The 288,358-nt window shown below is 42.5% G+C and overlaps 5 protein-coding genes across 6 annotated transcripts; 3 read left to right on the top strand and 2 right to left on the bottom strand.

Annotated features, from left to right (window-relative positions):
• Positions 1-25,599: 25,599 nt before the first annotated feature.
• Positions 25,600-26,913, top strand: LOC125374825 (keratin-associated protein 16-1-like). The gene has a single exon (XM_048386488.1). The coding sequence runs from the start codon at positions 25,600-25,602 to the stop codon at positions 26,911-26,913; it is 1,314 nt and encodes a 437-aa protein (XP_048242445.1).
• A 51,616-nt stretch (positions 26,914-78,529) lies between these two features.
• LOC124141077 (E3 ubiquitin-protein ligase TRIM33-like) lies at positions 78,530-95,327 on the top strand. 2 transcript variants are annotated; one of them, XM_046508972.2, is made up of 10 exons: positions 78,530-78,975; positions 81,034-82,521; positions 82,867-83,008; positions 84,923-85,025; positions 86,582-86,671; positions 87,977-88,302; positions 88,681-88,810; positions 90,182-90,256; positions 90,933-91,085; positions 91,905-95,327. In XM_046508972.2, the coding sequence occupies exons 1-10, from the start codon at positions 78,669-78,671 to the stop codon at positions 92,103-92,105; spliced, it is 3,015 nt and encodes a 1,004-aa protein (XP_046364928.2). In that variant the 5' UTR covers positions 78,530-78,668; the 3' UTR covers positions 92,106-95,327. The 2 variants fall into 2 exon arrangements, with proteins under 2 accessions (XP_046364928.2, XP_046364927.2); XM_046508971.2 differs by having other exon boundaries at positions 86,582-86,713.
• A 9,038-nt stretch (positions 95,328-104,365) lies between these two features.
• Positions 104,366-257,130, bottom strand: LOC124141078 (leucine-rich repeat-containing G-protein coupled receptor 5-like). Its single transcript, XM_046508973.2, has 21 exons — positions 256,082-257,130; positions 176,780-177,290; positions 139,608-139,679; positions 137,264-137,335; positions 135,028-135,099; positions 132,253-132,396; positions 127,299-127,370; positions 125,555-125,626; positions 124,573-124,641; positions 124,049-124,192; positions 121,060-121,200; positions 119,989-120,054; positions 119,166-119,309; positions 118,406-118,477; positions 116,621-116,798; positions 114,777-114,891; positions 113,659-113,841; positions 110,129-110,356; positions 109,296-109,475; positions 107,092-107,217; positions 104,366-106,483 (listed from the first exon to the last, which is right to left on the bottom strand). Exons 2-21 carry the CDS (start codon positions 177,013-177,015, stop codon positions 104,598-104,600), a joined length of 4,272 nt encoding a protein of 1,423 aa, XP_046364929.1. The 5' UTR covers positions 177,016-177,290; positions 256,082-257,130; the 3' UTR covers positions 104,366-104,597.
• LOC125374824 (mucin-2-like) lies at positions 240,002-250,539 on the bottom strand. The gene is made up of 2 exons (XM_048386487.1): positions 249,258-250,539; positions 240,002-240,261 (listed from the first exon to the last, which is right to left on the bottom strand). Exons 1-2 carry the CDS (start codon positions 250,537-250,539, stop codon positions 240,002-240,004), a joined length of 1,542 nt encoding a protein of 513 aa, XP_048242444.1.
• Positions 257,131-264,222: 7,092 nt separating the features above from the next.
• LOC125374823 (protein app1-like) lies at positions 264,223-264,909 on the top strand. Its single transcript, XM_048386486.1, has one exon. It carries the CDS (start codon positions 264,223-264,225, stop codon positions 264,907-264,909), a length of 687 nt encoding a protein of 228 aa, XP_048242443.1.
• Positions 264,910-288,358: the final 23,449 nt, after the last annotated feature.

Genomic DNA, 288,358 nt, shown 5'->3' with positions numbered 1-288,358 from the left:
TTTGGAAATAAATGTGTTTAAACCATGTCTTAACTTTCATCTTAGCGCGTTGAAAACTAAAATTGTTCAATCTGAAATAATGAACCTTAACTTAAGTTTATCATAATATATATATCATGTAATATTCAATCTTACATACAGACTTGACCTCATTTTTATACAGATGTCCATCTTTGCTAGAGATGTTGACAGCAGCGTTCAAGAGGTCAAGCCGCTTTTAACATTATTCCAGTTATATCACAGCGTGTCAGCTTAATGTGGGAGGAAAGCCCGAAGTGATGCAGGTCTCAGACGTTTACCACTTCGGTGAAACCCACGAGCACGGGTATGGTGCTGACAAACCTAGAAACATAATTGGGGCGAACCGGGATTCGAACCCACAATCATAGGTTTCTGGCGTGCCCAAGGGACGCAACTCTGCACAGCGAATCGCGGCGCCTTAGACAACTGGGCCACCTGGGCCACCCGTGCCCCCCTGTATGCATAGTTGATGGGTCACACTAACCAATGGTGGGTGTGTTTTGAAATCTTAACTAAGCAAAAATACATTTGTGCGAAGGTTGAATACCGATATTGTTTGACAACTTGCACTGAAAACTATCGCAGGCAACACTTCGTACTTGCTAACCCTCGCGACTGTGTTGATAAATGAATGAAAAGGCTACCGAACAAAACCCACTCGTTATTTAACCCTTATATCTATAGAGCAACCGATGCAAAACACTATGCTAACATTAAGAATAATTGACGTTAAGGGGTTAATAGCAATGTCAACACAGCGACCTGTAGCCAAAATCCAACGTCTAGCCTTACATCAAGTCTATTATTCCCCTTCATCACTAAGTAATGTTTGGTGAAAATAATACATGTTTTTTGTTGTTGTGGGTTTTACTATCACTTAGACTGTCACTGAAAAATTGGGCCGTGATGCTCTGTTTTCTTACAAATAATACACGGGAAAGGCATTTTGGAAAATGTCCTACAAGAACAACAGTGTCCGTTTTTTATATCTATCTTGTATGACACTGAGAAACCCAATTAACTTGTTCGCTTACTTATAACTTCAATTATACACCAAGGCTACACGTTCATGACTGAATAACGAGTATGTTGTTTTAGTACGTGAGAGGAGTTGCACCGTCAATAAACCTTTGTGAGATGAGTTGTTTTAAGATGTTTATTTATGATGGTGATCAATACTGTTATTACAAGTTATCTTATGAAATTATAACTTTAAAAAAAAGTGGAGTTTGCAAGTTTGTGAAGCAAAACAGGGTCTGAGCACTGTTAAATAAAAATATCAATCACTATCTGTCAGGACAGATTCCATTTGACATTTAGGCAATATAAATATAAAAGCTGTATGTATGAATCACTGAAATAGAGTCAAATAGAGTTGTTTGTTCATGTAATGAAAGAAAATCACAACAAAATGTAAAAACTGCTTTTATTATTAATTCATTTATTCATTAAATTATGAATTTCCTTATTATATTTTATGTTATTGAAACCGTTTTGGTCCAATTTTCTGGAGTCGTTTTCGCCAACTAGAGCCGTTTGTCCTGTACCCGTTCTGTTGACATATAGATCTTGTTCCTTCAAGAAGTCAATTAAAATCTTTTTAAGTTGTCTCGTAATGTTAAAAATCTAAAACTTGATCGTTCTGCGTGTTGTCCCCAATTCTAAACTGAATTTACTCCTCGATTCGTGGAAAATGAGTGTAAAACCCATTCCATGAGAGAAAAAAACAACCTTTCCCAATCTGATTAATCTACTGGTTCATTTTTTTATATATAAAAATGTTTTGTTATGAAAGTGCGTAGGATAGTTTTCTAAGATGCTACTACGTAGTTCAAATTTTAATTACTCGTTAATATTTGTTATTTGATCGTGAGTGCGTTCAATCGATGACGCCATCGCGCAAACATTGACTATAGCCTACACTCAGTTTTCATAAAAAGTTGTTTGAAAAAAAGTGATACCGTTTCCTGTACACATCCAGTAAGATATATCGCAATAACCTAGTTTCATAGAATACACGTCACAGAAGACGTTTCCTGTGTGCAGGTGTAAGGGATAGGGTTATATAGAATTTACTAAATAAGTGAGTGAGTGAGTGAGTATAGTTTTGCGCCGCTTTTAGCAATATTCCAGCAATATCACGGCGGGGGACACCAGAAATGGGCTTCACACATTGTACCCATGTCGGGAATCGAACCCGGGTCTTCGGCGTGACGAGCGAACGCTTTAACCACTAGGCTACCCGACCGCCCCTACTAAATAAAGTGTTATGAATAGCTAGCGTGCTCAAGCGTTGAATCTCTCACCTCACACACCCCTCGCTTAGTAAATGACCTTAGTTGTGTTGTGCGTATACCGCAAATATTCATTAAAGCATTTTTACGTGGGGTGTCTCGATTTAGCTTGTGTTAAGAGTACAGTACGTGTTATATCTAGAAATGTTGTCAACTGACGCGAGGGAAAGACAGTTCAGCTCTTCTCAATGTGTACAGCATCAACCCAGGTGGAGTTGTCTCCGAAAATATAACAGAAGACAATCTGCTTAGTCAAACTGTTGTGTTTTTACAAATTATTTGTCTACAATTTGATGGTTATATTTGATATTTATATCAAAGGGAAGTAAATTCAAAGTTAGCGTGTAATTTGAAATAATGAATTCTCCCTGTGTTTACAGTGTGGTTTTACTACAGACAAGTTCGTGTTAGTAAATGTATGATACTAAAAAAATAACACTAGCAAACTGTCTTGATCGGCTTGTAGAGATAATTGCTTTCCAGAGGCATATTGACCATACATGTATGTATGACATCATAGAAATATGAATTAAAACAACAACAAAATATAAACTGTAATAAGGCTTTTATTAACAGCACAGGGTGTGTGTCTTTACAAGTGTAGAGTTCGAGTGATTTCAACGATTTACAAAATAATTAATAACCTTGACGGTTCAATGATTTTAGAAAAGTTTAAAGTGTTTATTCTCGACATGAAATACACCACTCGGATACACCTGATTGAGTCGACCATCTTTGTGACACTTATAGATATTTGCGTCCCGGAGGTCCAAACTTGACCGGTCTCCTGATGTATACGACCAGGCGTTTCTTTGACAGGGAGCTGTCATTTAGAGAAATCTGTTTTGACTTAATGACAGGTCGTGTTTTTAATACATAGATAAGTCCAAATCTTCTTCCTTTACCTCGGCTTGGTGACCGACTCTTCCGTGTCATTGCTGTGGGTAACACAAAATCTCGACTGAATGGTTGTAATACGAGAACAAGGTTTTTATTCTTGCTCGTTCTGCTCGTCATCGCCATCATCCGCAGCTGAGATAGATTCAGTGTCACTTTCTGCTTCGGGTATGTCAACACGAGTCAGAATGTCTTTCATCACAGTTTTCGTGAAACGAGCGATCTTGTTTTTGATAATAGATTGATCAGTGCCAGGATCCATATCGCCCAGGCTGTCTAGGATGGGTTGAAATAGAGGTGCCTGTCTAAAATATTGGGCGAACTCTATGACACTTTTGAGGCTGTCGGTCAATTCGCTTTCCCACATCTGTTTCATTTTTCTGTCAGTCCATTCTTCTGTTCGACCCTGTTGTCTGTACTCTTTCCTCGTGAGTTTCATCGCCGTTGTACACACGATTCCAGATGCGTTGTAAACCAACATTTTGCCGCTCCTCCGCATCCACGTCGGTGTTTGGCGGCTTTCTGCGACGACGTTTGACAGCGAAACCTCCACCTTTCTGTTCAGGAAGTTGTTCCTCATCGTCGTCACTGTTGTCGTCACTCGCGTATCTGAGACGTTTTCTTTTTCATTTCAAGTCGTAGTTTGCTGGACACCACGATCTGATATGTCGCTGTAGATCGTGCATATTGTCTATCAATACGCCACAGGCAGTACACGCAGTGGCCATGGTGAAAGGTCCTGTGTCGTCACTCGAGATGGATGTTGTTTCAAGGTCGTCGTCGTCAAAGCTATGGGACCTTTCTTTGGAAGTCGAAGTGTGATCAGCACGAATGTCAGGAGCTGTCTGAACGTCTAATGCTAGAGAGACATCTTTTACCCGTTGTTGTTGTTGTTGCTGTTGTGAACCACTGTGATCAGATTGATTGTCGTTGGTTGTCAAAACGTTGACATGTAATCTATTCTTCTCACTTGTACCGGGTTTGAGATCCACTGTGAGATGCCCGTAAGGGGTTTCAACAGCCCTTTCATAAAGAGTCATAAATTTACCAATGTCTTCAGGAAATATTCTTCTGGCGAATAACTTCACCTGCTGTCTGTCCACTGGCGAATTGAAAAGTGTGACATAATGAGAATTTAGAGCAATGTCCCTAGATTCCTTATCTCTTGGGAAGAGGTTTTGCAATAGCAAAAAGATAATGACATTTTTATGGTGGGAGGTTTGGGTAAACAGACGGGAAATCCGATTGTCATTCTTTGCTTCAGACAAAAAATAATCCAACACCATCATGTTCTGGTTACTGGCATCGAAGAAGTTTTCATCTTTGAGATTGTAAGATATTCCTTTAACAAACTGTACTTGGGGTAAAGTTAGAGATGCTATCGTAAAGAGGTTGCCACACAGTATAACACCAGACAATACAGTCGGGCAGGGGTTGAACGTTTCCATGACGTAATAGGTTGAAGACAATCACCGACTTTCCGCATCCACTGGGTCCAACAACGATGCTATTGGAGGATATAAGGAACTTGAATCGTCCGTGTCGCTGGTGCTCCCGAAATGAAAGCTAACGCGGAGATATTTCCTGATGAGGAGAGTGAGTGAGTGAGTATGGCTTTACGCCGCTTTAAGCAATATTCCAGCAATATCACGGCAGGGGACACCAGAAATGGGCTTCACACATTGTACCCATGTTGGGAATCGAACCCGGGTTTTCGGCGTGACGAGCTAACGCTCCTGATGAGGAGAAGGGTGTTTATCCAGAGGAGGAGGAGGAAGGTGTTTATCCAGAGGAGGCGAGTCTTGAGTTGACCTGTGCACCTGCTTCTGATGTCTCTGTAGATTTTCTTTTTGCGTAAAACTCTTGCCACAGTCTGGACAGGTGATAACCTCCATAGTGATCAAATACAAGTGCGCGATTAGAGGGTCTGAACCATTCTTTTATACCCTTCAGCCATGCGATCAAATACAAGTGCGCGATTAGAGGGTCTGAACCATTCTTTTATACCCTTCAGCCATGCGACGCTTAAAGACAGCTTGGGTTGGTTTCACGGCAGCTTTTATTTTCGACACAGGTTTCCTGAGGAGAAGGAAGAGGAGGTGGTGGTTGTGGTGGAGGGTGTTTATCTGGAGGAGGAGGAGGAGGAGGAGGAGGAGGAGTAATGTGTTTATCCAGAGGAGGAGGAGAAAGGTGTTTATCCAGAGGAGGAAGAAGAGGAGGCGAGTCTTGAGTTGAACTGTGCATCCGCTTCTGATGTCTCTGTAGATTTTCTTTTCGCGTAAAACTCTTGCCACAGTCTGGACAGGTGATAACCTCCATAGTGATCAAATACAAGTGCGCGATTAGAGGGTCTGAACCATTCTTTTATTTCTCTCAGCCATGCGACGCTTCAAGGCAGGTTGGATTCGTTTCACAACAGCCTTTACTTTGGACACAGGTTGTTTTTTCAGTATAGTCATTTTCCCCTTCTTGGTTGTCATCTTTTTCTTCTTAGATGCAACCAGTCTCTTCGGCGACCCCTTTGATGCCATTGATTTTCTCCGACAGGTTTTTCTCGACTTGGTCTTGCTACACTTTGTGAAAATGACTGTAGGTCCAAATATATCCTCTGAAACTCTCTTCTTGTTGAAATCGGACGTCTTAACTGTCAGCAGGTGAGAGTGAAAATGTCAGTCACTCAACGCAACTGTTGGGTTTTATAACACATATTTACATAGATCCTTGGGTAAACGCCGTTCTCTCTCTCTCTCTCTCTCTCTCTCTCTCTCTCTCTCTCTCTCTCTCTATCTATCTATCTGTCTCTCTCTCTCTAGGGTTCATATGTGAGTAAAATAATAATTTACTTAAATATTTATTTATACATAACACATTAAAACTACGTAGTTGTATTTGTTTGTGTAAGTAAATTTAATAAACTCACCACTTACTTTTGCTGATTTTGTCCCGAATAAAATGTTCAACACGTCCTTGGCATTACTTTTAAATTTTGTTCCGAAGTTGAAATTTTAACATATTCTTCCTGCACAGTTCGTAAGATTTTCCTGAATAGGTCAACACATATATGTTTGCTTAGTTAAGATTTCATATCACATCCAACATTGTTCATTGTAACGCATCAGTTAGTGTTGACAGACATAGGGAGGCTTTCAATGAAACACACTCATTATACCACGGGTCGTGTGCTTAACACGGGGGAAAACGAAAAACTCTCTTCCGTTTGGTATAACGAGGGAGGTTGGGATGAAATGAAATGACTTTGGTTTAGACTGGTATACCGTATTTCCTCTAATAAGCGCTTCCCTGAACACCCCCAGGACGCTCATTAAAGATTAGAGACCCGGTGTTTATTTGAGACCCGACGCTTATTTCTTTACATTATTGTAATGTGTAATAAATGACATTTAACCACCGGATTTCAAATATTAAAACGGACACAAACACTGTTCAAGTTGCTTATTAGAGACCCGGCGCTTATAAGAGAATCGGCTCTCATTAGAGGAAATACAACATTTCTTGACTTGTAAAATGTTTAACTAAGTGATGTTTTTTTTATAATTATTGATTCATTCAACTAATGAAGTTTTTATTTTTTGTAACTATAAGTTTTTTGACCTGGTAGTACAAATGTATTTAGGATAAACATTTTAACACATAGTACACAAGAAAAAAAACCGCAATTATATTCTCAAGAGGCTAAAAAACATTTATATAGTGAATAGAGAAAAAAGGTATTTTAGAAAAGATAAACATTTAACACAAAAGTACAGGAGATGGTGGGTGAAAGAGTTGGGGGTGGTTTTTTTTACGTCGCTTTCAGCAGCTTGGGTCATTTGACGATGATGTGCAAAAAACTGGGAGGAAAGTCTACAACACCGATGTTGGCAGGTGTTGAACGTAGTGAAACCCCGCGGACAACGGGCAGGTGTCTCTCAATTCAAGTGTGATGTTAGGATGTGATTCTAACATAAGCACACTGTGGAACTCTTCTCCACGAGGTAAAGTTTGCACTGTCCTCATCCGAGATGGCACCTAGGAGTTGCTACCAGCTGCAGGGTGCGGGGGACCTATTCAATTCGATTTCAATACTATTAATATACGAAGGCGAGACCGCTGCTTTTTTCAAGTCTAACCTGTTCGACACTCCTTAAATCTATTAATATTCAATGACACTCCTCAAAACTATTAATATACGAGTCTAACCGGTATCGGCACTCCTTCAATCTATTAATATTCATCGACACTCCTCAAAACTATTAATATACGAAGTCGAGACCGGTTTGACACTCCTTAAAATTTATTTATATACAGTGACTCCCTCCCAAAAAATAGCTGTTTTCCCACCCTCGCACTTAAAAAACCGGTTCCCGCCCCCTCACACCACACCCTGGCACTAAAAATAGCCACACTCGCACTAGTCAGAACCGGTGCAATCCGGTTACAACCGACGGCAAATGCAACCGCCAAACCGTCGGCAAAGTATTCATCAAAATATCTACTACTCTCGCTGACTTGGTTGATGCAGGTCATCGTATCTCAGTTGCGTGGATCGATGCTCATAATATCAATCACTGGATTGTCTGGTAACATGTAATGCAATATTCCGTTCTCAGATTCGTCCTAATTATGACCATTGGTTTATCAGCACTATGCACGTCCTGGTGGATTCCAATTTGATTTCCTCCAGTTAATTTCCACAGCGTGATATAACTAAAATATTTTCAAAACGGCGTCAATTTCAACTCACTCACCCCGTGTTCAACTGGGTTCTCTGGCCGCATTGACAAATACCTTTGACCCAACAATGCAGTTTCAGCTAATGCCTGCTATATCATTGTTATCCGATAGTTAATTCTATGAAGATGTTGATTTCTGTCTCCAAAGCGACTCTTGAACCAATTTATAAGATCCACATTGCCGTTCACCTGTCAATCAATTTCTTATACGCGCCAATCAAAACGCCGATCGTACGTCTGTGTTTGACGGCCGACATTGTCAAGCGATGAACTCTATTTCATTTGGTAATTGCTTTAAAATCTCGGAACGGCGTAAACATGAACAGGCGACTATGCTTGTCGTAAATGGCGACTAAAGGGATCGGGTGGTCAGAATCGCTAACTTGGTTAATGCATCGTATCCCAATAGCGTAGATCGATGCTCAGGATGTCAATCACTGGCTTAGACAAGTCCAGAATTGGTAATTTACAGACCACCGTCATTAAGCTGGAATATTGCTGAGTGTTGCGTTAAACAACAAAAATAAACAAACAAAACCTGATGTCGAACAAAACATAACGTATTCTTCACTTGCAGCGTGTATTTCACAGCAGACATGATTGATACAGAGAAAGCAAAGTTTGTATGTCCGTTCTTTCGTTCTTTGGCTTTCTGTTCTTCCTACTTCGTGAAATAAACACAGGAGCTGACGCGTCCAAACAATGGAAGCAACAAACATTACTGACGTGAGGAAAATGGGATCTGTTTGATGCCGCAGAGAGACTTGATGTCAAATGTCACACACACACACACACACACACACACACACACACACACACACACACACACACATACATACATACATATATATATATATATATATATATATTCATATATTCATTTACATTTAGTTTTTACATATGAACCGTCATATAATTGTTTTTTGTGCATTATAAACATTTCCACAATTCAACAGTTTTTTTTTATTGTTTTATTTGAATATTGTTCTGGCTACGGGTATCGTATCACCCCCCCCCCCCCCCCCCCCAAAAAAAAAATAAAAAAATTAAAGAAGCAGATTTTCAACAAAACTCACTCACTCGCTCTAAATACCAGGACTGGCGCTGCGCAATGACCCGTTAGAAGAGCCCACGCTGTATGTGCGATGTGGCGGTTACCAAATACTTCCACATCTCCCACTGGCTACAAAACCTGAAACATGGTTAACTTATCTCTTCCATGAAAATGTGCGCGAAAAGATGTAAAATCAAATAATTAGGGCCCCACAAAGCGGTCTTAACGCAAAGGTGATCAGAATCCTCATACCTTAACAGGTTTATGATAGTCGATACGCTACGATCGGTTTGTGGAACGGGCCCAGGATATTTTATGAACGTTTCAATCGTTATTTCCCTTTGTTGCTTGTCTTTTATCAAGACTATGGCAACCATTTGAATCTATCACGTGAGTTTGAGGTTCTGTTTCTTGCAAACATAGCTTTGTGTACACCTTGGGTGGTTCCCCGACACATGCTGGTAAAACAGACAATCATATAACCCAAATCTTATGGAAAATAGTATTAGAACAGTGTTAATCAAGGGAGGCAACCCTTCTTGGCTCTGTTTGCATGTAGATCTCCGAAGCACAACTTTTATTACAGTTATTTACAAACTACTACTACTACTACTACTACTACTACTACTACTACTACTACTACTTGAATTCAGACCCGTGAAGACCCGGGGTAGAATAGGTCCCAAGCAATAAAAGGAGACTATGCTTGTCGCAAGAGGCGACTAACGGGATCGGGTGGTCAGGCTCGCTGACTTGGTTGATGCATGTCATCGTATTCCAATTGCGTGGATCGATGCTCATGATGTCCATCACTGGATTGTCTGGTGCAGATATGATTGTATACAGTTCATATAGCTTGAATATTGCTGAGTGATATTAAAATTAATAATAAAAACCTCGGGCAATAATATGAAATGTCTAAGTAATAGTACTGGACTGGAGCCTCTGTCGAAATACCACCTCCACGATACACCACGCACTCTTCCAGCATCACGGCATCACCAATCACTCTCACCTTCTCATGGCGCACGAAGTGAACGAAGAAACTTAAAATATCGTCACACAGGAAGTCGCCCCGTGAAATATTTTCTTGACGTTCATTGTCTAAAAGTAAATGCTATATTACAATGCCAGGAGCTGAACTGACATTCACATGGTGTTATATCGGTGTAAGTACCTATGTTTGTGTGAGAGTACCAGTGATATTGTTGGTGTGATTATCTGTGCAGGTATGAGAGTAACATTGGTACTGAATTGGTTGGGTTTGGGTTTGTGTGACTATTTGTGCCTGTGTCTGAGAGTGAACGTGTCATTGTTTGTATAGGTGCAGGTGTGAGTTTTTTTGTCTGTGTGATTGTAGCAGTCTCCCATGCTTGGTGTGAGTGTATGTGTCTGTGTGATTGTAGCAGCCTCACATGCTTGGTGTGAGTGTATGTGTCTGTGTGATTATAGCAGCCTCCCATGCTTGGTGTGAGTGTATGTGTCTGTGTGATTGTAGCAGCCTCCCATGCTTGGTGTGAGTGTACGTGTCTGTGTGATTGTAGCAGCCTCCCATGCTTGATGTGAGTGTATGTGTCTGTGTGATTGTAGCAGTCTCCCATGCTTGGTGTGAGTGTACGTGTCTGTGTGATTGTAGCAGCCTCCCATGCTTGGTGTGAGTGTACGTGTCTGTGTGATTGTAGCAGCCTCCCATGCTTGGTGTGAGTGTATGTGTCTGTGTGATTGTAGCAGCCTCCCATGCCTGGTGTGAGTGTATGTGTCTGTGTGATTGTAGGAGTCTCCCATGCTTGGTGTGAGTGTATGTGTCTGTGTGATTGTAGGAGCCTCCCATGCCTGGTGTGAGTGTATGTCTCTGTGTGATTGTAGCAGCCTCCCTTGCTTGGTGTGAGTGTACGTGTTTGTGTGATTGTTGCAGCCTCCAATGCTTGGTGTGAGTGTACGTGTCTGTGTGATTGTAGCAGCCTCCCATGCCTGGTGTGAGTGTTTGTGTCTGTGTGATTGTAGCAGCCTCCCTTGCTTGGTGTGAGTGTACGTGTCTGTGTGATTGTTGCAGCCTCCAATGCTTGGTGTGAGTGTATGTGTCTGTGTGATTGTAGCAGCCTCCCATGCCTGGTGTGAGTGTACGTGTCTGTGTGATTGTAGCAGCCTCCCATGCTTGGTGTGAGTGTACGTGCCTGTGTGATTGTAGCAGTCTCCCATGCCTGGTGTGAGTGTACGTGTCTGTGTGATTGTAGCAGCCTCCCATGCCTGGTGTGAGTGTATGTGTCTGTGTGATTGTAGCAGCCTCCCATGCTTGGTGTGAGTGTATGTGTCTGTGTGATTGTAGCAGCCTCCCATGCTTGGTGTGAGTGTACGTGTCTGTGTGATTGTAGCAGCCTCCCATGCTTGGTGTGAGTGTACGTGTCTGTGTGATTGTAGCAGCCTCCCATGGCGCCCATGCTTTGTGTGAGTGTACGTGTCTGTGTGATTGTAGCAGCCTCCCATGGCGCCCATGCTTTGTGTGAGTGTACGTGTCTGTGTGATTGTAGCAGTCTCCCATGCCTGGTGTGAGTGTGTCTGTGTGATTGTAGCAGCCTCCCATGCCTGGTGTGAGTGTACGTGTCTGTATGATTGTAGCAGCCTCCCATGCTTGGTGTAAGTGTTCGTGTCTCTGTGATTGTAGCAGCCTCCCATGCCTGGTGTAGGTGTATGTGTCTGTGTGATTGTAGCAGCCTCCCATGCTTTGTGTGAGTGTACGTGTCTTTGCGATTGTAGCAGCCTCCCACGGTTGGTGTGAATGTACGTGTCTGTGTGATTGTAGCAGCGTCCCATGCCTGGTGTGAGTGTATGTGTCTGTGTGATTGTAGCAGCCTCCCATGCCTGGTGTGAGTGTATGTGTCTGTGTGATTGTAGCAGCCTCCCATGGCGCCCATGCTTTGTGTGAGTGTATGTGTCTGTGTGATTATAGCAGCCTCCCATGCCTGGCGTGAGTGTATGTGTCTGTGTGATTGTAGTAGTCTCCCATGCCTGGTGTGAGTGTACGTGACTGTGTGATTGTAGCAGCCTCCCATGCCTGGTGTGAGTGTACGTGTCTGTGTCATTGTAGCAGCCTCCCATGCCTGGTGTGAGTGTAAGTGTCTGTGTGATTGTTGCAGCCCCCCATGCTTGGTGTGAGTGTACGTGTCTGTGTGATTGTAGCAGCCTCCCATGCTTGGTGTGAGTGTACGTGTCTGTGTGATTGTAGCAGTCTCCCATGCCTGGTGTGAGTGTACGTGTCTGTGTGATTGTAGCAGCCTCCCATGCCTGGTGTGAGTGTACGTGTCTGTATGATTGTAGCAGCTTCCCATGCTTGGTGTGAGTGTTCGTGTCTGTGTGATTGTAGCAGCCTCCCATGCCTGGTGTGAGTGTATGTGTCTGTGTGATTGTAGCAGCCTCCCATGCTTGGTTTGAGTGTATGTGTCTGTGTGATTGTAGCAGTCCCCCATGCCTGGTGTGAGTGTACGTGTCTGTGTGATTGTAGCAGTCTCCCATGCCTGGTGTGAGTGTACGTGTCTGTGTGATTGTAGCAGCCTCCAATGCTTGGTGTGAGTGTATGTGTCTGTGTGATTGTAGCAGCCTCCCATGCCTGGTGTGAGTGTTTGTGTCTGTGTGATTGTAGCAGCCTCCCATGCTTGGTGTGAGTGTACGTGTCTGTGTGATTGTAGCAGCCTCCCATGCTTGGTGTGAGTGTACGTGTCTGTGTGATTGTAGCAGCCTCCCATGGCGCCCATGCTTTGTGTGAGTGTATGTGTCTGTGTGATTGTAGCAGTCTCCCATGCCTGGTGTAAGTGTGTCTGTGTGATTGTAGCAGCCTCCCATGCCTGGTGTGAGTGTACGTGTCTGTATGATTGTAGCAGCCTCCCATGCTTGGTGTAAGTGTTTGTGTCTGTGTGATTGTAGCAGCCTCCCATGCTTGGTGTGAGTGTATGTGTCTGTGTGATTGTAGCAGCCTCCCATGCTTGGTGTGAGTGTATGTGTCTGTGTGATTGTAGCATTCCCCCATGCCTGGTGTGAGTGTACGTGTCTGTGTCTGTGTGATTGTAGCAGTCTCCCATGCCTGGTGTGAGTGTATGTGTCTGTGTGATTGTAGCAGCCTCCCATGCATGGTGTGAGTGTATGTGTCTGTGTGATTGTAGCAGCCTCCCATGCCTGGTGTGAGTGTATGTGTCTGTGTGATTGTAGCAGCCTCCAATGGCGCCCATGCCTGGTGTGAGTGTACGTGACTGTGTGATTGTAGCAGCCTCCCATGCCTGGTGTGAGTGTTTGTGTCTGTGTGATTGTAGCAGCCTCACATGCCTGGTGTGAGTGTATGTGTCTGTGTGATTGTAGCAGCCTCCCATGCCTGGTGTGAGTGTATGTGTCTGTGTGATTGTAGCAGCCTCCCATGCTTGGTGTGAGTGTACGTGTCTGTGTGATTGTAGCAGCCTCCCATGCTTGGTGTGAGTGTACGTGTCTGTGTGATTGTAGCAGCCTCCCATGGCGCCCATGCCTGGTGTGAGTGTACGTGTCTGTTTGATTGTAGCAGCCTCCCATGCTTGGTGTGAGTGTACGTGACTGTGTGATTGTAGCAGCCTCCCATGCTTGGTGTGAGTGTACGTGTCTGTGTGATTGTAGCAGCCTCCCATGGCGCCCATGCCTGGTGTGAGTGTATGTGTCTGTGTGATTGTAGCAGCCTCCCATGCTTGGTGTGAGTGTACGTGTCTGTGTGATTGTAGTAGTCTCCCATGCCTGGTGTGAGTGTATGTGTCTGTGTGATTGTAGCAACCTCCCATGCTTGGTGTGAGTGTACGTGTCTTTGTGATTGTAGTAGTCTCCCATGCCTGGTGTGAGTGTTTGTGTCTGTGTGATTGTAGCAGTCTCCCATGCCTGGCGTGAGTGTATGTGTCTGTGTGATTGTAGCAGCCTCCCATGCTTGGTGTGAGTGTACGTGTCTGTGTGATTGTAGCAGCCTCCCATGCTTGGTGTGAGTGTATGTGTCTGTGTGATTGTAGCAGCCTCCCATGCCTGGTGTGAGTGTACGTGTCTGTGTGATTGTAGCAGCCTCCCATGCCTGGTGTGAGTGTATGTGTCTGTGTGATTGTAGCAGCCTCCCATGCTTGGTGTGAGTGTACGTGTCTGTGTGATTGTAGCAGCCTCCCATGCCTGGTGTGAGTGTTCGTGTCTGTGTGATTGTAGCAGCCTCCCATGCTTGGTGTGAGTGTACGTGACTGTGTGATTGTAGTAGTCTCCCATGCTTGGTGTGAGTGTATGTGTCTGTGTGATTGTAGCAGCCTCCCATGCCTGGTGTGAGTGTTCGTGTCTGTGTGATTGTAGCAGCCTCCCATGCTTGGTGTGAGTGTACGTGACTGTGTGATTGTAGTAGTCTCCCATGCCTGGTGTGAGTGTATGTGTCTGTGTGATTGTAGCAACCTCCCGTGCTTGGTGTGAGTGTACGTGTCTGTGTGATTGTAGTAGTCTCCCATGCCTGGTGTGAGTGTTTGTGTCTGTGTGATTGTAGCAGTCTCCCATGCCTGGTGTGAGTGTATATGTCTGTGTGATTGTAGCAGCCTCCCATGCTTGGTGTGAGTGTTCGTGTCTGTGTGATTGTAGTAGTCTCCCATGCCTGGTGTGAGTGTATGTGTCTGTGTGATTGTAGCAGTCTCCCATGCTTGGTGTGAGTGTACGTGTCTGTGTGATTGTAGCAGCCTCCCATGCTTGGTGTGAGTGTAAGTGTCTGTGTGATTGTAGCAGCCTCCCATGCTTGGTGTGAGTGTACGTGTCTGTGTTATTGTAGCAGCCTCCCATGCCTGGTGTGAGTGTATGTGTATGTGTGATTGTAGCAGCCTCCCATGCTTGGTGTGAGTGTATGCGTCTGTGTGATTGTAGCAGCCTCCCATGCTTGGTGTGAGTGTACGTGTCTGTGTGATTGTAGTAGTCTCCCATGCCTGGTGTGAGTGTATGTGTCTGTGTGATTGTAGCAGCCTCCCATGCTTGGTGTGAGTGTACGTGTCTGTGTGATTATAGTAGTCTCCCATGCCTGGTGTGAGTGTATGTGTCTGTGTGATTGTAGCAGTCTCCCATGCTTGGTGTGAGTGTTTGTGTCTTTGTGATTGTAGCAGCCTCCCATGCTTGGTGTGAGTGTACGTGTCTGTGTGATTGTAGTAGTCTCCCATGCCTGGTGTGAGTGTATGTGTCTGTGTGATTGTAGCAGCCTCCCATGCTTGGTGTGAGTGTACGTGTCTGTGTGATTGTAGTAGTCTCCCATGCTTGGTGTGAGTGTTTGTGTCTGTGTGATTGTTGCAGCCTCCCATGCCTGGTGTGAGTGTACGTGTCTGTGTGATTGTAGCAGTCTCCCATGTCTGGTGTGAGTGTACGTGTCTGTGTGATTGTAGCAGCCTGTCTGTGTCTGTGTGAGGATGTACTGTAGTGGTGAGAGGATCACGTGTCTGTGTGAGGATGTACTGTGTGGTGTGAACAGGTGCGTGTGTCTGTGTGAGCGTGTAGTGTGTGGTGTGAGGAAGTAGGTGTGTCTGTGTGAGGATGTACTGTAGTGGTGAGAGGATCATGTGTCTGTGTGAGGAAGTACGTGTGTCTGTGTGAGGAAGTACGTGTGTCTGTGTGAGGAAGTACGTGTGTCTGTATGAGGAAGTACGTGTGTCTGTGTGAGGATGTACTGTGTGGTGTGAGGAAGTACGTGTGTCTGTGTGAGGAAGTACGTGTGTCTGTGTGAGGATGTACTGTGTGTCTGTGTGAGGATGTACTTTGTTGTTGTGAGGAAGTACGTCTGTCCGTGTGAGGAAGTACGTTTGTCTGTGTGAGGATGTACTGTGTTGGCGTGAGCAGGTACGCGTGTCTGTGGGAGGATGTACTGTGTTGGCGTGAGCAGGTACGCGTGTCTGTGAGAGGATGTACTGTGTTGGCGTGAGCAGGTACGCGTGTCTGTGGGAGGATGTACTGTGTTGGCGTGAGCAGGTACGCGTGTCTGTGGGAGGATGTACTGTGTGGTGTGAGGAAGTACGTGTGTCTGTGGGAGGATGTACTGTGTGGTGTGAGGAAGTACGTGTGTCTGTGGGAGGATGTACTGTGTGGTGTGAGGAAGTACGTGTGTCTGTGGGAGGATGTACTGTGTGGTGTGAGGAAGTACGTGTGTCTGTGGGAGGATGTACTGTGTGGTGTGAGGAAGTACGTGTGTCTGTGGGAGGATGTACTGTGTGGTGTGAGGAAGTACGTGTGTCTGTGGGAGGATGTACTGTCTTGGTGTGAGGGCGTGTTGGGGTGTGAGGGCGTGTTGGTGTGAGGGCGTGTTCCTGTGTGCATGTGCAAGCTTGTTTGTATTCATTTGCGTCGGTCTGAGATTGTTTGTCTGCGTTGCAGTGTGTTGACGAGAGCAGGTGCTTCAACACGAGCTCGGTAGGACACGCCTTTGACAAGAAGTTGACCTTTACCACTCAAAACAAGTTATAGAACACCCACAATTGGAAAGACGTGTGTTGCAATACTCACCATCCATGACAGATTAACTATAGCCATATGAAAATATCGGGTGCTCTTCAACTTCGTTTGAGTCTTATATATAGTTATGCATGGTTGGTTAGGTGAAGAAAGTGTATATGTATTAAAGATGTGTGTGTGTGTGTGTGTGTGTGTGTGTGTGTGTGTGTGTGTGTGTGTGTGTGTGTGTGTGTGTGTGTGTGTGTGTGTGTGTGTGTGTGTGTGTGTGTGTGTGAGGTTCGTGTTAGTATTGATGTGAGCAGGGGCGTAAGTGTGTGCTCACAAGTGTTCGTGTTAGTGTTGGTGTGAGCAGGGGGATAAGTGTGTACTCACAAGTGTTCGTGTTAGTGTTCGTGCGAGCAGGGGCGTAAGTGTGCACTCACAAGTGTTCGTGTTAGTGTTGGTGTGAGCAGGGGCGTAAGTGTGTGCTCACAAGTGTTCGTGTTAGTGTTGGTGTGAGCAGGGGCGTAAGTGTGTACTAACAAGTGTTCGTGTTAGTGTTGGTGTGAGCAGGGGCGTAAGTGTGTGCTCACAAGTGTTCGTGTTAGTGTTCGTGTGAGCAGGGGCGTAAGTGTGTACTAACAAGTGTTCGTGTTAGTGTTGGTGTGAGCAGGGGCGTAAGTGTGTACTAACAAGTGTTCGTGTTAGTGTTGATGTGAGCAGGGGCGTAAGTGTGTGCTCACAAGTGTTCGTGTTAGTGTTGGTGTGAGCAGGGGCGTCAAAGTTCGTGTGATCCCTTGCAACCGTGATTGATAATGTAAATTTGTGTCAGAACGAGAATAACTAATTAAGCGTTAAGTTTAAAAATACTCATATATAATGTTTTCATTGACGACTCAACTCATTAGATCTATAAGATCGACTTGAAGTACAGTATACCTAGTTCCACAGACACTCAAACTCAGGGAACCTGATCTGTTTCGCGCCAACCTGACGTGCACAGTTGTTTGTGTCCACAGACACTTGCACTTGACAAAAAACAACCTCTACCAAATTAATTGTATGTCAAAATACAAATACAACCCATAAGGCCCGTGACGATCGGGTTAGAATTGGTCTTCAGCAACCCATGCTTGCCGTAAGAGCCGATTATCGGGATCAGGTGGTCAGGCTCGCTGGATCGATGCTCATGATATCAATCACTGGTTCAGACTCGGTTACTTACAGACCGCCGCTATAAAGCTGGATTAGTGCTGACTGGAGCGTCAAACAAACAAACAAACAAACAAACAACTCATAGCATCACAGGTTTGCAGTTCATTATTGCCATCTTTGACGTTGTTGAAGGAGGCTGAGTACTCTGCAATTGATGCTATCTTTCAGCTATCAATTCAGTAGCCTGATCTGACAATAGCCGTTGAGCCTTAAACAGATGTCGGGTGAGTCATACTGAACGCTCACTAAACCTCAATCTTCCCACGCTTAACGCCCGCTGTGACTCCGCTGGTTATCGAACGCGCAGCTGGCAGCTTGCCAAGTGGCGCGGAAATGTATCACCACGCACTGATCACGCGCTGCGGAAGGTAAAGGACGCACTGCGCTGCTCATGTATCAAACAAGGGTGAAGGTCATCATGCAGTGATCACGCACTGCGAGTGTGGGGAACACACGTCGTCCTCTTCCTCGTGAAATTGTGTCGGTGATCTTGAGCCATGGGAGATCTCCTCCTTAGCAACACGAGCCCACAAGGACCGAGTCGCCACCGTGACAGCACTTATGCTGAGACGGAAGTAGAACAAGTGTCAGTGTAAATTAGCTAAGGATGGGTTAAGTGTCAACTGTTCCGGATGTAATTTAGGCATATCCTGCTAGGTTTATTGATGTAGTGGTACTCTGCGATGCCTAATGAGAGTGTGGCTTCTGCGGAGGATGTGCGCATCTCCAAATCTGTATCCAAGTACGCTAGATATGGAGTAGATGTTAAAATTTAATTTAGGGAGGTGAAGGTCGTATGCCGTCATCAGTGTCTCTTGTAGCCAGGATGGTCCCGAGGCACAAAATGTACCTTGGAGATTTAATTTATCATTAACGTCATGTGACCTTGACCTTGACCTTGACCTACTTCAATCCTAATCAGTTACCGCGACGGTTGTCAGCTTGAAATAGTTTTAATAGATTGTTGCGAAATGTATACACATCAGCACCGGTGCAAAGCCGCTGGGATCTGGGTTAGAAAATGTCCCAGATTCCATTTCTGGTCGTAGGATTAACTGGGATCCTGTCTACCTAAACGAGTGAAAGCGCTAAGCTTGGTGCGCAAACCAACGGCTGAACCAGATTAAATTGGATCGGGTTGTCAAGCTCTGTGATGTGGCGGACTTCATGTAATCGTGTCGGATGGCGTGGATCGTCTCTCCGTTTTCTACCCCAACTACAACATGTACTGGTCACTGTGACATAGCTGGAAGAGTGCTGACTCACTCAACCACTGTGTTGGGCGTTACATGAAAACGAATAAAACAGTTGTGACATATTCTAAACGACAAAACATGTCAAGATGTCGACATGGGTTGTAAGTACTTCCGGGTTTCAGCTATTAAACACGTGGTAAAGTGGTGAGAAACATGGTAGGTCTCGATCACGCACTCTTTGTCTTTATATTTATTTTAAAAGACAAGTTAAGGGTGTGTCCCGCTTTTACATTTATTCTCCCTCGTGGGACGTCTGAGCTTGAATAGATCCCAGCAACCTTTGGTAGTTTGTTTTGTTTGTTCGTTTGTTTGTTGTTTAACGCCGCACTTAACAATATTCCAGCTATATAACGGCGGTCTGTAAATAATCGAGTCTGGACCAGACACTCCAGTCATTGACATCATGAGCATCGATCCACGAAATTGGGATACGATGACATGCATTAACCAAGTCAGTGAGCCTGACCACCCGATCCCGTTAGTCGCCTCTTACAACAAGCATAGTCGCCTCCTACGACAAACATAGGTTGCTGACGACCTATTCTACCTCGGATCTTCACAGGTCCCTTTGGTAGTCGTATAGCTGGGATATTTCTTAAACAACTACAGCCCAAACAATCTAAAATATCTTTTATTGGGATCCCGCATCCCCCAATGTTTTCCCTGATCGGACGACACCACTTTGTCATCACCTAAGTCTGTTCTCGTCAGGAAAGCGAGACGCCTGGTACTTTCGGATCTATAGCCGTATTGCAATATGCATTCGTTTTCCAGAATCGGTTCATCAGAATGGACCTGAATACAGCTGCCTTATTACTGTATGTAGATGCGGAAACAACAGTTCCCCTTTGTGTCCCTAAAGCGGTAAACGTCTACAGCCTGGGTAACCCTGGGCAGTCCGCACACATCAAGCTGCCACAACGATGATAAAACACCCACTCACCCAACCATCCCGCTTCCCATTCCCTTTGAGTACACAACTAAAGCCACACATCCTGAAGCGTTGTGCATTTAAAGTTGGAAGATTCCCCCGTAACATTTTCTTCCCAGTTGATATTCAGTGTCCGAGAAGGAGTGTCGCAATTTTCCATGAATAGACATGAAATCATCTTCGTTATGATAGGGACCGCGGTGCAGAGTTGCGTCCCCTAGGTGTGCCAGAATCCTATGATCGTGAGTTCGAATTCCAGACTTGCCCTGATGTTGATCCTTCGTTTGCCATCACCATACCCATACCCATACAAGACCTGCATCACTTGTGGATTTCGCCAACCAGACAGCTGACACACTGTACTGTAACTGAGATACTCAGTAAAGCTGCGTTGTTCTCAACTAACCTCTTTGTTCAGACCATTGAAAGTGTGTCAACCAGGGGAGAATGTTGTGCCTGAGCAAGTTTATTATCGTTGCGAAATCTACAGACAGACAATATTGACAGCGGCCATAAGGACAAACATTAAAAACAAATGTTGTCGCAGCAGGGCAAGTACAGGTGCCTCCGACCACATGTTGATGGGCATTTGTTCGAAAGACGTACAACCTCATTCACTAACCTGTCATTTTTTAAAGACATAATTTATTAAGAACCGGTCTCTCTGAGGTAAGACAAATAAATTCGTTGATTTTCAATCAGATTTAAATTTACAGTTCCCTTGTTATCTGCTTAAGGTCGACACGTACACCATGGTAATTATTGAAGCCCAGCTTCACGTGATCCAAACTAACACGTATCACACCTCCACCTCTGTGTGCAATCACTGCGATCAGTACTTTGTATTGACATAACACCGCGATTCCTGTCCCTGTTTGAATCTATACCGCCAGGTTACCTGGGAGGATATAGTTCCTGTTACCTGGCAACAGCTGGCATGAAAAAAGCCCACCGAGCATGCTCGACATGCAAGCTGGTTATGAGCAGTGTATACCTAGTACCATAGATGTTTTATTTTCAATTAATTCCATACATTTTAGTTGCCAAGAAAATACTTCTCACGAGCACTGTTAATCACCCATAGTCTACACAAAACTACAACTGCTTTATAAAACAAATCCTAACACCAAAGCCCACTTGATAATTAAAAAATGTTTATTAAGCCACGGAGAAACTGTAGCCTAGTGGTTAAAGCGTTCGCTCGTTACGCCCAAGACCCGAGTTCGATTCCCGACATGGGTACAATGTGTGAAGCCCATTTCTGGTGTTCTTCGCCGTGATATTGCTGGAATATTGCTAAAAGCGGCGCAAAACCATACTCACTCACTCACTATCTCTTATTTCTCATCATCGATCGACCCTAACGATGTTTTAATGTATTTGACATGCTTAAATCCCGTTTCCTCTGTACATTTTGTATTAAACAATTATTTAACAACCTTTGTTTTATTCATTGAAAATCAAAATTAAAACTGAATTACAGTCTTACATTTCTTTCCCTTATTTGATCAGAAATATAATTCTTCATGTGGCTTTATCCATTGCTATTGGAGTAACGTTTTGTCATCTACAACATCATCGATGCTTGAAAAAGCACGATGTTAAAACAGCCGTCCAGTCAAAATACTCACATGAGCGAGAGACTGTCTGTGCTAAGAGAGAAATAGGAGCGACAGAAATAGTAATGTCATTTCCGAAACGAAGATTTGGATGGGAATGGGTCCATTGTATTTGTCATTATAGAATGGAATTATAATAGACTGGAGAAGGTTACAAAAAATAAGAAATTATAAACATGTTTATCGGGCATTAAAACCAGAACGAATGCGGCTTCACCTAACATCTTTGATAACACTAAATAATTCGCGTTTAATTGTGTCATGGTAGAATGGAGATTAAAAAGATGTGCAGAATTAGGTTACCTGTAGATTTAAATCATGAGTGTCAGTCATTATTGTTGCCATTGAAATATTTAATATAGTAGACACTAATATCCATGTTTAACAGCTGACATTGTATGAAGAGGAGACTTCAATGTATGTGTCTGTTGGTATTTTGTGCAGGTATAAAAATCCTCTTGCCTCGCTTTTGAGAAAAAATGTGCCTGAGAAACATTTAATAATTATTATTATTATGTAGCCGAAGCGAGAACGTAGCGTAGAGTCGACATGTAGATATTTACGAGGTGGGCTACCTGTTGTCACCAATGTTGTGCAAGACACGATGTTGTGCAAGACGCGCGATGTTGTGCAAGACACACGATGTTGTGCAAGACGCGCGATGTTGTGCAGGACGCTCGATGTTGTGCAGGACGCGCGATGTTGACAATGTGCAAGACGCGCGATGTTGTGCAAGACGCGCGATGTTGTGCAATACGCGCGATGTAACCAACGTTGTGCAAGACGCTCATGTTGTTGTTTTTGTTGTTGTTGTTTTGTTGCTTAACGCCGCACTCGGCAATATTCCAGCTGTTTGACGGTGGTCTGTAAATAATCGAGTCCTCACGAGTCGATTGAACAGATGAATTGCCGACACACGTAAGACATATCCATAGTCTAATGTCCACATTGACCACAACTGTAATGTACACGCTGTGGGCACATCAATACACGTTGGACACGTGCAAATCCGGGGTAGGATAGGTCTTCAGCAACCCATGCTGGCCGTAAAAGGCTATTGTGCTTGTCGTGACGGGATCGGGTGGTCGGGTTCGCTGCATCTTGATGCATGTCATCGTAAACCAATTTCGTGGATCGATGCTCATGACGTCAATCACTGGATTGTCTGGTCCAAACACGTTTATTTACAGACCGCCGCCATATAGCTTCAACTTCAATACACGTTGTGAGCGCTTCAATACCCCGTGAAGACACTCCGTATTGATGTTACCTGTGTTTTTTGCAAAGGCACGCTCTAAGTATTTACGCCTGAAATATAGTGACACAATTGCTGTAAATAATCGGGGAACCACAACACGATCCTCAGCAACGTTAATGAAGTTCAGCGACGTAAATGAAGGTCAGCGACGTTAATGAAGTAAGATCAGTGTTTGAAATTGCCAAAACGAGCGTGTTTGCGAAAGCCGTGCACCGGAACAAATATTTTCTTCCGTGGTGAGGCGGGCAGCAGCAAAATAATGGTCTAACGTAGATTCTATACCGCAAAGCGGACCAATCAGAATGCAGGATTCTACAATAAGGTGGTTTCTACACTAGTGACTCGAGACTTAATATTTGTATATCAGATTCAGATTCATAGTTATTCGGGTGTTTTTTTTGCATTGATATAGAATATGCCTGTTAGTCACACAATGCACTCCTTTTGAAAACACACAGTGAATTGCAATAAAATAGTATGTTGCTTCAGTAAAAATAGCATGTGAGCAGTAACTTGGATCCCCTCAGCAAGGTCGTGCCAGATTCACGCTTCACGAAGGTGAGCTCCATTTCCTGCTTGCCACATGTGACATTCAGTACCTGCCGACGCCCTGCTGTGAAACACGTCATTGTGGATCCTGACACATGTTGTTATGTGTGTCTAGTCGACCCTAGAAGCCTGACACGCTGTCCGATTGCTGTTGGCAGCGTGCCAACTCACGATATCAGTACCCGGATGTAGGTCAGGGCTATAACGCCTTGTTTACCATCATCCCGTGATGTTGGCGCCTAGCAAGGTGGCAGAACATATGGCTCGATGTCCTTTTTAGTTACAACATTCGAAGTGTCATGTTGTCACATACATCCTCAACATATACCAATACATTAACAAAACTGTTAAAAGTATTGTATTTTAGGAGACCTCCAAATCAGCCATTGACAGTATATTGGTCACACAATACATGTCGTTTCTTTCCAGTACCCGGGGACATGTGAACATTCATTCTTTTTAAATTGTTGACGAAACAAATTTTTAATCAAGTTTTTGAATTGCAAAAATGCTAGACTTCACACTCAAAATAGGGAGGATTTGATGAATTGCAGGGAGTAAAAAAGAGACGGCTGATTGTTCAAGTGTTGGAGAAACTGACGAAAGGGATTGTTGCTCTTGGAATGAGTGAATGATTTATTCTGTGACCTGCTAAAGGTCTTGTCCCTACTTGCCCGGGAAGTCAGGTTAAGCCTTGATCGAAACGTATTTGGCTACAAGAAGTTAGCCGACTTCACAACCGATGTCCGAATAAGCTGGCAGGCTGGCAGCGTCGGGAGACAGCAGACGACATGTCGCTGTCATCGATATCATCTGCAACCGTCGCTGGTATCAATCGCAGCTGCACGGATAAACGTACACGACTAAACTTCACAGAGAGGCGGGCGAGGCTGTGGTATGACGACATGACGCTTAAATTGGTGTAAATAAACGGCGATCTATATTCATGATATCAGTGGTATTGTGTAAGACACGTGTGCGTCATCAGTGTTGCGCAAGACACCAATGTTGTGCAAGACGCGCGATGTAACCATTGTTGTGCAAGACGCTCATGTTTGTTTGTTTGTTTGTTTCTTAACGCAACACTCAGCAATGTTCCATCTCTATGACGGCGGTCTGTAAATAGACAATCCAATCATTGACATCATCAGCATCGTTCTACGCAATTGGTATACGATGACATTCACAAGTCAGTGAGCCTGACCACCGTTAGTCGCCTCTTGCGACAAGCATAGTCGCCTTATATGGCAAGCATGGGTTGCTGAAGACCAATTCTCACCCGGATCTTCACGGGTCGCAAGACGCTCAATGTCTCCAGTGTTGTGCAAGACGCTCAATGTCACCAGTGTTGTGCAGGACGCTCAATGTCTCCAGTGTTGTGCAAGACGCTCAATGTCACCAGTGTTGTGCAGGACGCTCAATGTCTCCAGTGTTGTGAAACACGCTCAATGTCTCCAGTGTTGTGAAACACGCTCAATGTCTCCAGTGTTGTGAAACACGCTCAATGTCTCCAGTGTTGTGAAACACGCTCAATGTCTCTAGTGTTGTGCAAGACGCTCAATGTCTCCAGTGTTGTGCAAGACGCCCAATGTCTCCAATGTTGTGCAACACGCTCAATGTCGCCAGTGTTGTGCAACACGCTCAATGTCTCAAGTGTTGTGCAACACGCTCAATGTCGCCAGTGTTGTGCAAGACGCTCAATGTCTCCAGTGTTGTGCAAGACGCTCAATGTCTCCAGTGTTGTGCAAGACGCTCAATGTCTCCAGTGTTGTGCAAGACGCTCAATGTCTCCAGTGTTGTGCAAGACACTCAATGTCTCCAGTGTTGTGCAGGACGCTCAATGTCTCCAGTGTTGTGCAAGACGCTCAATGTCTCCAGTGTTGTGAAACACGCTCAATGTCTCCAGTGTTGTGAAACACGCTCAATGTCTCCAGTGTTGTGAAACACGCTCAATGTCTCTAGTGTTGTGCAACACGCTCAATGTCTCCAGTGTTGTGCAAGACGCTCAATGTCTCCAGTGTTGTGCAACACGCTCAATGTCTCCAGTGTTGTGCAAGACGCTCAATGTCTCCAGTGTTGTGAAACACGCTCAATGTCTCCAGTGTTGTGCAAGACGCTCAATGTCTCCAGTGTTGTGCAAGACGCTCAATGTCTCCAGTGTTGTGCAAGACGCCCAATGTCTCCAATGTTGTGCAACACGCTCAATGTCTCCAGTGTTGTGCAAGACGCTCAATGTCACCAGTGTTGTGCAGGACGCTCAATGTCTCCAGTGTTGTGAAACACGCTCAATGTCTCCAGTGTTGTGCAACACGCTCAATGTCTCCAGTGGTGTGCAAGACGTTCAATGTCTCCAGTGGTGTGCAAGACGCTCAATGTCTCCAGTGTTGTGCAAGACACTCAATGTCTCAAGTGTTGTGCAAGACGCTCAATGTCCCCAGTGTTGTGCAAGACGCTCAATGTCTCCAGTGTTGTGCAAGACGCTCAATGTCTCAAGTGTTGTGCAAGACGCTCAATGTCTCCAGTGTTGTGCAAGACGCTCAATGTCTCAAGTGTTGTCGAGACGCTCAATGTCTCAAGTGTTGTGCAAGACGATCAATGTCACCAGTGTTTTGCAAGACGCTCAATGTCTCCAGTGTTGTGCAAGACACTCAATGTCTCCAGTGTTGTGCAAGACGCTCAATGTCCCCAGTGTTGTGCAAGACGCTCAATGTCTCCAGTGTTGTGCAAGACGCTCAATGTCTCCAGTGTTGTGCAAGACGCTCAATGTCTCCAGTGTTGTGCAAGACGCTCAATGTCTCAAGTGTTGTCGAAACGCTCAATGTCTCAAGTGTTGTGCAAGACGATCAATGTCACCAGTGTTTTGCAAGACGCTGAATGTCCCCAGTGTTGTGCAACACGCTCAATGTCTCCAGTGTTGTGCAACACGCTCAATGTCTCCAGTGTTGTGAAACACGCTCAATGTCACCAGTGTTGTGCAAGACGCTCAATGTCTCCAGTATTGTGCAAGACACTCAATGTCTCCAGTGTTGTGCAAGACGCTCAATGTCTCCAGTGTTGTGCAACACGCTCAATGTCTCCAGTGTTGTGCAAGACACTCAATGTCTCCAGTGTTGTGCAAGACGCTCAATGTCTCAAGTGTTGTGCAAGACGCTCAATGTCTCCAGTGTTGTGCAAGACGCTCAATGTCTCAAGTGTTGTGCAAGACGCTCAATGTCTCAAGTGTTGTGCAAGACGCTCAATGTCACCAGTGTTTTGCAAGACGCTCAATGTCCCCAGTGTTGTGCAACACGCTCAATGTCTCCAGTGTTGTGCAAGACGCTCAATGTCTCCAGTGTTGTGCAACACGCTCAATGTCGCCAGTGTTGTGCAACACGCTCAATGTCTCCAGTGTTGTGCAACACGCTCAATGTCACCAGTGTTGTGCAAGACGCCCAATGTCTCCAGTGTTGTGAAAGACGCTCAATGTCTCCAGTGTTGTGAAACACGCTCAATGTCTCCAGTGTTGTGCAACACGCTCAATGTCACCAGTGTTGTGCAAGACGCTCAATGTCTCCAGTGTTGTGCAACACGCTCAATGTCACAAGTGTTGTGCAACACGCTCAATGTCTCCAGTGTTATGCAAGACACTCAATGTCTCCAGTGTTGTGCAAAACGCTAAATATCGCCAGTTTTGTGCAAGACACTCAATGTCTCAAGTGTTGTGCAAGACACTCAATGTCTCCAGTGTTGTGCAAGACACTCAATGTCTCCAGTGTTGTGCAAGACTCTCAATGTCTCCAGTGTTGTGCAAGACACTCAATGTCCCCAGTGTTGTGCAAGACGCTCAATGTCACAAGTGTTGTGCAAGACGATCAATGTCATCAGTGTTGTGCAAGACGTGCATTGACATCAGTGGTGTGCCAGGCATACGACGTCACCGATGTTATATGTTTGTTGTCCAATTAACTAAACTGTGTGTAGAGAGAAATTTAATTTTAGAATAACAGTAAACATTGCAAAACAAGTCATGCATTAATGTAATACAAATGTCATTTCAAAGCAGTCAAAACCCTACATCATGTATTCAAACCTAATAATGTAAACAACCCGTAAAGAATATGTCATCTTATCCTAATTGCGTAGATCGATGCTCATGATGTCAGTCACTGGATTGTTGATTATTTACAGACCGCCGACATATATCTTCCCGAGGCAAGGGAGTTAACTGACTACACAAGTCCAGTTTCCACCCTTGTCGAACTACGTTGGAATTTCTGGGTTCGATCGTAGCGCCACCAGTGGATATTACGAGCTATGACCCTTCTATGCCCCTCCTACTGACCTATCAGATTCCACCTCTCGCATCACTTGCATTTGCTTCGAAGAACATGGCGGCGCCCAGTCAAGACGATCTGATCGATTATCGAGATCTGTGTTGTAATAAAAACGGGTCTTACCTCGCGACGTGCATCAAATCATTTGAGCACCATGATTAATAACATGAAAACATTTGGAAAATATCTGTCGACGCCCAGCTGACGGTACACATGCTTTGCCAATCCTGCAGTCGACCGAAATCTGCACATTGAAATCCATTTTGGTTACGAACCGGATGTTTGTGACGCGATTTTGATTGGACTATGCATAGACTCGTTAGTCCAATCAAAGTGTAACTCCGGAATTCCAGCCTAGTTCGGCAAGGGTGGAAACTGAACTTTTATAGTCAGTTAACTCACTTCCCTTGGAAGATGCCGATATATAGCTGTAATATTGTGGAACGCGGCGTTAAACAAACAAACAAATAATAATGTAAACAACAAATGTAAACAAAGGATTAACCACGTGATGTTAAGAGCTGATGTGGAAATCGAATCTAGACAAAGGATATAACCAGTTAAAAACTGATGTGAACCAAGGATGTAACCATCCGTTGTTCAAAACTGATGTGAACCAAGGATGTAACCATCCGTTGTTAAAAACTGATGTGAACCATTGATGTAACCACCCGTTGTTAAAAACTGATTTGAACCATTGATGTAACCATCCGTTGTGAAAAACTGACTGACTGACAACACAAATAAGAACAGGAATTGGTAAACATCTGATCTGAGGAGCATAGTTAAACAGATGATATAAACATTTGACGTCAACTGATGTAAAAGGCTGAAGTAAATATTTAACGTAAACAACTAATCTTAACACCTGTTTTATGTAAATAAAAGCTGTCAACAGCTGGGGCAAACTGCTGATGTAAAATAGCCGACAGTGCGTTTCGATCAGTACCTGGAGTGACCGCCGTGTGCTGTTATCACTGCTCTACATCTCCTTGGCACAGACTGAATAAGTCTACGGATTGTGTCCTGTGGGCTTCTCCTCCATTCTTCCTGCAACGCGTGTGTCTGTGGCGTATGTTGATGTTGACCTTCACGTCTATCGAGACCCGTGAAGATCCGAGGTAAAATAGTCATTCAGCTACCGTAAAAGGTGACTATGTTTGTCGTAAGAGGCGACTAACGGGATCGGGTGGTCAGGCTCGCTGACTTGGTTGATGCATGTCATCGATCCCAATTGCGGAGATCGATGCTCATGATGTCAATCAATGGATTGTCTGGTCCAGACCCGATTATTTACAGACCGCCGTCATTGCAGAGTGCGGCGTTAAACAACAAACAAACAAACAAACGTCTATCGAGTTCATCATACAGATGATTTATCGGGTTCAGATCCGGAGATCTGGAAGGGCATAGCATGACATTGAGGTTTGAATTACAACAATGAGACGAGCTTTGAGTGGTGTAGCGTTGTCATGTTTTAACCCCTAAAAAGGGAAGAAAGTGACGTTGAAGAATTTGGTCGATGTACCGATTTGCTGTCAGATTCCCCTGAACCACCACCAAGCCAAATCTCCATGTGTGGGATATAGCTCCCCGCACCATAACACTTCCGCCACCGAATCTGTCGACCTGTCGATCTGTCGAACGCAAAACGTTAATTTCGACGTCGGTAGACACGTTGTCTTTGCATCTCGGCATTGGAGAAGAAATCATGATTTATCACTGATCCATGAACCAGACTCGATGCCTTCTCAGAGTCCATGTCTGTACTGTGTTGCCCTTTCGTACGAGGGGCGTTCAATAAGTTTTGCAACTTCAATACAAGACCAAGGCGCAGAATATCTTTTGCACTTTTTTTCAACATAATCTGCATTCACCTCAATACACTTATTCCATTTGTCCTTCAAGCTTTTAATATCACTTTTTTTTTATAGAAATCCGCAGATTGGCCCTCTAACCACGCCTCTGTTGCAGCCTTTATGTCCTCGTCATCCTGGAAGCGTCTTCCACGTGGGGCAGATTTCATTTGCCGGAACAGGAAATAGTCTCTGGAGGCTAAGTCTGGACTGTAGGGTGGGTGATTTAACTGTACAGCCCGGATCCTATTTGCCCCTCGTATGCGATGCAAAGGTCTCAATACAGGCATTAAAACGAGAGTTGGGGAATCAGCCACCTACACAAGACCTGGGTGAATAAATAGTCAGTTTATTAGACAGCCACAGGGTCTTATATATAATCAGTCAACAATAGAAATGTTTACAATCAATTATTACAGTCAATTATTAGATCATGTTGACAATCAGTTGTAGAAGCACATATTTTTGAAGAACATTAGATGAACATGATATAGAGGTGAGGTGAAATTGGGTTTAACGTCGCGTCCAAGATTATTGCACTTATATAACGACGTGCATGCACGTGTGTGTGTGTGGCTGCTTGTACTAGTCCGGACTGATGCCGATTTATAGTGCTAGCCCACTGAGATACCATGTCGCAGTTTAACATGAATACCCCACTCAGACACAGTATACTGACTCCGAGCCAACCAGTCCTTGTTTTAGCCCCTTAATGCCGAGCGCCAGACAGAGTAACAACAAGTACCATCTTTTAACGTCTTTTGGTATGACGCGGCCGGGGATCGAACCCCGGACCTTCCGCTCTCCGGGCGGACGCTCTACCACAAGACCACAAGATATAGAATCATTACAAAAGATACATACTACATTAGTCAGGATACATATATTTCAAGGTACACAACGTAATACAACAGTTTACATATGATTGAATATAGTATAACCGACACTCTAACTAATACCTATAGAGTTGGCATTCACACAAGATACATTCAGTTCAGCCACAATACATATTCCAAACGGTAAACAACGTACTACAGTTAACAGAATTGGCAAATTGTGTGCACAGAAGTAGTACATGGGAATATCTAAGATATACACTCAAGTATGACACTTACAGCTACCAATTAAACTTGCCAAGGTATTGCCAAGGGTAAAAGCATATAGTCAAGAATTAACAGAGTACAAGATAGTAAGGTTTCTTACCTGAGTGAACAAACAGTCAGTTTATTAGACAGCCACAGAATGGTTTGTGAGTGTCTGTCGTCCGTATTTATAACCTATTCTAGCTACTACAGATAATCTCATTGACTTAAGTGGCGCTATCTAGACAGAATTATATAATTTAGTTTGACCGAGGCATTGATGATAAAGGTGTTAATGGGTGAAGTTTAGTAAGAATGATAATTTACCAGTTGCTGGTATGCAACGAATGTATACGTGGTACGGGTGATTTGACAAGGGTGGATGATAAGCAGCTGTAGATACAGATGAAGATATTAACGTCTTACATTTGTTTGGCTAACTATATCTGGCCAGCACCATGAGAGATGCTGGTTCTGTCGATGTGCGTTATCGGCTTGACTCGTAGCAGTTTTAAGATAATGTCGTTTGTTGTAATATTCCCTTATTTCACAATTTCGAATTTTTTAAATGTGTCATTTAACGTGATAAAATATTTGTCAAATTTTGTGCATTTTCTCCATTTTGATACGGGGACAAATACCGGTCTCCTGGATTTAATTCCCAGCTCTCGCAGACGACTCCTGATTGTCGGGTACCTACTCAAACCAGGCATATGCCTGGAGTCTCGGTGGCAGTAGCATGTAGCATGTTCGACGACGTAGGTGAAAGACCCGTATGTAGCGATCTTGTTGGGGAGGGTAACTCTTGGTCCGCCGCTTCTCGGACGATCTGGGTTTGAATTGAAGACGTCCTATGGCGATGTTGCGATTGCAGCATTCAGCCTCCGCATTTTCCCACTTCCAAGAAATCGACAAATGTATGACAAAATGTTGACTGACGTTTGATCTTTAATAGTCATTGTCACTGCACATGATTGTCACAACTTGCACGCGCATTCTGCTTTTGATTTCCTTTCCGTAAGATTTTCGTGCAGTCTTACAAAAAATGCTGTATAAAAGCAACAAAAGTTAAAAACGTTTGCCTTTGTGCACGACACCAGTTAACGATCATGTGACTGACATCGTTCAATAAAAAATATTGCATTTGTATTGAATGTTTCATGAATAAACAAAATCAACATTTTTATTATCTTCTATGCATTTATTTCTTTGAAGAGCGTACTTCCGGCCATGTATGGAAATTCTGCCTATGGCGGTTACCTTCACGACTCAATCAGAACACACCATCCCAGTGTCAGATTACACTCTGAGCTGGGTGACAAGTCGCCGATACGCTAATACATATACGTGTATCGGTATCTGTCAACATTCTTGAATATATGTGGATATCTGTGAATATATGTGAGTATCTGTCGAAACACATACTGAAGATGTTACAGCCGTGAAAGGTGATAGCCATGGTTCGTTGTGCAAATCGCTGCCATTCAAATATAATATATGTTAGTGTATGTGAATATCACATGGCGAGTTTCCAAATTTCAAGAGGAACTTGCCAGAAGTACTGTAAAACGTCAATGCCAGAGAATAACCAGGCTAGATTATCCGCCGAAACATTCCATTGGGCTAAAAATTGTACATTTCAAATGTTCCGTTTTATTTCTGGAGGGTGATGTCTGGACAGACGTTTGTAATATTTAGATACAGATATAGATATGGCACAGGGGACATAAAGCGATCTTAGCGCAAAGCATCTTCCCGATGCAAGAGAGTTAACTGACTTTAAAAGTCCAGTTTCCACCTTTGTCGAACTAGGCTGGAATTACTGGACTCGATCGTAGCGCCACCAGTGGCTATTACCAGTTATGTCCCTTCTAAGCCTCTCCTATGGACCAATCAGATTCCACCGCTCGTATGACTTACGTTTGCTTCTCACAAAATGGTGGCGCCCAGTCAGGACGATCTGATCGATAATCAAGATCTATATTGTGATAAAACGGGTCTTACATCGCGAAATGCATCAAATCACGTGAGCACCTTGATTAAAAACATGAAAAGATTTGGAAAATATCTGCTGACATCAAGTTGGCGGTGCAGATGATTCGGAAATCCTGCAATCGTTCGAAATCTGCACGACAGTTTACGAACCGGATTTCGATTTCGGTGCGCGATTTTGATTGGACTATGCATAGACTCGTTAGTCCAGCCAAAATGTAACTCCATAATTCCTGCCTAGTTCGGCAAGGGTGGAAACTGGGCTTTTATTGTCAGTTAACTCTCTTGCCTCGGGAAGATGAGCGCAAAGGCGATCGTAACACCCATACCTTAACATAGACCTACGACAGTGGTAGCGCTAGGGCTGTTTAGTACAACGCCATCAGGTCAACTAATACTAGAAACTAAGCTATATCCAATGAGATAGAAATGTGTTGTTATTTGTCGAATTTTTGTCAAGAGACCAAATGGTTGAAAAATATATCAACTTCGAGAGCATAGTTACGTCCCGTGTCCGTTAAGAGACGACCAAGCACTTGAAATGAAACAGACAACAACATGCATGCAATTCGACATTTTCACAGTGCATGATGGTGGTTGTCCAGCGCTTGATCGTTTTGGAAATATCTTCGTATTGTTCATTGATGGCCTGTTGATATCTGTCTCATAGTTTGTTTACAGACCGCCGTCGCATAGCAGGAATGCTGGTGTTGGTTGGTTGGTTTGTTGTTTAACGCCGCACTCAGCAATATTACAGCTTTATGACGGCGGTCTGTAAATAATCGAGTCCGGAACAGACAATCCAGTGATTGACATCATGAGCATCGATCCACGCAATTAGGATTTATATTTTATATTTATATTATTATTTTATTTAAACTAACGTGCAGCTTGTTTACAACCGATACGTCCGTTCATCCTTCATAGAAAAACCTTTGGTTTTTGACAGTTTGTTTGTCTGTTTCTCTATTTGTTTGTCTGTATCTCTGTTTGTTTCTGTATTTGTTTGTCTGTATGTTTCTCTAATTGTTTCCCTGAATGTTTCTCTGTTTGATTCTCAATTTGTTTGTTTCTCTATTTGTCTCTTTGTTTCTCTACTTGTTTGTCTGTTTGTATTATTTGTTTCTCTTTTTGTTTGTCTGTATGTTTTTCTGTTTGTTTGTCTGTTTGTTTCTCTGTTTGTTGTATTTGTTTCTCTATTTGTTTGTCCGTATGTTTCTCTATTTGTTTCTCTATATGTTTGTCTGTTTGTTTCTCTACTTGTTTGTCTGTATATTTCTCTATTTGTTTCTCTATATGTTTCTCTGTGTATTTTTTTTATTTGTTTGTCTGTTTGTTTCTCTATTTCTTTCTCTATTTGTTTGTCTGTATGGTTCTCTGTTTCTGTCTTTGTTTGTCGGTATGTCTCTCTGTTTCTCTTTTTGTTTGTCGGTATGTTTCTCTGTTTGTTTCTCTATTTGTTTGTCTGTATGTTCCTCTATTTGTTTCTTAGTCATTGTAGGCTTCTCTCTTTACTGTGCCAAGGTGTGATATAATTATTGACACATCGGAATCGCCTTTACACGCCTTACCCAGCAGAGCTAGCAATCTTCGCTATTATATTTTGCATCTGTCAAAGATTTCTTTGTAAATAACTGCTGCCGGCTAACAACGGTTCCATATTTGCAAATGGCGTATGTAATGACGTCATATATTACGTCATAGTGATGAGGGAGTTACATGTTTTAAAGTGCTTGCTCCTTTTAAAGAATTGATTAAGTTCAGCTGCCAGGGCCGTATTGATACGCGATGCTGCAGTGTTGAGCCAAACTCTCCAATTACAAATGAGGACGACACAATCCTACATAAAATACCACCACACGAGACAGGTTTTGGGCAGCACATTGCCGTTGGCGTGCAAATTTTCTAATAATCCCCCCAAGATACAATATCCGATTGTTATTGTGGATGACACTGAAAAGCCAGTCTTTTCATCTGGTGGATAGTTACATTATCAACTGCCTGAAAGTATTCCTCTCGTTTCAGCTGCTCATTATTACACCGTGTGGTGTATCTCACATCTTGAATGTATGCATAATCCTGGTAGTACATCGTTTTCAGCACAGACCACCCATACATGACAATCGTGTGTAGAGCTCCATTGCCACAGATGGTGAACGAAACGCCTCTTGTAATGATATCATCAATTCTATTACCTTTTGTCATTCCATATCGGCCTATGCATGTCATGATGTCATCTATTCTTTCACCTCTGTCATGCATATCGGCCTATGCATGCCATGATGTCATCAATTCTATCACTGTTACGCATATCGCACTATAAAATCACCAAAAGCCGCCTCTGCTATGTATCAGTAATGCAAGCTGTCACAATATCAGCCTTTATTTTCAAAAGCACAGTTGCCAGAACAGATGTGCGTGATATCCCCCTGATGAACACAACACAGAACATGTACACGGCCTTGAGATGCAGAACACTGAGGCGCAGAACACGTGATATCGCCCTCTGTATACAACACAGAACATGTATACGGCATTGAGATGCAGAACATTGAGGCGCAGAACACGTGATATCGCCCTTTGTATACAACACAGAACATGTATACGACATTGAGATGCAGAACATTGAGGCACAGAACACGTGATATCGCCCTCTATATATAACACAGAACATGTATACAACATTGAGATGCAGAACATTGAGGCGCAGAACACGTGATATCGCCCTCTGTATACAACACAGAAGATGTACTCGTCCTTGAGATGCAGAACATTGAGGCGCAGAACACGTGATATCGCCCTCTGTATACAACACAGAACATGTATACGGCCTTGAGATGCAGAACATTGAGGCGCAGAACACGTGATATCGACCTCTGTATACAACACAGTACATGTATACGGCCTTGAGATGCAGAACATTGAGGCGCAGAACAAGTGATATCGACCTCTCTGTAAAACACAGAACATGTACACGGCCTTGAGATGCAGAACATTGAGGCGCAGAACACGTGATATCACCCTCTGTATACAACACAGAACATGTACTCGGCTTTGAGATGCAGAACATTGAGGCACAGAACACGTGATATCGCCCTCTGTATACAACACAGAACATGAACACGACATTGAGATGCAGAACACCGAGGCGTAGAACACGTGATGTCGCCCTCTGTATACAACACAGAACATGAACACGACCTTGAGATGCAGAACACCGAGGCGCAGAACACGTGATATCGCCCTCTGTATACAACACAGAACATGAACACGACATTGAGATGCAGAACATTGAGGCGCAGAACACATGATATTCACGATCTTCGAAGAAATAGCATGGTCAATTTACGGTAACCTCAATAGTTGTGAAATGTAGACACCAAAGACTGGAGCTGCTTGAATTGTTCCATGTGAAGGGAAAGTTACCACTTGAAAATTTATGTTATATCCCTCATACAGTCTTTGAGATAGTTGGTTCTTGTGTCACTCGGAATATGTATGCATATATCTATACACGGAACAGATGAGGCTGTTTCGCTGCTCTCATTTAGGTCTAGCTCATTGAATAAATCAGCTGCAGGGAATTGTCATCGATATACATGAAACTTTTTTTTGCTTTTTACCCCACCATTATTGACAATATAGAGAGAAACCACGATTGACACAGCCCCTTACATACCAACGTGGGTACATGAAACTAATGCTCAAGGCCACATTTCGCCAAGCCAGATATTTCGATTCATATGCAGAAAGAAACAGATCAGTTGGGAGAGCAACACAATTGGTGCACATCGGCATTGAGATGCAGAACATTGAGGCGCAGAACACGTGATATCACCCTCTGTGTACAACACAGAACATGTATACGGCCTTGAGATGCAGAACATTGAGGCGCATTGAGGATGACTTGTTATAACATGTGATAGGTCTTCAGCAACCCATGGTTGCCGTAAAGGGCGACTACGCTTGTAGTAAGAGGCGACTAACGGGATCAGGTGGTCAGGCTCGCTGACTTGGTTGATGAATGCCATCATATACCAATTGCGTGGATCGATGCTCATATCAATCACTGGATTGTCTGGTCCAGGCTCGATTATTTACAGAGCGCCGTCATATAGCTGGAATATTGCTGGTTGCAGCGTTAAACAAACAAACAAACCTTTCTGTGTTTAAAACATGATGTCGGTTTAGCACAACGTGACGAATACAAAGTGTAATGCAGTACAAGTTTTCACATATGATCTGCAGATAAAAGCCACAAAATCTTTTCCATAATCATATCGGCGTACGATTCCGACTATACCATAAGCAGGTGTTCATGAATCACCGTCAAAAAGTGATGATACAGCTGTTCGGGAAAAAGTCCATATCCTGTCCCACTGTTGGCACCCGTCACAAACACATGCACGCCGCCGAAATAAACCAAGCGTAATGCAAGATATCAACCTTGCAATGCAGAAAAAGATATCACCCTTGAAAAGCAGAACAGGATATTGACTCGTTGTACATAAACATAGTATTCTCATGGGGGCTATCCCTGTAAGAGACTTTCACTAGGTCAAGGACGCCTTGCTTGTCCCCCTCCATCTCCCCCGATCTGTCATTGTTTGCTTGCTGCTTTCCCGCCCCTGTCAAACATCTCACGGCTATAGCACAGATTAGGCGATCTATTGAAATAGCTGTGGTGACCCTTACGTCAATCTCCACTGCCCTTCCTTGCGGAAGAGGAGCTATCGATGTTTATAGAGGATGGGGCTTTCGTCCAGGGTTCACGATAGCTTCGTTTGGGAGATCATTTGCCCTGAACATATTCATAGTTATAATTAAGCCTGCAGTGACGTTAATAATGTAATTAGAATTTTAATATTCAAATAATGGAACGTTTGGGGAATATGTTTTGTAAAAATTTGGAAACAGTCCAAGAAACGGCAAATTTAAAGATGGTGAGTGGGTTGGAGTGGGGTTGTTTTACGACACTTTAAGCAGTATTCCAGCAATACTATGGCGGATGCGTGCATTGTACCCATGAGGGGAATCGAACCCGGGACTTCGGCGTGACCAGCGTATGCTTTAACCACAAGGCTACCCCACCGCCACAATAAACAGCTTCATGTTTCAGTGACGACCTTACTTTCCATCAAATTCTGCACATTCCACTTCCGTAAAGATCCGGGGTAGAATAGGTCTTCAGCAACCCGTGCTTGCATAAAAGGCGACTAACGGGATCGGGTGGTTAGACTCAGTGACTTGGTTGATGCATGTCATCGTATCCCAATTGCGTGGATCGATGGTCATGATGTCAATCACTAAATTGTCTGGTCCAGACTCGATTATTTACAGCCCGCCGTCATATAGCTGGAATAGTGCTGAGTGCGGCGATAACAACAAACAAACAAACAAACAAAGCACAGTTACATCATATTTTGGGAGGAGGAAGGTGATCCTGGAAAAGGTACAATGTGCCCTGAAAAAAGGAAATCGTTCACTGGATTTGTTTTGTTGGATGAAATGTTTTCGGGAAAGATATGTTTTCTTTAAAAACTGATGGCTCCTTTCAGAGTGAAAAAGGTCGTTCGTGACGCGCTGACCAGGACATTACATGTTGTGTACCAAACTAACTCAACTGGCTGCCATTTTGTCATGAGATAACGGCTGTTGCACATGCAGCCCGTGTAAAAGCAATCGATTGATTCATTTCCGGGTGGCCTGGTAGCTTGGATGACTGGAAAGAACGTTATCTTACAGCACAGTGGTGTCTGCTGTCCATTATATATGTACCATTAGTAAGGTAAGGTGAGATGGGGTTTAACGTCGCGTCAAAGATTATTGCACGTGTGTGTGTGTCGCTGCTTGTACTAGTCCGATTTATGACCAGACTGATGCCGATTTATAGTGCTTGTCCACTAAGATACCATGTCGCAGTTTAACATGAATACCCCACTCAGACACAGTATACTGACTCCGAGCTGACCAATCCTTGTTTTAGCCCCTTAGCCCCAGACAGGGTAACGACAAGTACCATCTTTTAACGTCATTTGGTATGACGCGGCCGGGGATCGAAGCCCGGACCTTCCGCTCTCAGGGCGGACGCTCTACCACTAGACCACGGAGGCGGTCTGGACAGTAATGAATCAGCAAGGTCGTCGTAATCTGGGTTTTGTGTCACCATGCTGCTTTATGGATTATCTAACTTACCATCGCATCAATGTGCTCAGTCGATACAAACTCCACGTGGTTGCATAACAGCCTCACATTTGATTGGCCAAACCAGCGCACCCATTTTTCTGGTGACCTTAACTTTGACCTTCCCTGTCTGCTATCCAACAGCTTGGTGGTACAATCTATATTAAACTCTACATTTACATATTTCAACATATGCAATCATCATTACGGTAACAGGGCTCAATACAGCTAGTTCATTTTAAACAATTGAAAAGCTTTTTTAAATTGGAAACGCATTTAGGAAAACATACAACGTACGGATAGCAACTTCTGGTTTATTATATATGGTTTATTGCATATAGCGACGTTTCTATGTAGATTCTTACACCATTATCAAGCTGGACTGGCAACAACAAAGGAACGAGACGTAGATATGTATGACGTGTTCTGATAAGCAGCAGATTAACATTGACAACAGCAGGTAATAGAGATAATTGCATAAGTATCATACAGATAATTGGTTGAAGCCAAAAGTACGATAAAAATATCAAAGAGCACACAGGTAATGAAGCACACGGTCATGAAGCCAGATGTACAGCCAGATTAAAATGGTTAAACATTGTGACAAGGTGATTGGATCCTAATTAAAATAGTCTATTGCTTGGTGAGCTCTTCATAGGCAGACGAGATGTAAAACTCTTAATCCTTGTTATCAAAGGTTTGTGACGGCGGATGTCTATAGCTCCTGGGAGTTTTCTTTTGGTGAAGTTCTGATGTTTGGTTGAGAGGATTTGGACCTTGTCAAACTGAAGGTGATGGGTAGGGAATTTTTGCTTGTGTTCTGAAAGGGCTGATATGCTGTCTGCTTTGGCTGTTGACGTCTTATGCTCTTTGCCGCGGGTATCTACTGGGCGGGAGGTTTCACCAATGTACGACTCACCACAGTCACAAATATTCTTATAGATTACTCCTTTAGGGGGTTGCTTGTTGGTGGTGGGGGTGTTTGGGGGTGGGGCCATTATCTTGGAGGACAGTTCTAAGGGATGGGGATCCAGTGAAGATGGTGAAGAGCTTAAGTTATCTGCTGATTTCACGAGAGGTCTTGCCAATGTAGGGTAGGGTGATTGTGATGGGACGAAGTCTGGTCTGGTTGGTTTGGGCGGAGACCATATTATATGGTCTCTGGTTTGGTTTTCGGCTGGAGTGTGGTGGAGATGGTCCTCCTGACTTGCTTGGGTGGGCACTGGTTGAGGATTTCACCAAAACAAAACTCTCAGAAGCTATAGGTATTCCATCTCGTCTGCCCATGAAGATCTAATCAGGAAATAGCCTATTTTAATTAGGATCCATTTAGCTTGTTACAACTATTTACTGCTTATACTTACTGTACATCTTCATAACCCGTGTGCTTCATTACCTGTGTGTTATTTGTTATTCTTACTGTACATTTGGCTTCGTTCAAATATATATGTGATACTTGTTATCTGAAACTTGTTGTTGTCAATGCTAACCTGATGCTTATCACAACATGTCCTGCATATATACCTCTCATCACTTGGTTGTTGTCACTCCAGCTTGATAACGGTGTAAGAATCTACATAGGAACGTTACTATATGCAATAAACCAGACAGAAGTTGTTGTCCATAAAGATGTACATCTTCCCGAGGCAAGAGAGTTAACTGACTTTAAAAGTCCAGTTTCTTACTTACTTACTTACTTTGGAGATTTAACGTGCGCTTTCCGACTGATGCGTATTTCGCACACGGAGTCCAGTTTCCTGGAAACTTTCCTGGAAACTGGACTTTTATAGTCAGTTAACTCACTTGCCTCGGGAAGATGAAAGATGTACGTTTCTTACTTAATCACCAACTTCTAGAATGCAAATCAAACAGTTGGAAAATCATTGCAATTGTTCGAATTTATGAAGGCTTGTTCAGTTAGATTATTTGGTTGGGGGTAAGAGTGGCTTGTGAAGAACAGTTTACATTCTATCTTCTCTATAAGTACCACTTCATCTACCTGGGTACATGTTTTGTGAATGGAACAAGAAAAAGTTAGGGATCATGAACATTTTGGGGCATAGTTTTTTAATGAAATGTTTGTGCTTAGTTTTCACTACTGAAAGATATCCCACAAATACCCACAAAATCCCACAAATACAGTAAACAACGTTTATAACGAACACGCTTAAAACGAACTGACCGATATAACCAACTTGTTTTTGAGTCCCGGCCATTTGTTGTATATATGCTGTATATATGCTTATAACGAACTACGGTTATAACAAACTAAAATTAGTGGTCCCTTTGAGTTCGTTATAACCGTAGTTTACTGTATATGGAAACAGGCGTTATGAAAACAGTAGCCCGATTGGTTCTACGACCTATTAATTTATGTGATCTGATTGGTGAGAACAAAGTCTGTAGCTACAAATCTGAGGTTTAACACTGCAGGTCCATGTTTCGAAAATACACTTACAACCCTTGTTAGGGTGAGCATATAATATTTTATGTATATTTAAGTAGAAATACTTGCCCCGTTACCTGAACTTAAATGGTTTAAGAATTACTTCCCCCTTGACCTTGACCTCCATGTGAGCGTGACCTCCAACGTCCTTATAACTGCATCTTATGAAATATAATCTTTAAAATAACCATGGTGACAAGCTATTGTTAGCCTTGAACTGTGTGTCCATATCTGAACCCATTAATAATACACGCGACCCGTACATGACCCCTAAGCACGAGGCAGTCTTCTGAACTCGCGGTAACCTCGCCATTAAACGGCACTCATTGGCTTGTGCGACGTTAAGTTCTACTTATACCGTTGATTTAAACGTGTATTTATTCAATGAATCTGGTTCGGTAAACAAGCCAAAAAGGCTCATGTTAATAACCCTCCAGTACAAGTTATATTCATTAAGGCATTATACAAAATAATACATTGTGATAAACTAAATATGTTAACAAAAGCAAGCGGTCATCGACAACAGCTTGGTGTAATGAGTAGAAAAACTAAAATATAAAGCGGGATTTATAGTCTCACGTCAGCTTAAACCTTTTAGAATGAAGTATGTATGAATGTACTGGCTTATGATATCTAGGTGAGTAGTTTTTTGGTAAAATTAGCATTACCATTCAATATGGTGTTAAGATCAACTCACTCAGAATAAAAGAATTAGTCATGTCTTACATCAATATAAAGGGGGCACGGGGGGCCCAGTCGTCTAAGGCGCCGCGATTCGCTGTGCAGAGTTGCGTCCCTTGGGCACGCCAGAAACCTATGATTGTGGGTTCGAATCCCGGTTCGCCCCAATTGTGTTTCTAGGTTTGTCAGCACCATACCCGTGCTCGTGGGTTTCACCGAAGTGGTAAACGTCTGAGACCTGCATCACTTCGGGCTTTCCTCCCACATTAAGTTGACACGCCGTGATATAACTGGAATACTGTTAAAAGCGGCGTTAAAACCCAACTCACACACTCACTACATCATTATAAAAGGGACAGGAAAAGAAATAGTGTGATACATTTTCATACCTGTATCAACAAATACAAGCTGCATTGTCAGAAATGTGTCTTACATATCGATGGGAATTAAGATAGCCACAACCAAGTCTTAGTCGAGAATGTACACTCTGACAAAATCTACTTCCAAAATTAAGATCAATATACAAATTGATATTTTTATTCTGTTTTAAAAATCTCTTAAATTCACCAACAGATTCTGCATTACTAACGTCATCGGGCAAATGGTTCCAACGCAATGTAGTGTCTGGTAAAGACGATGTAGCATGATAATTTGTCCTACATCTCATAGTCTGTCAATTTCTCTCAATCTATTGCTACTATTAACAGAGATATTTCGTGGTATTAGGTGAGAAAGATATTCCGGCGTGAAGCTAATACTGATACTTACGCCGTTAAATGGATTCAAATTATTGCATGTCAAAACTAGCTTGTATTTAACTGTTTGCTTAGTTCAGTATTTGTTGCTTGTAAATATTTAAAGCTACAAGTGGGAATAGGTGTCAATATTTACTCGCACTTGTACACATGCATATATGTGTGTGTGTGTGTTTGTGTGTGTGTTTTTGTGTGTTTGTGTGTGTGTGTGCGTGCGTGCGTGCGTGCGTGCGTGCGTGCGTGAGTGTGTGTGTGCGTGCGTGCGTGCGTGCGTGTGTGTGTGTGTGTGTTATATCATGATCATTTGTATGAACAACACTCAATAAACAAGTCAATACACTATTTCTGTCGGGGCAAGCACCTACAGTGAAGACCTCACGTGGCAGTTGAGGCTGTACGTAATGTGTTTCACGAGTGAGAGGCGCGTGAACTGCATGGCGTACTTGACATTATCGTTAATATTTATGACAGTACCTAAAACAGCTTACATGCGCGTGACATTTAATAAACTTTATTTTATGACAACCTGGGGTCGGTGAGGGTGAGAGTGTATTTGAGACACGTCAGCCAGACGGTGCTTCGAAACATCCACCATCATTCTTATTTCACATGTTTTTAAAAGTTTCATGTCTTTCCTTTTTTTTTATCATTTTCTGGGTGGGGTGTGGGTGGGGGGTAGTGGTGGGGGTATGTGAGTGTGGGGGTGGGGCACTTTGCTAAGGTGCCATTCCCAGTCTCTGTTTGTTGGGGGCACTGCTAGTTTGGTTTACATCTGGAATTTTGACAGATGATTCAGTGAGTGAGTGAGTTGGGTTTTACGCCGCTTTAAACATTATTGCAGTTACATCACATCGTGTTAGCTTAATGTTGAAGGAAAGCCCGAAGTGAAGCAAGTCCCAGACGTTTACCACTTCTGTGAAACCCACGAGCACGGGTATGGTGCTGGCAAACCTGGAAACATAAACGGGTGCGAGCCTGGATTCGAACCCACAATCATAGGTTTCTGGTGGGTCTAAGGGACGCAACTCTACACAACGAATAACGCGCCGTGGACGACTGGGCCAACCGTGCCCCCTTAACAGAGGAACTCAACAATAATCAAACTACGCATGACACTTGGGCCGATTCTATTGTGTACATTATGTTTATATCGTAAACATAAGTCTAAACACGTTCTTTGTCCGATATTGTAATCATAACAATGTGTATAGCTTTATTCCCCGTTTCCCCCTGTGTTAAACATCTTATATTATCTATTAACTTAATATATATAAGACGATTTTAGAGTGAGTGAGTGAGTTGGGTTTAACGCCGCTTACAACAGTATTCCAGTTATATCACGGCGTGTCAGAATAATGTGGGAGGAAAGCCCGAAGTGATGCAGGTCTCAGACGTTAACCACTTCGGTGAAACCCACGAGCACGGGTATGGTGCTGACAAACCTAGAAACATAATCGGGGCGAACCGGGATTCGAACCCACAATCATAGGTTTCTGGCGTGCCCAAGGAACGCAACTCTGCACAGCGAATCGCGGCGCCTTAGACGACTGGGCCACCCGTGCCCCCGACGATTTTAGAAACCAAACATGCTCACAATACTCATCATAAGAATTATACCTGGCATAATCGCTCGTAAGAACCATTGGCTTCCAAGTTTATGAATGTCAGTTCGAAAAAACGCCTCTTTACAAATCAGTGAAGATCCGGGGTTAGAAAAGTTCTTCCCCAACCCATGCTTGCCGTAAGAGGCGACAAACGGATTCGAGTGCTTAGGCTTACAATTGCGCAGATCGATGCTCATGATGTCAATCAATGGATTGTCTGTTCCAGATTGGTCACTTAAAGAAAGAAGTAGTTTCAAGCTTATACATTATATCACTCAATGATCGCCTTTCTTCTTCGAGGCCCTTCTTGAATTCGATATACCGATTAACTACACAATAGATCGGCTCTGACCATGGACCTTCCTTTCAGACTCGCTAATACTACAGAATGCCACAATTATAATTCCACATCTTTTGTAAACATCGTAATTTCGAAACATGTAAAACACCGTTGTGTCGAAGATGAAGGGGCCTCCGTAAATACTTCGAGTTATCCGAGGTTCGACACAACCAAAAATGATGAATAAAGAAAGAATATGCAGGGACCAAACTTCGAGACAAACGTAAGTTCGACACATAAAAGTTCGCCACAACGATATTTTACTGTACATGTATCTCATTCCTATACCTACGAAAACAATGCCGACCATTAAAACAACATCAAACACCTAACGTTTTACTGCCGCAATTAAAAACATTCAACGTCATTGTTTTTTTTAACTCACGTTGCATGGGCATGTGAACAAAGCATATTTTGGATTCTATGGAATACTAGAAGGACATTGTCGCGTTGTCTCATTGTTGCGCTTTGGTATATTTTGACACTTTTTGCTTGTTTTTGTGAGGGCGACAATGCGACAACGCGACAATGCCCTTTCTAGTATTCCATATGATTCTCTAATATGATCATGCCATGTATAATTCAATTTGTATCAATCTTTGTCAATATTCTACATCATCTATAGTGCTAGCCCACTGAGATACCATGCCGCAGTTTAACATGGATACCCCGCCCAGACACAAAATACTGACTCCGAGCCGACCAGTCCTTGTCTTAGCCTCTTTATTACGGTGGCCCGTAAGGGACATGGAGTCTGTTTTTCAATATTTTGATGTTTCACTTACTTTATCGTAACCTTTTGCAATTTAACACAATTTGTCATACAAATATGTAATAAATCATGTATAAAAACAACCGAAAACATGGACAATGTACTTTCAAGTAGCTATTGAGTCGCTGAAATGTGAAGCGAAAATGTCAAAAACTGAAATGGAAATGTCAAAAACCAAAACGAAAAGGTCAAAAACAAAAACGAAAATGTCAAAAACTAAAATGAAACCACAGAAAACTATTTCCACCGCGGTGATAGTTGTCCCCTTGTGGCATGGCCTATTTTTCTGGTTCATGGAAGCATAGACGCCAAAATAATTGCTTGGTTAGCCAGTCAAATGATTTGGCATCCCATGCCAAACATTTAAAATACATGCTACCGGCATAATTGGCAATCTGCATTTGTGTATTGATCCTGGCTGAAGAAAGAGCATCCGTGTATTGTCTTTGCCCATGTTGTGCATGATATCAAGATTAAACTATTGTAAAGACAAATTCCTCCTCATCAAATTCTGAAGTTTGTACTTCATCTTATGAGTGAGTGAAGTGAGTACGATTTTACGCCGCTTTCAGCAATATTCCAGCAATATATCACGGCGGGAGACACCAGTCATGGGCTTCACACATTGTACCCATTTCGGGAATCGAACCCGTGTCTTCGGTGTGACGAGCAAACGCTTTAACCAACTTGGAGATTCCGCCACCCATTCATCATATGAAGAAGAATCAGCTGATTGTCATCAATGAAAATTTCATTTGGATACTGTGTAGTTTCCAAATACATCTAAAAATGTTACAATGACAAAATCAAAACCTAAGTTTCTTTCTCAATTGTAGAGTATTTTTGGCTGGTACTGGTCAAATTTATTTGAAAACAAACAAACAGGATGATCAACGCCGTTTGTAGTTTCCTGTAACAAAACACCACCTGCGATGAAGCCACTTGTATCAACTGACAGCTTAAATGTTTTCTCAAAATATGGTGCTGTCATGACTGGCTGGCAGTGGTTATCCCAAAGAAACTTGTCTTTTGGTCAGCATATGAGTAAAAGAGGCCACCACATTAAAGGAATGTTGATACAGATTCGTGTAGTAACATCTATACCATGAAATGCCATAATGCCCCTTTTGTTAGTCAGAACTGGGAAGTCCTGGTCATATTTTAAGAGTCTCTCCAATGCTTCTTGTTTCTTAGGATGACAAGCCCCAGGTAAAGCCTGTTAAGTTCCAACTCATACATGACCTGTTGAAACAGTGAGTGAGTGAGTTTGGTTTTACGCCGCTTTTAGCAATATTCCAGCAATATCAGGGTGGGGGACACCAGAAATGGGCTTCAGACATTGTACCCATGTCGGGATTCGAACCCGGGTCTTCTGCGTGACGAGCGAACGCTTTAACCACAAGGCTACCCGACAGCCCCCCTGTTGAAACAGCACTGACATGAACTTCAAACTTTGTCCCCTCTGAACTACTAAACCAACCATGGTGAAAAACTGGATCAAAGCAGCGATAGAAACTAATAGTTTTGGTCCACTAGTCCTTATAATGATAACATATAGCAAAACCCTTGAAAAGGGCAAATTTCTACTAGTCTTTATGATACCTTAACTATTGGGCTGTTTGGCAAGGACTACATGACTAGTGCCAATATATAACGCTGGCCACAACCCTAACGATGCCTGGCGCAGTAATTCTCCTCAATGGAAAGGCTTCTGGGAAATTGGGAGGTGCGCCCATGATTGTCAACAAATACTGATTACAAGACTTTGTTGTAGGCAAGTGGCCATCACGGTCAATAATGACTCGACAAAATATCTTGCCAAACCCTGGCATGGGCTTCAAGGGACCAGGGGGATCTCTGATTAGGTTTTCCGACAGGGCCTTGAGTCGATTTTAAAATATAGACCGATTACTACCCCACGAGTGTCAGGGGCATTACATGTGTACACAAAGCCAGACATCCCCTGCAGCATCGACCACCTTGTATCGCGGTTTGTTAAACATCGGAAAACATGCACACTAGACACATCTGCTGCCAAGGACTCTTACTAAAACTATATCTACAACAGTTTCTACCGCCACTAACAATTGCTTACACATAATAGAAAGACGCGGCCAGGGAATCGAACCAGCGTTTCCGCTCCGGGCAAACACTCTATCTATTAGACCACGGAGGCGGCGGTGATGCATCTGAAACATCACTGACCGTGGCCTAATGTATAATCGCTTGGTTACGGTTCATGGTTTCAATATTCGTGATATTCAAGTTACTAAACAGTAGAGGAAACTGCCTCACTGTCTGAAAAGAATCACTCGAAAAGAGTTAACAAAAGCAAAACATGATGCGTACTGATCGCAGAATACCTTAAAATCTTTTATGGCCCAGTGGACTGAGGCGCCTCATCTTGACCTGGAGAGTCTTGTCCCTTAGCAGTGCCAGGTTGTTCGGATGCCAGATTCGATACGACCATGATCCATGCTCAGCTATACTTACTTACTTACTTACTTTGGAGATTTAACGTGCGCTTTTCGACTGATGCGTATTTCGCACACGGGCCCGGCCAGGCCATTTAATGTGTTTCCGAAAGGGGCGAAGGTGGTCTGTGCAACCCAAGAGGGGGGTTTTAGGGGTTGCTTATATAGAATTGGGGAATTTTGAGATTTGGAATAGATGCCGATGGGATTGGGGAGGAGAACTAAGGGAGCTGGGTATGGTGGATGTTTGTTTGTTTATGTGATTTTGATTTGGTGAGTTATTGTGTTTTTAGATGCGTTTTATTAGTTCCGTTTTGATTAAGAATACGCCTAAGGCCTTGAAGTTTTCTAGTTTATTTTGTGGGTTTAGTATTGCTTCTAGAGTTAGAGCCTTGTTTAGATTGAGGGTGGTTTGTAATGCGGTTCGATGTGTTAGGTAGTGTGTGCAGTGGATGAGTGCGTGTTCTGGGGTTTCTGGTTGTTTGCAGTGTGGGCAGTTACCTGTAGTGTGTTTTTTAAATTTTTTTAGGTGGTTATTTAGGTTGGTGTGTCCTGTTTGGAGTTTAGTGATTACTCTGTCGATTTTTTTGGATGGATGGAGAATTTTTGGTTTGGTTAGTGGTTTGCTGAGCACTTTTTTGATTTGGCTATTTGAGTTTAGATATAGGTTATGCCATTTTTTGGTGATTTTTTGCTTGTTTACACTTTTAATTTCTGATTTTGAGATGGGTAAGTTTAAGCTTATTTCTGGGATTTTGAGGGATAGTTTAGCTGCTTTATCGGCGTTTTCATTACCGTATATTCCTACGTGGGCGGGTATCCACAAGAAGGTTATTTGTTTGCCTGCCTTAGTTAGGTCGTTGGAGCTTTTAAGTATTTGATTTATTAATTTAGGTCGGTTTTTGGTATTTTTGTTTTGGAGGGCTTGCAGTCCACTTAGGGAGTCGGTAAGTATTAGGATTTTTTTGTGGTTTTTGGATTCTTGATTATGAAGGGCTGAGGCCATGCCCATTAGTTCTGCCGTGAATATTGATTGGTTGTTTGGGAGTCGGAAGGATTGTGTGGTTTTAGTTGGTTGTGTGGTATGGACTCCGAAACCTGTGTGTTTGGAGGTCGGATCTGACGATCCGTCCGTGTAAATGTGACACCAATTTGGCCAATTTTCGTGTATGTATGCTAGTGTGGTAGTTTTAGCTATGTTTGGGTCGGTTTGTTTATTTATTTGGCTAGCTAGTGTTGTGTCTATTTTGGGTATTTTAAGTTTAGGGGTGAAGATATTTGATTGTTTGCAGTTTTGTTTAAGATTTTTAATTTGGTGTTCATTTAGGTAGTTTGTTATTCTTTGGGATATTGGGGTAAGTAAGGGGTGTTTACGAGCTAGAGCTTGGTTTTTGGGGCTGATGTTTTGGTTTATTAAGTTTTGGATGAGAGGGTTTGATTGGGACGCGGCCCAGAAATTTAAGCTTAGCTGTTCCCTGCGTAGACTTAGTGGCATTTCTCCTGTTAAGGCCTGAAGTGAGGTGTAGGAGGTGCCATGTTGGGTGCGTGTAATTAGTTTGAGAGCCTGATATTGTATTGAGTCAAGTTTTTTAGATGGAGAGTTGTTTAGGGTGTTGTATATGGCGCAGCCGTAGTCTAGTTTTGATCTAATTAGTGATATCTAGAGAGAGAGGAGGGTATCTTTGGATGCTCCCCAGTTAGAACCAGTTAGGCATCTTAGGGTGTTTAGGTCTTTACTGCATTTAGTTGTTAGGTTTTGGATGTGAGCATCCCAGGTGAGATGTTCATCGAAAATAAGTCCTAAGAATTTGGTTTGTTTTTGAAATTTGATTGTTTGATTGTTTAGCTGGAGGATTGGGGAGGCGGGTTTCATGTTTTTATGTTTGAATACTATTCCTGTTGTTTTTTCTGAGTTAAGGGAGAAGCCCCATTTGTCAGCCCACTGTTGTATTTTATTAAGAGATTTTTGGAGTAAATTTTGGACCATGTTCATGCTTTTAGTGCGGATCCAGATGGCTCCATCATCCGCGAATTTTGATGTGTTTACTTTAGGAGATAGGCCCTCGAATAGATCGTTTATCATTATATTGAAGAGGGTGGGGCTGAGGATACTGCCCTGTGGAGTACCATTTTCTAGGGGACATTGGTCCGATAGAGTTTGGTCTATACCCACGGTTATTTTACGATTGTTTAGGAAGTCCTGGATGTAGTTTATTATCTGACCTTTGAGTCCTATTTTTTTAAGTTTTTGTATTAGCCCATCGTGCCATACCATGTCGAAAGCTTTAGAGAAGTCTAAGAAGATGCCTGTGGTATATTGTTTATTTAGCTGTCCTGTCTTAATATCTTGTTCTAGTCGGGTGAGGTTATCTAGGGTTGAGCGGCCAGGAGTGAAACCGCTTTGATCTGGGTTTATGATGTTATTTTGGGTTAAGTAATGTTGTAATCTATTTTTAGCCATTGATTCCATTACTTTACATAAGTTTGAAGTTAGGGATATTGGTCTATATGAGTTAGCTTGATTAGCTGGTTTATTAGGTTTAGGGATTGGTATGACTAGGGCCTGTTTCCAGGGAGTAGGAACCTGTCCGTTTAGGTAGATGAGATTGTATAGTTTGAGTAGTGCCTGGAGTAGTTTTAGGGGGAGTTTTTTAATTATTTGGTAAGAAGTTAGGTCTAATCCTGGGGCTGTGCCCTTTTTCCTGTTTTGGATTACGTAGAGGAGCTCCTCCATTGTGTAGGGTTGATTTATTTCTAGATTGTTATTGTTTGGTTCTTTTGTGGGTTTGTTTTCTGTTTTAAGTTTATCTTGGAATTTTTTACTGAAGTTGGTGTTACTGCTAACGGCCGAAAAGTGGTTGGCGAGGTTATTTGCTTTTTGGGCGGGGTTGGTTGAGTTGTCAATGTTAGGGTTTTTTTTATGTCGTTTTAAGCCTCTGATGGCGTGGATTTTGCGCCAGACCGTTCTGGCATCTGTACGGTTATTTATACCTTCGCAGAATTTTTTCCAGTCTCTACTTTTGGCTATTTGGACTAGTTTTTGAACCTGGTGGTTTAGTTCGTGGGCTATGTTTAAATATTTGTAGTCGCGTTTTGCTTTATTGAAGGCTGATTTACGTTTTCGTCTAGTCTGTTCTATTTCCTCATTCCACCATGGTACCGTCGGTTTGCCTGTCTTAGATGTTTTGAAGGGGATGGAGGTTTTGGCTGCGTTTATTATATAGTCTGTTAGGTTTTTACAATAGGTTTCTGGATCATTATTTTCTATTTCGTTTAGGTTAGCTTCGTTGCAGATATCTTGGAATTGGTCCCAGTTAGCTTTATTGTAATGGAATTTTGGTTCTTGGTTTTCTGTTTGGATTGGTACGTTTGTATTTCCTATGGTTATGTTTATGGGGAAGTGGTCACTACCTAGCGGGACGTCGTGCACTTCCCATTGAGTACTTTGGGCTAGATCTGCGGTGCATATGGTTAGGTCGATAGCCGACATTTTTTGGTTTATCTTATCGTACCTCGTGGGTTGGTTGCTATTAAGGAGTACTAGGTCGTTTGTTTCTATCCATTCGGAGATTAATTTGCCATGATTATCTATTTTATCATCTATGCTCCATGTAGGATGGTGAGCGTTAAAGTCTCCTAGGAATATAGTAGATTTATCGCTTATTTGGAGTAGTTTGTTTAGATCCTCAGGTTGGACTTTTTGTTCCGCCCAGTGGTAAATATTTATGATGTTTATGTTTCGGTTATTTAATGTGATTTTAATGCCGTTGGCTTCTAGGTTTGGCGTGTCTATTTTTATTTCTTCGTAATTTATATCTTCCCTGATAAATATGATTAGTCCTCCTGCGGCTCTTCTTGTTTTCGGTTTAGCTCTGTCAGTTCTAACTGAGTTGTAGTTAGGTAGTGTGAATTTGGATTTTTTTGAGAATTTGGTTTCCTGTATACAAGCAATGTGAGGGCCTTTATTTAGTTTAAATTTAGTTTTTAGTTCATGGCCGTGGGAGGTGAGTCCGTTGGCGTTCCACTGAAAAATATTTAGTCCTTCGAATATTGGGTTCGGGCTCAGCTATAACCTGTGCCACTAAAAATAAACACGGGAAGTCAAAATAGGGAATTGCAGACACCAAAGGCGGGAAACACCAAAGGCGGGAGACACCAAAGGCGGGAGACACCCAAGGCGGGAAACACCAAAGGCGGGAGACACCAAAGGTGGGAGACACCCAAGGCGGGAAACACCAAAGGCGGGAAACACCAAAGGCGGGAGACACCAAAGGCGGGAGACATCAAAGGCGGGAGACATCAAAGGCGGGAGACATCAAAGGCGGGAGACACCAAAGGCGGGAGACACCAAAGGCGGGAAACACCAAAGGCGGGAGACACGAAAGGCGGGAAACACCAAAGGCGGGAGACATCAAAGGCGGGAGACATCAAAGGCGGGAAACACCAAAGGCGGGAAACACCAAAGGCGGGAAACACCAAAGGCGGGAGACACCAAAGGCGGGAGACATCAAAGGCGGGAGACATCAAAGGCGGGAAACACCAAAGGCGGGAGACATCAAAAGCGGGAGACACCAAAGGCGGGAGACACCATGGTGGGAGACACGAAAGGCAGAGCAGAAATTCTGACTCCAAAGCATAAAGAAGCAGACCAACAAGGACGGGAGTGAAGAGACGTCATATTTCAACTCTCTCTCTAATATTTTCACTTTTCATGCTCCAGTAACCAGTGTTGATACTGGTTACCATCATATTAATTACTTCATAAGGGTCAAATACTGAGTGAGTTGGGTTTAACCCGCTTTGAACAGACGTTCAGTATCAAGGCGTGTCAGGTTGATGTGTAAGGAAAGCCCGAAGTGATGTTTACCAGTTTGATGAAACCCACGAACACTCTCGAAATATAACCAGGGCGAACAGGGATTCGAACACACGATAACAGGTTTCTTGCACCCTGGCGCTAACTGGGACCTCCGAGATGACTTGGTCAACCGTCAACGGACTACAGCCACTATGGTCTAGTGGATAAATCGTCTGTCCGGAGAGCCTAAGGTCGTTTATTCGTTTTCCGGACGTGTAAGACGTCAAAAGATGGTAATTGTTGTTGCCCTGCCTGGCGATCGACATAAAGGGGATAAAACAAGAACTGGTCGGCTCGGAGTCAGTCAGGATATGAGTGCCAAAATCTTAAACGCGACTTTATCCCCAATTTACCTCACCCACCTACAACGTACTCCACACATTAAAACATGTTAACATGGCATTAGTTTGAAGTAGGTTCTCAGGGCATTCCAGGAAAACACCTGAACGACTGTAAGAAACTAACTGGTTATAGTGAAAGTGCCCCAGGGGTATCAATACATCTATTTCACATTAAAATGTCGAGCAAAGGCGGAGCGGCATGCCACCACGCATAACAACTTCATTGATGTACCATTCCCGCCCACAACAAATACCTACCCTCCTACCCCTATAGCCCATCCTCTCCCGCCCACAACAAATACCTACCCTCCTACCCCTATAGCCCATCCTCTCCCGCCCACAACAAATAACTACCCTCCTATCTCTATAGCCCATCCTCTCCCGCCCACAACAATTACCTACCCTCCTACCCCTATAGCCCACCCTCTCCTGCCCACAACAAATACCTACCCTCCTACCCCTATAGCCCATCCTCTCCCGCCCACAACAAATACCTACCCTCCTATTCCTATAGCCCATCCTCTCCGCCCACAACGAATACCTACCCTCCTACCCCTATAGCCCATCCTCTCCCGCCCACAACAAATACCTACCCTCCTATTCCTATAGCCCATCCTCTCCCGCCCACAACAAATACCTACCCTCCTATTCCTATAGCCCATCCTCTCCCGCCCACAACAAATACCTACCCTCCTACCCCTATAGCCCATCCTCTCCTGCCCACAACAAATACCTACCCTCCTATCTCTATAGCCCATCCTCTCCTGCCCACAACAAATACCCACCCTCCTATCCCTATAGCCCCCCCCCCCCCCCCCCCCCCCCCCCACACACACACACACACACCACCACCACCACCACACCACAACACCACAACTCTCCCTCCTCGCCATTGCTTCAACGACCAAACCACTAATTCCTATACATACAGACATCACTAAATCATTGTTCAGGTTATGGAGGGGTCCCTTGTGCATTTCAACGACCTGACCAAAGGCCGATTGCATTTTAAGACTTTACATATGCTATTGAAAAATATGTGTCACATGTCTTGCCCAGCATTGTGCAATAGTTGGCCTTGCTCCGCATAGTGCAATGTGTTGGCTTTGTCCGATACGTTGACACGGTGCAATAGATGGGGCTTGTCTGGTATGTGGGTTATGCGCGCCACAGGCTACATATTAAGCTATGGGCCACGCCTCGCATATGTTTTATTAATATGGTGCAGTATATGAATATGTGTTGACACTTACGCGTCATGAGTCCATATTCATACACAGGTGTGTTTAGTAGATCAACACGTGGGTGGCGCAAACATGGTGTGCATGGTGAAATTAACAACCTTCTGAAACGTTTTCGGCCTTTAACGGTAAATTAAGTACTTGCCTTCACTATCATGTGTATTGCAAGTATTGGCATGTGAGGGCCTACCATTAGACCCTAAGGCCAGGAGGCGGAAACTCCACTGAACCTAAGACCCTCGAAGATCCGGGGTAGAATAGGTCTTCAGCAACCCATGCTTGCAGTAAAAGGCGACTATGCTTATCGTAAGAGGCGACTAACGGGATCGGGGTGGTCAGACTCGCTGACTTGGTTGATGCATATCATCGATCCCAATTGCGTGGATCGAGGGTCATGATGTCTATCACTGGATTGTCTGGTCCAGACTCGATTATTTACAGACCGCCGTCATATAGCTGGAATATTGCTGAATGCGGCGTTAAACAACAAACCAACCAACCAACTACAGAACCTAACCCTTCAACGGACACAGGTGCCAGTAACTGCTTAAGGGACGACGAACGATCACTTCTCCGCTTATTTAAAGGGCATTTTGCGCTGTTATTACTTTCCTTTCACAATTATATATATCCGTAAACTTATTATAATTGTGATATGAAGATAATCTGAGACTCTTTAAAATTCGACGCCGGCGTTTTGTGGGAAGGGAATAACGCTACCGGGAGGTTGAAAAAAAGAAATAGCCGGATTTTGGGCCCCGCTCAAAGGAGCTTCTGCTTGAGTCCAGTGAAGCTGAAGGGGTCGTTGTCGTCATGGGTACTAAAGATAGGTAGGTTCCCCATACAGAAACGTATACAGAAATGTACACGAGACAAAATACAGAAAACGGGGTACGAGTCCATATTCCTCAGTATAAAACCGGAACCGGTTCATATTGTTCATATCGCCTGATGACAAGTGCATGGTGGATAATGCTGTGCATCGTCGAATATGAGAGTAATGTACGTACGTCACTGTGTTTGTTCGTTTTTTATATAGCACGCTGGAATGCATGACATACAACAGCATGACAGTTCCGATCCATTTATGGAAATACGGAGAGAAAAATAACGAAGCGTACTGCCATGTTGAATTTTACCGCGGTTTGGCATCCAGGACGTGTCGTATATGTCAGTGTTTAGGGAACCGTTAAGCGCGTTGTACAAGAATGGACTCATCCTCGGGTGCCTTTCTGTATTCAGATTGGAATAGATGTGTTTTAACGGTCTCGTAAATTCATTAATGTCTGTGGCACACTTGATGTCGATGGAAATCCTGTTCCAGTGTATTGGATTGGTCTTGGCAAAACACCCGTGGCCAAATTCTGGAGTGAGGAACTATCAAGAGCTGTTTGTCAGTATCCCTACGCGAACTCACTGGGTGATGGTGCCGTATCAACTCTCTTGTATAGTGGTAAGTAACTAAGGCCATGAAGTGCCTTGTATACCCCCCAAAGTATTTTTAGCTCTATGCATTTTACGGTCGGGAGCCAGTATCGTCCGTAAGAAAAGGTCTAAATAAGTATGTTTATACATTCCGGGGGGGGGGGGGGGGGGGGGGGGGGGTCGGGTAGCCTAGTGGTTAAAGCGTTCGCTCGTCACGCAGAAGACCCGGGTTCGATTCTCGAAATGGGTACAATGTGTGAAGCTCATTTCTGGTGTCCTCCGCCGTGATATTGCTGGAATATTGCTAAAAGCGGCGTAAAACCATACTCACTCACTCACTTACATTCCAGGAGGGGTTACCACTCTGACAACGATGGTTAAGACACGATGAATCTTTGCGGTTTACAAATAAGATGATAATTTTAGACAGTAATATCCGACTTAATTGGGTTTCTCATGTCTGTCGCAATATCTGACTTAATTGGGTTTCCCATGTTTTTAGTAATATCTGACTTGATTGGGTTTCCCATGTCTGTCGCAATATCTGACTGAATTGGGTTTCCCATGTCTGTCGCAATATCTGACTTAATTGGGTTTCCCATGTATCCGTGCTTGTAATATCCGACTTAATTGGATTTCCCATGTCTGTCGCAATATCTGACTTGATTTGGTTTCCCATGTATCCGTGCTTGTAATATCCGACTTAATTGGGTTTCCCATGTCTGTCGCAATATCTGACTTGATTTGGTTTCCCATGTATCCGTGCTTGTAATATCCGACTTAATTGGGTTTCCCATGTCTGTCGCAATATCTGACTTGATTTGGTTTCCCATGTATCCGTGCTTGTAATATCCGACTTAATTGGGTTTCCCATGTCTGTCGCAATATCTGACTTGATTTGGTTTCCCATGTATCCGTGCTTGTAATATCCGACTTAATTGGGTTTCCCATGTCTGTCGCAATATCTGACTTGATTTGGTTTCCCATGTATCCGTGCTTGTAATATCCGACTTAATTGGGTTTCCCATGTCTGTCGCAATATCTGACTTGATTTGGTTTCCCATGTATCCGTGCTTGTAATATCCGACTTAATTGGGTTTCCCATGTCTGTCGCAATATCTGACTTGATTTGGTTTCCCATGTATCCGTGCTTGTAATATCCGACTTAATTGGGTTTCTCATGTCTGTCGCAATATCTGACTTGATTGAGTTTCCCATGTCTGTCGCAATATCCGACTTAATTGGGTTTCTCATGTCTGTCGCAATATCTGACTTAATTGGGTTTCCCATGTCTGTCGCAATATCTGACTTGATTTGGTTTCCCATGTATCCGTGCTTGTAATATCCGACTTAATTGGGTTTCTCATGTCGGTCGCAATATCTGACTTGATTTGGTTTCCCATGTATCCGTGCTTGTAATATCCGACTTAATTGGGTTTCCCATGTCTGTCGCAATATCTGACTTGATTTGGTTTCCCATGTATCCGTGCTTGTAATATCCGACTTAATTGGGTTTCTCATGTCTGTCGCAATATCTGACTTGATTGAGTTTCCCATGTCTGTCGCAATATCCGACTTAATTGGGTTTCTCATGTCTGTCGCCATATCCGACTAAATGTGGTTTCCCATGCCAATTGCAATACCTGACGAACTTGGGTTTCTCATGTCTGTCGCAAATTCCGACTTAGGTTTCCCATGCCTGTCGCAATATCCGACTAAGTTGGGTTTCCTTCCCATGCCTGTCGCAGTGTCCGACTTAATTGGGTTTCTCATGTCTGTCGCAATATCTGACTTAATTGGGTTTCCCATGTCTGTCTCAATATCCGACTTAATTGGGTTCCCTATGCCTGTTGCAATATCCGACTAAATTGGGTTTCCCATGTCTGTCGCAATATCCGACTTAATTGGGTTTCTCATGTCTGTCGCCATATCCGACTAAATGTGGTTTCCCATGCCAATTGCAATACCTGACGAAATTGGGTTTCTCATGTCTGTCGCAATTTCCGACTTAGGTTTCCCATGTCTGTCGCAATATCCGACTAAGTTGGGTTTCCTTCCCATGCCTGTCGCAATGTCCGACTAAATTGGGTTTCCCATGTCTGTCGCAATATCCGACTTAATTGGGTTCCTTATGCCTGTTGCAATATCCGACTAAATTGGGTTTCCCATGCCTGTCGCAATGTCCGACTTAATTGGGTTTCCCATGTCTGTCGTAATATCCGACTTAATTGGGTTCCCTATGCCTGTTGCAATATCCGGTCAAATTGGGTTCCCTATGCCTGTTGCAATATCCGACTTAATTGGGTTTCCCATGCCTGTCGCAATGTCCGACTTAATTGGGTTTCCCAAGTCTGTCGCAATATCCGACTTAATTGGGTTCCCTATGCCTGTTGCAATATCCGCTAATTGGGTTTTCCATGTTTCTTGCAATAGCCGACCTTACTAGGTTTCTCATGTTTGTCGCAATATTCGACTACATTCGGTTTCCCATGCTTGCAGCATTGCCCAAGTATAATGGATATCGGGTGGTTGGTTAAGTTGTATGACTATTTTGAGCGTGTTGGATAGCCTAGTGGTAAAAACGCCCCTCCCCATATCCCCAGCCTCATCTCCTCTCCCGTAACACTCTGCCCTCTGCGAGAGATTCGTTTGTAAACATCGTCTCAGTGTAGCAACTTGTACCTATATTGCTAAGGGGTGATTTTCAAAAGGGGTCTAGAACACCCTTGTATGCCCCCCTAATCCGCCACTGAAATCCAATGAGAGGTAGATTGGGCTAGGATTATCGTGGCCGAGTGGGCATGGCAGTTAAAGCAGTCTGGAACATGATCAGGACGTGATGGAGTTCTATGTCCTGCCTGGCGTGTTCATCAGTGCATACCTGAAGACACATATCAATATCAACAGCCTAATTCCGAATACTCCCGAGAGCATGTTTGTTCCCGAACATAGCAGGTGTCTCAGCTGGTTGTTGATGTTAGCATCATCTATCCGGAATGTCTTACTGAACAGAGTCAAGGTCAATCCCCCCGTGTTTGAGAAAGTCATGTACATTCGACGTCGAAGGAATTTGTGGGAATGGGTTTGAGGGAACCGCGAGGAGACCGCCTCCGTCTTGTAGTGGAGGGAGGGTCTGCCCGGAGAGCGGAAGTTGGGTGGTTCAATCCCTGGCAGCGTCATACCAACATAAATAAATCTACTTTTTGTTACCCTGCCTGGCATTCAGCCATTAATGGTCAGAGTCAGTATACTGTGTCTGCGCGAGATATCAATGTTAGTAACACCCGTAGCTCTAGAAGTGACATAATCATGAACACAACGTTAAACTCAATTTCACCTCACCTCACCTCACCTCACCTCACCTCACCTCGCCTCGCCTCACCTCGCCTCAACTCTTTTACCAACTGGCTACTCCACCGCCCTAGTGTAATTCTCAACTGATGTAGAATTAAACGAGTATTAAAAGAAGACCATGCTCCGTGGTCTGGTGAAAGTGTCCTCCAGTAATGGTCTGAACACAATGTATCTCTAAAGACACTGTCTACAAAAACCCAAAGGTCTATAATAATTCAGCAACTCTGGATTTCCACAATTGCTTGATATGAAGAGATTCTCCGTATTCCATTGTATTATATATTATCAAAAGGAAAATTTAAGGGGATCAAACATTCTGTAAGGAGAGGTCGCGGAACGTGTTACCTCAGCGAATGTTCGTGACATCGACCCAGTACTTCACAGACTAAGCTGCTGTCTATATCAATATAAGGAGATACTAACGTTTCGGTTACCGTAGGGACAGCTTATCCCTTATTTCCCGTAGTTCGTAAGTGTTTTCTACATATAATTCCCATAATTGCAGACAGACAATGTCTGACTTTCAAACAGTAGGAATTATATGGCTGTATATTAGCCGAAGCAACATGAAACCACTCACTCACTCACTCACTCATTACAGCAACTACAGAAAGAAAATGGGTATGAGAAAAGACGATATAAACGACCTTGTTAAAATTGTATTATTTTGGATTGTGAATTGTGTCGTATACTATCAGTCAAAACCGTGAACTCAAAAGGCATTGAGTCGACATATAAAGAGTTTGCGTCCCTGGCCGGCTTCTTCTGTCAAGTCCTACCGGATGTGTATGTTTCCGGTGTGTTAAGCGGCGCCAACCTTCTGCACGCTAGAAAACCGAGACGACTTCCGGTTATGTAAAACTGATACTTCCGGTTGATTGCTTTTCAGAATGACCGTCTGTTAACATGATACATCACTGACTGTATACCTGTCATTGTGAGACATCACTGACTGTATATCTGTCACTGTGAGACATCACTGGCTGTATATCTGTCACTGTGAGACATCACTGGCTGTATATCTGTCACTGTGAGACATCACTGACTGTATATCTGTCACTGTGAGACATCACTGACTCTATATCTGTCACTGTGAGACATCACTGGCTGTATATGTCATTGTGAGACATCACTGACTGTATATCTGTCACTGTGAGACATCACTGACTCTATATCTGTCACTGTGGGACATCACTGGCTGTATATCTGTCACTGTGAGACATCACTGACTGTATATCTGTCACTGTGAGAGATCACTGGCTGTATATCTGTCACTGTGAGACATCACTGACTGTATATCTGTCACTATGAGACATCACTGACTGTATATCTGTCAATGTGAGACATCACTGGCTGTATATCTGTTACTGTGAGACATCACTGGCTGTATATCTGTCACTGTGAGACATCACTGACTGTATATCTGTCACTGTGAGACATCACTGGCTGTATATCTGTCACTGTGAGACATCACTGACTGTATATCTGTAACTGTGAGACATCACTGACTGTATACGTGTCACTGTGAGACATCACCTACGTTATATCTGTCACTGTGAGACATCACTGACTGTATATCTGTCACTGTGATACATCACTGGCTGTATATCTGTCACTGTGAGACATCACTGACTGTATACCTGTCACTGTGAGACATCACCTACATTATATCTGTCACTGTGAGACATCACTGACTGTATATCTGTCACTGTGAGACATCACTGGCTGTATACCTGTCACTGTGAGACATCACTGACTGTATACCTGTCACTGTGAGACATCACCTACATTATATCTGTCACTGTGAGACATCACTGGCTGTATATCTGTCACTGTGAGACATCACTGACTGTATACCTGTCACTGTGAGACATCACTGACTTTATACCTGTCACTGTGAGACATCACTGACTGTATATCTGTCACTGTGAGACATCATTGACTGTATACCTGTCACTGTGAGACATCACCTACATTATATCTGTCACTGTGAGACATCACTGACTGTATATCTGTCACTGTGAGACATCATTGGCTGTATATCTGTCACTGTGAGACATCACTGACTGTATACCTGTCACTGTGAGACATCACCTACATTATATCTGTCACTGTGAGACATCACTGACTGTATATCTGTCACTGTGAGACATCACTGGCTGTATACCTGTCACTGTGAGACATCACTGACTGTATATCTGTCACTGTGAGACATCACTGACTGTATACCTGTCACTGTGAGACATCACTGACTGTAAACCTGTCACTGTGAGACATCACTGACTGTATACCTGTCACTGTGAGACATCACCTACATTATATGTGTCACTGTGAGACATCACTGGCTGTATATCTGTCACTGTGAGACATCACTGACTTTATACCTGTCACTGTGAGACATCACTGACTGTATATCTGTCACTGTGAGACATCACTGACTGTATACCTGTCACCATGAGACATCACTGGCTGTATACCTGTCACTGTGAGATATCACTGACTGTATACCTGTCACTGTGAGACATCACTGACTGTATACCTGTCACTGTGAGACATCACTGGCTGAATATCTGTTACTGTGAGACATCACTGGCTGTATATCTGTCACTGTGAGACATCACTGGCTGTATACCTGTCACTCTGAGACATCACTGGCTGTATATCTGTCACTGTGAGACATCACTGGCTGTATATCTGTCACTGTGAGACATCACTGGCTGTATATCTGTCACTGTGAGACATCACTGGCTGTATATCTGTCACTGTGAGACATCACTGACTGTATATCTGTTACTGTGAGTCATCACTGACTGTATATCTGTCACTGTGAGACATCACTGACTGTATACCTGTCACCGTGAGACATCACTGGCTGTATACCTGTCACTGTGAGACATCACTGACTGTATACCTGTCACTGTGAGACATCACTGACTGTATATCTGTTACTGTGAGACATCACTGGCTGTATATCTGTCACTGTGAGACATCACTGGCTGTATACCTGTCACTCTGAGACATCACTGGCTGTATATCTGTCACTGTGAGACATCACTGGCTGTATATCTGTCACTGTGAGACATCACTGGCTGTATATCTGTCACTGTGAGACATCACTGGCTGTATATCTGTCACTGTGAGACATCACTGACTGTATATCTGTTACTGTGAGTCATCACTGACTGTATATCTGATACTGTGAGACATCACTGGCTGTATATCTGTCACTATGAGACATCACTGGCTGTATATCTGTTACTGTGAGACATCACTGACTGTATATCTGTCACTGTGAGACATCACTGGCTGTATATCTGTCACTGTGAGACATCACTGGCTGTATATCTGTCACTGTGAGACATCACTGACTGTATGTCTGTCACCTTGAGACATCACTGGCTGTATATCTGTCACTGTGAGACATCACCTACATTATATATGTCACTGTGAGACATCACTGACTGTATATCTGTCACTGTGAGACATCACTGGCTGTATATCTGTCACTGTGAGACATCACTGACTGTATCTCTGTCACTGTGAGACATCACTGGCTGTATCTCTGTCACTGTGAGACATCACTGGCTGTATATCTGTCACTGTGAGACATCACTAACTGTATCTCTGTCACTGTGGGACATCACTGGCTGTATATCTGTCACTGTGAGACATCACTGGCTGTATATCTGTCACTGTGAGACATCACTAACTGTATCTCTGTCACTGTGGGACATCACTGGCTGTATATCTGTCACTGTGAGACATCACTGACTGTATATCTGTCACTATGAGACATCACTGGCTGTATCTCTGTCACTGTGAGACATCACTGGCTGTATATCTGTCACTGTGAGACATCACTGACTGTATATCTGTTACTGCGATACATCACTGACTGTATATCTGTCACTATGAGACATCACTGGCTGTATATCTGTTACTGTGATACATCACTGACTGTATAACTGTCACTGTGAGACATCACTGGCTGTATATCTGTTACTGTGATACATCACTGACTGTATATCTGTCACTGTGAGACATCACTGACTGTATATCTGTTACTGCGATACATCACTGACTGTATATCTGTCACTATGAGACATCACTGGCTGTATATCTGTTACTGTGATACATCACTGACTGTATAACTGTCACTGTGAGAAATCACTGGCTGTATATCTGTTACTGTGATACATCACTGGCTGTATATCTGTCACTGTGAGACATCACTGACTGTATATCTGTCATTGTGAGACATCACTGACTGTATATCAGTCACTGTGGGACATCACTGGCTGTATATCTGTCACTGTGAGACATCACTGACTGTATATCTGTCACTGTGAGACATCACTGGCTGTATATCTGTCACTGTGAGACATCACTGGCTGTATATCTGTCACTGTGAGACATCACCTACATTATATCTGTCACTGTGAGACATCACCCGACTGTATATCTCTTACTGTGAGACATCACCAACTGTATATCTGCTAAATAAATTGACCAACTTCAGTTTCAGGTATATCGATAATCTGACATCGTTCAGTAATGATCAAATCGCCCAATTACCTTCCACTGAATTACCCACCTGAAGTATAAGTAAGGGAGACCAGAAAAAACCGCCTCATTTGTTTCATATTTAGATACTAGGATATGCGACCCGTGAAGATCCGGTGTAGAATAGGTCTTCAGCAACCCATGCTTGTCGTAAAAGGCGGGATCGGGTGGTCAGGCTCACTGAATTGGTTGATGCATATCATCGTATCCCAATTGCGTGGATCGATGCTCATGATGTCAATTACTGGATTTTCTCGTCCAGACAGACAGCCGTCATATCGCTGGAATATTGCTGAGTGTGGCGTTAAACAACAAACAAACAAACAAACAAACAAAACGAGTATATGCATAAAGATATACATGAGGACGTATGACAAGAGGGGTGACTTTAACTTTCCAAAAGTTAGCTTTCCCTTAACGTCAAGTAATATACTAGCGGCTCCAGCGTTGGTGTCTACACTGCACAGCTCCTGAGATACAATCAAGCATGTTCTTTCTTTGAAGATTTCGAAGAGCTTCGTACGACCCTTGCTCAAAAGTTGTTTGATCTGGATTACAGCATCAAGGGCCTTAGCGAAATTTACAAAAGGTTTTATGGAAGACATGTGGTGGAACTTTCTAAATTTAACAGTGACCAAAATGATGTCCGATGCAATTCCTTATTTTGACTTGTGTCATAAGGTCCGTGTATGATCAGCTGATGTTTACATCTAATAAAAATAGTTTGCTTAGACTAGTTATTTTCTACAAAAGGTGTTTAAATCTATACAGAGTGAATAAATTCTATTTTTTTCCAGGCGCTCTGAAAAATACGTAGAACTTATGTACAGTGAACTACGTTTATAACGAACACGCTTATAAAGAACTGAACGATATAACGAACTTATTTTTTAGTCCTGACCATTTGTTGTATATATGCTGTATGTATGCTTATAACGTGGTAAGAATTAGTGGTCCCCTCGAGTTCGTTATAACCGTACAGTTTACTGCACTGTGGACCTCATGGCCTTTCTACGAAAAAACTGTACGTTTGTGAATCGTGCAATTTCTTATGAATATGGAAAGGTTTTATTTTTGCTTGTGTTTTATTCAGTAGTGTGTCCTTGTCTCGTTTATACTTCGACCAATGCTATACTTTGTTGGAAAGCAGTTCATTGTTAAAGAAAAAAACATCCCCTGAAAAATCGTCCAAAGAGGAAAATATGTCTTGAGCAGTGTTGCGTCCCAAGGTTGTGCCAAGATCCGCCGACGTGAGTATAAGTCAAAAGCACCATATGCTCGTTGGTTTCGCTGAAGTCAACCTACAACACTTTGGGCTTCCTTCTTCCGACATTAAGTGTGACTGAACGAAAATAATGTAAATGTTAAAATCGCCGTTAAATACAGCCTACTCACTCACTTCTATCGCTCATCGGGTTTGATACCAATTATATCTACAAAAATTAGTTTTCTTTCGTATCAATGTGACCCGCCGCTGGAATATTGCTAAAGGCGGCGTAAAACCATACTTACTCACCCATGCACTCGTATCAATGTGTGGGGAAAATGTTTTTTATATCATTTCACTGATGTGGGTGTGATGACGCTGAATCGCTTTTCCTACCCGGAAACAATTTACGAGGAAAATATAACTGACTAGCCTGGCAGTCGGACGTGAGTCATTTTAATCCAGGAAACTGTAATTGAAAGGACACACCAGGAAGCTAAGCATACATTCAACCCAGGGAATATATATGCGCTCACCAAACAGATGTCACACCACCTACTTTGTCGTCATTCCTGAGCCCCGTTCAACAAAGCGATCTCAACGCTGTAACTTTAATTATGGGAGTTACGGCAGTCGTTGAGCTAAGATCGCTTTGTGGGCAGGACCTACTTTGGACAAGGTCAAGTCAAGGTCACAAGGTCACCGTAGTCGACTTATTGGTTATTTTTCAGAAGTTGTATCACTATGGCTATTTTAAATTCCATCCATTCAAGAAGGAATATTCATACGAACAGTCTGTGTCTATAGTTTCGTTGGGGACAATGAATGCAGCCACGGCGTATCGACACCAGTCGATACTCATCTGAGGGTGTCGTGTGTCTTGGCAATGCATTGACTGCGTAAGAATTGTAATATGTGCATCATAAGTGTCTGTACTTTTGAAACCTAACAAACATCCTGGAAGATAACATTTTTAGAAAGAAGTTCACAGTTTGTGTTTAAAACACCAAGTCCTTGAAGCTGTGAAGGTTCGGTCAGAGATCCAGGGAAGCTGTTTGTCGAACCGTGACTGTAGGATCAATAGGCATGGATTGAAAGACTGGACTCAAGGGACAAGAGGGAAGGCCCACTGTGCATGGTCGTTCATGTGGAACGGGAGAGGTGGGGCGTGTTTTCCGCCCCAGAAATAATATTTCTCAAAGAAAAACAATATGTGTTATTGTTGTCAGGCTGTTCTGTTTAGTCTGTTGGGAGGCCGCGGAGTGCTTGCTCTGACAATGGGGTATTGTTGCAATCAAGAAAGTGCGTGGGTTATTCATACTACACAGTCCAAGTATGACATACATAGAGACGGTTTCTTTGGTGACCTTCAGTGTTCCATTCCATTTCGATTCTGCGACATTCTTGGGACTCTGGTTGTAGTGTGGGGCGGGGCGAATTTGTGTGTGGTAATGGGTGTGGGTAATGGGGGCGGGGTTTTGGGGGATGGTATGTGTGTGTGTGTGTGTGTGTGTGTGTGGGGGGGGGGGGGGGGGGGGGGGGTTATGACTTCAATCATTTGAGTTTTAGCTCTCGATGTTTAGACCTCGAGAAATATAGGTACATGTTGCTACACTGAGACGATGTTTACAAACGAGGAAAGATCGCGTTCACAGAGAGAGAGAGAGAGAGAGAGAGAGAGAGAGAGAGAGAGAGAGAGAGAGAGAGAGAGCGAGAGAGGGGGGCCAGAGAGACAGTGGGGGAGGGGGGGGGGGTTGGGGTGGTGGCGTGACTGGTGGGACCTATGGAGCGTGGGACATGTTTGACGTGGCTGTTATGACGTGTGACTTGGTTGGCGTGACTGGTTTGATTTGATGTTTGACTCTGTGTGAAGTGTGGCGGTAATGGCGTGGTGGGTGGTAATGGCGTGTGGCGTGGCGGATGTGGCGTGGTTGGCATTTATAACGTGGCGGATGTAGCGTGGTTGGCATTTATGACGTGGCGGATGTGGCGTGGTTGGCAATTATGACGTGGCGGATGTAGCGTGGTTGGCATTTATGACGTGGCGGATGTGGCGTGGTTGGCAATTATGACGTGGCGGATGTAGCGTGGTTGGCATTTATGACGTGGCGGATGTAGCGTGGTTGGAAATTATGACGTGGTGGATGTAGCGTGGTTGGCAATTATGACGTGGCGGATGTAGCGTGGTTGGCATTTATGACGTGGCGGATGTAGCGTGGTTGGCATTTATGACGTGGCGGATGTAGCGTGGTTGGCATTTATGACGTGGCGGATGTGGCGTGGTTGGCAATTATGACGTGGCGGATGTGGCGTGGGTGCCAGTTACGACGTGGCGGATGTAGCGTGGTTGGTGTGATGGATGTGACATGGTTGGCGTCACGGGTGTGGCATGTGACGTGGCGGTTATGACGTTTGACTCTGCTGGTGTGACATGGTTGGCGTAACGGGTGTAACATGTTTGGTTTGGCGTAGAGACCATATGATATAATTATCTATTATATGGTCTCTGGTGAGGTTGTTGAGATAAAGGGTGGGGAATGGGTAATTATGGTGGAATGTATTGAAAGTGGACACTGTATAATTCCTGTCTTTACTCTCGGCGACGAGTATTATGCAAAATAAAATATTCTCACATGACTCACTGTAAAAATATTGTCACGACGCAACAGATGTTGATCTAATTCAAACAGCATCCCGACATTCACCAGGCGCATCACGAAGTATTGTTTGATCACTTTGACTGAGTATCCGTCTGTTCCGCCATGCATTATTACACAAGATTGATCCGTAAGCCACAGGGGAGCAATTCAAAAGTTCAATGTTTGATTAAAACACTTACAACCTTGAGTTTTGAGACACCCCCTCAAAACTTAATTTGGAAAATGTTAACATCCTCGACAAAGTTTTCACAAAGAAAAACAAATCGCAGTACCATTCCTTAGCACCATGGTCAGTGATGTTATCACAACCGTATCACGATGTTTGTAGAGCAACGCCAACACCTACAAAGGTTTTTGAACTGAGGCTATCTTTCGTGTACGAACCCTTTCTCTTAAGGCATCCGGCATACATTGTATTGACATCCACTTTAAGAACTTTTGAATCATTTCAGAGTACGCAGGTGCTACGAGTAGATGAGACTGTGATTTTCATATAGAATGCATGACCATTTGCAAGAAAAAATATATTTCAAAATTAAATATTAGAATCCTAGTACCACAGAAACATTGTATGGCACCCAGCGCACTCGTCTGCGGCATCTGGAATACCACTTAACAGGGCCCGGCATCCGGAATACCACTTAACAGGGCTCGGCATACCGGAATACCACTTAACAGGGCCTAGCATCTGGAATACCACTTAACACGGCCCGGCATACCGGAATACCACTTAACAGGGCCTGGTATCTGGAATATCTCTTAAAAGGGCCCGATATCCAGAATACCACTTAACAGGGCTCGGCATACCGGAATACCACTTAACAGGGCCTGGCATCTGGAATACCACTTAAAAGGGCCCAACATCCAGAATACCACTTAACAGGGCTCGACATACCGGAATACCACTTAAAAGGGCCTGGCATCCGGAATACCACTTAACAGGGCCTGGCATCTGGAATACCACTTAAAAGGGCCCAACATCCAGAATACCACTTAACAGGGCTCGACATACCGGAATACCACTTAAAAGGGCCTGGCATCCGGAATACCACTTAACAGGGCTCAGCATCCGGAATACCACTTAACAGGGCCCTACATACCGGAATACCACTCGGCAGGGCTCGGCATCTGGAATACCACTTAACAGGACCCGGCATCCGGAATACCACTTAACAGGGCTCGTCATTCAGAATATCACTTAACAGGGCTCAGCTTCCGGAATAACACTTAACAGGTCCCGGCATCCGGAATACCACTTAACAGGGCTCGGTATCCGGAATACCACTTAAAAAGGCCCGGCATACCGGAATACCACTTAAAAGAGCTCGGCATCCGGAATACCACTTAACAGGGCTCAGCATCCGGAATACCACTTAACAGGGCCCTACATACCGGAATACCACTCGGCAGGGCTCGGCATCTGGAATACCACTTAACAGGACCCGGCATACCGGAATACCATTCAACAGGGCCCGGCATACCAGAATACCACTCAACAGGGCCCGGCATACCGGAATAACACTCAACAGGGCCCGGCATACCAGAATACCACTCAACAGGGCCCGGCATACCGGAATACCACTTAACAGGCCTCGGCATCTGGGATACCACTTAACAGGGCTCGGCATCCGGAATTTACTACGAAAAGGAGGTTTGCAGCTCATGTATATCATCTCCTATTACCAACTATCTGCCGTTCAATGTCCTAGAATAAATATAACGATTGGAGCTTTTATTTATTGACTGGAGTTGTTTGAAGTTGATTTTGTCAATCAGATGAGTCCTCCACCTCCCAAACTCCCGGAATTAAAAGTCTCTTGCACCTGATCCGACATCGACCCTTGGAAGTGCGCCCGTACTTCATGCATAATTTCACAAGATTGATTAGACACACGTCTTCCGACGGTCATGCAAAAATATATTATATTTCTGACAATCGTTGTAAAATATGACATCGATCTTAAGCAATTTCCGCTTTTTTTCATCACCTACAGAGTACAGAAACAGTTGTAAGACTGGCTGCACTGTTAAGCCAAGAAGCGCCCCCGCAGACATTCATGTAGTCCTTCAGAGTTTCGGTTATATAAAATACCTTTTGTCGTTTAAAACATTACTCAAAATGAGTGCTATCAGATTTGGCAGACATAAAGACCCCAGCTTTATTCCATACGCTCTTATGACAAAGTCTAGACGCTTGCATCCAATTACCAATGTCATGACATATTTTAAGACATGGTGACGTGTACTTTTAGGTTTTCATCCATTTAGATGCAGATATACGGTGTAGGGCTGGGTTGTTGCCTTGTTACACGAGAATTAATGCAGATGCGATCTTTGCGCGCATTGATTTGAGCAGTTCTCGTCTCCCTTTCACTTTCAATGCCGTGGCTTGCTTCCTGGTTATAAATAACGACCAGTCCACAAAGCGGTCGTAACTCTCATACATCAAGATGTATTTATACAACAGTCATGCGTGGAACTGCGATCATCGTAGCTGGCATACATTAGCATGCACACGGCCGTCGCAGAGGTACGATCATCTTAACCTGTACTTTAACACATACGTATATGGCAGACGCAGAGGTACGATCATCGTAACCTGTACTTTAACACATACGTATATGGCAGACGCAGAGGTACGATCATCGTAACCTGTACTTTAACACATACGTATATGGCAGACGCAGAGGTACGATCATCGTAACCTGTACTTTAACACATACGTATATGGCAGACGCAGAGATACGATCATCGTAACCTGTACTTTAACACATACGTATATGGCAGTCGCAGAGATACGATCATCGAAACACATATATTTACATGTTTACGACATTCACAGCGCTACGACCATCGTAACTCAGACATTAGCACATACCTATACGGCAGTCGCAGAGGTACGATCGTCGTAACTCATATACATTAGCATTTACGCGGCAGTGGCAGAGCTACAATCATCGTAACTCAGACATTAGCACATACCTATACGGCAGTCGCAGAGGTACGATCGTCGTAACTCATATACATTAGCATTTACGCGGCAGTGGCAGAACTACAATCATCGTAACTCAGACATTAGCACATACCTATACGGCAGTCGCAGAGGTACGATCGTCGTAACTCATATACATTAGCATTTACGTGGCAGAGCTACAATCGTCGTAACTCATACATTAGCACATACTTATACGATGTCGCATCATTGTAACGCCCGTATATTAGCAGAATACATTGTACTTATACGACCGTTGCAGCGCTACGATCATCGTAACTCACATACATTAGCATAATACATTGCACTTATACGACCGTTGCAGCGCTACGATCATCGTATCTCACATACATTAGCATAATCCATTGTACTTATACGACCGTCGCAGCGCTACGAGCATCGTAACTCACATAGATTAGCATAATCCATTGTACTTATACGACCGTCGCAGCGCTACGAGCATCGTAACTCACATAGATTAGCATAATCCATTGTACTTATACGACCGTCGCAGCGCTACGATCATCGTAACTCACATACATTAGCATACGCTTATATCGCAGTCGTCGCACCAAGATCGTTAAGGAAACCGGGTCGGTCCTTCTCCGAGCAAGAGGAACACACCTAATATGGTTGGCCCGGAATTCCTCTAAGCTGACCAAATACTAACGAAAGAGATCATGCGCTCGAGACTCCATCAGTCGTGACAGGATATAAGTGAAGCCATAGGCCCGACTTGGGTCGAAGGATGCCTACAAATAACGCTAATGAACTGCATAGAAGTTGGAGTGTTGTAGAAGACATGCCTTCAAAAGTCTTCAGGAAATAGAACGCGGATAGAGTCTTGCAATGTTTCGCTTCTTTTTGCGTTGTTCATCTGACTTTTTTTCTCATCCGGTTTGAGGCGCAAACAGATGCAATTACGTCTTTCTAACCCCGCGGCACTCCTCGTTGGCGAGCTGCCAAGCCCGTCTGGCGGAAAATAATTCAAATGCCAAGCCGCGCTGACACCGATTATGACTCAGCGGGACAAATATAGCCGCCCTATTTGCAGCTCTGGTTTAAGCGTCTTTGTCCGCCCTTTCAAAAATATGCATTTCTGACGCTAAGGCCCGGGCGTTCTTCTGTGTTGTTCATTCTTGATTCAGGACTAGCTCAGCGTGTTCAGACATTCTAGCAGATTATGTCAAGCCTCGGTGACGCCATATTGCGTCATACCGTTAAGACATGACGTAATGTGGTTACGATAACCATCAACTCACGAGGTATAGTTATCACTGATAACAGCTATGACTTACTGCCTAGCAATTGAGCACATTAATCTGAAAAAGATTTGACCTTGACCTTTTGTTTGCGACAATGACAAAAGTAAGCTTAAGTAGATTTTGTGCAAATACGGACCTCAAGGTGAAAATTTAAAAGGAACAGATCCAATAGAGTCTACTCAGTGTTATTACGTAAGTTACCAGTTAACCCCGGATGTACACAAGAAGGAAACAATGTATGTGTTCTTGATCCAGAAGATTAGAGACTGTTCTTGGTGGCTGTCCTTCAACAACATCAAGGCCATCTTAACTGTCACGAGATTTTGGGCCGCTGCCAAGAATCTTCAGTCGTTGTCTGCTTGCAGAATTAACGACGCGCGGTCAATAAAGGTCTCTGTTTTTGCCCCAGGCTAATGAAATCCGATAACAAGAGAGCTTGGCAGGCTGCCAAACCTTTTATATCTCAGAGCCTTGGGGCGTGTGAAAGGAAGATCGATGGTAGTTAAATTACGGTTCTGGCGACTTGCCAAGACATTTGATGTCCTTTGTAGTTATTTCACACATGTTCTTTTGCCTTTGGATACGTGAGATATATCACGTGGCTGACATATGAGACGTAACGGGTTCCACATGTGTGAGATTAAAAGTCTCACATAATAAGTTCTCAAACCGGTTCGATTTCCGGCGAAACAGATTAATATATTAATGGGATGAAACATTAGTTTCTATAAATAGATCTTATACTTAGTTTCGTCATCTAAGCTTGAAGGTTTGTTGTGATGTATTTGGCTCAGTCTATTTGCCATAAAAAACACCCGTGTTGTCAACTCATATGCTTTATTCATAAATGGCTTAATTATGTCTTTTGTGATATGGCATGATATCATGTGCGTGAAATGATTGACCGCGCTCATGACCTTGACCCGAGGACGCTTTGGGTGACATTTTGAAATGTTATAACAGTTAGTTTTAATTATCTTTAACTCGGTTGTCTCGGAATGTTTTCCACTATTTAACAAGGTCGAAACTTCATGTTACACGTAAATATGAACAAAGACACATTTGTTTGTCGTTCTCGAACACTGGGTATCTCGAAGCCGTTATTACTTCGAGTTGACCGCGGTCCAAACTGCACCTTGGGTGTTCATATGTATTGATCTTACTCGAACACTGGGTATCTCGAAATAATGTTTAACCTGAGTTAATGGGGATTCAACTTCATCTAACATGTTCATATCTACAAAGACGCAACTGTTTTGTCTTCTCGAATACGGGTTATCTCGAAATGTGTTGAAATAGACCTAACCGGGGCCCTAACTTCATGTGACATTTTCATATTTACAAAGACACAGAGTTTTGTCTTTCTCGAACACTTGGTATCTCGAAGTGGTATATACTTCGAGTTGACCGGGGTCTAAACTCTAACCTTGCTCTTTCATAATGTACAAAACCACATATTTCTCTTTCTCTGAGTATATCGAAATAATGTTTACCACAAATTGACAGGGATTCAAACTTATATAATATTATAAAATAATTGTTTTTCTCGAACACCTGGTAACTTGAAGTTGTGTTTAACTCGATCTGACCATTGTCCACACTCCCTCTTGTTCATTTGTACACGGGCACATTTGAATGTGACGATTTAAAATGCTCGACCTTGCAATATGCAAAACCTACGCTGAAGGCAAGTCATCACATGTTGGCTTTGGTTATTTTAAGTCGAGCTCACGTACCGCCTAAACAGCAAACAAACGCCGCTTCCCCAGCCTCCCCCCATCTGTTTCCGTTCTGCTCGGTGATGGTTGAAAATGCACCTGTTTCGTTTCTTAGACATACTACAAGAAGGCTATACGTACGGTGCTTGGCAAGTATCAGCTTGATACAGGCACTAAAGGCCGATCACTGCGTGTCGCGTGTCATAGCAAGACCAGACGGGCTGCCATGTTTGTAAAACACAGTTTATCATGGAGCTGGCTTTGCCATGTTGTAGCTGACGTCATAACGTGTTTTGCAGGGTGACACATTTTGGTGTTGAAATGTTCAGCCTACCGAAAAATGATATATACTTGTGTACCTGGCTCCGAATAGATATTCTAGCCCACGTGTAACCGGTGTTTTGAGAGCAAAGTGGACTTTGGACATTAGACTTGCTTTGAAACCTTTCGTTGGCTCTGGTCAAGCGGCCTATCCGGTGAAGCGAAATGGACGTGTTGAATCGATTTGTTACAAAGACGTAAATTGCGATTCTCGTACAACCGACTTCGACAATTGCGACCTTCTATTTCAAGAGCGGAGTTCATTGTATATAATTAGCACGTAATTTTGTTCATGAAACCGACGAGGTCGCTTTCCAGTTAAGGGCCTATGGTTGACGTTCGACCGCCGGCTGACCAATCAAGAGGTACACACGGGCATACAACCACAGTTAAGCAAACGAACAGACATAGAGTTATGCAAACGAACAGACAAACAATTATGCAAACGAACAGACAATCTCTACGTGAACAGGACGCACGGACATACAGTAACAAGACAGGAAGGCATTCACACAGTTAGGCAAACGAAGACATACAGTTAGGCAGACAATCTCTACGTGAACAGGACGCACGGACATACAGTAACAGGACAGGAAGGCATTCACACATGCAGTTAGGCAAACGAAGACATACAGTTAGGCAGACAATCTCTACGTGAACAGGACGCACGGACATACAGTAACAGGACAGGAAGGCATTCACACATGCAGTTAGGCAAACGAAGACATACAGTTAGGCAGACAATCTCTACGTGAACAGGACGCACGGACATACAGTAACAGGACAGGAAGGCATTCACACATGCAGTTAGGCAAACGAAGACATACAGTTAGGCAGACAATCTCTACGTGAACAGGACGCACGGACATACAGTAACAGGACAGGAAGGCATTCATACAGTTGGGCAAACGAACAGACATAAAGTTAGGCAGATAATCTTCATGTGAACAAGACGCACGGACATGTAACAAGACAGGAAGGCATTCACACATGCAGTTAGGCAAACGAACAGACATACAGTTAGGCAGACAATCTTCATGTGAACAGGACGCACGGACATGTAACAAGACAGGAAGGCATTCACACATGCATTTAGGCAAACGAACAGACATACAGTTAGGCAGACAATCTCTACGTGAACAGGACGCACGGACATGTAACAAGACAGGAAGGCATTCACACATGCAGTTAGGCAAACGAACAGACATACAGTTAGGCAGACAATCTTCATGTGAACAGGACGCACGGACATGTTACAAGACAGGAAGGCCTTCACACAGTTAGGCAAACGAACAGACATACAGTTAGGCAGACAATCTCCATGTGAACAGGACGCACGGACATGTAACAAGACAGGAAGGCATTCACACAGTTAGGCAAACGAACATACATACAGTTTGACAGACAATCTCCATGTGAACAGGACGCACGGACATGTAACAAGACAGGAAGGTATTCACACAGTTAGGCAAACGATCTGACATACAGTTAGGCAGACAATCTCCATGTGAACAGGACGCACGGACATGTAACAAGACAGGAAGGCCTTCACACAGTTAGGCAAACGAACAGACATACAGTTAGGCAGACAATCTCCATGTGAACAGGACGCACGGACATGTAACAAGACAGGAAGGCATTCACACAGTTAGGCAAACGATCTGACATACAGTTAGGCAGACAATCTTCATGTGAACAGGACGCACGGACATGTAACAAGACAGGAAGGCCTTCACACAGTTAGGCAAACGAACAGACATACAGTTAGGCAGACAATCTCCATGTGAACAGGACGCACGGACATGTAACAAGACAGGAAGGCATTCACACAGTTAGGCAAACGAACAGACATACAGTTTGACAGACAATCTCCATGTGAACAGGACGCACGGACATGTAACAAGACAGGAAGGTATTCACACAGTTAGGCAAACGATCTGACATACAGTTAGGCAGACAATCTCCATGTGAACAGGACGCACGGACATGTAACAAGACAGGAAGGCATTCACACATGCAGTTAGGCAAACGAACAGACATACAGTTAGGCAGACAATCTTCATGTGAACAGGACGCACGGACATGTAACAAGACAGGAAGGCATTCACACATGCAGTTAGGCAAACGAACAGACATACAGTTAGGCAGACAATCTTCATGTGAACAGGACGCACGGACATGTAACAAGACAGGAAGGCATTCACACAGTTAGGCAAACGAACAGACATACAGTTAGGCAGACAATCTTCATGTGAACAGGACGCACGGACATGTAACAAGACAGGAAGGCATTCACACATGCAGTTAGGCAAACGAACAGACATACAGTTAGGCAGACAATCTTCATGTGAACAGGACGCACGGACATGTAACAAGACAGGAAGGCATTCACACAGTTAGGCAAACGAACAGACATACAGTTAGGCAGATAATTTCGACGTGAACAGGACGCACGGACATGTAACAAGACAGGAAGGCCTTCACACAGTTAGGCAAACGAACAGACATACAGTTAGGCAGATAATTTCGACGTGAACAGGACGCACGGACATGTAACAAGACAGGAAGGCATTCATAAAGTTAGGCAAACGAACAGACATACAGTTAGGCAGACAATCTCGACGTGAACAGGACGCACGGACATACAGTCACAAGACAGGAAGGCATTCACAACGTTAGGCAAACGAACAGACATACAGTTAGGCAGACAGCCTCAACCTTACGGTGGCAGGAGCACGAACATACAGTAACAAAACAGTAAGACGTTCACACAGTAAGGCAAACGAACAGACATACAGTTTGGCTATACGTGGACAGGGTGTATGGGGAATATACGTATAGATACTATAGTTAAGTGTTACGCGTAAAGTGGTCATGCATTAAGATTCTGACCTAGACATTATAAGGTTAGGGCTAGACAATCAAGTGATTGATATTGTGAGCAGCTATCCACGCCGTCGGGGTACGATGACACGAAATCAACCAAATCAACGAGTTTGACAATCTGATCCATCTTACAACCAGCACAGGTTGTTGGGGATGTGTGTGTTTGTGTGTATGTGCGTGCGTGCGCGCGTGTGTTATTCTAACCCGGAATTACCCGGGGCAGGTGAGCTACAAAAACAGAATATATAGACATAAGTCCTTCAAATACATTCAACATGTGTCACGTAAGTTTTAAATCAGGTTAATTAATGCAAAAAAATGTGTTGTTCACAATCTCGAAAACGGTTATTTAAAAAGTCAAGTCAGTCATAAGGTACAATTAAGCAACGATTAGTCTAGATCGTCGGGCGCCAGACATCGCCAAGAACATACTCATAGTCCCCAAGAACATCAAATATCTGTCAAATTCTAATCTGACATATTACGTCACAAACAATGCGTAATTGCCGACACCCAGTAATTATGTAACATTGTGTAACAGCCAAATAAACAGCCATTATCCAACAAAGCATAACACTTGACAGACGCCGACTGTGAACACATCGCATGAATCAAGATACACAATACAAAGCGTTCACGTTCAGCCCCTGGGGAGGGGTAGGATTAACACATTGTTCAATACATTGCTTAATTTGTTAGTAAATCCTTATTACAGCACGCAGTTGTATTAATGAATTGTAACCCGGGTCTAATCACTGGCCAATAAGCGCCGAGTAATGCGAAGTTCCAGCTGCATACCGCGGTACAAACATACAGACAAACGGTAGTACGCACAGACAGCGAACTTTCGAAAATCCGTCTGCTTGACAGCTGAAACCAATCCCACGCTATAAGAGGTCACGTGGCGTGGCGGCTTGCCGCGACTCGTGCTTTGTGTGAGTTGGCAGCCTGCCAGTGGGTTGAGCAGACGGCTTGTCTCGCAGCTGTCAATGTTGATTCAGGAGTTTTCCTGCATTGTTCGTGCCCTCGGGTCAGATTACCAACGCGTTATCTTTCACAAACATGCTACAGGCCTGGGCCTGTTTAGCCTTAATCAATAAACAGGCTAGGGCTTGGCCTTACATTTGGAAAGGATGCCGTGGCAGTTATATATATATATATTATAACTTTCAAAGATGTGACCACCTTGAAAAAGTTTGTTCTTTTGAGTAACCATTATTCATCCTTTAATACCCTTTTAAGCACGTCTTTTAGCGAAGGTTATATACGTAAACGTTCAAATTTTGAAAAGAAACACGACATGAAACCGGTAACTCTAACCAGTCTGATAGACAACACGTACGTTTTGTTTAGGAAGAATGTTTGACGGCAGTGATTGATGCTGGTTTAATCTTTGTTCTGACACCTAACCAACACCAACATCTCAAAAAGGTTGGAAAAAGGACGACGTGAGAAACCAACTACGTCTACCTGAAAAAAATGCTCTAAAAGACCCAAAACGCTTGAAAAAGTATCTATGGACATGACGAAATATTGCCCGAGTCTTGCGTAAGATGGGAAAGTTGCCAACAACCTTACGATGACCCCATGTGATGCAATTTATAACCAAATATGGCAATGTCATTTCTTTATTGCTAAGGCCATAAGAGAAAGAGAACGAATAGTAAATAATGTTGGTATCGACCGGCCAATGCATCATCTACTTGTAGGTCTCAAGTATACCAATCCGAACGAGCCCAAAACATTTCAAAAATCGGCCAGGTCCGGATCTGTTTATCCATTAATCACTTGTCAGTGAATAAACATGACTCATCATGAAGGATGACAAGCCATTTAGATTTGTACATCCAGAGAAATGTAGATCAGACTGGTTAGAACCAGTTCAAACCAAATAAACTGGATAGATCTGGTTTTGCCGTAGTGAGAGCCCGTGTGACGACCGTAGGATGGGCATTCTGATAGGAGCTCTGCTAGGCGGCGGTTCGACCCTGCGCAGACGTCAATCTAGCTCGAAATAGGTCATCCAGTCAACAAAGCTTATAGCAAAGGGGAGATAATTTGTTACTTTCGCGCTCTCTGTCATAATGGCGGAGCCCGCTTCATCAATGGACCAACCTAGTGGTAGCCCAGTTGAATATACTGGGCCAGAGAAGTGCGAGGAAAAGATTGTAACAGCGGAAGATGAAGTCATAACTGTACCGTCAGACGAGAGTGATATCCAAGAAAAATCGCCAGTGGATTTTCTTCAAGCATGCGTCCGCTGTAGCAGTCTTTACTCGGAGACGAAATGTCTCCCTAAACTTTTGCCGTGCCTCCATTCTGTGTGCCCCGGTTGTGTGTTACCAAAGAAAGATGACCAGGAAATCGATGGACCCGTCACTGCTGATACAGGTACCTGCAGTGCAAATAATTTACCACCGCATTTTCATTCAAATTTGTTGATTTTATCGACGTTGCTTATGATCCTCTCTATACCGCGAAGACATCGGGTAAACATGAATCGGTCGAAATGATGTTAACATGCACATTCACGGTGGATTTGTCACAAGTCGTTTATGGGTGTAAATTTATCTGCAAGTGAACGTGTCCTTATTTCAGTTTTGGTGCGTAAGTAATCGGACTTTTGGATTGGAACATAGTTTGCAAATTTAGGAGACGACCTCTCGTGGTTGTCGGTCGATTTCGCGCACTTGCACGCTGGAACCCTGGCTCTACACACTGTTCTTCGTTTGGCGTCGCTATACGATGGAGAAGTGTCAAGATCACAACTCCTTACCGCATTGATTTCTTCATATTATTTTCATCGAATAAATTTCTTGTATCTTTGGTAAGATTTCCATAAGCCATTGCTATTTCATAAATACACAAACAACCGACAAATAAACTTACCTGTTATTTCTCCAACAACTCACAACTTGATCGATATAGATCTGTATTATTGTTGGTAAACCTGTATAATGTGATAAAATGAAATTTTACCAGTTGGTAATATGCATTAATATCAGATACGACAGAATTTTATTGCCGAAGCAGGTGTTAACCTTGTTTCTGAGTCGATAAATTTTTTACAACGGTTACATAACACATGTAGATCTATGCCAACCAGTAAAATGTTCAAATAATTTGATATGCATATAAACCTGTTATTCACAATGCAATAAATTTATAAAGCCCAACAAATTGCCATGGTTCCAAATAACATGCTTTTGAGACTTTCATGTATTTGTGGACAAAATAGTTTTTACTCTTTCTAACCAGCCGACATTCTCATTCATCATCTAATTATCGTTGACTTGGAATTTTGATTGATTGAATGTCAGTTCTGACTCAGTGTGTCAGGGATTACTAAATGTAAAATGATGTAGGGGCCTACAGCTCACTATTAATTTAGCCTAATAGTTGAGTTACACAACTCTGTTCTTTTGAATAACTCAGACTCTTGTGCCTTGTAAGCTCCAGGGAATAAACAAGAGAAAGTGAACTTGATATATGATAATATGCAGTTGTCACATGGTTTTAGTACTGAAATAATTGATGGTAATGTGATAAAATTATATTGATGTTGTTTTCACAATTGGCGTCAATTTACACATGTTATATATATTTTTTCTGTATGCCACCTGTAGGTTGTCCATGTACTATCTTTGTAAGATCACTGTTGAATGTCCAGTAATACCTTGAGTCTGGATGAAGGTTAAGTGTCAAAACATGGCACGTTGTGTGTCATTGTATTCTGGCAGCTTAGTCAGTATTCATGCCATCAACCACTGGTTTGCATGGGAGACTCAATCATGTCTGATTAAGTGATGGAATGGAATATTGCTGCCTATCTTATAACAATATCATCCAACTTGTCAATGCCAGTGTTAAACGTTAAAGGCAAAGGATCCTTTTCATAACCGTTATCACACGGGAAGCTTTCAAGGACAAGTCCGAATGTTTTACATTCTTAAAAATTGAAAATTCTTGGATTTTGTGATGCGATGACAGGTGTGCACATTCAGAATGCCCTCAAAGATCCGGATTAGAATTAATCTTCAAAACCATGCTTGTAAGAAGCAACTAACAAGATTGGGTGGTCAGACTAAGGGGACTTGGTTGGTGCATGTCATCATAACCAAATTGTGTGGATCGATGCTTATGATGTCAATCACTGAATTGTCTTGTCCAAACTCGATTATTTACAGACCACTGTCCTATGGCTGGAATATTGCTGAGTGCGGCGTTAACAACAAACACAGTTTCAAGCTGTAGTCTTGTTATGGTTTCTTTTGTCCTCAAGATCCGCAAAAAAACAACGAAAAATGGCAAATCGTGCGATCTAATGATTTTGGCACAAGGTAGGATAGTGGTTTGTGTAAAACAACCATATTTGTGAGAAAACGGAAAATCTATCACTATTGCCACACTATTGCACAAGTATGATATGTCGTCAATTTTGTTTTCCAGCCCCTCAAAAGTGTCCTTGCTGTGAACACACATACGACCCCACAAACCTCTGGGACAATCTCTTCATCCAGGAGCAGCTTCAGAAGGATGCCAAACCAGAAGAAGCTGTTGACGGAGAGACAAGCATCCATGAATGTACCGGGTGCGAGGAGAAGGAGACAGGGACATCCTTCTGCATTGACTGTATGGAATGGCTGTGTGAACAATGTGTCACAGCACACAGACGGGTCCGTGTCACAAAAGACCACAAAATTGTCTCAAAAGAAGAGGCCCCTGTTTCTGACAGTGCCAAGCAGATGGAATGTTCACTGTACTGCAAGCAACACAAACAGGAGAAGCTTATGTTCTTCTGTGAGTCGTGTGATACTCTGACATGTCGAGATTGTCAGCTGGTGGAGCATAAGGACCACAAATATCAGTTTCTGGATGTTGCTGCAGCAAATTATAAGAAGTTGCTGCAAGATCACATGTTCCACATGTCAGAGCGAGGAAAGAAACTTGGCCAAGTTCATCAAGTCATTGAGTCCAAGATTCAACAGGTGAAAGATCAACATTCACAGATCGTGCGAGCAGTCCAGGGCCAGGCAGACTTGCTGATAAAACAGATTATTCAGACCGCAAGACAGTTGCTTCAAAATGTCAAGACGGCTTGTGAGGCCATGGCAAAGAAATTGTCTAAGGAATCAATTGACCTTAATAAGATTCTCGGGAAGTATGAATACTGCTCCAGTTTTTTACAAGAGATTATGAAAGATGGAAGTAACATGGCATTATTGTCTTCAAAGGCATCCGTTTTGAAAGAATGCGGCAGGATTTATACAACTCCTATAGAAGCCCAGACCGTGAAGACTCAGTTTGTTGTACAGTACAAACACGACAATCAGTTTTTGTTTGCTAATCTCCACCGATTTGGTGCTATCTTTGTGAACAGTTCACGTTACCATCCCCAGGACAAAAACAACTCCAATCAATCCACACCGAGTCAGCATTCCTACACCAACCCACCTGCGTATAGCACCAACCAGATTCTTGCTGAACACGACAAGGTCAAACGTCAAAAGATGCTGATAGCTCTCCAGCAAGCTGCCAGTCATATCAGCAACAATCCCCACATGCAATCCCTTCTGCAACAGAAGCAACAAAATCACGTTCAGCAACAACAGTCTGGTGTACCCACCAGCGTCTCCAACCTTGTGTCGCAAATGAGAATGAGCACTGCACAGAATAATGGATGGCCAAGGCAACAGCAATTGGCAAATCCAAACCTTCAGTCTCTAAGCATGCAGCGTGCATACCAGCAACAACAACAGCAGCAGCAGCAGCAGCAACAACCATTCCAACCAATGAGGCTGCAACATCGTCCAGCCACACAACAGAGTGTATACGCTAACTCCCAGCATGCCCAACAACCCAATCAGAATTCTGTAAACACACAGTTTAAGATTCAGCTTCAGCAACAGCAACAACAGCAGTCTCAAGCAAACAGAGGTAAATTCATGAAACATTCTAAGAAGCATAGGACCATGTTTTAGCATTGTTAAGGAAAGAAAACAGGAAAAAGGCAATGTTAAGAAACATAGTTAGTGGACCCATATTATCCAGAATCCAAACTAATGACCTTCCATTTTCAGACAATTTCTTATATGAGATTACTTCACCCAATTTATGACATCAAGTTGAAGGGTAATGTTTGAATCTCAAGAAAAGATGTCATGGTAGAACAGTGTTTTATATATATTCATATCAAATGATGTAGAAATGAATATAGTACTATTAAACTTACACTTTGCATCTTTCATCAATCACATTAATAATCCATTTGAATACGACCAGGACCCCCTCCACTGATCCGAAGTCCAAACCAGAGCAGCACTCCCCCCAACAGCAGCGGCGGCAGTCGCCCCTCATCAGCTGGGTCCTCGGGGTCTGCATCTGCCCAGAGACCATCCAGTAATGAGAACACCACACTCCCAAGGTACAGTACCACATAAAGGGTTTTTTTGGGACTTGTAACAAAGTGTCTGTGGCTGGGAAATTAGGAAAACGGGTTATTTTGTCCAAAATGCAGAAGTCCGCCAACTTTATTGTAATCGATATTCATTGTAATTGATATTCATATGTATATGTATGAATGCAGTATTGGCGTGAATTCGGGATGTAGAGTGACAACCCTAAGCATCAGCACCTGTGGTGGCACAAGCACAGACTTAAACATGTTAATGAGGATTATTAACAAACCATCATAATATACAGTGTTTGAAATACCTGCCTGCCCGACCGTCCGAAACGGGTTAATTTCAACTCGGGCTGCCAGATTTTCAAATCCCCCTGCCCGACGGTCGGGTTATATTTCATATGTGAAAATATTCTTAATGTTTCCCGATGATAAGCATTAATTCACATGTAAAGATGAATGATAAAATGTAACCAAAAAGAAACCCCGTTAGCTTTTAGACAACCAAAAATTTAGCCATGCGCTTATGCTACAAGGGCTGTGTCTATTCGCACGATATTGTGTACATAAAGAGTACATATTCCACAATGTACACGATATCGTGTAAATAACAGACAATTTATGACAATATGCACTATATCGTGTAAATAACAGACAATTTATCACAATATGCACAATATCGTGTAAATAATAGACAATTTATCACAATATGCCCAATATCGTATAAATAACAGACAATTTATCACAATATGCACGACATCGTGTAAATAACAGAACTTTAACCATAATATGTAGATATATCATGTAAATAATGTAATAACCATAATATGCACGATATCGTGGGAATAACAGCACACGATACTCACACGTTATGGAATCACGGGTTATATTAGTGGATCTATCAGCAGTGATTACGAACATTATATCAACTCGCTACATATATATATATATGTTTGCGGTTTATAGGCCTAGTATCTATCTACACAGATCAACGCATCGATCTCGGCATTTGCGCCACAGTTAGAACCCACAACACTGGTTTTTAATGATACTCATTGATAAAGTCGAATATAATAAATATTAAAAGCAATCATCTACTAGTATATCTATATGCATACAAATAAATATTTAATCATTTACACATCTTATTTACTGGGTATATTTTACATTATATTAACAGCGATAGATGTGTGACAACCCTGTCATATATTCCTCAGTACGCAATTTGTAGCGATCCCATAATGACAATAACCTACAATACGGTGTACGTATGCTAAGAAATAAATACCTAAATAACATCAGAGTTGCCCTATTCAATTCTAATAAGAACGGTTTATGTATTCATATATCTGATGACTGTTTATTGGTTTAAAGTTCCAAATACAAATTTTATATAACTTAATTGAAATTTTTACACATTGGTGTCTTATTAAATAAAAATGCGATATTTTCGCATGCAAATTATGACCAGTCGTTAAACATTTTGGCCATCTTTGGTGTTAAAATGATTAATGTTATGAGGCCCTATTTAGGAATAAGGATATTTACATGATGTATTCTAGGATATTAAATACAAATCTGACCTAAAAAGTGTTTGCTATTTCTTTTCTTGCATTACTTCATGTTCAATGAATTCGATTTAAAGTTTTAATTAAATTATCCTGAGAAACATATGATTAAACATATGATTATAGTGGGCAGGCAGGTTTTGGTCAGGGCTGGCAAGTATTTCAGCTAGCCAGTCCTGTGGTCTGGCTGACATTTTTGGGAGTTTCATACCCTGGAATATACCTGGAATAATGCTGAATAGAATTCTCTAAATGTAGTCATTAGTAATCATCATAAGACTATTTCATTACATGCTTTTTTAGAGTAATTGTGTTATTGAAGACCAGTATGATCTTGATAATAATAGGATTTTGATTTGCTATTCAGTGGTGTGCGCATCAAACAGGAGAGACGATCCAGCTTTGAGATGGACTGTGTCATCACCGGGGCCAAAGTCAAGGGAGAAAAAACATCTTCATCTTGCTCAGGGGTGAGCATCAGTACACAAGAATATTTGGGGTACACCTACATTTCGCAATCTGTCGTTGAGTGTCCTCAGTTGGTATTGTTGCGTGGCAGAAGCACATGTGCATATATCACATCGGTGCACTATCAGTACAAATCATGATTTTGGTGTGTAGATTTAGCAGCTTCGTCTATTCTGGAGTTTTGTGGCCATTTTTTGTCACCATGACTATAAGGTTTTTAGTGTCTTATATAATTACTGGGGACTCTTGAGGCAGAAATTGACTTGTATCACTGTTCTATTGTTTTGATTCATTGGACTGACCGTGGCATGAAATGAAAACTGTTTTTAACAGATATTTATGATAGTTAATAATAAATATATGCAAGTTAATTTCTACATGTAATTGTTTGCAATAATCCCGACGGCTGCCAAGGGGGTACTGAGCTCCTTCAATTATCACAGGATTATCCAAATAGTGTTATGCTAGTAAGAACAGAACAGATTAACTGTGGTCACATGAAAAAAATTTGGTGTTCTTTAACATCTTTTGAATAGGATATATTTCTCTGGTTTTATTTGGTCACAATGTGGTGTCAGGGTCGGATTTTGCATTCATTAGTATGCCAAGTATGGCAATGTCAACCCTTTTAAGTTTGTATGATTGAAACGTGAAATTTATACATAATCTCATAATGTGATAATTTATTGGTAAACATGTTACCAAGGTTACATCACCAACTAAACAAACTTAGAACGTCGTCTAGGATCACTGTAGGGAAGTACCCCAGTTTTCTTTTTGCTTGGAAGTTTTGTGCATTTTGTGTATTTTTTAGTCATGGTAATGGTATCTTTTCTCCTTGTATTTTTATAAGCAATTCTTACACTTGAAAAAAAACAATGAATTTTCAAAAAAAATGAAGTAATGGACATGATGGATCAGTTTTTGACATTGTCATATGTTAATATTAATGCATACAACAGTGTGAGGGAGTTGGGTTTTAACACTGTTTTTCCAGTTATGTCACGGCGTGTTAGCCTAATGTATGGGAAAAGCTCAATTTTTTGCAGTTCTCAGACATTTAAAACTTTGGTGGCAAATCTAGGAACGTAAAAGGTACAAACCAGAATTCAATCCCACGATCATAAGCTACTGGCATGACCAAGGAACTTGTACCGTCATGCAGTGATGGGAGGTTGTTACGAATACTCACTCCATGACAGATATTGTTGTGCGACATTACACCCCATTTCATTTCACCTCACCTGAGATGTTGTCGATGTGCAGATAACTACTAACTCGCTCACTGTACTGAATTATACCATCAACTGAATTCCGAATCATCTAGACTTTTCAGGAATAGAAAAATAGCTGTTCAGTTAAATTGAATTCTGAAATGATCCAACAGAATATTTCTGATCTATTTTTAAAAAATCATCTTGTCTAGAATGCTCCTCAAACAACTGTTATTGTTGACACGTACCTGAGAATCTTTGTTGGAACAAAAGTTACAAAAAACAGCTCACCCTGGGTGATTACAAACTTGTCTTTATATGCAACCATTTTCAATCTTTTTCAGTCCACCCCCAAGCCAACGCCCGCGACTAGCCCTGGAGCACCACCTGCACCAGCAAGTAACACCCAAGCCCCCACCACCGTACCCCCACCAGTGAGTGTCCCCACTGATCTCATGGATATTATGGACGATAAAGTAAAGAGTGTTCACATATCGGCATGGCATGACCGTTTTTAGCGTGTCTGGATTTCAGTTTTGATGTTTGTCTGTAACCACTAGTTCAAGTTCTGTGACATTTCTAAGAAGCTTGACTGTTTACAGCATGCCTCTTTAGATTTCAGTAATTATTCAGCTGTTAAATGTCTGTAACACCTCATGCCTAACCAAGTCATGCAAGTTCCAAGTCCAGAAGAATTTGGGTGCTAAGCCTGTAGTTGCAAATACAATTCCAGATGATTTTGATTGTTAAAGGTCTTATTCCAGATGATTTTGATAGTCAAAGGTCTTATTCCAGATGATTTTGATAGTCAAAGGTCTCAATTACAGATGATTTTGATATTGAAGGCCTCATAGAAATTAAAACCATTGTAGGTGCATAGTTGAACTACAAAATCAGTGGATCCGATCATCGTGCAAACCTGCCCAAACTGTAATTTGATCGGACTTTGATGTCAGTTTATAATACCAAGAGAGAAACAGCATAATATGCTGGAAATAATTTACAGGTAGATCCTTTTGCATGAATATGGAAAGTTATTTGATTAGTTATCAATAGATGTCTCCTTTCTCTGTGTGGTCGTTTCATATAAATGTGAGAGAACTGGTTGTTTATAAAAAAAACCCATATATTATTGCCAAAAGTATTTTCTCTTTAGGGGTGGTTGTGAGGGATAATGCTTTTGCCAAGTCTGAGACATAAATGCTTTACTCTCATAACTGAAACATTAGTATCTAATAGTAGGACGAGTCCCTGGACATGGAAAGTGCTAGTGAGCAAGGGGAGGCAACTCTATCTTAGTATGAAGTTATTGAAGTGTTCATAATGGCTACAGCACGGCAGCATTATTCATTTATTAGGACATTTCAGTTTGCCATTTATTACAGCTATCATGTTTAATAATAGTCAAGCTTGGTGTTGATGCTAACGCATGTTTAAGTGATTCATATTAATGTATGTATTGGCAGAACAAATTTGCTATATGCAGGATTTCTGGTCTGTCCACCTCTAGGACATTGACTTATTGTCAGATATTTTCAGTTTTGGCGATGGTATAGAAGAATGTCGTATCAAAATTTCTGAAAATGTCCTTTCAAAATTTCTGAAAATGTCCAATCAAAAGATGCTGGACATAAGAGCTGAATGGATCAGGTAGTCATACTCATTGACTAGGTTGATGGCTTTTCTGTGCTGTTTTTTTTTTTAAGTAAGAGATATAACTCTGCTCTCTTTTGCTTCAGGATCCCGAGAAGGATCTAGATGAAGTGTTGGAAAAATTACCCATGGAGCTTGAACTGGGGGAGACTTTCGAAGAAATCGATGCCTCTCTTCTCACTGCCAACAACCTCAACAAACAACTGGTCACCGCGACCCAGCTGTCCAAGAAAACGGTGGATTCGCCGGGGAAGAATGGCGCCACCACCATGTTCCCAGACATGAGCTTCAGCGATCCAAACGAGGATTATTGCGCCTGCTGCCACAACGGCGGAGAGGTTCTGTGCTGTGACACATGCCCCCGTGTGTTCCATCTGCAGTGCCACATCCCTCCTCTCAACGCTGTACCAAAGTAAGTTCTCCAGTTGGCACTACAGTCGTCTATGAACCATGTTTTGACAAGGATATCACGATACACCTGTATTGAGAAGTTTCAGAACTAAGTCGTGATTCGATGCATATCATATTTCCACGGTTTTTGTTTGAAACTCTCTATGTGAACCAGTTTGTGGTTGTTGTGAATTTATAGTTATTCTTATTTGACACAATGAATGCAACATGCTTGATAGTGACTTCAGTTAAGATTTCTCTTCAATTGTTCATTTAATTAATTGTAATCCGTTTTTTGAACAGTCATTTTTCTATTTTTCATGGTGAAGTGTTTAGACACAGTCGTGTATGATTTATTTGTGATGAGCTGATGACTAATGAGATCATTTAATCATTTCAGTGGCGTGTTCGTATGTACTCTGTGTGTGACGGGAGACAACATCCGCATCAACAGTCCCACCCCTGACGAGTTGCTCAGCAACGGCACCAAACGGAAAGCACCGGGAGGGTTAGGAGAAATGGAAATTAAGGTACAAGAAACATCTGAGATGGAAGTTTTTTATCTTAACCACTTGTTTGTCTGGCCCAGATATTGTTACTTACAGGCCATTGATTCAACCTGAATGTTGCTGACAATAGCTTAAAACATGATCTTCAATACATGCAAACGTCAATTTGTAAGGGCTGTCCTTGAGGTATGCTCCTGTACAGAGTAAGAAATTGGCACTAGTCCTGCAGTCCTTGCCAGACTGCCCAATAGTTAACATATTCTAAGGACAAGTAGAAATATGCCGTTTTTAAGGATTTTGCTTTATGTTATCATTATGATTGTTTGGTTTGTTGTTTAACGCCGTATTCAGCTTGGGTGTCTGTAAATAATTGAGTGTGGACCAGACAATCCAGTGATTGATAACATAGCATCGATCCACACAAATGGGATCAATGACATGCCTCAAGCCAGCCAGTGTGACCACCCGATCTTGTTAGTCGCCTCTTACGACAAGCATAGTTGCCTTTTATGGCAAGCATGCGTTGCAGAAGACTTATCTACCCGGATCTCCACGGTCGTTATCTTTATGAGGACTGGTGGACTAAAACTGTTGGTTCCTGCCACCGTAGTATTTGAATCTCGCGCCTCCCTAAATCTTCAATGTTTAACTTTAGGGGTTATGATAAGGACCTGTTGACTTTTGATTTTGGACACTGACATGAAATGTTGCTTAAAACAACATGTTACTTCTTATTTGTATGTGACACCAGGATTCATTTAACTAAAGACCCGTCAAGATCTGGGGTAGAAATTAGAATAGGTCTTCAGCAACGCATAAGAGGCGACTAACGGGATCGGGTGGTCAGACTCGCTGGTCGATGCATGTCATCCTATCCCAATTGCGGGAATTAATGCTTATGGTGTCAGTCACTGGATGGTCTGGTCCAGAGTCGATTAATTAGAGACCATCGACATCTAGCTTGAATATTGCTGCGTTAAACAACAAACAAAATCTTTTAGCTATATATAGGACGTACACTAAGGTTTGTGAAGTGATAAAATCTCTGGTCTTCTGCTTGTGTACTCATCCCGTGAAGATCAGGGGTAGAATAGGTCTTAAGCAACCTAGGCATATCGTAAAAGGCGACTATGCTTGTCTTAAGAGGCGACTAACAGGATCGGGTGGTTATACTCGCTGACTTGGTTGATGCATGTCATCGCATCCCAATTGCGTTGATCCTTGCTCATGATATCAATTATGGATTGTCTGGTCAAGTCTCAATTATTGACAGACTGCCGCCAGCTTGCTGGAATATTGCTGAGTGCGGGGTTAAACAACAACCAAACAAACAAAGCCTGTGTACTCTGTCCATATGCTAGTCAGTATGTTGACTGTGTTCCTCTGTCCCAGGTGTGTGAGAGGATGATGCTTGAGTTGTTCTGTCATCCCAGCAGCGTTGCCTTCCATGAACCCGTCAGCAAGCAGGTAAGCACAGACTTCTGGGGATTACAGCCTTCAAATTTTGTGCTATACCACAAGGCAGAGACTACTGAATTGTGCTGTGGACAAGTCAAAATCTGTTGATGGTAGTTAGCTTTCGAGGGTAATAATTCTGAACCAGTTCTCAAGACTTCAAGTTTGGCTACAATTGGAATTGAACAAAACTCATTAAAAAATTCTTTTATTCAAGTCTTGCTATCTGCAAACTCTAAGGACTAGTGAAATATGGTTTCAACTTGCCTTTGGAAAACACCAAATTTCTGAGGCATGGGGATGGTCGGGTAGCCAAGTTGTTAAAGCGTTCCCTCATCACGCCAAAGACATGGTTACAATATGTGAAGCCCATTTCTGGTGTCCCCGCCGTGATATTCTTTGAATATTGCTAAAAGCGGCGTAAAATCAAACTCACTCACTCTGAGGCTGGGATTAGGTAGTTGCTTGTCTGCAAACAAATTTGGCATAGTGAAATAGTGGCGATAGACCCAAGTGCCCCCACACACACTTTGTATAAACTGACTGTAATATGAGAATCCTTATATGTAAAACTGTATTGCTCCCAACCTAAGTGTTTCATCACCTGGGTTATGTTTTATTGAACACACCACACGCCTGTCCCTTTGTTGTTGTCCAGAACTGGGTAAGAATTCCTCCTTTGTTGCAGGTTCCAAACTACTACAAGATCATCCAGGTGCCCATGGATTTCACCACCATCAAGTGCAAGTTGTCACGGCAACATTTCAACCATTACAACTGTGTAGAAGATTTCCTTGGGGATGTGAAACTGGTCTTCCTGAACTGCGCAACCTACAACCAGGTAAAGACCAGTTAATAGGATTAGTTTCCTTGTCCTCGTCTCCGTAAAAGTATTAAGAATTTCAGGTTGGACAAGGAAGGTCTTGACTAGTTCTGGACTTATTTAGTGATCAATCTTAACACTTTACAAATCCACAATAGGACAAAAATGAGGTCTATTTCCTGTTCTGAACACTGTTTAATAGAAATATCCTGTTAGTCTGTCTGACTCTGTGTGTGTGTGTGTGTGTGTGTGTGTGTGTGTGTGTGTGTGTGTGTGTGTGTAAAGGGAGAGAACTCTGTATCAGCTCACTTGTCTTTGGAACCAGCAGTACCTGTTGAATCTGCCTTTCCACTCACAAGAGGCTTATTGATGAAGTCATAACCATTAGCCTGAGCCAAGGGAGTTAAACTGACTTTAAAAGTCTATTTCAGCCTTGCCGAAGTAGGCTAGAATTATGGAGTTATGTTTTGGCCGGACTAACAGTCTAAGCATAGTCCAATCAAAATCCCGTAATGAAATCCCGTAACGAAATCGACATCCGGCTGATAGGCAACTCGTTCAATTGCAGGATTTGCAGAGCATGTGTACCATCAACTGGTCGTCGACAGAGATTTTCTAAATCTTTTCATGTTTTACAATCAAAGTGCTCAAATGATTTGATGCACATTGATAAAACACAGTTTATTACAATTAAGATGGTTATTATCGATGAAATCATTTTAACTGGGTGTCTTTTGCTATTGTGGGGGCTGGGGGATTTGTCATCTTCTGATGACTTGTGATTATACTTGACAGGAAAAGTAATGCAAACTTTCACATGTCACTTTCTTTTTCCAGGAAAATTCTGAAGTAGGCAAAGCTGGCAAGACGGTGAGGGGCTTCTTTGAGGAGCTTGTGTTGAAGTATCTCCCCCACTACATCACCTTTGCTAAGAAATACCCACCAAAGCCCCCTCTCCCTGTGCCAGAGATCACCAACGGAGATGGCGTCTCCGACCCCAAGAGACAAAGAACAGAGGATTTGCTTCATATTTCATGATGACCATTGTATACTGTAGGTACAGGGATAGACACGACCTGAAACTACGGATATTCTTGTAGGACCACTGGTTTTCTCACACGATGAATAATGTCAATTTAACCAGGATACCACCGAATTGAACTGTGGACTTGTTGGATTTTGCTCACGAGGTCTGTGTGAACAAAACCAGTTCATTGTTTAAATGATCACTGGGACATATTTATTGGAAGTCATCAAGCTTTGCACAGAGGCTGGAAGTAATATGTGACCAAAGTATGCCAAAATGGAACTGTTTCTGCACATGACACTGGTGTTGTAACTATGGGTCCGGACTTGCATATGGAAGAAAATCAGTGACACTAAAAGTATAAAAATTGTGTTAGCTTTGTTTTGTGATTTAACAGCGCTTGGAATGAGTGCTCAGTGAAAGCGTTTTAACTTTGTACAAAACATATGCTCCCTATATCATTTGATGTCATTGCAACAACCTGGCAGTATTCTCCAACCACTGTGATGCAGGAATCTTGTGGAACACCCTCGTGCATTGTGGGAAGTGACAATTTGAATGTGTATATACAGTCGACTACCAAAGCCCTGATATTCAACACAAGAGTGAAGTTTGAGATAGGCATGTCGATGAACATGGTGGATGTGGTTTGACTGTTTCGCTTTGACACTAACAGTATTTTGAGAAACATGCGATCCTGGGCGTTAACCATGTACTTTGTCAAAATACAAAATCAACTTCGACACTAAGGTTGCAATGTTATATGTGAAAAAGTGACACTTGTGTTAAGGAGTGAATGCCATCATTAAAGAATGGTGAGAGACCCACCAAAACACATTGGTTAACCTCATCTGTTTTTAATAGATGGAGGCCTGTTGTATATTGTACATACCATCAGAAATCACCTTTAAAGCAAATCTTCATACCATCGCTGTATTTATCTGATTCATTATATTGACACCTCGGAAGAACACTCCCTCACTCTGACAGATGGAATCACAGGACACTGATATCATGGGAGTGGTCACATCCTTGGAATGGACAATAGGTTGTAGGACTGATTTTGTCTTGGTAAAGTTGAATATGCTCAACAATCATACAGAAGTCTTGTTAGTCTTGTTTTCGTCTAGAATTGTATATGTGGAAAGGCTTGGCCGATCTTAGAGTTAAACAAATGAAATTACTTAAGCTGCGTAGTCTCTTATGAAAGTTACTTACATCATATGAAATAGATTTTTTTGTGATGGAAAGTATCAGTTGCTAGACTAGGCCACATTGTGTTTGAAACTGAGACAATGTGTCTGTGTAATTAGGGTAACGATTCATGGTTTAGTGTAGACAAAGAGCCTCTGAAATTCATGCTAGTCTGCCAGCCCGAGAGTTGTGCTGAGGACAAGTAAATATTCAATGATGGTAGTATAGTAGCATTTGAGGATAATACTTTTACCGATTTTGAAACTTGCTACAAACCGAGGATTAGTGAAATAAGGTTAACACTAGTCGTCTGGACTATTCTTGAGAGAATAGTTGGAAGAATATGGTTGGACAAAGTGCGTTTTGAATTACTTAAATAAAACTTTATGGAACTGCACGTTCCCATTTTAGGATTCACTGCCATTTTGTGAGTTTGTTTACAACAAAATTAACAGTTATGATTGTCTGGCCATGCGGTCATGTATTGTACAAAATGTTACCCTCCAAGGACCTATGTTTCAAGCTACTGCCATGTATATTATGTCATTCAGTTGGTACAGACTGGGATGTTGCTAAGCTGCTTAATACATTTCACAGATCCAAGTAATTGCGACAAAGTTTTCCTTACGTCTTAGATTGCTGTATGAAGAAAGTCATCTGTTCTCGAGGTCTGTTAAATAACTGTAACTGCCCTATCAGTAATATAGTTTCATTGTTTCAAATTGAACCAGAATGGATGGTGAAGTTTGACTGGAATTCCAAGCGCATGATTATTTTATCAGAATGAAAACATCTGTGGTCGTTTGACAGTAAAATCCATAGTAATGTCTCATTGATTTTGAAATTCCTTATTTAACTTAAACTTCAGTACATTGTATTATATGATACAAACCTGTTGTGTGTAACACATATTGCCATAAATTTATTTTAAATTATTCTGTATAGTGCTATATTTGTATTTGTATATATTTTTATACATGTACATACAGTTTGCATACAAAATTAATTTGTTAGAGAAAACAGGAGACCAGGAAAAATTGTTTTATCTGTCAAATTTGTTGATGAATCAGATGTATTAATGACAGCACATGATTCTGATTCGGTTCTATTCTTTGGTTTTCTCATCAGTAGACCAGTGTGAATTGCTTTACCATGTTGTAATACCATTGAACAAACTACCTAAATAGTATTATTTCCCCATTGTTCTGTTTAACAGATTAATCTTTTCGACATGTTCAAGCTTCAGTGGCTTGGTTTGAATGTATTACATGTGGTGCAAAACTAGTAAGGACTTGACAAACAGGATGTTTTCCTTCTGACATGCATGTAGCCGCTATCTTCTAATTCAAGGATCGGGGCGGTCGGGTAGCCTAGTGGTTAAAGCGTTCGCACGCCACGCCGAAAACCCGGGTTCGATTCCCGACATGGGTACAATGTGTGAAGCCCATTTCTGGTGTCCCCCACCGTGATATTGCTGGAATATTGCTAAAAGCGGCGTAAAACCATACTCACTCACTCACTCATTCAAGGACAAAGGATATTTGGGTAAAGCTACTCCCAACACAACAAACCCTAAGAATCGAAGAACCGTGCAAGATCAGTGAAGCGATACTAATATTTATCTTGAGATGTATCTCGTTTTCTGAGGTTTTTTCAACCTCTTACGAAATATTTTTGATAAACTAAAGGTTAAGTGTGGAGACTATTGAAAGAATTATTTCACCAAAGACTGATTTGTTACATATGCAGATGTTACATATGACACTAGATTTTGTCCAACCATACACACATTTACCTGACTGTGATGTATTGAGTTAACATTGACCATTTGTTTGTTTGAAATACTAAAGGTTTTGCTTCAAAAGTAATCATTATTTCCTTAAATATTGAAGGGAACCAACCAATCAAAACTTTGATTGGTCCAGGGAAATGAAACTAGTCACAATTTGTTTACATGACATACCATTGCCAGTACTTACCAAATGAAACCTTTTCATACTTTCATACCATATTTCTGTATAAATAAACCATTGATGTGCTGCCTTGTTGTGTTGTAACTTCTATCTCATCTGGTATCTTTAAAGGTCATCTTCGTGTTATGCACGAATGGATGACAAACAAATGTGTTTGGACCGCCTCCAGTTTCCTAGTGAATAGATCGTCTGCCCGGAAAACGGTGGTTCGAACCCCAGGCCTCGTCATGCCTAACGACGATGGAAGATAGTATTTGTTGTTACCCTACCTGACTAAAAGGCTCGGAGTCCCTATAATGTGTGATAGTATCATATTTTGTCGACTTCCATCCGTGTTATGTGACTTCTTCTTCTCTCTCTTTCTCCCCCCCCCCCCCCCCCCCCCCCCCCCCTCCCCCCCCCCCCCTTAGGCGATCGTAACTCCCATATCTTAACAGACTTACGACTGTCGTAGTGCTAAGGTTGTTTCGTGCAGCCAATCACAATAGGCGCTCGTATTAGCGTACAAAACAAAACCCCGGTACGTTATAGTTAAATTACTTTTCCCTGGTATAATAGAAAGCGTTAAAATGAAGGGTCATGTTTTGCACTTCAAGGCTTGAAAAATTAAGCGCCCTGTTTGGAAGCTTTGTGAAAGAATATGCGTTGAACGAACGGGACCACCTCTCACCCTACCTCATACTATTGTGTTTGTATAAAAAGAATATTCCCTTCACGTTCTCGCTACGCCAATCTCGTTAAATCAGATATATACTGTACCAAATTAAAAACTTCACAATCCTAAAATTTTAACATTTTGACCAGTTATCATTGTTGGTCATTAATGTTTAAATACAAAATAAGGGCCACGTATTGTCTTCAGGTAACACCCGTTTTTGTGCAGGTGAATCGATCAAAATCATGTGCACATCACTATAGTGGCAAAAGTGTTTTTTCACGTGCAACTGGTCACGTAGCCATAATACCGCACGTGTTTTCAGCAATACTTGTTAGCAGCCATTAACAAAAAAAGAAAAACACAAGAAAACAAAAGTCTTTACGGCCATTTGTCATGCCAAGCCTTTCAAATGTGCAACGTGAACGTGCCACCGGCATGTTGCAGACGGGAACGTCCGTAGATGAAGTCGCAAGGACGATGGGTTGTAGTCGACGGACTGTTTATGATTTACAGACGCGTCTACCACCGCTGATCGCCCTCGGCCAGGTCGACCACGCGTGACGTCACATGCAGAGGACCGTCAGATTGTCTTACGTCACCTCCGTAACCGATTTTTGACGAAGAACTGCTCACCTTCAAGCACGACGGCCATACTGCGGGCCGATTCTGACTCAATTACACAGACGTCAACGTCAATTGTGGGCACAGCGACACTTACGATGGACTCAGAGGAATTGGAATAAAGTCGTCTTCAGTGATGAATCCGATTTAATCTTCGATTTGCTGATGGTAGGGCGAGGGTGTGGCGCCGCCGTCATGAACGTTACGCCCAGTGTTGTGTACAGGAAGTTGACAGATTTCGAGGCGGAAGTGTCATGGTGTGGGATGCTTTCTGTGGCAATGCACGTTCCAGGCTTCTTGTCATCCGTGGCAACCTCAACGTTGCTGCTTACCGCGACCAGGTACTGGCACCAGAACTGCCTTTTATGGCAGCACATGGACCCAGTTTGATCTTCCAACACGACAATGCCAGACCCCACACAGCAATTTTGACAAGGAATTTCTTTCAGAATGCGGGAGTCAATGTCATGGACTGGCCGTCAAGGTCTCCCGACCTCAATCCCATCGAACACGTCTTCGATGCTCTTGGCAAAAGTCTGCGTACTCTCCAGAACCAACCACAGAATTTGCAAGATTTTGGCACCATTTTGCAGCAACAATTGCGTCGTCTTCCCAATCATATGTTCACAAGCATCACAAGGTCCATGCGGAGGCGTTGTGTGGCAGTTGTCAACGCACATGGTGGCCATTTTACGCTATTGAACTTGTGTGCCATCAGATTCTCGTGCTTGGGACTTATGATTTAAACTGTTGATGTTATTACCGAATACCGTAGGTGCTTGGAACAAATTATGGTTACCACCGTTAATTAAAATCCTTCTTTGGACATTACTGATTAAAAATTACCTTCTCTGATACATTTGTCCGTTGTATATCATATATGGGATTACTTTTTAAAATGTGAAGTTTTTAATTTGACTCAGTATATTATCCCGATATAATACCTCTCAAAAGCGAGGACTTGTGGACACCATAGAAGATCGCGTTTGGTGAACATTCTGTTGGAAAGAAGCATTCAGACCACCACATCTGATTTCTGTATCTCGAAAACGAGTTTAAACGACCTTTCCTGAATCATCGAAGACAAATGGTTGTCCTGCGTGGATTTTTCTATTGTTCCAATCGAAAATTCCGAATCAAGTTGGTTAAGAAATTAGCCTAACTCGTTCTCGAACACTGACATCAGAATGACTGTCAAAGGTCGCTTAGGGTTCAACTGACGCGACATTCTATCGATGTGCCGTCAGATCTTATCGCAGAGAGGTATAGTATCGGGAGTAAAAGATCTCATTGTAATGAGATTGCTTCGGCTGTTAACTTCTTATGGACCCGGAAGAAATGTTCCACCAAGGGCGGCCACTCTAACATGATACTGCAAGCGACGACCAAGGCCCTCTTCGTACTGAACATTCCTTGGGGAACAAAGGACTGATACAGAACAGCATGTGCTTCTTTTGATACTACATATACATCATTTTGCCAATAATTTGTCATGCACACTATATTTTAAAAAACTCCTGTCCGTGTTTCGAACAGCGAACTAACTACACGTATGCAAGAAAAGCATTCGAGTTGTTTGAGACAGAAAACAACTGTTCACTTAAAGGAAGTTCCCGCGAGAGTGCCTGGTTAGAATTGGTCTTTAACAACACATTCATATCGTAAGAGGCGATTTACGGGATCCGGTGGTCAGGCTCGCTGACTTGGTTGATGCATGTCATCGTATGCCAATGGAGTAGTTCGATGCTCATGATGTCAAAGTCTGACTCAATTATGTACAGACCGCCGTCATATAGTTAGAATATTGCCGAGTGCGGGGATTAAGGATCATGAAATATTCCTATACAGTACACAATTAAAGAAACTAGTCTTTACTGCACAAAAATATTCATAACCCCCAACTCTTTTCGATCAGCGCCATGCCCCACGTCGTTTCACAAACAGAAGGGCGGCGTTCAAACTCTTAAAGCAGACCCATTTCCATCGGTCTGCTTCAACGAGACCAAATAAGCAGTACAGCCCTGCCCAATCTTCGGATATATGACAATGTTCAAAGAACAAGAAAACAATGTTAATATTGAATATTCATATTTTTGCAATAAAATGGATACATTAATCACGGCACTCGTAAACATTCAAAACAAAATGACAACATTTAAGTAAACAACTAACGACCGCCTTGCCCCGTGAAGACATCATCCCCCCGTTGAATTAGGCACATTTGTCCGTCATATCCACCAACAACTGACGAATGTTTTACGCCGCAGTCTCCAATATTCCAGATATGTCACGACCAGCTGAAAGTAACTGAATCTGAACTATGCTCAAAGCAATAGCTTTAACACGTTTTCATAACATGAATAGGAAACTCAACGGCCTGTGTGAATTAGTTGAGCTTAACGCCGCTGTGAACAGTATTCCAGTTATATCACGGCGTCACAGCTTAATGTGTGAGGAAAGCAGAAAGTGATGCAGGTTTCAGACGTTTACCACTTTGGCGAAACCCTCGAGCACGGGTATGGTGCTGGAAAACCCACGATCATGGGTTTCTGACGGGCCTAAGTGACAACTACAATTTTCTCGCAGGACAGTAAATATTGTGATTTCACCAAGCCCATAATCATTAAAGTATTTATATATGACACTCAATAATAAGTTCATTATTGTCTACTTTACTTTTAATGTATTCTGGCGCGATAGAGAAGAATCGAAAACCAGGTGCTTTTCAATGTGAGTAGGACATTGTTATGTCATACCAGCACACTTTTGTGTCAATTTAAGCTTTATTGAGCTATTTTGGGATTTATATCAAATTGTATTTTTGTGATGTATATTCCGAGATATTTAAGAAAAGAATAACTGTACGAGTTGATGGTAGTTGGTCGCGTGGACAGATTTACTGTCCAGGTTGTTGACATAATACTGTCTGTGTAGTTAGTATAACAATACATTGATCTGAACAGATTCATACAGCAGGGATATTGAGAAAAACTGTTCTAGGTGAAGACATTTTTGGACGTTTGGTTAGGGAGTGAGTGAGTGAGTGAGTTGGGTTTAACGCATCTTCCCGAGGCAGGAGACTATAAAAGTCCAGTTTCCACCCTCGCCGAACTTGAGTTACAATTTGGCTGGACTAACGAGTCTATGCACAGTCAAATCAAAATCGCGCACCGAAATCGAAATCCGGTTTGTAAACTTTCGTGCAGATTTCGATCGATTGCAGGATTTGCAAAGCATGTGCACCGCCAACTCGTTGTCAGCAGGTATTTTCCAAATCTTTCATGTTTTTAATCAAGGTGCTCACATGAAGGAGACATTTCGCGATGTAAGACTCGTTTTATCACAATATAGATCTGATTGGTCCATAGGAGAGGCTTAGAAGGGACATAACTGGAAATAGCTACTGATGGCGCTACGATCGAGCCCGGTAATCCCAGCCTAGTTCGGCAAGGAAACTGGACTTTTAAAGTCAGTTAACTCTCTTAACTCGTGAAGATGGGCTTAACGCCGCTTTTGACAGTATTCCAGTTATATCGCGGCGTGCCAGCTTAATGTGAGAGGAAAGCCGAAGTTATGCAGGTCTCAGACGTTTACTACTTTGGCGAAACCCTCGAGCACGGGTATGGTGCTGACAAACCTAGAAACATAATCGGGGCGAACCGGGATTCGAACCCACAATCATAGGTTTCTGGCGTGTTCTAGGGACGCAACTCAGCACAGCGAATCGCGGCGCCTTAGACGACTGGGCCACCCGTTCCCCCACGTTTTGTTGGAACACGTATTCCCTAAAGGTATTTCAACTATCTTGTTTTGACCGTGAAAACATGTAGCTGCAAACGTCCTCGTGTGTCCAAAGTAATAACACATATATGTGACAAAAAATATTTCCATCATAAAAAGATACTCTTATAAAAGTATTGTACGATTCTGACTTTTTTTTAATAGGCATTTGTTTATGAATCACTATCAAATAGTGAAGATACCAGGTGTTCTAAAAGATGTGAGCGTATCAAGCCAAAAAGGTGGCGCCAGTTACAAACACATGCAAGGGCAAATCAAGTGTTCACCTGAAAAATATTTCATCGGACATCATTGTTGTCACTAATGCGTCAAATATAAAATGCTATCACTAAACTTTGCGAAAGCTTTGCTGAGGCCTTGAATGTTGTAATCGTGGTCAAATAACTTTAGAGCAAGAATTTAATTACTGTCCAGCGAGAAATTGGTAGTTGCTACCTTTCCAACTTACGGTTTGGCATGGACAGCGCTAACACCTTCGTAACACGTTTTGACATTACCTTTAGCATGGAACAACGCACTTGACTGAGACTTCCTTCCGCAGCCTGATGCTCGTCCAATGAAAAGCACTTGATCACATGTAGCTGTCAGTATGTATATTTCATTGGTCACGTGCGTTTCATGCAAAACGTGGCCTTTGGCTGTGGTGCGAAGTCGCACGTGTGTACTGCACCACTAAATGCTACATCATCATCTTAGTCAAAGGTGTGATCCTCAGCAAAAGTTGTAAAATATCTGCTTTCCAATGCTCGCTAATACTTGTGTTCCGAATATAACCAAATTTGTCCATTCGTACCTGTGTGCGAGTTATGAGTCGAAAAACACGAGTTTAAAAGTAGTAACAGCGGCCGTGTCAGTAAACTCGACCGCTCGTGTCTACATGTTCACCATTGGTTTAAAGCTGCTTTGAATTGTATTTTAGTTTGTCACGTCGTGTCAGCTTCATGTGGGAGGAAAACCCAAAGTGATGCAGGTCTCAGACATTTACCACTGCCGGCATACGTGCTCGCGGTTTTACCAAACCTAGAAACATGATCGATGCTTACCCAAGGGACGCAACTCTGCACAAAGAATTGCGGTGCCTCAGACGACTGGGGCACTCGGTACCTCCCACCAGGTTCATAACTTTCATGAACTACAATACAGTCGATGTATGGCGTGTACTTAGCGTCATGGTTTGGGAACATGCTCCACGACATTTATGCATACCAGACGCAGCTTGTCACAACCGGTGCAAAATCAGAATCGGGGCGTTAAGAAGACGTGAATCATAATTTATCGCAGGAATGTAAATCGCGAGTGGTGGCTGATAAGAAAAACATACCTACGCTTTCTCGGCTACATTTGAGTGCGTCTCAAGACACTGCACACGTGACAGCACGCACCATGATGTTGAGTACCGCCGCACGAAACGAAAGATGGCTTCATCTAACTCAGCCCAGGGCCAAAATAGCTTACATATGTAGAGATAAAAGAAAAACATTCTGTAAGGCCAAAGAAGGAAAACAAAATGATTCTCGTCGTCGTGCGGGTCTTTTTTAACCTAGAGCATCAATGCTTTTTTTCCTGGTCCGAATGCAGGAATTCCTAATTTTCTAATGTAATATTATAGAGTTATCTTTCCTTTACTGTGTGCCCGCTAGGTTGTATACATTCACGACAGCCCAGGGATCATGTACAATTTTCAATGTACTTTCAACATTGTCCTTGTTTGAATTAAAGACTCACTCTTGTTCAGTGTCTCTGGTTGTCTTCTTTCATTCCATGTCTGACAATAAGACAATGTACACAATTGTGGTTTTAATAACAGGAACGAAGAAAAGCCTGTCCTGAGAAACATTTTTTGTGGCCTAATATTTAACATTCGTCTTTATTCTAACATGCAATATAATGTAATGGCTGCGAACCTGTTTCAATGGGACTAAAACTGAAGTCTGTACACGCTCGTGTAAACCCATTTCACAACATAAGACAAAACACAATAACGCCACGTCGGCCAGCAGCATTTAAGTCTAACGGGACATGTTCCGTTAGCTAATCAACAGTTATATAACAACTTTGTTAAGGCATGCTGTTTGTTGGTTGTTTAACGCAGCACTCAGAAATATTCCAGCTATATGACGGCGGTCTGTAAATAATCGAGTCTGGACCAGACAATCCAGTGATTGATATCGTGAGCATCGATACACTCAATTGGGATACGATGACATGAATCAACCAAGTCAGCGAGCCTGACCACCCGATCCCGTTAGTCGCCTCTTACGACAAGCATAGTCGCCTTTTACGGCAAGCATGGGTTGCTGAAGACCTATTCTACCCCGGATCTTCACGGGCAGGTTAAGGCATTCTACAACAAAGAACATGACTCGTTGAAGTGCTAAAATATATATCTACGTTATCAATATCATAATAATATAGTTTTTAATTCTATCATACTAATATAGAGTACTAAAACAGTTAAAGAACACCCGATTCTTTCAGTAAGTGAGTTGGGTTAACTCCGCTTTGAACAGTATTCCAGTTATATCACGGCGTGTCAGCTTAATGTGGGAGGAAAGCATGAGGTGATGCAGATCTCACACTATCACACTTACCCCACGAGCACGTGTATGGTGCTGACAAACCTAGAAAAATAACCGGGGCGAGCCCCCGATTCCTTCATGTTACTATGTACTTACTCTTGACAGGTTAACTACAGTAATATACTGAATCTGGTGCTCTCTAACTTCTTTTGTGTAGTATAGTTATGCGCCGTTATAAATCACACGTGCATAAAAGAGACTTGACTTCGGGACGGTGTTAAGTACACTGAATACTGATATTGTATAATTGACATTTAAAATATACTTTCAATATACCACGTCAGTAGGTACTAACTGCATTGCACCGACTTAACTAAAGAGAATCGATATAGCATTGATTTCAAAGTTTATCTCAAATTTACACTTTGATAAATGTATATAAATTGATCACCTAGTTGCTCGAGGTCAAGCACCCGCCAAAACGTTAATCTTCCGTCACCAGCATCATCTTTTGAAACTTTCACGTTATGTTCATCAAAGAGCAAAATGGCCGTGTATGTTATAGCAAAACGATACAGTATGCGTTCTGTTCAAACACAATGTCCATGCGTCAATAATGGGTTAGGTGTAACGCAATTCCCAACAGTATTTCAGTTCAGATTTTATCGAAGCACACATCGTTGAAGACCTAGAAGTTATAACTTTGTTGGCGGTACAGCATAGGGCTTGGTGTCGACACACCAAATGTCATACCCGGGCCGAAGCTGGGATTCGAACCTATGGGACTCAACAGTCACATTTAGACTCAGGCACCAATGTTGGATATATACACCTGAACAAAAGTTAAGCACCACTCCTTTACATTCTATACTGCTCGAAAGAGTGAGTGAGTGAGTTGGGTTTAACGCCGCTTTTAACAGTATGCCAGTTATATTACGATGTGTCAGCTTAATGTGGGAGGAAAGCTGATGCAGGTCTTGGACGAGCACGGGTATGGTGCTGATAAACCTAGAAACATAATCGGGGCGAACCGGGATTCGAACCAACAATCACAGGTTTCCGGCGTGTCCAAGGGACGCAACTCTGCACAACGAATCGCGGCGCCTTACACGACTGAGCCACCCGTGCCCCCACTACTCAAAAGAAAAAAAGGAACATAGCCATGCCAGATTGACTATAGCCATATGCGAAATTCGGGTGTTAACTTCTTTTGAGTAGTATAAATCGCGAACATCCTTTGAAAATAACTGCATACGGCATTGATCTTACTTTGGTAAATGTCTAATGCACCACTGATACCCAATGAAATGTTATTACGAGTGTCCCTCTGACGAAACAGTGTTTTTGTACTAAGTCATGTCATATCACATGAGACAAAGGCTAGTCAAACATATTGCCACGGAATAGTCACAAAACGTGTCAATAGAAAAAAACAACCTGTTTTGTGTCTGTATTTCACTTTGTAAACAAAAACAAATGTATCTCGGCGGAAAATTAATCCAGGATGTTATTTATATATTTTATTTGGAAAGTTTTAATAACTAACTGGGCGCCGTTGTACAAAGCGATCTTAGCGCTATGGTGATCGTGACTCCTATACCTTAACATAGAATTACGACAGTCGTAGCGCTGAGGGTGCTCATTTTGCCAGGTGTATATACCTGTATCACTAAGTATATTGTCTCATCATCATGGTTTTAATTCATGATTCAACCAGTAAAAGAACTGGAATACAGTCTAAAGCTCCGATACGAAACCGCTTTCTTTATCACAGCTCTTTAAACTTGACATGTTTTGTACAGAGCTTTTAAGTGCCTCACTCTCATCGCTGCCTATGACTTTGTCACTCGAATCAAACAATAACTTGGTTGTCTCCTCTTCTTCAGCCGCGTCATCCGCCGTTTGGCGGCGCTTCACCAAACCGTAATCGTACTTTCGGGACTTCCGGTCAAAAAAGCTACCGTCTGCATAACCCTCCAGAATCCGGTGCGAGAAGTCGAATTCATCATCGTCGTCCACGAAAGCAGAGTCTCTGTTAGTGTTATTTAGCAGCATATATCCTTCCTGCCCGGGGGTGAGGCTTAGTCTCTTACATGGGGGTCGGTACAAGTCGGTTAGTTGCGGCTGTGTCAGTTCAACGAGACTGTTGGACCGCCCCACCGAAGACTGAATAAAATCGTGTTCTGCAAGAGACTGCGTGAAAAACCTTAGATGCACGTTTTTGTCAATCTTTTCTTTCTTACGTTTCCTAACACACAAAGTATCACCAGGCTGATCAGGCGGTTCCATTACTAGACACGACGGTTTGCCTTTAAGTTCAACAAAACTAGACTCAACAGCTTCGCCATGTTTTTCTTCCTCTGATTTCCGTCTCTTTTTAGACGAACTACGCATGTGCGACCCGTCCTCTATCACGAGTTGGATGTCAAACTGTGACTGGGTCAGCTTTTCCACACACACTCCCGCTGATTTGGATCGGGAATTTGTGGACATCCCACTACAGCATTGCACACACCTGTCTGACGAGCCATTCGAGTTTTCGGGCATCAGAACGGCATCATAGTCACAGTGCTTGTCTGTATCTATAGGACTCGACTCGGTACTACAACACGGGATGTTCTGTGTCCAGGGTGTCTTTTTCTGGCTTTTGGATCGGTGGGAATGAAAATTTACTTTTTCTTGATGACCTTGAAAAGCGACAACTGGGAGAGTTATCTGCCCTTTGAGTGGAGGTACGGTTTTTTGAGCATAGCATGAACAGGACGCATCAACACACACAGTCCCCGACTGCTTGATCCAAACCGCCCGGTGATGGTTATCATCTTCATCATACGTCAGATAGGACTCAGTGGTGCAGTTCAAATCATCCATCTTCTCCTTGGAACAAAACTCTTGGTGCAGAATAATGTGGGAGTCTGCATCAGGCCGGCCGGAGCCATGCTTCCTATGTTCAACATTTTTCTTATTGTTCCTTTTTGTCTTATGACCCTTAACGCTTCGACTTTTGCAATAGGGGCAATCCTTTGCCAAAAACGGCTTAGTGTTGTTCTGTTTGCTATCACACTCGCTCCTTTCCGACTCGCTCTTGACATTGTTCGACTCGGAGTGGTAGTTGATCAAGCCACCATACTGACTCCCGATGCTCATTGAGTTACTATTGCTGCCCCGCTTCTCGCCAGGAACCAGACTATTCAGCCCTGACGGACGTCTCGAGGGCACCCAGGAGCTCCCATGTCTGTTGCTCACTCTGGAGAAGTGGCGGGCTATGGATGAATCTTCCAGCCGTCTGCACAGCAAGACGCAGTCCTTCTTAAACTGTTTTGTGAAGATGGCGTACAGGAAGGGGTTTGCACAGCTGTTGAGTGGGAGGATGAAGATGGTGAGGACCTTTGCTTCGTTTAGATGGATGAGGTTTTTCCCGAAGGCTGCTGCCAAGGAGAGGAAGGCGATGGGGGCCCAGCACACGAAGTCGGTGAAGACGAGAAGGGCCATCCTCTTCGCTACTCGCATGTCGTTAGAGTTCCAGGCCTGGGAGTCGCGGATGGAGAGGTACATGATGAAGTAACAGCTCAGGATGATGAAGAAGGAGATGCCGTTGAATATCATGATGAAGCAGACATACCCTAAACAGAGAAAGATGATAGAACGTTACCTATACGTTTATGTTCTTTAACGCCACATTCAGCAATGTTCCAGTTATATGACGGAACGGAAGTTATAATATAGTGTGGCCAGATAACGTAAGTGATCCAAAATCCCAAGAAAATTCAGTTATATATTTGATGATATGAAAAGAATGTGTTTGTTTCTTTGTTTCTTTGTTGTTTAACGCCGCACTCAGCAATATTCCAGCTATATGACGGCGGTCTGTAAATAATCGAGTCTGGATCATACAATCTAGTGGTTGATATCATGAGCATTGATACACGCAGTTGGGATACGATGACATGAATCAACCAAGTCAGCGAGCCTGACCACCCGATCCCGTTAGTCGCCTCTTACGACAAGCATAGTCGCCTATTAAGGCAAGCATGGGTTGCTGAAGACCTAATCTACCCCGGATCTTCACTGATTGTCCAGGTCTTTCTGAATAAACCCCATCTGCCTGTTGGGTTTTATTCAAAAGATTGAGATAGCAATCCAATTTAGTCGCCTCTAACAGTGATTGGGGCCTATACTAACCTGGGTCACCTTGGGAATGTGTTAAAGAAGGTATACCGTATATACAAACCCTTAGACACGACTCCGCTAATCTCAAAAGGCAGACATACGGCAAACTTCCTGAAGTCGCTGATACCGAAGATGGGCAAGCTGGCGATGAGGATGGAGAAACACCACCCAACCAGCATGATGTAACCTGGAAAGTAGATGGTGTGATCAACATAGTAACCCATATCACAATTACATCAATGCAACATGGTATCGAGCCTGAACACTCCGATAAACATGCGACCGGTCTACAGTTTATAGTAAACAGACATACTGACCATCCAATCCTCAGAAACGGAAACGGCTTTCTTTTCTTCCCCGAATCTTATCTATCAGCTGAAACATTTTGTGCAGTTACCCAGCTATAAGTAATGGGCTTTTGTTGAAGAGCTTTTTTTCAGAAAAAGGATCCGGACAGTCTATTATTTAAAAACACGTATCTCATCTTACATTTAAATACTAGCTCCCGATCAGTTAAGGAGCGGGCAATTAATTTCCATGTAGCCTGCTCATGTACCCCGCTGAGAAATCAATCGGAACACACCTCAGGAAACTTCCTTATCTCGCATGAGTATCATTGAGCTGATAGGAACCGATGATTTTCCGAATGCATTGGGTAAAGGGAAGTAACTCGGTTCGTTTGCGTCGTCTGCTAGCTGTCAATACGGTTGAATCAAAGCTAAATAAAAGCTAAAGTCGTGGTCAACCTATCCCTGGGGGCATATGGTATAGTGTTCCCATCCAGATCGGTTGATAACTTATATTGTGCACGCTGCGCGTTCATTATATGCAATATATGATAATTGGCTGTTTGTTTGTTGTAAAACGCCGCACTCTGCAAAATTGACGTCGGTCTGTAAATTATCGAGTCTGAACCAGACAATCAAGTCATTGCCATCATGATGATGATACGATAACGGGCATCAATCAAGTCAGCGAGGATCATCCACCGATCCCGTAAGTCGCATTGTACGACTAGCATGGGTTTGGACTTTTTAATACAAATGGACGACGTTTCTATTCAAGGTGTTAACAATGAGAGTTTGCTTCATATGACGCAAGAAACTTGAAAATACGTTTTTTACTGGCAATAAAAAAGACGAATGCACAGAATTTAATTACGGATGCTCTCAGCAATTCGAGAATTACCGTGGTCTGCAACTAATCGAGTTTGGATCAAACAATCCGCTAATTGACATCATGAGCATCAATCATTCTGTGAATGACTTCGTTAAAACCACATTCAGATATTTTCCAGCTAAATCTGGACGGCAGGTAAATCCAATCTGGAATCAGATGGTTTTGTGAATAATGTACTGTGACTAGTCCAATACTAGGAGTGTCACGATAAATCGAAATATCGATATATTGCTATTGGTAAGCACTTAAAGTCAATAAATCGATTGTTAAATCAGTTTTCGATCAATAGTATCTATTTCAGTTAGGAATATCGATAGTTTCGATTGTATTTACCATAGTTTTACAGTTTCAATAAAAGAGATGCAATACTGTTCGAATTTGTTTTTCTTTTGATTAGGAGTGGTAGTAATTTACACATGGTAATGTTGAAGCTTCTTTTTCTTAAATTATTAGGGTTAAGAAAAAACAATTCAGTCATATCTCAATCATACTTTATATTTGTTGTCACGGTCACATTCAAAGGAAACTTCAGTACCAAGGTTTAATTCAACTCTAAAATCCTTATAAACCTACTGGCTGTTTGTGTAACACGATATGGAGTTTTTGAAATTGTGGTAACACCTCGCAGGAGGGCTTACAATCATTGTAAACCCTTGATAGAACAAAAACTACGAACAGCCTACGAGACGCACGTGCAGATTTCGTGCCACTGCGAGACGCACGTGCAGATTTCGCACCGTTGCGAAACTCACGTGCTGAGGTGACCGGTTTCATTGAACCGAGTTTACGACTGCAGGCGATATTTCATCTCCGATACAGGTTATACATTTGAGAGTTTTTATTACAGTTGTTTAATTAAAAACGTTGTCTATGCGATGAGTCGGTTTATAAGTTGGACAAACCATGTCTCCCCGAGAATAGTAGGGGTTTACAATCTCTAGTAATCCCTCGGAGACATGGTTTCTCCTACACATCTAAACTGATACACTTAAAACTATCGATATTTATCGCAGTAGTTGCTTGCAATATCAATAGTTATCGCAATGGTGATTTCACGACCAATAGTCACTCCTATTCAATACTCACTTGCATGTCGCAGGGACAGCCGCTTGTTGAGCTGCATGGCGTGGGTGATGGCGTAGAACCTCTCCATGGTGATCACCGTCAAGGTGAAGACGCTCAGTTCGCTTGACAGAACTCCCAGGAACCCCGCTATAACGCAGCCGGGACTCAACTGCCACCAGATGGCGTGCTTCTTGAACTCACCTGAAGTACAATTAAATTCAAGTAAAACCAAGGATTGTCAAAAATTAATTAAACCCATGCCAAGGGTTGGGTTTTCCTTCATCTACGGAGTAGAAAATCACGTTTCGATTAAATGGAAATTACCCTAACATATGCCAATTTAAATTTTAGTGAGTGAGTGAGTGAGGTTTTACGCCGCTTTTAGCAATATTCCAGCAATATCACGACGGGGGACACCAGAAATGGGCTTCACACATTTTACCCATGTCGGGAATCGAACCCGGGACTTCGGCGTGACGAGCGAACGCTTTAACCACTAGGCTACCCGACCGCCCCTTTAAAATTCACATTTGAAAGAAGTGTTGAATGATGATGATTAACGCCAGATCGCGGCGGCCTGTAAATGACTGAGTCTGAGCCAGGCACACCAGCGGTCGACATCCTTATCAACGTCCTCACGGGGTTGGCATATAGAGACACGGAATATATACCCCTGAGTTGGGCCTGCGCTGCTGCTACGAAAGTGAGTGAACATGGTTTTACCCCGCTTTTAGTCATATTCCAGCAATATCACAGCGGGTGCACCAGAAAGGGGCTTCACACTATGTGCCCATGTGGGGAATCCAAAGCTTTAACCATTAGGTTACCCCACCGCCCGACATTATGAAACTGACCCAGAGTCGACGCGTCCACTATGGCCAGGAAGCCGAGGTAGATTCCCATGAAGAAATCAGCGCAGGCCAAGTTGCAGATGAGAAAGCGCGGGACGTCCATCTTGGACCTGCTGGTGACAGAAACAAACAGGACCACGCCATTGCCCAGCACGGCCAGCATGAAGACGAACCACACACCGCATCTCAGTGACCACCACCCAAACAGGTCATCGCAGGGCATGAACGGACCTGAAACATAACGATTTAGAAGTCGATGAACGAGTTGTTTTACACCGTTTTCATTTTTGTTTGTTGTTTAGCGCCGCACTCAGCAATATTCCAGCTTTATAATCGGGGCCTGTAAATATTCGAGTCTGGAACCACAATCCAGTGATCGATATTGTGAGCAACGATCCAACGAAGTCAGCGACCCTGAACCACCCGATCCATTTGGTCGCCTCTTACGACCAGTATACGTTGCTAAGAAGGGTTAGGCATACACCGATATTCCGATGCACCCACGATACGATACACAACACACGTGGGCATATTTATCGATACGCCACGATACGGAACGCAAATCTTAAGTACAGTGTTCCCTCGCCATTGCGCCCTTCAATATAGCGCTAACTCGTGCGTTAACGCATACCTCCCAACGTTACCTACATTTTTAAGAAACTCAAGTTTTACACTGACACTATGTTTTCCCCATCTAAAAAAGCATTATCAGCTGACCACATAACACCGCATAATATCAGTAAAAAAATCCGAACTGAAGTACGAAAAATATGCCCATAATAATACTATCTGGTTATAAAAAACGTAATCATTCTATATCTAATATATTTTATTAATTTTATTCAAAATGTCAGTACATCAATTTCGGCGAAATCATGTGTGAAGCGATCGGTAGATCGCACAACTCACTGGTATTTACAGCAACCATGGTCAGATTACCGCTATTGACGCCTTGAAACGAGCTTTAGTTGCCAGTTAGAAGTCATATTTGTTGCAATTTAACTATTATATGTCAACATAACGGTTTCGCATTGAAACACATTAAGCGCGACTGGTCCTTTCGGTGACTGGTCAAATTGTTCCATGCCTAAAAATATCCTACAATAGCAATCAGCAATAGCAAAGTGCTACGCTAATGCTTCTTACAATTTTAGGAATATAGTAATGTAAGCTGCAACTAAAATAACACGATATTGGAATAAATTGTCTCTGATAAAATGATAATTTCAGATACAAATTCTTCTGACCGTTGCATCAAATTCTTTGAAGTTGCATCATTGGTTCCTTTAACTGAATCACCGTTGGAGAGGATGAAATACAATTTAAATGGTAAATCATGTCTAGTGATGTTTTATATCAAATTATATATATTTTTTATTGACAATGTAATACCTGTTCGTTCAAATGAATTCGTTGAAGGGACGACGATGTGCGTTTTTTTAAAGCGCCTAACACTCGATAAATCTTTGTTTACACTATGAATCATAAACAACTACTATTCTTATCTTTTTTTCAAACTCTGAAACGCACTTTGTAGATCGTTTGAGGTAACCAGAGCATGTACTGTTGTGTTGGTCATCTACCCCCTACGACTCCACCTCCGTTAAGACTCAACAGCAAGAGACAATGTCAGTGTCTGACAATGTTCACATTTTAATTTTACTGAAAAAGAACCCGAAGTTGAACTATACAGACTGTGAAGTACATTGATGATTTTCTGGTGTTTTGAAATTCGAAGTGTTTTGAAGGAAAGTTAAAAAAAATCAACTTTGAAGGTAAACAACTTCAGTAGTCTTGTTATCATAAAGATTTTTTTGACTGTTCCAAAATCATAAAAGGTCCAAGCTTGGCATGCTTGAAGACTTAAAACTTAATAAAAGCTGGAGTACTGTTATCTTAGGAAGCGTATCAGTGCCACAGTCTAAAAAATATTATCTACGTAGATGAAAGTATCATCTACAACCGTAATAAAAAGAGGAGAGCATAAAATGTTCTCCAAACTACAAACAATTAAACAGCTATAGGTCATTATTCAAAGCGAAATTATATATCAACCATGACATGGTTAAAGCCGGAGGAATATGTTGCTCCTCAAGATTTCTCCATGACGGAAGTTAGGTTTAAGAGGTAAAACGTGAAAATGGAGGGGTGTATAAAGTATAAACCGATATCAAACTAATACTCGTCATCATCCTATAAAGCACTATAGTTCTGTGTTTTTATTTTAGGGCTAATAGTTTGACACGTTGAAAATAAACAACCAACATGCTCCCAAACATTTAATTAAATGAACAGTAATTCGGTAATCACCTTTATTAAAATATAAATGTTTGTATCCAACTGGGGTCGCAACTGCACAAGATTATATGTATGAAAGTATCATCTACGTAAATAAAAGTATCATCTGCGTAGACGTAAGTATCATCTACGTAGATTTAAGTATCATCTACGAAGATAATAAAAACAAATTAGACGGTGGCACTAATGCGCTTCCATAGTTATCTGTTTCTGTTTCTTTTGGTTGTTGTTTCGTTGCGTATCGAGATACGTATCATACGTATCTCGATATTCTGGTCACGATATGATAGTATCATATCGTGACCAGAATATCGAGATACGTATCATACGTATCTCGATACGCAACGAAACAACAACTTGGGCTGCAAATAGTATCATATCGTGACCAGAATATCGAGATACGTATCGTGACCTTCCTGTATCGTTGCAGCCCAAGTCGCGAGGGATCTATTCTAACCTGAAATCCCAACGGGGTCACGTTGGTAACTCCGACGGAGACATAAGCCTCAGATTTTGTTTATTATCTGTTCGGCATAAGCGTAAGAGATATGAGAACCAGGCAATGAAGTCTAGGGTGGCTGTCAAGTGTATAGGAGAGCTGTTACTTCCGCACTCAACAATACTTCAGCTTCATGACCGCGGTCTAGACAATCAAGTAAATGACAATATCTAAGCAATAGTAAGTGAGTGAGTATGATTTTACGCCGCTTTTAGCAATATTCCAGCACTATCACGGCGGGGGACACCAGAAATGGGCTTCACATCTAAGCAATAGGATACGATGACATGCATTAACCAAGTCATCGAGCCTGACCACCCAATCCTGTTAGTCTCCTCAAATGAGTGAGTGAGTGAGTGAGTTGGGTTTAACGCCGCTTTTAACTGTATTACAGTTATATCACGGCGTGTCAGCTAATGTGGGAGGGAAGCCAAAAGTGATGCAGGTCTCAGACGTTTACCACTTTGTTGAAACCCACGAGCACGGGTATGGTGCTGACAAACCTAGAAACATAATCGGGGAGAACCGTGATTCGAACCCATAATCATAGGTTTCTGGCGTGCCCAAGGGACGCAACTCTGCACAGCGAATCGCGGCGCCTTAGACGACTGGACCAACCGTGCCCCTCTCCTCTAATGACAAGCATGGTGTTTCTGAAGACCAATTCAAACCTGGACCTTCACAGGGTCCCACATTTTGTGTTCTATTGAAATGGTTCTGTTGAATAAATTCGTACCTGGTTTTGGTTTGCACGTGATAGGTGGCTTGGCTAGTCCAAGGTCGAGGTCGAATTCTTCAGTTTTGTAGTTCTGTAAATACGTATCGGCGTTGAGCGTAGTGTTATACGGCCACGGATCGTAGTCACCGTATTGACCGACGTCGAAGGTGTCGTCGTTGCCGACGTAGATGTTGTTGTTGTCTGTGAAATGAACATCAGAAGTCATCGTGTTAGTCGTTTTAACCCCGCACTATTCCAACTGTATCATGGCGGCCTGTAAATAATCCAGTCTGGGCCAGCCCATCCAGGGGTTATTATTACGAGCAACGTCCCATAACGTCGAGATCCTATGACACAATCAACAAGTGAAGTCACAGAGCCTGGCGCTCGATCCAATTTAGACTAAGCAATAGAGTGCCGAGGTCCTAATCTAACCCCATCCCACTGCTGCTTCTATTACTTACCTTCTTACTTGTTTACGTAGAGGGGAATGTCCGAGAAACTCTCCATTCCTTAAAAATAATGGAGCAGAGGCCCCGCAGAGGCCGAGGCCTATTATTTTTAAGGAATGGAGAGTTACGAGGATATTCCCCTACTTAAAACTCATCCCTACTTTTACACTTTGACAAAATATTCTGTAGTTGAAAATATTTGAAAAATTCAAATGCTGCTTCAAGGTAATGTACAGTTGACAAGCAACTCTCCATTCCTGAAAAATAATGGAGCGTTCAAACAATAGAATGACGTCACAGATGTGTTTTAAATATTGATATAGTGTATACTCATCATATATACAATCACCACCGTTGTCGGTTTCTTTGTTGTTGTTTTTTAATATATATTTTTTCTTTTTAGGGGGAAGGTGCAAATAGACTACGGGTGTTATATGCGTGAGATGGGTTTCGCGTCTGTTTCAGCTGTAGTCCACTTATCGCCAGGCGAGTCCGTTAAATATTGGATAAAAGCCATGATTGATGCAGGCCATATAGGTTTTCTACGAGTACGTGCATGAAACTAGCCCAAGGATCCTAATCGGGTTTCAACGGTCAGCGGATCCTGACATGGGCAAGGGATACAACTCACTGCGGAATGTGGCGCACAATGACGTCATAATGGGGATAGGATGAGAAACCTACGCAAGCTGTTCCAAAACGTCCTGTTGCCGTCGGTTGGATCCCAGGCTCCCATGTTGATGTTCCCGGTCTTCAGCCACACAATGTCCTCCTTCAGCTCCACCTGGCTGTGATCAGTCTGCAACACACAGAGTCAGTTGTGTTTGACGCCGTCTGGAACAGTGTGTCTGTCAGCTTGTGGCACGAAGGCCCAAAGTGATGCAGGTCGTCGGAGTTGACCAATTTGATGAACCCCACAAGCACCAGTATTATTATTAAACCAACAAGCACCGGTATTATTAAAAACCCTCCAGCATCGGTATTATTAAAAACCCACCAGCACCGGTATTATTAGAAACCCTCCAGCATCGGTATCATAAAAAACCCACCAGCAACGGTATTGTCAAAAACCTACCAGCACCGGTATTATTAAAAACCCACTAGCACCGGTATTATTAAAAGCCTACCAGCACCGGTATTGTTAAAAAAAAAACTCCAGCACCGGTATTGTTAAAAAAAACCTCCAGCATCGGTATTATTAAAAACACACCAGCACCGGTATTATTAGTAACCCTCCAGCATCGGTATTATTAAAAACCCACCAGCAACGGTATTGTCAAAAACCCACCAGCACCGGTATTATTAAAAACCCACTAGCACCGGAATTATTAAAAACCTACCAGCACCGGTATTGTTAAAAAAAACCTCCAGCACCGGTATTGTTAAAAAAAACCTCCAGCATCGGTATTATTAAAAACACACCAGCAACGGTATTGTTAAAAACCCACCAGCACCGGTATTATTAAAAACCCACTAGCACCGGTATTATTAAAAACACACCAGCACCGGTATTATTAAAAACCCACTAGCACCGGTATTATTAAAAACACACCAGCACCGGTATTATTAAAAACACACCAGCACCGGTATTGTTAAAAACCCTCCAGCATCGGTATTATTAAAAACACACCAGCACCGGTATTGTTAAAAACCCATCAGCACCGGTATTATTAAAAAACCACTAGCACCGGTATTATTAAAAAACCATCAGCACCGGTATTATTAAAAACCCACCAGCACCGGTATTATTAAAAACCCACCAGCACGGGTATCATTGAAAACCCACCACCACCGGTATTATTAAAAACCCACCACCACCGGTATTATTAAAGGTATATCCCATATACTGATCGCACTAATTACACTGGTTTGGTGTCTGAAGCCACGGATCATGATGGAGAATATAGGATTCGAACCCCGACCAGCAGAGTCATAAATCATTAATCTCATTAAAATCAGATCTTAGCTCTCGCTATGGCTAAACAAAGATCTGCGGACATCCCATTACGGGTCATGTCATAACGACCTTTCACCCGACCAATCAAAGCGTCGCCTACCAGATCATGAAAGTGACAGTCTAATCTTGCAACCTCGAAAACGTTAACACGGGGTATTCCGAACGACAGATTCCGTCAAAATCATCGTCTATCTCTCGCTTCCGTGGGATAAACATTTGAACGGTGGAGTCGTTGCACATGTACGTTGAAAGCACTGCCATACAATCTTAACCATATATTAGACATTCCGGAATGTTCGTTTGTTCAGTTTTCAAAATTTTAATCGAGAACTGTGTCAACATATTTTTCAAGCGTAGTCGCCAGGTTGAAACGAGTGCCGTAAAGCTCGAGAAAGCTGCTTTTTAATTGGCTGATGTCGACTTCTTGTATGTCATTTCAGTGGTCGGTCAAAGTTCGCGAAAGGTCGTTCTGACGTGACCCGTAATGGTATGTCCTCAGATCTTTGTTTAGCGGCAGCGAGAACTTAGGTCTGATTTTAATGAGATTGATATATATGAATATATGCCTCACCTCAGTTTCAAGAAAGTCACAGCAGTGATAGGCGTATGACAAGATGAGAAGCTCGATCTTGGGGAATGTCTCCTTGGGCGGGAACTCTCTCAGCTCTGTGTTGTGGTAGGTCTTCAGCTTCGTCAGGTTTCTCAGTCCCTCCGTCGGCAACACGGGGATGTGATTCTCCCCCACGTTTCTGAAACAAGCAGAGGGTACTGGATCCCCTGTCAATAAACCCCCCACCCCTGCACCTTCCCGACCCTTCTCTCTCCTTCTCGTTACCGACCCTTCTTTCCCTCTCCTTCCCGTCCCTTCTCTTCTCCTTCTTCCCGACCCTTCTCTCCTTCTCCTTCCCGACCCTTCTCTCCTTCTCTTTCCCGACCCTTCTCTCCTTCTTCTTCCCGACCCTTCTCTCCTTCTCCTTCCCGCCCCTTCTCTCCCTCTCCTTCCCGACCCTTCTCTTCTTCTCTTTCCCGACCCTTCTCTCCTTCTCCTTCCCGACCCTTCTCTCCTTCTCCTTCCCGACCCTTCTCTTCTTCTCTTTCCCGACCCTTCTCTCCTTCTCCTTCCCGACCCTTCTCTCCCTCTCCTTCCCGACCCTCTCTTCTTCTCTTTCCCGACCCTTCTCTCCTTCTCCTTCCCGACCCTTCTCTTCTTCTCCTTCCCGACCCTTCTCTCCCTCTCCTTCCCGACCCTTCTCTCCTTCTCCTTCCCGACCCTTCTCTTCTTCTCTTTCCCGACCCTTCTCTCCCTCTCCTTCCCGACCCTTCTCTTCTTCTCTTTCCCGACCCTTCTCTCCTTCTCCTCCCCGACCCTTCTCTTCTTCTCTTTCCCGACCCTTCTCTCCTTCTCCTCCCCGACCCTTCTCTCCCTCTCCTTCCCGACCCTTCTCTTCTTCTCTTTCCCGACCCTTCTCTCCTTCTACCAGTGGTGGTCATAACCTTTGACCTCTTGTACGGGGGACGTTCAATAAGCTTTGCAACTTCAATATAAGACCAAGTCGCAGAATATCTTTTGCACTTTTATTTTTCAATATAATCTCCATATCATCACCTCAATACACTTATTCCATTTTCCCTTCAAGCTTTTAATACAACTTTTATAGAAATCCGCAGATTGGCCCTCTAACCACGCCTCTGTGGCAGCCTTTATGTACTCGTCATCCTGGAAGCGTATTCCATGTAGGGCAGATTACATTTGTCGGAACAGGAAATAGTCACTGGTGGAAAAGTCTGGGTTCGAACAGTTAAATCACCCACCCTACAGCCCAGACTTAGCCCCAGTGACAAATGGAATAAGTGTATTGAGGTGAATGGAGATTATTTTGAAAAATAAAAGGGCAAAAGATATTCTGCGACTTGGTCTTATATTGAAGTTGCAAAACTCATTGAACGCCCCTCGTATGTTTCCTTGACTATATCCCACGCCCCTATAATACGCAACCACGCGTTTCATGTCGTGATCAAGGTAGACGCTTCAAAACTCGCTGAAGACATCAAAGTGAAGACATGCCGCTGAAGTTGTAAAGCGAGGTAATGATTGGTTGGTTTGTTGTTTTACGCCGCACTCAGCAATATTCCAGCTATATGACGGCGGTCTGTAAATAATCGAGTCTGAACCAGACAATCCAGTGATTGATATCATGAGCATTTGGATATGATGACATGCATCAACCAAGTCAGCCAGCCTGACCACCCGATCCCGTTAGTCGCCTCTAACGATAAGCATGGTCGCCTATACGGCAATCATGGGTTGCTGAAGACCTATTCTACCCCGGATCTTCACGGGTTGGTAGGTACTTACAGGTCCTCCAGGGAGTTGAGGGGAACAAATGCCTCCATGTGGATCTCTGTGATTCTGTTGAAAGCCAGGTCTCTGGAACACAGAGCACAGAACAGTCGTCAGTCTTCTCATTCAACAAAGTCAATTAAGTCATCACCGCCCGACTAAAGAAATTGACCCTGAAGTAATAATTTCGTTTCGATTCCAACTTTCTGAATGCAAAGTTAAGAGTTAAGTCATTAACATACCGTATTCGACGTAATAAACGCCCAGGGCGCACTCAAAATTAGAAGTAGGGAGCTCATTTTAGAATATTATTTTGGTTGAAGTTGAAAGATCGTAGTTTATTCTGACAGCCTTAAATGTTTACATACGACAGATATATTTTCCCAGAAGTCCATTGCCCATAATTAAGGGTGCATATAACACACGAGTGTGTATTATACACGAATAAATAAGTCTTGTGTACATTGATCAATCGGAAAGGGGGCTTATTGGGATTGTTCACTAGCTAATATATTAGCAAATATCGTCGAATACGGTCAAATAAATTGCCAATGCAAGAGAATAACCAGTCTAGAATATCGGCTGACAGATTCCATTTGGCGTAAAGGGAAAAAAAGATTTGAATTTAATATGAATGAACCACTAACACATAATTCAAATTACAAATACATTGTATCGCCACATCATTTATTTTTAAATGATCAGAAACCTGAACAATCTAACCATGATAAACCATGATAAAACCATGATAAAAAGGTGATAAAAGACGACGTACAGGTACAGCAAGCGGTGAAGGCCAGTGAACGCATCGGCTGGTATATATGTGACATAGTTGTGAACCAACACAAGGTCCGTCAGCTGACGGAGGCCACGGAACGGTTTGCCCTGCAGACTGGTGATCTCGTTGTTGCCAAGATTACTGAGACAACAATATTGCAGAAAATCAATCTTTACGTATTGTTACAAATTTACATCAACATACAGCTGTTTACTGAAGCGAATGCTGGGATGTCTTATTAGTCAAGTATACGGTCATGGTTTAACCAATTCCAAAGACCCAGTGAAATGACTAGGTATATAATTTGTTTTTTAACGTCGCACTCGGCAATATTGAAGCTGTATGGCCGCGGTCTGTAAACAATCGAGTCTGGACCAGACAATCCAGTCTCTGACATGAGCATCGATTCACGCAATTGGGATACGATAACATGCACCAACCAAGTCAGCGAGCCTGACCACCCGATCCCGTTAGTCGCCTTACGGCAAGCATTGGTTGCTGGACACCTATTCTCGACCCGGATCTTCACGGGTCATTTCGGTTATATAACAGATAATATTAACCGCGGAGGAAAACTGAACATGAAGCAGAGATATTCTGGCATTTCGTCGTGTCAGGGTCTCTGGTTGCAGATATTTGCGACTTCGATGACACCAAGAGTTAGGGTACGGAGTCTGCAAACCGAGTCATTGTCGTGTGTACCTGGTCATCACCCACAGATCTGGCAGCAAAGAGACAGAACTCTGCACACGATCCCCGACTCGGCTCCCGTCTCCACAACTTACCCACCTACTCATCAATGATGCCACACTATACTCACAGGCTGAGGAGATGAGAGCAGTTGGAAAGATTCGGAATCTCGGAAACTCGATTTGAGTGTACATCCCTGAAACATGAAACATTTGACGCGTTATTATAAAGATTAAGCACAAATTAAGCCAAGAAATTAAGGCTATGGACTGCATGTCCGGGGCAAATATGTAATTCATTTTGGGTCACCTCGAGCATATTTATCAATCAATTCAATGTTAATGGGCCTATTTTGTGAACATGGTGAAAGAAGCGTACGCCATCTGTTCTTTTAACGAAACTCCACTGAGCCACACGTTCAGTTTACTGAAGAAACATGTGCAATGTGTGTCCTCCTGTGAATGTGACCATGTGTTATTTTGTTTGTTGTTGAACGTCGCGCTCATCAATAGTCAAGCTATATGATGGCGGTCTGTAAATAATCACATCTGGACCAGACAATCCAGTAATTGACGTCATGAGCATCGATCTACGACTTTTGGATACGATGTCATGCATGAACAAAGTCAACGAGCCTGACCACTCCATCTTATAATAGTCCTAGACATTTGAAATAGAATTATGATGATGTTTATCGCTAAGAAAATAGATATTTCTTGAAAAGTGCACTCTGCATTTTTCGTCATTACTGTAAGTGATATTACTTATCGGCGAAATGACTTGTTTTTACTTTATAAGTATTAGCACACACGCTATCTTCGTTAATTAATCAACGCGATAGATCGTGATTCTATTTCAAACGGCGTGGACTATAGTCGCCTCTTACGACAAGCACCGGTTGCTGAAAACCTGTCTGTTCTATGTGTTCTATAGTCGCCTCTTACGACAAGCATCGGTTGCTGAAGACCCGTCTGTGCTATGTGTTCTATAGTCGCCTCTTACGACAAGCATCGGTTGCTGAAGATCCGTCTGTTCTATGTGTTCTTCACCAGCTCGCATGCCATATAGTCTTCAATCAGACTTTCGTTCCCGGTGTCAAGATGGCGTCAAGAATGGTGCCATTCTGGTGGTATGATACTGTATACGTGGTGCCAGAATGGTGCTATGGTATCATGTGAACACCTGGTGTTGCGTTACTTACAGACTCTTCAGTATTCTCAGTCTGGGACAGAGGTTGTTGGGGATGACCTTGATACTTGCTCGGTCAAACCGAAGGAACTCCAAATTTGAGGTGTTGTTCAGTTCGGGAAATTCCGTCATGTCACGTGCCTCAGACAATGTACTGCAACACAGGAGAGTACATAAACTAACATCGAATAAAACGAGACCTCATTAATCCGGATCCTGCCACTTTTGGCGACTCACCAAGAAAAGGGATTGTATGGACGGGACTTTGTTGAATTAATCAATTCTCTTCACTAGAGGACCGAGTAGTTCCATAGTGACACGGACGAAAGGGGGTCAGCCACTTAGAACTGAACCCATCCATGTAAAATGCAAAGTGTGATTGCACATCAATTTTCTCAGCAATATTCCAGCTTTATGGCGGCGGTCAGTGACTTATCAAATCTGGACCTAACAATCCAGTGATTGACACCATTAGCATCGATCTACGCAATTGGGATACGATGAAATGCATCAACCAAGTCAGCGAGCCTGACCACCCGATCCCGTTAGTCGCCTCTTTCGACAAGCATAGTCGCCTATTACGGCAAGCATAGTCGCCTATTACGGCAAGCATGGGTAGCTGAAGACCTATTCTTACCCGGATGTTTACGGGTCTGCAAATTAATGCTATAACGGATTATAAATAAAATCTCATAATATAGGCTATAGCTGTATCACAAATACCTCGAGTGATACTGCTACAGTGAATTTATCTCGCCGACATGTTTCAATCTGCTATTGTAAAAGTTTTTAAAGAAATTGAAATTTGACAGAAAATAACTGTTTGATTGAGCTGAGGTTAACTTAGGCTTTGTCACGTGACGTTCATTAACTCGAAAAGACGTGCAGCCTTTTGTTTTGTTGCTTGGTGGAAGAGAATTATTGTCCCGCTCAGAAACCAAATCAGAGTTTAATAGTTCACAACAAGGCATATGTCTGGCATATTCTATGGGGCATGTGATAGCATCGGTTAGAATCCCAGGTTATCACACGCGGGCTAGCACTGGCTAGAATCAAGGATTTGGCTGAAACCGGACCCATGCTCGTGGGAACCAGAGGGAAAGGTTACGTACTCGTATGTACGACCTGCCTCAGCATCCCCCAGACTTTGCTATTACCCGTTGGGACATCAGTGAAATGATGCTGACATTGGCGTTTAACCCACACACTCACACAGTTGGTCGGCGGATGGCGAAGACAAGAAAACCCAAGAATAATGAAAACTAACAAGCGCTCGTAAAATCCTTAATGGTTAGTCATTCGAAACACAAATGTGGACTATTAAAGGTAGTCATCAAACGCTCATTCCAGCCGATGCTTAATCCTTAAACGAAGGTTCCATTGTGATATTTTTATTACTAATTGGTAGTTTACACCGGTGTATTTTGCAGAATGCATCTGTAAAGTACTAGTATTTAGGCCACGTGTTCCAGGCTTGGAGTAAATCTCGATGAGCTCTTTAACTACAGGGGCGGTGGAGTAGCTTAGTCGTTAAAGCGCTCGCTCGTCATGCCGAAGACCCGGGTTCGATTCCCCACAAGGCGTAAAGCCCATTCTGATGTCCCCCGCCGTGATGTTACTGGAATGATGCTAAAAGCGGTATAAAACTATACTCATTCACTCCTTTGACTACAACCTGCGCGTATCCTCTGATTAGCTGATCACTCTCTTCCAGGTCTGGGGGTGGGCACGGGTGGCCCAGTCGTCTAAGGCGCCGCGATTCGCTGTGCAGAGTTGCGTCCCTTGGGCACGCCAGAAACCTATGATTGTGGGTTCAAATCCCGGTTCGCCCCGATTATGTTTCTAGGTTTGTCAGCACCATACCCGTGCTCCTGGGTTTCACCGAAGTGGTAAACGTCTTAGACCTGCATCACTTCGGGCTTTCCTCCCACATTAAGCTGACACGCCGCGATATAGCCGCGATATAACTGGAATACTGTTAAAAGCGGCGTTAAACCCAACTCACTCACTCACTCCAGGTCTGTATTTCCTTGGTTTGCCCTGTATCAAAATGCCCCTCCAGTTACCACAAAGCTATTGAATCCATGTAGGGACATTGTCGCTGATACGAAAAAAGCAAAAAGTGTCACAATTATTTATAGAGCGACAATGCGACAACGCGACATTTTGACCAATTGCCGCATTGTCGCGCTTTGAATAATATGTTTGACTTTTACCGGCGACAAGGCGGCAAAGAACACTTTTTCAAGGTCAAACTATGTTGCGTTGTCGCATTGCCGCAAATATTAAGGCCTTTTAAACACATTGTAGATTGGGCGAAATGCCACAACGCGACATAGTTTGATTCTAGGTTTCCATACAAGGCAATACAACTGAAATGGTTTAAGCCACCAGTAGCAGGTACCACACCATTTGAGAAATTATACCCATGGGGATTCCGGGTTGGAATTGATCCCTAATCAGGCGACCAAGTGGACCGGGTGGTCAGTCTCGGCGACTTGGTTAAATGCCCGTTAAAATGACTCGATTACTAACAGGCAGCAGTTATACAACCGGAACATTGCTGAGTGCGGCGTTACGCAACAAACACACAGAGAGAGACAAAGAGAGAGAGAGAGAGAGAGAGAGAGAGAGAGAGAGAGACTGAACTCAGGACTTTGCAGTAGGGAGTAAACAGACTAACCTGCAGTCTAATTAACCCATTTTCCATCCTATTCCCTATCTTCCGCCCCGATCCAGGTGATCCCTGATCCCTGACCCCACATCCCCGTACCATTCCCATAACTGAAAATCTCTGGCTGGTGTGAGTGACCATTGCCTAACTCTGTTTTTTAGTAATATTCCAGTAATATCACAGCGAATGACACCAGATAGGAGCTTCACACATTGTTCCCATGTCGGGAATCGAACCCGATTCTTCCGCGTGTCGCTCGAACGATTAACACTTAGTTACCCCACCGCCCCAGCTCAGCCCCGACATTGGGCATTAAACAGGCGCTCACATCTTCCCGAGTCGAGGGAGATCACTGAAGGCGTGAGTGCCGACGTCTGTGATAGGGTTCCCCTTCAGCTGCAGCATCTTCATCTCCCGGTTTCTCTTGAAGCTGTAGTCGTGTAGATATTCCACCCGGTTGTCGTCGATGTTGCTATAGTAACAATAACAACACATCACCATGTGCAGCTGTCGTCACGCTGCAGTAAGTTGAATATATTTCACTGATGTTCAGGAGGACAATGTCGAAACACAACATTTATACCAGCTAGGGGAATGCAATAGGAGTGCATTGAGCTTTAAAGTGCATAAACGTATAAACATGTATCATTTGTATGACGGAACACTTATATCTGGATATCTTCAGGCTCAGATTGAATATGAAGACATTTTCTGGGCTCCTTTGTTTTGTATTGAGAAACAAAGTTAGAAACGAAATCTCAAAATATTCTTATTGACGAGTTTATTGTGTCGTCTATTATCAACAGTTCCAAAGACGTGGAGTTAAGGTTTGACTGTGTGCCCACTACTCACAGTTCTTCCAGGGCAGTGAGAGCCCTGAAGGCCACAGGGATGTGCTTCATTCTGTTCCGCTGGAAGTCCCTGAAAAGAGAGAGGGAAGAAATGAGAGAGAGAGAGAGAGAGACAGACAGAAAGAGAGACAGAGAGCGAGATAGACAAAGAGACAGACAGAAAGAGAGAGAGAGAGCGAGAGAGACACAGAAAGAGAGCGAGAGAGACACTGAGAAAGAGAGACAGAGAGAGCGAGAGAGACACAGAGAGAGACAGACAGAAAGAGAGAGAGCGAGAAAGACACAGAAAGAGAGCGAGAGAGACACTGAGAAAGAGAGACAGAGAGAGAGCGAGAGAGACAGACAGAAAGAGAGAGAGAGAGCGAGAGAGACACAGAAAGAGAGCGAGAGAGACACTGAGAAAGAGACAGAGAGAGCGAGAGAGACACAGAGAGAGACAGACAGAAAGAGAGAGAGCGAGAGACACAGAAAGAGCGAGAGAGACACTGAGAAAGAGAGACAGAGAGAGAGCGAGAGAGACATAGAGAGAGACAGACAGAAAGAGAGAGAGAGCGAGAGAGACACTGAAAAAGAGAGACAGAGAGAGAGCGAGAGAGACACAAAGAGAGAGAGCAGTATATTCCTTGCTTATATGGGCAGCTTACAAGTTACCTTCTAAACTATCTTTTTTAAACTTAACTGTAAAGCGTTAATGTATTACTGATCTGGAAACTTGGTTATCCGAGGTGAAACATGGTCCAGATTAACGAGGTTCAACTCTGTATTGTGTTCAACCGTACAACATTGGCGAAGCGTAATGAAAGCCTAAACATCACGGAGCGTTGTCATTGTGTTGCAAGTATGTCATTAACCCACATACAGATTATGCGAAATGAAATCTATGCATAACAATGCCTACGCGTCAAATTTTCACAGTTATCTCCAAAAACACGTTTTATTATATTTATTCTAATTATTTATCAGAATATGTGAACAACACTTACAATATCCTCAGATCGGAGAGTCCCACAAATGCGTCATCACTGACGTCCTCGATCATGTTGTCAGCCAGCAGTCTGTAAATGAAGGAAGGAGAAGTTTCAGACACCGATGTGCGCATGTCAGGAAATAAATAGCGTACCACTGATTCTTTCACACACCCCACCCCTCGTTTACTTGGTAATTGTAGATGTAACCGTTACATGCCTAACGGACGTAACACAGCAGTTACCTGTAACGTCTAAGTTGCCTGTTCCATCCGTGCCTTCTAGTATGCGTGAATGAGTATGGTTTTATGCCGCTTTTAAGCAATATTCCAGCAAAATAACGACGCTTCTTTCATGTTATCATGGGTGAAATCAAACCTGGCTTTCGGCCAATCTCATAAAAATCTGATCTTAGTTCTCGCTACCTCTAAACTCTGAGGACATCCCATTACGGGTCACGTCAGAACGACCTTTCATCCGACCAATCAGAGCATCGCTTACCAGATTATGAAAGTGACAGTCGGAATGTGATTTCTAATCATGCAACCTCGAAAGCTTCAACTCCGAACGATAGTTACGGGTTTAACGACTGAATCCATACAATCTAGACCATCTATTAGCCATTCCAGAATGCTCTTTTGTTCAGGTTTCAAATTTGTAATCGAGAAATTGTCAAAATATGTTTCGAAGCGTAGTCGCCATTTTGACATTAGTGCCGTAAATCACGAGGAAGCTGCCTTCTGATTGGTTATTCCATTGGTCGTCAAAGTTCGCGCAAGGTCGGTCTGACGTGACCCGTAATGGGATGTCCTCAGATCCTTTGTTTAGCGGTAGCGAGAACTAAGATCTGATTTTCATGAGATTGGGCTTTCGGCGTGAAGAGCGAGAGCCTCAACCACTAGTCCACTTTAATGAGTTTATCTATTATTGAACCCTATTTGGACACTGGTTTGATACGGTCCCAAGCACGTAAGAGTCGACTTAACTTGGTAGGGTGACCAGACTCGTTGACCTGGGCCCACTTGCACAAAGCGATCTTAGCGCTAAGATGATCGTTACTCCCATACTTTAACATAGGCTTACAATAGTCGTAGCGCTAAGATCGCTTTGTGCAAGTGGGCCCTGGTCGATTGCATGGGATCGTACTCCGAAGACATGGGAGATAACTAATAATATTAAACACTGGTTTGTCTAGCCGAGGATCGATTATTTCATCTCTCATACAGAAGTTATAGAGTAATACACGGGAAGACGAAAGACACACGGTTACACAGAGAAACGCAGAAGGTTATAAAGAATTATTACCCACGTGGTGAAGATACGGGTGGTAAGAAACTAAATCCGTACGTCACACGAGTGTCGTACAAGGTTGACCCTGTTTTATTCATTTTAAGAATTGCTTGTACTTCTTGTACTAGTCCGGACTGATGCCGATTTATAGTGCAAGTCCAAATGAGATACCATGCCGCAGTTTTACACGAATACCCTAATAAAACATAGTATGCTGCCTCCGAGCCGACCGGTCCTTGTTTTAGCCCTTAATGCCGAGCGCCAGGCAGGGTAACAACAAGTACAATCTTTTAACGTCTTTTTGTATGACGCGGCCGGGGATCAAGCTCCGGACCTTCCGCTCTCCGGGCGGACGCTCTACCACTAGACCACGGAGGCGGTCCGGCGAAACAGAGACGCACAGTGAGAAGCGCACGCAAGCACGCACACACAATATGACAGAGAGACCAAAACAACGTTTGAAGGAACTCACAGGATACTTAGCTTGGTGTTGTTAGCGAATGCATGGGATGGGAGCTTCTTTATTTCATTCTCATTGAGATTTCTGAAACGAAACGAAAAATCCATCAACATTGATTTTCTAAAGTTATGTTATTCAAGGAAACAGTTCCAGGACATTCCCAAGCAATCCATGATGTCTAATGAGAGCTGGTGTCTTCCATTCATTTGAGAAAGAAATATCTATCATTCTGCCATGAATTTGGAATTACTCGATTCTGATTCTTCAATCAGAGGTATCCACTCACAATAAACACTCTCTGATTGAAACAACCGATTTGACGCCTGCGTCACCGCAGAAATTAATATTTATTGAATATTAGTTCTTCTTTTAAATAATTATTTGTACAATTATATGTTGCAATGTCTTTTGTGCAGTAAATACATAGAATCTGCAAAGAGGAAGTATTTCAACTTTTGCGGACAACAGAGCTGTCTAGTCATATATTTGGCGTCACAATGAGCGATTTGACGTTACAATAGTGACGTGACGTGCGGTGTAGAACGAAGCCTTGCGAGGCTTGCTCAGTTTTTTTAGGGATACCCACCTCATGCTCAGCCTACGAAGTTGCTATGCTACCTGCTTTCAATGAATGACATGTTCGAATGAAGTATTATGGTGTAAACCGCTTGGCCATTTGCAGCGCTTCACTCAATATATTTAATGACACCAAAGAATTCGCGTTTTCTTTCGCCATGGTGGAATAAAGATAAACGCCCTTTAGATTTATACGGGCTCCAAAACAATATTTAAAACTTCACGCTGCGCGTTCGGTCCCACATTCAAAGTTGAATCTACTGGTAACCTTAGCCCTACAATGACAACACCGCATGTTTATCCACTAATTTTCTCAGACTTGTTGCTGCTTTTATGAGTTGGTGACCAGGCACCTTGAATACATTCGCGTAAGTTGGTGGACTGCTGGAAAAGATTAACTGTTCGCGGTTTCGGGACCGGCATTATATAAACCCCACGGCGACGTGATTGGCACTTGAGCTACAGCAGCCTTTCTTTAGGAGATAGAAGTGAATGTCGATAGTCTACGTTCAAGTATAGGAGACAGGAATGTCGATAGTCTACGTTCAAGTATAGGAGACAGGAATGTCACTGGTCCATGTTCAAGTATAGGAGAAGTGAATGTCGATAGTCTACGTTCAAGTATAGGAGACAGGAATGTCACTGGTCCATGTTCAAGTATAGGAGAAGTGAATGTCGATAGTCTACGTTCAAGTATAGGAGACAGGAATGTCACTGGTCCATGTTCAAGTAAAGGACATATGTCACTGGTCCATGTTCAAGTATAGGAGACAGGAATGTCACTGGTCCATGTTAAAGTATAGGAGACAGGAATGTCAATGGTCCATGTTCAGGTATAGGAGACAGGAATGTCACTGGTCCATGTTCAAGTATAGGAGACAGGAATGTCACTGGTCCATGTTCAAGTATAGGAGACAGGAATGTCAATGGTCCATGTTCAAGTGTAGGAGACAGGAATGTCGATAGTCTACGTTCAAGTATAGGAGACAGGAATGTCAATGGTCCATGTTCAAGTATAGGAGACAGGAATGTCACTGGTCCATGTTCAAGTATAGGAGACAGGAATGTCACTGGTCCATGTTCAAGTATAGGAGACAGGAATGTCACTGGTCCATGTTCAAGTATAGGAGACAGGAATGTCACTGGTCCATGTTCAAGTATAGGAGACAGGAATGTCAATGGTCCATGTTCAAGTATAGGAGACAGGGATGTCACTGGTCCATGTTCAAGTATAGGAGACAGGAATGTCACTGGTCCATGTTCAAGTATAGGAGACAGGAATGTCAATGGTCCATGTTCAAGTATAGGAGACAGGGATGTCACTGGTCCATGTTCAAGTATAGGAGACAGGAATGTCAATGGTCCATGTCCAAGTATAGGAGAGAGGAATGTCACTGGTCCATGTCCAAGTATAGGAGAGAGGAATGTCACTGGTCCATGTTCAAGTATAGGAGACAGGAATGTCAATGGTCCATGTTCAAGTATAGGAGACAGGAATGTCACTGGTCCATGTCCAAGTATAGGAGAGAGGAATGTCACTGGTCCATGTTCAAGTAAAGGACATATGTCAGTGGTCCATGTTCAAGTATAGGAGACAGGAATGTCACTGGTCCATGTTCAAGTATAGGAGAGAGGAATGTCACTGGTCCATGTTCAAGTATTGGAGACAGGAATGTCACTGGTCCACGTTCAAGTATAGGAGAGAGGAATATCACTAGTCCATGTTCAAGTATAGGAGACAGGGATGGCATATTTGTCTTAGACGTATGACCCATACAATACTGATAGACATACGGTACTGATAGTCATAAGGTACTGATAGCCATACGGTACTGATAGTCATATGGTACTGATAGCCATACGGTACCGATAGCCATACGATACTGATAGCCATACGATACTGATAGACATACGATACTGATAGCCATACGATACTGATAGACATACGATACTGATAGCCATACGGTACCGATAGCCATACGGTACTGATAGCCACACGGTACTGATAGCCATACGGTACTGATAGCCACATGATACTGATAGAAATACGGTACTGATAGACATACGGTACTGATAGTCATATGGTACTGATAGCCATACGGTACCGATAGCCATACGATACTGATAGCCATACGATACTGATAGACATACGATACTGATAGCCATACGGTACCGATAGCCATACGGTACTGATAGCCACACGGTACTGATAGCCATACGGTACTGATAGCCACATGATACTGATAGACATACGATACTGATAGCCATAGGGTTATGATAGCCATACGGTACTGATAGCCTTCGGTACTGATAGCCATACGATACTGATAGCCATACGATACTGATAGCCATACGGTACTGATAGCCATACGTTACTGATAGCCATACGGTACTAATAGCCACATGATACTGATTGACATACGATACTGATAGCCATAGGGTTATGATAGTCATACGGTACTGATAGACATACGGTACTGATAGACATACGGTACTGATAGACATACGGTACTGATAGTCATATGGTACTGATAGCCAAACGGTACCGATAGCCATACGATACTGATAGCCATACGATATTGATAGCCATACGATACTGATAGCCATACGGTACCGATAGCCATACGGTACGGATAGCCATACGGTACTGATAGCCACATGATACTGATAGACATACGATACTGATAGACATAGGGTTATGATAGCCATACGGTACTGATAGCCTTACGGTACAGATAGCCACATGATACTGATAGACATACGATACTGATAGCCATAGGGTTATGATAGCCAAACGGTACTAATAGACATACGGTACTGATAGTCATATTGTACTGATAGCCATACGGTACCGATAGCCATACGATACTGATAGCCATACGATATTGATAGACATACGATATTGATAGCCATAGGGTTATGCTAGCCACATGATACTGATAGACATACGATACTGATAGCCATAGGGTTATGATAGCCATACGGTACTGATAACCATACGGTACGGATAGCCATACGGTACTGATAGCAATACGATACTGATAGCCATATGATGCTGATAGCCATAGGGTTGTGATAGCCAAACGGTACTGATAGACATACGGTACTGATAGACATACGGTACTGATAGTCATATGGTACTGATAGCCATGCGGTACCGATAGCCATACGATACCGATAGCCATACGATATTGATAGACATACGATTTTGATAGCCATACGGTACGGATAGCCATACGGTACTGATAGCCATACGGTACTGATAGCTACATGATACTGATAGACATACGATACTGATAGCCATAGGGTTATGATAGCCATACGGTACTGATAGCCATACGGTACGGATAGCCATACGGTACTGGTAGCCATACGATACTGATAGCCATATGATGCTGATAGCCATACGATACTGATAGCCATACGGTTCCTGAAAGCCATACGGTACAGATAGCCACATGATACTGATAGACATACGATACTGATAGCCATAGGGTTATGATAGCCATACGATACTGATAGACATACGATACTGATAGTCATACGATACTGATAGCCATATGATGCTGATAGCCATATGCTACTGATAGACATACGATACTGATAGACATACGATACTGATAGCCATACGGTACAGATAGCCACATGATACTGATAGACATACGATACTGATAGCCATAGGGTTATGATAGCCATATGGTACTGATAGCCTTACGGTACGGATAGCCTCATGATACTGATAGATATACGATACTGATAGCCATAGGGTTATGATAGCCAGACGATACTGATAGACATACGATACTGATAGTCATACGATACTGATAGCCATATGATGCTGATAGCCATATGCTACTGATAGACATACGATACTGATAGACATACGATACTGAGAGCCATACGGTACTGATAGACATACGGTACTGATAGCCATACGATACTGATAGCCATACGGTACTGATAGCCATACGGTACTTATAGCCATACGGTACTTATAGCCATACGGTACTTATAGCCATAAGGGACTGATACCCATAGGGTTATGATAGACATACGATACTGATAGCCATACGATACTGATAGACATACGATACTGATAGCCATACGATACTGATAGCCATACGGTACTGATAGCCATACGGTACTGATAGCCATGCGGTACTGATAGCCATACGATACTGATGACCAAGGGGCCTACGGCACTGCACCGCCAAGTTCAAAGTCATAGAGGTGTAAGGATCCGCTGATCGTGGGTTCGAATCCAGGATTCACACCAGTTATGATCCTTGGTCTGCTAGCACAATCATCGTACACAGAAGACGGACCGTGTACTGAATATATTGTGTTCGAAGCGACGTTACACCAAATCTAACTCTGCTTGTGTACTTACATGGCGGCGAGGGACGGAAGATGACTGAGGGCTGCTACTGGTATGCTCTTCAGGTTGTTGGTATCAAGCCACAGTTTTTTCAAACTGCGCATGTTCCGAAAGGAATCGGGGGGCACAACCTCGATTTGGTTCGTCTCTAGCTTCCTGTAAGTGAAATACATCGATTAGTTGATTAAATCAGTATGCTTTGTCCATTGATTTATTATTAACCACGTGTTTCAACTGTAGGATTAATGCTTAAATTTTCATACATTCGAATATTCACAGCGACAGTACGTTCAAGCCTGGAGCAGACAATCTATTGCTTGACGTTGTGAACAATGAACCATGGAGCCTTAATGAGGTAGGTAATGGATCAGATTTGGTCTCATTTGCTGGTAACACATCACATATCATCTGTATTTATCCTACCCTATTTATCTCTTCTCAATCACCCGGAGTAAACTGCCGGGTAAAAGAAAGTATGCACTTGAAAATTGGATATGACCCAAAAAGGCTATCAAAACGCTAAACAGCTGAAAACAGTTGCAAACTTAAGGTCCATATTAATGCTATGTTACCCGTATCAATATCGCAAAATCATTTCTTGTTCCTTAGCCATCATCAAATATGTGGATACCTTCTTTTCCCGGCAGTTTTTTTTGTTGCTTGAATATTGATGACTGTGGTGGTACTCACTCACTCACTCACTCACTCTTTCTATGAATACCTTTACTTTTATTTAAAAAAATCATAACTCAGAGTGGAGTTGAATCAGACTCACCTACTCACGACATACAGACATTTCTTTGCGAGTATATCCGTAACCCCAGGAAACCCCAACTTCATTTCTAAATGGCTTTGGTATGATTTCTTTTAAAACTGTGTGGCTTTAATAGTTGTCCCACTACCCAATTCTCTGTCTTATATACAAATATTTATATCAGTGCAAAAGCATGAGGTTCCGCGTCGTAACCGTCTGTAAGACATGCTAAGACCGCTCATGACTATTTCTTTCTTAAAGCATAACACATGCAGTAACGAAGCCACACAAGTCAAAGATAAATGACGATAAACAACACTCGATGGTATTTATATGTATTCATTTGGTTTCTCAGTTAGACTTAAGACTTGAAGATGGAAGCTGGCAGATATTAAACAAGAGTAATCAGAAAGATGACATATCTGTCTGTAAAGTAACCACAAGTAAATGTGCAATTCTGTATGTAATGAGTCAACAGTTGAATGTTCTTGAAGAAGCATACATTGGTTACCCACAAAAGATCCACCATGGTCGCATCCAAATGAAATGGAAAGTAAAACATGTGCGTTTCTGTGGGTTTTTTTATGCAAACAAATGACAAATTACAAGAAACAATAACTAAACAAGCGTATAGTCAACGAAGTCATCTATATCCCCCACCCATTTAAACACGTTATGGTCCCAAACCAGGTGACTGACCCAACATTTCTCTTAGCCCATGTAGCTGCAATGGAAATTCTAAAATAAACATTTCTAAAACTCCTTAATATCAAATGACCCCGCTCTACGGGCGGACGCTCTACCACTAGACCACGGAGGCGGTCTACAAATACAGGGGTGTAGGGTTTATACCATGAAACATGAGTGACAAGAAGGGAGTAACTGTTGTTTTATATGCAATTTGTCTGAAAAATAAGGGTCGTGCTGTTTTGAGCACATGAACTGAATTTCATTGTTGCAAAAATAATACGTACACGTATTTGCTGTATACTAAACCACATACTTGTACATAGACCTTTACACACTCAGGCGCATTAGCAAGGTGAAAGGATGTGGTAAGCATCATCCGTTCAAATGTGAGGATTCAAGTGGATTCAAGAGGATTCCTCCTCGCTGTCAACGATGTCCTCCCTCGTTGGTCTGAAGCCCAGTTTGTTCGGTCGGTGACGCTGATTCTGACGCTAATTGGCATCTGGTGATTACGCGGGAAAATTAAAACGGCGCCGGCTAGACGACTGAGGAATGGAATGTTGTTTCCCTTTAATTAAGATGTCGTAGAAAACAGCCGGGATAGGCTTCAGCGAGTCAGTGAGTTTGGTTTGAGAGTGTTATTGTTATATCAGGGCGTGTCAGCATGATGTGGGAGGGAAGCCCAAAGTGATGCAGGTCTCAGACGTCTCAACTTTGGTGAAATACCACAAGCACGGGTATGGTGCTGACAAACCTGAAACAATCGGGTTGGTCGGGTAGCCTAGTGGTTAAAGCGTTCTATCGTCACGCCAATGACCCAAGTTCGATTCCCGACATGGGTTATATGAGCGAAGCCCATTTTTGGTGTCCCACTCTGTGATATTGCTGGAATATTGCTAAAAGCGGCGTTAGACCATACTCACTCACTGAGACTGTATATATATTGCGCACTATGTTTCCACAATGTCAGGCTTCAATTGTAAATTGTTAATTTCCATAATGCAATATTATGTTTAACGGTATATAGGGAGAAGGTGGTAATAAGTGTTGCACTTGTTCCCAATCCGTTTGTCTTTTTAGACAATAAAATATGTTTAATAATAAAAACAAACGGGGCGAATCTGGTTCTCGAACCCACGATTAATGGTTCCTGGTACACCTAAGGGACGCGACTCCGCACAGCTAATTGCGGTGCCGTAGGCAACTGTCACCTTGCCGCCACCCCGTCCTCTTCTCTCTCTCCCCCCCCCCCCCCCTCCCCCCCAATCCCCAACCCCCACCTCCCCAACCCCCCAACCCCCACCTCCACCACCACACATAGGCGTTAAAAAGATAGTACTCACAGTTCCATGAGACGATCCAGACTCTGAATCGCTCTGCGCGGCACAACCTTGAACTTGTTGCCCTGGAGCCATCTTCAACAAAACCATAATGATAACATGTGATAACCAATGAGATTACACGTGACAACCAGAGATTACACATGACAACCAATGAGATTAGGTTTAACACTAATATTACTGGAAAACGGTTTAAAACATTACATGTAACGTTATAAATAGTATTACCTGTGACACGTGGTAACCAACGGGATTACACGGATATGTTACAACTAACCGATTGCATGTGACATTTTACGTGTGACATGTGACCTACAATGTATGTATGTTTGTTTATTTGTTTGTTGTTTAAATAATGGAGTCTGGTGCAGAAATACAGTGATTGACATGAGCAGCGATCTACGTAATTGGGATGCGATGACATGCTTCAACCAAGTCTGCGAACCTGACCACCCAATCCCGTGAGTCGCCTCTTACGACAAGCATAGTCGCCTCTTACGACAAGCATAGTCGCCTCTTAAGACAAGCATAGTCGCCTCTTACGACAAGCATAGTCGCCTCTTAAGACAAGCATAGTCGCCTCTTAAGACAAGCATAGTCGCCTCTTACGACAAGCATAGTCGCCTCTTAAGACAAGCATAGTCGCCTCTTACGACAAGCATAGTCGCCTCTTAAGACAAGCATAGTCGCCTCTTACGACAAGCATAGTCGCCTCTTACGACAAGCATAGTCGCCTCTTAAGACAAGCATAGTCGCCTCTTACGACAAGCATAGTCGCCTCTTAAGACAAGCATAGTCGCCTCTTAAGACAAGCATAGTCGCCTCTTAAGACAAGCATAGTCGCCTCTTAAGACAAGCATAGTCGCCTCTTACGACAAACATGGGTGGCTGAAGATCATTTCTTAGCCAAATCTTCACGGGTGACTACAATGAGATTATATGCGACATAGGACAATCTATACTAATATTGTCAGCTCCCTATAAAACCACCATTAACAGAATTTTTTTTATTATATTTCATTCAATTTTATTATTTTATACCATATGTAAAAGCACAACATATCATAGACTTCATCACGCCTGAAACTGTTACTTATTCACTACAGTCGACTGTTGGTACAGTTGGTTTACTTTAAAAGTCCCCTCGCTTATAACGCGGTGGACAATTCAGTGCTATAAACTCACACGTTTTACTGTAGATGTTAAGAAGTCTGCCCCTTGTTCATTACTACAGTTTAACGCGCTTTTATCTCCACATTGTAATGATTTCCCAAGGGAATAATTATTCCTTGTAATTGCATTGCACCTAATGAATTCCCAAAAATGAAATAAAAATACAAAAACATCAGTTTGAATGTGTAGAAGTTCGTAAATAGCAAAGAAGTACTTCCTTATCTGAAAACAGTTGTCTAATTTAGGAATCGATATTTTCCCCCAATTATTCTGCCAAAGACGTCAAGCAACCTCCATGCACAGCATAGGTATTCTTTATATTCAGACATGCCAAACAGGGTCCTGTTTTAAAAATGTCACAGTGCTCATGTTGAGTATATTATATTGCCACTGCATAGTTCCAACATACCAAAACAATTTCAAAAGAAACTGTCTTAAGGAATGTCGCAATGAACGGATTTTCCAAATTGGGTTCATACTAAAGTTCAGATTTAAACATTTTGAACAAACTGGGGTATCAATATCCTTCGTTATGAGATGCCGTTAACAACGACACCGGACGTCGGACCACGACATACGCATCAGCCAAGCTGATATTACATTGATAGACTGATTATAACTTATATGAGTGATACAATATCAACATGACTCATCAGAAGATGACAAATCCGGATAAACACACCGCTATCAACAGAGACAAAGTCAAACTTGTTACCATGGAAACAGGGAAACATTAATTAGTTACAGTTCCTAAATATCAAAAGGAACTATTCCAGACCCTGACTAATACAAGTTTGGATACACATTGCAGCTAAGTGTAACTTGTTTCCATGGAAACAAGTATATATTTTTTCAATTCCTGAATAGCTACCACTTCACCTCAGCCCCTGATTAATACATGTACAAGGTTTGGATAAAAAATCTTTCACGGATTTCAAGTTCTGCTCCAGAAACGACATACGGAAGGACAGACGGACAGACAGGCCAGATGATGACTATATCCCCCCACATTATATGCCGGTGGATAAGAATGTAATCAACGTTGTAACTGAAGCAGGCGACTCACAGCGTCTGGAGGTAGCGGACGTTACGGAAGAGGCGTCGGGGGAGCTTCTTGAGGTGATTGCTTGCAAGGCGCCTAGAAACAAATATAGAACATGTAATCTTCCTGAAAGCGGAAACCTCGTTATTGCATACACTGTATAAGTCAAAACGGATGTTTCTTGATTAAAACATATGTTGTTGTTTTTCATATTCCTTGATTCATCAATACGGAAGCAGATATTTAATAAAGTATCCCGATCAACGAGGCTACACGTCCGTTTAATTGTACAAGCGAGTGAGTATTGTTTTATACCACTCTTAGCAGAATTCCACCAATATCAGGGGTTCGATCCCCAGCCGCGTCATACCAAAAGACGTTAAAAGATGGTACTTGTTGTTACCCTGTCTGGCGCTCGGCTTGAAGGGGTTAAAACAAGGACTGGTCGGCTCGGAGTCAGTATATTGTGTCTGAGTGGGGTATTCATGTTAAACTGCGGCATGGTATCTCAGTGTGCTAGCACTATAAATCGGCATCAGTCCAGACTAGTACAAGCAGCCACACACACACACACACACACACACACACACACACACACACACACACACACACACACACACACACAATAATCTTGGACGCGACGTTAAACCCTATTTCACCTCACCTCACCTCACCTCACCTCACCTCACCTCCACCAATATCATGGCGCGGGACACCAGAAATGTGCTTCACACAATTTACCCATGTGGAGAATCGAACCCGGGTCTGCGGCGCGACGAGCTAACGCTTTAACCACTAGGCTACCCCATCGCCACTTTCAACAGAACAAATATTACGAGTACCGCCAAACCTGTATGTTTCTCATTCTAGCTATGCTTATAGGCACAGGTAAAAAATCGTGTAAATGTAAGATGGAAATGAGGCTAGTATTCAGTCATATTACCTTCTCCGACAATATTCATCACAAAATTTCAAAATTTATTGAAATTTATTTGATTATTTACTAAATAATATCTTTCAGTGAGTCAGATGATTTCATTAGTGTACTTCGTCCTTCAGTGACATTGCTAACGAACACATGAGACACTGGAGATCGATCGGATAAATGAGTGGACATTGTGTTGTGACCGGCAATATCACAGCAGTAAAGTGTTGGAGCTTGCAACAGCTGGTTCCACCTTGAACAGCAGTTGTGACTTTCAGCACGAGTCTCTCCTCCGTTCACCGAGAGGAAAGCCTGCATCTTTACCACTGTGCACGGGTATGGTGCTGGCAGCCCAAGGATCATAATCAGGGGAGATATTGGATCCTGACCCTCTATACCTAGCAGCTGACTAGGGACACCGTCCCACATAACTGTTACGTCACATCGGCCAAAGTGAAACCTCAGAACATGTAGGTGAGTGAGTTCTGGTTAACGCCGCTTTCAACAGCATTTCAGTATCACTGCGGTGTGGCAGCTTGATGTGGGAGGCAGGTCTGATGTGATGCAGGTCGCAGACGTTTACCACTTCAGTGAAGCCAACGAGAACGGATATGGTGTGACACACCTAGATAAACATAATCGGGGCGAATCTGGGACTGAAACCCACGATCACCAACCGTCCCCTACCCCATCTAAGTTAAGGTGAGTTGAAATGGGCTTCAACGTCGCGTTCAAGATTATTGCACTTATATAGCGACGTGCGTGTGAGACACCACTGAGATACCATGCAGCAGTTTAACATGAATACCCCACTCAGACACAGTATACTCGAGCTGACCAGCCCCTTTCGCCCCTGAATGTCGAACGCCAAGCAGGGTAACAACAATCGCCATCGTTTAACGTCTTTTGGTATGACGCGACCGGGGATCGAACTTTCGGGCGGACCTTCCACCACTAGACCACAGAGGCGGTCCTATTCATGTTAAACTGAAGCATGGTGGGCTAACACTATAAAACCGATATGGTACAAGCAGATACGGACACAGAGAGACACATACGTGCTCAGAGAGAGAGAGAGAGAGAGAGAGAGAGAGAGAGAGAGAGAGAGAGAGAGAGAGAGAGAGAGAGAGCAGTATATTCCTTGCTTATATGGGCAGCTTATAAGTCAACGTTTGAACGTATTACAGACGCTTGGTGACGTGTCTTTATAAAAAAAAAGCATGCCTACAAAAAAAGAAATTGCTTTCAGACTTGGATTCACCGAACACCGAGAATGTGAGTGTGTCATCCTAATACGCACTCAGCTCGCTTCACAAACGCCCTGTGTCCGGTGCGCTGCTTGGATTTCCCGGCAAATCAACACGCTCATCGTGAACATTCATTATGTTCCCGAAAAAGAAATGTTTGATCGCGTTGAGATTTATACACCATTATACAACTCACAGCTCTTTCAAGGATTCCAGCTTCCGGAAGATGGTCTCTGGAAGATGGCTGATGTTGTTCATCCCAAGGTCTCTGAAATGATAATCAGAACTTGTTGGAGACATTCAATTTTTCATTAAGTGCTGTACCTTTTTTACTGAATACATGACGAACCTTTTTTAACAGAGTACATGACGAAAGACGGTCATCTTAGCCAAGGTCCACTAACACAAAGGGTGTATAGGTTGCCCAGCCCAGAAGAGTTGCGACGCTTAGGCGTTGCAGAACTATGGTTTCTGGGTTTGCCAGTACCGTACCCGTGGAGGGACTGGGAATAGCGGTAAACGTTTGCATCACTTCTGGCTGAAGAATTAGCAGTAAATATAATTTAGTAAGCAGTTTACTGTTAATCTTTCACCCCCATATATAATTCTTTCATTCGGACGAGTCTACTTCATCGTAGGTTACAGGAAGCTAAACAGTATCATATTATATTTTTTTCAGATATAACTATTTCCTTGATTTCTCAGTAAGATCAAGTACTCCCCACCGTTAGTGATATGAAAGTTTCAACACGTAGCGTGCCACATGAGAAATGTTTCCTCTTTTTCATTCCGTTTTAATAGCCCCTCGCGTTTCCGTTATTATACGTCGCAATGGGGACATCTGCGTAACATAAACGCATGCAAAATAATTTTACACCTCTAACTATATAGTTCATATATATTCATATCATATTATATATATTCATAATTTTAGAGTGAGTGAGTATGGTTTTACGCCGCTTTTAGCAATATTCCAGCAATATCACGGCGGGGGACACCAGAAATGGGCTTCAGATATAATATCCATGTCGGGAAACGAACTCGGATCTTCGTCGTGAGGATCGAACGCTTAAACCACTAGCCTCTTATATTTTTAGAAAGAGACATACATATATTGACATACAGAAACCGAAATTGAAATGCTCGTCTTGTCCCATGCTTGTTTTGCCCCATGCTCGTCTTGCCCCATGCTCATCTTGCCCCATGCTCATCTTGCCCTATGCTTGTTTTGCCCCATGCTCGTCTTGCCCCATGCTCGTCTTGTCCCATGCTTGTTTTGCCCCATGTTCGTCTTGCCCCACGCTCGTCTTGCCCCATGCTCATCTTGCCCCATGCTCATCTTGCCCCATGCTTGTTTTGCCCCACACTCGTCTTGTCTAATGCTCGTCTTGCCCCATGCTCGTCATGTCCCATGCTTGTTTTGCCCCATGCTCGTCTTGCCCCATGCTCATCTTGCCCCATGCTCGTCTTGCCCCATGCTCGTCTTGTCCCATGCTCATCTTGCCCCATGCTCGTCTTGCCCCATGCTCGTCTTGCCACATGCTCGTCTTGCCCCATGCTCGTCTTGTCCCATGCTTGTTTTGCCCCATGCTCGTCTTGTCCCATGCTTGTTTTGCCCCATGCTCGTCTTGCCCCACTACTACTAATCACCAGCATTTATCGTTCCAATGTGGGGAGTCGAACCCTGTCTTCGGCATCAAGAGCGAGCACTTTAACCATATGCATTGAGTTAGCCCCGACCTTGAATTCGTCGTAACCGGCACAATCTGACTCTATGAACCCCTGATGCTAGCGCGACCTCTGACTAGATAGTATGTTTGATTGAGATTGTGGAAAATCTTTCTTCGGAAACATCTAATCAGTTCTAGCAGCTTCTTTCTGCTGTTGACAACGTCAATAATGCAGGTTACAATTGTCCAAGTCGTATCAGATGAACCGATCCTATAGGGACTACGTCTCGCGGCGGCATCAGTAGCACGTTATTACCCCCGTCGTGCCGACATCATCTACTGCATTTGACGTCTCCACGTTTCTGATGAGGCCTGGCAGATCTCATGTGATGTAGACAGATCATTGTTGCTTGGGAACCTGTACACACACACGCTGCCGGCGGAAGGAATAGACCAAAATATCTGGAGGGGATTATCTTGTTTGTATCGAATCCTCCGAGATGGGCGAACGCTCCGAGCCGAGCTTGAAGTCCCCATAAAGGAATTGAATAATGTGGTCGTGAGACGGAAATATTTTGAAGGACATGCTATGTTTATCTGAAGTCTGAGAGTGTGTAGGGTTTGTGAGGATCTCTCAGGGTTGTTGTAGTTATACGTCGGCGATGTTGTCACTCCGTTATGGGTGTTGAAGGAACGTCGGGGATGTTGTCGCCACGTTGGGTATCGTACCGCGGTCACGATTGCCGTAACGCCGTCACGGGTGTCGTAGCGATATGAAGGTTCTTGTAGCTACGTCGGGGATGTCGTAGCTCCGCCATGGGTGTTGTAGCGACGTGAGCTAAGTCGAGGATGCTGTTACGCCGTTACGGGTGTTGAAGCGATGTCGAGTATATTGTCGCGACGTAAGGGATGTCGTAGCGTCGTCACCGGTGTTGTAGCGATGTGAAGGGTCTTGTCAATTATGTTGTCGTGACGTTTGCGATGTCGTAGAGCCGTCACGGGTGTTGTAGCGACGTGAAGGGTCTTGTCAATGATTTTGGTGCGACGTTTGCGATGTCGTAGGGTGTTGTAGCGACGTGGAGGGTTTTGTAGCTACGTCGGGGATGTTGTAGTGCCGTCATGATGTTGTTGGAATATTGCTGAAAGAGGCTTAAAACCTCACCCACTCACTCAGATCTCAAGGAGGGATATCCGTATTGTAAATAAATAAAACACATGTACAATGTTTCAATTCCTAAAATATAATTTTCACCAAATTGACTTTTCTTGGTTCAATTTTAACTTCATAAGACTCTTAAGGCATCGGATTGATTTAACCCAACAATAACACAATGTTGATGAGGTCGAAACTCTTTTAGCTAAAGCTGGCTATGACCACAAAAAGTGTCATGTAAACAGCCCAAATGACATTACATTGGCTGTAAGCGTGTTTGGAGGAAGCCATCGAGCGACACCCAAAGGCTCAAAGGCCTAAAATAACACGTGACATAAATAAAGATCCCTTTCAGCACATACACCATTGTTATAACTATTACGACTTTGCACTTTGGATGTTTAGGACTTGGGATGCGTAGAAGATTTAAACAAGCAGGTGTTAGTTCAGCAGCAACTGAAACAAGCCTCAAAAGGCTACCTTAAACAGTACCTCAAATAGAGCACCATTGAAGTTACTTCAAAGTTCCCTCTCAAAGTTAAGCCCCTACCGGACATTGTCTGGAAGCCCGTTGGAAAGCAGCGAACTGTGTTCAACTCTCTTTGAACGATCGTCTTAGAGCAGGTAAAAGTGCAAGCGACCACAACTCAGTTAAACACAGAACTCGGGCACTCCTTCTCCTCTCCACAGACACTCTGGTCGTCATAGTCGCGACGGAAGCCAAGAAAGTATTATAACCAATTTCAAAATATCAATAACTCTTTCTCGTGTTGATACTAAAGTGATAGTCCGTCAATCATGTTGACTAGCGACTCGTTCTATCGCGAGACGTTTATAAAGGGCTGCTTTCTTGTTTGGCAGAAAACAATTACACTTGTTTGCCTTTCTAATGTCTCTGTAAATGATGTTGTCAGTCTCTATACTCGTCAAATAAATCACTTGAACTTATCTATTCCCCGCGGAGGAGAAAGCAACCTGCGCTCAGCGATCAGTAGCAGTTTCATCTTTTTATAGGGCAAGGAAGTTTTTGTTGTTGCAATAAAGTGACAAAACCCTTTCCATATCCAATAGAAATCTCTGCATAAAACAGAGTCGATTTTATGATTCCGACAATATCATGGGCATGTGTTTATGAATCACTATCAAAAAGTGATGATACCATGTGTTCGCGAAAAGGAGAGCGTATCCTGCCCCATCGGTGGCACCCGTCACAAACACATAAAAAGGCAAGTCAATTGTTCATCTGATAAAACACGGGAATATATGGTACAAGTCAAAATAAGGAATTGCAGCGGACATCATTTTTGTCACTGATGCGTCAAATTTGGAAATGTCCTCCACATGTCTCCCATAAAACTTTCTGAAATCTTTACTGAGGCCTTTAATGTTGCAACCTTGATCAAACACATTGAGAGCAAGAGTCGTATAACGCTGTTTGAAATCTGGGTAGAAAGAGCATGCCCGATTGTATTATTTAAAAGATGTGAAATGTAAACACCAAAGGCTGGAGCTGCAGGACTACTCCTCGACATGAAGGGAAAGTTGCCAGTTGGACAGTTGAAGTCATCCCTCATGTCATACAGTCTTGTGGCGAGTGTTTTGTCACTCTACATCTTTATACATAGATCTAAATATGAAACAGCTGATGCGGTCTCACTGGTCTCCTTTATTTCTAGTTCAGGTGGGTAAATCAGTGGAAGGGAATTGACTATTTGATTGTTATTGACCGATATCAGATCATCGATATACCTAAAGCAACGACTGAAGCAACGGCTTCGTGAGCCTCAAAGTAATAGTGCGTGAGTATGGTTTTACGCCGCTTTTAGCAATATTCCAGAAATATCACGGCGGGGCTCACAAGAAATGGGCCTAAGATAATTAATAACCTAGACCTGCGGCCTGTCAAGCCACCGCACAGAGCCCAGAGATAACCCGTCTATAAAGTGGTGGACAAAAGGAAGGAAGAAAGTGGGAACGATGAAACTTCCATGAGGTCTGACCCGATAAGAACGTTGTAATCGGTGGAAATCTTATCACAACACAGTTCGCGCTGCGTTTCTCTCATTTCTCCGATCAAAGAAGACATCGATCAATTATCTCGATTGCCGTCGTGTCAATATGCATCCGCACAGTTGACAGGGTTGTCAAAGGCGATGGGTTTGAATAAAGTAGGAGCGATTATTCACAGGTGATAGCGAATGCTTAGAACGCCGGGGTCGGGTCAAAGGCCCCCGAGATATACAAAAGTCCCTCCACAAGTAATATGTCGCGTTAAAGAGCAGCTACCTCTGTAGACCCTCTCCTCTCCATCAGCGACATCAATAGCATTTATTAATTATGCTGAGTCAGCTACAAAGAAGTCTTTGGGTCACTCTGTCTTTGTCTGTCTGTCTGTTTGTCTGTCTGTCTGTCACTCTCTCTCACTCTCTCTCTCTCTGTCTCTCTCTCTCTCTCTCTCTCTCTCTCTCTGTGTAGACCCTCTCCTCCCCATCAGCTACATGAGTAGCATTTATTAATTCTGCCGAGTCAGCTACAAAGAAGTCTTTGGGTCACTCTGTCTCTCTGTGTGTCTCTCTGTCCCTCTGTCTCTCTCTCTCTCTCTCTGTGTTTCTCTCTCTCTCCCTCTCTCTGTAGACCCTCTCCTCCCATCAGCTAAATCAGTAGCATTTATTTATTCTGCCGAGTCAGCTACAAAGAAGTCTTTGGGTCTGTCTGTCTCTGTCTGTCTGTCTCTCTCTCTCTCTCTCTCTCTCTCTCTCTCTCTCTCTCTCTCTCTCTCTCTCTCTCTCTCTCACACACACACACACACACACACACACACACACACTCAGGCAGACAGAGTACATATAATTAATTATCCCCTTTCTCCCCGTCTCTGTCACTTCTATCATTGTGTGTGAAGGCCGCGGTCAGCAAACCGGTACATATAAATAAATGACGTCATGACGACGTTGATATTATCGAGTTATCGACAATTTTATCGATGACAAATAAACATGAGACTATTTTGATCACAGCGGGACAAGGTCAATATGATGGTTCATGAATACACTCTGTGGCTGCCGATAATTATTGAAACATTGAACCAAATTACTCGAGTCCATTGCTTAAGGCGGCACATCTAATCAATGCAGAGACAATGGCGAACGCACTGAAGCCTCATTTTCAGACGCTGACCATACAAGGACATTCGTGACCAACTCGTGTTATTCCGGGACAAGCCGAAGAGCGACTCATGCCCCTCTCCTGGCTATTTGTGCGACTTGGTTCGGTCTAAGCGCAAACGGGCATAGTTAAAAGAATTGTCAACTCGTTGCGTAATGATTCACGTATATGTCCCCCAATGTCATATATATTCCAGATGCTATTCAAAACACATCAGGACTTTTGGTATTCATACAGTATGATTGAACACATTTAACGTATCTAGAGTATATTTTCAGATGCAAGACGTGTAAAATCAAAAATTATTCCTGAGGGATTCTCTGACCGAAGTACTTGAAATCATACGCGCAATCTGATTGGTTTGCCGCATTTTCGCACATGGCATTCATCGATAGGGGGAAGCGTCTTCTTGCAGGTTACGGAAAGGGGCGAGTGGTGACGAATGCACTGGAGGAGAGCGCATTTGGTTTAACGCCGTTATACAGTGTTCCAGTAATACCACGACGTGTCAGGGTAATGTGGGAGGAAAACCCGAAGTGATGCAGGTCTTAGACGTTCACCACGTTGATGAAACCCACGAGCACGGGTATGGTGCTGACAAACCTAGAAACATAATAGGGGCGAACCGGGATTCGAACCAAAACCATAGGTATCCGGCGTGCCCAGGGGAATGCACAGCGTGCACAGCGTGCACAGCGAATCGCGGCGCCTAGGACGATTGGGCCACCCGAGCTGTATGATGTTGACAAACAGCAACAGGGCGAATTTGGGTTTCTTACTACAGGTTTCCAACACGTCTAATTTCTGCGCCTAACGACCGCCTCCGTGGTCTTGTGGTAGAGCGTCCGCCCGGAGAGCGGAAGGTCCAGGGTTCGATCCCGGGCCGCGTCATACAAAAAGACGTTAAAAGATTGTACTTGTTGTTACCCTGTCTGGCGCTCGGCATTAAGGGGCTAAAACAAGGACTGGTCGGCTCGGAGTCAGTATACTGTGTTTGAGTGGGGTATTCATGTTAAACTGCGGCATGGTATCTCAGTGAGCTAGCACTATAAATCGGCATCAGTCCGGACTAGTAAAAGCAGCCACACACACACATACACGTGCATGCACGTCGCTATATAAGTGCAATAATCTTGGACGCGACGTTAAACCCAATTTCACCTCACCTCACCTCTGTGCCTAACACTACCGCCCACTTTAGATTCGTGTTGAAAACAGACGCGGCAGAATTTATTTGAGTGAGTGAGTGAGTTAATATTTAAAGTCACATCGGCACTATTTCAGCCATATCGTGACTTGAACAAGTTAAACATTTATATTATATATAAAAACCTGTCGCCGAAGGACAGTACAACAATTAGCAATATATCACAGATTATAATTTTAAAAACTAATTTTAGAGCAATAAAATGATCAAATTATATCAGACGACACAGTATAAAAACGGGCTGTAGATCGCCAGCAACCAAAGTTAGGCCACCATACTAGGGACCATGGGGACTTACGGTACTTCTGCTACCTACATGGTCCCCAGCAGGATTTACACTATCCTTCGGGCTACTGGCGATGATCAGAAAGATTAGCCAAACAGTTAAAATCAACAAAAATGCTACGATTAAAATCACAGCAAAATGAAAAGATACTTTGAATGATACCGCACTTACGTACCTTCCCAGGGGGGAATTTATTTGAGTGGAATTGTTCAATGTTAGTTCATGAATTTCCAAAGGCAATTCAGTAAAGAAACGTGAGAACCCCTGTTGCAGAATGATACACTTTAATCTTATAAAATTTAGATAATATTATCTTTATCTAAAAACTGTGACTGAACAAGAGATTCCTAAATTGTTTTTAATAATCGCTCCACATCGATTTATTCTCACTTTTCAAAATCGTGAAATGTCATGTAGGATTTGTTTACGACATATCCACATTAAAAATCCTTTGACTGACATTAGCCATTCCTTAGGGCAGATATATCCTTGTGTACCGTTGCTGAATCTTGCGCCTTATCTCATTTTAGAAAACCGATAAATGTTTACAAATCTGATGGCGCTCGAGAAGGTTGTTCTACACTAGAGTTCTATTATAAAATCAGTAAGATCTCTCTCTACTGTAGGAATAAGGAGAGGGACTTGTGGGAGCGTTATGCACTGGCGAATCATTAGGGCACCTGCTTTGCGTTTTGTAGATTTATTTGTCAGTCATAGCAGAGGAATGGATTTGAAGCCGCTTTTCGCAATTACAACAATATCACGGCGTGGGATACCAGAAATAGGCTTTACATAATGACTCGGTAATCGAACCTGGCCCCGCGGCGTAACGAGCGAACACCTTTACCACTTACCTATCGAACCGCCCCTGACATATAAACTGAACTGAAATGAAATTGATCCATGGATTTTATCAGCTTCCACTCCCTCTTTAACCTTCCTTCCTCGCGTTTATAGAGCTTCATCGAAAGTGAACTTTGATTAAAGATTCTTGAGCGAAAGTTTTCATTCTCGAGCTGGAAATTTTATTCACAGTTCACCCTCGAGGACATAAAGTAAAGGTAGTTGGGGGTGATCGATTGAGGTAAAGATTATATAGGTTTTTAAACTATTTCATGTGTAGACAATCGGATGTGTAGACGTGCTCTGTAAACCACTTAGCATCGACATCAATTCTATCGTGACGATCCACAACCCACATCCATTAATTCCGTATTTATCAGCTGATGATAAACGATGAACGGGGTGATAATGTAATCAATAATCCTAAAACAAAAACTCTTTTGAAACGTTTTTGTCAGTTGGTAGGTTGCTATTTACCAACACAGCATGTGCGGAATGTCGAGGTCCGGATTAACGTTACAAAGTGGGGGTTAATCATTGGATCCGTCAGTCATCCCGAGTCCAGATTAGCAAAGTTCTATTTTGCCGAGATGAGGTATCACGGAGCTCGTGAGTGATGTCAGAGAGGGGGTTTAGGGGCCAGGTGTGTTTTCTCCTATACATAATCATCCGATTACTACGTTCGTGAGTTGCTTCTTCGTGATCATGGTCATCACATTCTGAAGGAGCCCATTGGCATTAAGAATTAATGTGGGCTAATTCTGATAGCTTCCAAGGGTGCGTTCCGCGGTAATGCTTTAAACGACCTAATCAAATGAAGAAGTGCTACCGGAAAGTCACACTCCTGGTGTAATCGCTGTAGGCACGCGCTTAGCACGTGATGCTCCAAACTGGTGTTGTCAATATAAGATGAGACAGTGTCTTGTGTGGGAACGAGAGTTGCCTTGTTTGAGAATGAGAGTCATATCGAGAATGAGAGAGTATCCTCGTGTGACAATGAGAGGGACACTCTTTGAGAATGAGAGAACAGCATTGTGTAAGAATGAGAGAGTGGCATTGTTTGAAAATGAGAGAGTGTCTTGAGTGAGAATGAGAGCGACATTGTAAAAGAATGAGAGCGACACTGCAAGAGAATTAGAGTGATATTGTAAGAGAATGAGAGTGAACCTTGTATGAGAATAAGATATTGACCTTGTGTTAGGAAGAGCGGATGCCTTGTTTAAGAATAAGAGTGATATTGAATGAGAATGGGAGAGCGGCATTTTGTTGGAATAAGAGCGGCCTTGTTTGAGAATTAGAGTGATATTGAATGAGAATTGGAGAGTGGCATTTTGTTGGAATAAGAGCGGCCTTGTTTGAGAATTAGAGTGATATTGTTTGAGGAAGAGAATAGCTTCATGTGAGAATGAGCGAGTGTCTTGTTTGAGAATGAGATTGATCTCAAAAGAGAATGGGAGAGTAGCCTTGTGTTAGAATAAGAGTGGCCTTGTTTGACAGAGTGATATTGTTTGAGAATGAGAGTGATATTGTTTGACAGTTAGCGTGATACTGTTTGAGAATGAGAGTGATATAGTATGAGAATGAGAGTGATATAGTATGAGAATGAGAGTGATATAGTATGAGAATGAGAGTGATATAGTATGAGAATGAGAGTGATATAGTTTGAGAATGAAAGTGATATAGTTTGACAGTAAGCGTGATACTGTTTGAGAATGAGAGTGATATAGTATGAGAATGAGAGAGTAGTCGTGTGTCAGAATTAGCGTGGTCTTGTTTAAGAATGAGGGTGATATTGTGTGAGAACGAGAGTGATAATGTGCGAGAATGAGAAGAGACGAGTGAGAATATGAGCGATGTGAGATATATGTGTGATTTGGTTTGGGGTCAAACACACTGGAACAGACAAACCAATGGGATATGTTACAATTATCGACCAACGCTGGGTACAAAGGAACAAGTATTACGGTTTGACCGACTTTCATGAGCGTAGTACTGCATTATATAACGGTTTTCTGTACTCCAAATAAGTCATTATATAACGGTTTTCTGTACTCCAAATAAGTCAATATATAACGGGTTTCTGAACTCCAAATAAGTCAATATATAACGGTTTTCTGTACTCCAAATAAGTCATTATATAACGGTTTTCTGTACTCCAAATAAGTCATTATGTAACGGGTTTCTGTACTCCAAATAAGTCATTATATAACGGTTTTCCGTACTCCAAATAAGTCAAATGTAATTCTGACGTGACCAAGATCAATCAATATTTTATGCGAATCTACCGTAGAACACCAAGTTAACAAATCATATCAAATGATTTGTTTTGCTCGAAACATTCGCGTATTAATCACGGTAAAAGCTCTACGTTAGGCTGTTATTAGATTTTATGTCAAATGGTCCTCGCACTATTTTAAAAAAAAGGGAGGATCTTCACGCTATAACCTTATACCGAAACACCCAGATTGCACATTATCTAGCAAATAGGATTTTGTCACAATTAGATTGAAGCACATTTCAATAACGTTTTTTTCCAATTCCGTATTGGGAAACATTCTTCAGTTGATCGGTCTTTTTTGACTAACCCACATAGCTGTCTGACTGAACTGACGTAAAGCCAGTATCCCCCGTCGCTGTAAGCCCTAACACGCAAGACTGGCACTCGTTAACTTAAGTTGGAAAATTTAATTAGGCTCAGTTCTTCTAACCAAGAAATGAAATCGATTGAAGGTGTAAGCAGTCATTAATAGATAGTTCCTTACACACGACTGACGCTTCGTTCAGCGTTAAAGCGTTACATCAGCGAGGCAACTTGACGATATATCACAGCTTTGTGGTTTAATCCTGGTTTATAACAATCATATAAAGCTATTTCTGTGATGAGCGCATGTAAGCGTTACGTGGGCTACTTCAAAGCAGTTGATGTACTTAAAATCCTTTTCCGTGTTTACTATATGCGTGACGGATTTTCGACTTTATCCGCGGAGTGATCATGCGAAAGGAAGTTCGGTGAGTCGGCGCGGAGTTGAGTTCTTGGTAATACTATCGCCATTTTAATTGGTTTTCCGCTGAAGCATGAAATACTGTTATACAGGTGAGATATCCGGAAATAACAGTATAAAATTTACCCGATCATCATTCGGTGCATATTATGTTGAGGGTTTAACTCAATCGTGACAAAGATGAAGGGGAAATAGAAACTTTAATAAAATGTACTTTAACGTACTGAAATCAAAGAATACGTTTTGGTTAGGTTGAAAAGGGTTTGGTTGGGACAGGAAACGATATATCGTTGACGCGGTAGAGTTATTTGTTTGTTATTGTGTTGTGAGTGAGTGAGCTTGGTTTCACCCATTTTGAATAATCATGGCGTATCAGATTGAAGTGAGAGGAAAGCCCGACGTGATGCAGGTCTTAGACATTTGACACATTGTTGAAACCCAGGACCATGGGTATGGTGCTGTCAACGTATCCACATAATCAGGTAGGATCTGGGATTCAAACCCATGATAATAGGTTCTGCACATCCAAGGGACGAAACTCTGCACAGCGAATTGCGGCCCCTTATTGGTGTGACATCAATGCCGGGGTGAGGTGAGGTGAATTTGGGCTATAAATCATGAATCTAGACAAGGCAAAACAAGAGACTGAACGCATCAGCAACGATGTACGCCATCGTGTTACGATGACGCGCAGTCAGCAAACACTCAGAGCCGAGGCATCCGACCATCGGTTTGGTCAAACATGAGATACAGTTGCATGGGCGGATACAGCTTTGTTGAAAAGGGGGGTGCACAATTAAGATCTATTTATTGTCTATGGTGGTAATTTTTACAGAAATAAAGATTTTTTTTCGAAATAAAAAGGTGTGTGGGGTGTGTGTGCCCCCCTCTGTATCCGCCCATGAGTTGAAGTATTCTGATCCTGAATCTACACAGGGTGAAAAGAAACATGAATATTCTATTATGAGACAGTCCTTGGTAGGGTGAGTGATTATGGTTTTACGCCGCTGTTAGCAGTATTCCAGCAATATCACGTCGGGGGACACCAATTTCCAATGTGGTGAACGAGCCCGGGCCTTTGGCGTGGCGAGCGAAAGCGTTAACCACACCGTCCCGTGGTGGAGAATCTCTACGTTTGTCTCAGCTGATAACTTGACATGGCTGATAACATTCATACTTACTCCCTTAAGATAGGCAGTTGATCCGCATTTATCTTAGTATTTCATCTTAGTATTGTGTCTGATCTGTGTTTGTCACAAGTTCAGAGGGTCAGGTGATTATCTGTTTGGATAGCAGACAATCACAATGAGACGCGATCTTTTACTTGACACGAAACCTCTCTGCTCAAACCTGTCAAACCCTGCATTGAGCGTCAAGTGAATGTTGTGTTCTGGAGCCAATCCGACGTCAGGTTTCTAACACGATTCGTCTTCCCTTTTCTACCACCTCGACACAGAAGACAATTATACCCTCGATAGTACCTCTCTTAAACGACATAGTGAATAAGATATCCACAAAAACATAAGAGCGTGGCATTCATTATCTCTATTCGGAACTACCTGTTTATGTTCGTTATGTGAGATACATAAAGCAGGTATGCTGATCCATATGCTTCGCTCGATCGGACAACGGTTACCTGACGCAAGATCCTATAGAGGGACAGCTGAGGGAATGGCAGTTTGTGAATGGGGCAGAGAGTGTCACAGTTTGTGAATGAGGGAGAATGAGTGACAAGACGATGTGACAAACGGAGCAAGTGAATGAGTGTACGTTGGTGAATCTCGTGGCAATACATGGGGCAGTGTAGGCGAGAAAGAACCCACGATCATAGGTTTCTGATGTGTCCAAGGGACATAACTCTGCATACCGATTCTGGAGTAGAGAAACCCGATGCCTCAGGGTCGATCCTGTCTTCAGGTGCAACTTGTAACAAGACGGTTCCGCTCAAACCAGTAGAATTAACTTAGCCATCGGTCGTAAGCGTCACGAGTCATGCTTTTAGAGAACACGATATATAAAAGACTTTTTGAATTGTGAATTGTCGATTGTAATAAAGAATGGGAAATATGGAACATCAACACCAGATATTAACCAGTCTCGATTATCTGCCAAAAAATATTCCATTCGGTGTACAAGGCCAATCATATCTATACATTTATGAAGGAAAATCCCCTCCGAGGTCCACACACACGATGCTTGAGTGTCTGGATCCCACTGGCGTAGAAGGCTTCCTCGTGGTGGTGTAAAAAGTCTTCCACAGCAAAAACGAACTCATCACCATTTGCACAATGCTTTCCAGACAGATCTATTGTCTTTTTGGGAAGAGGTAGAAATCTGTTAGTGTCGAGTCTGGTGAATACGGAGGATGTTCAATGAGTTCAAGGTTACTGTCGGCGGCACGGGTGGCCCAGTCGTCTAAGGCGCCGCGATTCGCTGTGCAGAGTTGCTTCCCTTGGGCACGCCAGAAACCTATGATTGTGGGTTCGAATCCCGGTTCGCCCCGATTATGTTTCTAGGTTAGTCAGCACCATACCCGTGCTCGTGGGTTTCACCGAAGTGGTAAACGTCTCTGAGACCTGCATCTCTTCGGGCTTTCCTCCCACATTAAGCTGACACGCCGTGATATAACTGGAATACTGTTAAAAGAGGCGTTAAACCCAACTCACTCACTCACTCAAGGCTACTGTCACGTATTGCAACAATGGCGACAACAGACATGTGCATAGTCACACCTTTATTGACTATTGCACGACATTTAACCGTTATAATATCACGCAGTTGCCTAAGAAGATTAGCATCATATTGGCCATTAATGGGCTGAACATTTGGGAGGCTGTACACCAGTAGGAACTCCAGAAAACCAAAGCAATCACCTTTACAGCTGATGGAACAGAAGTTGCCTTCTTCTTCGGAGAAGTTAGATGTTCCCACTGTGCAGACTGTTGTTTAGTTTGTTTAGTCTCAAGTTGGTAGTGTGATTCTTCCATGGTTACAAATCGCTCAACAAAATCAGCTGGGTCTGCTTCCGTAATCCATTATTGTCGTAAGAGGCGACTAACGGGATCGGGTGGTCAGGCTCGCTGACTTGGTTGATACATGTCATCGATCCCAGTAGTGTAGATCGATGCTCATGATGTCAATCACTGGATTGTCTGGTCCAGATTCGATGATTTACAATTCGCCGTCATATAGCTGTAATACTGCTGAGTGCGGCGTTAAACAACAAACAAAGAAACAAACAATAAATGCACTAGGTAGGCACGACACGTATTGTACTTAAGACATTCAAACTGTTAAGGGCGTGCTAATTCAACACAAATTAAAATCTCTGAAAACCCCATGTAGTCCACTTTAAACCCAAGTATACACCAGTTCACCTCATGTCTTCAAATAATTAAAAAAAGATTTTTCTAGAACAAAAAATACAACAAAGACGAATTTACAATTACTTTTGCTTTTGAGCATAATAATCAAACGCATCTTAGCATTATTCACATGAAAATAATTTTCTTTACAAAAGGTGGAGTTATTAACCTAATGCATCTCTCTCCTATATAGTCCAATGGAGCTGGGACTATTAACAGTACGAGATCACGCACAGCTTGCTGCGATAATACCAAGCTCTCACAATAATAAGGTTAATCAAGAGCAGATCTGAAATGTTTCTGACCGTGGCTCCAACACGGTATCGATTGACTGCGAGTCTGCAGTCTTGTTCGAACGCTTGCCAGTATGCAGGTTCATTGTTGGATATAGACGCTACTGTCGCCGTAGTCAGTACGATACCTCCCCGTAATAATTCACTTAACGACGATATATCGCCTCGGAGTGAGTGAGGGACTGAGTTTGTTTTTACGTCGCTTATGACAATATTCCAGCAATGGGCTTCATAAATTAAACCCAAGTTGGAACTCGAACCCGGGGCTACAGCGTTACGATCGAACGCTTTAACAACTAGGCTACCCCACGGCCCGCGTTGCTTTTGTACAGTTTCCGAGTTTCATGTGGGAGAAAAACCAACGTGACAGGTGTCGTAGGTGTATACCAAGACTCTTGTTCAGGGAGAACGTTGGATTCCAAATAACGATCAGTGGATCCTTGCGTAACTAAGGGACGTAAATCTACAAACGGTATTGCGACACCACAGATAACAGGCCGATACAAGATCGATCCATTTCCTGTTATAACAAAATCCATTATCAAATATGCATAAAGGGTATGTAAACATGTAAACACGACAGATCATTGATAGACAATGATGAGCATTGCGCCTCGTGTCGGAATGGTTGATCCGTGTCTAAAAGAAAGTTCACAAATGTTAGAAAGGTCATTCGGACTATGTTCGGCTGTACATATCGTGAAATATTAATGATTTATGTCAATACATCACAAGGCACACGAGTAGGACGACTCGGGATCGTATTGATTAATCGTTTGACCAATATAGATGTAATGTTATAGCGTTTCAGCCATGATTAAAATACTCCCATAGACTATGCACGTGGTACGCCAGTGGTAAACCTATTTTATCATCCTACATTATCCTGTGTATGTTTCCATTCTGTTATGATAAAAACCCATTCAATAACACAAACCGGTTAGTTTGGGAAGTGAAGTCACCACCTCAGTCACTCCCATCTCTAGCTGTCTGTCCTTCTTTATAGCGTCGTTTCATTTCGCAATGGGCACAATACGAAGACCTGTGAATATCCGGGATAGAATAGGACTTCAGAAACCCATGCTTGCCGTAAAAGGCGACTATGCTTGTCGTAAGAAGCGACTAACGGGCTCGGGTGGTCAGGTTCGCTGACTTGGTTGATGCATGTCATCGATCAAATCTTTTAATGTAATATTATGGCTCTCTAAAGAAAGCTCTCGTATTGGTGTTGTAAATCTATACAGAAAAAGCAAGTGTATGTATTGTTTTTCAAGCATCTAAATCGTTAGAAGGACTATAGGGATACCTTCAATCCGACTAATCACAAGAACTACATCAATCTCAATTAAGATCTGAAAATACAATCCGATATCGTATTGTAGTACTACGTCTACAAAGAAAGAGCGTATGTACTGTTTTGCCTGGTACCATGGCTGTGTGATGGTGATTCATAAATACTTGCTCAGGCTCATGAATCGTACAATCGACTCCCCCTTGTGCAGAGATTATGTTAATTGATGGATTTATTATTACGTACAGATTAAGATATTGTCATGAATAGATAAAAGTTGCTTCATGTTATCACCTTTTCGCGAACACCGGCCATCGTCAGAGATTTCTAAAGAAGATGGAAAGGGTCTTGTCGCTTGTATTTGACACAAATCACAATATGGTAAAAGAAATCATGACCACAGACTACTGTGCCTTTGAAAGAATTTAACAGTTGGATTTATGACCCATATAATGATTGTATTGGAGATTGTATCGCAAATCAGAGATTGTGGCTTTTTTATTTACAGAACCTTGGAGAAAATGTCATTTTCCTATAAGAACATTAACAAAATGTTGTAAATGAATCCCCACATAAAGCAAAGCCCTGTAAGTAGGGACCAGGGAGTTGAGGCAAATTATATCCCTCAAAACCAGGAACGTCTTTTGTCCCAGAAACACATTTTGTCTTGACTATTCAGATATTAAAAAAATACACGGCCTTTGTTGGCGACACTGTAAAAGATTCCCTTACATTGTCCAAAAGCACAGTACACGTGTATCAACTTTACAATTCCGCCGTTATCACAATTCCACAAAGCTTAATAGTATATCATAACAGCTGTATGTTTGTTTTAGAATAACGACGTACACTTGACGATGAAGCTACAATCACAGGCAACGCACGGAGCCTAACAAGAGGACAATACCGTGTTTGAAAGCCATTAACGGCATATTTGACTCTTCATATAGAGTTCTGTCTAGTGCTTGCTAAACAGAAAAATGAGACAAATGTGACATTGTAGAATGCATCGTACATCAGCTCAACGTTACACGTGTCCTTGAGAGATATTGACAACTTACTTCCTACACAAGCTCGCCTCGTTGTCACGCTTGCAGCATGGACTCGTGGGGCCAATCCGTGTGATGGTTGTGCACAATGCAGATGCAGAGGCGTTGCACATGTCAATGCGCTTGTGTTGCACATGTCATCGTACTCGTGTTGCACATATCGATGCATTTGTGTTGCACTGGTAGATGAGATTGTGTTGCACATATTGATGAGCTTGTGTTTCACAATTCGACGCCAAACACACACACACACACACCCCCCCCCCCCCCCCCCCCCCCAAACCCCACCACCACCACCACCACCACCCCCTCCCCCGCCGTAATTACAGGTAAGACTACTTAATTTTACATTACCTATATCAATAGACCGCCACCGTGGTCTGATGGTAGAGCGTCCGCCCGGAGAGCGGAAGGTCGGGGACGATCCCCGGGCAAGTCATACCAAAAGATGGTACTTGTAGTTGCGCTTGCTGGCGTTCGACATTAAGGGGCTAAAACAAGGACGGGTTGGCTCGGAGTCAGTACACTGTGTCTGAGTGGGCTATTCATGTTAAACTGCGGCATGGTATCTCAGTGGGCTAGCACAACACACGTGCATGCAAGTTTCTATATAAGCTATAAAAGCGACGTTGAACCCCATTTCACCTCACCTCTATGAACATGTAGTTGCTTATAGTTAATGTATACGTTACGTATATACATAAGCGTATAAGGCGCTACTTCCTGGCGTTGACGTTGTATATTTCCTTGAACTGGTGTTCTGAGGTCCCCGCGCGTCACCATAAGCTCAGTAGCATTTCACAATAATGCCGAGGCAAAAACGAAAGTAATGTTTGGTCCGGGAATTATTAAAACTGTCCCAACTGTGTTGCAAAGCGAAACTATACTTACACGTTTTTCTTTACTTAAAAGCAGCAGAATTTCTGCACTTGTACATTGAAGGCGTAGTTCAAAATTAAACATTTCATTTTTCGTTTCAAGAAAAAAAAAAAGTACTATCGTTTCACGAGATAACCTAGTCCACTTTATTGTCTGGTTTGTTTACAGGCCGTCGCATGGCAGGAGTACTATGTAAAGAGCAATGTCCTAAAATGCAGGATGCCCTGATGGCAACATTAACAACAAACACACTTAATTGTGCACCTGTCAAGCGCTCCATACAAACTTGCTTTTTGTAGCTTCAGTGGTATTAAGCTATCCCGTTGCCACTAACCATTTAGGCTTAAATATTCCTGATAACAAACCTCTGCAAGCATCTTGTTTTTTAGTGTATAAGTGAAACCAAGTATGTTCTTGTCACAAACTACAAAGGTTAATTTGTAAGAGAGAAAAAAACACACACGTTCACACAGCACAATCTCACACTCAATACACACTCACTCACTAACACACTCACAAACACACACACACACACTCTCACACTCAACACACCCACATGCACGCGCGCACGCGCGCTCATACAAACATACACTGTAATACACTTCGTTGTAAAATAATACCACTTAATGCACTAATCAATAATTTACACCTTCTTTAACACGTGGGTACTTTAATGCACACGCACACGCACACGCACACGTTCACAATATCACAGGAATTCCTAAAAACGCGGTTCTCTAAAATGTTTCTGGAGAAGGCACATTCGCGCCCGTGCACCCAAATAGACACGCTAACGATCGGGTAGCCCATCATGCTCATGCTCTACTGAAAGTAGCGAGTAATTGAGTCGGTAGTACTAGAGGGATCCCTAAAAAATAACACAGATGTGCACACTGCCTGATTTATTGAGTGCTACATTAAACAGACCAACAAGTTGATAACCAACTCGTATCAGACCGAGTCTCGATAATATCCCAGCCCGCGTGATGGGGCTCATTTCGGGTAGCATAAACGAGGACGGGTTTACGAAACTATGACGTTTTGATGCCGTAAACGAGTCTGAAATCTGCCGGACGTTGTCCATTGCGACAACATTATGGTAATTGCGACATTCCAGGGCCAGGAGTTTTATGAGTTGCACGATTTGTCCAACTGATAGCGCAGATTAACTCTACAGAACATTATGGCGATTCTGGCGTTAGGAGACCCAGTGGGACACCATCAGACAAGAATAGTTCCCTGAAAAATAGTGTCAATAAGACTGAATGGTTATCTGGAAACATAGTGTTAATGTAAAAAGCGATTTCTGCCTGGGCATTTGACATGTGGCTAATACTGCCTATAAATATTTATCCCACCTTCGTGAAGAGACTGCGACTGAAAACGGTGAACTTTCTAAAGCACTTGCACAAGATGAAGCTTTCTAACGACTGTTTAAATATTGAATCCAATTTAGAATTTTTACTTTAAGAAACAGCTGATAGCAAATTATTTCCACAGTGAATGGAATGGCTGAGGAAGGGATCTTTCAAGCAAACATATGATACTTTAACACGATGATACGAGCGTGGAAGGAGCAAGCGGTATAAATGTTTGGGGATCTCATTTAGTTGAAGGATCATAAAGCAGGACTACGTCGAGTATACTCGTTCTACTTAAACGTAATGTTCAGATGAAGGCTATCACAACCTAGATAGCTCTTTAACATAACAGGAAAGCTGTTTCATGGAAACCAAAGTTGGAAAAGGAAACAACGTGGAATCAGCTGGAATCCGGGCATAAAACCATTTATTACAAGTTACCATACGTCTTTAAATTCTAACCGCCTCCGTGGTCTTGTGGTAGAGCGTCCGCCCGGAGAGCGGAAGGTCCAGGGTTCGATCCCGGGCCGCGTCATACAAAAAGACGTTAAAAGATTGTACTTGTTGTTACCCTGTCTGGCGCTCGGCATTAAGGGGCTAAAACAAGGACTGGTCGGCTCGGAGTCAGTATACTGTGTCTGAGTGGGGTATTCATGTTAAACTGCGGCATGGTATCTCAGTGAGCTAGCACTATAAATCGGCATCAGTCCGGACTAGTACAAGCAGCCACACACACCCATACACGTGCATGCACGTCGCTATATAAGTGCAATAATCTTGGACGCGACGTTAAACCCAATTTCACCTCACCTCACCTTTAAATTCTATGATAGATATAAAACGTCAACGCAAGAGAATAATTAGTCTAGGTTATCCGACGAAACAGGCTCCATTTGGCGTGACAGGCAAAGGAGAGGTGAAAATGCTATGACTGGGTCACTGAAAATCAGTGATGACACCAGGTGTTCGCGAAAATGGTCATTATGTCCTGTCCTATCGGTAACACCTGCCACTCACATAATTTACATAAAAAGTAGGTGTTCGTTGCCTGACCCCGCTCAGCAGTACTTAACGGCGGCGGCCTGTAAACGCTTGGGATTTACGACAACACACGATGAATCAATCATCACCAAGAGACTTATGACAGGAAACGAGGTACCAAACGTTTCAAGAGATTTATGATGAAGCACGAAGTACCAAACATCCCAAAGAGACGAATGATTTAGCACGAAGTACCAAACATCCCAAAGGGCCTGATGATGAAGCAAGAAGGACCAAACATCCCAAAGACCCTGATGATGAAGCACGAAGTACCAAACATCCCAAAGAGCCTTATGGTTAAGCACGAAGTACCAAACATCCCAAAGAGCCTTATGATGAAGCAAGAAGGACCAAACATCCCAAAGACCCTGATGATGAAGCACAAAGTACCAAACATCCCAAAGAGCCTTATGGTTAAGCACGAAGTATCAAACATCTCAAAGAGCCTTATGGTTAAGCACGAAGTATCAAACATCTCAAAGAGCCTGATGATGAAGCACGAAGTACCAAATATCTCAAAGAGCCTTATGATGAAACACGAAGTACCAAACATCCAAAAGAGCCGAATGATTTAGAAACATCTCAAAGAGCCTTATGGTTAAGCAGGAAGTACCAAACATCTCAAAGAGCCCGATGATGAAGCACGAAGTACCAAACATCTCAAAGAGCCGAATGATTTAGAAACATCTCAAAGAGTCCGATGATTAAGCAGGAAGTAACCAGACATAAACGCTCATGTCGCAGAATGGCCATCCATTGTAGGCACCACAGTTGTTTTATATGCCACACAGTTGTTTTATATGCCACACAGTTGTTTTATATGCCACACAGTTGTTTTATATGCCACACAGTTGTTTTATATGCCAAGCATATTGGGCCGCAAACTTAACCAAACACATGTAATGAAGCTAACATAAGTTTGCACAACTGCTTCAAATCCCCTCGCCAAGAACTCATACTATGACTGCACATGGGCCCAGTGAATGATAAATCACAAGCACAAGGACAAGCACAAGGACAAGCACAAGGACAAGCACGACAAAGGGGAATCCCAGGAGGACATAAAGCAATGATATGTTGGCACGGGAGAGACAACTTTCATCCGTGCAGCTGCCATCAATACCCAGAATCCCGCGCACACTACAAGTAGTGCCGCCCAGACGACAAGGGAGATAACTAACGGGAACCGACGGGAGAAAAATCTCAATTCCATGATTTATAGATATGCTCGAAATTGTTAGTGCTTATCATTCCATAACTATCAAGTCTTACATCAAAAGCAAGGAAACCCATGCATGAAGTTAAAGGTCACCCGTGACGTCATAGGATGTAGTTGGACGAGGATCCAGTAAACCTCCCAATATGCAACGTGATTTATGAAGACCACCTCGCCAAACACAACTAACACATCCAAGCTCAGACACAAATTCGCCGCAGGATTTGCCATTCGCTTGATAATTTTGTTAGGAAGGCGATATTTCACGTTTATGGCGCCGGATACGCGACCGATTAGCTTTGGAACTACAAAAGCAATCACATTCTTCATCTCCCACTGCTTTGTGATTTGTCTCTTTACGCCATCGATCTGTCAAAACACCTAAGCTAGAAAACTTTCGTACGCGTTAATCAGAATCGTAATTTTGCTGTAAAGGCAAAATGGTATAATTTGAAAAAAAAAGTTTCTCCGCTGAATAAGCGATTTTTAACTTCAATTTATCCCCGTGTCCCCTTTGCCCCAATGAAATTAGTTTCGACGCCAGGTATTTATGAAGACTCTCCATAAGAAGCGCCGTCAGTTTGGATCTGCCTCTGTATCCGACAACGTGGACGTTAACGTTGACAAAGACATCCCATAAATGATCAGCGATTTTTGGCATGATTTATAACGCGGGCAAAGGCAACCAAATGTCACGTGGAATACGAGGCATATGCCTCATCTTGACACGTGACTAATGATTACTTCAAACAACATGTAATGACTAGATAAAAATTGCTTCATGATATCACCTTTTTGCGAACACCGGCTATCGTCATTATTTAAAAGTGATTCATAAACACATGCTCATGATATAGTCGGAATCATACACTGGATTCTGCTTTCTTTAGATATTTTGTAAATTTATGAAATTATTATTTTGTACGGATTAAAATAAAAAAATGCAGAAAAGGGGGTTTGGGTGATACTGGCACAGTCAGGCTGGTTGGGCTCATCATCAGCCAAGGGCCCTTGCCCCCTCTACACGCAGCCCAGACAGCGAATGGGACTTCCCCCAGGAAGCGCTGCCTAGTCAAACCCACCCTGAACTTTACGGAGAATGTGAAGACTCTCCAACACTGCAGCCAAGCGTGACATTTCGAGAGAGACCTCTCTCTGTATTTCCTGAATCTTGTCGATCACATTAGTGTCAAAAGGGACAGAAAATTCGATGATATAAATGATTTCATTGGATTTATCAAAAATGACATGATCATGGAAGAAGACACTCAGTATGCTAAGGACTATAAAGACTTCCAAGATTGACAGCCGCCGTGGTGTAGTGTAGTATAGTCTGCCCACACAGTGGGAGGTCTGTGATCCGCTCCCCGTCCGCGTTAAGCGCTCGGCATGGATTGGATACCCCACTCACACACAGTACACTGACTCCGAGCCAACCAGTCCTTGTTTTATCCCCTAAATTCCGATCTCCAGGCAGGGTAACAACAAATACCATCCTTAAACCTTTTCTTGTAGGTAGAATCAGGACCCAAGACATCCAAGATGCGTGTCTGGCCGTACTGATGTGTCATTCTACCCACTGGGGCCGAAGGTGCGCTCACCATCAACCGCACATCGCAACCAAGATCTGTCCGAAGAAATGATGGGTGTGGTATAAAGTTCAATTCAAGCATTTCACTGTTTTTGCTTTTGTGTGTCATTTAAAGAATGGTACGTAAACGCCATGCTTTAGTGCCTCATAAGCTGAAATAGTGTTGTGTGCGGCGTTAAACAACAAACAAACAAATGCTTTAGTGTGAGCGTGCGTATTATACACTTTAACATCTGTGAGTGAGTGAGCTGGGTTTAACGCCGCTTTTAACAGTATTACAGTCATATCACGTCTCGTCAGCTTAATGCGGGAGGAAAGCCCGAAGTGATGCAGGTCTCCGACGTTAACCACTTCGGTGAAACCCACGAGCACGGGTATTGTGCTGACAAACCTAGAAACATAATCGGGGCGAACCGGGATTCGAACCCACAATCATAGGTTTCTGGCATGTACAGGGGACGCAACTCTGCACAGCGAATCGCGGCGCCTTAGACGACTGGGCCACCCGTGTCCCTTTTACATCTGTGAAGGAAACAGATACTCCAATCATATTATTAGTTGATCGAACGTGTAGTTGAAGCGCCTCACAGGCCATACAAATTATAAACACTGAAAAGGTGACGGCGGCGAAACAGACGATGAATGACACAAATAAACGCCACTTGTGTTTCGCAGACGACAATTACGTTTACTGGCAATGTCGTTCTCATTAATGTCATAGATATCCCTGTTTCTGTCTCCGTGCGTGCGTGTTACAAGTACCGCTGTAACAAGGGAGTCGCATTCAGTATTGATGTACAACGATGATGTCAACATGTCCAGACAGGTAACTGTGACAGAAATAACAGACGAATTCTTCGCATGAAAATTGATTTAATTATTATGTGTTTACGGATTTGAGGGCTTTATTTTATTTATATTTTATTATTCGATGCAAGGAAACGTCATTTGGAAGCGACGGTGACAGACATGACGTCACTCTGGAATGTCATGACTTCACCCTTTGTTTTAAGGACCGATCAAGTAAATCGATCAAGATCTCAAATGTCGGGTCTTCCTCATATACTTGTTAGAAGAATATCAGTTTAAGTATTTTCTACTGCAATGTTAATTCATCACTCGAATACAGTCACACGTAAGATTGTTTATGCACTGTGCAGCTTTGAATTGCAAATGTGAGTGAAGGGATTTTGTTTACAGCTACACCCAGCAATATGTTTCCCTGTAAATAATCGAGTCTGAACAAGCAAACAAGTGACTGAAAGCATGAACATCGATCTGATCCATCGGGTCGCGATGACTTGCACTCAGCAAATTCATATAATCCGACAACAACATGAAGTACTGGGGACATACACTGACGCGCTATTGTCATGGGAGTAATGTGAGAATAACATCAGTGTTGTACGAAACACAATACACTGCTAACAGTGAGTGAATGTGTGGTCGAGTTGGGTTTAACGCCGCTTTGAACGATATTTCAGTTGTAAAACGGTGTGTCAATTTTGGTACCAAAGCCCGAAGTGATGCATACATAGGTGTTCGCTACCTTCTTGAAACCCACGAGTACGGGTATGGTGCTGACAAACCTGGAACATAATCAGGGCGAACCGGGATTCGAACAAATGGTCATAGTATTCTGGCATGCCTAAGGGACGCAACTCTGCACGGCGAATTGCGGCGCCTGAGACTACAGGATACCAGTGACATCTTACTCTTGACATATCTTGCCTTTTCACAAACAATTGATAAAGAATACGTTCCACAAAGTGATCTTAGCGCCACGACTGCCGTAAGACAAGTATTGGGGTTAAGATCGCCGTAGCAATAACATCAGTGAAGAAGCAGAAATAATTTGACATTTTTGGGGATATTTATTGAGATTTAATCAGTATACAAGAAACAATGGTGTCCAAAAGAAGGCCAAGAGCAGTCAGAGATAAATAATGGCAAAATCAGACAGAGATACAAAAATGATTCATTTTACAGTATATGACCTCCCACACACAGTCAGTACGAATGCACACCACTTCAAATTAATAGCCCACTTTAAGTACACATGCCATACCAAAAATATTTTGAAAGTTTCCGGCAGGTGGTTTGTGTTTATTTCGAGAGTGACACGCAACGGCTTGAACTCGCTGACAGCAGCACAAGTAGGGCGCTCTGTGCAGTGTAGTTAGTGACCTGGCGTAAGTGATCTAAATTCACATCATCTTATTCCAGATGTGACTTTTTGGAAAACAAATATCTATAAATCTAATCACCCGAATAACGTAACCGACGTCTGGGTCGCGCTGTTGGGAGGGAGCGGAGGGACAAATGACCATTTAACCATCCATATCTTCAAGATTCTCCGCAGTTCTTGTCAACCTAAATAAAGAGATAACTTTACATTTGTTGTCGTTAGGCACCGCAATTACAAAGTCTAAATCAAAAACATCGATTTCCTCGGAGTCAGAATGAATGTAAGTAGCACTACGGCCGCCTAACTGTGGTCTTCGTGTATGTATATTATGTCTCCAGCTATCATTCATCTTCAGTGCCTCTACTTGAGGCCTGTACGAGTTCTCATAACATATAAATCTAACCCCCTGGTTCGTCGCTAGACGTTTAATACCCTTGAGCAATTTACCGATGCCTCTTTTGGCAGACTAAATGAAATTACACAGTAGGTAATTTGTAGTTTCATTGATAAGGACAACTAAGAAATCAAAATTCGTTTGAGAACTTGATTAGTCCATGTTTTCCCTATTTAGGCTATTTTACAATCTATTCAAACCGGCATTATCGACTTAAAAAAGGAACGGCGCAGTGATCAATGTGTAATTTGTTCTTTAAATATCAAATCCCAAAACGAACTCTACCGAATTGTCTTGAACGTCTCGATTTGCTGGTGTTCCGTTTGATGCAGATTTCTCAATCAGACATATCCTACCGATATCAATAAGGTTTTTAACATGACTGAAGCTTTGTAATTTGAAGGTTTTATTTATGATTATTACAAAATTGCACCTCGTAATACTTCACAATCGTTTATTAATCCATGTCGATCTTTTCAACTATTGAATCGCATGAGGTCAAATGCAAATATCATTTCAAGTCATAAGCTCAAAAAACTCCCTTCCATCACATGCGAAACAGATACTGAAGCTCCGCTTTCCGGTTTTACGAAAAGCATAGATCCGAGTCATATACGCACGTACGCACGTACGCACGCACGCTTACACGCACGCACGCACGCAAGTTCAGTACATGAGCTGTCGACTTGATTTCTGGTCCATCACTTGATTGTCTGGTTTGTTTACATGCCGCCGTCGCATGGCCGGAGTACTGTTGTGTGGTGTCAGGCAAAAACATATATTTTGTTATGCAAATTGTGTGAGTGGCGGGTGCTACCGGTTGGGCAGGACATGATGTAGAGCAATTGTGAATGTAAGGAGAAACTAGTTATGATGTTCGTTTGTTTTTTGTTTAACGCCGCACTCAGCAATATTCCAGCTATATGGCGGCGGTCTGTAGATAATCGAGTCTGGACCAGACAATCCAGTGACTCACATCATGAGCATCGATCCACGCAATTGGGATACGATGACAAGCATCAACCACCCGATCCCGTTAGTCGCCTCCTACGACAAGCATAGTCGACCTTTATGGCAAGCATTGGTTGCTGAAGACCTATTCTAACCAGGATCTTCGTTTATGATGTAAAACAGTGGTTAAAGTAAGGAGAAAGTATCTATGTTGTAAAACAACGGCCAATAGTGGGAGAAACTATCTATGTTGTAAAACAGTGGTTAATGTAAGGAGTGAGTGAGTGAGTGAGTTGGCTTTAACGCCGCTTTTAACAGTATTCCAGTTATATCACGGCGTGATGCAGGTCTCAGCCGTTACCACTTCGCTGAAACCCACGAATTCGAGTATGGTGCTGACAAACCTAGAAACATAATCGGGTCGAACCGGGATTCGAACCACATAAGTTTCCGGCGTGCCCAAGGGACGCAACTCTGCACAGCGAATTGCGGCGCCTAAGACGATTGGGCCACTCGTGCCCCTGTTAATGTAAGGAGAAACTATCTATGATGTAAAACAAAGTCCAATAGTAGGAGAAACTATCTATTTTGTAAAACAAAGGCCAATAGTAGGAGGGACCGCCTCCGTGGTCTAGTGGTAGAGCGTCCGCCCGGAGAGCGGAAGGTCCAGGGTTCGATCCCCGACCGCGTCATACAAAAACACGTTAAAAGATTGTACTTGTTGTTACCCTGTCTGGCGCTCGGCATTAAAGGGCTAAAACAAGGACAGGTCGGCTCGGAGTCAGTATACTGTGTCTGAGTGGGGTATTCATGTTAAACTGCGGCATGGTATCTCAGTGAGCTAGCACTATAAATCGGCATCAGTCCGGACTAGTGCAAGCAGCCACAGAAACACACACCCGTGCATGCACGTCGCTATATAAGTGCAATAATCTTGGACGCGACGTTAAATCCAATTTCACCTCACCACCAATAGTGGGATAAACTATCCATGTTGTAAAACAAAGGCCAATAGTTAGAGAAACTATCTATGATGTAAAACAAAGGCCAATAGTTGGAGAAACTATCTATGTTGTAAAACAAAGGCCAATACTAGGAGAAACTATCTATGATGTAAAACAAAGGCCAATAGTGGGAGAAACTATCTATGATATAAACAAAGGCCAATAGTGGGAGAAACTATTCATGTTGTAAAACAAAGGCCAATATTAGGAGAAACTATCCATGATGTAAAACAAAGGCCAATAGTGGGAGCAACTCTCTATGATGTAAAAAAGGCAAGTAGTGGGAGAAACTATCCATGTTGTAAAACAAAGGCAAATAGTGGGAGAAATTATCCATGTTGTAAAACAAAGGCCAATAGTTGAAGAAACTATATATGTTGTAAAACAAAGGCCAATAGTGGGAGAAACTATCTATGATGAAAAACAAAGGCCAATGGTGGGAGAAACTATCCATGTTGTAAAACAAAGGCCAATAGTAGGAGAAACTATCTATGATGTAAAACAAAGGCCAATAGTGGGAGAAACTATCTATGATGTAAAACAAAGGCCAATAGTAGGAGAAACTATCTATGATGTAAAACAATTGCCAATAGTGGGGGAAACTATCTGTGATGTTAATCTGTTATGGAAAAAAACGATAAATGGAGGGAGAAACTATCCATGTTATAAAACAAAGGCTAATAGTGGGAGAAACTATCTATGATGTAAAACAAAGGCCAATAGTGGGAGAAACTATCCATGATGTAAAACAAAGGCCAATAGTGGGTGAAACTATCCATGATATAAAACAAAGGCCAATAGTGGGAGAAACAATCTATGATGAAAAACAAAGGCCAATGGTGGGAGAAACTATCCATGTTGTAAAACAAAGGCCAATAGTAGGAGAAACTATCTATGATGTAAAACAAAGGCCAATAGTGGGAGAAACTATCTATGGTCAAAAAAAAGGCCAATAGTGGGTGAAACTATCCATGCTGTAAAACAAAGGCCAAAATTGGGAGAAACTATCTATGATGTAAAACAAAGGCCAATAGTGGGAGAAACTATCTATGATGTAAAACAAAGGCCAGTAGTGGGAGAAACTATCCATGTTGTAAAACAAAGGCAAATAGTGGGAGAAACTATCCATGTTGTAAAACAAAGGCCAATAGTGGGAGAAACTATCTATGATGTAAAACAAAGGCCAATAATTGGAGAAACTATCCATGTTGTAAAACAAAGGCCAATAGTGGGAGAAACTATATATGTTGTAAAACAAAGGCCAATAGTGGGAGAAACTATCCATGTTGTAAAACAAAGGCCAATAGTTGGAGAAACTATAAATTTGTAAAACAAAGGCCAATAGTGGGAGAAACTATCTATGATGAAAAACAAAGGCCAATAGTGGGAGAAACTATCCATGTTGTAAAACAAAGGCCAATAGTAGGAGAAACTATCTATGATGTAAAACAAAGGCCAATAGTGGGAGAAACTATCTATGTTGTAAAACAAAGGCCAAAAGTGGGAGAAACTATCCATGATGTAAAACAAAGGCCAATAGTGGGAGAAACTATATATGTTGTAAAACAAAGGCCAATAGTGGGAGAAACTATCCATGTTGTAAAACAAAGGCCAATAGTTGGAGAAACTATAAATTTGTAAAACAAAGGCCAATAGTGGGAGAAACTATCTATGATGAAAAACAAAGGCCAATAGTGGGAGAAACTATCCATGTTGTAAAACAAAGGCCAATAGTAGGAGAAACTATCTATGATGTAAAACAAAGGCCAATAGTGGGAGAAACTATCTATGTTGTAAAACAAAGGCCAAAAGTGGGAGAAACTATCCATGATGTAAAACAAAGGCCAATAGTGGGAGAAACTATCTATGATGTTAAACAAAGGCCAGTAGTGGGAGAAACTATCCATGTTGTAAAAAAAAGGCAAATAGTGGGAGAAACTATCAATGTTGTAAAACAAAGGCCAATAGTGGGAGAAACTATCTATGATGTAAAACAAAGGCCAATAGTGGGAGAAACTATCCATGATGTAAAACAAAGGCCAATGGTAGGAGAAACTATATATGATGTAAAACAATGGCCAATAGTTTGGGAAACTATCTGTGATGTTAATCTGTTATGGAAAACAGCGATAAATGAAGGGAGAAACTATCCATGTTGTAAAACAAAGGCCAATAGTGGGAGAAACTATCCATGTTGTAAAACAAAGGCCAATAGTGAGAGAAACTATCTATGATGTAAAACAAAGGCAAATAATTGGAGAAACTATCTATGATGTAAAACAAAGGCCAATAGTGGGAGAAACTATCTATGATGTAAAACAAAGGCCAATAGTAGGAGAAACTATCTATGATGTAAAACAATTGCCAATAGTGGGGGAAACTATCTGTGATGTTAATCTGTTATGGAAAACAGCGATAAATGGAGGGATAAACTATCCATGTTGTAAAACAAAGGCCAATAGTGGGAGAAACTATCTATGATGTAAAACAAAGGCCAATAGTGGGAGAAACTATCTATGATGTAAAAAGAAGGCCAATAGTGGGAGAAACTATCCATGTTGTAAAACAAAGGCCAATAGTTGGAGAAACTATCCATGTTGTAAAACAAAGGCAAATAGTGGGAGAAACTATCCATGATGTAAAACAAAGGCCAATAGTGGGTGAAACTATCCATGATATAAAACAAAGGCCAATAGTGGGAGAAATTATCTATGATGTAAAACAAAGGCCAATAGTGGGAGAAACTATCTGTGATGTTAATCTGTTATGGAAAACAGCGATTAATGGAGGGAGAAACTATCCATAATGTAAAACAATGTCCAATAGTGGGAGAAACTACCTATGATGTAAAACAAAGGCCAATAGTGGGGGAAACTATCTTTGATGTAAATCTGTTATGGAAAACAGTGATTAATGGAGGGAGAAACTATCTAGAAGTTGTACTCTTAGTCGTACCCGGATCCGAAATGATGTGTCCAAAACCCAGATCCGTCCCGACTAACATCTCTGGCTTGTCAGCATCATACCGATGTTCGTTGGTTTCAACGAAGTGCTAACACCACTTGAAGCTTTTCTCCCTCATTTGGCTGACACGTGAAGTTACTACTGAAATACTGTTCACGGTGGTGTTAAACCCACTCACGTTCTCATATCACCAGTGAGAATGCCAGAAGCCCGCCAGCATAGGAATAAACATAGTCGCCGCGATTGTTTTCATATCAGAACAGAGTTCCTACAACTAACTGCTTAACAGATGTTTTCAGTGCCGTTTGGTGATCTAGAACGTGATCCTGTTCCAAGGGAACAGACCCGTGAAGATCCAGGGTAGAATAGGTCTTCAGCAACCCATTCTTGCCGTAAAAGGCGACTTTGCTTGTCGTAAAAGGCGACTAACGGGATCGGGTGGTCAGGCTCGCTGACTTGGTTGATGCATGTCATCGATCCCAATTGCGTGGATCGATGCTCATGATATTAATCACTGGATTGTCTGGGACGCAGATTATTTATAGACGAATATTTACAGACCGCCGTCATTTAGCGGGAATATTGCTGAGTGCGGCGTAAAACAACAAACAAACCAACCAAGGGAACATGTTTTACATGTAACGTATCCGTGACGGACTAACAACGCCGTCCATGCTGTGGCTGCTTTATGGACGGGGCCCTGGGAATGCTATTTAATCCAGAATCTCCAAAGGGTGGGAACATCGATCAACAATTACAATGAGACTGCAACTTATGCGCCGCTCGGAAACTATAATCAGTTTTCTTAGAACTGTTATCATATTCAACAGAGTAGCACCAATGTCATCATTTTAAAGGTTGAATCACGCACAAAAAAGGACCTTCGTTTTACAAGCAGTTACAGAATATCCCTAAAGACTGATCGATTATCTATAGGAGACACGAGGTCATCACGACAATGTGAAATAAACAGCAATGAGTGAGATTTAACGCAGCCTTGAACAATATCAGTGTTTAAGCTTCATGTGGATGGAAAGAAAGCATGATTCACGTCTCAATCAAGCTGAATCTGTTGTTAGAACACACGATCATAGGATTCCGGCACGCCTAAGGGACGCAAGTCTCCACAGCATATTTCATTCCCTTGGACGACTGGGTCACCCGTGCCATCCTTGAAATAAAGACTTTAAAGAATAGAGATTATCGCTGTCCCACGGTAATCATGTCTTCTTGGGAGTTCGGAGATTCATCATCATTGGAACAAATGTAACTATTTGAACAAAAGAGTCACCGTCAATAGATACGTAAACTCTTAATACAAAGCGTTGTCTCAACCAATAAGAATAAGAGTTGTCAGACACACGTCATCTCCCGGAAGTCATCACTCGCTCCACCAATCAAGACCGGAAGTAGTTATCCACAAAGGTCGAGATCAAAGAGATAACTAGCGAGAACTCGACGTGAACACGGACTTCTCATGATACCGAAACATGAAAGAGTTTTAGGGAGGCACCGACGTTGCTTGAATCCTACCAGACATAAGCCTTGAGGAGGCTGACCATGATGAATGAAGTAAGTTTGTAGATGTGCCACTGTTGTACTCAGACGGATAATTTGAAGCCTTGTTTTGTTAATCGACTGAGGTATTGGTAAAAGCCCACACCTTATCGATACAACCCACGTCAAGATTATCACAAGCGTCAATACCATGTTTATCACAACCTTCACCCTTGTTAACATCATCCACGTCAATAATATAGACGTCAAGATCTTAACAATATTATCCACGTAAAAATGATCACCCTCTTCAATACTATCGAAAGATATCATACTTATCAATACTATGATCCATGTCAAGATCATCATAATTAATAATACTATCCACCTCAATATCATCATACTTATCAATACTTTCCGTCTGAAGGTCATCATACTTATCAATACTATCCACCTCAAGATCATCATACTTATCAATACTATCCACCTCAAGATCATACTTATCAATACTTTCCACCTCAAGATCATCATACTTAATAATATTTTCCACCTCAAGATCATCATACTTATCAATACTATCCATCTCAAGATCATCATACTTATCAATACTATATATCTCAAGATCATCATAATTATCAATACTTTCCACCACAAGATCATCATACTTATCAATACTTTCCACCACAAGATAAACATATTTATCAATACTATCAACCTCATTATCATTATATTTATCAATACTACCCACCTAAATATCATCATATTTAGAAATACTATCCACCACAATATCATCATATTTATCAATACTATCCACCTCAATATCATTATATTTATGAATACTATCCACCTCAGGATCATCATATTTATCAATACTATCCACCTCAAGATCATCATATTTATCAATACTATCCACCTCAATATCATCATATTTATCAAATGTAAATTTGTTGTCTTTCACACTCATTTGAACCCATAGAATATCATCCCCAAGAAAATATGGAAAGAAAACGTCCATCTCTACGAAGTAATACTGAAGTTGTTGTGGCCTTAGTAACACTTCCAGACTCCAAGTGAACCCACACTCAGGTATCATTCATTCCACGCTTCAAGTTGCTGGAATAGGACATATTTCCAAGTTGAATTGTAAATATATAACGTTAATGCAAGAGAATAACCATTCTCGTTTATCCTACGAAACAGATTCTAATCGCCGTAAAATGCAGAATTGTGTTTGTTTGTTTCTTTCTTTCTTTCTTTGATAACGCCGCACTCAGCAATATTCCAGCTATATGACGATAGCCTTTAAATAATTTAATCTGGACCAGACAATCCAGTGATTGACACCATGAGCATCGATCTACGCAAGTGGATACGATGACGTGTATCAACCTAGTCAGCGTGCCTGACCACCCGGTCCCGTTAGACGCCTCTTACGACAAGCATAGTCGCCTCTTTCGGCAAGTATGGGTTGCTGAAGACGTATTCTCTTCCCGGATCTTCAAAATAGTGATGAAAATTCTATGTATGGCTCACTGATGACAACAGGCGATTACTGATATTCCCGGACTATTAATGCCATGGCTACACAATCTAACTTTTCTGATGTTGGATAGTTTACTTTTATAATCTGCCAAGAAAAGCTTTTTTTGAATATTGTGATGGACACCAATAAGCTGACAGGATTGACGGTATGCACAAAATATATACACCGCGCTTAGCGATACTCCAGCAATATTATGGCATGGGACACCACAAATGGGCTTCACACAAAGTACACATGAGGGGAATCGAACCCGGCCTTCGGCGAGAGTCTTCCTCTCCTGTTCAGCGGAACTGAACTTGTACGTGATAAACAGCGATGTTATTTTTGACGAGTGTTTGGTTTTACGTCGCTTCATCAATATTGTTTCTGTAGCACAACGTGGTTTTCATCAATGGTCGAGAGGCATTGATTCCATAAAGAGGAATCGGAAAATAGAGACTAGCACTCTGACATTCGCTAGAAATATCCACTCGTCGTAATACTAAAGAAGCGGCAGTAGTAGAGAGAGCAGCTGTCAAGTTATCATTAGTAGCAGTAGTAGTGGCGGTTACGGTAGTAACGGTCTTAGTGTTGGTGTCTGTAGTAGTAGTAGAAATAAATGCACTAATTGTGTAGTCGATTTAGTTGTAGTTGCAATAGCATTTATATCCTCAGCAGCAGCAGCAGCAGCAGCAGCAGTAGTAGTAGAAAAAGTAGTTGTATTTGTAGTATTGATGTGGTGGTGGTGGTAGTAGTAGCAGTAGCAGCGGCAATAGCAGTAGAAGTAGCAACAGTAGTAGTAGTAGCAGTACAATGTAGTAATAGTAGCAGCAGCATAGGCAATAGCATTAGTAATAGCAGTACTGGTAGTAGCAATACTCGTAATAGTACTAGCAGTAGTAGTAGTAGTAGTAGTAGTAGTAGTAGTAGTAGTAGTAGTAGTAGTAGTAGTAGTACTCTTGGCAGCAATATTAGCAGTAGCATCAGCTGCAGTAGTATAGTAGTAGTGGTGGTGGTGGTGGTGGTAGTAGTAGTGGTGGTAGTAGTTGTGAAATATGCGCAATATAAATCGCCTAGTAGTAGTAGTAGTAGTAGTAGTAGTAGTAGTAGTAGTAGTAGTAGTAGTAGTAGAAGAAGAAGATGAAGTAGTAGTTGTTGTTGTTTTATTATTATTATTATTATTATTATTATTATTATGTACAGATTAAAATAAACAAAATGCAGCAAAGAGGGTTTGGGTGATCCTGGCACAGTCAGGCTAGTTAGGCTCATCATCAGCTCAGGGCCCTTGCCCCCTCTACACGCAGCTCAGACAGCGAATTTGAATTCCCCCAGGAAGCGCTGCCTAGTCAAACCAACCGAGAACTTTCCGGAGAATATTAAGACTCTCCAACACTGCAGCCTTCTGCATTACCCAGAGTGTCAGAAGGGCTGTATTTCTGGCAGGAAACACGGGTTTTATTCCAATGTCAGACAACAGATTGGGAGGTGCTTGTAAACGATTCCTTGCGTAAAAAACTCTACATCGAGTGTTATGGTATATGGTGAATGTGGAGGTGTACAACTTTACATATTTCAACATATTAGAATTTTCAAGTATTGGTTCAAGATTCTTAAAATGCCTATTGATAGATTACCTAGAAAATGTTACAATATGATGTTATTGTATGAAAAACATGGAATCCGCAATTGGGTATATGATGTAAAGTCGTTATTAAATGATTGCGGCTATGGGTATGTTTGGCATAATGAATGTGTATCAAACAATCCAGATTCATTTTTAGTATCTTTACGCCAAAGACTTAAGGATATATACTTACAAAAATGTGCATCGCGTGTTTTAAGGTCAGAAAAATTCAATTATTACAAGCTTTAATTTCAAGACAACAATTTCCCCAGAATACTATTTGTTTGACATCACCTTTAAAGGTTTAGAATAAGTTTAGCACAATTTAGATGCAGCTCTCATAGACTTAGGATCGAAGTAGGCAGGCATAGAAACATAGACAGAGAATTGAGAATATGTGAGCAATGTGATTTATATGTGATTGAAGATGAGTTTCATTTTCTGTTAGTTTGTCCCAAATACGACCACCTTAGAAGAAACTATATTGATCTGCCTGGTTATGTACACCCCACTCTACAAACATTTACAACGATCATGTCAACAACTGATAAACATACTCTAAAAAATCTATCAATGTTCATTTTTCATGCTATGTTAATTAGAATATGACCTGTTAAACGGATCTGTAACCACTCCCGAAAACAAAATTGTACTATGGGCCTGAGGCCTTTCAGTATGGAATAAAACTTATCCTATCCTATCCTAGTAGTAGTAGTTGTTGTTGTAGTTGTAGTAGTAGTAGTAGTAGTAGTAGTAGAAGTAGTAGTAGTAGTAGTAGTAGTAGTTTACAGAATTTGATAGATCAACTGGAGCTGTACTGGTCTAATTGTAAACTCCAAGTGAACACTGAGAAAACGAAAGTGTTAATTGCTCAAAAAGGGAAATAAACTATAAAGTAGGGAAAAATGGTTCTTCAACTCACAACCGTTAAAAAGTGTCACTTCTCATAAATATCTGGGGGTAACCTTCACAGGCAGATTACCGTGGAATTACCACACCAGTAATGCAGCAATGCAGGCAAAAAAGATACTGTACCCACAGATATACTGTTGACGTCAATGCGTACATCTTTGCATTATATAAGTAAAATAATGGACACGGACAAATAAAGAATAACAGCCTGAGATGCATTGCTAGGTTTCCATCTCACCATCTCACCATCTCACCATCTCACCATCTCACAGATGTAACCCGTGGTGCTTGACGCAATTAAAGCCAGTACAACAGTAGGTAGTGCCAACATCAAACAGAACCAGCTGTGTTCAGCAGTGCTCGTTTCCTACATTGGGAAAGGGTTGAACATTCGTGTTCTCGCCTATTTATACATATATATATTTGACATACATAAGACATGACGTTGGTGGATGTTACAGCTTTTATACATACATATAAAACGTAATTAATAAACAAAATATTAAAAGTAATTTGCTGGATTAGTGTCACACCAAGACTTTATAAAAACGTAACTTTATATTGCAAAAATAAGGATTGTGTCTACAACGCCATACGCTGCGCTATAACCTCGTGAATGACAGGTCCACCAATTATATTGACCTGTTTGACGTAATGGTCAATTGTAGGGAATTCCGATCGACAGAAGTACGGAAACATTCAATATGGATCTGTGTGTTTTGGGTTGAAGGAAGACATAATTTAGAACAACTATCTGGGTCATCCTGGAGTCTTTCTGGATCCTAACTACTTTTCTATGTCTTAAAAAAAGATAAAATAGTTAAAACATTCTTTCTGGATGTTCATTCAACACTCCAGCACCAAAAAATGTACATTCAGGAAATTGTGGCTACTTACAAATGGGTAGTGTGTCGGCTGAGATTGGGTGGCACAGCAGTCAGGTTCTGGCCAATACACACCACCATGAGGTTTGACTCTGGATTCGACTCCGTGCACACACATTTCTTCGGACATGGAACGGTCGAGTTGACCACATTTGGGGGCATCTGACCTCTGCACCCCCATGGGTAGGAAGGGGGGTGGTAAAGTATCCATAACAACAGCAAGCGAAGAGTTCTCAACACCAGACACATGGTGATCGGGAATTTGCCTGGGAGGAAACGGTTAACAGTTGTGAAGTGACCGAGTTCGGGGTATTATCACGGAAAAGGAGACCGGATGTCGTCTGCCCGTAAAGCGTCGTCTGCATAAGGGGTGTGGGAAGTGTCCTGAGCCTATCACACATGGGAAGCGCACAAGAAGACATCTCGTTCCCGGGCAGGTATGGGTCAATACATTGTGATAGAAGTGGCTGGAGACTGCTTCGTTTGTTCCTTTATCTACCACCAGGGGGCGGGACTGAGATAACCTGTGAATGAGAAGATGATATTATTCAAGAGGTTACAGATATAAGAGCTAGCACAGATTAAGTACGGGAAGGTACACAACGGTCCATCATTGTAATGGCTGCTCATGGGGGAAGTCGGGCTATCACACAGATAACGAGAGCAGATTTGTGTGATATGTCAGTAGCCAATGGCATTACCTATAAAACTAACTACGAAAGTGACCTAACAACATGTCAAACTGGATTTTAAAAAGATACTATTTACACCTTATTCTCCACAGGAAATAAACCATCAGTTTCTATTTCTTTTTTGGTTACATTGGATCTCTCTCTCTCTCTCTCTCTCTCTCTCTCTCTCTCTCTCTCTCTCTCTCTCTCTCGCTCTCTCTCTCTCGATCTCTCTCTCTCTCTCTCTCTCGATCTCTCTCTCTCAATCTCTCTCTTGAACACTCTTACACACGCCCCTGCAACCAACAAATGCATGCATATCGTGTATTTAGTGAGTGACAGAGAATATAACACAGTTATGCACCTTAAGATATGTCTCTTGATTTCACACACGTTTGAAAGACATGTCTATACATCACACAAACATGAATAGATAAACAGTATGTCCTCAGATCTCACGCACATATTGATAAACAATATCACCGCATTTCTCCCGCACATATACATTTATAATGAGATAAATAATATTTATTATATACATCAGCGTGAAAGACTGAGACTTCTGTAATTGAAAAAAAGTGATATTGTCATTGCAGTGAACATAACACTTTGACGGAACTAGTGTTACCTCCCCGCACATTGTCCCCCTTTATCGTACAGTAAGTGTTAGCCCGTACACAAACTGCTGGCTTCCTTTTGCGTTAGTTCCACACTGACAAGACAAAATACAGACAGATGGTCATTTATGGAGTTAATATCGCTTCTTGCCGTTGGCCATTATCTTGAAAATGTTTTCTTATAAACTGTAAATTTCGCATTTAACTCGTCAGTGGAGACTGTAAGTTTCGCAAAGCGCCATTTTTGTGACTTAACCAACGTGTATTTTTCGCTTCCAAAAACGGACTTGTCGATTTCAAGAATATTTTTGGTTCAAGTTGATTTTGTTTATAATCATATCCAAATATGTGATAAAGAATTTTAGTGACCTCAAATATCTCTTGTTACTTTTGTTTATATTGTTTAAGATTCCGAAACACGAAACTACTTTAAGTCGCAGTTACAAGGGGTAGTGAAACGTCACTGCCTGTTAGGTAGGGATAATTTACGTTTCAAGTTTTACATTTGTAATGAAATAATTTAATTTTCCGATCGACAAGTACACAACAAGTAAAAATAAACAGGATATTCCATGTGTCGAGTGAAGTATAATGTTTATCTCATCTCGTGACGGTGGAAAGGAAATATTTTCACTCGTGAACTCATAGAGTTCCCTCAGGTATGCTTGAAATATTTGTCTTTTTAAATTGGACAGAACATCATTTACAAGCATAGCTTTTATATTTTGCTCTTTAACGCCGCACTCAGTAATATTCCAGTTATATTATGGCGGCCTGTAAATAATCGGGTCTGGTTCCACTCAATTGGGATACAATGACATTTATCAACCAAGTCATCGAGTCCGACCACCCGATGCCGTCAGTCGCCTCTTACGGCCTTCTTTCCCGAGGCAATGGAGTTAACTGACTGTGAAAGTCCAGTTTCCACCTTGCCGAATCAGGCTGGAATTTCTGGGCTCGATCGTAGTGCCACCAGTGGCTTTTACGAATTATGTCCCTTCGATGTCCCTCCTATTGACCAGTCAGATTCAACCTCTCATGTAGCTAGCAAAATGGCGGCGCCCAGTCAAGACTATCTGATTGATAATCAAAATCTACATTGTGACAAAACGGGTCTTACTTCGCGAAGTGCATCAAATCACGTGAGCATCTTTATTAAAAAGATGAAAGAATTTTGAAAATACTTGTTGGCGCCGAGTTGGCGGTACACATGATTTGTAAATCCTGCAATCGATGGAAATGTGGACGGCAGTTCGATTTCGTTACGCCATTTTGATTAGACTATGCATAGACTCGTTAGCCAAAATATGACTCCAATATTAGCCCAGTTCAGCAAGGGTGGAAAATGGACTTTTATAGTCAGTTAACTCCCCTACCTCGGGCAGATGCTTACGACAAGCATTGTCGCCTTTTACGGAACGCATGGGTTACTGAAGACCTATTCTACCCCGGATCTCCACGTGTCCAAAGCCACACGTACAAACAAGTTGAATAAGTTAATCTTCTAATTAATTTGCTAAGTTATTCATTTCGTTGCTGGAGCAGAAATCAACGATTTTTTTCATTTTATTTTTTTCTTCATGTTTCTCTTCAAATAAAGTTGGCATTGACCTTTTATATATAATGGAGTGAGTGAGTGCTTGATTGGTTGAGTGAGTGAGTTAGCCAGTGGTTTAGTTAGTGAGGAAACGACCGATGATCAATGTTAGAAGATTAATAAAACGTGGAACAACAGAAATGGACGCTACATATTGGACCAATTCTTCAGTACAGTCTTCAGCATTCATTGCTAAAATTGTCATTCATTATCAGATTGCGCTCACTCATTGACAAAGATAATGTTTGTCTCCATTCATGTTTACTTTACATCGACATGACCTCAGGCCATTTAGACCACACAAAGAGGGACCACGATTGAAGCTGTTATGAAACAGATGATTGTGATTTACGAGCAATAGCTAAGTCAAAGCTTGTGTCATATAAATGTAGGCGTCGTAATTTAGATTAATACGTCTACGGCGTTCATCTATACATATCTAACACGCGGTCATGATGACCTTTGTGACGTCTTCAGCCTTGACGGTCGGTTCATGGCGTCATGTCATGTCTAGTTTATCACTTTAATTTAATCTTTCAAAGAAGATATGAATTTGATCTGTCAAATATGTCTGTTTGGCTAAACTGGAGTATAAAAATATCATATATATTATTTGTTCGTGATGGCCTGCATTAATGCCGTCGCTGTAGACGAGTCTCGTTGGCAGTCCATCATAATAGTCCACAACAATGTCCCTTACAGTAGTCAATAATAATTTCCCTTACAGTAGTCCATCATGATGTCCCTTACAGTAGTCCATCATAAAGCCCCTTGCAGTAGTCCATCATAATGCCCCTTACAGTAGTCCATCATGATGTCCCTTACTGTAGTCCATCATAATGCCCCTTGCAGTAGTCCATCATAAAGCCCCTTGCAGTAGTCCTTCATAAAACCCCTTACAGTAGTCCTTCATAAAGCCCCTTGCAGTAGTCCATCATAATGCCCCTTACAGTAGTCCATTATAAAGCCCCTTGCAGTAGTCCTTCATAATGCCCCTTACAGTAGTCCATCATAAAGCCCCTTGCAGTAGTCCATCATAATGCCCCTTGCAGTAGTCCATCATAAAGCCCCTTGCAGTAGTCCATCATAATGCCCCTTACAGTAGTCCATCATAAAGCCCCTTACAGTAGTCCATCATAATGCCCCTTACAGTAGTCCATCATAATGCCCCTTACAGTAGTCCATCATAATGCCCCTTGCTGTAGTCCATCATAATGTCCCTTACAGTAGTCCATCATAAAGCCCCTTGCAGTAGTCCATCATAATGCCCCTTACAGTAGTCCATCATAATGCCCCTTACAGTAGTCCATCATAATGCCCCTTGCTGTAGTCCATCATAATGTCCCTTACAGTAGTCCATCATAAAGCCCCTTGCAGTAGTCCATCATAAAGCCCCTTACAGTAGTCCATCATAATGTCCCTTACAGTAGTCCATCATAATGCCCCTTACAGTAGTCCTTCATAATGTCCCTTACAGTAGTCCTTCATAAAGCCCCTTACAGTAGTCCATCATAATGCCCCTTACAGTAGTCCTTCATAATGTCCCTTGCTGTAGTCCATCATAAAGCCCCTTACAGTAGTCCTTCATAATGTCCCTTACAGTAGTCCATCATAAAGCCCCTTACAGTAGTCCTTCATAATGTCCCTTACAGTAGTCCATCATAAAGCCCCTTACTGCAGTCCATCATAAAGCCCCTTACTGTAGTCCATCATAAAGCCCCTTACAGTAGTCCTTCATAATGCCCCTTACAGTAGTCCATCATAAAGCCCCTTACAGTAGTCCTTCATAATGCCCCTTACAGTAGTCCATCATAAAGCCCCTTACAGTAGTCCTTCATAATGTCCCTTACAGTAGTCCATCATAAAGCCCCTTACAGTAGTCCTTCATAATGCCCCTTGCTGTAGTCCATCATAATGCCCCTTGCTGTAGTCCATCATAATGCCCCTTGCTGTAGTCCATCATAATGCCCCTTACAGTAGTCCATCATAATGCCCCTTGCTGTAGTCCATCATAAAGCCCCTTACAGTAGTCCATCATAATGCCCCTTACAGTAGTCCATCATAATGCCCCTTACAGTAGTCCATCATAATGCCCCTTACAGTAGTCCATCATAATGCCCCTTGCTGTAGTCCATCATAAAGCCCCTTACAGTAGTCCATCATAAAGCCCCTTACAGTAGTCCATCATAATGCCCCTTACAGTAGTCCATCATAATGCCCCTTGCTGTAGTCCATCATAAAGCCCCTTACAGTAGTCCATCATAAAGCCCCTTACAGTAGTCCTTCATAATGTCCCTTACAGTAGTCCATCATAAAGCCCCTTACAGTAGTCCTTCATAATGTCCCTTGCTGTAGTCCATCATAAGTTGTAGTTGCTGAAGACCCATTCTACCCCGGATCTTTACGGGTTAAACCTGATGAAGAAGTAAGCACATAAGTTGACATCCATAAATTCTCACTCTTATGTGCATCACTTCTAAATGGCAGCAAATGACCATTTCAGGAGTTTATAGCGATGCCATCAGATGCCCTTCACACACCAACCCGAGCAGGGTGAAAACAGACAAGTGTGTTCTTAGTTGGTCATCGAAACAATAACTGCTCAGTGTGGAAAACCAATCTCCACTTTGGACACATCCATACACAGCGAGAACATACAGACCTCCAAGACCTCTAACACGTATGTGGTGAGATGTGTTTCTTCAGGTTCATAATTGACTTGCCCTTGCATGTGTTTATGACGGTACCAGCGGCGGGACAGGGAATTCTCCCTTTTTCGCAAACACCTAGTATCATCATTGTTTCATTCATAAATATGTGCTTATGTCGGAATCTTACAGTTGATATGTCTTATGGTAATGAAAGTGCCTTGTGCCTTGTGCCTTAAACATGGTGGTATGCGCTTGCTGTACTCCTGAGTTGAATTGATCCTCAAACGGGCTGTCTTACTGTAGACTGGGTGCGGCGGGGTAGCCTAGTGGTTAAAGCGTTCGCTCGTCACACCGAAGGCCCGGGTTCGATTCTCCATATGAGTACAATAAGTGAAGCCCATTTCTCGCGTCCCCCGAAGTTATATTGATAGCATATAGCTAAAACAAGCGCTACTCACTTGTGTACACTATAAAAAACAGTAAACAGTACCCTCAACAAGTATCCAGTCATCACAGCGTCACAATTTCATGTTGGAGGAAGGCCCAAAGTGACCCGGCTCCAATACAGATACCACTTAAGAAGCATACATTGCTTACCAACAAAAGATCCGTCATGGTCGCATCCATATGAAATGGAAAGTAAAACAAGTGTGTTTCTGTGGGTTTTTTTATGCAAACAAATGACAAATTACAAGAAACAATAACTAAACAAGCGTATAGTCAACGAAGTCATCTATATCCCCCACCCATTTAAACACGTTATGGTCCCAAACCAGGTAACTGACCCAACATTTATCTTAGCCCATGTCAAAATAGCTGCAATGGAAATTCTAAAATAAACATTTCTAAAACTCCTTAATATCAAATGGCACTAGTTCAGTATGCGCTTTATATATAGACATGTAATGTTTGGCAAAGAAATATTTAACAGTTTATTTGTTATACTCCATAAGTGAACCCACCCTATATTAAAACTTAAATCCAACTTGTTGTCATGGAAACGTAAAAAATAAAAAATTCTAAAATTCCTAAATAGCAAATGGCACCAGTTCAGTATGTGCCTGGTAGACATGCAAAGTTTTGTAAGAAAGTGTTTAACGGTTTTTGAGTTACGCTCCGGAAACGAACACCACCCTTATAGAACCTAAGTCCAACTTGTTGCCATGGAAACGTAAAAAATAAAAATGTCTAAAATTCCTAAATAGCAAAAGGCACCAGTTTAGTATGTTCCTGGTAGACATGCAAAGTTTTGTAAGAAAGTATTTAACGGTTTTGGGGTTACTTTCCGGAAATGAACACCACCCTTATAGAACCTAAGTCCAACTTGTTGCCATGGAAACGTAAAAAATGAAAAATTTCTAAAATTCCTAAGTAGCAAAAGGCACAACTTCAGTATGTGACTGATAGATTTGCCAAGTTTCGATCAAATACACTGAATTGTTTTCGAGTTCTGCCCCGGAAAAGGAAATGATTACGGACGGACAGACGGACGGACGGACAGACTGGCTGATCACTATATCCCCCCGCATTATAAGCCGGGGGGATAACAAAGGATCATAACTTGTACGAATGGCGATGAATTAAAAGCCATCCAGTCAATATCAATTAAGGTTTATGTATTTCGACGGAATCCCTCAGAAGCTGACAGATAGCAATGTCTTAACAGCGTCTGAAGCTTAATTGACGTGATTATATGTGTACCAAAGCTTTCAAATGTACAACGCGAACGGCTTTGATTCAGCAGTGTCAAGAGTTCAATGTTGATGACACGTAGCGCTGTCTCTCGCTCGTGTTTCCTTCCTTCTACTGCATGTATTTATTGAGTGATATATCGATTCTGGCATATATAACGGATTACTGCAGCGATGCGTGCAATCAGTTATATTTAGCTACATGTCGTTGTTAGTTGATTGTTAAGAAATAATTACTCATTTACATAGGATTGGTACGTACTGAAAATATCCCCGCCTTTGGTCAAAATTCGCATTATTACGTATCGAACGCCTCAAAACCTTCTTATGACAGGGGGCACGGGTGGCCCAGTCGTCTAGGGCGGGCGATTCGCTGAGCAGAGTTGCGTCCCTTGGGCACGCCAGAAACCTATGATTGTGGGTTCGAATCCCGGTTTGCCCCGATTATGTTTGTCAGCACCAAACCCGTGCTCGTTGGTTTCACCGAATTGGTCAACCTGCATCACTTCGGGCTTTCCTCCCACATTAAGCTGACATGCCGCGGCGTTAAACCCAACTCACTCACTCACTCACTCTAGAATATGGCTTCCATAATGATCCCCTCTCCACGTACTGTCAATATCCAGCAGCCATTGTGTCCACTTTCGCACCTTTACGACTCAAACGCAGGGACCAACTTTACCCTGGAGTAAACAATCGTGTATAACCTTGAGTATGACCTTGACCATCTACCCATTTAGACGAGTTATTTTCGAGCGAGACGAATTCTCCAAAATACGATTCAAACGTTAAATCTCTTTATTCACAACAACATGCCATCACCGTCTCATCAAATATCAGTTTGTTATCAAGAATGCGTCGTCCTCTCAGTCCTCATTACCGTCAAGAACTATTGTTTCACGTGGTGCTTGCCACTGTCATTAGCCCCGGAAGCAGCTAATGGCGTATAAACTACGCATGACATTACACACCGATTTGTTGATACTGTCATTGCCGCCGACAGCATTAAGCACTGCTCAGGGGACTCCCCATGGGTCGTTCCTGTTTGCGTTGAAATTTCCATCTTACGATTCTGCTGACGCACGGCTTCTCTCAAACTCCTCATCACCGGATCGATTAGTACGGTGGTGTTTGGAGTTCGATATCTGATGAAGCTGGCCGAAGTGGTAATTTTTCAGCCGTTTTGTTATCAACAGACATTCAGGGCATCTGAACAAGCCCGATCTCACCTAATGGATGGGTGTGGATAGCGTTCAGAGAGGTCATATTTTTCTAACGCACTGAAAACCTTTCTACTCTTCTTCCATGAAGAGAGAATAGCTATCGGGGTACTGCTCGACTGCCAAGATCCGAAGGAACGAGATTGGCAAGCGGGGAAAGTCATGATTCGTGAGTTCGGGGGTTCCATAAGCGCCCACAAACACTTCCAATGTTAAAATAATGAATTTCACTTTTTTGTCTAACTTACACGACTGTTCAAAAGTAACACCCTCGCCCTCGTGATAGGAACGCGAACATACCGCGTCACAGTCTCAAACACAGGGCCGTTTATGTGGCCATGTGGAGTCAAAACAATCGCTACGCGGTCGAGATCCAGGCGGAAACACATCTCGTCGTTATGTCATGGCTAGTAATAGTTCAGTCGGACCAGTAAACCTTCAAATCAACCCTATCTGCTCACTGATACTCCCAGCTCAAAACTTCAACTTTTAAAGAGGAATAGTATTTTTAATAAAGGGAACACTAACTATTTCAATCAGTCATCGTTATCATTGTTGTCTGCATATTTTCCCTTTAATGTGTCAGTTTAGTGTATCGCGGCTTTAAACATTATTTTAGTTATACCACGGCGTGGAAGATAGCTTTGTGTTTCATGCAAGCCCGGAGTGAAGCAAGTGATACAAGTGATGCAAGTGATGCAAGTGATACAAGTGATGCAAGTGATACAAGTGATGCAAGAGATACAAGTGATACAAGTGATACAAGTGATACAAGTGATGCAAGTGATGCAAGTGATACAAGTGATGCAAGTGATGCAAGCGATGCAAGCGATGCAAATGATACAAGAGATACAAGAGATACAAGTGATACAAGAGATACAAGTGATGATGCAAGTGATGCAAGTGATACAAGAGATACAAGAGATACAAGAGATACAAGTGATGCAATTGATACAAGTGATGCAAGTGATGCAAGCGATGCAAATGATACAAGAGATACAAGAGATACAAGTGATACAAGAGATACAAGTGATACAAGAGATACAAGTGATACAAGAGGTACAAGTGATACAAGTGATACAAGTGATGCAAGTGGTGCAAGTGATGCAAGTGATACAAGAGATACAAGAGATACAAGAGATACAAGTGATACAAGAGGTACAAGTGATGCAAGTGGTGCAAGTGATGCAAGTGATACAAGAGATACAAGAGATACAAGAGATACAAGTGATGCAATTGATACAAGTGATGCAAGTGATGCAAGCGATACAAGTGATACAAGAGATACAAGTGATACAAGAGATACAAGTGATACAAGAGGTACAAGTGATACAAGTGATACAAGTGATACAGGAGATACAAGTGATACAAGAGATACAAGTGATACAAGAGATACAAGAGATGCAAGTGATGCAAGTGATACAAGAGATACAAGTGATACAAGAGATACAAGAGATACAAGTGATACAAGTGATACAAGAGATACAAGTGATACAAGAGATACAAGAGATACAAGTGATACAATAGATACACAAGAGATACAAGTGGTGCAAGAGATACAAGTGATACAATAGATACACAAGAGATACAAGAGATACAAGTGATACAAGAGATACAAGAGATACAAGTGATACAAGTGATACAAGAGATACAAGTGATACAAGAGATACAAGAGATACAAGTGATACAATAGATACACAAGTGATACAAGAGATACAAGAGATACAAGTGATACAATAGATACACAAGAGATACAAGTGATACAAGAGATACAAGAGATACAAGTGATACAAGAGATACAAGTGATACAAGAGATACAAGAGATACAAGTGATACAATAGATACACAAGAGATACAAGTGGTGCAAGTCATACAATAGATACAAGAGATACAAGAGATACAAGAGATACAAGTGATACAAGAGATACAAGTGATACAAGAGATACAAGTGATACAAGAGGTACAAGTGATACAAGTGATACAAGTGATACAGGAGATACAAGTGATACAAGAGATACAAGTGATACAAGAGATACAAGAGATGCAAGTGATGCAAGTGATACAAGAGATACAAGTGATACAAGAGATACAAGAGATACAAGTGATACAAGTGATACAAGAGATACAAGTGATACAAGAGATACAAGAGATACAAGTGATACAATAGATACACAAGAGATACAAGTGGTGCAAGTCATACAATAGATACAAGAGATACAAGAGATACAAGAGATACAAATGATACAAGAGATACACGTGATACAAGTGATGCAAGTGATACAAGAGGTACAAGTGATACAAGTGATACAAGTGATACAGGAGATACAAGTGATACAAGAGATACAAGTGATACAAGAGATACAAGAGATGCAAGTGATGCAAGTGATACAAGAGATACAGGAGATACAAGTGATACAAGAGATACAAGTGATACAAGAGATACAAGAGATGCAAGTGATGCAAGTGATACAAGAGATACAAGTGATACAAGAGATACAAGAGATACAAGTGATACAAGTGATACAAGAGATACAAGTGATACAAGAGATACAAGAGATACAAGTGATACAATAGATACACAAGAGATACAAGTGGTGCAAGTCATACAATAGATACAAGAGATACAAGAGATACAAGAGATACAAATGATACAAGAGATACAAGAGATACAAGAGATACAAGTGATACAAGTGATACAAGTGATACAAGAGATACAAGTGATACAAGAGATACAAGAGATACAAGTGATACAAGTGATACAAGAGATACAAGTGATACAAGAGATACAAGAGATACAAGTGATACAAGAGATACACAAGAGATACAAGTGGTGCAAGTGATACAATAGATACAAGAGATACAAGAGATACAAATGATACAAGAGATACACGTGAAACAAGTGATGCAAGTGATACAAGAGATACAAGTGATACAAGTGATGCAAGTGATACAAGTGATGCAAGTGATACAAGAGATACAAGTGATACAAGTGATGCAAGTGATGCAAGTGATACAAGTGATACAAGTGATGCAAGTGATACAAGAGATACAAGTGATACAAGTGATGCAAGTGATACAAGTGATGCAAGTGATACAAGAGATACAAGTGATACAAGTGATACAAGTGATGCAAGTGATGCAAGTGATGCCGGCAATCAGAGGACCGTAATCAGGGTGAATTAGAGATTCGAACCAACGATCCTAGGATCCAGGCACGCCGAGCGAATTGTGAAGAACAGATTTGCCTGACTAGTTGCAGATTTGTGTTTAAGGAGACACTGTGTGTCATACGACACTTGCTCAAAAGTTGTTCGATCATTGTGACAACATTCAAGGCTTCAGTAAAGGTATATGGCAGACATGCGGGGGGCATTTAAAATTTGATGCAGCAGTCACAAAAATGATGTCCGATGCAATTCCCTATTTGGCCCTGTACAATATATTCCCGTGTTTCTTCAGGCAAACAACTGACTTGCCTTTGTATATGACAGTGACGGGTGTCAGCGGTGGAGCATGATACGCTCCCCTCTCCGCGAAGATCTGGTAGCATCACTGTTTGAAAATGATTCATAAATGCATGCTCATGAACAACTCTTGTAGTAGAGATTTCTTATGATTAAGGAAATGCGTGTTGTGCCTTTTATGTATTTGAACGATAGGGTACTCAAACTATTTGCCCTGGTACGCTGTAGCTTCTGGTTATACAAGAGTCAATATCAAGCGTCTATCGTCGGAACAAATACGTATATCAACACATGAAAGTGATTGTGCAATTGTAACTCACAGTATCACACTGCGGTAACTCATATTGACTTCAAATAGAGCAATGTCTCAAATTACTTTGAACAAATCCTTTTAAATCATACGCTGCGCTTGAAGTTCGTCAATTGTCTTAATATCGGGAGCCTACAGCTGGAATATTGCTGAGAGCGGCGTTAAATAGCAAACAAACAAACGATGTTTGTTAACTAGTTGAGCAAAGCCTCACTCTGATACTCTAGTCGCTATATTCAGACCAGGATAGAACCACATGTTACACCTAGTGATGAAGGGCATGTCTTGACGGTATGCAGACAACACGGCCATATTCATATACAGTTAAACTAAGACGTCAATTGAATGGACAAGTAGGAATTCCGTTTCCATGGACAACTGCGGAAGAAAACAATCAAACCGATATCAATTTACCTTCTGTATTGTCTAACAGTCGACACATGTGATGGAGTGAGTCAAAGCATTGAGATGCATTTCGGTTCTGGCAACCAGATGTCAACATTTCAACATTATGAGATCTATTTTTGTCATTCAAGGTTTTTCTTATCAATGCATGATGAGTTAAACAAACGTTAACGTGGCTGGTATGATAACTTCATGGGCATTTGTTTGTTTGTTGTTTAACGCCGCACTCAGCAGAAATATTCCAGCTGTATGGCGGCGGTCTGTAAATAATCGAGTCTGGACCAAACACTACAGTGATTGATATCATGAGCATCGGTCCACGCAATTGGGATCGATGTCATGTATGAACCAAATAAGCGAGCCTACCCACCCGATCCGTTACTCACCTCTTACGACAAGCCTAATCGCCTATTAAGGGAAGCATGGGTTTCTGAAGACCTATTCTACCCCGGATCTTCATAGGCATTTGAACAAAGTGAAATTTATATATGCCTACTGCTAAATTTAAAACGTCAAGGGAATAACCAGTCACGATTGTCCGACGAAACAGATTCCATTGGGAGTAAAAGGCAATAGAGCGAACAATTATATGAATAGGTCACTGAAAATCAGTGATGACACCAGGTGTTCGCGTATGTTAGAGGTCGAGGGGTTAATTCAAGGGCTCAAGCTAATTCACGGGATCGAGCTAAGTGTCGGACGTATTCTTCCTATACAATTTGGTCAGAGCCATATAACTGTATTAAGGTAATACATTATTCATTCAAAGAACTAGCTTGGGAAATATTCTTATGATTGAATTAGGTTTAACGCGCTTGAACAATATTTGAGTTCTCGGCATATCAGCTTGGTGATGCAGGAACGTCCGAATTATGTGAGGCAGGTCTGGTTAGACGTTTACCACTTTGGTGAATCCCACGAGCACCCGTATGGTGCTGACAAACCTGGAAACATTATCAATGGGATTTGAACTTACGATCCTAGGTTTCTGGTATGTCTAAGGGATGCAAATCGGCACAGAGAATAGCGACGCCTTTGACCTCTAGGTCCCACCAGCACCCCAAGATAAAGATATTTAATTTTCGTTGTGTAAAGTTTAATGTTTAACAACAAAGAGAGAAAGCCATTTCCATGATCGTCAGACCAGGGTCCATTGTGATATTCCGACTATGATATGAGTGTGTCTTTATAAATCACTAATTTTTCGTCGTGACACCAGGTGCTCACGAAAAGATTAGAGTGTCCTGCCTCACCAATGAAACCGTTACAAAGACATGCAAAGGCAAGGCAAGTCTTATGTTCACCTTAACAAACAAGTGAGATACGGCACAGGCCAAAATAGGTAATAGCATCGGACATCACTTTGCTCACTGATGCCTCAAATTTAAAAATGTCCTCCGCGTGTCTACCATAACACTTTTATAAACATCATATTCATTTCAATTACATTTCCTCAATCATTTTATCAGATCACGGAAACATTTGATGTTTCCTTCCGGTACAGTAGGTTAGTTCCCTCTAGAGTACAAGACAGAAACATCAAACAATGCAATTGAGCATAAAACATAGCACATCTCACAAAAGCGTCAACAATGATCAAAACACTGTTTTTGTCTCCTTTGAAGACTAAAGCAGTAATGCTCATATCGCCCCTTGCTACCAACATTACACTATAATTTGGTTATTCTGAAGATACGATTCGGAACGTCTTGCAGCATGAGTGTACATTCTTTGAGTAGAACCATACCATGTAATCCCCTGATGTGGGAGCTATCGTTTGTCTTCACGGCACACTGCAATAACCTTTTACAACATCAACTGTCTGGCTCTGCAATCTATCAAATCCCGAGCACCTTCTTCGTTATGTAACAAAGCTCCATTTTGTGGCCATTCCACCAAAGACCATTGGGGACTTGGTCTGAAGAAAAAATGGCGGAACTGTATCCTAGCAACCGTGACGTTTTAAGACTTTTGGACCTAGCCTCAAGGAAAGGATGGATGTGATTTAGGATGTGTTCAAACATTCTTATTGAAAATGCTTTCTTTTAAGCTATCGGCTTTGAAAATATCAATTATGTCAACGGATTTCCTAAATAGACGTTTCTAAAGAATCAATTTTACAAACAAATGAAGTGCCATAAGGGTGTCGCTAAGGCACGATCTCGACTTCACAAAGGATCTGGTATGTAGGCTTTGATGTCATCAAGGAAGGCTTGGGTCAAACAGTGGACACAATTAAGTCATTTCTTAGTTAAGGAAGACAATCATCCGATTTGCGTTAATTTGGTCGAGGTTATGAATTCAAGAAAAATATTACGTGAACTAGCATGTATGGTTATTTGAAAAAAAAAACCCTGAACAGGCATAATATTCACGAATAGATCATATAATTTTGAATGTTCATGCCGTTACCTTGGAACAAGCAATCAGAAAAGTGACGATAGAGTTGGCTGGCTTCCGTAGTGTTAGTGAACTTACATTTCCGTTACACATGGGCTTCAGAGGCAGTGATGTACACCTTTTCACTAAGCTTTTAGTTAAAAACGCTAAATGCCCAAGCGCATATTTTCAAATCAGACATAAAGAATGGAATCGTGAAGGTTTATTAAGTAAACTGAAACTTCAATGCCTTTGGGGATTTCATATTCGTGTCTCAATCACAAGCAGGGAAACATGGTGCCAGCACAACGGACGCGACTGTCAGAAATTGAAAGAAACTAGACCCCCGAATAATTGTAACGCTCCCCCTGAGACGCAAAGCGCAAGCATAGTGACATGGCACGGTGCATCATGTATATTTTTCTGGAGTGAGTGTGTATAGTCTTACACCGGCTTTAGCAATATTCTAACAGGGACTCGTACATTTACCCACGTGGAGAATCAAACCTGGGCCTTTGGCGTGACGAGAACGATTTAAACAAGAAGCTGTTCCATCATTTTTCCTTGAATATTGAATACAGATTTTTATTTGTGGTTTTGACGCAGAGGTACGACCCGGAAGATGTGGAGGGCGTCATGGAAAATGATAGATAGAAAATTCTTTGGAATATGCCCATTCACAACCTTAGGCCAAGAAACCTGATCTTGTCCTTTTTGATAAATCCAATGAAGTAATTTATATCATTGAATTTTCTGTCCCTTTTGACAGTCACTAATGTGATTGACAAGATTCAGGAACAACATGGCAAATATGCGGACCTCGCTTTCGAAATGTCATCCTAAGTACCAAGTTGTCCGACTCCTCATTGTTCTCGGTGCCTTAGGTTTGGTACCTCCCAATCTGTTGACTGACACTGGGAGAGTACGCGGGTTTGCTACCAGGAATACAGCCCTTCTGACAATCTGGGTAATGCAGAAGGCTGCAGTGTTTGATTGTCTTCACATTCTCCGAAGAGTTCTGGGTGGGTTTGACTAGGCAGCGCTTCCTGGGAGAAGTCCCATTCGCTGTCTGGGCTGCGTGTAGAGGGGGCAAGGGCCCAGAGCTGATGATGAGCCTAACCAACCTGACTGTGCCAGGATCACCCAAACCCTCTTTGCTGCATTTTGTATTTTAATCTGTAATTACTACTACGACTACTACTACTACTACTACTACTACTACTACTACTACGTCATTTATATTGTGCATATTTCACAAGTACTACCACCACCACTAATTATAATAATAATAATAATAATAATAATAATGATGATAATAGAATTTCGCGACTGTGTAAAATTGCATTAATTTCTGTACTAATACCTTAAAACCTATACATTACTTATTTGTTCCTTTACCACTTAACACGAAATACATTCACTTTACGTATCAAAAATGTACGTAAAAATGTATTCCCTGATAGAAAGAAACGACAGCGGGTGCGTGGGGGACCGCCATCCTAGAAAAACCATACCGGCGATCATAACCTGGTGAATCCCGGATTCGAACCAAAGAATGTGACAGAGCCGTAGACACAAAATTATGTGCATATACTCAATGGCAAAAGTAACACTCCTTGTCTAATACATCATTTGTGATACTGTAGAAGGGCATAGCTCAAGGCATTGAAGATGAATAGCCATTTTATGTTTTAGTTAGGCTGAAGATGGAACATCACAGGCCTTTTAAAGATTTTTTAAAGAACATTCAAATTCAATTTCTGCCAAGCGTGTATTAAGTTCTTAATTCCAAACGTCAACGCCAGAGAACAGTCAGTCTCAATTAACGGTTGACACAGATTCGACAGGGCGTCAATATCAACTTTTAGTGTTTGTTTGTTATCTAACGCCGCGCCCAGCAATACTCCTGCATACAACGGCGGCTTGGAAACAAACCACTGTGGACGAGACAAACCAGTACTCAATGTCATGAACAACCAATCAACCAAGTCACAAGATCTGACCATCCGAGCCATTGGAGTAACATCCAGTGAGTTAGGAAGTGTAAAACTGTTAAGGTCATTGTGTAGGATAGCATCGCGCCGCATGTTGACAACAAAACCTATTCCATAATCACAAGAAATCCGACTATATCACAGGAGCATGTGTTTATGAATCACTATCGAATAGCGAGACCACGTTTTATAATAGGTGAGCGTAGCCTGCCCATCCGGTGGCATCCGTCACTGGTGCATATCCATCAAGCAACGCGTCATATTAAGTCACTGCTTCTGAATGTCTGCCAGTAATTCTCTGGAATAACCTGACCACGCTTTTAATGGTAAAATCTTGATTGAAAAGCTGTAAGCGAAATGGGTCTTCCCTTGAAACTTGCATATGCACGTGCTTTTAATTACCTACACAGCTGGGAACCGTAGACGCCGTTCCCCTGAGCTAATGGACTGTATATTGCTATACATATAGAGGAAATTCACGATTGAAAAATCGAAATCATGTCTTGTGTCACACAGCTTGGTAGAGGTTGCCATCGTTTGAATTTCTATGCATAGATATGTCACTGAATATGAATTCTCAGTTGTGGCTTTGATTTTCAACTCCAGTGGATAGATAAGGTGAAGGTATTTTTTTTTCTAGTCATTGTTAAATTCTTTATTTCTTTTTGTGGCGTTGAACAGCAAACAAACTTGTCTAAATGCCTCATCTCCACAGTTGACAAACATATATTGTCTATCGGGAAATTCAGCAATTCACATATGGGTAGCTAACTATTTCTGAGTAGAGTTACTTTCTGTTTAAGCAAATTGATCACATCGATTTCAAATTGTAACAAAATGAAGTTTCGGAATTCCTTTCTTTGAAAGAAAGGTCCTGTTGGTTGGAGAATGTCCCTCTTAATTTATCACGGGGAAAGTTTTTGAACTTGGACACTTTGTCCTGGTCTGAGAGTCTATAACTTCAAGTAAATCTGTTGAGCTTTTCAAGATCCACAAGTGATGAACCCACTGATCTCGTATATTCCCTGAAAATATCTCGTTAGGCCTTGTTTGATCTTTGGAAGAATTATTGTTTGTAGTTTTGACATGGATGTGGTGGTACATTTGTCGGATTCTTCTTATGGATTGTTATGAAGCTTACGAATCCATTACAAAGCTGGAATCGATTTACTCTCGTGGTAAAAGGTCAGTTATTTTTTATCATTCCCCACTGAAACGACACAAAATATATCTTGCAATTGTTGTTTTCTACGTGGTTAGAAGATCAACTGTAAAGAGACTAAAGTCCACGCAATCTCTTCGTGTCAGTAAGGCTGCGTTCACACAGTGCCGATTATGGCTCCCGTTTGAGATCAGACAGTGCTACGACACAAAAAGTGAAAATGTCGGATTACTATCCTCAATGATCTGGAATGTCCTATAATCGTCTGAACAGCATAGCGTATACGCTCGTAACGGGGTCCTACGGTTCGGGAAAGGTCCAGAGAGGTCGGTTATGCACTCCCGACAGTATGGTGCGTCCCGTAACATTCGGGAAACTCAAAAAGCCGATTTTGTCTGGTCGGATTACAATCGTGACTATGTCGTGACAGATTCTGCTGTATCGGATCAAACTCGTCACAATGTCCTGTGTTGTCTGGATGGTGTCCTGTGGACCGAGAAGCTGTCCTGATGAACGGACATGATTTGAAGAAAATGTTCTTTGCCGTTTCTTGTCGACTGAGTCCAGATTGCGGCCAGATCTTGCCGAATGCGAACAGTCTTTGTTGGTTCACTGTCCGGTCACTGTCTGATCTCTGTCGGATCGCATTCAGGAGAATCGGGACACTGTCGGGACAGATTCGGTCGTTTTTTACCATGCGGAAGATACAAATCGGATCAGATTCGGATTGAGAACGAGAGAATCGGGACGAATTCGGCTGGAAACGGCTAAATCGAGACGTTTCCTGAACAATATCTGATTGTTGTGATTAAATAAAGATTTTTACAAATTTGTGAATTTCCCGCCACGAATCACACGATCTTGATCAGACGTTTGACAAATTTTAGGACGGCAGTAAAAATCCTGACTGTGTGACAGCGCCCTACATTTATCAGCACAGTTTGTTTTGCCGTTATTGAGCTTTCTTTTTCTCCCAGTATCACAATGACGGTCCCTCCATGACACGTGACACAGTCAGTTCTGTATCATAGCTATGACATTTCAATATTCAAGTATTCACTATCTTTTCAGTTTTGTTCTCGATTCCTTTACCGTTACAATATGGTACTTGTTACCAGTCCTGGCGCTGACCAATAAGAGGATGAAACAAGGACTCGTCGGCTCGGTGTCGGTGTTTGAGTGGGGTATCCATGTTAAACTGCAGCATGGTATCTCAGAGGGCTAGCACTATAGAACTAGCATTAGTCCGAACTAGTAAAAGCAATTACACACAGATACACACGAACACACACGCGCGCGCGCACACACACACTAAACCCAAACTCATCACCGCCTCACTATCCAGACACAAACACGCACGCACGCACGCACGCACGCACGCACGCGCACGCACGCACACACACACTCACACACACACACACACACACACACACACACACACACACACACATAAACAAACACACACGTCACCATCCACAACACAGTGGCTAGAACTTTGTTTTTAGTTCCATCCTGAATTTGTCTTTGCACAAATTACAAGTATAATTGTGTTGGATGTGACGCAGTAAAGACAGGCTTTGATGTTTCCCAGACCTTGATTGGGCAAACGCTGGGCTAGGCAGAGCTTAAGTTGAATTAGATATGGGAGGCTCAGTGGGACCAGGTCGAGACACAGGCAACCATCATGCATGGCACTTGGTACTCGGTCTGGGGTCGACATAATGAACTAGACTCAACATTATGCATCCTTTGTACAGAAATGACACTAAAAAGATGCTTCCCAGATGGCACTATTACCATTGAGAGTTCGTACAACAGAGGGGAAATCAATAGGCGTCTGTGAGACGAACCCCAGGCGTGTTAACTCAAGAGACGTGTGTCGCGGTGTTTGACTGCACTGATGTCTGTTTAGAGAGTCCTTCGTTTAAACTTTTGTTTAACTTTTAACACCATGTCAGTTATTCAAAGGTGTAACAGGTCCTAGTCGTTCTCGCCACGAGCAATGCTGATAAAACAAGCGTATAGTTGACAAAGTAATCTATATCCCCCGCCCATTTTAACACGTTTTGGTCCCAAACCAGGTAACTGACCCAACATTTATCTTAGCCCATGTCAAAATAGCTGCAATGGAAATTCTAAAATAAACATTTCTAAAACTCCTTAATATCAAATGGCACTAGTTCAGTATGCGCTTTATATATAGACATGCAATGTTTGGCAAGGAAATATTTCACAGTTTATTTGTTATACTACTTAAGTAAACCAATCCTATATTAAAACTTAAATCCAACTTGTTGTCATGGAAACATAATCAATACATATTTCAAAAAGTGCTATATATCAAAAGGCACCAGTTCAGTATGTGCCTGGTAGACATGCAAAGTTTTGTAAGAAAGTATTTAACGGTTTTTGAGTTACGCTCCGGAAACGATCAGCACCATTATATAGAACCTAAGTCAAACTTGTTGCCTTGGAAACGTAAAACATATAAATTTATAAAACTCCTAAATAGCAAAAGGCACCAGTTCAGTATGTGTCTGGTAAACACCAAAGTTTTGTAAGAAATTATTTAACGGTTTTTGAGTTACGCCCTGGAAACGAACAGCACCCTTATAGAACCTAAGTCCAACTTGTTGCCATGGAAACGTAAAAAAATTAAAAAAATAAAAATTCCTTAATAGCAAAGGCACCAGTTCAGCATGAGTCTGATAGACATGCAAAGTTTCGTAGAGAAATATTTAACGGTTTCTGAGTTATGCTGCGGAAACGATTTCGGGACGCACACACGCGCACACACACACGCAAACACACACACACACACACACACGCAAATGCAAATCAGTATTCACCCCCTTTAGATAACAACAAAACTTTATTCTCCAGAGTATTTACTGATGGGCTTAGCTGGGTTTTTATGGCCGTTGTGATGTAGAAAATAGCCTCCTCGTTACTGCGATAATCACAGGAACAAACACAACCACATTCTTCAGTGATAACGCCCTCGCTAATGACACATTGCTTCTCGAGACAGGACACTTTCTGGTCTAGGAACTCTTATCCCTGCACACACACAAGCACACATGCACACACGCACACACGCACGCACACACACACGCACACACACGGACGGAACCCATTTCTATATCCCCCACCAACTTCGTTAGGGCGGGGGATAACAAGGATCACAGACGCAGTCTGGAGTGGATGAGCTGGACTTGGCGCCGCTTTTAGTGATACCAGCAGGGCGTAAATAGGGAATCGAACCTTCGGCATGACGAGCGAACGCTTGAACCACTAGGCTACTCCATCACCCCTCATCATCTAGAAGCATCGAGCATCAAGTCCCCTTAAGTTAAGTTTAAATACTCCTTGGCTGATGTATGTGCGTATGTCTTTAGCTACGCATGATAAACTGTCGAGCAAAGTAAAGTATAAACCCATGTGACGTTGGCAACAAGTGAAACAAACATGAAATAGTTATTCGATGGATTTATTTGATACGGGAATCACAGTTGTGTTTTGGATCTCATGTTTTCCACTATTTTTGCGACTGTTTTCAAGCTAGTTACGTTTGTAATAAATTGTTTGGTCATATCCTGTTTCCAAGCGTATATTTGCTTTTGCCCGGCAGGTTAATGAAATTACCTACTGCTATAGCCGTGGGGGTTAATAAATTTCGTTTTTAAGTTCTGTGCTTTACTGTGGGTGTCACATTCAACGAGACGCAGGTTTCAAACGTTTACAACTTACGATCCGGAGTTTGCGGTTAATAGAAAACAAGGTACATGATTAGAAGATCCTGTAACAACTAGTGGAGCCTTTACGCAGGATGGCGACCTTTGTGCGACCATAAAATTTGCCAGGTCGTCGATGGAGGCTAGAATGAGGCAGAATGGTTGCCTAGGTCGTTCCAAGGTGGTACACAGGAGGTTCAGACATCGCAATATACGCCATGGTCGCCGTGAATTTTTGAACATGTTCAAAACATTCGAACAAAGGTCGTAGAGGAGGTTGGTGGCTCAAAGGTGGCTCAAAGGAGGCAGGAGGGAGGCACACACATTGCCGTTGTTGCAGAATGAAGGCACAGTGGTCGCCCAATGGTCGCCAAGTAATGAATGCGTTCTGTTGAAATATTGTCCCGTAAATCTGGGCGATGCTTCTGCCTCCCTTGTGCCTTCTTTGGGCGACCAACAGCGTCTATTGAATGATGAGTATGGCGACCACCGTGCGTCATTCGGCGACAATGGCAACCCTTGAGACACCATGGCAATGCTTCTGTCTTTTGAGCAACCTGTAGTGCCTCCTCAGCCTGCCTATAAATAGAGGGCTTGTACCTGCAGTGTTTCATTATGGTTGCAGATGCTGAACAACTCGAGCAGTTACTGCTGAACAACTGCTGGAGCAGTTACATAGAAACATGATTTTCTGGGTTCAGGCGACCATTGAGCGTCCTGGCCAGTTTTTGATCGCTCACAGGTGGCACAAAGGTCGCGGCCCTGTGTAAAGGGGGCTTATATAACACAGGGCACAGATTTGCTTTGCCAAATCACATTGCTACTGGGCAATGAAAACATGTGACGGAAACGACAAAAAACTTCTTTCATCACTTGAAATTATTTGTGACCATTACCAGGGTTTTTTACACGATCGCTGTCATCCAGATTGCAGATGAAAGCAAGACGAACACAACGAGAGAAGAAAAACACTGTTGAAATTACCGATTGTCGTAAATGTTGTGAGGAATGCTATTCATAAACTGCAGATATACCGTACACCACAAGATTACGATTGGTGCCGTGATACATATTAATATGGTTTTTTTTGTTCAATTACGCTGCTCTTATTCATCACGACCAACGTATTTCGTTCTCGTCCAGAGAATAGGGAAGAACTATATTTTGTGTGTTAGTCTGTGTTGGATAAATCGTGGACATTCCACAGTATCATTTTATGAAGGTAGGTAGGTTATGAAAAAAACCAACACCTACGCGTTTGTTGAAAAGTCTTGGAGTCGTTTGATGGATATTTATTACAATCAAACTTACGTCCTTGTTGTCAAACGACCCACGTGGGTGGGTGTTAACATGACGTCACCCGTTTACGCATTAACCAATGAAATTCGTCTGTTATCCTGACGTCATATTGACCTGTCATATCACTCGTGTAAGCTCCGCCCAATACAGCGCGGTAGTCCCTACCACAGATGTCCCTTTAATTACACCGGATGCTTTATTCCAGTAATATTACGTTACATGGCAGAATGATAGACCTCCCTATCCGCCGGGTCTTCCTGTGCTAGACAACACGGCTTTATGAAGCTGTAAACATAAACGAGGATTTGAACAAATTACAGCAAATGTATTTGAAATCAATTCCGATCATTTTCTCTATGATGTAGGCCATATTAGTCACATAATACATCGACACTAGCTTTTGTGGTGATGAAGGGGCTTTCATCTCTAGTTATTATTCATTGGAAGAACACAATGGCCGACGTGTATTGCCCGCTGATGAGACAAGAGCAAAGGGGTACATCTCCTTTGGGATGATCATGGGCGTATTCGTTTGCGCAGTCGTGACTTCGCCCTGGTTTAGACCGGAACAAACGTATATGAAACGTGTGAATTCGAGTCTTAAGCCATGTAGACAAGAGTCCAGTTGTGGTCGGTAAACTGCAAATATCAATTAATGACGAAGGACCTCGGACTCAAGCTGTGAGAACCCGCGGGGATCCCGGTTAAGATCATAGGTCCCATATTGTCGTGAGAGGTGACTAAATGGATCGGGTTGTTAGGCTCGGTAACTTGGTTGAATGAATGTCATCGTATCTCATTTACGTGTATCGCTGCTCACGATGTCAATCACTGGATTGTCTGGTCCAGACTCGATTATTTACAGACCGTCGTCAAATAGCCGGAATATTGCTGAGTGTAGCATTAAACAACAAACAAATAAACAAACAAAACAAAGCGAAAGGCAACAAAGTAGAGCTCTTTTCTGCACAAATATATTCATGACTAGGTAGGTAATCTCAGCTAAAGTGACGCGTCAGTTATAAGACGGAAATGTCAACGTCGTCATATTAATCCCAGTCAGTCGCAATAAGCGATGCAGTTACCGAAGATTCGGTTAATATTTCACATTACTGTTATTTTTTAATACGATGTATGTATAAATGCCACGGGTTATCAATGGTCTCAGTATACATTATTTTGCCCGACAGTTAATTTCCCTGAAATGGATGCCAGCGTTGAAACATTTTAATTTAAACAAACATTTCCCCTGTTTTTCAATTTCAAGGCAATTTTATTTATCTTGATTTGACTATTTGAAGGCAAATACATAACAATATGTTGTTTGTACTATACACGACACCATGCTGCAAGGATATAGGGACAATAAAAAAATGGGTAATAATTTTAGCGTTATAACCACAAAAAATACCTGTCGTAACTGAAGCAATGTGAACAATCTCACTGGCTCAGTTCAACCTACTGAGGAGTGGTGGGATAGCCGAGCGGTTAAAATCTTAACTCGTCTCGCCGAAGACCCGGGTTCGATTCCCCGCATGGGTACAATGAAATCCCATTTGTGGTGTGGGTTTTGCAGAAATACAATTAAAATCTGCGCAAAACCACAGTGACTGAGTGAGCTTGGGCGTTTAGCCCACCGCTCGTAAACAGACCAATAACTCAATACGAAAACCCACACCCACAAATGTGAGTTTACATTGCGTTTAAACTACCGGGGAGATGCCGTTCTATTACTATAAATGCACCACAATTCACCACCAGAGCTGTGCTTCGGTAGTGATGTTCCGATCTACCTTTCACTTACGTCGCTAATTCAGAACATTTCGCTCGTTCATGAGAATTAATTTACTTGGCTGCTATTTTAAGCGTGTTTCCTTTCGAATCGAGCTCAAAACGAAGCTGTGACAATGAATGGGTCCATGGTATTTATCATTATAGAATAGAGATCTGGCCTTGACAACTGAGGATACCCTCCACGGCGCACATCGAGTCGGGAACCAGCATAATAAGAAATAGGGCGCTATTGGGCGCTACATCGTACTGTTGCTAAAATGGATAGAATTATCATTAAACCGCTCGCATGTTATCAGAAATGAGCGGGCCACTGTAACTTGATAATGCCCTCATATTACTTGACGACGGGCCATTATCACGCCCGTTGTTAGGTGACGTCATAGGATAGGGATAGGTGACGTAACGTTCAATAGTGACGTTATTTGGTTTATTCTATGACGTTTCCATATTTGTAAAAGTGGGTCAGTGACATTCGTGTTGATTGCAGTAAATGTTTCAAAACCGATATTGTTGTTTCTTTTTATTTGATAACAAATTCCATCAATTTTAGCTATAATAACGGTAACGCTATTTTTCAGGGCATTATCATTTGCAGAAGCCCTCGGTCTTTTTCAACCGCCCTCCTTCGTGGGGCTGTTTATGGAAGACCTCGGGCTTCTGTACATGATAATGCCCTGAAAAATAGCGTTACCCTTATAACACAAAGGAAGCTGTCATAATCACTGGTCGTGCTGAGTAGTGAGTGAGTGAGTATGGTTTTTACGCCGCTTTTAGCAATATTCCAGCAACATCACGGCAGGGGACACAAGGAATGGGCTTCACACATTGTACCAATGTCGGAAATCGAACCCGGATCTTTGGCGTAACGAGTGAACGCTGTAACCACTAGGCTACTCGACCGCCCCTCGTGCTGAGTATGTGTTTCAGCATTGACATGTTTATGAAGCTTAGAGGCATAAAACGATGTGCTTGCGTGTTCAAATAATACGTACTTTTCGACAAGGCATAAATCACAAGTTATTTAAGTATTGCTTTTCTTGCATAAATGTGAGAAAAATCCATATCGGCTTTACCGGGGAATGTTTTGTATACAACATAAACAGACAAGGATGGTCTCATCATAATGGTAGGGAGTTTCACAATAAAGTAGCGCTTACAAAGTATTGACATCCGATATATTATTCATATTTTCTTAAAGGTTCTTTGTGGGGTTTGCATTTGACAATATTATAATTGCTAAAATGTTATGGTTGCTACAATATTATGATGGTACGATTCCTTTCTTAATACGCGTTGTACATCTTGGCGATTCTATTTACTCCACTTTTATTCCTTTTCAACGATTTCCAAACACGTTATCATTGGCGTAAGCTCTAACACTCGTTTTGCTACGTGAGATTGATAACCTTTACGTAATGTTCAGTCTCATTAAAATCAGATCTCAGTTCTCGCTACCGCTAAACAAAGATTTGAGGACATCCCATTACAGGTCACGTCAGACCGACCTAGCTCAGACTTTGACCGACCAATGGATTGACCAATCAGAAGGCAGCTTTCTCGTGCTTCACGGCACATATTTCAAATTGGCGACTAGGCTTCGAAACTTATTTTGACAAATTCTATATTACAAATTTGAAACCAAAACAAAGGAACATTCTGGAATGGCTAATAGATGGTCTAGCTTGTTGGATTCAGTCGTTAAACCCGCAACTATCGTTCGGAATACCCCGTGTTAAAGTTTTCGAGGTTGCATGATTAGAAATCACATCCCGACTGTCACTTTCATAATCTGGTAAGCGACGTTCTGATTAGTCGGATGAAAGGTCGTTCTGACGTGACCCCCAATGGGATGTCTTCAGATCTTTGTTTAGCGGAAGCGAGAACTAAGGTCTGATTTTAATGAGATTGCGTAATGTTTGACGTAAAACTTGTTGAAATGATTGTATTTTTACTACGTCATAACGCTAATGATAACGTATCATTATTGTCATTATTATTATTATAATTATTTTTATTATTTTTATTTATGTATTATTATTAAAAAAAATATATAGATTCATGTTTTGTTATTCACAAAAAATTTGACTGTGATAAAAAGCAGCATTGCATGTAAACAGTGCATCCTTTCGGATCCTTTCAACGCCAAGCGAGGCCCTGCAATTGTACATTCCATCCTCCGACTTAATGAAGTCTGAAGTTACTGTTTGTTTTAGCCAAGACAACTGTGCAGAAAAAAAACTTCGAGTGGAAGTTTAAATGTGAAATTTAAAAAACTCCGAGAACCGTTCTGTCTCTGCATTGCACTTGAAAGTTTCAAGAACAACACGTGTTCTGTGAGGACGTTCTCCCGCTGACTCGCCAGCCACTCTGGTGGAACATAATTTGAAACATCAGCTGCCGCTCTCGATTCAAGACACACCGAATCAATCTCGACACATTTCGCTGGGAGGAAATTAAAACTATAGAAAAACCAAAAATGGCAACACGGCAAATACCCGAGGACAGAACAAACACGTCCCTCTCATAGCCGCGAACCTCGTCTGCATATAGATCGAAAGTTGAAGGGAAATAGTCTCGTCATGTCTGTTGTCCCTCAATGGCGTAGGTCTCAACAAGGAAACACTAGAAGCGAGGACATTGTGAGCTCGCCTCTCCCTTCTCGAGACCACGGTTGCTTTCAAAACCAGCTGGGAATAATGCATGAGGTCAGTTGTCGAAGATGGTGGTTGTAGCGCCTACCCCGACCCTGGCGATGTTTCGAAGACTGGAATACATGTATGCATGATGGGTAATGTCACGGAAACTCGGCGTCGCGTACACTAAGGCATACACAAGCGGTTGATGGGGATATTTATGATGGCGGTGCGTGACGTTGACAATTGCACCTTTGTCATCATCTGATGAAACATTAAAACAGTGAAAGGGTGAGTTGATTTTTTTCGCCCCTTATATGGAGAATCTAACCCGAGTGTCTTTTGATATGAAATATATCGACACGAGTTGATAAAAGTGGGAAAACTCCGAGGCTTGCCGAGGATTTTTTCCACTTTTATCAACGAGTGTTGGTATATTTGATATCAAAAGACACAAGGGTGAGATTTTATTTATCATCCAACCTCATTCTTCCAACTTTTTCAGTTTGTAGACAGTAATAAGCAGTGTCTTAAGTGTAAAAAGTCCTGCTAACAGCTTCAGTAGCATAGCCATTGGTGATGTCATTTGATTGTGACGTCATGGTAACCAATGAAGTCACCATGGTCTGCAAAGCATTGTGATGCAATTTCATTGCAGCGATATCTACAGTGTAGATATCGCTTGATCTCACCCAAGCGATATCTCCTGTGGGAGCCAGTTTTGGATGATAAAACAGTATTCGAGCATACTACATCTGGCATTACTACATCTGGGTACCGTGAAGATCCGGGGTAGAATAATTCCTCATCAACCCAAGCTTGCCGTAAAAACCGACCATGCTTGTCGTAAGAGGCGACTAACAGGATCGGATGGCCAGACTCGCTGACTTGGTTGAGGCATGCCATCGTATTCAAATTGCGTGGATTGGTGCTCATGATATCAATCACTAGATTGTCTGGTCCAGACTCGATTATTTACAGACCGCCGTCATATAGCTGGAATATTGTTGGGTGCGGCGTAAAACAACACACCAACCAACCAACCAATCGCCCCTCGTAAACAAAAGGGAAATGAAGACGTTTATCATGATTTGTTTGCTTGTTGTTCACCGCCGCACTTACCAATATTCCAGCGATATGACGGTGGTCTGTAAATAATCGAGTCTTAGCCAGACAATCCAGTGATTGACAGCATGATCATCGAACTACGCATTTGGAATACAATGACTTGCATCAACCAAGTCAGCGAACCTGACCAACCGACCCCGTTAGTCGCATCTTACAACAAGCATGGGTTGCTGAAGACCTGTTCTAACCCGTATCTTCAGGGGTCCCACCCTTTCGCCCCACCATCCCATCGAAAACTTGACTGATTGCGCGTTGGCCCGTTGTTCACAAATTAATCACTGGATTGTCTGGTCCAGATTCGCCGTCACATAGCTAGGACATTGTTGAGCGCGGCATGAAACAACAAACAAACCCCCATCCATTTCATCTTACGCAGACCCAAAGGGCCCTGGTATACCAACTGCGAGACCATGTGTAGTTTCTAACAAGCCGATGAGGCTTTCAAATTACCTCGAGCCGCAGTATAGAAGCCATCGAAGACCACACTGTACGCTGAGGACTATTTGTTCTATTTTATCAATAGCATCACCTTACCTCGATCCCTTAACAACTTCCCCCGCCAAATTCACCGACACATGCTGTTTCAAACACTGATCTCATATTTTGCGTCAAGAATCCCTCGGGACGGGTATTAGATATCAATTTCTTTTTCTTTTACTGGATAGTCGCGCAGCATTGTTAAAGGGCGAATCGGTGCTGAAAAGCAGAAGTCCAACAAAAACGAGATTTGATTACCGTCAAGAAGTTCATGGAAGGCCCGAGTATAATTTCATCTCCCAAAGAACCAGACAGCAAGCTCAGGAAAGCGAAAGGTAAATTACATTACTTACTGTAGTTCAGGGATAATTTGCTTTCGAAAATATCCTATTTATATGGATATATGCAAAAATCCTTGAACGCATTAAAAGTAAGAGGAATATTTTTACGTATATTTCTTTTGATTGGCAGCCGTCGTATTAATTTCCTCCGTGAACATTTTCGGACAATATTGTATCTGGTTGAGAACCATTCTAGCAATTTATCAGCTAAAAATATTTTATGCGACTTGAAAGTCCATCAATACCTTCGATAACTGTAGCTATTAGTGCCTTGTTTGTGGAATACATGCACAATGGTGTCTTTGAAGCAGAGACTTGTGATTTAGGTGTAAAGTGTATGCTGAGGGCAGGGCGATTATATTGGTTCCAAGGGGACTTGGAAAGGTCGGGATGCGGTTCCATGCGTAATTCACAACGAAGATTGGGGGTGTCGTAAATTACTTTAAGACAACTTAATTGTAACTCGTTAGTCTAGAATTGCAGTGTATATCTATAAGGCAAGAGTGCACTCGTGAGTGAAAATAACACAAGTGGACGATTACAGATCATGATGATGTGATGATTGTAGTCCACTGTACCCGTGATGTTACAATCTTTCATATCAAAGGTGATTCATTATCATGTGAATCAAATAAATTTTAAAAAAATATCTGCTCAAAGCAGAGTGCATTTTACGATTCCGACTATATCATAATTATGTGGTTATGAATCAATATCACGTTGTGATGGTACGAGGTGTTAATGAAGATGTGAGCGTATCCTGGCACCCGTCACAAACACATGCAAAGGCAAGTCAAGTGTTTGCCCGAAAACACGGTATCATGTGATACAAGACAAAATAGGGAAGAGCATCAGACATCAGTTTCGTCTCTGATGCGTCAAATGTGAAAATGTAATCCACATGTCTAGCATTAAACTTAACAAAACTTTACTCAGGCCTTGATTAGTGTACCCCTGGTCAAACAACTCAATAATAATCTTAACAGTTTGTGATGGATGTTGTTACATTACGCTGTCAACAGTAGTCACAGGGTATGTAGCAGTGGTCAGTTTCAGCAACGATCAACGTCGATGGGTAAGATGCTACACAAACAACCAGGTCACACAGAAACGTCAAAGACAACATCTTCTCAATGTGTAACAAGGGGCAACGCCAAATATTACATCTCAGTGTGTAACAATAGGAAAGGTCAAAGATTACAATTCCTCAATGTGTAACAATGAGAAACGTCGAGGATTACAATTTCTCAATATGTGACAAGGAGAACCGTCAAAGATTACATTTTCTGAAATATATATATAAATTGTCAATACAAAAGAAAAACCGAGGCCGGTTAATCCGCCCAAACAGATTCAAATTTGACGTAAAGGGCAAAATAGCTGTGAAAACTAAAAGTGTTCTCAATGTGTAAGGAGAACCGTCAAAGGTTACATCTCCTCATTGTGTAACAAGGAGAACTGTCAAAGATTAAATTAAATTAAATGCAAGAGAAAAATCCAGTCCAGATAATCCGCCCAAACAGATTAAAATGTAGCGTAAATGGCAAACTACTAGCAGCTGTGAAAATTAAAAGTGTACTCTATGCGTAACACGGAGATACGTCAAAGATTACAACTCCTCAATGTGTAGCGTAGAGAAAACGTCAAAGCCTTCATCTCCTCTATGTTTAACAATGAGCGACGTCAAAGGTGACAACTCCTCCACAAGGAGTAACGTCAAATATTACATCTTCTGAAATATATATATGTATAAATTCCCAATGCAAGAGAATAACCCATCCTCGATTATCCGACGAAACAGATTAAAATGTGACGTAAAGGGCAAAAAATAGCCTTGAAAATTAAAAGTGTTTTCAATGCGTAACAAGGAGATACGTCAAAGCTTACATCTCCTCAATGGGAAACAAGGAGAAATGTCACAGCTTATATCTCCTCAATGTGAAACAAGGAGAAACGTCAAAGCTTACATCTCCTCAATGGGAAACAAGGAGAAACGTCAAAGCTTATATCTCCTCAATGGGAAACAAGGAGAGACGTCAAAGCTTATATCTCCTGTGTTTGTAACAAGGAGAAACGTCAAAGCTTACATCTCCTCAATGTGAAACAAGGAGAAACGTCAAAGCTTATATCTCCTGTGTTTGTAACAAGGAGAAACGTCAAAGCTTATATCTCCTCTGTGTGTAACAAGGAGAAACGTCAAAGCTTATATCTCCTCAATGTGTAACAAGGAGAAACGCCAAAGCTTATATCTCCTCAATGTGAAACAAGGAGAAACGTCGTCAAATAGAGGACACATTGTTATAACAAGTACGTATCTCAGTTTGCTTACCGACATCAAAGACAACTCACATCCAAACGTTGTGATTACATTGGAGACAGGATGGGACTTCAGGCCGTGATCTAGCGAATTATCTATCCTACAAGGCACATATTTGTTGAACCAAGCCATTCCGGAAAGGAGGTTCCAACAGATGACATTTGGTCCAAGACGTCATGGCATCACCACACATATTAGCACAACCAGAGTTAGTATTTACATTTTTCCACAAAATAAAATATTTTGTCACGAAGCGGCTGTCAGATATTGATGGGTTATTTTCATATGGACACTGACTCACTCTGGCTGCTTGCAAGCCCCTGATCAGTTTCGAATAAGCCATACGTCTTGTCGTTGGTGTAATCTGGTACAATCACATCAGAATACAATGGAAACTTTACATGGGGCATTTCAGCTGGTGTCTCTGTTGCTGAGGATATTTTATAATATCTCATAAATATTACATCAGACACCTACTGACAGTGATAACAGTTTTGACTGCTTGCGTTGGATTTGAAAACATAGACGACCCATGTGAACACGCGTTGACCAAGGTATAGACCAATCTCAGTTCATGTTAACTGATTGACGTCATACTTCGGTTGACCTAAGTCGCCCATCCCTACTCTGGTTAGCAGCCCCCGAGTGACGTCAGCGTTGAAGAAAATTATTTTTATTTATTGATTCAGGAATAAAAGCATTTTATTGAATAAAATTAACTAGGTGTTGATGGTTTCTGTGTATTCTGCTATGCGTCAGCGAAATTTAACTTCCGATTGTTAATATAAATAATTAAGAATTAATAAAGCAACTTTGATGATGATTTTGCATTTGGTTTGATGTTATAGGCCTTATGATGAACTTTCCTTTCGTTTTATATGCATTAAATAGAAAAGCAACAATGGCAGCCTTGTGAAGCAATGAAACACGTGTTAACCACTCATAGTGTGTATGTATGTATATATAATTATATATTTCTAAGTCGTTTTGTTCTCAACATAAGTATCACACTTAAGAGTGTGGTGATTAATGTATCAGACTTTGGTGATGTAGGTGTGTGAGGGCCCACTACTGTTTATTTAGACTTGACGGAACACGTCAAGTCTAAACTAAACTGCCCAGGTCTTTTGTCTGGTCAGTTATATACCCTCCGCTACCTACCTATCATATAAGTTTGAAGTGACCAGTGACTACATAAAATGCATTTGATCTTTTATTATTTAAGATTATTACAATAATTTAGTAATATTTTAACTTTGGAGGTTTTGTTGTTGTATCTTGTTGTTTTCGTCAAACTGTATTTTTTTATCTGTCAAATATAGAGTAGTCGGTCAAATAAAAATTACATTAAACTCTATTTTATTTATTTTTCGCTTTTCGCTCAGGTTGAGAGAATCTGTAAAACAAAAACTACAACAGTGTCGCTTAATACTGAATAAAACTGATTGTCTGTGTGTGTGTGTGTGTGCGTGCGTGCGTGCGTGCGTGCGTGCGTGCGTGCGCGCGCGCGCGCGCGTGTGTGTATGTGTTGACGTCGTATGCGTCACATATATATGTCCTGAAGTAGTCAGTAAAAATGCAATCCATTGCTTTCGGCATCAGAAAAAAACAATTATATTTCAAATCAAATGGAATCGTTGCAAAATGATGGAAGATAAATGATTGTGTTGTCGGCCAATATCGTCCTTTTCCGTAACTATGCTGCTGTTAGACCTAACCGGTAGCCAAAGGGTCCTTGTATCACTGCAAACCGTGTAACGCCGAATATATATAGTTCGTACAGCTTCACGTCAATTCAGGTCATTTTCTCTGCATGGGGCATACACTTCAGATGGAAGACAAAAGCACACGGAAATAACATGAAGGATTCTTTAAGATTCACTATTCACGTCTGTGTTATGTGATAGTCACGTGCACGAAAATAGTTCCAAAATGGATTCCTGCCAGTACTGGCTAGAGTCCTGTTGGACTGAGACTATCCGAGTGCTTACTGCAGGGCGGGTCATTGGTCATTCGCATCCAAGTTCAATGAAGGGGAAACGCTGTTATCTTTACTCGTCAACACATCTGAACATCTGATTAGAGATACTGTTGTACCACATTAAACCAGCGATGATCAGATTAGATTCAACCTGGGTTAATCTGAGTTAACCAATTTTTCTCAGTGATGAATAAGGACAGAACTAAAATGAAAATAGAAGCAACCAAACCCTTACCATATTTATAAGACATCTCTGCCAAAAACAGAGTCCATTGTACGATTCCGACTATATCATGAACATGTGTTTAATAATCACTATCAAATAGTGATGATACCAGGTGTTCGCAAACAGCTGAGTTTGTCCTGTCCCACCAGTGACACCGGTCACAAAACTGAGGTGTTAAATGATTTATTGCTGGAAATATCTGCCATAGCCCCCTTTCAAGGCTTTCATATCACTATAACACGTTATAGATCTTCAGCAACCCATGCTTGCCGTAAAAAGCGACCATGCTTGTCGTAAGAGGCGACTAACGGGATCGGGAGGTCAGACTCGCTGACTTGGTTGATGCATGTCATCGATCCTAACTGCGTGGATCGATGCTCATGATGTCATTCACTGGATTGTCTGGTCCAGACTCGACTATTTACATACCGCCATCATATAGCTGGAATATAACTGAGTGCGGCGTTAAACAACAAACAAACAAACAAACAAACAAACATTATTGATTCTAAAGTATATTGTCAACACGTTACGTTTCCCTGACGTTTATCAGAATATATGATATATACTGTAAATGACTAGTTGTTACAATCATTAAAATGCTTTTATTCATGACTGAATCAATCAACATAACAGATTGGCATCAAACTATGGGAGACTCGCACCCCAGAGATTCAGTAGGTATGCGCACCTTGGTCACCCGAAGGATGACGTCAGTCAGTTAACACGTGCCAAGACTGGTCGACCAAAGGTAACTTTGGTCATTCTTTTGTCGTCGATAATTTTGAAATCGTTGGCTGGTTGATTGGTTGGTTTGTTTGTTGTTTAACGCCGCACTCAGCAATATTCCAGCTATATGGCGGCGGTCTTTACATAATCGAGTCTGAACCAGAAAATCAAGTGATTATTATCATGAGCATCGATCCACGCAATTGAGATCGATGACATGCATCAACCAAGTCAGCGAGCCTGACCACCCGATCTCGTTAGTCGCCTTTTACGACAAGCATGGGTTGCTTAAGACCTATTCTACCTCGGAATCTTCACGGGTCTCGTTCGCCAGAAGGAAGATCACTTTTGACAAAAGATAGAACGGTTTCGGAACCAAAATCTAAAGCCCCAACACACCCGAAACAATTCCTCCGTGTACTTCAGTGATTGGCCGTCAAATCACCCTGACCCATTAGTATTGTTGACGTTATCCACGGTAACACGTGAGCGTCCTACTCTTTCATGAATGGAGTAACATCGGGAATGCGTCGTCTACAATGTAATGAGTGAGTTGGGTTTAACGCCGCTTTTAACATTATCCCAGTTATATCACGGCGTGTCAGCTTAATGCGGGAGGAAAGCCCGAAGTGATGAAGCGAGCCTGACTACCCGATCCTGTTAGTCGCCTTTTACGACAAGCATGGGTCGCTGATCGAACGCGAGCAGTGACACCAATGAAGTGATGTTGTGCCAGAGATCTGCTAGAGAGGCCTTGCATGTGCAGACCTCCGCCTAAAGGTCTCTCTTACTATTTTACTATCGCGCATCAAATGTTTAGCTCATTATCTCTTATATTTATAACAAGTAATCAGTCACTTGATTTTGTGTGTACACAGCACTAGCTTAATATTTCCTGAACAAAAACAGTTAGGGATCATGAATATTTTTAGAATTGTGTGCTCAGTATTCACTTAAAAAACCCAAAATAGTCACGATCCCTAACTTTTTTTGTTCAGTATAGATAGACCAATTATACTTATGATCATTTTTCTTACGTCAACGTCACCTATCCAGATTGTATGTATGACGGTGCAATCCTCCGTGTAGACACAGAATCAGGCTGGTACCCATAACGAACGTGCATGGAATTCACGTATTCGGGCGATTGTTCTCGTCTATGGATAGGAACAGTGTCACCACACGCCTGTTCATGTCAGAAGCGAGCGTTTACGTAATGGATGTGTCAATTATAGATGATGACTGTCGTTTCAGCCTGTTAGCAAATTGGTCATCAATAACGATTAATGAATACTGTTGGCATAATGATGATATTGACGATTATTCCCTCGTTAAACACAGCGGAGGCTCAGACGGTAATTATGTTATACTTCCTGGTATGGTTGATTCTTCAATTATTACGAAGATCAAATTTAAAACATAACGAGAAAAGTTATATTATATTATTATCATTATTATTTATATCCTGGTTTGGGATCAAAGAGTAGGTGAGCGTGAGTTATTCAGTGCTTGGAAATTGTTACCCTCGATTATTCAGAGTAGTATTATATCTCCATTCAATTATGACATGCATACCTAAGCTCCTTACACCAATAGCCTCTTCGCGGAGCTCTGTATACTGTGGCTGGAATAAGTCACAGCTCTCCACTGTGTTAGGCGGACACAACCAAGAATGGAGTCGAACTCATAACGGACTGACCGTTATGTCGGGGAACAAGTGATGACTGCCGTGACGCCGAACATTCTTCCCCAAGATAAATTGTTTTCTTTATTTCTCAATTTGAATTTCAACTATACTGTATTTGCTGTAGTGAGAATAGATTCGGAATTTAGTGCTTTTTCGTTTGTCTGCAATCTCGAATCAATCTGATTGAAGCAACAAACGTAAATGTATCTTGGAAATAGTAAATCGGTTATAAACTTGTTCCCAATTAGCTTGAATGGAATTTTGAAATAGTGAGTGAGTTGGATTTTAAGCCGCTTTTAACAATATTGCAGCAATATCATGGCGGGGGACACAAGGAATGGGCTTCACACATTGTACCCGTTGTACCGCGACAAGCGAACGCTTTAACCACTACGCTACTCAACCGCCCCCATTTCGAAAGATATACTCAAAAATATCAATCTAACTACATTTGGGGTTATAACAATGATGTCGGGAGGGTATTAACATGTCACGCGCTGGTACGTACCCAGGCCCCAAACGCCTTCGTTGCGGAAGTGACGTCACGATCCACACGCACACGCATACACACACACACACACACCACCGCATCGCTAACCTAGTACATCATTTCTGTTGCGCGAAGCTTGTTCTTATGAGCTTAACAGCCTATCAAAATGGCCCATTTTAACCAGAGTTCGGCAGAGATGTAAATTCGAAATAGCGGTAGAGCCGGACCTCGATATGTTTCAATTCAAGGATTTTACAACGAATCAGAATGAACGTCTAGATTTCACCAAAGCGTTTCAGCTGAGTATTTTTATGCTCTCAAGAGGATCCTCAACCTTTTTCTATTCGAAAATGATTTCATGAATTTAATGACAACGCCATAAGCTCACTTGGACATTCGGTCCTTCGCTTCTAAGTGATGTGAAATAGTAACTCCTATACTTTAACAAGAACTTACGATAACCGAAGCGCTCATATCCATTTCCGAAAGTGATCTAGGTGAGCTACAATTTCTGGGCTAAGCGAGGGGTAGTTATGGCGTACATACCACGTCATGTTTAATCACATGTCACAAAACATCGATCCTAATCCCTATTTCCTGAAATAAATTTAAACAATCAAGAAAACTGATATCCAGTGATATTCTTTCTGAACACAATCCACCCCCTAGACAGCCTATATTCTTCAGCTTAAGAGTGCCCTTGTCATTGTTAAAAGCATTACAAACAGTCCCTAAGGAAACATCAATACTAAATATAATCAACTAAAGATGATTTCGTGATGTTTCCCAGTCATTAGCAGTAAACATATTTATCCCGAAAAACGGTTATTAAAGATCCGTATGCAACGAAACAAGCACGCATCGCCCTGCCAACCGTGTCATGTAATGAAATTAATACCTGTTATTTAACATTCATCGTGTGGTACGTATTTGTACGTATCCTTGAAAAGACACGACGAAGATCAAATTAACAATATCTGCGATGTGAATCAATACTGGAAGTGGATTGCACTGTCAGCTGCTATTAGAAATAGATTCCCCTGTTTATTCTACCAACACCGACCTTGATGAGCCGAAGGAGGAGTTTTAATTTGAAATCAATGTGTGTGGCTGTAAGATAGTACTGTTTGGCCATGCTTATCCGGTATGGATTTCATAATAAAACTCCATGTAGGGTGAGTGAGTTGAGTTTAACGACGCCCTGGAAAGTAATAATACAGCAATGCAGGTTTCAGACGTTTATCATGTTGGTGCTGACAAACCTAACAACAAATAATCGAGGCGAATCGGTATTCGAACCCACTATCAAAGGTTTGTGATGTACCCAAGGGACGCAACTCTTATAGCGGATGGCGGCGCCTCAGGTTGCTGCGGACCAATTCTTACCCTGAATCACCACAGGGCGATAGAAGATCAAACTATCCCGACATGGTGTAATTATTGGTAAGTAGCATCCTCAAGTTTAGCATTATTTACATTCCGAGTGTGACCAGTGAATGTTTGGTTGTTTGTTTGTTGTTTAACGCCACACTCAGCAATATGCCAGCTGTACGACGGCGGTCTGTAAATAATCGAGTTTGGACCAGACAATCCAGTGATTGATAGCATGAGCATCTATCCACACAATTAGGATACGATCAGATGCATCAACCAAAGATTCACGTCCCGTGGTATCTCACCAACATAAATTACATCATCGTCTTAGCGAGCTTTGAGTTGAACATTGATACCCAAACATTGATAATACCAGGCTCCCTCACCCACGAAGAGCAAATGGTCGGTCCCTAAGCTCAACATAGCAAATTTGCAGATTTTAATACTTTATGGCATAACTAATCACAAATGCTTGACCAAAATTAAATTTGAAAAACGGAATTATTGTAAAACAGGCGATACAAAATTATAGCCACTGGGGATTCACCTCGCTGGGGTCAGAACGGGTTACCTGTGTTTTACGCGATGCGCAATTTAAATGATCGGGTCGGCGCCCAGTTTGCATGTTCTCGCCTCGATGTTTTTTAAGTCTGCTCATGCGTCTGGTTACAGTGTCCACAACATCTGTCTTACGAGTAACAACGTAGTAACCTTAAGTTGTGAGGATCAAATCCCCTGAATACTCAGGCACTAATTGTGTGGAATAGGACAGGGGCAGTGGGGGATTTACGGTGCCCAAACAGGATGTCAGTAATAAAAAGCTTGCATGAACATTTGTCAAAAACGTGGTCGGTCCCTGGTGTTGCTAGTCTGTTGGTACCGAACCAAGACTGTCTGTATGGTGTTACGATGGACACAAAAACGCAAAAAAAACAAATTTGTACGCAATTGTGGTTTCAACGATTAAAATTGCCCACAACCGCTCATTATCAGCTAGGCATTGCATAACGTTTACGAGATTTGGCCGTCAACAAAGTTGCTTCTCACAGTTAAAAGCGACAAAATAACGAAGAGCGATAGCGACCGGATAACAGGTGTTTCGGTATATTTAATTCTAATGTCTGAGAAGGTGGTGTTTTCAGCACTTACAATCCACAACCTGCCACACGACCTTGTATTACGACTTGATACAATTGAGGTCAAATTCACGACAAAAACAGCACAAAGCACGGAGGATATAAATAGATTCATAGATCCATCATTCAGGAGGGAGACTGTCATTGTCAACCAATACCTTATTGTGGCCTAGAGAAGGTTGAGAACGACCACACATCTAAATACAGCCTCTAACACAGCGCGTTATTATACCGTGGAACTGTTGATACCGTCCCGCTGACATTTATCTTTACCTGGCGATACAGTTGTTGTCTTTATTTTACTAATATCCGTTCGAAAGTCTATACTTTGTAAATCCCACTCTCGTGGGATGTAGATCCTATAATCCTCTTCACGCATCCTTCGCTTCACGTTGTCCGCCGCTCCCCGCGATACACATATCCCTACTTGCTGTCTGTCACAGTCTCATGTCTTGTCATATTAGTGTTAGTCATTGCGAACATTATGACAGACACAGGGTAAATGCGGATACGTTCGGCGCATAATACCCCGTCGCACAATAACAGCTTGTATAGGTCGGCGCATTGGGTGAATGTATCACTCGGAATTTCAGTCACGGAGAGTGGACTAGGTTCCCTCTAAAACAACTGGATTTTCGTTAACTGCTTCTTTAGTTTGAATTATTAGTTCAGTTCATATACTCCTCAAATCAAGTAAGGGATCATGAAACATAAATGTTATGATCGTTCGCCAGATTTTGGTTAGTTGGTTGGTTTGTTGTTTAACGCCGCACTCAGCAATATTCCAGCTATATGACGGCGGTCTGTAAATAATTGAGTCTGGACCAGACAATCAAGTGATTGTCATCATGAGCATCGATCCACGCCATTGGGATCGATGACATGCATCAACCAAGTCAGCGAGCCAGACCACCCGATCCCGACAAGCATGGGTTGCTTAAGACCTATTCTACCCCGGAATCTTCACGGGTCTCGTTCGCCAGAAGGAAGATCACGTTTGACAAAAGATAGAACGGTTTCGGAACCAAAATCTAAAGCCCCAACACACCCGAAACAATTCCTCCGTGTACTTCAGTGATTGGCCGTCATATCACCCTGACCCATTAGTATTGTTGACGTTATCCACGGTAACACGTGAGCGTCCTACTCTTTCATGAATGGAGTAACATCGGGAATGCGTCGTCTTCAATATAATGAGTGAGTTGGGTTTAACGCCGCTTTTAACATTATCCCAGTTATATCACGGCGTGTCAGCTTAATGCGGGAGGAAAGCCCTGAGTGATGTAGGTTTCAGACGTTTATCACTTCGGTGAAACCCACGAGCACGGGTATGGTGCTGACAAACCTAGAACCATAATCAGGCCGAACGGGAATTCGAACCCACAGTCACAGGTTTCTGGCGTGCCCAAGGGACACAACTCTGCACAGCGAATCGCGGCGCCTTAGACGACTCGGCCACCCGTGCCCCCTACAATGTAATGAACACCTGAGGACTATTACATGCTCCAAACTAGTGGACCTCAACGAGAGGTACCTACAATGTCCAATGTCCTCAGTCTGTGATTTGCAAACATGGGAACAGGTTTATGCAGACGTAAAATGTTAATACACTCTTCAAAAAAGAAACGCATAGGTGTTTTGAAAATTCCAATTAGATTTTTTTTCCCTGCAATCGTCATAAAGACAATTCTTATGTTTGATTCCCGTTAATCATGTCATGTTTGTTGTGCATTGCGCGCAAACACATCTCAAAAAGTTTTTTTGTTGTAAACGTTTATCAGCAAAAATGCAAAGGATGCACGGAAATTGCTTTCAGAAACGTGCAAAGTGTTGGCAACAAGAGTAGAGACACTGACTATAAAAGACAAAATTCATCAGTTCATTACGAATTTTCTGACGTGAACGGAGATCGAAAAATGCCAAGATTAACTGCAGCTGACCGAAATATCGCCATTGGACGTTTGGAAGCAGGGGAGTCCCAGTCTGCCGTTGCAAGACACTTCAACGTTCACCAAAGCACCATATCTCGACTATTGGATTGATATACCCGCACTAATTCGACTCAAGATCATCCCAGAAGTGGAAGACCAAGAGTGACCACCCCTGCTCAGGATCGGTACATCCGGTTGCATCATCTTCGGAATCGATTTGCTACAGCAACGGACACTGCCTGGTATGCGAAGAATTTCCGACCAAACCATCAGAAATTATCTGAGGGAAGTAGGAATTCGAGCGAGACGACCAAAAGTCGGACCTGTCTTCCGACGTCTACACCGTTAACGACGTGTCCGGTGGTGCAACAGAGTACAGGCATGGGATCTCAGGAACTTGCGACGCGTTTGGTTCAGCGAGGAGTCACGTTTTCTTCTTCAACGACGGGATTGAAGACAACGAGTATACCGACGTCGACATGAACGTTTTACGCCGAACTGCGTTCGACAGGTGGACCGATTTGGTGGAGGGAGTGTCATGGTGTGGGGAGCCATACCCTACACGGGTAGATCACAGTTAGTGGTTGTCCAGGGCAATCTTACAGCAAACCGATACATAGACCAAATTCTGCGTCCTCACCTCCTCCCAACTTTGGACCGCCAGAGGGAGCTGTTCCAAAATGACAACGCTCGGCCCCACACAGCACGTGCAACAGTTCATTACCTTGTTAATGAGAACATCAATGTCCTTCCATGGCCGTTCAAATCGCCTGATCGCAACCCGATTGAACATTTGTGGGACGAACTTGATCGACGCGTCCGTCGACGTCACCAGCGTCCCCACACACTGGCACAACTCGACAACGCCTTACAGGATGAATGGCGAGAATTCCCCACGAAAAAATCCGACGACTTGTGCAATCTGTGTCAAGGAGGTGTCGAGCAGTGACGGCTGCAAGAGGTGGTGTGACCAGGTACTGACCATGACGACCCCTTGTGGCTACACATGTGCAATGACTGAACTGAATTAATGTTGACAATGACGACAATGCTTTTGTCGATCACTGTGTCTAATTTCATTTGATTGTGTGCACGCATATTCTGTGTAGATATTTTTACATCCGCTTAATAAATATCCTTATTTTTTAACTATGCGTTTCTTTTTTTGAAGAGTGTAATTGACCCCGCACAGGGCGACGTAGGTCAACAACCCAAGTCCAGGGTTGATCAATCAGAAACCAGGTTTTAAGGAATCGAGTCCAAACAGCCAATCAAATCGCTGTTCGCTTGCGCCTGGCCACCTTCTCGTAAAAGGCTACAATGCTTGTCGTACGAAGCGACCAACGGGATCGGGTGATCAGGCTCAGTCTGGATTCGAGTCTGGACCAGACAATCCAGTGATTGACATTACGAGCATCGATCCACGCAAATGGGATACGATGAAGAAGCAACATACATGTCAAGGATCAGCCTCCTCAATCTGAAGATTTCTGAGGAGATGTGCGTTTTGAGAAACTTTAATAGCATTACTGTTGATTTTGAGCAGAAATGGCTGTGCAGTAGCCATAAATAGCTTTTTCACTATAGCTACTGTGGCGGCCATATTGAAAATCGGATTCGAATATATTGAACAGCTTAGGGTGTAATCACTTGAGGGAGAAGCATGTGAATTTTCAGGTTTATTGACAGTAGCTTCTGAGGAGATGTTTTCGGCGAACTACTTACGGCAGCCATATTTGATTACCGATCTATATGCCATGAACAATCTTGGTACTACAGAAGATGCCCTTCTCACCAACTACATGTATGTTGGCCATTAAAGTTTTTGGTGAAGAAGGTATGTTTCTAAAATAACGGGTATTTTTCTTTTAAATATTATTAGAAATCAAAGATGGCTACCTGGTGTTCAAGCTGAAATTCCTATGCTGATGCCTTGGACGACCTTGAACCCCTTATAGTAACAACCATCCACATGGTTGGACATAATGGGAGGCCATATTCGGAGAAGTCGAAAATTTACAAAGTTTATGGAAGATGAGGCACGACTTGACATAAGATCTCATGGCCTTTCAGACCAGGTGAGCTAAAGAAAGAAGGATAACATTTCCACCCGGAAATATAATGGTCGATTCCTACTCCCCCCCAAACATGTTTTCAAGTCGAACAATCCGAGATTCAATATGGTGACCCCAAACAAGCCTCATGGCCTATCCCTAATCACCCTTCTCCATCCATATGTTTTGATTTTATTAAACACATAAATCAATTCTTTTAGTTTGTTTCCACATATTTGTCAGTTGAAATTTACTTGTTATTTGTCAACAATGCCGATGTCAGATTCTGGTGTTTTTGGTTTGTTGTTAAACGCCGGAGCTGGCGTTATGACGGCGATCTGTAAATAATTGAGTCTGGACCAGACAATGCAGTGATTGACATCATGAGCATTGATCCATGCAATTCGGATACGATGACATGCATTAACGAAGTCAGTAAAGCTGACAACCTGATCCCGTTAATCGCCTCTAAAGACAAGCATGGGTTGCTGAAGACCTGTTCTCCCTCGGGCCTTCACGGGTCTCTTGAGTTTGGTGGTTGTATTTGATGTTGGTAACATCATTATTTTTTATCCATAACAAAAAAGAACCCTTGAAGACTGCGTGTCCAACGTATTTAGCTTTTCAATGACAGGGTCGACAATTGGTGTGTGTATTTTCCACATAAAACCGACAGAAAATCGATCTTGACAAGAATTGCGTCGGAAAGAATGTCTGTTAAAACCCTCGACAACAAACACGTCTAGTTTATTACATAAACACGTGGCTCGATCCTCCACGGACATTGGATTTAGTGATTAAATTGTTCCGGTTGTAGAATCTCATTTAGAGAACACATCTTGTGTGTGTTTCCTTTCAAAGAGATGAGTTGAGGTGAGATGACATAGAGGGCTGGTCAAAAGTTTTAAGCCTAACAAACAAAACCAACAATTATGAAAGTGTCTTTTATTTTATTTTTTAACATAATCTGCCCGCTTTTAAATACACTTCTCATATCGATAGTGAAACTTTTTAATTCTAGTCAGGAAGAAGTTTTCTGAAGCCACCCTGAAAAACTCAGCTTTAAAGGTCTTCGTTGTCGTCATAGCGCTTTCCACGAAGTTGTTCTTTCAGTTTAGGAAACAGGTGGAAATCAGGTCTAGCGAGTATGGCGTGTGTGTGTGGGTGTGTGGGTGTGTGGGTGGGTGGGTGTGAGAGAGTGAGTGGGTGAGTGAGTATGGTTTTACGCCGCTTTTAGCAATATTCCAGCAACATCACGGCGGGGGACACCAGAAATGGGCTGCACTGGGTGTGAGAGAGATAATAGGGCTGGTAACTACTCGCACTCCCTAGGCCGTGACACAGGAACGGCAGTCAGAGAGTGTGATCATATTGGTCTGCAGCTACACAATGAAGCCGTATTTCTTCACATAGATGTCCTTGGCGCATAGTTCTTTAGACATTATTATAACCCGGCGTTTTTTGGAGACCCAGCGTATATATTGACGGCCCGGTCTGTCCATTGGATACCCAGCGTATATATTGATGGCCCGGCCTGTCTATTGGAGACCCAGCGTATATATTGATGGCCCGGCCTGTCTATTGGAGACCCAGCGTATATATTGATGGCCCGGCCTGTCTATTGGAGACCCAGCGTATATATTGATGGCCCGGCCTGTCTATTGGAGACCCAGCGTATATATTGATGGCCCGGCCTGTCTGTCTATTGGAGACCCATCGTATATATTGATGGCCCGGCCTGTCTATTGGAGACCCAGCGTATATATTGATGGCCCGGCCTGTCTGTCCATTGGATACCCAGCGTATATATTGATGGCCCGGCCTGTCTGTCTATTGGAGACCCAGCGTATATATTGATGGCCCGGCCTGTCTGTCTATTGGAGACCCATCGTATATATTGATGGCCCGGCCTGTCTATTGGAGACCCAGCGTATGTATTTATGGCCCGGCCTGTCTGTCTATTGGAGACCCAGCGTATATATTGATGGCCCGGCCTGTCTATTGGAGACCCAGCGTATATATTGATGGCCCGGCCTGTCTATTGGAGACCCAGCGTATATATTGATGGACCGGTCTGTCCATTGGAGACCCAGCGTATATATTGATGGCCCGGCCTGTCTATTGGAGACCAAGCGTGTATATTGATGGACCGGTCTGTCCATTGGAGACCCAGCGTATATATTGATGGCCCGGCCTGTCTATTGGAGACCCAGCGTATATATTGATGGCCCGGCCTGTCTATTGGAGACCCAGCGTATATATTGATGGCCCGGCCTGTCTATTGGAGACCCAGCGTATATATTGATGGCCCGGCCTGTCTATTGGAGACCCAGCGTATATATTGATGGCCCGGCCTGTCTATTGGAGACCCAGCGTATATATTGATGGCCCGGCCTGTCTATTGGAGACCCAGCGTATATATTGATGGCCCGGCCTGTCTATTGGAGACCCATCGTATATATTGATGGCCCGGCCTGTCTATTGGAGACCCAGCGTATATATTGATGGCCCGACCTGTCTATTGGAGACCCAGCGTATATATTGATGGCCCGGCCTGTCTATTGGAGACCCAGCGTATATATTGATGGCCCGGCCTGTCTATTGGAGACCCAGCGTATATATTGATGGCCCGGCCTGTCTATTGGAGACCCAGCGTATATATTGATGGCCCGACCTGTCTATTGGAGACCCAGCGTGTATATTGATGGCCCGGCCTGTCTATTGGAGACCCAGCGTATATATTGATGGCCCGACCTGTCTATTGGAGACCCAGCGTGTATATTGATAGCCCCGCCTGTCTATTGGAGACCCAGCGTATATATTGATGGCCCGGCCTGTTTATTGGAGACCAAGCGATTATTGGAGACCCAGCCTGTATTTATTCACGGCTCCACGATGAGGGGGTCATCCATTTACAGCTTTACAAGACCCGGCGTCAGGTAGAGACCACGCCTGCTTTCTCCCAATTAAGTTTTACTTTGCGTCTTTTGGAGGATATGTGGTAAATCGTTAATGACATGATACTGCAATTATTACAAGATCTATTTCAGGAAGTGGGTCTTACCCAAAGGTGACATAATTAAACACAACATTTTGTCATCGAGGTTGGTGCAGAAAATATTGTGGTGTGCATCAAACGGGCAGGGTACAACCCAACATGAATACATCCATGCTGTAACTGCGAAATCAACAAAAACGAGATTCTGGTAGCCCTGTATTTTAAGTACATCTAGGCAATTAACAGTCCTACCCGCGTGTAGAGTCTAAGTGCTTGAACAATAAAGTGGGGAGGGTGGCCCAGTCGTCTGAGGCGCCACAATTCGCTGTCATCATAATATCCGTGATACTGAGTGAGTAGTTATTTTAGCTGCTTTCAGCACATTTCTATTAAAACACGGCGGGGTACACCAGACAAGGGCTTCATACAAGAGCGAGGACAGTGCGTCTCCTCCTGAGTTTCACACAATACAAGTCACTATGATATGGTTCTGAACATCACAGTCGCTGACAATGTATTGGCGGAAGGAATCATTTGCTTGAGGATATAAATCAGTTGATATTCTTGTTTCACCCATTTCTATTTTAGTACAATCCTACGCACAGGGTTTTCATTACCCATGACGTCAAGGAAACATAAACAACGTCATCTACTCACCTATCGGAAACAACATATTTACTCGTAAATATCCGTTGGTAACAGGAAACATGACATACTTTTCCAGCACATTAACTATGAAAATCACACTTTTCGTGTGGAATTGAAATCCCATGGAACATATACAATAACAAATCCCTACAGCGCGATCAACGAAGCATTGTCTAGGAAGATACCATATATCTTTCAAACTAACTTGCGGAAGATACTGTGAAGCAACAACGGCTGTTGAGATTACCCTGGATATCAAAGTGAACGTTTCCTTGAAGTGGGCATTTTTTATTGTTGTTTCGTAGTCCGGATCTCTCTTATGCAATGTGTACTTTGATGGATGGTAAAGTAGGGATTTCCGCTAAATTGAATGGTTTGGGCAAAGGTTGACCCACTCACAGAGGGTGTTAAGCAGGGATAAGAGTTCCTAGACCAGAAAGTGTCCTGTCTCGAGAAGCAATGTGTCATTAGCGAGGGCGTTATCACTGAAGAATGTGGTTGTGTTTGTTCCTGTGATTATCGCAGTAACGAGGAGGCTATTTTCTACATCACAACGGCCATAAAAACCCAGCTAAGCCCATCAGTAAATACTCTGGAGAATAAAGTTTTGTTGTTAACTAAAGGGGGTGAATACTGATTTGCATTTGCGTGCGTGTTTCAATGTGTGTGTGTGTGTGTGTGCGTGCGTGCGTGCGTGCGTGCGTGCGTGCGTGCGTGCGTGCGTGCGCGCGCGCGTTATAGACTGACAGAGATATAACATCAGGAGGCATCAGTATTGTGGGTGAGTATGGTTTTACCCCACTTTTAGCAATATCAAAATGGGGTGTGCTCATGTAGGGAATCAAACCCGGGCCTTCGCCGTCACGAGCAAATGCATACATTGTAAATTTAACACCACCGCACACAACATAATAAGGCGATCCCACATCAGTATGGATGACAAGGGGATCTCCTCGTCTTGGGTCTGAATAAAAAACCAGCCCAGATTATGATCCTTGATCTTTCAGCAAAACGTCTGTGTTCGTTGGTATCACCAAATGTCAATCGTGTTTGACTTACAGTGGCTTTTCTTCTCCATGACACGCTGAACACTGAAACACTGATCAAACAGCGTCACTCCAACATCCCATTTCGTCGATGTTGGGGAACACGGGTGGCCCAGTCGTCTAAGGCGCTGCCATTCGCTGTGCAGAGTTGCGTCCCTTAACCGTGCAAGAAGCCAGTGATTCTGCTCTCGCCATGATTTTATTTACAGGTCTGTCAGCACCATGCCCGTGCTTGTGAACTTCACCAATTGGTAAACGTCTAACTTCACTTTTTTATAATTCTGAAAATCGAGATTCAGTACAATGCGTGAACTGTGAATCGGGACTATATGTTGCTGTTGGTGAATAAGGTTATCTTGATGACCGTGTTGAATTAGTCAATGTTCCCGACATACTTATGACACAGGGATAGGGGGCCAGCCATACAGCGAGATATATGGATGGAGCCAAACCAATGGCTTCTGATACTCATTAGCCCCCCTGGCGTGAGATCCGATAAGTTGGAACATTAATGAGTCTAGAGGAGTCAGTTTAGTGCATTTTGCACAGTGATCAGTTTGGTTAGATTACACAAGGTAATACATTTCCATTCCCGTAGCTCCCATCCGACCTCGTAAAACTTCAAATTGGAAAAAGAGAGAATGTACAACTTAATAGTCTGGCCTCGCATTTTAGATTGAGACAGAGTATTTTGGCCAATGGTTTTCAGAGTTAAGATTGTTGCACTTATATAGAGACGTGCATGGACGTGTACGTGGCTGCTTGTACCAATCTGGACTGATGCCGATTTATAGTGCTAGCCCACTGAGATACCATGCCGCGGTTTAACATGAATACCCCCATTCAGACACATTTCACTGTTTCGAGCTGACCAGTCCTTGTTTTAGCCCCTTAATGCCGAGCGCCAGACATGGTGACAACAAGTACCATCTTTTAACGTCATTTGGTATGATGCGGCCGGGGATCAAACCCAGGACCTTCCACTCTCCGTAGTTTTTAGAACGTCCAGGGGCCCGTTTCACAAAGCGATCGTAGCGCTTCGACTACCGTAACTCCTATACTTTAACATAGACTTACGACCGTCTTTGCACTACGATCTCTTTGTGAAACGGGCCCTGCTTGTATGTTTAAGTGTGTGGCACGACCTGGTGTGGATGATGTGTGTTACATTATGTTGCCTGTAACGATGTTCAGAACAAAGTAATTAGACAAAGCTTTGATGAGAAACGAAACTGATGAAATTAACATCATATTATGACAATCATAAATATCCATGTTCGGGGTTCTAAATTTCCTGTTATTCCTTTCATCATGTAGTCGTGGTAGTGGTAGTTTGTTGTTTAACGCCGCACTCAGCAATATTCCAGGTATATGACGTCCGTCCGTAAATAATTGAGTCTAGACAAGACAATACAGTGATTGACATCATGAGCATCGATCCACGTAATTGAGATACAATGGCATGTATCAACAAAGTCAGCGAGCCTGACCACACGATCCCGTTAGTCTATTCTTACGACAAACATAGCCGCCTTTCACGACAAGCATGGGTTGCGGAAGACCTATTCTACCCCGGATCTTCATGTTATTGTTATTATGATTAATATGATTATTATGAGGGGTCCAAAATATACATTATTTGCTACAAAATTCCCTCTTGGGAAAATAGGGGCGGTCGGGTAGCCTAGTGGTTAAAGCGTTCGCTCGTCACGCCGAAGACCCGGGTTCGATTCCCGACATGGGTACAATGTGTGAAGCCCATTTCTGGTGTCCCCCGCCGTGGTATTGCTGGAATATTGCTAAAAGGGGCGTAAAACCATACTCACTCACTCTTGGTAAAATAGGGTCTGTCTAATACTGATCTAAAAACCTATCCAAAATCTATCACACTGACTTCATGGATTACTCATCGTTCAATACAGTCTGGGACAATGTTCTAAAAATAGTTTACCCAGTACATGCGACTGTCACTTGCCCGTCACGAAAGTCATCAGGTTTTACGTACACATGCACAGAGCATATGCCTCGTGTTTGATGAAGTATGGGAATTCGTGACCATCCAGTTATGCAAGCCTCCTTGAAACGTAACAATCGCTCTCTACCATCCACGTACCTCACACAAGCGGTCTCAACGTCGAGAAAGTAATCGATCCCCGATACATCATCGTTGTCGACCGAATCGACGCGGTTGGCAAACAAGTTCGGCATGGAATTGTCGCTGATGACGGGTTTAGCATTGGATCTGACAGGCCAAATTGATCTTAGCCAGCCCGCAACTCCAAACAAACACCCACAACCAAACAAGACGCCTCTCGTGAGACGCACGAGGATCTGCACGAGGTGCACATGAGCATCGTGTATCACGTGAAGTGCTGTCATCGGACCCGTCTGACGCTTAGCGAAATGGACACCTTGGCATGTTTGAAGATGTAACGTTAGATTCACATGCGAACGACATGTCACATGAAGGGACAGCACCACCACAGTACACCCTAACGGGTAAAGGAATATGGCAAATTTGCGACGTAACCCTTGCGCGTGTTGAAAAATATTTCTTGTATCCGGTGAATGTGTTTGGGAGATTGTGACTTCATTATTACAACTATGAGTGCGTTCAATTCATCAAGTTATACTCAGATAAACATAAATAAATCGGATAGTGACAGTCATTTATATCTCACTCCTAACCTTTTCTTTTCATCAGTCGGAATATAGACTTATTTATCAATATTTCTCACTTGCGAATTTCGGATATCCGTTAAGATGAATAGATTCATCTACGTAGATACTCATATTATTATCTACGTTGAAGAAAGTATAATCAACTGTCGATTTTTACTTCATATTTGTAACTATATCTTCTGGAGTAATCGACAATAGTTCTGGGTCACTTATATATAACCTCTGACTTAATTAATAATGATCTATCCGTGCAGATCCGGGCCAGAATAGGTCTTCAGCAACTCATGCTTGCCGTAAAAGGCGACTATGCTTGTCGTAAGAGGCGACTCACGGGATCGGTTGGTCAGGCTCGCTGACTTGGTTGATGCATGTCATCGTATACCAATTGTTGGGATCGATGCGCATGAAGTACATCACTGGATTGTCTGGCCCAGACTCGATTATTTACAGACCACTGTCATAAAGCTGGAATATTGCTGAGGGCTGGGTTAGTCAACAAACAAACTAATGACCGATGAAGTACTGAAGGTACAATTCTGTAGTGTGTGTTTTTATTTTAGCGCTTATAGTTTGACAGTTTGAAATGTTGTCAGTATATTAATGATTTTTTAGACTGTGGCACTAATATGCTTCCATAGATTCGACATCGAACTAGAATAAATCTCGATTTACTTTCCGTCTAGTGGACAGAACGTCTGTCCAGAGAGCGGAAGCTGGGTAGTTCTACCCCCGGTGGCGTCATACAAAAAGACGTAAAAAGATGATAGTTGTTGTTACCCTGCCTGGCACTCGGCATCAAGGGTATAAGGCAAGGACTGGTCGGCTTGGAGTCCGTATACTGTGTCTGTGTAGTGTATCCATGTTAAACTGCGGCATGGTATCTCAGTGGGCCCGCACGATAAAACCAGTCGCCTCTTACGACGAGCATTGTCGCCTTTGAGCATGGGTTGCTGAAGACCTGTTCTAACCCGGATCTTCGCGGTTTCTTGGTAGGTGACTTAAGATTTCACACTGGTATATATATCGTATTGTCAACAACATATCTAGAACACGCTTTCAACTTTTCATCCTTTGAACGCTAATAAACTAAGCGGCAAAAGAAAGTATAGGTTGGCAATTTGTAATTTTCCTGAAAAGAGCGATAACTAGTGGAAAGTGGGTATTGGGAATATGACTGCCCAGGAACAGGTACCAAAAAACACCTCACCCGAACGCACCACCTTCGACGGCGCTCGTGCGGTGACAAAAAAATGGTGAAACAGGTTTCCCGTTTATGGCATAAACTGCACGTGCATGTTAGCTGTATAAATGCGTTCGTCTGCAGGGTATAATCACACGTGATGAAAGCACACAAAGGAAATGCCACGACTGTCACAGGAGCAGGGAGAGAGAGAGAGAGAGAGCCACCGGTATGGCCGAAATGGGGGCAACACAGGTCCAAATTGGCAGAAGGTTTGGTTGTACACCATTGACAGTAGCCAGGCTGATTCAACGGTACAACCAGACAGGGAGGACACAGGACAGGCCTAGAACAGGACGACCCCGAGTGACAACATCACAGGAAGACGGTCAGATACGGCTCAGTCACCTGCGAAACAGATTCGTAACGGCGACGGCAGCAACAACGTTGGGACATCCCATTAGCCAACGTACAGTACTACGACGACTTCGTGCAGCTGGAATCCGTATCGTCCTTTCCGAGGAATGGTACTGACTGCCCAACATCGACGTCTGAGACTGCGATGGGCGAGGCAGGTTCGACGCTGGCAAGTGAGAAATTGGCGTCGAGTGCTGTTTACTGACGAAAGTCGGTTTAACTTGTTTCGAAATGACGACAGAGAACGAGTTTATCGACGCAGAGGGGAACGTTTGACTCCGGCGTGTATTCGAAAGGTCCATCCAGTCGGCGGGGGAAGTGTCATGGTGTGGGGCGGTATCTGTGGAGATCAGATGGTGATTATACAGGGAAACCTGAAAGCTATGCAGTACAGAGACCAAGTGTTGCAGCCAGCTGTGCTTCCGTTCTTACAAAACCAACAGCAGGGGACATTGTTTCAACACGACAATGCCAGGCCCCATACTGCAAGACTGACTCGGAACTTTCTAAACCAGCAGAACGTTCATGTTTTGCCCTGGCCTGCCAACTCACCCGATATGAATCCTATTGAACAGTTGTGGGACCATCTTGACAGTAAGATTAGAGCACGCAATCAGCCTCCCGTCAACAGACAAGAATTGCAGCAGGCCCTGAGAGACAAATGGCAACGAATTCCAGTCCACGTCATCAGAAGACTGACGTGGCATCGATGAGGCGGCGTATCACAGCATGCATTGAGGCAGCTGGAGGTCATACACGCTATTGAAGGCAACTGTGTCGACAATGAACTTGTGGGGTGTCTGACAATTTTTTGGTGACATTTCATACCCCACCATTGTTTACCTTGAGCTTACATTACCTGTGATTGCACAATTTCATTCAAACTGTGGTTGATCAATCATTTGTTACCCCTCCCTAGATTATATTATAATTCACAACAAAACCTCTTCTTGTTATTTTTTTATCGATCATGGAACTCGACCTATACTTTCTTTTGCCACCCAGTTTAGTAAGAACCACAACACGCGAACAGGTCTCCAACAGCATAAAGCCTTGAATGCAAGAAATAATTGGTCTCCCTGACAATGATGAAAGTAAATAGCATGCATTAAACCAGAGAAGGGCATGTTGAGCAGACTGTGGCTGAAAATATCCACTGCGAAGCGTTAATTGGAACTGACATATGACGAAATGGCAAACGAATGCCTTTATGTTTGATGTTGTATGAAGCAGGCTCGACATCTAGATCAACTCTGTTTGCACGGCAACGTCGACGATCACATACCCTGGACTTCTTGCACCGCAGAAATATGTTTAAACGAAAGTCTTTGGTAATGAAAGTTCCCGGCCGGGGTAATTGGTATCTGGACATTTGCAGCTAGAATATAATGTGGTTGTGTGACTGAATGTCTTTTTGTGCCGCGCAGTGACCTGTACATGGTCAGGTACCATGTCGGGAATCACGTCTAAGACGTGCACCACTCCTAGCGGTTCTCCCACACCAAGTTGACAAGCCGTGACATAGCTGAACAAAGTGGCGTTAAAAAACCCAGTTAAACCTCACTTGAAAATAGAATTGCCCCAAGTTTTACATAACAAATTGACTTGTTCTCAGAGCATGCTAAATGATCTGGAAAAAATGTATCGTGTAAAAAAATAAAACTTGTTCGGCGCCACATTCAGAGCAAAAATGTTGGAAGCAGTGGCTTTAGACTATTCTCTCTCTACATCACATAGCTGGAATATTGCTGAGTAAGACGTTTAAGCAAACAAACAGTAACATTGCTCGAATCTCTCAAGACTCTACAACATACTTCAGCACAGAAACCGAAAGTAATACTGCTTTGTTGGCAGTAAACGCGAGTAGCACCATTTTCTTTTCAAAGACCACCGTGTCTTTCTGTGATTAATTTTGGGAAAAGGGAATATGGAGGCCAAATGTCTTGGACAGCGTGATGGACATCTGAATGGAGGCGGACCCAAATCTTATATACAATCGATTGTATTCAGCAAAGACATACCAGCTGTTCGAGTGCTGTGATCAGCGGGGACAAGGGCTCTCAGTGAGAGGACGACGTGGGTATTTAGCGCCCCACAACATCAAAGCCTGCCAGGAAAGATTCTCGTTTACGTGGCTTCAGCAGCAGGCGGGGGACAGTGGTAAGGAAGCTGACACAGACGCAGGCTAATGCAGTTGGAATAGCTTGTGGTCAAACTCGCACTAACGAGGGTGGAACTCGCAGTGCTACAATGTTCGTAAGTGTATTTTTCAAGTGTGGCAGTCCATGGGTTAAAACCACTACATATCCCATTTTTAATCGCCAAGATGACGGTGGCGATGATAGTGTCAATGATTACAATTATTTTTTATTCTTATTTTCATGTTTTACAGATTTAAATAAATAAATGGAGCAAGAGGGTTGAGGGTGATCCTCACAGTCAGGCCGGTTAGGCCCTTCCCCCCTGTACACGCAGCCCAGACAGTGAATGGTACTTCTCCCAGGAAGCGCTGCCTAGTCGAACCCATCAAGACCTTTTCGGAGAATATGAAGACTCCCCAACACTGCACCCCTCTGCATTACCTAGATTGTCAGAAGGGCTGCATTCCTGGTAGCAAACCCGGATACTCCTCCAATGTCAGTCCCTTGGGGAGTCAGACAACTTGGTACTTGGGATGCAAGCGTGACATTTCTAAATCGAGGCCCGCATATTTTGAATATTGCTAAAATCGGCGTCAAACCACACTCACTCACTCACTCACTCACTCACTCACTCACTCACTACCACCATGGGTTTGGTTTGGTTTGGTTTGGTTTGGTTTGTTTGTTGTTTAACGCCGCACTCAGCAATATTCCAGCGACATGACGGCGGTCGATAATCGAGTCTGGACCAGACAATCCAGTGATTGACATCATGAGCATCGATCCACGCAATTGGGACCGATGACATGCATCAACCAAGTCAGCGAGCCTGACCACCCGATCCCGTTAGTCGCCTTTTACGAAAAGCATAGTCGCCTTTTCACGACAAGCATGGGTTGCTGAAGATCTATTCTACCCCGGATCTTCACGGGTCACCACCATGGGACTTTGAATGGAGATAAGATATTTTTCAGATTCAGCGGCAAAACCACAATTTTTAATTTATTTAAAGCTATAAGCCTGAATACCTTTTTAATTTGCAAGAATGGAACTTTTGTGGAGGTCAATTTTTTTTTCAAAGGCCTGATGTGTAATTAATTAATTGATATTAAGTTTATTGAAGCATAATGAATTTTCAGGGACATTATTTTTTCGATTTACTATTAAGAGTCAAGAGGACAGTGTTCACGGTTAACAACGATGAGTATAATTGATGAGTATAAGTGATAAACCGACATATTGCACAAAGTATATAATTGGTACCAATCTAAACTGAGGGGCAAAAGAAGTATACCTTGTTTGTTTTTTAATGTAATTGAAAATTGAAAAAAAATGTTGGTAAATTTGATTATGGCTATTTAACCATCACTCTTGCCTGCAAACGTTTGTAAAAAGTATTCTGTGGCTGGGAAATGTTATGGAAAAAATAAATAGGTTCAATGAAAACTGGGGTTAGAAATGAATTTGCAACCACATAACTCCTACCATGTTTGACATGCAAATTTATGCAGAAAAAAGCATATTTATTGACTTTCCAACATAAGGGGAAGTTACCCATCAATAGTTGTGTATTATTCGATACTTTTTTTAATGAAAAAAGGTTTAAATTTTTATTTTTTTTTTAAATAAAACCATCTAGATGTATTCTTTAAGTGCTGGCAAGGCGCCTGTACAGTCCCATGTTTATGTACTATATACTTTTGCAAACTTAATATATCGTCAGTTGAAAATCAGCCATATGATAAGGTCAAGTGAGAGGTATAGTTTCTTTTGCCCCTCCGTGTAGTCTCGAACGGAGGAAGTAAATACTATGAAAAGAAACAAAACAAAGAGTAAACTGACCTTTCACAAATCGTTCAACCTATTAGTTTGCCTTGACCTAAATGATTCCTGTCATGGACACAGCGTGGCGTATGTAATAGAATGGCGTCTGGGTTACTACCCTGAATTAATAGGATTCCCTATTACCTTCCAAAGCATCCACATTAAAAAGGACCCAATATGCTGTAAGACTAAATTTATCTTTAAACGAAGTATATATAGTGTTTATTCAGCTGAAAAACACACGGGAAACTTGCTTTAAGTCGATCAAATGATAGGAGAGAGCTGCTGTTGCCGCATCCTATCACCCTTTCATCGTTTTATATTAGCTGTCCTCTACTGGGATGTGTGTGTGTGTGTGTGTGTGTGTGTGTGTGTATGTGTGTGTGTGTGTGTGTGTGTGTGTGTGTGTGTGTGTGTGTGTGTGTGTGAAAATGTTCTGTAAATCCACGGTGCATTGGCAAACCTTTCTATCGTACAGAGATGATTGTTCTGTATATGTCCTGAGTTTAATTGTGCTTTGATTTCCCAAAACAATTGTTTGCCTCCTTTTGGATTTTATCGAAACAAATAAATTGTCCGAGAAAATTTTGAAATAATATTTATGCTTCAAACTGTTGAAAATTATAAGTTTGCCTGCGACAATACATCGTTGCAAGATGCCTTTTTGAACAAATAAATATGCAGGTTCACAGTTTTAATCAAACAATATCTGGTTCTTCAGCTGTAGCTGAATAAACTTTAGTCTGCGTAGAAAATCCCGGTGCCTTAGTCTATAAACCGAAAAAAGTGGCGTTTGTTACCACGGGTGATAAAAGAAAAAGGCAGTGGATTTTGTGCTGTGATGTGTAAGTAAGTGCAATGGGCTTTTTCCGATCATTATGTTCAGCAAACAAATATTTCCACCCCTCAAACTACCCATTGCTTTACCCACAGGAACGCTGGGGTGCATTGTATTTACCCCGAAACACTGAACTATAACGGTTCTTCCCAGGCGCTGTGCACTAATTTACTTGGATACCTCTGTGCAGTGCATCAATCAACAGTGGCGGGTTGCTGTACGGAATGGCCCATTGAGATACCGTCTCAAGATCTAATCAAGCTCAAATTAAGTCTTCGATATATGTCTCGGTGTATATAAATAATGGCATACCGGCCCACACAGAATGGGAAAACACCCATCCCCATTTAATTCATTAATACTTAATGGCGCTTACACTGGAGTTCACGTTCGACATTCCACGAATCATTTGTCAAAGGTTTCTCAATATCCCCATTTTAATATCATGCACTGTTGCTTCCGTCTTCTGCCATCAGTATTTCACCATTTTTAACGCGAACGTTGGCAGAGATCGGCACGTGACGATAAACGAGAATAATTAAGGCACTGCGTTTTTTCTCGTTGAAGCGAATACCGTACGGAACCCCGTCGGGGACATCAGCAAAGTAATCGTGTGAGGACGACATAATAAATCGTGCACGAGTTATTATGTCCCTAACTGGGCTCTGTAACATGACAACCCGTTAGGACAATCATCAATGAAAGAAACCTCATTAGACTTTAATTCAAATAATATTGTCTTACAATTTCATGGCACAAGACGGATGGGGAAAATTGGATTTGTTTGAGCAGTTTTCGGTCACTGTTTCAAGACGTTAATATTTTCTCTGTGGAAGGGGCGCCAAACGATTTGTTTTCACAACAAAAGAATATGTATTGTATATATCTTAAACTTTAATGGAACACAACTTGTGGTTGATCGAACAAACATTTCATTTTTATTGACACAGAATATGTCTTCGGTCACTGCGCCGAGACGTCTGTAGCGACCATAATAGGGATAAACAGTTCACAATTTTGTAAAACCCCATTTACTGCACTAATGCTTCTGGTTAACTCCAAAACGTATGGCGGGTGAATTTGCGGAATGTGATTGAGTGTATATTTTTGTGTGGAAACAAACTAAACATGCAAAATAGACGGTCCCTAATTACCCCCTTTCCATGACCTGCTTACCCCGGGTTGACATGGGCAGTCCAGGATGACGTTAACGTGAGTGGGTGAGTGAGTTGGGTTTTAACGCCGCTTTTAACAGTATATCAGTCATATCGCGGCGTGTCAGCTTAATGTGGGAGGAAAGACCGAAGTGGTGCAGGTCTCAGACGTTTACCACATCAGTGAAACCCACGACTACGGGTATTTTGCTGACAAACCTAGAAATATAATCGGGGCGAACCGGGATTCGAACCAACAATCATAGGTTTCTGCCGTGCCCAGGGGACGCGACACTGCACAGCGAACCGCGGTGCCTTAGACACTGAGACACTGAGAGGCCTCATGGGAAACTGAGGCATTGACTGGGAAAATGTGTTCAGCTGACAAGCATTAACAAATTAAATTGGCAAATGAAAGCGGTATTTGATCGACTTGAACAAAAGATGCCAATTTGACCGCGTCAAGTATTCCTTTCATGGGAGAAATGACAACGATAGATGTATGACTTCCCTGTTTTCGGTGACACGACCCATGAAATGAAGTAACGGTTATTTTTGAACAAACAATTCAAACAGTTTATTTATGGTAAACTTTCCACAAAGTCACCACACTTATAGAATATATATTATATTCAATATTCCGTGCCTGGAACTTATTGTGAGGCCTGGTTAATAGGACTATAACGACTGGACAATATGTACGAAGTACTCAGCAAACACCTTTCGAGGTAAAAAACGAAACGTTTTATTTACTACTCAAAAGAGTGGCTACAGTCAGTCTGCTAATGCATGGCAGATTAACTGTAAACAACTAAAAAATATCGAGTGTTCTTCCTTTGAGTAGTAAACTAAACGTTTAGAGAGCCAAGAACCCAACCTCTATGCATCGAGTCACGTTAATATCGAGTGTTCTTCCTTTGAGTAGTAAACTAAACGTTTAGAGAGCCAAGAACCCAACCTCAATGCATCGAGTCACGTTAATATCGAGTGTTCTTCCTTTGAGTAGTAAACTAAACGTTTAGAGAGCCAAGAACCCAACCTCTATGCATCGAGTCACGTTAATATCGAGTGTTCTTCCTTTGAGTAGTTAACTAAACGTTTAGAGAGCCAAGAACCCAACCTCTATGCATCGAGTCACGTTAATATCGAGTGTTCTTCCTTTGAGTAGTAAACTAAACGTTTAGAGAGCCAAGAACCCAACCTCTATGCATCGAGTCACGTTAATATCGAGTGTTCTTCCTTTGAGTAGTAAACTAAACGTTTAGAGAGCCAAGAACTCAACCTCTATGCATCGAGTCACGTTAATGTGTGCTGTAATCCGGACAACAAATAAAGTTGCGAGAGGGGAGGTTTCGAGATTGATTTTTGTTTGTTTGTTTGTTTGTTGTTTAACGCCGGTCTGTAAATAACTGAGTCTGGACCAGACAATCCAGTAATTGACATCATGAGCATCGATCCACGCAATGATAGATATTGATGTACATATATGGAACGACAACATCGCAGTTTCTCCAAAGTTAGACCATCATACTCATGTTAAAATAGAATTTTTATACACATCTTAAAATAGATTTTTGGGGGATGCACAATACGATTTATCTTAAGACTTTGCTAAATTTAGATGCTCTAGTCATGCTTTAATGATAGAAATGAGTCGACAGTATAATATTAACAGAAATTTAAGATATTGTCCATTTAGAATAGTATTAATAGTTGAATCAGAATATCACTTTTGACCCCAATGTCCATTCTGTGCGTGTATAAGAGAGTGTATATTTGTGTTCATCCAAACCAGCAAAAGCTTAAAATGCTGTTCTCCAACTCATATGACATTTGTTGAAAATTGCCTTTTCTGAATGTTGTTTTTAATTAAAAGGACTGATACAATTGTTCTGGTACTTATCTTAAGATCCATGAAGATCCGGGCCAGAATAGGTCTTCAGCAACCCATGCTTGCCGTGAAAGGGCGACTATGCTTGTCGTAAGAGGCGATTAACGGGATTGGGTGGTCAGGCTCACTGACTTGGTTGAAGCATGTCATCGATCCCAAATGCGTAGATCGATGCTCATGATGTCAATCACTGTTGGTCTGGTCCAGACTCGATTATTTACAGATCGCCGTCATACAGCTGGAATATTGCTGAGTGCGGCGTTAACATCAAACCAATCAACCAACCACTGTCCTTTATGCATCTCGTAAAAAACATCCGCTTGGCCCAAAGACTTGCTCCTGCATTCGTGACCAACTCGTGTTATTCCGGGACAAGCCGAATAGCGACTCGTGCCCATCTCGTAGCCATTTTTGCGACCGGGTTCCGTCTTAGCGCAAACGGGCATAGCTAAAACAATTGTCAATTCATTGCGTAATGGTTCACATATATTTCCCCATATATTATATATATTTCAGATGCAATTTAAAGCACATCGCGAGGTGCGGAATTATACAGTATGATTGAACACATTTAACTGTGTCTTGGGTATAAGTTTAGATGCAAGACATATGAAAAATCAAAAATTATTTCCGAGGGATTCTTTGACGAAGTACTTGAAATCATACGCACATTCTGATTGGTTTGTCGTATTTTCGCACATAACATTCATCGATAGGGGGACGAGTCTTCTTGCAGGTTACGGAAAGGGGCGAGTGGTGACGAATGTTGCTCCTGTTCAACTATTAGAAAAGACGCTAACTAAAAACCTCCAAATTCAGCCTTCTTGTAACATTACGTTCACCGTCAGTATATATTGCTTGACTGTGTGGACTATGCAATCGCAAGGGATTCACATTATCAAAGCGTAAATCCGATCTCTTTTCCCGTGTCAGCGGGCATCTCATCTTAAATTACTTGAAAGAAATTGGTCTGTATAATAAATTTAAAATATGTATGTGAATAATTAAATGCTTGTTTTTAAATTTGGAGTGATGCTATTATCAACTGACATTATCGAAGGCTCTGTCCAGGGGGGTTAAAGTATCGTAAAATTATTGTCCCCCTGTGTGACACGTAATCCTATCATAATCAATGCAACTATCATCAACAAGTGTTTTTTAGCCAACTCATTGACGAGTATTTTTTAATATTGGCTAGCATTGTGCACAACCACCAGAGGCTAAAGTGATGGTGTAAACCCTGCTGGGGTTTCATGCAGGAAGCAGAGGTACCGTTAGTCCCCATGATCTTCAGCCAGGTGTCCAAGCTTTTGTTACTAGTAGTCTATAGCCCGTGTTTTAAACTGTATAAATGATATCGTTGTGCCCATATATGTTTGATGAAATTGTTTTGAAATATAAGTTTGCATTTTTTACTCACTTATGAAAATATTAACTTGGTTTCGGGGCTATACCGTTAGTGCCCATGATCCCTAGCATGGTGGCCTTGCTTTGGTTACTGGTGGCATGTAGTACGTCTCTTTTTTTTTAAAAAACAAACTGTATACATGATATTGTTCTGCTCAAATATGTTTCATAAATTGTTTTTGAATATTACTTTGCATAAATTACTTTGTTTATCTGAACACCACCTCCCTACATGTGTATACCGTGCCCATGTTTCACCATAAGGTCCCACCGGAAACACTATCATCCGTATTTGTATACTACTCAAAAGAAGATAAAGAAGTGTCGATGTTTACGCTATGCTGTACCTATTTCTAAAAAAACGCGAAAGAAGTGACATGGAAGAAGAGCAATTTTTATTTTTTTTTTAAATATCTTTATTTTTTCAGCATATGAATAAGTGAGTGAGTGAGTTAAAATTTAACGTCGCATCAGCATAATTTCAGCCACATAGCGACGGGAACAAATTGATAATTATGTATACAGTTGAGTCATGAATAGAATGTTATATTTTAAAGCATATTCGTCAAACATATTGTATCATAACATTATTTTTTACAGCTGTTTAAAACACGGGCTATAAGCCACCGGCAACCAAAGCTAGGCCAACTCGCTGGGGATAATGGGGACTTACAGCGCTTCAACTTCCTGCATGATACCCAGCAGGATTTACGTCATCACGTTAGCTACTAGTGGTTGTGCACAATACTAGCCAATATAAAAAAATCATCAGCAATGAGTTGGCTTAAACACACTGGTTGATGACAGTTACATTGATTATGATAGGAATGACGTGTCTCACAGGACAATAATTTTACGGTACTTTAACCTCCCGGGTAGTCTTCAGTCATCTTTGTTGATAAAAAACATCACGCCGAATTTAAAAACAAGACATTTGTTATTCAAATGCATATTTAAAATTTATGATGCAGACCAATGTCCTTCAATAAGCTAAGAATGAGATTACACGGGCCAAAACATCTTTCAGATTTACTGTTTAGTAATTTGAATGCCTTGTGATTGCAAAGTCAACGCAGTTAAGCAAAGTATGCGGTGAACCCTTCATCACAAGGAATACACGACCTGGATAAACCGACTGTGGCCAATACAACATCCTCGCAAAACGACCTCATGTCTTGACTGACAGCCCAAGTAGGTATGACCGATTGTTGGTTTAAATTCGTTAAGTTTATTGATTCTACCTGGGTGTGCCGTGTATAGCTCGGTTGCTGGTTTGAAACCACTGTACGGGATCGGGAGTGGAAATAACGGTTTTTCAAAAGTTGCTTTAGCTGCAGCATTGGCTTTTGAGTTACCTGTTGTGCCTACATGACTTGGCAACCAGCAAAAGATGATGTCACATTGGCCAGTAGAAAGATCATTACATAGTTCTAAAATGTCCAGGATTATAAACTGAAATGACGTGCCTAAAGGCAAGATAATGAATCTGAATACATGATAGATTGAGGGATAGATGTTCAGGCAAATGTGAAGTGATGGGTGTTTGTTGGTCCGACCACACCATCCTTCTTTACGGTAAATCGTTTGACAGCTGTGACGGACTGTTCTTCAAGTTCCTTGGCAATTTCATCTTCTGTCACGACAGACAGGTAGCGCGCTCTGTCACGGACAATGACCCTATATGAATTCAGTGTCTTGTGCACTGAGACAGCAACCTTGACATTGTCAAACTCTTTTAATTTGAGCAGATTGACAGATTTCTGTCTCCGTGCACATTCTACAAGGAGAGAGACAGATCTGAGTTTTGTGACATTTGTAACCTCTCCACAGATACCAAGCAAGTTCATAATTTGATACATATATAATATACATTTAGAGTTAATTTATTTTCTAATGCAAAATGTTTGGGCGAAATAGTGTTTGCACAGGGCTTAACATGACCAGCCGAATGACAGAATCTGTCCCTTTCTACCACCCGTCTGGACATAGTTAGGGTCGAAGTGGTGTGTTGGACTAAGGAACACTATTGACTCCCTTCCTCTCCCGACACAGGGACGCAACCCACGGCAATCTCATTAAAATCAGATCTTATTTCTCCCTACCGCTAAACAGAGATCTCAGGACATCCCATTACGGGTCACGTCAGAACGACCTTTCGCGGATTTTGACCGACCAATGAAATGACTGACAAGAAATCGACATTAGCCAATCAGAAGGCAGCTTTCTCGAGCTTTACGACACTAGTTTCAAACTGGCGACTACGCTTGGAAACATATCTTGACGTATTCTCGATTAAAACCCGTAACTGTCGTTCGGAATACCCCGTCATTTCGTGGTTGCATGATTAGAAAACAAATTCCGACTGTCACTTTCATGATCTGGTAAACGACGCTCTGATTGGTTGGATGAAAGGTCGTTCTGACGTGCCCCTTAATGGGATGTCCTCAGATCTTTGTTTAGCGATAGCGAGAACTAAGATCTGATTTTAATAAGATTGCAACCCACGGCAAACAGGTTGCCCAATTTGGGCAATAGGGTGCTGGGGATACATTCTAGCCCAGGTCCCCTCGGAGTTTTATTAATAAGACCGCCTCCGCGGTCACACACATAACACACACACACACGTTACAATACACGTTCCTGATAAAAAAAATAACAACCTTGAACCCGACCTTAAATCCCATTTCACCCCACCTCTGTCGCTATATGGCCGAAATAATGCCGATGCGACTTTAAATTTAAACTCTTTCACTCACCCCACCTCTTTATTAATAATTAGGTTAATATGGACATATTGATAGCCTAGTCATAATACAGAGGCTGTACGCTCATTAAAGGGAGATAAAACCCACTGTTCCAATGTAAATCTGTCAGTGACGCAAGAGTTTCCTTCAACAATTTCACAGACCGCCTTCGTGGTCTAATGGTAGAGCGTCCGCCCGGAGAGCGGAAAGTCCGGGGTTCGATCCCCACCCGCGTCATACCAAAAGACGTTAAAAGATGGTACTTGTTGTTACCCTGTCTGGCGCTCGGCATTAAGGGGCTAAAACAAGGACTGGTCGGCTCGGAGTCAGTAAACTGTGTCTGAGCGGGGTATTCATGTTAAACTGCGGCATGGTATCTCAGTGTGCTAGCACTATAAATCGCCATCAGTCCGGACTAGTACAGGTAGCCATACACACATACACGTGCATGCACGTCGCTATATAAGTGCAATAATCTTGGACGCGACCTTAAACCCCATTTCACCTCACCTCAACAATTTCATACCTTAAGGCTTGATTACAGCTGGTTACATATAATGAGTGATATGAATATATTTTTTGCCACACGAGACGAGCTCGACAAGACGTACACACTTCAGAAGCAATTCTGCCCTTCCACTGTTTTCCCCAAACCTGCTCGCGAGTCTTCACATATGATCCAATACTATGTGTGGCAGACGTGATGTTGTCATGGGAACAGGATCGCGTTAAAATTGACAACATGCGAACTTTCTACTAAGTATCTTCGGTGATCAAGAATGTTCGCAAGAAAAGAAATACTCAGCTCCTGGTATCAGCAAAAACGATACAATAGAAGAACAAAGGGATGTTGAGAACTTGATCTTTTTTTTTAAGACGATGCTTGGAGCTCCAAACAGTTTTGCTTCAAAGGGGAGATAACTCTAATGTGATATACTAATAGTACACAAACAGAGGACACATATATGATTTAAAAAATTGAAACCAAAGTTCGGGTTAATGGTGATTCATTTGCTATTGTCTAAAGAATATGTTCATTCTGCGGGACTGCATGTGACTATTTTAACAACGTAAATATGTCACGTATTTTCATTTGTGGGAGTGGGTGGTTAAACGCCACATTCGGCAATATTCCTGCTATATGACGGCGGCCTGTAAATAATCCATCCTGGACCAGACAAACCAGTGACTGATATTGTGAGCAACGAGCCACGCTGTCGGGGTAGGATGACACGCCATGAACCAGCCCAGTCATCGAGCCTAACCTCCCGATCCACCAAGTCGCCTGTAACGACCAGCGCATGTGTAGCGTGGGACCAATTCTAACCAGAAGTCCCCACTCGTGGTGATTCTAGTGAAGCTCCACGTCTTCACCTAGTCTGCTGACACTGCCTCCCAACCTACAGTCGGAAACTATCAACACTGAGGCTGACAACCCATAGATGGTCGGCAAACTGACTCCTGAGAGTTTCCAGGGCTTCGAACCTGCCCCCAACTAAGTGAGTGAGTGAATTGGGTTTAACGCCGCTTTTAACAGTATTCCAGTTATATCACGGCGTGTCAGCTTAATGTGGGAGGAAAGCCCGAAGTGATGCATGTCTCAGACGTTTACCACTTCGATGAAACCTACGAGCACGGGCATGGTGCTGACAAAGCTAGAAACATAATCGGGGCGAAACGAGATTCGAATCCACAATCATAGGTTTCTGGTGGCACAAGGGACGCAACTCTGCACAGCGAATCGCGGCGCCTTAGACGACTGGGCCACCCGTGCCCCCGCCCCCCAACTGAAGCATGTGCTGTCTTCGTGACTTAGCTCGAAATGTGCCTCTTGTCACCCAGCAGTGAATGGGTATCCGGTAGGATGAGATGCCTCACAGGCAGCTTACCTTGTATAATCCCCAAGAAGCTGAGAAAGAAAATCGAGTGCACAGGGTATTATTGACCGGGGCAATAATGTATGGCTTTGGGCGCGCTTTTGGAAGTGGATTTTTGCGCATTATAAATATGCACACTCATATTTCTATCAACTCATCACGCCGCCATCCGTCACAATACATATCACTTCTGAAGTTGACAATCTGGTTTGCCACTAAATTAGTTTTGAAACGATCCAATAAATCAACAGAGTTTTTAATCAAATAAAAACCCGTGTTTACACCGGAGATCTGTCAGACTCCAAGGACTAGCGGAGCTCGCTTGAAGAATCCAATTAAACACAGCTGTAACCGATCAAGATATTAATGCTAGTGATGGCGGCTGTAGCCGCCTCCAGCGCTCAGTAAGTGTTCGTGTTATGGGATTACGGAGACCCGGGTAGAGACACAGGGATTGAGGCCGACCCTGCCCTCTGATTATGGAAACATGCACAGACACAGTGATAGAAAGTCGAAACAAGCTGATAATGTGTACAGGCATTATGGCGAGACAAGGTAAACATGGACAGTAGCATAACTTGATAAATGAAAAGAGTGCGTGAGTATGGTTTTACGCCGCTTTTAGCAATATCCCAGCTATATCATGGCGCGGATACCGGAAATGGCCCTCACACGCTGTACCCATGTGGGGAATGCAGTGCCACCCCCGGGGGGGGGGGGGGGGGGGGGGGCAACTCTGGATCTTTTATAGAAAACAGCTTTATTTGAATCATGAAAATACAAGCTGGAGACAAGTGATACTTGTACAAATATTTGCCCCCCGTCAAAAACAAGTTAACTACGGCCTTGGAATGGAACCCTGGCATTCGGCGTGACGAGCGTACTTTTTAACCACGAGGCTACCCCGCAGACACATGTTTAGAAAGAACAAATAAACCTTAGCGCCTAGCCTTATACACACGGCGGTCTGCAAATATTCGAATCTGGACAAAACAGCAGTGATTGATTTAATGAGCAACGATGACACGCTATCAACCAAGTCACGGGGGATGGCCATCCAATCCATTAAGTCGCATCATCGACCGGTAAGGGTGCTTGGAATCAAGGGGGATATAGACTGTAACTGTAAACAAACAGACTAAATCTGATCCAATTTGGTATATTTTAGAGATCGACCTTTCACATTTTGTTAATTCAATTAAAAACAGTGATGTTTGTTTGTTTGTTGTTTAATGCCGCACTCAGCAATATTCCAGCTATAAGACGGTGGTCTGTCAATGATCCGAGTCTGGACCAGACAGTCCAATGATTGACATCATGAGCATCGATCCATGTATTTGGGATGCGATGACACGTATCAACCAAGCCAGCGAGTCTGACCACCTCAATGCGGGATTAAACAAACAAACAATCAAAAACAAATATCATATTTCAGTAAGGTGATATTTGAGCTTATGGGAAGTCTTAAAAACTTAAATATTTAAACCTCTTACTATTGCAGAGTCATCTACAAACGTTGAAGTTGAGTATTGATTATAATGTCTTACATTAATCATTTTTGCATCATAATTTGTCATATTATATTTTTAAAAACCTGAATGTTCGTTGTTAATGTGATGAAGAGAGCTGAGTACCCACACAAGATATCAGTTCACTTCATAAACCATTTCTAGGGAACATCAATCAGCAGATCTAGATTACCAGTCCTGACGTCTTCGCCAAATCTGAAGCTACTCAGTATCCTCATACGCGATTCATCTTGTTCTTTCTGGGCCTTATTACCTTTCTGATTATCAAGAAGTTTTTTCAAACATTTTGAAATGGTCTTCCATTTTTGCAGATAAAAAATGTTGATGGATCTCTCTTGTGCTCGATAGGAGGATGAGAAGACGCCAAAAACACGAAAACATCAGTCGGGCGGACGACTGCCGAGGGTCGGTTACAAAGATGGAGTGTAGCTCGGGAACACCTGCACGTTGTTGATCGTTCAACAGACAAGCACATTACTCCAACACTACCGGGAGAGGTGGTGGGTTGTGCAAAAAGAAAATATCCATGAAAGACTGATCCGGTTAACCTTTGTCATAGTATATCGCAGAACATGTTCTTGGTTCTTTGTGTGTCAAATCAAATGAAGCAACAGGTCCAGATTTGAAGGAAACTCAACTACTGCATCAGGCGTTCTTGAGAGATATGGATCGGGTTAATGTACGACAAACATGCTTAATGCAAGACAAACATGCTTAATGCAAGACAAACATGCTTGATATGGATAAATGTATTTTCCAAAGACTGACACGATTAGTCAGTATTTCTGACGTCTGACAAGGTGAAGACATATTTCTGACAAAATAAAGAAATATTGCTGAAGGATTGACAATGTGGGAATTTGTTTCTGACGAAGTTGTTAAGATAATATCATTTATAAAGAGGACAATATAAGGGAGTGCTTCTGACAAAGTTGAAGTATTTCTGAAATAGAGTGGGGCAGGATACAACGCTCGACTCTTCGCGAACACCTGGTATCATCACTATTTATAAATAAATGCTCATGATAAGCCTGAATTGGACAATCGACACAGATTTTTTCAGAGATTTCTTATGATTATGGGAAGGGTTTTTGGCTCTTTTATTGACAATATATTGTGAGTGAGTGAGTGAGTGAGTGAGTTGGTGAGTGAGTGGGTGAGTGAGTGAGTGAGTGAGTGAGTGGGTGAGTTTAACCACGCTTTGAACAGTATTCCAGTTATATCACGGCGTGTCAGATTACAATGTAATTTGGAAGGAAGAACTAAATGATGCAGGTCTGAGACGGTTACCACTACGGGTTTGGTGCTACCAAACCTTAGAAACGTAATTGGGGCGAACGGGGATTCGAACACACAATCATAAGTTTCTGGCGTGCACAGCGAATCTGACAATATAAAGAAGTATCTCTGACAATATAAAGAAGCATTTCTGAAATAACACGATTACATTTTTTGTGACAAAAAGTACATACCCCCGAAAAATACACAATGTTGCCAAGATGAAGAAGTATCTCTGTCAAGTATGTAAAGTCGACGTACTGTTTTTGATGAAGAAGGATTTCTGCCAAGTCTTTCAAGAAGAAAAACGTATCTGACTGCACTTTGACTATGTTATACAATCAGCAACCTTGTGTATCATTTGTTTCCATTTAAGATGCACCAAAGAAACTTCCGTCGTTTTTAGAGCTGCTCATTCATTGTTGTGGTCTGTCCTGCCTATAACTTTAATCAGAAAATATTCTGCAGACATCACGTAACTGCTCTTCATCCATATAAAGTGTCCAGCTTCGTGGTTGTAAGAATGTTATGTCAGGACGTCTGTCGGTGTAGCAGAGCAATTAATTTAAGCCAATTCAGTGTTTCGTGAGCTTTGAATCAGAGCACGCATGGCCCAAAGCTTTAAGAGCTTCAAAAAGAAACCTTACCCATGTGTATTGAGAAAAAGAAAATTGCATGTAATTGATACAATTACGTAATTTTTGCATGGCCATTCCATCAGAGAAATTACAACAAAAAAGCATCTCTCTTATGTTCTGCGAGTGTGCAAGCACTGCGCTGAAAGTTGCACCTCAGCGATGGGGGGGGGGGGGGGGGGGGGGGGGGAGGGTTGACCGGTGGGCGTACAAAGTTTCCTGCAGCCGAACCGTAAACTTGTAGCAATGGCGCAAAGGGCAAATAACCTTTGTCAAATACAGGGGATGAGCTTTCAGCTTGTCTGAAAGTAAAAAACATATTTCCGTGATGGTGGATAAGAATCAAACGCATTTCAGGGCATTCTGCAACGCTTTTATGACCATCCTTCTTTCGGATAGGAAAGCAACTTTTTGTTCTGTTCGTCAAATTCAGCTAAAACCCGGTTCCGGGTTACACGCATGGCACACCCGTTGGTCACGCGTGTTCAACGGGTGCTCAACGCGGGGAGCATGCGTGTACCATGCGTTTTCAACGCGTGTACGGAGAATGTCTAGACAGTAACGTCGCCCTCAGCAGGCTAATTATAGGGGTTCGGGGATGCAATGGCGCCCTGGGACTGAAGAAAGGATTGGTTTGTTGGTCACAGAGTAGTGAGTGAGTAAGTTGGGCTTAATGTCGCTTTGAACAGTATTCCATATCACGATGTGTCCGCTCGATGTGGGAGGAAAGCCCGAAGTGATGCAGGTCTCAGTTGTTTACCACATTCGTGAAACCCACGTGCACCTGTATGGTGCAGACAAACGTAGAAAAATCATCAGAGCAAACCGGGATTTGAATCTACAAACAGGTGTCTGGCGTGCCCAAGGGACGCAATGCTGCACAGCGAATCTAGACGGCTGGGAAAACCGTGCCCCTCTGAGGGCAGACTCAAGTCACGCGGGCAACGACATTCTAGTATTTAGAACTCGCCATGATGTTGAATATTGCTAAAAGCTTGGTAGACGTGAACACACTCATTCGCCGAAGTCCACACACAGGACAGAATCCATATGGCGGTGATTCGTTAAAATGCTGGAGGGTATTTAATGTATGGGTAACCCTTTTAACGCTCAGTAGAATACTTAAAACACTGGGATTACGATCGGATGAGAGCAAGGTGAAACAGGACCAGCATTGCCTATTGGCAAGATTAATCCTTCTATTGTCACCTTAGTTCTAATGGGGCAAGCGATTGATTCGCCTAGTTTGAGAATCTTTTTATCTGCTCGCATATGTTTGTGATATTTCTTTCATTTAAACTTGTTTGGTTTTTTTGTAGTTAATCGCCCCACTCAGCAAGCAATATTCCAGCTATATGATGGCGGTCTAAAATAATTTAGTCTGGACCAGACAATCCAGTGATTGACATCATGAGCATCGATCTACGCAATTGGGATACTATGACATGCATCAACCAAGTCAGCGATCCTTTATCGGTAAGCATGGGTTGCTGAAGACCTATTCTAACCCGGGTCTTCACGGGTCTCTTTCATTTAAACAATCCGCACACAACACAACACAACACAACACAACACACAGAACGTCACTTGGTGACAGAGCACCACGCCTGAGACGTTGATGTAAAAAGTGCTGATTTCTTTCCACTTCTCACGGGGTGCAACCATTATTTAAAAGACTCCCAGGTGTTAAGATTGACAAGGATCTCCAGACCTTCACGTTGTTTTGCACGGGAATGAAAAGACAACCAAAGTTTTTCAAAATCAATTACAGTTGAATAAAAACAACATGGATCATATCATACAGCGTTCTTTTTCATCCAAGAATCTGATTACCTGATAAAATGGCCTCTCGTGACAAACACGAAATACCAAAGACTGCCCGTGAATTCCCAAGTCTCTTGTTGGTTGGTTGGTTGGTTGGTTGGTTGGTTTTTTGTTAAAGCCTCACTCAGCAATATTCCAGCTATATGACGGCGGTCTGTAAATAATCGAGTCTGGACCAGACAATCCAGTGGTTGATATCATGAGCATCGATCCACGCACATGGGATCGATTACATGCATCAACCAAGTCAGCGTGCCTGACAACCCGATCCCGTTAGTCGCCTTTTACGACAAGCATAGTCACCTTTTACGGCAAGCGTGGGTTGCTGGAGACCTATTCTACCCCGGAATCTTCACGGGTCCAAAGTCTCTTGTAAAATGTAAAACTGCCACTCTGATCAATGACACAATGTCTGTTCGTATTGCTTCTCTGTGCGTCTATATGATTTCGATGCGCCCTCAACCCCTCCTCGAATGATTTTTGGGTGGAACTATTCTACTCCTTTAAGGGTTATATCATGGTCGAATTCACCAATCATAGCGAGTGAGTGAGTGAGTGAGTTTGGTTTTACGCCGCTGTCTAAGATGTTTTACTTATGGTGAAACCAAAGAGCACGGGTATGGTGCTGACATCAGAAGTGTGGCGCCTCAGACGAATGGGCCACCGTCGACCCCTTCAAAATTATTTCTAAAATGATATATTCCAGTGGTAATAGAGAAGGACATTTCGAAGAGAAAATCTACCATGACACACACCAGCCGTCTCCCGAACTTTAAGGGCAAACCAATTGATGCATTGTGTCCATGTTGGTGCGAACTCCGCGAAGAGCGACGTCCAGGTGATGAAGTGCACGACCAAGAATGTAAGACAAAGACTCCCTGCCTGCCGTGTGAGAGGTGTGATGCAGTGTCCAGGCGGGATACCAGAGACAGCCTGTCACTGATGGTCGGCCTTGTGCTTTCACTGATGGTCGGCCTTGTGCTTTCACTGATGGTCGGCCTTGTGCTTTCCCTGATGGTCGGCCTTGTGCTTTCACTGATGGTCGGCCTTGTGCTTTGACTGAAGGTCGGCCTTGTGCTTTCACTGATGGTCGGCCTTGTGCTTTCACTGATGGTCGGCCTTGTGCTTTCACTGATGGTCGGCCTTGTGCTTTCACTGATGGTCGGCCTTGTGCTTTCACTGAAGGTCGGCCTTGTGCTTTCACTGATGGTCGGCCTTGTGCTTTCACTGATGGTCGGCCTTGTGCTTTCCCTGATGGTCGGCCTTGTGCTTTCCCTGATGGTCTGCCTTGTGCTTTCCCTGATGGTCGGCCTTGTGCCTTCCCTGATGATCAGTCTTGTGCTTTCACTGATGGTCGGCCTTGTGCTTTCACTGATGGTCGGCCTTGTGCTTTCACTGAAGGTCGGCCTTGTGCTTTCACTGATGGTCGGCCTTGTGCTTTCACTGATGGTCGGCCCTGTGCTTTCACTGATGGTCGGCCTTGTGCTTTCACTGACGGTCGGCCATGTGCTTTCACTGATGGTGGGCCATGTGCTTTCACTGATGGTCGGCCTTGTGCTTTCACTTATGGTCGGCCATGTGCTTTCCCTGATGGTCGGCCTTGTGCTTTCCCTGATGGTCGGCCTTGTGCTTTCCCTGATGGTCGGCCTTGTGCTTTCACTGATGGTCGGCCATGTGCTTTCCCTGATGGTCGGCCATGTGCTTTCCCTGATGGTCGGCCTTGTGCTTTCACTGATGGTCGGCCATGTGCTTTCCCTGATGGTCGGCCATGTGCTTTCCCTGATGGTCGGCCTTGTGCTTTCACTGATGGTCGGCCTTGTGCTTTCAAGGATGCTCGGCCTTGTGCTTTCACTAATGATCGGCCTTGTGCTTTCACTGAAGGTCGGCCTTGTGCTTTCACTGATGGTCGTCCTTGTGCTTTCACTGATGTTCGGCCTTGTGCTTTCACTGATGGTCGGCCTTGTGCTTTCACTGATGGTCGGCCCTGTGCTTTCACTGATGGTCGGCCTTGTGCTTTCACTGATGGTCGGCCTTTTGCTTTCACTGAAGGTCGGCCTTGTGCTTTCACTGATGGTCGGCCTTGTACTTTCACTGATGGTCGGCCTTGTGCTTTCACTGATAGTCGGCCTTGTGCTTTCACTCATGGTCGGCCTTGTGCTTTCACTCATGGTCGGCCTTGTGCTCAACTTCCACTATCGCAAACACTACTCCTTCAACTTCTACCAATACTACCACTTCCACCATTACAACTTTGACTACTACCAACACTAACCACTGCCACTACCTCCGGGTAGAGAGTAGGTCTTCAGCAACCCATGCTTGCCGTGAAAGGCGACTGTGCTTGTCGTAACGGACTAACGGGATTATGTGGTCAGGACCGCTGACTTGGTTGATGCATGTCATCATATCTCAATTGCGTGGATCGATCCTTTTGATGTCAACCACTGGATTGTCTTGTCCACACTCGATTATTTACAGACCGGCGTCACATAGCTGAGTGTGGCGTTAAACAACAAACAAACTACCAAAGAATTTACTACCATTTCGGTCATTGATTATGAGTGAGTTGGGTTTAAAGCCGCTTTGAACAGTATTGCAGTTACATCATTGCATGTCAGCTAAATGAGGAAGGAAAGCCCTAAGTGATGCAGGTCTCAGACACTTCCCACTCTGATTTGGTTGGTTGGTTGGTTTGTTGTTTAACGCCGCACTCAGCAATATTCCAGCTATATGAAGGCGGTCTGTAAATAATCGAGACTGGACCAGACAATCCAGTGATTAATATCATGAGCATCGATCCATGCAATTGGGATCGATGACATGCATCGACCAAGTCAGCGAGTCTGACCACCCGATACCGTTAGACGCCTCTTACAATAAGCATAGTCACCTTTTACAGCAAGCATGGGTTGCTGAAAACCTATTCTACCTTACCACTCTGACGTGCCCCGTAATTGCTTATGAACACGTTAGTACCTACTCACGTTTAAGGGCTAGAAGATGTGACTACGGGCTACGGGCTACGTGCGTGTTTACATGCTGTTAACATCTCTGATAAGATTTCCCAAACAACCAAAACAGACAATGCTAAATACAATAATCCTAATCACCGAAACCCCTCACAAATGCCACTCTAATCGATATGCCATCATGGAAATCAATAATCATAAATACACCAACACGATTTTCTTATAGCTGATAGAATATCCGCTAATTTTTGTAAAACTTTGACGACATTCTGTTCGTATTCGCATATCGATTGTTGTCAATAATCTTACTCAAGTAACGTTCTCAGTTCTTCTGTGTCTAACAAATAGGCTGGTATTTCTTGGCAACATGTATCTAGTGAGTGAAATTAAACGTCACATCGGCAATATTTCAGCCATATCGTGACGAAACAGTTATAATCATTATATTTTGATTTAATAAAAAGCTGTCAACGATGGACGGTAAGATAACTAGAGTATCGTAGTTAAAAGAATACATTTTCAATTAACAATACAATATAAAAATGGGCTAAAGATCACCAGCAACCAAAGTTAGGCCACCTCACGAGGGACCGCGGGGACTTCTGCTACCTGCACGGCTCCCCAACAGGATTTACATCAACCCTTCAGCTGCTGGTGATGGGATGCAATTAAGCCAACAGTTAAAATTAACAAATAAACTACGTTTAAAACCGAGGTAAGAATAAATGTACTTTGAATGATGTGGTCTTACATATCCTCTCAGGGTGACAATAATTTTACGCTACTTCAACCCCCTTTGACGATATAGCCACTATATCAATCTAAGTTACAAATTAAACATTACCAATATAAAATATAGCTATAAACATTACCAATATAAAATATAGCTATTTACATAATTCCAAATTTATCAATATGTTCGATTTCTTTTTAAAAAACTACAATTATATGCACTAGGTTTGTTTTTCATATTAAAAAATAGGCATCACCATAGTGACAAGGTACTATTAACCGCATGACAAGACCGTGGTGTAACCAGGGTTTCTTCATCCTCATCATTTCGTATTCGCTATAAATAAATAATCTACGATGAAATTCCACGACAAAATCCCATTCGTGTCAAACCAGCTCAATCAATAGCAGAAATCCTTTTCACATCATATTATTCTTTTGGGCTTAAGTTTCGTGTCTAGTTTCAGATTGTTTGTTGTTTAACGCCGCAGTCGGTAATATTCCAGCTATATGACGTCTGTCTGTAAATAATGGAGTCTGGACAAGACAATCCAGTGATTGATGTGACGAGCATCTATCCACGCAATTGGGATACGATGACATGCATCAACCAAGTCAGCGAGTCTGACCATCCGATCCCGTCAGTCTTCTCTTACAACAAGCAGGGTCGCTTTTTACGGTTGCTGAAGACCTATTCTGGCCCGGATCTTCACGTGCCTGAACATTCAACGAAGTCCACTGAGCCCAAATTATAAAAGATTATGGTTCCCAAGGCGTCATTTGCCAATAATCCTATTTGTAATATTCACTATGACTCTGGCGATGCTGCATGTTGTTTAACGCCGCAATTATAATTATTCCAGCCGTACTTCAAGTCTGGATCAGACAAGCCCGTGGTTGTTGGTTTGAGCAACTATCTGCACCGTTTCAATGCGGCTATGTGACAAAAATGAAGAACAAATGCGCCCACTTGACTGCCATCCTTGGGGTACAGGGCACCTGTTTGGCCCCGGACCCTGGTGATGACTTGTACTTTTCCAAGAAAACTACATACTCAGCAGATTTTGCTGCCACGCAAACACCACTGTTACAACCTCGCAGCTGTTTGCCGCATGGAAAAAATCAATACGATTTCCAAACTAGCTCATGGTTTGAGGTAAAACTATGCTGCATGAGATGATTCACCTTAGTTGTTTTTGTAAAACACGTGTGAGAGTGAGTAACTGAACATTATTTTACGCCAGGCATCACTATTCCGACAATATTAAAATATATACTACTCGAAAGAAGTTAAAGAACACTCGATGCTTTCATATTACTATAGTTAATCTGACATGGCGGACTAACTGTAGTAATATGAAAGAATCGAGTGGGCTTTAACTTCTTTTGAGTAGTATAATACAGTCAGGCCCAGAACGAACCAAGTGGGTGATAAAATGAGCAACTAAACACTTCGCTGAGATACAATCAAACAATACAGCTGTCTCAAGTTTTCAATTTTGTCAGTTATTACGTGTGGTTTGTTTGTTGTTCACCGCCGCACTCAGCAGTATTTCCGGCTATATGGTGGCGACCTGTAAATAATCGAGTCTGGGCTAGACAAACCAGTGATTTATAAAACGGGCTACGATCGTCACCGTCGGGGTAGTATGACACGTCATCAATCAAGTCATCGACCGCCCGACCCATGAAGTCGACACAGTGAAGCATAGGTTGCTGAGGACGACACGTCAGTTCCGTGCACCTGTTCTACTTTGCTAAGTCTTGGATTATTTTGAATAGGTTTTTGTTTAACGCCACAGCAATAATTCATCTATAAGACGGAGGTCTATAAATAATCTAGTCTTGACCAGACTATCCAGTGATTGACATCATAATCATCGATCTACGCAATTAGGATACGATAACATGCGTCAACCAAGTCAGCGAGCCTTACAACCGATCCCTTTAGTCGCCTCTTACGACAAGCATGGGTTTCTGATAAACAGTTCTAACCCGGATCTTTACAGAGTCGTAATGAATTCCATGAGAAGAGTCGTAAATTAGTATGAATAGCATAGTTTACAGCTGAAACGCAACACACTGTTAAATTACCATATAATTCCGTTTCTTTGATCCGTCAGTGCGTACCAATGGTTTCAATTCTTTATTCATTTACATGTGTAGGCCAGCGGCCCATGGTACAATATTTGGTCCATCATTAACATTTATAGGCTTAGTGTTTGGAGTCTGACATTCATAGCATGGTATATAAAAGTTACAACATTTCTAATAACAGTTTCATTGTTTACCGCCATAAGCATATTGAATTTAGCAAGAGTAGGATGTACAAAATACTTCTGTGGTAGATACTTGAGACGAAGTTCATCATAAGCGTTACAAATTAATAAAAAATGATATTCATTCTCGACATATCTTTGATTGCAACTATTGCACAATCTGTGCTCTCGGGGAGTAGTAACGTATCTACCAGTCTCAATGTGGAGAGTATGGGAGCTACATGCACTAACCAAGTCAGCGAGCCAGACCACCCGATCCCGTTAGTCGCCTTTTACGACAAGCACAGTCACCTTTTACGGCAAGCATGGGTTGCTGAAGACCTGTTCTACCCCGGAATCTTCACGCGTCAGAAGTTGTAATGAAACGATCAGAAGCGTTCACCCTAATGAGAACTAAAAACATTTCAACATTACTTTGGACTCGTGACAACAACATATGCGTATACGAACGACTAAAATATGTCCAAAATGTTGATTAGGGTAATCTCCACGTCGCGTGGTTTTAGTGTGTGTTTTTTGCCTAATATATGAAGATAAGCAAGTATTTACGGAATATCATTGTGGCCATTACATTAATATTTTTATCTTGAATATTTAAGATGCTACCTTGAAAATGCAAGTTATTATATTGCAACAGTCAGCTCAAAGCAAAAAAGTGGTGCCTTGGGAAGTTCATTTGCTGAATTCAGTTTATCTTGATTTTGTAACTAAGTACCTTGAATTTCCAAGATAATGGCGAAATATGTCACAGTGGTAATGGTCTTCTGTAAGTATTTGACCCAAGCTACAATTACCAAATGTTGATACAGCCAGAGTTGTTTGTTTGTTGTGTAACGCCGCACTCAGCAGTATTCCAGCTGCAGGACGGCGGTCTGTAAGTAATCGAGTCTGGACAAGACAATCCAGTGATTGACAACGTGAGCATCGATCCATGCAATTGGGATACGATGACATGCATCAACCATGTCAGCGAGCCTGACCACCCGATCCGTCACGATATGGCTGAAATACTGCCGATGTGACGTTAAATATTAACTCACTCACTCACCACCCGATCCCGTTAGTCGCCTTTTACGGCAGGCCTTGGTTGCTGATGACTTATTCTATCCCGGATCTTCACGGGTCGGAAATGGAAGAAGAGTTCTTCATACATACACCGCGAATATAAAACAGGGACTACGGTACAGAATGTTAACGGAAATGCAAAACAGGATAAGAAATAACGATATTGTTCTGTATATCTCTCGTTACAGACAGTTACACTTTTAAGAGATCAAAATGTGCACGGCCAGACAAGACATTGAGTGAGTGAGTTGGGTTTAACGCCGCTTTTACAGTATTCCAGTTTTGTATCGCGGCGTGTCAGCTTAATGAGGGAGGAAAGCCCGAAGTGATGCAGGTCTCAGACATTTACCACTTCGATGAAACCCACGGGCACGGGTTTGGAGCTGACAAACCTAGAAACATAATCGGGGTAAACCGGGATTCGAACCCACAATCATAGGTTTCTGGCGTGCCCAAGGGATGCAACTCTGCACAGCGAATCGCGGCGACTCAAACGACTGGGCCACCCGTGCCCCGACATTGAGCCTTTACGACATAGCTGTATTGTTTGGCAACAAACATACTCAGACAATTACAAACAAAACACCTTTTATTACCTACTCCCTTGATCAGTCTAAATGTATCTCCGATGTGCTCAACTGTTGTTTTTCGAAGAAAACACTTACCTCGCAATGCGCTCACTTTTTAACACTGTACCGGGTTGCACGAGGATATTGTGTCCATCGCAAATCTTCAGATGTTTATTTCAGCGTCACGAGATACATGGATATTTCAACGTCCTCATGGAATAGACCAATAGCGTGTTTGTTCTTCGTGCTCCTCGTGCGGTATAGCCTGTATGTATGTCATGCCATTGCAGCACGGATATCTTGAGTCCCTCGTGCAATGTAACCGGTGCGCCTAATCTATTTCACTCTGCCGCTACAGATGCATGGATTCTTGTTCCTCGAGCAGTAGATATGGTTATTGTATCATTGTTTGGACAGAATACCAGATGCCTCTTGGTGATCTGTATAAGTAGATGTTGTGAAGACTGCCTGATCGATATATTTATCTCCACCGAATCTTGAGGTTAACGGTGTATCATTTCCTGCATATAGAGAAAGGAACCATCCACACCGAGGAACATTTGTCGTTCAATTAATACACAATTCCGCAGTCATCAAAAGGGGATTACATGAAGCCGTTTTTCATTAGCCCCCAAATCCTGAGAACACCCATGTTAATTCCTGTAGAACTCGAGCGTGATTTTGATTGAACCTTCTTTTAAGAATGGCCAAACGGTTCCCCTGTATCTTTAAGTATCCAAGAATCGTAGAACGTCCATATCTTCACCAAATAACATAACATATGACTGAAAAATCGTCATTTCCTGGTAGGCGTAATGCCCGCGTCTTTGCAAGTTCTTTTTTTTAATTATAACTCCTTATGATCCCAGCGAAAATAAATAAGACGTCTCACCTTGACACTTTGACGGACACTGCAATCACGAGAACCGACTGTGTCATCAAAAGTTTACTTCATATATACCGGATGTCGATTATTATTCCGTTCGTATCTCCGTCTTTCGGCTACCTTGTCATGTCCTATTGAAATCTGTCATTTCATCATCTCAAAAGCTTTTAAACCGTTCATGTTATAGTTAAAGAAGACGGCCATTCACCATAGAGCTTTATCATTTGCCCATTAACGCTTCTCTCAACACTCGCATCCCTGCGAGGATCTCTGGACGGCGATAGAGGGCGTTGTGTGCGAGAGGCAGACGACTATTGATCTTAAGGAAGGGTGCTCGGTTGCTGAGCCAGTCGCGAGCGCAGCATTAATTGGCTGCGCAGGGGGATTTCCTTTGTCGTGGCTTTAATCGTCATATTCTGATATGGCTTTAACCAACGATCTGTCATCAACGGTGTATAAGTAGCCGGAGGTATACCCATCTCACCTGGAGACTGGACAATGGCGAATGTTGTGCTCTGCGCAAGGCAACATCTTAAAGAGCTCACCTGATAGTGGTACCGGTTTCTGATGGTTGTTTTCTTGACAAAACCTTTGACAAAAAGGCATCAGTGCTGATATATAAGTCACCCGCTGACGCAGGTATTACTCCATAAGGTGAAGGTTTTAAAAAGATAAATTTCGCAGCTACACGAACGGTGTTTGCAATTCTAAAATTTAATAAAACATTATCACACAATCACAGTATCTTGTTAGTTTGAAGATACCGAGACAGAAGATAAAAACATTGTTGCACGCAATATCTGACACAGATCATTCGTGATTTAGCAAAACCGTAAACATAATAGAGAGTGAATGTGTTTAACGACCTTTTGAATGGTATTTTTGTTGTATCATGGTGTGTCGAGTGATTTAGATCGCTGTACATAAGTTTTATCATTTTGGCGCATGACACCAACGAGCACGGGTTTGGTGCTGACAACCATCCAAGGTTGATAATCGATGGAAAACTGGTATTCGACCCCCGCGGTCAGTGCATCCTTGCACGGTTAAGGGACATAACTCAACCAATTTCGTCGCCTAAGCCCTCTGGTACTCATCTCCTGTCTGGCGTCGAAGAGACAGGGTCTAGAGATGTTACGGTCTTCAGCAACCCATGCTTGCCGTAACATGCGACGGTGCTTGTCGTAAGAGGCAACAAACGTGATCGGTTGGTCCAGTCTCGATCATTTACAGACCGCCGTCTTATAGCTGGAATATTGCCGAGTGCGGCGTTAAACAACAAAGAAACACTCCTACAATATTTGGGGAGGTGTTACTCATTCAAATATCCATTGGATTAACAACCTAGCGTATGTAGTTGCTTCCTTGCAACATTAAGCTGAAACACCGTTGTGACATATATTTTTTTAAATTACTAAAACAGCATTCAAAAACTCAGCCACAATTTCCTTCAATAAATAAGATTGCTTTGGGAATAATGAATTTCAGAGACCCATCCCCTCCCCAAAAAAACCAAGTCTTGCACTTTAGAGGATTGATATGCGGTGATCACGTTGCCTAGATCCAGCCCGACAGAACTGCTTTGTGCTTGGAATACTGAGCAATGGGATATTCCTTGTAACTGCAAATATCTACTTAATTGAGCTTTGTAAGCTAATTTGTAACCAGCAATCGAGATTGTTCTGGTTTTATCGCATGACAATTGCTTCAGTCAAATAAGAATCAGCCCATCTGCGCTGGAGGCTCGCTAATGGGGTTTTCCTATGGTTCATCCGAAGATTTACGAGTCTCCGGTTCAACATTGTCTCCGTAATGTAGTCTTCAATTGCAATCGTTCAGGAGATTAGGTTTTTGGAGTAATGAATAAGTGTGGTTTAACGCATCTATATCATTTTTTTAAATGATATACAATATGTGAAATAATAACTATTAATAGCTTCAAGAATGTACAGTTTCACCTACATCGTCCATATTGAGATACCTGGATAATCACATCTTCACATTTTGATGCGGTTTCTGTATCTGATCCACTCGTCAGACCAAGCTCGACAATGATGCTGTCCATTTCTCTTTCAGCCGCTATTTACCGTTAACAGTAGCCATATTCAACACATAGGACATGCTTACAACAGTCCGACTGTTCCGATTGCAAACATTCGTTCTTCACATGCAGCTCGACTCGGTGTTTTTGTGTGAAGATCCCGGGTTAGAATAGGTCTTCAGCAACACATGCTTGCCGTGAAATGCGACTATGATTGTCGTAAGAGGCGACTAGCGGGATCGGGTGGTCAGACTCGCTGACTTGATTGATGCAAGTCATCGTATCCCAATTGCGTAGATCGATGCTCATGATGTCAATCACTGGATAGTCTGGTCCAGACTCGGATTATTTACAGACCGCCGATCCCGTTAGTCGCCTCTTCCGACAAGCATGGTCGCATTTCACGGCAAGCATGGGTTGCTGAAGACCTATTCTACCCCGGCCTATTCTTCACGGGTCACAGACCGCCGTCATAATTATAGCTTGAATATTGTTGAGTGCGGCGTTAAACACACAACAACGATGATTTGTGAACAGCAAATCTGGGATCGATGACATGCATCAATCAAGTCAGCGAGCCTGACCACACGATCCCGTTAGTCACCTTTTACGGCAAGCATGGGTTGCTGAAGACCTATTCTACCCCGGATCTTCGCGGGTCGGAATGTTAAGTGGAATGTTTGTCCTGTAACCATATGGAGAAATTATCAAAGTTCATCTCGTCATGATTATCACCTGTTTTGAGTTTTGCATCAAATATAAGCAGTGTATTTGGTACAACTCCGTCCTCGGACCCTGCATGTACTGTGATCAGCCGAGGTCCGGCCCCGGACGGGCGTTCAATCCCACCTATGGCCATATCACCCTACAACTGCCAATATCTTGGGACAATGTGGTGCATATGCCGCACCACGTTTCATCAATAAAGATGATTGGCCGTTCTCATCTCGGTAGTTTTTATTGAATGCTCAGTACTGCATGCGCTTTGCAACCATATCTTTCCGTTACATTAACACCTTGTGATTTGACTAAATCCAATATGTTTTAGAGATTACCGTTAATTTTGCTTTCTCCAGAACCCTCATAATTCAAAACAGTTTTGATCATGTCATTGATAGTGTCTTGAGTTGGCACCTTTTTTCGCACTACATACCCTTTGTGTACAAACTTGCGAAAAGCGCACTGGTCAAAATCGTCGATTTGCGATTTGATAACAAGACGATTTCGCGACTTAGTTGGGCTAATGAAACTACTCTCGCCTTTGTCACGAGGGATACCTTCGGCTCTGATGCGCTTTTGCGTTGATGCGGACACCCCAGTGGATGCTATATTTAACCTTTTGACAATGCTTGAGATTTATTTGTACATTCATTATTTGTAGCCTAGTGGTTAAAGCGTTGGCTCGTCACGCAGAAGACCCGGGTTCGATTCCCGACATGGGTACAATGTGTGAAGCCCATTTCTGGTGTCCCCCGCCGTGATATTGCTGGAATATTGCTAAAAGCGGCGTAAAACCTTACTCACTCACTATTTGTACATTCTTTCTCCGTGAAATTTATGACATTATAGGCCACTCGATCGGAATACTCGATAATGTATGATTTGAACGTGCTCACTTAGCTGTGACATGTTTTTTTGTTCTTAATTAATATACATCAACCGACTTTTAGAGAATTCTGGTATCGACTTATCACACCGATCTCTTAATAGTCTTATAAGCAAAACGTGTGTCTACGGGAGCGTTGTCAATGCCATCGTCATGACCTGCACGTGTACAACATGTGTACACCATCTCTCCCTGCAATAAACAAAATATGTTGGTCCAAATTCTGTGCACCGCCTTTTTGTCTCAAACGCGTTTTATGAGTTGGTTCAATTTATCCTGCATTACCAGTAGTATTCTGGATTCAGGTGGGAGTAAATGGTACTCAGAAAGTATAATTATCGAGTTTGTTTTTTTATGTAATTGAAAATTGAAGAAAAGTTAAATTTGAATATGTCAATTTAAGTATCACTCATTCCTGCAACACAGATAAGATGTCTAAGATACTCACCAACAGTTGTGTATAATGCAGTTTTTTTATTCCAATTTTTATAAGTTTAAAAACAAATTATATTTGAAAAAATAACATGTAGAAGTGTTGTTTGTTTTTTGGTTTTGTTATGTTTTGTTTTGTTTTGTTTTGTGTTGATTTGTTTTGTTTTGTTTTGCTTTTGTATTTTGTTGTTGTGTTTTGGTGGGTTTTTTGTTTTGGTTTGTTTTTTTGTGTTTGTTTGGTTTTGTTGGTTTTTTTTTTTTGGGGGGGGGGGGTGGTCAATACTGTTCACCACCAGTACAGCTTATTTTATAATTAATATCTCTAACTTAAGATATTTTCAATTGAAAATCAAACAAATCAACTGAGAGGTGGGATGTGTGTGTGTGTGTGGGGGGGGGGGGGGGGGGGGGGAGCGTCACGCCGAAGACCCGGATTCGATCCCCGACATGGGTACAATGTGTGTAACCCGTGAAGATCCGGGGTAGAATAGGTCTTTAGCAACCCATGCTTGCCGTAACAGGCGACTAACGGGATCGGGTGGTCAGGCTCGCTGACTTGGTTGATGCAAGTCATTGTATCATGATGTCAATCACTGGTTTGTCTGGTCCAGTCTCGATTATTTATAGCTGTAATATTGCTGAGTACGGCGTTGCACAACAAACAAACAATGTGTGACACCTATTTCCTGTGTCTCCTGTCGTGGTATTGCTGGAATATTGCTTAAAGCGGCGTAAATCCATTCTCACTCACTCACTCCTCAGACTATGAAGGCCGGTTTACAGAAGATGCCTGCTTGAAACAAAATTTGATTTTTGAAAACATTCTTTACCAAGGCTACTTGATCTGGGGAAGTTCGTTTTAATAAGATGGTGTCTCTGATTGCAGAGAATATCCCATTTACAGACAGAAAATGATCATCCTCTCTTGTAACTACTTCGGCATGAACACATATTTTGGTCTCGCTCCTCAAAGCAACAATGTCGCCCTCAGATGCGTGTTTTTCTTCATCTATGACGAGCATCAGTCTACTTTAATGCCTCGACAATCTTCCAGAGAGACGTTCAGGGGGGGCCGGCGATCGCGAGAGCGTATAGCGAGGTAATATGAAATTAAAATGTCATTCATTTTTATATTCAAATACTGTCCATCGAGAACGGTCTCCTCATCAAATTATTGAATAACAGGCTATTTGCGTGTTCCGTTGTTTCCTGGGTTTATTGGATAAAATGATTGGTTGGTTTTTTTGTTTGTTTTGGGGTTGTTGTTTTTTTTACGCCGCACTCAGCAATATTCCAGCTATATCACGTTGGTCTGTAAATAATCGACTCTGGGCCAGACAATTCAGTGATTGACATCATGAACATCGATCCACGCATTTGGGATCGATGACATGCATCAACCAAGTCAGCGAGCCTGACCACCCGATCCCGTTAGTCGCCTCTTACGGCAAGCATGGGTTGCTGAAGACCTATTCTACCCCGGATCTTCACGGGTCGAATGGATGAAATGTGAGATGCGGTGGTCATGGGATGGTAATATATCGAGTGAGTTGGAGTGTTTTGGGTGGGTAGGGAAAATGTGGGTTGGGTTGGGTTGGGATGGGGTGGGTTAGGTTTAACAGCTGCGTGACAGTCGAGTGGTAGCAACTGTCATATAGATCTATGCATTTTCCGTACTTTTAAGTGATAGAGTGAGCCGCTATTAGCAATATTCCAGCAATATCACGACTGGGGACACCAGAAATAGGCTTCACACATTGTACCCATGTCGGGAATCGAACCCGGGTCTTCAGCGTGACGAGCGAACGCTTTAACCACTAGGCTACCCGACCGCCCGTTTTAAAATTTTGCTTCATCGCGGACGGAGTTACAGCAATGTCACTTACACAGTTTCCTAATGGATACTCGTATGCACTACTGAACACATCATAGCTGTACCAGAGAGGAGATGGCCCAGCCATAGGGTCCGCAATTCGCCTTGACCATGCCAGGATCCTATGCTCATGGTTTCGAATCTCAGATTTGCCCCGATTATGAGCCTTGGTTTCTCGCTCCCATGACCCCCATACCCGTCATACCCACCATGCCCGTCATACCCACCATGCTCGTCATACCCTCTATACCCGTCATACCCACCATGCCCACGATACCCACCATGCCAGTCATACCCACAATACCCACCATACCCAACGTGCCCGTCATGCCCACCCTACCCTCCATGCCCGTCATACCACAATGCCCGTCATACCAACCATACCCACAATACCCACCATGCCCATCATACCCACCATACCCGTCATACCCGCCATGCCCACCATAGACGCCATGCCCACCATACCCGCCATGCCCGTCATACCCAACATACCCGACAAAACCACAATAGCCGCCATACCCGTCATACCCGCCATGACCGTTATTCCCGTCATACCCACCATACGCGTCATACCCACCATGCCCGTCATACCAACAATGCCCGTCATACCCTTCATGCCCGTCATACCAACCATGCCCGTCATACCCACCATGCCCGTCATACCCACCATGTCCATGATACCCACCATGCCCGTCATACCCATCATACCCGCCATGCCAACAATACCCACCATACCCGTCATACCAGCCATGCCCAGCATACCCGCCATGCCCGTCATACCCACCATACCTGTCATACCCGACATGCCCACCATACCCACCATGCCCGTCATACCCATCCTACCAGTCATACCCGCCATGCCCGTCATACCCACCATACCCGACATGCCCGTCATACCCATCATACCCACCATGCCCGTCATACCCACCATACCCGTCATGACCGTCATACCCACCATGCCCTCGATACCCACGATACCCGTCATACCCACTATGCCCTCGATACCCATCATACCCGTCATACTCGCCATGCCCGCCATACCCGCAAAACCCCACAATACCTACCATACCCGTCATTCTAACCATACCCGTCATACCCGTCATACCCGTCATACCCACCATACCCGCCATACCCACCATGCCCGTCAAACCCGCCATGCCCGTCATACCCACCATGCCCGTCATTACCGCCATTCCAGTCATACCCACCATACCCTTCATACCCACCATACCCGTCATACCCACTATGCCCTCGATACCCACCATACCCGTCATACTCGCCATGCCCGCCATACCCGCCATACCCGCAAAACCCCACAATACCTACCATACCCGTCATACTAACCATACCCGTCATACCCGTCATACCCACCATACCCGCCATACCCGCCATACCCACCATGCCCACCATACCCGCCATACCCGCCATACCCACCATGCCCACCATACCCGTCATACCCACCATGCCTGCCATACCCGTCATACCAACCATGTCCACCATGCCCGTCATACCCACCATACCCGTCATACCCACCATCCCCGTCATACCCGTCATACCCACCATTCCCGTCACACCCACAATCCTCGCCATGCCCACCATGCCTGCCATACCCGTCATACCAACCATGTCCACCATGCCCGTCATACCCACCATACCCGTCATACCCACCATGCCTGCCATACCCGTCATACCAACCATGTCCACCATGCCCGTCATACCCACCATACCCGTCATACCCACCATGCCTGCCATACCCGTCATACCAACCATGTCCACCATGCCCGTCATACCCACCATACCCGTCATACCCACCATGCCTGCCATACCCGTCATACCAACCATGTCCACCATGCCCGTCATACCCACCATACCCGTCATACCCACCATTCCCGTCACACCCACAATCCTCGCCATGCCCACCATACCCACCATACCCGTCATACCCACCATGTCCGTCATACCCGTCATACCCACCATGTCCGCCATACCTGTGCTAATAGGTTTGAAGCATGGGGATATGACGTTAGCGATCCCCGTTAGTGAGATTATCCGTGACAGATGGGAAAAGCGCATGTCAAAGACATAACAAATATAGCTGGTTATTCTATTACCAACTACAATATAAGAAACCTTCTGTACAAAAACACATTTATGATAATTAGTATATTGCACATTATTATGGTTTAAACAGCATACTCCTGTCAAATTATGAGCGCTAAATTTATAAATAGCAAAGAAACGAAACAATACTAATCAGCTCGGCTATCAAACCTGTCTTCCGCAGATTCAAATTTGCAACAAAATGATCGATTTTCCAAAAGAAGCCTTTATATGTTTCACTTTCTTCCGTTATGAAGCCATTTGTTTGACATGCCGCGTATTTCTTCCCATAACTTGATCAAAATACGAAACATATGGCTTTAATTGCGCTTAGAGTAACTTAGAGTACATTTCACTAGGTCAAATCTTGGATACAGTCATCTTACGGGACCTCCATCGAAAGCCGTAGTGATTTGTAAAGTTGGGTATACATAATAGTGTCTCAAAAAACATTGTCATTGAAATTGTATATGACTCAGAAGACCAGTGACAGCTAGCGCCTGGCATAGCCCCATTAAGAGTGAGTGAGTGAGTGAGTGAGTGAGTGAGTGAGTGAGTGAGTGAGTGAGTGAGTGAGTGAGTGAGTGAGTGAGTGAGTGAGTGAGTGAGTGAGTGAGTGAGTGAGTGAGTGAGTGAGTGAGTGAGTGAGTGAGTGAGTGAGTGAGTGAGTGAGTGAGTGAGTGAGTGAGTGAGTGAGTGAGTGAGTGAGTGAGTGAGTGAGTGAGTGAGTGAGTGAGTGAGTGAGTGAGTGAGTGAGTGAGTGAGTGAGTGAGTGAGTGAGTGAGTGAGTGAGTGAGTGAGTGAGTGAGTGAGTGAGTGAGTGAGTGAGTGAGTGAGTGAGTGAGTGAGTGAGTGAGTGAGTGAGTGAGTGAGTGAGTGAGTGAGTGAGTGAGTGAGTGAGTGAGTGAGTGAGTGAGTGAGTGAGTGAGTGAGTGAGTGAGTGAGTGAGTGAGTGAGTGAGTGAGTGAGTGAGTGAGTGAGTGAGTGAGTGAGTGAGTGAGTGAGTGAGTGAGTGAGTGAGTGAGTGAGTGAGTGAGTGAGTGAGTGAGTGAGTGAGTGAGTGAGTGAGTGAGTGAGTGAGTGAGTGAGTGAGTGAGTGAGTGAGTGAGTGAGTGAGTGAGTGAGTGAGTGAGTGAGTGAGTGAGTGAGTGAGTGAGTGAGTGAGTGAGTGAGTGAGTGAGTGAGTGAGTGAGTGAGTGAGTGAGTGAGTGAGTGAGTGAGTGAGTGAGTGAGTGAGTGAGTGAGTGAGTGAGTGAGTGAGTGAGTGAGTGAGTGAGTGAGTGAGTGAGTGAGTGAGTGAGTGAGTGAGTGAGTGAGTGAGTGAGTGAGTGAGTGAGTGAGTTGGCTGTAACGACCCTACACACAGTCAGTATCGGATCGGAATAGAGATCAATCTGGTAGTCCAACCCACTACCAGCCGATACTGACAATCAATTGCCATAATTCTGCGGCAAATTATTCATCGGGGTTAAAACGGCGTCCCAAAATGTTGATTTACTTGTTGTTTTGAACGCTTTAAAAAAAAGAAAAAATGTTAATTGTCACATTGCGTTCACTGTATATAATTTAGCATGTGTTTGGGGTGTTCCTTCAAACGATTTTCCAATGTAGAACTGAAAGTCCTCTAGCGTCCACACACACACACACACACCAGGGTATGAAACTCCCAAAAATTTCAGCCAGACCACAGGACTGGCTAGCTGTAATACTTGCCAGCCCTGACCAAAACCTGCCTGCCCACTATAATCATATGTTTCTCAGGATAAGCTAACGGGGTTTCTTTTTGGTTACATTTTATAATTCATCTTTACATGTGAATTAATGCTTATCATCGGAAAATATTTAGAATATTTTCACATATGAAATATAACCCGACCGTCGGGCAGGGGGATTTGAAAATCTGGCAGCCCGAGTTGAAATCAACCCGTCTCGGACGGTCGGGCAAGCAGGTATTTCGAACACTGCCTCACACACACACACACACACACACACACACACACACACACACACACACACACACGGTGTAAATGTGAAGGCTGTTCTTAAGCGCCACACACAAGAGTCGGCACGCCGTCACGACCTGCCGATTTCCATACAGCGTACATGTTCGGTGGATGTAACGAATGTCATCTAATCGATTTGCTACCTCTCACACGATTCGATCTGCCGATTGAGTGTCGATCTCATTATATCTCGCGGTAGTTTGTTTCCATGGTATCAGTCTTAAGCAGACTTGGCAGCAGTCATCTGCTGCGGGATATTATGTGAAGAAGACGGCAATGCCAAAGCGAAGAAAATCAGAAGTTTTTGGACGAAAGACTCCGTTGCATGGAGGATACAGAATACAGAGGATAAAGAATTCGAAAGAGGGGGTGAACTTTTTCGCATGGGAAAGGCAAGTTTGGACGATCTTTCATTGAAAGTTCAGCCAAAGATCCAAAAGCAGGACACAAAGAAGCGGGAATGCCTCCTAGCCTTCGTTTCCTGTCTAAGGCTTGATATATTTTGCTATTCAAATATCTTAAATGACTGTCTGGCCCAGACTGGATTATTTACAGACCGCCGTCATATGGCTGGAATATTGCTGAGTGCGGCGTTTAACAACAAACAAAACATAACTTTCTGGACTGCATGATATTACCGAAGACATTTTAGCAAAAAGCTAAAAAGAAGAAGAAAATCAAAGTCGTCATCTATAGCCCCTGCTCTGAGGACAGCTAGAGCGAATGATGTAAATCACTGGATTGTCTTGTCCATACTGGATTATTTACAGCCCGCGGTCATATAGCTGGAATATTGCTGGAGTGCGGCGTTAAACGACAAACAAAACTTAGTATAAACTTTCTGGTCTGCATGACATTCCGGAAGACGTTTTAGCGAAAATTGTAAAAATACAAAATTACTGTGAATAAATCAATGGTTAACATTGATGTACTTTGATAATAATTGACGGTAATTAGGTGACAACTAATCTAATTTATGATTTTAATGAATTCATAGATTTGTGGTAATTTAGACTGATGACCTAGGTAATTTTTTCACATAACACCAAACTTTATAGGTACCGCACAATCAATAAAGAACGCGGTACTATCAGACAGGGGCGTGATAAGCATAAGACTGTTCATATAATGATAGAAAACTGAATTTTCAACTTCTTTTCATAGACCCGTGAAGATCCGGGTTAGAATAGGTCTTCAGCAACCTATGCTTGCCATAAAAGGCTACTTTGCTTGTCGTTAGAGTCGACTAACGGGATCGGGTGGTCAGACTCGTTGACTTGGTTGATGAATGTCATCGATCCCAATTGCGTGGGTCGATGTTCATGATGTCAATCACTGGATAGTCTGGTCCAGACTCGATAATTTACAGACCGCCGTCATATAGCTGGAATAGTGTTGATTGTGGCGTTAAACAACAATCGTTTATCGTTTATTTGTTGTTTAACGCCGCAATCACCAATATTCCAGCTATCCAGACATTAATACATCTAAGTTAAACAAACAAAGCAATCTGTCAGCGAGTTTGGAAGACAAGATCGAGGTGGAGATCACAATGGGGTGAGTGAGTGAGTTAAGATTTACAGTCACATCGGCAGAATTTCAGCCACATCGTGACTAAATCAAGTTGTACAGGAATAATATATAAATATAGACTATACTGAGTATACTCAACAACAAAAGTTCCCGTGACACCAATATTTTAGTGTATTTTTCAAACAAGTAAAGTTTGGTTTTCAATATTGTAGTACATGTATGGAATCAAGTCACAAAAACGCAACTGCTACAGTTGACTTTTATGCAAGCCCCATGCATTTCCCTTCCATAGAATGGGTATAAAAACATGTGCGTTAACGGGATTCCATATGCATTGTTTATCATCGTTCTGACAACAACCACTCAGAAAAACAACAAAATTACGCAATTATTCAACATTACAAAATGCCACGCCTGTCCGAAAATGAGCGTCTGCGAGCCATTGGTACGCTTGAAGCAGGATCGAGTAAACGTGATGTTGCAAGACAATTTAACGCCCACAGAAACACCGTTTGGTGTTTATGGCAACGCTGGCAACAGACGAATGCAGTCAGAGACCATCCTCGGAGTGGCAGACCATGCGTAACCAAAAATCGGCAAGACAACTGGATTCGAACAACACACCTACGAAATCGATTCCTGCCAGCAACAGTACGAACCGTACGTCGTCGCCTCAGATGTGCAGGGATTGTCGCCAGAAGACCCGCCAGACGTCCCATTTTGAAAGGAAACCACCGTCAAGCACGTATACAATGGTGCAGACAGCGTCTACGCTGGACGGCCATGCAGTTGGGACAAGTTCTATTCACTGACGAGTCTCGTTTTCACCTCAGCTACAGCGATGGACGGATTCGAGTGTACCGACGTCGAGGTGAACGTTACGTCAATCATTGTGTCATGGAAGAAGATCGGTTGGGGGGCGGCAGCGTTATGGTATGGGGTGGGATTACAGCAAGACAGAGGACCCGTTTGATAGTGGTAGAGGGAAATCTCAATGGACAGCGCAACCGCGAGGAGATCATCGGCCCTGTTGTTCTACCGTTTTTGCGTCATGGCCCAGGCATTACCTTTCAACATGACAAAGCCTGGCCTCATATTGCTCGACTTGTTCAGGATTCTCTTCAACAAAACAACGTGAATGTCATCGCCTGGGCGACTCGCTCCCCTGACTCCCACCAATCGAGCACATGTGGGATGAGATGGATCGGCGCAGATATGGACAGATATCCCACAAGCGTTGTGCGACGCCTGGTCCATTCCATGAGACGAAGATGTGTTGCTTGATGTTGTAAATGGCAACCAGAGGTGGACACACACGCTATGATTTGTAAATTGACATTTTGGCATGTTCATGTTCTTTTTATGAAAATCACGCATTTTCTGAAGTCAGTATGGCAAATTAAACCATTTGAACACTTACATGAATCTTTTATCTGTTGCAAACCGAAATTGTTTCAGATTTGGTAAAAAACATAACTTTGCATAAAATCGTATTCAATGTCACAGGAACTTTTGTTGTTCAGTATATTAAATCTGTCGACAAAGGACAGTAAAATCACTAGACTATCACAGATATAGATTTAAAACTAGCATGTTACCATAAAAAAAAGTGTCTATTCTAAACAACACAATATAAAAATGGGCTAGATATCACCAGCAACCAAAGTTAGGCCACCATACTAGGGACCATGGGGACTTACGGTACATCTGCTTTCTGCATGGTACCCCAGCAGGATTTACAACATCCCTCTGGCTTCTGGTGATTGTCAGTAAGTGTAAGCCAAAGCATTAAAATACAACAAGTATTCTACAATCAAAATGACAAGTTATAAATCAATTCCCAATCCACTACTTTAAGCTGTAAAAAAGCAGTCTCAAATCAAAGTGAAGCTAAGTAAACAATTTGTGTTGTGGCTCATTCTCCCTGTATGCTGTGTGTACGGCTGGAGGAAACGAATACGAGACGTGACGTCAGAGGCTCAGGGCATCGCTGCCTCCCCATTCTTTCCGTATTGTTATTGAAGTAATTAAGACCTTTAACATTATGCATGTCATCCTCGAGTCATTCTGGTAAAGACACGAGCCGAGTCATCACTCAGTGGCACTGCTTTATCTCTTTCAACGAAGTTGCCTCCAACCTCCCGGCTATATTAGTCCGGAGACAGAAGGAAGTAACGTCCGTATTTTAACCTCCTCTTCTCGCCTCTTCTCGGGTCTATTTCCGGAAGCCACTTTGCTATTTCAATTTCCCTTGCAGTTCTTGGTAACGGTACAGTAGTGAATAACTGTTTAAAAAGCCTTTAATCACCGGAGAAGTCCCACCATATTTAATTTATCTTCCGGGTGTGAGAAGTTATTAGTTCTCAGGGCTCTTAAATTTGGAATTGTTAATTGTTAATTTTATTCATTTGTTCGCATTTGATATGCGGAAAAGGAGTTTCTTTTCGGCTTAAAAATCACTTCGTTCATGTTTGAGACTCATTATAAAATACATGTGTTCTTGAAGATTTTGGATCTGTGGTGGTGTAACACTATCAGGGGTATCCTGTCATATGCATTTGCGCTTAAAGACTCTTGTCCATGTAAAATGAGAATCAGAGTCCATTATTACGGAAGCCTTTTAGGGCCATTACGTTGTTTTTTTAAAATTCGATACTATCTAGAAATTTTAAGATACTAAGTAGGAAATTTCAAGGAACTACGTTACAGAAGTTGATACTATCTTGAAATTTCAACTTGGTATCTTGAAATTTCAAGATAGTATCGAAAAGAATTAAAAAACAAATGGCCCTAAAAGGCTTCCGTACATAATAGTCCTCGCCAATTGAAATAGAATCACGAAATTTTACATAAAGACATTGATCAATTTACGAAGACAGCAATATGTGTGCCTGTCGTTATAAAGTGAATACAGGCCATTCCGACGATCAGGAATATGACTTACAGTTAGGACAAAAAACGCAAAGTGCGCTTTTCCAGAAATCTCCATAAAAGTCATTCAGTTTCGATACATGCTTATTTGACGTTTTTGACAAAATAGCCATTAAAAACAAATCAAAGTTCGATCGGAATATGTCATATATTTGTAATGGCAATAAACAATTGTTATTCTGACCAGGAAGGTCAATGATATTCCTGCTTCTTAATGATGGCATAATAAAACAGTTAATTACAACAAGGGGGCTTTTCGTTTATAATAGATATTAAAAAGTCGAATACAGCGAACAATCGGTTATAACGAATCCAGTTATACTCATCAAGTGATACAATCATGTTATTGGTCATGGGAACAACGAAGTTCGGATAAACCGAACTGATTTTGGGGATCGTTATGCCCTTTGGCCTCGCAGGTTAGAGTAGGTCCCAGCAACTATCCCCATCTTAACTTGCATTAAGATACTCGTTTCTTATTGGTAATGGACTGGCGATTTTTCACATATACCCCCTCGCAGATAAGATACAAATTCCATATACCCCATTGGGAAATGGCTACCGGCTCATATACTCATCAAGACTGGTCAACAACTAATATTGTCGTACGAGGCGACTTGGTGGTCAAGCTGGACAACAGAGGTGACGTTGCGCAAACAATCAATCACTGGTTTGTCTGGTCCAGTTTTTTTTACAGGCCACCCTCAAAAAGCTTGGCTATTGATGAGTGCGGCGTTAGACGACAAACAGTCTCATCAGCCGGCATACACGTTTGGTAAACGTCTTTCACCACAAACAGGCTCGGCAATCTACAGAAGCACAATCTCTCAAGGCCAGGGCTTGTATCTCTCAGAGAATTAAATAATTAAATTTATCGCTGATCAACGGTTTGCTTAAAATGTTAAGCACTGGCCGGTAAAGGCTATATCTTATTGCAGCGGAGCACTAAACCTGTTACCTAAACACACCTAAGTGAGTTCAACATGTAGTTCGATTATGTACTTATCATTATTAAATGAATGGAAAAGCCCTGAGATATAGAGGGCCGGGGAATAAGCAAGTGTCTTCTGAGGGGGTTCACCGATAGCTAGGGGTGTCATCGGGCCAGGAAGAGTGCACTAGATGGCGAAATGTTATAATGTAATTAACACAAGCTGACAAATAGAGCTGCCATTGCCAATTTGATTCCTTTGCGATAGGAAGGACGCTGGGACTGGCGATGAGCGATTTCATGGACTTTGTGCTGTAAATGTAATTACAGAGGTATTAGTACTAGATTTGTGGTCATGTAAATAGGCGTTGATGAATTGGCACTGATAACCGGTCTTGATTGACTTATATAGACGGCCGGGAATTGGCGGGAGTTTGTGTAACACTAACTGGCGGGTGTAGGATCGTACAGGAGATGGATTCCCACTTTTACATCCTCTGCCTCATCCAATAATACCACATCCAGGACATTTACATAGGCATTTCCTTGGTTCCGTAACGCGATATTTTGGTCATCTGCATCCGTACTCTAAACCCACAACGCGTCCGTGGACGTTGTATCAAGATGCGCCGTTTTCTCATCCAGTCTCGCTGATTCTCGTTCCTCACGTCATCTGTCGTGAAGCTGTCATTCGCTGATTAAATGGGCCGTGAGTTATCTAGATTTGATCACGTCAATTTAACTCAAGGCTTTGCAGTGGTAAGGTCTAATTTCAGACCACGTAATCCACAAACTCAAACCCTTCGTGTTCGTGATCCCGTTTTACCGCTATGTATCTCCGCATTTGTTTTTTGAATAATGTTTAAGTAAAATATTGGGAGAGGTGTGACTCGTTGATGAGATGTCGTGGATTTCGATCTCGCTGACTTGGTTGAAGCATGTCATCGATCCCAATTGCGTGGATCGATGCTCATGATATCAATCATTGGATTGTCTGGTCCAGACTCAATATTTACAACTGGAATATTGCTGAGTGCGGCGTTAAACAACAAACAAACAAACAATTTCGATCACTGGATTGTCTATTCCAGACACGAGTCTCTACATACCGTCGTCATATAGTTGTAATTTTGCTGAGTATAACGTAAAACAACAACCGCTGAAACAGGAAATGTTATGGCATTGAAAAAGAAAAAAGAAATATTCAGTTTAAACTATTTCTGGTGATACCATTAGGTTCTACTCGGAATACACCCACCGATAAAGTAAAGGTCCGAAACACCAGCTGAGACCCGTGAAGATTCCGGGGTAGAATAGGTCTTCAGCAACCCATGCTTGCCGTAAAAGGCGACTATGCTTGTCATAAGGGGCGACTAACGGGATCGGGTGGTCAGGATCTTTGACTTGGTTGATGCATGTCATCGTATCCCAATTGCGTGGATCGATGCTCATGATGTCAATCACTGGATTGTCTGGTTCAGACTCGATTATTTACAGACTGCTCTCATATAGCTGGAATATTGCTGGGTGCGACTTTAAACAACAAAACAACCAACCAACTAACCCACCGCCCCGAGTAATAAGATCGAGGTGGTTTCATTGTGTGACCTGGATGTTGTGTGTCATCGAACCCTGACATTGTGAATTGTCTCTCATCACATTGACCACTGGGTTGCTTGGTTCAGACTAGGGTATTTTCAGGCCAATGAATACAGCTAACCTCATCACAATGCAACATTAACTTCCTTCATACATTCAGGCCCCTTACAGCTCGTTCCGAAAATACCATTACACTTTTTATTTATTCCCTTGGAAAACGTAATTAATAACTGTTAATTCTTATCGTTTGCGTGTGGTGAGCTATGCGTGCTGAGTTTTAAAAAAAACCTATAATAAATTTGTTAACGTTGGTTCTGTGTAAAGTGCTTAAAAGGGTATGAACGAAATTTATTAACTTTGCCTTGCTTAGATCAAACGTTGCCCTCTAGTTTTCCACTCATGCCTACCATCGTAAATATATTTTTCAAAACATATTTCTTTGTGGTAATTTAATTTTAATTTCTTGCTCAGTTGTGGATGTCAAAGAGGCCACGAAACAAGCTCAGCCTTTCCATTAGTAATTTGTTTTGCCAAAGATGAAAGCGATTGGTTGCAGCTTCACCAAAATTTGCTTAGTGATAACATTCCTGGAGGATTTCAAAAGCAAATAATATTCCCGACATAAACTATCAATAAAATCCTCCTGTCTTTGAAATGACAGAAACACAAGAAACGCCATGACTCTTCAATGCTGTAAAGGGACTTTCTCGGGCCCATTGAACACACCGCCGTGCCCTTAATCAGTCCAGTATTGTACTATTTCCGTTCAATCCATGTCTTCTAACTTAATTTGCCCTTCGTAGCCTAGCCAATTGTAGGAAACAGGGCAATTGTATTACCCGGGTTTGTTTTTTTCTGGTGGACAGATAACCTTACCAAGTGGAACTCTGAAATGGAATGAACGAAATGAAAGCAATGGGACGCGGTTGTTGAGGCGAAGCTGACACTGGACAAGGAATTCGCAATGCTGAACCTGGAAACCCGATCGTAGACTTAACAAAGTTTCTACAGGCGCCAATGTGATTAACTCACGAAGGTGGTCTGGGATAAATACTGGCAAGGGCTATAGGGGCATACAGATAGACGAATTCAATAAGATGGTCCATCTTATAAGAAATTAGAGGGCTCTGTCGTTTAATCATGGAAGAAGAAATAACCAATTTTTCTCCTAAGTCGAGTCTTGAAGTTCATGCTATGAAGATCTGTCTCCTTCATAACAAGACGGTAATTGAATTGTCGCATGCGATTCTTTGTTGCTGCACGTGCTGTCGCGCTAAGAATAGCCGAGGGTGTATTTGAGATAATATTGCCTACCCATGCGATATAACATTACAAGGTTAAATGTGCTTTGTCTGCTGGGTGTCCTTAATGAATGATCATCTCGTCCAAGGGTGCTGTTAGAAACGTTTGCTTGAGGTTACTTGCCGTACACCTGTTCGACTCACTTTCTGAATGTTTTGGACCGCCTCCGTGGTCTAGTGGTAGAGCGTCCGCCCGGAGAGCGGAAGGTCCGGGGTTCGATCCCCGTCCGCGTCATACCAAAAGACGTTAAAATATGGTACTTGCTGTTACCCAGTCTGGCGCATGGACTGGTCGGCTCCGAGTCAGTATACTGTGTCTGAGTGTGGTATTCATGTTAAACTGCGGCCTGGTATCTCATTGAGCTAGCACTATAAATCGGCATCAGTCACGTACACGCACACGTACATGCACGTCGCCATGTAAGTGCAATAATCTTGGACGCGACATTAAACCCCATTTCACCTCACTTCTGAGTGTTTTGTTGGCTTTGTTTGTAGACAATGTAAATTGTATGTTTGAAAATTATGTTTGTTCGCTGTTCAAGGCAGGAGACCGTAACATTTCAGCCATATCACGACGGCCTAAAACAATCGAGTCTGGGATCAACAAACCAATGGTTGATATCAGGTGCAACGTCACACGCCATCGAGGTACGATGATGCGAAAGTCACAGAGCCAGCAATTTCTTTTGCTCCTTGAGAGAAGTTTCTGGTGTCCCCCGCCGCAATATTGCTGGAATATGGCACAAAGCGGCGTAAAACCATACTCACTCATCACTCTGACTACGTGCGACTATTTTAACCCGGTGTGTTATATGTGTTGTATAGTGTTTATATAGCTTCGTGGGTGTGTTACGTTCCTAGTTGTAATTGGAAAACGTACAAGTACTGTTTTAACTCAACCATCACGGGGGCGGTCGGGTAGCCTAGTGGTTAAAGCGTTCGCTCGTCACGCCGAAGACCCGGGTTCGATTCCCGACATGGGTACAATGTGTGAAGCCCATTTCTGGTGTTCCCCGCCGTGATATTGCTGAAATATTGCTAAAAGCGGCGTAAAACCATACTCACTCACTCACTCACTCAACCATCACGCCCTACTATGGAATCTTGGAAGGGACGTTGTCGCGTTGCAGCTTTGTTGCCCTTACAAAAATAAGCGAAAATTACAATTTCTGATAGAACCACAAGAAAACGCATTGCGATGGGATAGATTCTAATTAATTCTATTTTTCTTCCTTTTAATCCAATAGAGAAGAATAACTTAAGATTATGTAACTCGTCGTACGTGTTGGTTTACATCACGCGTGCGACCCGTGAAGATCCGGGGTAGAATAGGTCTTCAGCAACCCATGCTTGCCGTAAAAGGCGACTATGCTTGTCGTAAAAAGGCGACTAACGGGGTCCGGTGGTCAGGCTCGCTGACATGGTTGATGTGTGTCATCGATCCAAATTGCGTGGATCGATGCTCATGATGTCAATCACTGGATTGTCTGGTCCAGACTCGATTAATTACAGACCGCTGTTATATAGCTGTAATATTGCTAAGTGCATCAACGATGTCTACGAGTATGTCGATCCGTGTTATGAGACTCTTTTCATATGACAGAGAGACGAATGTGAACAAAGTCATTCTCTGACGTTTTGCTAACCAATGCTTTAAGCTTTCCTGTGTTAGTCACTGGATAACTGACGACAAGCCATGGACCAAGTCGAATGTTTTACCTTTAATTTGCAAGGTATATGTGTGTCATGACAAACGTCTCCTGGCGACTAAAGCCCATGAAGATCCGGGTTAGAATAGGTCTTCCGCAACAAATGCTGGTCGTAAGAGGCGACTAAACGGATCGGGTGGTCAGGCTCGCTAACTTGGTTGATGCCAGTCATCGTATCCCATTTGTGTAGATAAACACTTATGAAGTCAGTTATGTAACCTCCTCTTCCTGCTCCCTGCTGGGCACGTCTATCAAGTCATCAAAGATATAGTCTGGAAGTTAATTTAAGGTACCGACGTTTACTACAATATCTGAAAAACTATTGGACCTACTCCAGTCAAAGTTGGTATGAGATTGTTAAACAGTCATACATAACTGGATATTACATTTAGAGACAATCGGTGCATGAATATTTATTTATTTTTATTTATCTATCACTTTATTTCATCAACCACCAGACCTGTTCATCACGGGTGGAACGAGCATTCATTGTAACAGACCATCTGCATAATGCTACCCCTGCGTCACAGGGCCATATGACACAGTTGAACCAATCAACTCAACTCGATTGCACGGGAATCACGCACGCACGAATACGGTGTTAGCGTTGGGCATCTCAAGCAGTTTTTTAATCATATTTATCCAATTATTTTTGTATTCTTTTGCAGGTCAGTGTTATTGACTTGAATGTATCATTCCTTGCCACATTATTATATTTCATGCATCATGTTATTAGGTGTAATATATCATACGTAATTATTCATTTAGACAAATCATTGCTTTATGGTTTCGAAGAAAATATTTTAATATTTTCGTAGATGATTCGAGACTTTCGGGGCTGTTTCGACTGAAAGAGAATCAAATTCTGAGCCAAGAATTGCACAAAGCGGACGAGATCCGATTACGACATGTACTACATAGCACGAACCTGAAATTCGTAGACGATTCCTAGTAATTCTTTGATAAACAAAATTTTCCTCACGAACTACAAGAATGTTTAGGAATCAAATAAGATATATTTAAGATTCTTAAGAAATGATTAAGAATATGTACGAATATGTAAAAATTCACATCCGTGGTAATTCGGGCTATTACATGTCGTAGTGAAACAGGGGTATATGTATTGCACTATTCTTGGTCCCACGAAATGCCCTCGTCGACAGATTCGGAGCCTGTGCTGTCACCTAAATGAACAACAACAGGCTGGACAGTATCTGGTCGGATACAGTCTTGTTTCCAATTCTCTTCCTCAACTTTGATAACATGTTGGACACAGTTTGCCCAACGTACTTCTGTAATTTCTCCCATCCCTTTCAGGACAATCTGCTTGACGTCGGCAAGCTTGAAGGTCTTATTTTGCCGTGCGACCATATTTTTCAAATCACCCCAGATTAGTTCGATGGGATTCAAGTCACAATGGTTAGGAGGAAGCCTAAGCACTTCGTGACCGTGTTCTCTCAACATGTTGAGAAGAACCAGTTGGTAGTAGTCAGGTTTTTTTGGCTTTCGTGGGCCGAGCAATGCGGTTGTTGTCCAACCACTGACATATCTCACCTTTGGTGGAATTAGAGGTTGGACAACGGTTAATAGGATCTCGACAACTGTGATAGGGAGCATTGTCCATAACCACCAAGGATTTATCAGGCAGTGCTAAGAGGAGCTGCTCCTCAACATACGCAGTGACAACCTGACTATTCATCTCGGTATGATAGTCTCTGCCATCTGTAGATCTGGATCTGAACACTAGATCACAACCAGGGAGGAAACCTCTGTGGGAGGCTGCACGGAGGACAATCAGGCGCTCCCCTTTACCAGGGGGGATCTTGCGCTGTGGCTCTCTGGTATCACGATGAGACCATTGGTAAGCCGCTGTGTGGCAGGCGTTAACCCAGGTTTCGTTCAAATAGACAGGCTCATAGCCTTCTTCTCGTTTCTTTTTAATAGTGTGAAAATAATTGATACGCAAACGAATGATATCTGATCGTTCACACATTGCTAGTTTCGACCCTTTCGTCTTTTTGTACTGATATCCAAATTTGGAAAGGAGTTTACAAATGGTCCATTTGGAAATATCTAAGTCATGCTCTGTAAGGAGAATTTGTTTTAGTTTTCGTGTTGAAATAAATTCATTTTCTCGTAATAACCGCCGAATCACGTCCCTGACAACCTTCTTATCAAAGGAATCTAACTTTAATTTCCTTTCCTGTTTTGAGATGCCCCCTTAGGGATGTGCAGGGGAGCATGTGTTTTTATGAGAGTTCAAAATCTTAACTACGGTTTGTTTGGAAAGCTGTAACGCATGAATTGTTCTTTTCATGTACTTTGAAATGTCAAAGAAGGGCGAACGTCTTTCACTTTCAGCCTTAAAGTATTCAAATATTTTAACAACGAAACCTTTCGCATCAGCGGAAAGATGCTTGCGATGAGACATCATGAAATCTAATGCTAACACCGTATTCATGCGTGCGTGATTCCTTCCCGTGCAACCTTTCAAGTTGAGTTGATTGGTTCAACTGTGTCATATGGCCCTGTGACGCAGGGGTAGTATTATGCAGATGGCTGTTACAATGAATGATCGTTCAACCCGTGACGAACAGGTCTGGTTGTTGATGAAATAAAGTGAAAGCTAAATAGACAGATTTTTTATTCATGCACCGATTGTCTTTAAATGTAATATCCAGTTATGTATGACTGTTTAATAATCTCATACCAACTTTGACTGGAGTAGGTCCAATAGTTTTTCAGATATTGTAGTAAACGTCGGTACCTTAAATTAACTTCCAGACTTATACCTACAGCAGTCCAAAAAGTGTGAAGTGACGGCATGATCATGTGCATAATGCTGGCCAGACAGTTCTTTCTTCAAGGTTGGCAATGTGACGGCGTGATCATGTGCATAATGCTGGCCAGACAGTTCTTTCTTCAAGGTTGGCAATGTGACGGCGTGATCATGTGCATAATGCTGGCCAGACAGGTCTTTCTTCAAGGTTGGCAATGTGACGGCATGATCATGTGCATAATGCTGGCCAGACAGGTCTTTCTTCAAGGTTGGCAATGTGACGGCGTGATCATGTGCATAATGCTGGCCAGACAGTTCTTTCTTCAAGGTTGGCAATGTGACGGCGTGATCATGTGCATAATGCTGGCCAGACAGTTCTTTCTTCAAGGTTGGCAATGTGACGGCGTGATCATGTGCATAATGCTGGCCAGACAGGTCTTTCTTCAAGGTTGGCAATGTGACGGCGTGATCATGTGCATAATGCTGGCCAGACAGTTCTTTCTTCAAGGTTGGCAATGTGACGGCGTGATCATGTGCATAATGCTGGCCAGACAGTTCTTTCTTCAAGGTTGGCAATGTGACGGCATGATCATGTGCATAATGCTGGCCAGACAGTTCTTTCTTCAAGGTTGGCAATGTGACGGCATGATCATGTGCATAATGCTGGCCAGACAGTTCTTTCTTCAAGGTTGGCAATGTGACGGCGTGATCATGTGCATAATGCTGGCCAGACAGTTCTTTCTTCAAGGTTGGCAATGTGACGGCGTGATCATGTGCATAATGCTGGCCAGACAGTTCTTTCTTCAAGGTTGGCAATGTGACGGCATGATCATGTGCATAATGCTGGCCAGACAGTTCTTTCTTCAAGGTTGGCAATGTGACGGCATGATCATGTGCATAATGCTGGCCAGACAGTTCTTTCTTCAAGGTTGGCAATGTGACGGCGTGATCATGTGCATAATGCTGGCCAGACAGTTCTTTCTTCAAGGTTGGCAATGTGACGGCGCCAAACCTGGTGTATACGAATCATGTTCAATGAGTTCGGGTTCCATGGCGACAGACTTGTGACAAGATGTGGTTAGACGCACATATTTGAATATGTATTTGCTTAACTTCGACCTGCAGCCCCACAGTCATTGGACATTGCAATGTGTCGATAGTTCGGTCAATAATTCCATCCCTACTTCATATATGCCTACTGTCCACGTGTGACGTTTACTGTTTATACATGCCGTCTACTTCACACATCTACTGTCCACACAAACTGCCTACTGTCCACACATGCCGTCTATTACACACGTCTACTGCCAACACAAGCTGTCTACTGTCCATACATGCCGTCTAATTCATACATGCCTACTGTCCACATATGCCGTCAATTTCACACGTCTTCTGTCCACACACGCTGTCTACTGTCAAAACATGCCGTCTAAATCGCACATGCCTACTGTCAGAACATGCCGTCTACTTCACACATGCCTACTGCCAAAACATGCCGTCTACTTCACACATGCCAACTGTCAAAACATGCCGTCTACTTCACGCATGCCAACTGTCAAAACATGCCGTCTACTTCACAAATGCCAACTGTCAAAACATGCCGTCTACTTCACACATGCCAACTGTCAAAACATGCCGTCTACTTCACACATGCCAACTGTCAAAACATGCCGTCTACTTCACACATGCCAACTGTCAAAACATGCCGTCTACTTCACACATGCCAACCGTCAAAACATGCCGTCTACTTCACACATGCCAACTGTCAAAACATGCCGTCTACTTCACACATGCCAACTGTCAAAACATCCCGTCTACTTCACGCATGCCAACTGTCAAAACATGCCGTCTACTTCACACATGCCTACTGTCCACACATCATGTCTACTTCACACAAGCTGTCTACTGTCCACACATGCCGTCTACTTCACACATGCCTACTGTCCACACATCCTGTCTACTTCACACATGCCTACTGTCCACACATGCCGTCTACTTCACACAAGCTGTCTACTGTCCACACATGCCGTCTACTTCACACATGTCTACTGTCCACCCATGCCGTCTACTTCACACAAGCTGTCTACTGTCCACCCATGCCGTCTACTTCACACAAGCTGTCTACTGTCCACCCATGCCGTCTACTTCACACAAGCTGTCTACTGTCCACCCATGCCGTCTACTTCACACATGTCTACTGTCCACATATGCCGTCCACTTCACACATGCCTACTGTCCACACATGTCGTCTACTTCACACAAGCTGTCTACTGTCCACCCATGCCGTCTACTTCACACATGTCTACTGTCCACATATGTCGTCTACTTCACACAAGCTGTCTACTGTCCACCCATGCCGTCTACTTCACACATGTCTACTGTCCACACATGCCGTCTACTTCACACAAGCTGTCTACTGTCCACCCATGCCGTCTACTTCACACAAGCTGTCTACTGTCCACCCATGCCGTCTACTTCACACAAGCTGTCTACTGTCCACCCATGCCGTCTACTTCACACATGTCTACTGTCCACATATGCCGTCCACTTCACACATGCCTACTGTCCACACATGTCGTCTACTTCACACAAGCTGTCTACTGTCCACCCATGCCGTCTACTTCACACATGTCTACTGTCCACATATGCCGTCCACTTCACACATGCCTACTGTCCACACATCCTGTCTACTTCACACAAGCTGTCTACTGTCCACACATGCCGTCTACTTCACACATGTCTACTGTCCACACATGCCGTCTACTTCACACATGTCTACTGTCCACACATGCCGTCTACTTCACACAAGCTGTTTATTGTCCACAAATGTCGTCTACTTGACACAGGTCTACTGTCCACACATGTCGTCTACTTCACACAAGCTGTCTACTGTCCACCCATGCCGTCTACTTCACACATGTCTACTGTCCACACATGCCGTCTACTTCACACAAGCTGTCTACTGTCCACACATGCCGTCTACTTCACACATGTCTACTGTCCACACATGCCGTCTACTTCACACATGTCTACTGTCCACACATGCCGTCTACTTCACACATGTCTACTGTCCACACATGCCGTCTACTTCACACATGTCTACTGTCCACACATGCCGTCTACTTCACACATGTCTACTGTCCACACATGCCGTCTACTTCACACATGTCTACTGTCCACACATGTCGTCTGCTTCACACATGTCTACTGTCCACACATGCCGTCTACTTCACACAAGCTGTCTACTGTCCACACATGCCGTCTACTTCACACATGTCTACTGTCCACACATGCCGTCTACTTCACACAAGCTGTCTATTGTCCACAAATGTCGTCTACTTGACACAGGTCTACTGTCCACACATGTCGTCTACTTCACACATGTCTACTGTCCACACATGTCGTCTACTTCACACATGTCTACTGTCCACACATGTCGTCTACTTCACTCATGCCTACTGTCACAAATGACGTCTACTCCACACATGCTGACTTCTTCCAAACATGACAAGAGTCTACTTCAGTCCCAATTCATTCATTTTAAGTGGAACAAGCAAAACAGATCACTCTCTCAAACGTTTTTGATCCTCAACATCTCATAATTCACAACCATGACATCAAAATAGTTTTGTTGACTTCCTAACTGTGTCCCAATCATTTCGAAAGAAACTTGTTTGAGTCTTTTTCACTTCCACCATATATATTATTTTATTTGCTTACAAAGCATAACAATATTCATAAAAAAAATAAAAAGCTTTACTGAATACTGTTGGTTCTAAGGTATATTGGATATTGTTTTCCTAAGTTTTGGTGTGGTTAACATTTCTGCCAATTTTCCATCCGAAATAAATAACTGTTAAGGGGTTTTACAGTTCAAATCAGAACAGAACAACTCCAATCGTCATGTGTTTATTCAGAAAATTTAACATCATTATGGTATGAGGTATGTCTCATAACTTAAGGAATTAGGTCGTTTACACGACATCGATCTTTACATGAACTGCAGAATTACTTCCTTAAGTCGTGTCAGGATCCGTTGCGGTGGGGTCGAATCTCCCATTCGCACTTATTATCCCCCGCCCAACAAAGTTGGCGGGGGATATAGAAACGGGCTCCCTCCGTCCGTCCGTCCGTCCGTCCGTCCGTCACGTTTCGTTTCCGGAGCATAACTCATAAACCGTTCAATATTTTTTCATGACACTTTGCAGGTTTGTCAGGTACATGCTGAACTAGTGCCTTTTGCTATTTAGAAATTTAGGAATTTTTTATTTTTTACGGTTCCATGGCAGCAATATGGACTCAGGTTTCAAACTCTTCTTTTTTTTACAATTTCAATGAAATTATATTTTATGTCTTTCTACCGACACTTGGTTTGGTTAGCACCAATAACCATAACTTGTAACCATAAAAAAATAGCTATTAACAAGTTTGACAAAAGAAAACATGTCAGCAAGGTCACAGCGGAGACACAGGGAACGATGGTTAAAACTGAAATGCGCAAGCTCCGGTGCAAAGCGCCCCGGGTCCTACTTTAAACCACCAACTGTACAAGATAACAGATCACCCTTGGGGATTGTAGTATCGTTATGTTGAAGCAAGACCGCCAGCTGAACAATTAACTCGGTTTTATGGCAACACTCTGGACAATCTTTATCACCTGGGACACTGGATGTATTGGAGATTCTCAAAGGTGTGTGAAAGTTCCTTGATCTCGTCAGAATCAAAGTGCATTCACACTGCACGTTTTTATCTGTCCGTTGATTGTGCAGCTTTATTGTAAATTTCGAAAATGTTCCCCGACGATGGGAATTGTACATTTCAAGGCCTTAGGTGTATTCCTGATATACTCTACGCTCAAACGATATCCTGCACTCCAAATAATACCCTTCACTCAAATAATACCCTACACTCAAACAATACCCTACACTCAAACAATACGCTTCACTCAAATACCCTTCACTCAAACAATACCCTACATTCAAACAACACCCTTCACTCAAACAATACCCTACACTCAAACAATACCCTTCACTCAAACTATACCCTTCACTATAACAATATCCTTCACTCAAACAATACCCTACATTCAAACAATACCCTTCACTCAAACAATAACCAACATTCAAACAGTACCCTTCACTCAAACAATACCTAACACTTCAACAATACCTTTCACTCCATCAATAACCTAAATTCCAACAATTCCGTACACTTCAAACAATAACCTTCACTCAAACAATGACCAACACTCAAACAGTATCCTTCACTCAAACAATACCCAACTCTTCAACAACACGTTACACTCAAAACAAACGCCAACATTCAAACAATAACCTACACTCAAACAAAACCCTACACTCAAACAATACCCAACACTCAAACAATTACTTACACTAAAACAATACCCTACACTCAAACAATAACCTAGACACACTCAAACAATTACCTACTCTCAAACAGTCAGTTACTCTCACGAGTCCTTCGTCTCTTTTCGAGTAATAATAACTCTTACTAATGACTGCATCAAAACAGCAGTCCGTGGACATGTGTGCTGCTACTCTCTTACTTGAACAGACATTAAAACAGCAACTAAACTACCGATGTTAATGGTCACTGATGGTCACTCGAAACGTGTATGGTGTTGGCATATTTGAAAAAAAAACGGAAGCAGTTTTATCACCACCTTAAAGAAGATTCTACATCACCCCAGAAGTATGAACCATATTATCATCAACCATTTGGACGTTTAAACTTCACGTGACAGTAGATCCCACATACATGTACCTGTTTTCATTTCGATCCCTACATTGTATAATGCAACAATTTCAAATCAGAAACGCTATTACCGCTTGCTACCTTAAAATGAAATATGCACGCACTTCAGTGCTCAGTCTTACAGTTAATCGCAGCCATGAGCTGCCAGAACGTACTCTGGTGTTGGTATGGTGATGCATCAATTGCAGTCTTACCATTTTTCAATGTGTGCATGGCCCTGACAAATGAGAGTTATTACAGAAAGTAATTAGGGACCGATCATTGGATATCATGGGGGGGGGGGGGGGGGTTAATTTTGAATAAGTCTCCCTGCAATGAAAACAAGAGCTCTTAGGAAAAGGAGGTTAAGAGCGAAATTGAAACAATCGTTTATTCCATTGTCACTGATGAACAGGCTCGAAACTCTCTCGACGTGAGCAGATAGGTCAACCTTGATGAGGCCCTAATATGGCTGAAAAAAATGGATCTCTTTTCTAATATATCCCTGGCGCATTTGGGCTTTGTGTAACGAAGAGAACGTGTAATGCTGACTTTGAGAAATGATCTCTACTGGACTGCGGACGTGGCTAGAATGAAGGACAAAAAATAGTGAAAACAGACTAAGAATGATTTCTTGAAGAATTTAAATGAACATTGTGACCTAGAGTTAAACTTACTGAAAACAGCTAGATTTCCGCTTTAAGAAAGGTACTTACAATATGACTGTCTACATAAACTGTTAAAAGTATTGCACATGATCGTGCCGTTACATCACCAAGTGTAGACCCGTGAAGATTCCGGGGTAGAATAGGTCTTCAGCAACCCATGCTTGCCGTAAAAGGCGACTATGTTTGTCGTAAGGGGCGACTAACGGGATCGGGTGGTCAGGCTCGCTGACTTGGTTGAAGCATGTCATCGATCCCAATTGCGTGGATCGATGCTCATGATATCAATCACTGGATTGTCTGGTCCAGACTCGATTATTTACAGACTACCGTCATATAGCTGGAATATTGCTGAGTGCGGCGTTAAACAACAAACCAACCAACCAATTTAACTGATTCAACCAACTGAAGTAGAAATATAAGAGACCAGTGAAACCGTTTCATCTGTTTCATTTTTAGATCTATGCATAAAGATTAAGAGTGACAACAAACTCTTCACAAGACTGTATGATAAGTAGGATTACTCCATTTTTTTCAATAGTCACAGAATAGTTATGTTTTTCTACACGTCGAGCAGTATTTCAACAGCTCCAGCCTTTGGCATGACCTTTCCCAATCTCATTAAAATCAGATCTTAGTTCTCGCTACCGCTAAAAAAAGATATGAGGACATTCCATTACGGGTCATGTCGGACCGACCTTGCACGAACTTTGATCGACCAATGGAATGACTGACGGGAAGTCGACATTAGCCAATCAGAAGGCAGCTTACTCGTGCTTTACGGCACTAATTTCAAATTGGCGACTATGCTTCGAAACATACTTTGACAAATTCTCGATTAAAAATTTGAAACATGAGCAAATGAACATTCTGGAATGGCTAATAGATGGTCTAGATTGCATGGACGCAGTCGTTAACCCCGTAACTATCGTTCGGAATACCCCGTGTAAAAGGTTTTCGGGGTTGCATGATAAGAAATCACATTCCGACTGTCACTTTCATGATCTGGTAAGCGACGCTCTGATTGTTCGGGTGAAAGGTCGTTCTGACGTGACCCCTAACTGTAATGTCCTCAGATCTTTGTTTAGCGGTAGCGAGAACTAAGATCTGATTTTAATGAGATTGGACCTTTCCACGGAAATTTAAAAGAGTGTCATGCGACACTTGCTCAAAAGCGGTTTGATCAGGGTTAAATCATTCACTCATTAAGCCCTTAGTAAAGTTTTCAAAAGGTTTTATGGTGGACATGTGGAGGACATTTCCAAATTGTCCATGTCTGATGCAGTTCCCTATTATTTTTTTGTTGGGGGGGTTCAGGTGAACACTTGACTTGACTTGCCTTTGCGCATGTTTGTGACAATGACACCGATCAGGCAGAATACGCTTATCATTTCGCGGACACCCGATCACTATTTGAGAGGACCCATGAAGATCCGGGGTAGAATAGGTCTTCAGCAACCCATGCTTGCTGTAAAGGCGACTATGCTGGTCTTAAGAATGCGACAAACGGGGTCAGGTGGTCAGGCTCGCTGACTTGTTTGATGCATGTCATCGCATCCAAATTGCTTGGATCGATGCTCATGATGTCGATCACTGGATTGTCTTGTCCAGACTCGATTATTTTCAGATCGCCGTCATATAGGTGGAATATTGCTGAGGGCAACAAACAAACACTTTTTGATAGTGCTTCACAAATACATGCTAATGATCCAGTCGGGTTCGGACTCTTGCAGAACACTTATGATTATGAAAATGGTTTTGTCTCTTATAATTATTATTGATTGGTAATGAATTACAGAGCAGGATCTGGGACACGTATAAGACAAATGAATACTTATAGTATAGTGTGTATGGAACAAGACGTTACGAACAATACGTAAAAGACACAATACAAAAAAGGACAAAACACATATGACAATACGTAAAAGACAGTACTTTATGTGACAATACATATACAATGTATCACAATACGTAACGAACAGTACGTTATGGGATAATACACATATCACAATACGTAACGGACAGTACGTTATGCGACAATACACATATCACCATAAGTAAAGGACAGTACGTTATGCGACAATACATATACAAGGTATATTTTCATACATAAAGGACAGTACGTTATGGGACAATACACATATCACAATACGTAAAGGACAGTACGGTATGCGACAATACATATATACAATGTATCAGAATACCTTAAGGACAGTACGTTATGGGA

Source organism: Haliotis rufescens, unplaced genomic scaffold, assembly GCF_023055435.1.
Source record: "Haliotis rufescens isolate VD_foot unplaced genomic scaffold, xgHalRufe1.0.p SCAF_6, whole genome shotgun sequence".
In the NCBI taxonomy this organism is placed as follows: Eukaryota; Metazoa; Mollusca; class Gastropoda; order Lepetellida; family Haliotidae; genus Haliotis; species Haliotis rufescens.
The sequence above is the reverse complement of the archived record's forward strand: the minus strand, read 5'-3'. Positions and strand labels throughout refer to the sequence as shown.

Excerpts from the sequence above, each read along its gene's own strand:
- LOC125374825 (XM_048386488.1), top strand. The coding sequence starts at position 25,600 with ATGTCTCCAGTGGTGTGCAAGACGCTCAATGTCTCCAGTGTTGTGCAA.
- LOC124141077 (XM_046508971.2), top strand. The coding sequence starts at position 78,669 with ATGGCGGAGCCCGCTTCATCAATGGACCAACCTAGTGGTAGCCCAGTT. Across the intron at positions 88,303-88,680 it reads CCTCTCAACGCTGTACCAAA|TGGCGTGTTCGTATGTACTC; the intron begins GTAAGTTCTCCA and ends TAATCATTTCAG. Across the intron at positions 88,811-90,181 it reads TAGGAGAAATGGAAATTAAG|GTGTGTGAGAGGATGATGCT; the intron begins GTACAAGAAACA and ends CCTCTGTCCCAG.
- LOC124141078 (XM_046508973.2), bottom strand. The coding sequence starts at position 177,015 with ATGTGTCTGGTGTTGAGAACTCTTCGCTTGCTGTTGTTATGGATACTT. Across the intron at positions 127,371-132,252 it reads CTTCCGTCCCTCGCCGCCAT|AAATCTCAATGAGAATGAAA; the intron begins GTAAGTACACAA and ends GTTTCGTTTCAG. Across the intron at positions 119,310-119,988 it reads TGCTCTCATCTCCTCAGCCT|TAATCTTGGCAACAACGAGA; the intron begins GTGAGTATAGTG and ends TTGTTGTCTCAG.
- LOC125374824 (XM_048386487.1), bottom strand. The coding sequence starts at position 250,539 with ATGAGTGAAAGCACAAGGCCGACCATGAGTGAAAGCACAAGGCCGACT. Across the intron at positions 240,262-249,257 it reads TGCATCACACCTCTCACACG|AATGTGCACGGAGACAGAAA; the intron begins GCAGGCAGGGAG and ends CTCTCCTTGTAG.
- LOC125374823 (XM_048386486.1), top strand. The coding sequence starts at position 264,223 with ATGCCCACCATACCCGCCATACCCGCCATACCCACCATGCCCACCATA.